The 288,358-nt window shown below is 43.7% G+C and overlaps 4 protein-coding genes across 12 annotated transcripts in view; 2 read left to right on the forward strand and 2 right to left on the reverse strand.

The window, feature by feature from the left end:
* Window positions 1–11,405: 11,405 nt before the first annotated feature.
* On the forward strand, window positions 11,406–86,642 carry LOC106585764 (hyaluronan and proteoglycan link protein 1). 3 transcript variants are annotated; one of them, XM_082968681.1, is made up of 5 exons: window positions 11,406–11,505; window positions 58,769–58,906; window positions 77,746–78,117; window positions 83,554–83,856; window positions 84,072–86,642. In XM_082968681.1, exons 2-5 carry the CDS (start codon window positions 58,807–58,809, stop codon window positions 84,359–84,361), a joined length of 1,065 nt encoding a protein of 354 aa, XP_082824807.1. In that variant the 5' UTR covers window positions 11,406–11,505; window positions 58,769–58,806; the 3' UTR covers window positions 84,362–86,642. The 3 variants fall into 3 exon arrangements, with proteins under 3 accessions (XP_082824807.1, XP_014027827.1, XP_014027825.1); XM_014172352.3 differs by lacking the exon at window positions 11,406–11,505 and having other exon boundaries at window positions 58,599–58,906; window positions 77,746–78,096; XM_014172350.3 differs by lacking the exon at window positions 11,406–11,505 and having other exon boundaries at window positions 58,600–58,906.
* A 4,419-nt stretch (window positions 86,643–91,061) lies between these two features.
* Window positions 91,062–134,853, reverse strand: LOC106585763 (uncharacterized). 2 transcript variants are annotated; one of them, XM_014172348.3, is made up of 8 exons: window positions 104,814–134,853; window positions 104,546–104,659; window positions 103,500–103,613; window positions 101,080–101,238; window positions 100,432–100,514; window positions 93,690–93,834; window positions 93,187–93,408; window positions 91,062–93,101 (listed from the first exon to the last, which is right to left on the reverse strand). In XM_014172348.3, exons 1-8 carry the CDS (start codon window positions 134,635–134,637, stop codon window positions 92,902–92,904), a joined length of 30,861 nt encoding a protein of 10,286 aa, XP_014027823.3. In that variant the 5' UTR covers window positions 134,638–134,853; the 3' UTR covers window positions 91,062–92,901. The 2 variants fall into 2 exon arrangements, with proteins under 2 accessions (XP_014027823.3, XP_014027824.3); XM_014172349.3 differs by having other exon boundaries at window positions 93,187–93,369; window positions 104,814–134,851.
* Window positions 134,854–201,112: 66,259 nt separating this feature from the next.
* LOC106585761 (DNA repair protein XRCC4) overlaps window positions 201,113–288,358 on the reverse strand; it is an 89,706-nt gene continuing 2,460 nt past the window's right edge. Inside the window, exons 1-8 of one of the 5 annotated variants that reach the window (XM_014172343.3) lie at window positions 279,885–280,137; window positions 263,458–263,631; window positions 261,908–262,113; window positions 227,742–227,902; window positions 210,254–210,403; window positions 209,234–209,346; window positions 204,363–204,507; window positions 201,113–201,407 (exon numbers count right to left, since the gene is read on the reverse strand). In XM_014172343.3, the coding sequence (XP_014027818.1) occupies window positions 204,371–204,507; window positions 209,234–209,346; window positions 210,254–210,403; window positions 227,742–227,902; window positions 261,908–262,113; window positions 263,458–263,596 (906 nt within the window). In that variant the 5' untranslated portion in view covers window positions 263,597–263,631; window positions 279,885–280,137 and the 3' untranslated portion in view covers window positions 201,113–201,407; window positions 204,363–204,370. Of the gene's footprint in view, window positions 201,408–204,362; window positions 204,508–209,233; window positions 209,347–210,253; window positions 210,404–227,741; window positions 227,903–261,907; window positions 262,114–263,457; window positions 263,632–277,230; window positions 277,345–279,873; window positions 280,138–288,358 lie in introns of those variants that run through there. The other 4 variants (XM_014172345.3, XM_014172344.3, XM_045706641.2 and 1 more) reach the window with 4 other exon arrangements.
* The window catches only part of LOC106585762 (protein kish-A), a 10,036-nt gene continuing 1,754 nt past the window's right edge, over window positions 280,077–288,358 (forward strand). Inside the window, exons 1-3 of one of the 2 annotated variants that reach the window (XM_082968683.1) lie at window positions 280,217–280,275; window positions 282,179–282,274; window positions 284,679–284,788. In XM_082968683.1, coding sequence (XP_082824809.1) covers window positions 280,273–280,275; window positions 282,179–282,274; window positions 284,679–284,788 — 209 coding nt within the window. In that variant the 5' untranslated portion in view covers window positions 280,217–280,272. Of the gene's footprint in view, window positions 280,276–282,178; window positions 282,275–284,678; window positions 284,789–288,358 lie in introns of both variants that reach the window. The other variant, XM_014172347.3, reaches the window with a different exon arrangement.

The raw sequence follows: 288,358 nt of genomic DNA on the forward strand, positions 1-288,358 counted from the left end.
ACAAATGTTGTTTTGGTTCCAAATAATCCATACTTATATCCAAATACCGCCGTTTTGTTCGTGCGTTCAGGTCACTATCCGAAGGGTAACGCGCGAGCACATTTTATGACCCAAAAAAATCCAAATATTCCATTGACATGCTACTAAGTACGGTAAACGCTGTTTAAAATCAATTTTTATGCGACACTTACAAACTCTGCTGCTGTTCTTTGCCCAGAGACAGCAGACACCCCATTCCACTTTCTGGCGGCTTTAGAGAGCCAATTGAAACCTTAGAAAATATCATGTTACAGCACAGATGCTGTATTTTCGATAGAGATGCAACAGAAGGACAACAAATTGTCAGACAGGGCACTTCCTGTATGGAATCTTCTCAGGTTTTGGCCTGCCATATGAGATATGTTATACTCACAGACACCATTGAAACAGTTTTAGAAACTTTAGAGTGTTTTCTATCCAAATCTACTAATTATATGCATATTCTCGTTTCTGGGCAAGTGTAGTAACCAGTTTAAAATCAGGTAGGTTTTTTTATCCGGCCGTGCAAATACTGCCCCCTAGCCCCAACAGGTTTTAAACAGCCATCACTAACATTGAGTGGCTGCTGCCAACATACTGACTCAGCTCCAGCCACTTTATTAATAACCTCTTGGGGCCACCCCTTCCCGTTCTGATCCCTGTGACGGGATTGCTTGACAAGATACATGGTGCGAAATTCATAAACAGCAAAAATCGAATAATTAACATTTCTCAAACAATCGAACTATTTTACACCATTTGAAAGATAAACATCTCCTTAATCCAACCACGTTGTACGATTTCAAAGAGGCTTTACGGCAAAAGCATAAAGTTAGATTATGTTAGGACAGTACATAGACAAAACATTACACAGCCATTTTCAAAGCAAGTATATATATATATATATATATGTCACAAAAACCAAAACCACAGCTAAATGCAGCACTAACCTTTGGTGATCTTCATCAGATGACAACACATGCATTTTTTGTTCTATCGAGTTCATATTTAAATCCAAAAACAGCATTTTACATCTGCGCGTGACGTTGAGAGAATGTATCTCCCCCAAAACTGCCGGTGAATTTACAAAAATACTCATTATAAAACGTGGATAAAATATTAAACTGTTATTCAAAGAATTATAGATTAACATCTCCTGAATGCAACCGCATTGACAGATTTCAAAATAACTTTACTGGGAAAGCACACTTTGCAATAATCTGAGTACTGTGCTCAGAAAAATACACTACGCAATACAGATAGCCGCCATGTTGGAGTCATCTAAAATCATAAATAACATTAGAAATATTCACTTACCTTTAATAATCTTCATCAGAAGGCACTTCCAGGAATCCCAGGTCCACAACAAATGTTGTGTTTTTCCGAAGCCCCCCCCAAAAATCTATTTACGTTCGTTCAAACATGTCAAACGTTGTATAGCATCAATCATTAGGGCCATTTTAACGTGAAACGTCAGTAATATTTCAACCGGACCTTTCCTGTGTCTTGAAAAACATTTGGAACACAAGGTCTCATCTCACATGAACGCGCAATAATGAAGTGATGTCATCCCAGGGACATCAACTTCCCTTCCTTCTCATCCGGTCTCTGTTCATCAGACGCTTCAAACAACTTTCTAAAGACTGTTGACATCTAGTGGAAGCCTTAGGAAGTGCAAAATGAATCCTTTGTCACTGTGTGTTCCATTGGCAATGACTTGAAAATAGCACAGCCACAAGATTTTCATTTCCTGCTTGTATTTTTCTCAGGTTTTTGCCTGCCATATGAGTTGTGTTATACTTACAGACACCATTCAAACAGTTTTAGAAACTTCAGAGTGTTTTCTATCCAAATCTACTAATAATATGCATATTCTAGGGCCAGAGTAGTAACCTTTTCAAATTGGGTATGTTTTTCATCCGGCCGTGAAAATACTGCCCCCTAGCCCCAAGAGGTTTTAATGGAAAAATGTATGTAATCAATTTATCACTAGCCAATTTATATGTTTACATACCCTACATTACTCATCCCATATGTATATACTGTACGCTATACCATCTACTGCATCTTGCCATCTTGATGTAATCTATCACTAGCCACTTTAAACAATGCCACTTTATATAATGTTTTCATACCCTACATTACTCATCTCATATGTATATACTGTACTCTTACCATCTACTGCATCTTGCCTATGCCGTTTGGCCATCACTCATTTATATATTTTTATGTACATATTCGTATTCATTCCTTTACACTTGTGTGTATAAGGTAGTTGTTGTGGAATTGTTAGGTTATACAACTTGTTAGTTATTACTGCATGGTTGGAACTAGAAGCACAAGCATTTCGCTACACTTGCATTAACATCTGCTAACCATGTGTATGTGACAAATACATTTGATTTGAAATAGCACACAAACAAAAGCTAGTAACAGAGCTTCCATTTCTGTCGGTTCCATCTTACGTGTGTGTGCGTGCCTCTTTGCGAATGTGTGCATATACACTGACTGTACAAAGCATTTGGAACACCTTCCTAATATTGAGTTGCACCCCCTTTTGCCCTCAGAACAGCCTCAATTAATCTGGGCATGGACTCTGTAAGGTGCCGAAAGTGTTCCACAGGGATGATGGCCCACGTTGACTCCAATGCTTCCCACAGTTGTGTCAAGTTGACTGATGTCCTTTGGGTGGTGGACCACTGTTGAAACACACAGGAAACTGTTGAGCGTGAAAAACCCAGCAGCTTTGCAGTTCTTCACAGAAACAATGCACGTGGCACCTACTACCATACCCCAGTCAACGGCACTTAAATCTTTTGTCTTGCCCATTCACCCTCTGAATGGTACACATACACAATCCATGTCTCAATTGTCTTAAATCTTAAAAATAATTATTTAACCTGTCTCCTCCCCTTCATTTACACTGATTGAAGTGGATTTAAGTGATCATAGCTTTCACCTGGATTCACCTGGTCTGTCATGGAAAGAGCAGGTGTTCCTAAAGTTTTATCCACGCAGTATATGTCGTATTTGCTTGTAAGTCTGTTTAAAATCAGGTCCCGGGGGAACTCTATGTGGGTGTTGTGCTTGCTGTCACCACCACAATCAATCTCGCTGCCTCTCCAAGCTGCTGATTCGCCGCAGGCAGAGCAGAAATGTACTGAATAAATTTCACCGCAGGCCGAGACGGATCTGCCACACACATTTAAATTTGACGCTCTATTACCTCCTAATGCAGGAGATTGACCTGCAGGCTCAATAATCGTACAATAAGTTTGAGCAAACGCCACTGATTTCACCCCTCTGCCATCCAAGTCATGTTCCCTCTCAGCCAAGAATGGCAGATTTTTAATCTTAACATCCTCTCTGTCAAAACGTTTGATGAAATGTATTCCGCTGGTGCCAATGGAAAGAACACTAGACATACTAGAGATTAGAAAAGGAGTACATTCAGTATGTACAGTTCCAGTCATGTTATGTTACGTTTATGGTCAATGAATTAGCAGAGGCAATATATATATATATATATATATATATATATATAGTGTGTGTGTGTGTGTGTGTGTGTGTGTGTGTGTGTGTGTGTGTGGCCACACTGAGAGCTTGTCCAAGTCTGCCTTCAGCTCACGCTCCATGTAGAGATGCTTGAACTCCCCCTACAGTCGAGACGGCAGACACAGGTACATGGTGGCGCGCCCTAACAGGCCCGGGTACATGGTGGAGCCCTCAAACAAGCTTGGGTACATGGTGGAGCCCCCAACCAGGCCCGGGTACATGTTGGAGACCCCTAACAGGCCCGGGTACATGGTGTAGCCCCATAACAGGCCCGGGTACATGGTGGAGCCCCTTAACAGGCCCGGGTACATGGTGGAGCCCCCAAACTGGCCCGGGTACATGGTGGAGCCCCCAAACTGGCCCGGGTACATGGTGGAGCCCCCAAACAGGCCCGGGTACATGGTGGAGCCCCCAAACAGGCCCGGGTACATGGTGGAGCCCCCAAACTGGCCCGGGTACATGGTGGAGCCCCCAAACAGGCCTGGGTACATGGTGGAGCCCCCAAACAGGCCTGGGTACATGGTGGAGCCCCAAAACAGCACTATGTGTTTGTAGAACTCAGCTCTGCGGAGACAAGGACGAGGTTTAGAGAAGGGATGGAAGACTAGTGTGTCTGTGTACACAGAGCAAGCAATTAACACTGGCCTCCCATCATTTGGACTGAGGTCACAAGGGAGAGGCTGTGTTAGGTGTCAAAGGTCTTCTCATGTCCCTGCTATGTTTAACATGCCTGCTTCTCATAAACGAGCCCTTTAACCTTTCAAACAAACACTGCTGTCTGAACAAAGCTCCCCCTGGAGTAATGCCAACTGAGAAATTCTGGTGTTGTCTCACCTCACATGAATGCTGCTGCACTGTAGGTGTAAAGGACGTCACACTGCTTGCTTAGTGAGTACCTATTCCTCCTGATTTGGCTCACACCGGGGCTCGAATTCAGGACCTCTGCCTTGCTAGCGCAAGCAACCACCCTCCTGAAGTGACTTACCAGTCAGCGCCACGCAAAACACGAGCTATTCTCTGTCGCAAGTGTGGACACTTCATGAGGAGTAAGATTCACACATCCCCATGTGCATGTATTAGCAACTAGTCTTTTTAATCTGAGAAAATAATAGATTTCTGTCATTTGAACTTCATAAATATTCTGCATTGACTCTCTCTGCAGGTTATCAGTAATACTGATCTCCTGGGAAGAACCATAAGAGCTGTCAGTAAACTGAATTAAAAACTAAAATCACTATTTCTTAGGGGAACACCAATGCTATGGAGGAAGGCCTGGACATGCATTCTGTGTGTGAAATCAGTCTGTAGTATACAGTTGAAGTCAGAAGTTTACATACACCTTAGCCAAATTCGTTTAAACTCAGTTTTTCACAATTCCTGACATTTAATCCTAGTAAAAATTCCCTGTATATGGATATTTCTTTCATCACATTCCCAGTGGGTCAGAAGTTTACATACACTCAATTAGAATTTGTTAGCATCGTCTTTAAATTGTTTAACTTGTGTCAAACGTTTCGGGTAGCCAGCCTTCCACAAACTTCCCACAAATAGTTGGGTGAATTTTGGCCCATTCCTCCTGACAGAGCTGGTGTAACTGAGTCAGGTTTGTAGGCCTCCTTGCTCACAAACGCTTTTTCAGTTCTGCCCACATATTTTCTATAGGAATGAGGTCAGGGCTTTCTGATGGCCACTCCAATACATTGACTTTGTTGTCCTTAAGCCATTTTGCCACAACCTTGGAAGTATGCTTGGGGTCATTGTCCATTTGGAAGACATATTTGTGACCAAGCTTTAATTTCCTGACTGATGTCTTGAGATGTTGCTTCAATATATCCACATCATTTTTTCCCCCTCATGATGCCATCTATTTTGTGAAGTGCACCAGTCCCTCCTGCAGCAAAGCACCCACACAACATGATGCTGACACCCCATGCTTCACGGTTGGGATGGTGTTCTTCGGCTTGCAAGCCTCCCCCTTTTTCCTCCAAACATAACGATGGTCATTATGGCCAAACAGTTCTATTTTTGTTTCATCAGACCAGAGGACATTTCTCCAAAAAGTACGATCCTTGTCCCCATGTGCAGTAGCAAACCGTAGTCGGGCTATTTTATGGTGGTTTGGAGCAGTGGCTTCTTCCTTGCTGAGCGGCCTTTCAGGTTATGTCGATATAGGACTCGTTTTACTGTGGATGTAGATATTTTTGTACCTGTTTCCTCCAGCATCTTCACAAGGTCCTTTGCTGTTGTTCTGGGATTTATTTTCACACCAAAGTACATTCATCTCTAGAAGACAGAACGCGCCTCCTTCCTGAGAGGTATGACGGCTGTGTGGTCCCATGGTGTTTATACTTGCATACTATTGTTTGTACAGATGAATGTGGTACCTTCAGGTGTTTGGAAATTGCTCCCAATGATGAGCCAGACTTGTGGAGGTCTACAATTCCTTTTCTGAGGTCTTGGCTGATTTATTTTGATTTTCCCATGATGTCAAGCAAAGAGGCACTGAGTTTGAAGGTTGGTCTTGAAATACATCCACAGGTACACCTCCATTTGACTCAAATTATGTCAATTAGCTTATCAGAAGCTTCTAAAGCCATGACAACATTTTCAGTAATTTTCCAAGCTGTTTAAAAGCACAATGTATGCAAACTTCTGACCCACTGGAATTGTGATACAGTGAATTATAAGTGAAATAATCTGTCTGTAAACAATTGTTGGAAAAATGACTTTTGTCATGCACAAAGTAGATGTCCTAACTGACTTGCCAAAACTATACTTTGTTAACAAGAGTTGAGTGGTGGAGTGGTTGAAAAACTAGTTTTAATGACTCCAACCTAAGTGTATGTAAACTTCCGACTTCAACTGTATGTACTGTCTGTGTGGGTTTTACAATATGGCATCCAAACATATGGCTTTACAGTATGTATGGCATCCATACATATGGAATCGCTAAAATGTACTTAAGTATCAAAAGTAAAAGTAAAAATATAAATCATTTTTAATTCCTTCTATTAAGCAAACCAGATGGCACAATACATTTTTTTATTGATGGATAGCAGGAGCATACTCCAACACTCATACATAATTTATAAAGAAAGCATTGATTAGTGTTTAGTGAGTCCGCCAGATCAGAGGCAGTAGGGATAACCAAGGATGTTCTCCTGATAAGTGTGTGAATTTGACAATTTTTCTGTCAAAGTGTAACAAGTAGTTTTGGATGTCAGGAAATATATAGAGTAAAAAGTACATTATTTTCTTTAGGAATGTAGTGAAGTGTAAGTAAAAGTTGGCAAAATATAAATAGTCAAGTAAAGTACAGATACCCCATAAAACGAATTAAGTAGTACTTTAAAGTATTTTTACTTAAGTACTTTACACCACTGCATATGGCTGTACAGTATGTATGGCACCCAAACATATGGCATTACACTATGTATGGCATCCAAACATATTGCTTTACAGTTTTTAGTATGTATGGCTTTACATGTAGTAGCTGGTAAGTTGTTTCTACAGTAGTAGCCATTTGACACTTTAAACCCATTTTTTTTATATAAAAAATTATACTGTAGGATTATTTACATGTAATTCTGTTTCTGCACAGGAAGCAGAGTATCAGTAACCAGGTTTCCAGCCAACCTTTTTATGCGAGTAAAGTACATGTCAGATAAAAAAATGTCACGACAGGCCTGATGAAAACAGCTAATTTGTTGATAAACTTTCCAAATGTCGACAAAAAAAAATATGCTAGACAAGATGGTCTATTTTTGTGTCTGTAAAATTAATTATGCAAAAAATGGCAGTGATATAATAACCATCATATCGAAGTTAACTTTGAGTCACGTGATTACATTTTGTGTGGTCGTCCCACGAAGACACGGAAAAGCAGGCATTTTATTAGGCTACAGATTAAATAAATGATGATGAACTTCAAAGGTGGTGAAAGTCCAAGGTGATGAGCTTAATACATATTCTTGTGACATATTCTGGCTGGCGTTTGACAAATTACAAAGTATATTGCTCTTTTGGCCATAATAATCTCATCATGTAGTAGGCTATACCTGCACTGTATCAGGAGCTGTTGGCTAGAGCGCACGTGCCCAGACGCACATTTTTTGGTGACAAAACCATCAGTATATCTGAAAATGTGATGGAAACCCATTTAACTTGTATTTGTTATTCGGTACATGGGAATTTAAGTACAAAAGTGATTCGTATGTGCACTACGACATCACACACACAGCCTTTAACCTGCAACAAGTCAATTTGATGGAAACACAATTGTTGGAAAAATTAGCAAATTCATTTTATGCGTTTTTTAGAATATTGGCATGAAAATCTGTCGCCAATTGGATGGAAACCTGTCTACTGCAGCTAAATGTGTCCCGTTTTTAGGAAAGATACAGTCTACAAATGGAAAAATAGTTGCATGCATACTAATAATGTGTTGACTACAATGTACATCTGTTTCCACCAGTACTGGGAAGGCCTTTTGACCTGGTGATTCAGCACAAAATAAATTATGCTTTTTATTTTTTGCACTTTCCCTCTACCATTCCTCTAGTCATTGGGATAGGAGAGCTGAAAGGAAACTCTGCTGGTTAGACCATTGCAAATGCATATTAAAACATGTATTATTACACTTAAAAATCAAAGTGGTTCATCTTGCTGTTTCATGTGTACTGCATGTTGCATCAGTCAACAGGTTCTGTGACTGTTCTGTGGTGGCACTCTGCTTGACCTGACTCAGACGGCCCATGTGTGCCGCTTGCGGAAAAGCCTTACTCCAAATGAATAGCTCACAAGAAAATTACTAACTTACACAAAGATATTTCAGTATGCGAGGTGAATATGGATGAACTATATTTGAAGTTGTTATGATTAGCTACTGTCCTGCTGATGGTGACAGTGGAGTAATGGTGTAATTTTGAAGACAGGTTGCTCTGTCATCGATCCTAGTAAGGTACTGTAAAGGCAATGGTTATAGATAACTAGGCTTGGGGAGTGGAAAGAAAAGAAAACTCTGTCCCTTATTATAGTTGAACATCCCCCCCCATGTTTAAAAAAATAACTATATTTTGAAGATGATTTTGTTTTCGAATAACCGAAAGTGAGCGATTGTAATCTGAATACAGGCCAAAATAATATTTATAAAGGCCAAAAAATTTTATTTATGTTTATAGACCGAGAGAAATCAAAAGCACACCATGCCTGTTTTTCGGAAAGGACATCCCGGCCAAACCCTCACCTAACCCAGACGACGCTGGGCCAATTGTGCACCGACCTATGGGACTTCCAATCACGGTCAGATGTGATACAATCTGGATTCAAACCAGGGACTGTAGTGATGCCTCTTGCACTGAGATGCAGTGCCTTAGACTGCTGCGCCACTCGGGAGCCATGACTGATATAACCAATATATATTGTCCTGCTAATAGCCCATCCTAGAAACGTTGTTTGCAGAATTCACAGCCTGCTACGCTTGTGAAAAACAGGGTTAATAATAATGCTTTTCCCCCTTCCACTTGTTAAAATGTTCCAACTGATAAAGTTTTTTTAATCAATTAATATATTTGAGTTTAACCACAATATTTGTTGTATTATTTGTTCCGTCTTTTCTGGTGGATTAAACTGAAATTGCAATCAACTTTCTATGGCTTGTTAAGAAATAACGATTTTTTGGAGATTATTTCGTTTTCAAATAACCGAAAGTGAGCGAGAAAAAGGCCATTCTTGAACATGGGGTGAGACATTCTTACTAATTTGTAAATAAAACCAGTTGTTATTTAGAATGATTTATTTCTGTTTTTAGAGGGAGAGAAACCAAAAGCCGACTGTTGCTTCATGGGTCTCCCGGTCACGGCCTGCACAGGTATCGAGCCAGCATATGTAGCAATGCAGTTTACACTGTGATGCAGTGTCTTAGATCGCTGCACCACTCGGGAGGCCCCAAATTTTTTATGCTGATCAATTGCCTTGCACAAAGAATCTATTGTCCTGCTAATAGCCCATAATGGCGCTGTACAACGTGACCGGTCGGGAGTAGGCAGTAACAGCAAAATAATCCTAACATTTCCACACCCTAATTGTAGTCTAACCAATACCCAAACAGAGATTCAGTGAAAATAAAAATGTCATTGACTTATCATGACCAGTCCCCATGCTTGTCTCAGAGCAGCGCTGTCTTGACCTCTGAATGCTGTCCCCTACCACTTGCCTCATCCATTCATTTTGAAAGAGTATTTTCCAGTAATCATAATCAGTGCTCTAACTCCCCCTTGCGCTGGTCTGGAGCAGTGCCGCAGTGACACAGGGTATCGTACTAAACCACAAATTACCTCTAAATCCCGCAGCATAATCTCAAAACGTTTAGTTGAGCAACCACTGTACAACATTCCCACAAATTCTCACAATCCTTTGTATTTTGTCTCTGCACTGTGGAAAATAAAGATGTTCTATTCAAATCTATCATATTACTTCAACAGATGAAGGCCAGACATAAAATACATGCCACTGGACTGTTGTCGGTTTGCCCTGAGGCCTCAGAGGTCAAGGGTCACCGAACTGAACTAACATCAGAACTCCCAGGTGCAAGGGCAGCACACAGACACCACATCAGGGGAAAAGTCATTAACAGATGATCTCACACAGCATTCAAACCAACATTGTCCATGGGCCAATCAAAACAATAAATTATTCTTTGAATGGGCCTATAGTGGCAAAAGAAGACACATCAGTTGGCCCAGCTCTAGTGGTTTTGTGCAGTATGATCATAACATACTGTATGTACAACAACAACAAAATAATGTGATTTCCAGAATGTCTGGCAATGACACTAATTCAAGACTGTCTACGTAAATACTTACTATATGTACAAAAAAAGTGTTTAAAGGTCTTTCAATCTTTGATTCATTACATAATTGAAAAGGTACCATCAATGGAACATTTGTCATGCAGGTGTTATCAAAAGACTTCCAATCGTACACGTAAGTGACTCACTGCATGGCAGAATGTTTACCTTGTCTCTGCTTGTATATCTACAGTATGTCGTGCCATAGATATTCAGCAGAGACACTCGTCTGGCTAACCCTAACTAACACTGATTGATTTGTTGTTGTCCCGTTTTCAGTGGAAAGTTTTTTGGCACAAAAAGTTACCTAATTACATACTTGTAAGTGCTACACAGATACAGTTTGATAGATAGATTGATTGATTACCTTATCCGTAAACATGCCTACTAACTGCCCTGATACCTCACCAGTTCATGAACAAGATAAGGCTCCTCCTTGTTAGCTGATTAAATGTCTGTCAAAGTTGTCTGATGAGAGAGAGGTGAAATGCTGTGAGGTATTCTGTCTGTCAAGCATTGAGCCATGAAATTGGCTTGAAAATACAGGCTGTAATATAAAGACTTGATAAACAACACGACAGCAGATGTTACAGTTTGTTCATTTGATAACAAAGCAGTGTAGTTGTGTGACTGAGTTTAGGGTGTGGGTATGTGTGTGTGTATATATTTTATGAATGAAATTAAATGAAAACATTGCAATACATTAGTCTATTTGACTAATGTAAATACCCTCATGTCAATTAGGGCTGTAGAACATGGGAATTATGGATTATCTTCATAAAAAGATTATAGCTGTCCTGTGGGCATCCAACGTCCTAAGTAAAAAATCTTCTACCACCATACATTAAGCACATTATTATATTTTTTTAAATGTATGGCGCCATGGGTTAGACAGTTTTCCTTGTTGTGAGTCTCTGGCATGGTGTGATGAGGAATCCCTGGGGATAGGGACAGGCATCCTGAGGCTTTGCCAAATGCTAATGACGTCACCCCTCTGTGAGTGGGTGAAACAGTGGGTAGGTTTATTTCATAGTCAAAGACCTGACTAGCTCAGTCCCTCTCAACTTCAGCGCCAACTTCTCAAGGTGAGCACAACTTTTTTTTGACTGTTGAAGGGGTATAGTAATGTGCAATGTATTGCTTTCTCATAAAATGCACCTCTTATCTGTTAAAATCTTTTATTTGACCTGTGGTGAATATCTGTGATTCGTGGATGTCTTTCAGTCATGGCGAATGTTCATGCAGCATTGATGGGCACTGGTAGGATCAGGTGGAATTATTGTAGGGTGAGAACGCAACCAGAAGCTGTATATCAAATCAATCAATAATCTTTTTGGTTTAATAATATTAATTCACTGTAAAAGTGCAATCTTTCTATAGTTTGTCTTTTTAAACAGTATCCACATAATTTTATAAGGACGTGTATGGCAGTGATACAAAGTAGCCTAGGCTAAGAAATGATTTCAAGATTCAAGTTTTATTTCAGAAGTACTTTGAAATGACTTTCTTTTGTGCAATGCATTATTTTTCAGTAGGCTACAGTGCACACATGTTGGGAAGTATAGTCTTTATGTACATTGAACAAAAATATAAACACAACATGTAACGTGTTGGTCCCGTGTTTCATGAGCTAAAATGTTTTTTTTTCCCAGAAATGTGTTACATCCCTGTTAGTGAGCATTTCTCCTTTGCCAATATAAACCATCCACCTGACAGGTGTGGCATATGAAGAAGCTGATTAAACAGCACGTTCAGAAACACCTTGTTCTGGGGACAATAAAAGCCCACTTTAAAATCTTTTTTTTTTTTCACACAACACAATGCCACAGATGTCTCAGGTTTTGAAGGAGCGTGCAATTGGCATGCTGACTGCAGGAATCTCCACCAGACCTCCACATCCAGCTTTTTTACCTGGGGGGTCGTCTGAGGGGGCGTGGGGGGCTTGCTGGGGAGTATTTCTGTCTGTAATAAGCCCTTTGGTTGGGAAAAACTAATTCTGATTGTCTGGGCCTGGCTCCCCAGTGGGTGGGCCTGGCTACCAAGTCGGTGGACCTTTGCCCTCCCAGGCCCACACATGTCTGCACCCCTGCCCACTCATGTGAAATCCATAGATTAGAGCATAATGAATGCATTTAAACTGACTGGTTTCCTTATATGAACTGTAACTCAGAAAAATCTTTGAAATTATTATTTATTTATTTTATGGGTAGATCAGCTTTAATATTGTGGCTTCTATCAATGAAATTGTCTGCATCATTTCCAATCCCCCATAAATAAATAAATAAATAAATATATATATATATTTGGTAAATATATACAGTACAAGTCCAAGGTTTGGACACACCTACTTATTCAAGACTTTTTCTTAATTTTGACTAATTTCTACATTGTAGAATAATAGTGAAGACATCAAAAGCATAAAATAACCCATAGGGAATCAGGTAGTAACCAAAAAAGGGTTAAACAAATCAAAATATATTTTATATTTGAGATTTCTTTAAAGTAGCCACCGTTTGCCTTGATGACAGCTTTGCACACTCTTGGCATTCTCTCAACCAGCTTCATGAGGTATTCACCTGGAATGCATTTCAATTAACAGGTGTGCCTTGTTAAAAGTTCTTTTGTGGAATTTCTTTCCTTATTAATGTGTTTGAACCAATCAGTTATGTTGTGATAAGGTAGGGTTGGTATACAGAAGATAGCCCTATTAAGTAAAATACCAAGTTCATATCAAGTAAGCAAAGAGAAACGGCAGTCCATCATTACTTCAAGACATGAAGGTAAGTCAATATGGAACATTTCAAGTACTTTGAAAGTTTCTTCAAGCGCAGTCGCAAAATCCATCGAGCGCTATGATGAAACTGGCTCTCATGAGGACCGCCACAGGAAAGGAAGTCCCAGAGTTACCACTGCTTGCAGAGGATAAGTTCATTAGAGTTTCCAGCCTCAGATTGCAGCCCAAATAAATGCTTCACAGAGTTCAAGTAACAGACACATCTTAACATCAACTTTTCGGAGGAGACTGCGTGAATCAGGCCTTCATGGTCAAATTGCTGCAAAGAAACCACTACTAAAGGACACCAAAAAGAAGAAGAGACTTGTTTGGGCCAAGAAACACAACCAATGAACATTAGACCGGTAGAAATCTGTCCTTTGGTCTGATAAGTCTAAATGAGAGGTTTTTGGTTCCAAATGCCATGTCTTTGTGAGACACAGAGTAGGTGAACGGATAATCTCTGCATGTGTGGTTCCCACCATGAAGCATGGAGGAGGAGGTGTGATGGTGTGGGAGTGCTTTGCTGGTGACACTGTCTGTGATTTATTTAGAATTCAAGGCACACTTAACTTGCATGGCTACCACAGCATTCTGCAGCGATACGCCATCCCATCTGGTTTGCACTTAGTGGGTCTATCATTTGTTTTCAACAGGACAATGACCCAAAACACACCTCCAGGCTGTGTAAGGGCTATTTGACCAAGGAGATAGAGTGATGCATCAGGCCTCCACAATCACTCAACCTCTACCCAATTTGGGTCGAGTTGGACCGCAGAGTGAAAGAAAAGCAGCCAACAAGTGCTCAGCATATGTGGGAACACTGTTTCTGTCCTGTTCCTTGTCTTTTCAACGTGACATGTTCACTCTCCGTACCTGCTTCTCTACTCCAGCATCAGTTTTTTCATCCTGTACAGGTCCTAAACAAAAAATTAACGTCAAACACTACATAGTGCATCTCCTTGGAACCACATTAATCTCTTCGTAGTTAGTATATGTTGTGTATCAGTATGATTATGGTGGCGTCAGTAGTATCCACTCATCTGACACCAAACTGGTCACTTTCACAAGCTTATGTAGCAGGCCATCTATGCAAGTGCATGACTTTAAATATTTTTTTCCTGTCTTCTGGTGTGTCTATGTCAAACGGTTTTGTTTTATTTCAGTCTGTTGTGATGTATTTAAAGTGTACAATTGGGATACGAACTTAAACTTTAATACATTACATCTCTATATCTGACATAGTAAAGGGGACTTCTTTTTAAGCCCATAACCATGTGTGTGAGGTGTATACTTTTGTAGATTTATTTAAGACTACCAAGACACATTCTGTGTGACCCTGATTTAGCCCACTGCAGTAAAATGAAAGAGTTGCCAAACTACTGTACATATTGATAGACAAGTTAGAGAGATTGTTTCTCTTCCAAATTATGCAAATATGGATAAGCAAATATTTCAAGAGTAACTTTCATGTCCCCTCTACTTAAGTGATAATGCCAGAGAAGCTGGTGTTTGGAGGATATATTGGATATATATATTGTGGCAAACCTCTTCAAGGTTAGGAGCGTTTGTCACAAATTAAGTGGGAAACTGTCACCAAAATCCGCCCAGAATGAAAGTTATTTAGAACATGACAGTACCTGTGTATTTGTTTCTCCGTCCTGGTCCACCCAGGCCGCAGGCAAGTCAAGGATAGCAGGGTTCAGTACACAAATCTGGTTCTCGGTAGGACCAGGTCTAAACGCCAACAGGTAAGTGCAAAACAGTCCAGCTCATACACGGTAAATCCAGCCAATATAGATTGTCTCTTTCTCTATGGTTCATAGATCCTTCCAGCCCTCTCTCTCCCTTCCTGGTTTGTCTTGACCCTTTATCTGTGGGTCGGCTCCACCTTCTGAGGGTTCCCCTTGCTTCTGGGAATTGTAGTTTTGGTAGTCGCCATTTTTGTGATCGGGCAGAGCCCGTTTATTAGTTCTGCTCTCACATATCTGCCATTTATCACTCGACCCCCTTCTTTGCCACAATATGTATATATGTATATATCCTGCAAACACAGGCTTTGAGGGCATTATCACTTTTATACAACGGGTCTCCAAATCAATACTGATTTACATATTTTCGATAAAAACAAACGTAATATTTATTAATTTATTCATACTATTTCATCCTTCCAGAAGATATAGTCCTGACACAAATCTAGGGTTTCTACCCAAGCCGGCTGGGTTGGGTTCTATCCGTTCGGTTGCCAGAGACGCAACCCAGTCGTTCAGTCTTTTTGTTCCGTATCTATGGACGCGACCCAGTCGTTCGTTCTAAATGTTCTATTGGTTGGCAACGTTCTTATCCCTTTGCTTGCTAGCTAGCCAACTATGACTAACTTCTGGCTGCACATGTCAAACAGTGCAGCCAGAATAACAACAGTTTCTGCATTTGCATTTGTTTAAGTTGTTTTCTATTGACATTTATTTGCATACATCCATAACAATGAGCTAATGAGGCATTATTTTGCCTGACATAGAATATGTGCTCTCTCATCAGAACGCTGTTGTTCAGAGGAGCTAGCCAACAACACAGCTAACACAATAACTTCAAACTGAAGCTGGAAAGACTGCAAAGTAGCTGCACTTCATTTTGTTTGAATTTTTTTCAATTGATATTTCTTTGTATGTATCCATAAAAATTATGACAGCTGATTCATGATTTCGACTGGATGAGAAACGCTGCCTGCTTGTCTACCAAGTCCCGACACATGCATTACTATGGGACAGCTGGAGATTGAATTTGAATATTGAAACAATGTTGCAAATGTCGTAAAGACAAACAGCAAGGTTTATACAAATCTCCCCTGTTGAAAACTAAATGCTAGTCTGATAGAAATGTGAGATAATATCTAGATGCTTTTTGTAGTAGAGATCAAGTTTATAAATTGCCTGCCTGGGCTGATGAGACAGTGGATTGCGCAGTCAGATGGAACAGAGTAAATAGCATGTGTGTGTCTGTTACCATTACGCCCTAGTGGACTGCTCCATCTCTTTTCATTATTGCTTGACCTATAAGGAACAGTGATGATGCATCAGTCACATCAGTCAATGAAAATCATTTTACTAACAGTGTACAGCAGGCATATCACACCCTGTATGTCAACCATAAGTCAAAGAGGTGTTGTGCCCTCATGTGGTGATGCAGTTCCATTACACTTTATACTGAATGCCCATATATGTAAACAAACAACTGGCAGATCACTTAATTATCCTGTAGCATGCATGTCTTTTAATTGGAATGATTCAGTAAACATGTATTTTTCATATAGGCTTCATACAATACCTTGTGGAACATAGGTTACCAAGGGAGATTAACATAATACGTTGAAGGGAAACATTAAATTATGCAGTACCTACATTGGAAATTGAGGTCAATGTTGGGGCTTGGAAGTAACAGTACTTCAAAGCTTCTAGAAGTTAAGTTAAGAATATGTCCATAGACTGATGATGTCCAATGATGGCCATGGACTGAAAATGCTAATAGAGTGATGTTTACATTTTGTTCAGTATCTGTGTCATTTTTCAAAACAATAATATGGATTAGGATTTATTTTTAAATGATTGATCTGCTTTCGCTCTCTCTCTCTCTCCTCGCTCTCTTCCCCTCCCTCTCTCTTTCCCTCACCCACTCCCCCCTCTCTTTTCTCTGGTTGATTTAAAAAAAAACACAGTTCATGTATTCCTTAATTGACATACTGTTTGAGCTGTAGAATGCACCAGTAACTGCTTGCAGCACATACAGGTCTTTGTGACTTTTCCCAAATGTCTATTTATGTCATTGTAATTCAGATATCACATAATATTCCATGTATATAGTAACATTTAGCAGCAACATGTTGAGATTATTTCCAATTTCATGTAGACACTGCACAACATGAATTTAATTTGTTATACTATTATGCAGTAATAAGATATTTTACAGTCTTTCTGACAATTCAATTGTTTGATTATTTACATTTCACAGTAATATTTTTTAAATAGTTTATCCGCGGACTAGCCACATTCTCTGCAAACATAATCTAACAATGGAACTTTCATGGGAGGTTATTCAATAGCGACAAATATCTGGACTCTTTATATACACTCTTGTTGTGTCCATGAACGAGCTCATATGGGATCCTTCAGATTTAAGTGGTACCAAATGTTTTTTCTCAGGCAACAATAGGCCACTGTTGAACTTGGTCGTTTATAGACCTGGGGTCGTATAATAGTAAAATAGAGATCTGAGCACTTCAGGTTCTTGACGTTAGTGGAAGGCAGTAAGGGGTCATAAACAAAAAATCCGCACATTGGCAACCAACCTAATTTCATCGCACTCCGGCGGTTTTCATGGGTTTAATTTCCTTCTGTACATTGCAACAGGAGATGGAGAGTCTGGAGATGATAGTGCTGGAACCAAAGTCTTCTGACACAGTCCATGGATCAGGATAGCATTTTGTGATAGATTGATCTCTCATAATGCATGCTCTATCGTCTAATGTATGGTGATACGTTTAAAGTCAGCAACCTCTTTACAGAGAGCGGGGAGCGCGATTACATCCAGATGTGTCTTGTTTAATTTTCCCCCTATGCATTGGTTGTGTTAACTGAAAGCAGGGGCTGTACATTAGAACGTTGACATTGTAGTGTGGGGCAGATAACTGGGCTACTGCATTACATAAGCACACAGAAGCTTGGGGGACTCTTCTCATGCATGCAGGTACCTACAGTACACTGAGCTGGGCCTACCCTCACGGTACCCCGTGCTATGAATGACCCATAGAGCACTACCCTCCAGAGCACATCCCCTCGGCGCATAGCACAGGCCAAAAATCCATCTTAGACCTGTGTCACCCCTGTACGTAACAGAGGCTCCTTTTCAACCTTGGGAAGCCATGACCCCTTCAGAGACCGTGTTGGGGTTTGGGGGGTGGTGAGAGGGAGGTACTCAAGCATCAAGCGTGACATGGGGGAAGGAAGATCTTCAAAAGGATGGCATTTCGGAGCTGGGAGTTTACATGGCAGTTTATTTTTCTTTGTGTGTTTGGGGGGTTAGGGAGAGTTGAGGGTGAGAGGCAGAGAACCGCCAATGGCAGGCCTGCTCCTATGAGGTTGGGGCCACTGAGGTCTGGTTGTTTTAGCCTAGGAGGTCGTGGAGCAGGGAGAGGAAGCTGGAGACCCACAAGGTTGGCCCAAAGTACACCCTGCCTCCAGACTCCCAGGTTGCCAAACCTGAACACTCAACTAACAATAACTACCATCGCTTGGCCTTTAGAGATTTACATAGTCCTAAATTCACTAGAAATGTATTTAACAGTATCATTTAGTTACCATATTTGTCTGCATATATGATCTGTGCTCTAAACACGAATGAACAGGTGTTGAAAGGTCATAATTTTGAGTAAAATAATTGCAGCAAGAGCTCCAACAGCCCAACTCATAACTAAACAAGAAGTGAACAAGGAGTCTACATAAGACCTCATATGCTGTCCAGCCTCCCACTCAGAGCATTCCAACTCACATGAATACAGTGCATTAGACAGCAGGGTGCATTTTGGCTCATTTTGCACTTTGTACTGAAAATACTGGTTCAAGAAGACTGCCGGCCATTTAAAGTTTCCACTTGGCCTTAAATGCCTGTGGAAAATATATATGCATCCAGCAGATCCGTGTAGCTGGGGGATGACTATCTACTTATAGCCAGGAGGAGGAGGGATAGAGAATGTACATACTGTATAGGGGCGGGGGTCTCATGTCTCTTAATTGTCCTGGAGCTCGTTCATCAATAAGGTTTTTAACAATGCGTCCATACAATTCTCCCTATGTTTTTATGCCTTTAATCCCATTACTGCCTGCTGGTGGGAAAGACAAAGCGATGGATGAGAAACAGATTGATGTGCCTTGCCAATGAGCTTTACTGCCCAGAAGGGACTTGTATTCTATAGGCTGTAAACTGAAACATAATTATATCAATATGCTGCCTTTGGTAATTTGTTTTCCTTTCATGGTATGGTCTAAGCACAGTGTGCATATGGGACACGTACAGAGCCTTCAGAAAGTATTCACACCCCTTGACTTTTTACACATTTTGTTGAATTTAAAATGGATAAAATTGAGATTGTCTTGTCACTGGCAAACACACAATACCCCATAATGTCAAAGTAACACATACAATTAATTATCACATACAATTAATTAACACAGATTTAACCACCAAGACCAGTAAGGCATTCCAATGCCTAGCAAAGAAGGGCACCCATTGGTAGATGGGTAAAAAAAGCAGACATTGAATATCCCTTTGAGCATGATGCAGTTCATTACACTTCGCATGGTGTATCAGTACACCCAGTCACTACAAAGACATGTGCGTCATTCCTATCTCCGAAACCGGTCAGGGACTTTATATTAAAAAAATATATGTTTTACCTTTATTTAACTAGACAAGTCAGTAAAGAACAAATTCTTATTTACAATAACAGCCTACCCCAGCCAAACCCTCCATTAACCCGGACGACGCTGGGCCAATATTGCGCCGCCCTTTGGGACTCCCAATCACGGCCTGTTGTGATACAGCCCAGGATCGAACTTGCCTATGTAGTGACGCCTCTAGCACTGCGATACAGTGCCTGAGACCGCTGCGCTTGTAATCGTTAAAGGGGAACCTGTTTAGGGTCCTGTTGGTTGCAGGTCCGACCCCAGACATTTAGATTTCTGCATTTTTATATCAAAATGCTGAATTTCCCATTTTACCAAAAACGCATTAAAAAGTGTGTATTTATTGTTACATAAACAATGATTGGTGTCTCAGCATTGAATTGCCAAATACATTTGTTTAAAAAACAGAGACCTACTTCGTGCTAGCGCAAAGGACTTCCATATAGTCTGTAATCCAGTAGATACTCTTCTTCGTGTTTCTAAAATTGATATTTACAGGAGGCAGGACAAAGGAGTGTCTTACTATTGGTCTTCAAGAAAATAAATCAGAACGAAAGGAAGTTATCAAAGATTTGGTAGCTAGCTAGACTAGCGGTTAGCAATCTCCGAAGTAAAGTAAGGCTCGGCGAATAACGTTAGTAATCGAGTAATCGTGACATTTGCCAAAATGAAGTGCAATACTATTCCAGTCAGATACAAATACACTACACATTTCCACTCTTGTCCTGACCGCGATGGAGATTTCTGTCAGGCATGGCTGCAGGCCATCCGACATTGTGCTTATGGTGTCGATACGACGCCTAAAGTCACGGGAAAGCTCCAACCATTGAAGGTATGTTGCTAGGTAGCGAAGTTGCTAACACCTGTAGCTAGTCACCACAAAGTCATTTATAACATAATTTGCTTGCCATTCCTTGAACTAGTTTGTGGTGTTTTTAGCTTAGCGGCTACTGTAACAGTAACATTATCCTGTCCTGCTGACTGTTTTGTTTGTTTAGCTTTGTGATGCAATTTCCTTTTTCATTATAACGTTACTGATAAGAAATAGTATATTATTTTCCACCTGACATCACAGGTTTCTGTAGTGCTATTGATTGCATTAATGTACTTGCCGTAGTTAAGGTTAATGAGCAGGACACAGCCCTAGCTATATACTGTAGATACATGTAATGCTCCGTCCCTAGCTGGTACATGAGTTGTAATGACAACAATCTAGCCCAACCTTTACATTATTTACATTAAAACATTTAGAATATGAGCTCATGCACTAAATTGACATGTAATGACTGACTCTTTACCAAAGCAAATTTGAGGAAAACGCTACCAAAGTTCTACCAACACATTGACTGTAGCACTCGCTCTGAGAAAACAGATTGTTATGATCACGCGGACTGGGATATGTTTCGGGTAGCCTCTAAGAATAACATCGGCAATACACGGATACGGTGACTGAGTTTATCAGGAAGTGTATAGGAGATGTTGTATCTACTGTAAATATTAAAACCTACCATAACCAGCAACCATGGATAGATGGCAGCATTCGTGCAAACTGAAAGCATGAAACACTGTATTTAACCATGGCAAGGTGACTGGGAATATGGCCGAATACAAACAGTGTAGTGATTCCCATTCCCACTTCTGTCATCATGAAGTGCTTTGTGAGGCTAGTTAAGGATCATATCACATCTACCTTACCTGACACCCTAGACCCACTTCAGTTTGCTTACCAACCCATAGATCCACAGACGATGCAATCGCCATCGCACTGCACAATCCCATCTGGACAAGAAGAATACCTATGTAAGAATGCTGTTCATTGACTATAGCTCAGCATTCAACACCATAGTACCCTCCAAGCCCATCATTAGGTTTGGGGCCCTGGGTCTGAACCCTGCCCTGTGCAACTGGGTCCTGGACTTCCTGACGGGCCGTCCCCAGGTGGTGAAGGTAGGAAACAACACTTCCACTTTGCTGATCTTCAACACAGGTGCCCCATAAGGGTGCATGCTCAGCCCCCTCCTGTACAGTACTCCCTGTTCACCCATGACTGCGTGGCCACGCACGCCTCCAACTCAATCATACATTTTGCAGACGACACAACACCAATTGTGCTATTGTGTGTGTTTTTCACCTTATTTGTAACTTATTTTGTACATCCTTTTTCTGCCACCATCTCTTATGACCAAAAGAGCTTCTAGAGGACAGCAATTACTCACCTCGTATTGGAGGAGGATTCTTTCTTTAACGAGATGGATGCAAAGGATTCACTTCAGTCACCCGACAAGGCCCAAAGCCCCATGAAAGAGAAAGCAACTGAGATATCAGGGACGTAGGTCGGTGGGCCTTGTAAGGATCCGACGGCGAGTGGGTAATCTGCCTCTACCATCAGTTCTATTAGCCAACGTACAATCATTGGATAACAAAATAGACGAACTACGATCACAAATATCCTACCAATGGGCCATTAAACACTGCAATATCTTATGTTTCACAGAGTCGTGGCTGAACGACGATATAAATAACATACAGCTGGCGGGTTATACACTCTATCAGTATGACAGAACAGCAGCCTCTGGTAAGACAAGGGGTGGCGGTCTGTGTATATTTGTAAACAACAGATTGATGCACAAAATCTAATAGTAAGGAAGTCTCGAGGTTTTGCTTACCTGAGGTAGAGTATATCATGATAAGCTGTAGACCACACTATTTACCACCACACTATATTCGTCATAGCTGTCTATTTACCACCACAAACCGATGCTGACACTTAGACCGCACTCAATGAGCTGTATACGGCCATAAGCAAACAGGGGAAAAAATCATCGAGAGGCAGCGCTCCTAGTGGCCGGGGAGTTTAACACAGGGAAACTTAAATCTGTATTACCTCATTTCTACCAACATGTTAAATGTGCAACCAGAGGAAAAACAACTCTAGACCATCTTTACTCCACACACAGAGACACGCACAAAGCTCTCCCTCACCCTGCATCTGGTAAATCTGACCATAATTCTACCCTCCTGGTTCCTGCTTACAAGTAAAATTTAAAGCAGGACGCACCAGTGACTCGATCAATAAAGAAGTGGTCAGATGACGCAGATGCTAAGCTACAGGACTGTTTTGCTAGCACAGACTGGAATATGTTCTGGGATTCTTACGATGGCATTGAGGAGTACACCCCATCAGTCACTGGCTTCATCAATAAGTGGATCAATGACATCGTCCCCACAGTGGCTGTATGTACACACCCCAAGCAGAAGCCATGGATTACAGGCAACATCTGCACTGAGCTAAAGGGTAGAGCTGCCGCTTTCAAGGAGCGGAACTCTGATCCAGAAGCTTATAAGAAATCCCACTATGCCCTCCGACGAACCATCAAACAGGTAAAGCGAACGTATATACAGGACTAAAATTGAGTCGTACTACACCGGCTCCGATGCTCGTAAATTGTGGCAGCGCTTGCTAACTATTACAGACCACAAAGGGAAGTACAGCCACGAGCTGCCCAGTGACACGAGAGTACCAGACGAGCTAAATTACATTGAGGCAAGCAACACTGAAGCATGCATGAGAGCATCAGCTCGGACGACTGTGTGAACACGCTCTCCGGAGACGATGTGAGTAAGACCTTCAAACAGGTCAACATTCACAAGGCCTCAGGACCAGACGGATTACCAGGACGTGTAGTCAGAGCATGCATTGACCAACTGGCAAGTGTCTTCACTGACATTTTCAACCCGTCCCTGATTGAGTCTGTAATACCAACATGTTTCAAGCAGACCACCATAGTGTTCATGGGCACAGGGACTAAGGTAACCTGCCTAAATGACTACACACCCTAGCACTAACGTCTGTAGCCATGAAGTGCTTTGAAAGGCTGGTCATGGCTCACATCAACACCATTATCCCAGAATCCCTAGACACACTCCAATTTGCGTAACGCCCCAACAGATACACAGATGATGCAATCTCTATTGCACTCCACACTGCCCTTTCCCACCTGGACAAAAGGAACACCTATGTGAGAATCCTATTCATTGACAACAGCTCAGGTTTCAACACCATAATGCCCTCAAAGCTCATCACTAAGCTAAGGATCCTGGGACTAAACACCTCCCTCTGCAACTGGATCCTGGACTTCCTGACGGGCAGCGCCCAGGTGGTAAGGGTAGGTAACAACACATCTGCACACTGATCCTCAACACGGGGGCCCCTTAGGGGCGCGTGCTCAGTCCCCTCCTGTACTCCCTGTTCAGCAATGACTGCATGGCCAGGCATGACTCCAACACCATCATTAAGTTTGCTGACGACACAACGATGAGACAGCCTAGGTCAGAGACCTGCCATGTGGTGCCAGGATAACAACCTCTCCCTCAACATGATCAAGACAAAGAAGATGATTGTGGACTACAGGAAAAGGAGGACCGAGCATGCCCCCATTCTCATCGACGGGGCTATAGTGGAGCATGTTGAGAGTTTCAAGTTCCTTTGTGTCCACATCACCAACAAACTATCATGGTCCAAACACACCAAGACAGTCGTGAAGAGGGCACAACAACGCCTATTCCCCCTCTGGAGACTGAAAAGATTTGGCATGGGTCATCAGATCCTCAAAAAGTTTTACAGCTGCACCATCGAGAGCATCCTGACTGGTTGCATCACTGTACTCTGGCTCAAATCAATATGACACAACAGTACCATTCTGAAAACAAGGCAGGCCTCCAATTTCCTCTTCTTTCTCCAGGTGACGTTCTTTACTGTAATTACATTTAACGAGCATACCAAATACTATGAGGGAGTGAGAACAGAAAATGATTGTTTTCTTGCGGCGCGCATTAATCTACTTCATGGATTTCAATATAAGAAAATAACAAAATACATTGGCAAAAATGTGCCTACTGAAATAAGTTAGCTGAAAAATTGTGCCTAGAAAGTCATTACAAGGACCGTTGTGGTCATGGGAGGTCATGCTTGTGTGTTTGGGAGGTATTTATGATGGACTTTGACGTTGCATGTGGAAGGTGGGGGTAGAATCAGCTTATTACCTAAATCTAAATACTCAAGCAAAGGATCTAAAAACTGTCTGGGGTAGTGACAAAACACCAGGCAAGTATTTTGAGTTAACTTCCCTTTTAAGGACTACAGAGATTTTCAGGCTAAAAAATAAACGGAATGGAGCTAAGCACAGGCAAAATCCTTGAGGAAAACCTGGTTCAGTCTGCTTTCCACTAGACACTGGGAGATGAATTCACCTTTCAGCAGGACAATAACCTAAAACACAAGGCCAAATCTACACTGGAGTTGCTTACCAAAAAGACAGTTAATGTTCCTGAGTGGCCGAGTTAAAGTTTTCACTTAAATCTGTTTGAAAATCTATGGCAAGACCTGAAAATGGTTGTCTAATAATTATCAACAATCAATTTGACAGAGCTTGAAACATTTTGAAAAGAATAAATGGCCAAATGTTGCACAATCCAGGTGTGGAACACTCTCAGAGACTTACCCAGAAAGACTCACAGCTGTAAACGCTGCCAAAGGTGCTTCTACAAAGCATTGACTCAGGTGTGAATACTTATGTAAATGAGATATTTCTGCATTTCACATTCAATAAATTTGTTACATTTTCTTAAAACATGTTTTCACTTTGTCATTATGGGGAATTGTGTGTAGATGGGCGAGATAATCTATTTACTCCATTTTGAATTCAGGCTGTAACGGAACAAAATGTGGAATAAGTCAAGGGGTATGAATATGGTCTGAAGGCACTGTAAGTAATGGATTCCATGAAGTAACCTCATCCCTATAGCTGCCCCCATCGGCAGTCCAACAGTGCTCGTCTGTTGCAGCATCTGGTTCATTATACAAGACTGATGAAAGCTCTTTAATATGAACTCGCCGAGCACAGTGTAGACCCCCACCTTCCTCCCCTCACCCCCACCACCCCTAACCCTCGTGTGAGAACATGTGGAAGCCATTCACATGCTGCAGCGGTAGAGGGACCCCTGGTTAGATGGGAACAGAAAGGGACACAGGCATGGAGAGAGAGAGAGAGACAGACAGCTGTAGCTCTGTTGTATTGGCAGCACAATCAACCAGTTAAACAGGCTGATTTAAAACAGGCTGAGACCCATGGAACATGCTGTACAGCCAGCCACTACGACAAGAGAGGAGAGGACAGGACTTTTGAATTTTCAGACTATCTTCTGATCAGTTTTCCACTTTAACTGTTGCTTGTGTTCTCTTTCTTGCAATATTTTCAAATTGTGATGTATGTTCATGTGAATGGATGATAGAGGTTGTTTGAAAGGGTTTAATAGAAGGGGAGACGGAATTTTAACAGGGAAAGGGGGGTAGATGGATGGAAAGTATTTGAAGACATTTGAGAGAGGGAGGAACACGTACAATACTTTCAGTGGGACAAAGATGAACATCAGGGCAACGTTGTGTTCATGTACTGTAAGTGATCACAACCCAGTAGCATCCCAATATTTCCGAGCCTGCATCTGAAGTAAGAATGACCGTCTCCTTGTCTGGTTGGCATGATAGACACAGATGTGATTTCATACAAAGGAAATCATGTATTTTACATTTTATTAAGAGACACTTTGGGAGTAAAGTTCCTTGGGTTTGAGAAAAGAAGTATCATGTTCCATTCTATTTGTGTTACAGAAAATTGTTCCAATGCATGTAGTTCTTTATAGGTTTGTCTGATTCCGTTTGTCTGAAGTTGGCAGGTCAAGTACTCACGATTGATGTAATTTCGTCAGTCAGGCTTCTCTCTTGTATGTGTTACATTGTCTCTGAGAGGCAGGAGTTAGGCTATGACTGATGGCAGGGGAACAGATAAAGAGCCACAAGCAAAAGTCCCCTTTAAATCCACATGGTTCTTCAGGTGTTGAGATTAATCTACAGGACCTCTAAAGAAATGCCTAGCACAGAATGGCAACAGCTGGGGACTGTACCACAACACTGTCACTGAACCCATTTGAGGTTTTTGTGGATGGTCTCTAGCCCTGATGATGTTTGGGAGTTTTAGGGTGGTCTGCTTCCCCTTTCTCAACATTGCTCAACCTCACTTCCTTATGGGGCTGTGATAATGGACCCGAGATGGTGAGAGAGACGCACTGTCTAATTGATTGTTTTGTAAGCATATGGACATTGAGTTTACAGACGTAGTCAAGCAGAATGGAAATTGAAGGGTTAAAAGTCCAGAAAAACAATCACTTCCTGTTTGGCTCTAAATTGGAAGGTGGTATGTGGGAAGTTTAAAAAGCTCCAACCTCGCATGAGGGGCTTGCAGTAAAACATAATTATCATTATTTTTGCTGAATCACGTTAGCACTAATCCTTCGAAACATTTATATCGCCACCCGTTAGTTTGTGTAGTCGGTGCCAAGCGGTGCAGCTCTCATGTAGGGCTAATACACGTCAGTGGATTGCTGAGTCACTGACCCTAAACCGCCAGGACTAACCTCTGAGTGTGATGATAGCCACCCTGTCTAGGTGAAACATCCCGCTAAAGGCCTGGAACATGTGCCACACTGGCCCTTAAAAGTGTGCTCTTCAGATGTTGGGAAACGCCCCTGCTTCGCTATAAAACCTATAATGAACTAAAGTGAGTTTGGACCAGCGATTTGGAGCGAGAGTGTTTATAATACATTTTATTTTATTTTTTTCCCCCCTTGTCCTCCCCCTTCCCTGTTATTTTTTATAGACAGATTTTCGTGAATGCTTTGTCATTTCCCTTTGTGTGTTTCGTCCTGGTCTTTGAAAAGGGAGGAAGGAGGCAGATTGTGTTGGGAGGAGGAGAGCAGGGTGCCTCCATTTTGCCCTGGAGCTCTGCATGTGGATGTGAAGCCACATCTGATGGGCAGGGGGAAGGGGAGTGGGAGGGTTCTGGTATAATGGCTGTAACTACTGGGGCACTGACGTTGAGGGATTGATTGGGTTTGTAATGGCCGCTACAATAACCGAGCAAAGCCATTCAAACAGGGGTCCGTTCAGGGGGACCAGTAAAGGAGGAAGAGTTAAATAGGGAAAGGATACTGTACTCTCTGCCCTTGTTTGCATGGATTGTTCCAGGTACACAAAGGGTCCTCTGTCAAAAGAGGAGGTTTGTTTAGGATGTGGTTAAGACAGGACTGGTGTCACAGCAGAGTAGTTAACCATGCATTTGTTACACTCAGTCAGTAACATGTTGCATAACAATTTTGGGGATTGACGCTCAAATATTTGCATTACCAATGGGCCTATGTTGAAGGCCCAGTGTGGTCAAAATTCTGTTGTTCCTGTGTTTATATCATATTATACAACAGCTGATGAAACTAACACTATAGAACTGTGAAAACATTTGATCAGTGATATTTCCTGATAGTTGCTGGTTGAAAATACAATCTAACAAGGACTTTCTAATCAGCAGGCTTGCATGGGCAGGAGTTTAGACTTTCCATGGTGACATTATATTTTTACATTTGACATTTTAGTCATTTAGCAGACACTCTTATCCAGAGCGACTTACTGTATTCTTTTTCGACATCACCATGCAGTAAATTGGTTGATAGAGCAATAACAAAGAGAGTTACAAACCTCTCGGCCAATAACAGCTAGTTTTTAATTTTCCCTTCCCCACTCAAGACCCCTCCCAGATAGTCCTAGCAAAAAATGGGCAAAAAGCCATTTTAATTGGAAATCTATTACTGTAAATTACTTAAGAGTTATTGTTTGTTGCAGCACTATTCATCAGCCAGTATGATGTGGATGAGTGAGTATGATTGAGTGAAGTAACTGCCTTTTAATGCTCATGAGACCGATGTTGTTACCAGTGCTTATTTTCTCAGGCAAATTAACCATCTATTAGCAGAAACTGGTATATATATATTGGACCAAAATGGTTTAGACTACGCCCTCTGAACAATCACGCTAATCACAATTTCCCAACAAAATGATTATGAAACAATTCCATTGCCAGAATTGTACATTTAACTGATGGGGTTTGAACGCATATCTTCTATGTACACATATCTTCTATGTACCTGATCTTCTATTAGCCCACTGAGCTAAAGCCTAGGTATAGACACAATACCAATGAATAAAATAAGCCAATGAATCTCCTTGTTCCGGTTCGCTCCTCGTTCTAGTATTTCTTGATCTCTTCTTAACATGTATGGACCCAGAACTTCATTGAGCAGCTGACCAATTCTGTGAGAGATTACACACACAACAAGTAGCAACTTACATTTACATTTCAGTCATTTAGCAGATTCTCTTATCCAGAGCGACTTACAGTAGTGAATGCATACATTTCATACATTTTTTTCCCGTACTGGTCCCCCGTGGGAATCGAATCCACAACCCTGGCATTGCAAACACCATGCTCTACCAACTGAGCCACACGGGACCAACTTATCTTGCAATGCCTTGTTTTTATTTCACTTAGCTCCGACGAGAGACATGGCTTATAAGAGCCCCTTGAGGATAGATAGAAAACTAAAATATACAAGCTTCAGAGCTGTTTGTACACTAATGACTCGATTGCTACCCGCACTCTTTCCCAAACCCTAGCGTGCTCTCACTTTGGCCAATCCAAATCTTAGTGCTGTTTCTGTCCCAGTGTAAATCTTGAGAGATTGCTGAGGATAGTCTTTTGTCCCAGAATAAGACACAAGGGTCTGTGACATGATTTGGGCACAAGCATATCTTTAAGGTTACAAAACAGCGAATAATATAGGGCTGTTTTTCTGGAGCCAGATTATGCCCGCTCTTGGACTAACAGAATACGAAATGAAGAGTCTCCATTGAAAATGATTAATCTGGATCTGTGAGGGGCAACATTTTTAATGTAGGATGAGCTGTTGAATGATGGAGAAGATCGTATGTGAGCTGTTTAATGAGAGAAAATGTGGATGTTTGTTTGAACCTCCAAGCTGACAAATTGTAAGCAACTGTTGATCTCCCTTCCTCACTCATCTTCAAAGCTGTGCACGGGGGCTATTTTGCTTGTGGGTCTGCATTGGTATTGGTTTGGTCATGGTTGAACAGCACTGAGTGAGAGATGTTGAGTGGTGTTGCTATGAGCAGAGACAACCTAGACCAGGGGTGACTCTACCGATCAGTTCTGCTTCATGTGTGGCTCCCCGTGTTGTACGGAGACCTAATTAAATGTAATGTGAAAGAAGAGTAACAGCTGTGGGGGGAAATGACTGACAAATCTTTACTAATCCCAGGTTTTGTTAAGACTGCATTTTCCTTTCCTATCTCATAATAACGAACGTGGTAAGAACTTACTTTCCACCGTGTTACCCTTTCATCTGATAGCTCTTTTTCTTTCTATGATGTACTCACATAGGAGAGAGCTTGGCTCTCTGCTAGGGTACATTGTAGACTATTAGATTAGTAAAGTGATTCATCTGAGCCACACACTGTTCTACATCTGTTCCCTTGCCCTCTCCAGCTGTTCTCTGACGGCGTTCTTCTAAAATGAATCTATAGGAGATCGCTAGGGTCACTGACAAAGTGTTCTGGCTCCCAGTATATAATCTAGTGTGATCCCTCCAGTCCCTTTACGTCTAACGTTTATCAGTGCATCCAGTTCTGACTTTGCTCCAACACTGTTCACTCGCCATGTGTTTTCAATATGCAAGTGTATACCTAAAAGCCGTCTTTAACAATTGGAACTAGAGAATTACAGTAGATGATGTAAAAGCTATTCACTGACAATAAAAGATTATGTTGATTAAACTCAAATGAAAACAAACATTAAACAACTGACATGACGCGCAGAAGACATTTGAAGTTTGTCTTTTGTTTGCAATGCCAGGTGGCTCTGCCTAGCCCCACCCATGTCCTTGGCAAGGGACCCTGGACTCCAAAAGATAGTGTGAATTTTTCGACCTCTTAGATCAATTATGAATAAAAAGCATGTGGCTGTAAACTTGGCACTGTCCGAACTCTTTGGTCATTCATTGAATCGTCTAGAGGCACAGTGATAGTCATGAATCCACCTCTCTACCCACTACCCCAAGACACACCCCTTTCAAATTCCAATTGTCTTCAGTTTCATCTTTCCCATCCATTGACGCTGACTTCAGCTACATCTGGCATCCAGCCTCAGCAATGCTCTGTGAAAGCACTCACAGACTAATCAATTCGTTTCAATAGGACCACAGAATGCTTATCAAAAACTCTCATCCAACCCAACATCCAAAGACTTGCAGGATGAGGACAGATTTGATTTTGATTTTATTTGGATCTCTTTTAGTCCCCATTTGGACTAATCTTCCAAGAGTCCTTAAATATTAAAATACAATTTATATACGAACACATTTTCACATATAACACACTATTACAAACATACATAATATACTAACATAATAAACCAATAAATAATCAATCTAAAAAATATGGATTCTTCATCTACTGTAATCCCACAACATTTCTGTGTATTATATTTAAATTGTTTTAAAATAATGTTTAAATGTATATATTGAAAGGTTTCTGGTTTGCTCAGGTAATTTATTCCATTTCTTTATTGCTCTAAATCGAAATGTTCTTTTGCCTATTTCTCTTTTCTGTCTAGATAACGCATAGATGGTGGACAATCTATTCCTAGTATTTACGGAATGTCTGTCTCTTACCAACTGATTACCGTTGTGAATTGTACTTGGCCGTTTTAAATTATGTATATTATGAAATAAAATAAGCATGTTTTTTTTCAATTATCTTGTCGATTGATGACCAACCAAGAACATTGCGTATGACTGCAACAGAAAAACCATATCTCCACCGTAAAACAATCCTTGCTGCTTTGTTCTGTGCAATCTGCAGCCTCCTAACTTCACTTGATGATGCATTTCCCCAGACCACAGAACAGTAGTTCACTTGACTCTCAATTAAAGCTTGTGTTATTTGCTTAAGAATTTTTCCTGGTAAATATTTAGCTATCCTTCTGATTATACATGCTGTTTTAATCATTTTTTTTACATAGATTAGTTATTTGAGATGACCATGATAAGCAGTTGTCTAGCTGCACTCCTAATAGTTTGGTTTCTGCCACTTCTTCAATTTGTACTCCTCCCATACTTAATTGTATCCCATGCTGTTTTGGCCTTTTCCTAGTGGAACAGATCAACATAACTTTGGTTTTCTTGGTGTTTAAAACAAGTTTATTCTGGCAAACCCACTCCCTAATATTCTCCAAATCTCCTTGTAAAGCTTGCTGTATCTGTTCAACCGATTGTCCTGCTGCATAAATTGTAGTATCATCTGCAAATATAGTAGCTTGAGTTTCAGCTAGGGCATAGGAAAGGTCGTTGGTATATATTAAATAAAGAAGTGGCCCAAGGCAGCTGCCCTGCGGTATTCCACAGTTTAAAGCATGAGGGGAAGAAAATGAACCATTGATATAGGTGGACTGTTTCCTGTCAGTTAGATATGACTGTACCCAATTCAATGCTACCTCTTTAAAACCATAATGCATTAATTTTGTCAAAATTATCTAATGATCCACTAAATCAAATGCTGCACTGAAATCTAAAAATAGTACCCCCACAAACTTGCCATTATCCATAGCATTGAGCCACTGGTCAGTCATGTCAACCAATGCAGTGGTAGTGGAATGATTTTTGCGATAAGCATGCTGATTGGCTGTAATCAGATCATTATTTTCCATGTACTCCCATATTTGTCTACTCACAATACCCTCCAATATCTTACTGAGTGTAGGGAGTAGACTAATTGGTCGACTATTGGCAGGAGTAGCGGTTCCTTGGCAGTCTTTCGGAATAGGGCACAGAAGTTCATCTGTATCGTAATGGCACTGTAATGACACTGTCTCCAGCACTCCAAGCCCCCTGCCTTCCATCTTCTCCTGTCCTTTCACAGTCCAAACCATGCCCCAGGCTGCAGACCTAATGATTCACCACCATTGTCATAATACTGTCCTTTGGGTTAGGTTGGGTCTGTGACTTAGTTCCGGGGTTCAATATGGGGAAGGGAGGTGTATTTCTCCACGGTCATTAGGGATCTTAATATGTTATTGGTTAGACGTCTCCCTAAAGCCATGTTTCTTCATGGCACCATCATAGAAATAGAATGAATAGAACAGGCGTGTAACCTCTGACTGGTAAACTCATCCTGGCACATTTTTGCAAAAGGCTAAATGTCACAGGGTTTTTTATCAATACATTGCGGTCAATCGGAAAATATGAGTGTCACAGGGTTGACGTTTATATCAATACATTGCAGTTCATGTGAAATGATAAGCTTCACAAGTGTTGACGCTTATCTCCATAGGAAAAGATGTGTCACACGCCTAAGTGAATACATTTCAGTCAATGTGGGAAGATTAACACCACCATATGGGCGCAGAGAAAGGCATCACAGACATGACACCCTCCTCTCTCTACATATCACTCTCTCTCTCTCTTTCCACGACCCCCTCCATCAACCTTTTGCCCACCACCCAGGACAATGGATCGGATCCCAGCCGGTGACCCAAAACAACTACGCCGTAAAAGGGGCAGACAGAGCGGTCTTCTGGTCAGGCTCCGTAGACGGGCACATCGCGCACCGCTCCCGAGCATACTACTTGCCAATGTCCAGTCTCTTGACAACAAGGTAGACGAAATCTGTGCAAGGGTAGCCTTCCAGAGAGACATCCGAGACTGTAACGTTCTTTGTTTCACGGAAACATGGCTCACTCGAGACACGCTATCGGAGTCGGTACAGCCAGCTGGTTTCTTCACGCATCTCGCCGACAGAAACAAGCATCTTTCTGGTAAGAAGGGCGGGGGTGTATGCTTTATGATTAACGAGACGTGGTGTGATCATAACAGCATACAGGAACTCAAGTCCTTCTGTTCACCTGACTTAGAATTCCTCACAATCAAATGCCGACCGCATTGTCTACCTAGAGAATTGACTATAATCACAGCCGCATAAATCCCCCCCAAGCAGACACATCGATGGCCCTGAACAAACTTCATTTGACTCTATGTAAACTGGAAACCACATATCCTGAGGCTGCATTTATTGTAGCTGGGGATTTTAACAAGGCTAATCTGAAAACAAGGCTCCCTAAATTCTATCAGCATATCGATTGCGCTACCAGGGCTGGCAAAACCCTAGATCATTGTTATTCTAACTTCCGCGACGCATATAAGGCCCTCCCCCGCCCTCCATTTCGGAAAAGATGACCACGACTCCATTTTGTTGCTTCCAGCCTATAGACAGAAACTAAAACAGGAAGCTCCCACGCTCACGTCTGTTCAACGCTGGCCCGACCAATCGGATTCCACGCTTCAAGATTGCTTCGATCACGTGGACTGGGATATGTTCCGCATTGCTGCGAACAACAACATTGACGAATACGCTGATTTGGTGAGCTGGTTCATTAGCAAGTGCATCGGCGATGTCGTACCCACAGTGTCTATTAAAACATTCCCAAACCAGAAACCGTGGATTGATGGCAGCATTCGCGCAAAACTGAAAGCGCGAACCATTGCTTTTAATCAGGGCAAGGTGACCGGAAACATAACCGAATACAAACAGTGTAGCTATTCCCTCCGCAAGGCAATCAAACAAGCTAAGCGTCAGTATAGAGACAAAGTAGAGTCGCAATTCAACGGCTCAGACACGAGAGGTATGTGGCAGGGTCTACAGTCAATCATGTACTATAAAAGGAAAACCAGTCTGTCTCCCAGACAGACTAAACAACTTCTTTGCTCACTTTGAGGACAATACAGTGCCACTGACACGGCCCGCTACCAAAACCTGTGGGCTCTCCTTCACTGCAGCCGACGTGAGCAAAACATTTAAACGTGTCAACCCTCGCAAGGCTGCAGGCCCAGACGGCATCCCCAGCCGCGTCCTCAGAGCATGCGCAGACCAGCTGGCTGGTGTGTTTACGGATATATTCAATCAATCCTTATCCCAGTCTGCTGTCTCCACATGCTTCAAGAGGGCCTTCAATTGTTCCTGTTCCCAAGAAAGCTAAGGTAACTGAGCTAAATGACTACCGCCCTGTAGCACTCACTTCCGTCATCATGAAGTGCTTTGAGAGACTAGTCAAGGACCATATCACCTCCACCCTACCTGACACCCTAGACCCACTCCAATTTGCTTACCGCCCCAATAGGTCCACAGAAAATGCAATCGCAATCACACTGCCCTAACCCAACTGAACAAGAGGAATACCTACGTGAGAATGCTGTTCATTGACTACAGCTCAGCATTTAACACCATAGTACCCTCCAAACTCGTCATCAAGCTCGAGACCCTGGGTCTCGACCCCGCCAGTGCAACTGGGTCCTGGACTTCCTGACGGGCTGCCCCCAGGTGGTGACGGTAGGTAACAACATCTCCACCCCGCTGATCCTCAACACTGGGTCTCCACAAGGGTGCGTTCTCAGCCCTCTCCTGTACCCACGACTGTGTGGCCATGCACGCCTCCAACTCAATCATCAAGTTTGCAGACGACTGCCTGTTCACCCCGCTATCATCCAGAAGGCGAGGTCAGTACAGGTGCATCAAAGCAGGGACCGAGAGACTGAAAAACAGCTTCTATCAAGGCCATCAGACTGTTAAACAGCCATCACTAACATTGAGTGGCTGCTGCCAACATACTGACTCAATTCCAGCCACTTTAATAATGGAAAAATGTATGTAATAAATGTATCACTAGCCACTTTAAACAATGCCACTTCATATAATGTTTACATACCCTACATTACTCATTTTTTAATTTATTTCACCTTTATTTAACCAGGCACTGTGATAGACTGCATCCAGTTGTGATAGACTGCATCCAAAGTCGAGGATCGGTAGGATAGTCAGTTTTACTAGGGTAAGTTTGGCGGTGTGAGTGAAAGAGGCTTTGTTGCGAAATAGAAAGCCGATTCTAGATTTGATTTTGGATTGGAGATGTTTAATATGAGTCTGGAAGGAGAGTTTACAGTCTAGCCAGACACCTAGGTATTTGTAGTGGTCCACATATTCTAGGTCGGAACCGTCCAGGGTGGTGATGCTAGTCGAGCGGGCGGGTGCGGGCAGCGAACGGTTGAAAAGCATGCATTTGGTTTTACTAGTGTTTAAGAGCAGTTGGAGGCCACGGAAGGAGTGTTGTATGGTGTTGACCAGGGTTGGAGTAGCCAGGAGGAAGGCATGGCCAGCCGTTGAGAAATGCTTATTGTAATTTTCGATTATCATGGATTTATCGGTGGTGAACGTGTTACCTAGCCTCAGTGCAGTGGGCAACTGGGAGGAGGTGCTCTTGTTCTCCATGGACTTTACAGTGTCCCAAATTTTTGGGGAGTTGGAGCTACAGGATGCAAATTTCTGCTTGAAAAAGCTAGCCTTTGCTTTCCTGACTGACTGCGTGTATTGGTTCCTGACTTCCCTGAACAGTTGCATATCACAGGGACTATTCGATGCTATTGCAGTCCGCACAGGATGTTTTTGTGCTTGTCAAGGGCAGTCAGGTCTGGAGTGAACCAAGGGCTATATCTGTTCTTAGTTCTGCATTTTTTGATCGGGGCATGCTTATCTAAGATGGTGAGGAAATTACTTTTAAAGAATGACCAGGCATCCTCGACTGACGGGATGAGGTCAATATCCTTCCAGGATACCCGGGCCAGGTCGATTAGAAAGGCCTGCTCGCAGAAGTGTTTTAGGGAGCGTTTGACAGTGATGAGGGGTGGTCGTTTGACCGCGGACCCATAGCGGATACAGGCAATGAGGCAGTGATCGCTGAGATCCTGATTGAAAACAGCGGAGGTGTATTTGGAGGGCAAGTTGGTCAGGATAACGTCTATGAGGGTGCCCATGTTTACGGATTTGGGGTTGTACCTGGTGGGTTCCTTGATGATTTGTGTGAGATTGAGGGCCTCTAGCTATATACTATATACTGTACTCTATACCATCTACTGCATCTTGCCATCTTGATGTAATGTATCGCTAGCCACTTTAAACAATGGCACTTTTATATGTTTACATATCCTACATTACTCATCTCATATGTATATAATATATTCTATTCCATCCACTGCATCTTGTCTATGCCGTTCTATACCATCACTCATTTATACATTTTTTCATGTACATATTCTTATTCATTCCTTTACACTTGTGTGTATTAGGTAACTGTGAAATTGTTAGGTTAGATTACTCGTTGGATATTACTGCATTGTCGGAACTAGAAGCACAAGCATTTCGCTACACACGCATTAACATCTGCTAAACATGTGCATGTGACAAATACTATTTGATTTGACCTCTCCCTCTGTCTCCTCTCTCACATCTCCCGCACTCCATTCTTTCCCCCTCCTCTATAATATTTCTAGACAGACAGACAGACAGACAGACAGACAGACAGACAGACAGACAGACAGACAGACAGACAGACAGACAGACAGACAGACAGACAGACAGACAGACAGACAGACAGACAGACAGAGACAGGGAGAAAATATATATATATACACACTACCGTTCAAAAGTTTGGGGTCACTTAGAAATGTCCTTGTTTTTGAAAGCACATAGGTGTACAGAGGCCCATTATCAGCAACCATCACTCCTGTGTTCCAATGGCACGTTGTGCTAGCTAATCCAAGTTCATAATTTTAAAAGGCTAATTAATCATTAGAAAACCCTTTTGCAATTATGTTAGCACAGCTGAAAACTGTTTTTCTGATTAAAGAAGCAATAAAACTGGCCTTCTTTGACTAGTTGAGTATCTGGAGCAGCAGCATTTGTGGGTTCGATTACAGGCTCAAAATGGCCAGAAACAAAGATCTTTCTTCTGAAACTCGTCAGTCTATTCTTGTTCTGAGAAATGAAGGCTATTCCATGCGAGAAATTGACAAGAAACTGAAGATCTCATACAACGCTGTGTAGTACTCCCTTCACTGAACATCGCAAACTGTCTCTAACCAGAATAGAAAGAGGAGTGGGTGCACAACAGAGCAAGAGGACAAGTACAATAGAGTGTCTAGTTTGAGAAACAGACGCCTCACAAGTCCTCAACTGGCTGCTTCATGAAATAGTACCTGCAAAACACCAGTCTCAACGTCAACAGTGAAGAGGCGACTCCGGGATGTTGGCCTTCTAGGCAGAGTTCCTCTGTCCAGTGTTTTTCGCCCATCTTAATTTTTTGAGATATGTCTTTTTCTTTGCAACTCTACCTAGAAGATTGTTTAGTATAGTCCGACTGTAACTCCACTTACTACTAGCTGTATAGTCCATTTGTTTGTGTTGTTGGTCTGGCTAGTTTAATGTTCCGATCAGTAGCTAGCATTCACTCTTGTGGCTGCTAGCTCCTTCATGAAAATGGGCATGAGGGAAGCCCTAAAATATTACATTCTTCTAAATAGTGAGAACGATCGGGAGCAGGCAATGTTGAAAAGTAATCGTCAGACATGTTGTACTTTTCTTAAATGTATTTTAGTAATTGACTAAAACAATCAGGCAACAAGAAAATTACGTTTGAAAAAGGTTACATTTTTGCTGTGAGCCAATGGGGTACACCTAGGTAACCACAGGTTGTCTTTCCCACAGGCGGGCGGGGCCACGACTTTCTATCTATTACCGACTGGGACTATAATCCAACTCAATATTCACATCATAAGAAGGAATTCCCTTCGACCACACCCACAAATTGGGGAAAACAAACATTATTTCCCATTGACCCCCATTGTACGTTTTTGCTGTGAGCCAATGGGGTAACAGGGTGTTTTCCCCACAGGTGGGCAGGGGCTGTGATGTTCTATCAAATAGGGGGTTGCCAGGTGACGTACAACGCCTCCTGGCAGCCATTTTGGAAGACCACCCACCGCATCAATTCTTCAGACAACAACAGCTGACTGGCTACTCCAAACTGCATGAGAACAGTGCCTAAAACTAGTTGACCATCACCATGGTCAATTTCTGTGTAGTATTTGGCTGCTCTAACAAGGCAGGAAAGACAACAGGAAAAAAAGATTTTTACAGATGACCTGCAATCATGAAACACCAAGGAGATAAGACTAAATAACTATCAGAAAAGCGAAGAAATCTTTTTGCCCTTCAAGACCCTAACCCAGACAGTTGTCAGTACAGGGTCTGCTCTGATCATTTCATCACTGCTAAGTCTGATCGATTTTGAGTTTAGTTGTTATGCTAACCAAGTCTTGACAACAAGACTAAGTTAGCCAACACTAGCTAGCTACGTAAATAGCTTGTATTCTAGCTAATAGCATGCGTCTCTCTCATAGTTGGTGTGTGAGTTTCATGTTTTGGGGAAGCACATTTTCATCATAAAAATGCACCTTTAATATAAAGCATTGCTTCAATCATTGCATTTGCTGACTAATGTAAGCCTACTATTCCTAATGTGATGAGTAGATTGTATAGTCATCATTTATTAGGCTATTAATATAACTCAATCTAATTACTATGCATGGCTTAGCGTGTAGTGGAATAGGCCTATAGGCTATATCAGATACGTTTCTTTTTTTTCCCTTTGCACAGGAAAAATGTGGCCTTTGATAAACATTAGCAACATCTTTTTTCATTTGACAAATCACAGGGTAGCCTAGGCCTACTCTGCTGACACTGGCAAACAATGACAATGACCTTGTCTTGAACGCAACTATCTAATCTACGAAAAGGAGAGACACAAATCAAGAGTTCTGGTGTTATAGGTGAAGTGATATTCTAACATCAGGTGTGCATTTTAGTCAGCTGCAAAATGGGTTCACATGGCTGATATCCTAAGAAAGTGTGCCAATCAAATAAATTGGAGAGCTAACAACTGAAAACAAATGTACGTTTCATTTGCGAATACAACACAGAAATACAGACAAATGAGAAACAGATTTCCTTACCCTCTTAAATGCAGGATTGGGATATGTGATTAAAAACTTCTTATGGCTTGAATCCCGTTAGCAGAATCGATATGACAACAGCCAGTGAAAGTGCAGGGCGCCAAATTCAAAACAACAAAAATCTCATAATTAAAATTCCTCAAACATACAAGTATTTAACACCATTTTAAAGATCAACTTGTTGTTAATCCCACCAGTGTCCAATTTCAAAAAGGCTTTACAGCGAAAGCACCCCAAACGATTATGTTAGGTCAGCGCCTAGTCACAGAAAAACACAGCCATTTTTCCAGCCAAAGAGAGGTGTCACAAAAAGCAGAAATAGAGATAAAATTAATCACTAACCTTTGATGATCTTCATCAGATGACATTCATAGGACTTCATGTTACACAATACATGTATGTTTTGTTCGATAAAGTTCATATTTATATCCAAAAATCTCAGTTTACATTGCCGCGTTATGTTCAGCAATATTTTGCCTCCAAAACATCCAGTGATTTTCCAGAGAGCCACATCAATTTACAGAAATACTCATCATAAATGTTGATGAAAATACAAATTTTATGCATGGAACTTTAGATAAACCTCTCCTTAATGCAACAGCTGTGTCAAAAAAGCTTTACCAAAAAAGCACACCATGCAATAATCTGAGTACCGCGCTCAGACACAAAAACATGCCATACAATATATCCGCCATGTTGGAGTCAACAATAGTCAGAAATAGCATTATAAATGTTCACTTACCTTTGATGATCTTCATCAGAATGCACTCCCAGAAATCCCAGGTCCACAATAAATGTTTGTTTTGTTCAATAAAGTCCATCCTTTATGTCCAAATACCTCCTTTTTGTTCGCGCCTTCAGTTCACAAATCCAAATTCAGGACGTGCAGGTCAGACGAAAACTCAAAAATGTACATTACAGTTCATAGAAACATGTCAAACGATGTATAGAATCAATCTTTAGGATGTTTTTATCATAAATCCGCAATAAAGTTTCAACCGGAGAAATCCTTTGTCTTCAGAAATGCAATGGAACTGAGCTACCTCTCACGTGAGCGTGCATGGCTGAGGCTCATGCCCTGCTGGCAGTCATCTGGTTCCAGGAGCTCTTATTCATCCCCACTTTACAGTAGAAGCCTCAAACCATGTTCTAAAGACTGTTGACATCTAGTGGAAGCCTTAGGATGCAAAATGACCCCACAGACAATGTAGTTTGGATAGGCAATCGCTTGAAAAACTACAAACCACTTCCTGTTTGGATTCTTTCTCAGATTTTTGCCTGCCATATGAGTTCTGTTATACTCACAGACATCATTCAAACAGTTTTAGAAACTTCAGAATGTTTACTATCCAAATCTACTAATAATATGCATATCTTAGTTTCTGGGTGTGAGTAGCAGGCAGTTTACTCTGGGCACGTCAGTCATCCAAGCTACTCAATACTGCCACCATTCATAAGAAGTTAATCAACATTGACACTAGTTCATCTTGAATAATACATTTAAGTAAAAAATGTAAACAAGTTTAAATGGGGTGGCAGCGTAGCCTAGTGGTTAGAGTTTTGGATTAATAACCGAAAGGTTGCAAGATCAAATCCCTGAGCTGACAAGGTACAAATCTGTCGTTCTGCCCCTGAACAAGGCAGTTAACCCACTGTTCCTAGGCTGTCATTGAAAATAAGAATTTGTTCTTTACTGACTTGCCTATTTAAATAAAGGTAAAACATTTTTTAAAACACTTCACTTCAAAAGAGTCCACACTTTATTTAATATATATTTTTTGGACTTGTACAGTTAACTCATATGTAAAGTTAAGAAATCTCAGTAACAAGTAGGCTATTATTACTAAAGCATTATTTCAAGTGAACAAAAAAAGTCATTATCAGAGGTGGCCAATCTCGCTCCACTGATCCCTGATCTACTTGGTGAGCAGACTTCTATTCCATCCTAGAAATAGCACACTTGATTATTAACTAATTAGGTTTAATAAATTGCATCAGTTGCGCTACTGATGAGCTGTAACAGAAGCCTGCATACCCAGCAGGGTTGGCCTACTCCAGTTGTAATACGTTTATACATTGTGTGTGACTGTTAAAGGGTAAGTAGCATAAATATAACCACCTGACATATGGATTTGCATTAGAATACGCATCAGAAGTCCCAATGCAAAGTTACAACTCACCTTTCAATTTGTTGAATTATTACAAAAAAACTGATCAGAATTCTAAAGAATGGGGATAAAACATTTGCGGGGTGTGACGCAATATGGAAGACCCAGAAAGCCAACCTATTCCTTATAATTTAAATCAAACCAAGTCGTTTGTTCTCATGACTTCTGGTTTCAATATAAAAATTCTGCCAACTCACAAGCAAATACTTTATGAATATGTTACAAATCAGCTTGCAAGGTTGCTAGCCAACTAGCCTGCTAACGTTGGCCCTACAAGCCTACTAACGTTGGCCCTATTAGCCTGCTAATGTTAGCCCTACCAGCCTTCTAACATTACATTAACACTTCCTGAGTCAGCCAGTTGCTATCAACACCTAACTTACAGCTGCATTAAAGTAAACCAACGTTTTTGAAATATATAACCATATCTAAACAGGTATCAAAGAATGTTATATGCAGTTAACATTATCTTAGCCAGCAAACTAGCTTAGCCAGCTAACGTTACTAATATGCAGTGTAATGTTTCTAGCTAACCCTTTACGCACCTTAACGCAGCCTCATTCTAATGAACCCTGTAAAATAGCCTCATTCTAATGAACCCTGTAAAATAGCCTCATTCTAATGAACCCTGTAAAATAGCCTCATTCTAATGATCCCTGTAAAATAGCCTCTTTCTAATGAACCCTATAAAATAGCCTTAATCTAATGAATCCTGTAAAATAGCCTCATTCTAATGAACCCTATAAAATAGCCTCATTCTAATGAACCCTATAAAAAAGCTTCATTCTAATGAACCCTGTAAAATAGCCACATTCTAATGAACCCTCTTTTTCCAGCAGTAACCCACAGAACATAACTAAAACACAACCCTCCAGCTGATAAAAAAAGTAAAGAGAGCGCAGACACTTAAATATTGCCAGCTAGCGCTCATCAAGGTAAAAACTGTAGGCTGAGTTAGCTACCAAACAAAGGGCGAGCCAGGGAGTGAGGCACTAATTAGCCTTGCCAGCTAGCATATCACTGCAGAGGAAACTTCTGCCAGATATGAAATGTCACAATGTGAGACAAAAGCAGTGACTCCGAGTATAGCAGGAACTCTGTTTCTACTGGGCCTGACCTTTTTGGAGAATCTGATGAAGACCAGGTGTTGTTAATGTTAGAGCATGCAGCTGAGGCAGGGATCACTTTTGTCTCAATTTGGAGCCCGAAGCAAGGCACCGAGAGCGCACTGGGGCTGAACCTGTAGTGCAGGATGTAGCTTCAAGTAGGGAATGTTGATTGGTAATATGGCTAGCTAGTTAGTTTACTACTGAAAATACACCCTATAATGTTACTCCCTTCATAACTAGGTCTGAACCATGTACAAATAACTTGTTGTACGTGCTCGTGAAGCAGGTATATTCACATGTCGACAGCCATGAAGTCTGTGTGCTGTCAGGAATACAAGCAGACAATGTCCAAGTTGATAGAGGAAGGAATGGGTTGTATAACGCAACATTCTGGCTTCCCCACGTTGTGCCTGGATGTCAATGTGATGCGCACTGCCTACAATATCTACCAGCAAGCAGTGTTGCCAACTCCTCAGTAAGGAAAGTAGCTATTGCCTGTCCTAAAAGTCTCTAAATGACGTCATCACCTAATTTGCATAATCGGCCATGTGCATGTAGTTGTGATGGATGCTGTAGGAGAGGGGAATAACGTCGTGGGAGAGACAAAAAGTGAGCAAAAAACACCTAAATATGTTTAGAACTACAAATTAACTTTCTTCTGTTGATTCTTGTTTTTTTTAATGTCACAATTCCAACCCTCCTCCTTTATCCGGGCTTGGGACCGGCAAAAGTGACCCAAAAGAGACACTGACGGAGTTAATTTGTTTTTTATTTTTTTTTTTTTTTTTATTTTTTCTTAATTTGGTTTGGTTTTTAACCTTATGGTCCACTTAGGAGCCTACAACAAGTCACAGTAAAGCATGAACATTTTTAACCATAATATAAAAAATTAAAAAATTGTATACAATCTACATTAACAATTTAAATGGACCAAAAAGAGACAATAGAAAAAAACGGTCAATGACAATGTGAGAAAATTATGGTAACTATAAAAAATATTTTTTTATGTAAACCAGGGCAGGATCAGCCAGCAGCGGCTTCCCGCATGCGCGATTCATTTGCAGTCTGGACGCGGAGGGGTGAACATCCCCTGCTCTGACTGCAGCTGGGAGGGACTGCTGCGCAAGGACTGAGCCGCCTATGAGTGCTTTGGGACAGGGTGAGGCCCACAGCAGCACCCGCTGCTAGAAGAGTAAGAATGACGCTTGCTTTCACGTCAGAGTCTCCAAAAGTCTCCAATAACACCAGAAAAGGTCGCTAGATTTGTCGCTAGACGCTTTTTTGAAAATGTGTCGCTAGAGGGGTCTGAATACTCGCTAAATTGGCAACACTGCCAGCAAGACTGTGCCCAGGAGGCTGACAGAGTCCATAGTCAACAAAGTTAGTTAATCTATAAATACAATCCTCACTAATTGTGTGCAATAATGAAGTCAAATAATGTTACACCACTCCCCCTACCAATAGTAATAAAGTTTCTCCCTAGATATTTCAGACATGTTGCCTATAGGCAATTCATCAGCTGGAATTGGTTCTATCTGGGGCAGTACAACGGTGTGCCAATTCCAGCATGTGCAGTCAACGGGATATGAAATAGGTTCCCATATGAGGAGAACATGCCCTTCACAGGCATCAAGTTACCATTCAAATAATTCAAACATGTTTTTAACAACACTTCTACAAATATATATATTTTTTATTTAACCAGGCAAGTCAATTAAGAACAAATTCTTATTTACAATGACGCTGGGCCAATCACAGCCGGATGTGATACAGCCTGGATTTGAACCAGGGACTGTATTGATGTCTCTAGCACTGAGATGCAGTGCCTTAGACCGCTGCAGCACTCGGGAGCCCGGTTGTACCAATACTGATGCACTACTTTTGTCATGGGTCTTTTTTTGTTGTTGTCACATTCCACTTTGTGGTCACAGTCCCCATAATAATGATAGTTAATATACAATAACAATAACATTTTGAAATACAATAAATAATTGTATATATTTTTATAGATTTCTTTATGGATGATTGAGACGTGCAGAACTTGGTGTGAGGAGTTTCAAGGAGCCCAATGTCCGATGAACATAGTTTGCGGGCGGGTGTGTAGGTGTGGAGTTAGGCTTGCTACCGACTCAAAGTGCTGCTTACACTTATCCAATTATCTCAGCTAAGTAATGGGAAGTAAACAAGGGCAGAGGGTACAAGAGAACAACTCTGTGTAACAAAACCGTATTGACAGGTGCAGCTCTACTCTAGCAGACAGAAATCAGCATAGGTTTGGATCAGGTGTGTAGATGGCAGTGGGACGTAAGAAGGCAGATGTTGAACTGAGGTGCTATTCAGGTTCATAGAGGAAGAGGGAGCAAGAAAAATGAATTAGAATGTTACTCAAGTTCTCACGTATTGTAAAACATTTAGGCTTTGAATCATTATGACACCGCATGTTACCAATATGATAACAACAATGCTTCCTGCATGGAAAGACTAGTGTGAATGCAGGTGTTGATGGCAATGTGGCATTAGACGACTGATGTTGGACTGAGGTGGTATCAAAAAGGATTTAAAAAAAAAGAAGCACAGGATACATTTGATGGGAAGGTGACAATTGACAGACAAACAATGGAAAAAGGGCTTTGATACACTTGACTACACTCTTACTTTGAAATGGCTTGAAATGGCCCTGATGTCCGGTAGTCAGAGCATAGTTGTGAGATGTCCTTCAGGATCAAGGTCCCATGTAGAATATTCTCCATCCCCACTGCCAGAGTCTGGAATTAAATTTCAAAACAGAATGAACCATAATATTCTAAGAATATAAGGCTGTTCTGTAAAAAAACACATGTACTACATGTTAGATGTGGACACTTACCGTGCCTTCGGAAAGTATTCAGACCCCTTGACTTTTTCCACATTTTGTTATGTTACAGCCTTATTCTAAAATGGATTAAACTTTTTCCCCCCTCATCAATCTACACACAATATCCCATAATGACTAAGCCAAAACATGTTTTTAGAAATACCTTATTTACATAAATATTCAGACCCTTTGCTATGAGACTCGAAATTGAGGTCAGGTGCATCCTGTTTCCATTGATCATCCTTGAGATGCTTCTACAATGTAATTGGAGTCCACCTGTCATAAATTCAATTGATTTGACATGATTTGGAAAGGCACGCACCTGTCTACATAAGGTCCCACAGTTGACAGGGCATGTCAGAGCAAAAACCAAGCCATGAGGTCAAAGGAATTGTCCGTAGAGCTCTGAGACAGGATTGTGTCGAGGCAAGAACATTGTGGCCTCCATCATTCTTAAATTGAAGAAGTTTGGAACCACCAAGACTCTACAAAGAACTGGCTGCCCAGCCAAACTGAGCAATTGGCAGACAGTTCCTCTGTGAAGATGGGAGAACCTTCCAGAAGGACAACCATCACTGCAGCACTTCAACACTCAGGCCTTTATGGAAGAGTGGCTTGACGGGAACCACTCCTCAGTAAAAGGCACATGACAGCCCACTTGGACTCTCAGACCATGAGAAACAATACTCTCTGTATTGAGAGAGTATTGAGAAGATTGAACTATTTTGCCTGAATGCCAAGCGTCACGTCTGGAGGAAACCTGGCACTATCCCTACGTTGAAGCATGGTGGTGGCAGCAGCATGCTGTGGGGATGTTTTTCAGCAGCAGGGACTGGGGGACTTGTCAGGATCGAGGAAAAGAGGAACGGAACAAATTACAGAGAGATCCTTGATGAAAACCTGCTCCAGAGCGCATAGAACCTCATACTTGGGTGACAGTTCACCTTCCAACAGGACAATGACCCAAAGCACACAGCCAAGACAATGCAGGAGTGGCTTCTGGACAAGTCTCTGAATGTCCTTGAGTGGCCAATCCAGAACCCAGACTTGAACCCGATCGAACATCTCTGATGAGACCTGAAAATAGCTGTGCAGCGACACTCCCCTTCCAACCTGACAGAGCTTGAGAAGATATTCAGGGAAGAATGGGAGAAACTCCCCAAATACAGGTGTGCCAAGCTTGTAGCATCATACCCAAGAAGACTTGAGGCTGTAATCGCTGCCAAGGGTACTTCAACAAAGTACTGAGTAAAGGGTCTGAATACTTATGTAAATGTGATATTTCCGTTTTTATTAAAATACATGTGTCATTATGGGGTATTGTGTTAAGATTGATGAGGGAAAAAAAACTATTTCATCCATTTTAGCGTAAGGCTGTAATGTAACAAAATGTGGAAAAGGTCAAGGGGTCTGAATATTTTATGAATGCACTGTAAATGTCTTATCTGAATACTTTCTATGTTCAGGATCTTGTTGATGTTCTGTTCAACAGCAGTGAATGTCCCAAGTGAATGTCCCAACCTTCGCAGAATGGCCGGGACTAATACTCCTTCCATTTCCTTCCAAGACCAGATCTCCACCCATTTCCTTGAGTGTTTTGATGGTGCCACTCTGCTCAACATCCCATGTCTTGAGGACTGCTGGCTTAAGGTGGTTATGCTGTTGACGGAAGAATGTGCTGCGGTGAATGGTGGCCACTTCCATCATGCCGAGTATTCAGAGGACTTTTGTTGGCATACAACCTGACACCAAAATGGCAGCAGAAAGGGCAGGTTATCTGCTGGCACCCTCCCGATCATTGGCTGGCTGTACCATTCCCTCACATGGTTATAATACCTGGTGATCTGTGTGATCAGCGCTGTTCCTCTGGCTGTTTATATCGTCCATGGACTCTCCTTATCACACCCAACACAGACTTGGAAAAGCTTAATCAGTTGGGAATGGAACACAATTAACTTATTTTCCTTGTCCAGACTGGCTGAAGCCTCAGGCTCCCTGAGAGTGAATAAAATATATGTTAGACATTATTATAACATCAGACATTTTTACAGACTCTGTAGGGCAAACAAAGTTGTATTCACAATTCAAAATATTCACACCACTACTCACCCAATGATCACATCATCTTCCTTATCCTCAGCTGGGATGTAGTCCTCATCCTCCATGTCCTCTCCATTGTCATAGATTTCCTCGTTCTCCTCTAAACCAAGGTCCAACTTTTTATCTTCAATTAATGTGCATTGCACAAATTGGGATTGTGCCATAGTGTTAATTGTTTGACAGCCTAGACATATTTCAGTATGTGTACACAAATTAAATCTGCTCAGGTTTTATGATAATAAATGATTGGTATTGACAGCTTTTTCACAATAACTGCCTGGTCATCAGGTGAGCTGAGCAGTATACAATGTGACATATGAGAAGACAAAGGAACATAATATCAAATCTAAAGTAACTAGGGTAGATATATAAGATGATGACTCACCAATGCTTCTTGAATGTGGCATTAGTAATGACACCTTTGTGCCTTTATGAGATGGGCCAGTTGGTCCCAATGCATGTGATACAACCGGCACTTCAGATTGGAGAGGTACAGAGACTACACAAGAAGGTCACTCAATACAAAAGGCTCATCCTAGACACTAGTTGCTAGACACTAGATGTGCCATCCATTTTGCCACCAAAGCCCCATATACTACCCACCACTGCGACCTGTATGCTTTCGTTGGCTGGCCCTCACTTCATATTCGTCACCAAACCCACTGGCTCTAGGTCATCTATAAGTCTTTGCTAGGTAAAGCCCCGCCTTATCTCAGCTCACTGGTCACCATAGCAGCACCCACCCGTAGCACGTGCTCCAGCAGGGATATTTCACTGGTCATCCCCAAAGCCAACTCTTCCTTTGGCCGCCTTTCCGTCCAATTCACTGCTGCCAATGACTGGAACGAATTGCAAAAATCACTGAAGCTGGAGTCTTATATCTCCCTCACTGACTTTAAGCATCAGCTGTCAGAGCTGCTTACCGATCATTGCACCTGTACACAGCCCATCTGTAAATAGCCCATCCTAAATAGCCCGCCCATCTGTAAATAGCCCACCCTACCTCATCCCCATATTGTTATTTATTTTTTTGCTCCTTTGCACCCAAGTATCTCTACTTGCACATTCATCTTCTGCACATCTATCACTCCAGTGTTAAAACCTCGAGGGGCTAGGGGGCAGTATTTTCACGGCTGGATGAAAAACGTACCCAATTTAAACAGGTTACTACTCTGGCCCAGAAAATAGAATATGCATAGTATTAGTAGATTTGGATAGAACACACTCTGAGGTTTCTAAAACTGTTTGAATGGTTTCTCTAAGTATAACAGAACGCATATGGCAGGCAAAAACCTGAGAAGAAATACAAGCAGGAAATGAAAATCTTGTGGCTGTACTATTTTCGAGTCATTGCCAATAAAACACACAGTGACAAAGGATTCATTTTGCGCTTCCTATGGCTTCCACTAGATGTCAACAGTCTTTATAAATGTATTCACTACTGTAAGTTGCTCTGGATAAGAGTGTCTGCTAAATGACTAAAATGTAAAATGTAAATCATTTCACCCCCTTCCATGGCGATTAGCTAGCTACCTAGTTACACATTTTGAGTTTGTGTTTTTCATTTACAATGATAAATACATCAAAATAGCTAACTAGTTAATATGAAGTTAGCTTGCTGGTGATATTTAATTCACTTAGCTAGCTATACAGTATGTAAAGTTAGCTAGCTAGCTATCTAACATTACGTTAGCAGCTCATTTGAGTTAGCCTGCACATTAAGTTCCTGTAGCAAGCTAGCTAGCTAATAATACATTGTTTTTGATCATTTTCAAAATATATTTACTTACTTGAATAGGTTCTCCCACTGCCTCCATTTTCTGGGTCCTTAGAAAAACAAAATAATGGGCAATCTTCCCAATGTTTCCGGTGGTAGCAGAATGCAGCCAGCCATGTGGACAATTAGAGGACTCCACCAGACTAACTCTGGAACTTCCAACATGGTGCATAGAGTGGTTGATAGGTGATTTGTGATGCAACTGTAACCCTCTATTAATGGGTTGCACGTTGCGTCACAATATTGTTTTGAACATTCGTTTTATGACTGATTCCCAACCGAGCATTCTGCTCAATGCATCCTCATTGGGCGCTGATGAAGATTTAGTCTAAAGTGCATTACTGTGGCTTGAAAACACAATGGCATTTCTAAAGAAGGCAAATAATTAGTAGGAAAACTTTTGGTCATCATTTTGATGTTGCAATATTGACTAATGGCAGTATAACTTTAGCTAGCTAGCTAAGATTGAGGGGAGACCTGATTTTAGCTAGCTAATGTTAGCGTTGCTAGCTATTTTTGATAAACCTTTGCTAGCCAATGACAACATTGCCATCTGTCTAAAGTAAATTTGACAAGATGATGATGATGATGATGATGGCAAAGTTGCGTCCTACTAAATATGTGCAGACTTCACCAATGTCATTGTATTCCCAAGCCCCTATAGTGTAATTTAGATGAAACAGTCATTAGCCCACGTTCAAAATTATTAGCCCACGTTCTATTTTTGAGCATCAGTGTGGCTGTGGCGTCTGTTGAATGTTGATAACAATGGCAACAAAGTGACCGAGTGACAGAGGTGCAACCCATGAATACCGACTGGGACTGTGACTGCCTGATATTGTGATGCCATAATTCCCATGGTCATGTAGAATGTTCATTCAAATGATGTTAACTGATGTGGCTCATGCAATAGAATATATTTTTTGTAATGTCAGTTGCGTTGAATCAACAAATCACAGCATATATTGATGGGTAACCTTCCTGCTTTTACTTCCTCCTTTGCTCCTATGGGTACACTCACAATGGTCGTCAGTCAACCCATTATGCCATCATTGACTTGAATGGGGACGCCCGTTCTATTCATTATATTTCTATGCGTGCCACCTCAGCATCTGAACCTGGACCTTAGAGAGGCCTCGTTTCATCATGCTTAAATTATTCAGGGAAGAGCAAATGCTGTACATGGGGACTTGTCCCTTGAGCAGTGGACCTTTGCCTATAGTTCTGCAATAGGGTGTGATATTTCAGCTGATGGTTCAGGGGGAAGGGGGGTGTTGAGGGCATGAGAGGGAAGCTTACAGTCCACCGTAAAGAAGGCTAGACCACCACCACATTTGTGCTGCTAGCATGTTAAAGTTATGATTGCATACTGGAATATAACATATAACATGATAATGATGACTGTACTGTACAACGCTTTACCGCTCAAGGAAACCATAAACAAATGTGCTTTAACTACACCAGTGTGCTCAGTGAAGAGAGCCAGTGAACTTAAACAAAACTCTAAGAGACTGACACTGCACTGTAATCACATCTGGGTTCTATGGAGTGTACACTTTCTTTATCTTCAGAGATATTTTTTGCGAAATAATTGTTTTGGGTTTGAATGTTTTCCTTTCAGACGCCATACATTCAGAACTAATAATGAGACATAATTGTCCGATGCTTAGCCCTCCCTTCCAAAAGCAACTAAAACGGATGAAGAGAAAAACATTGTATTTTATTGTTCCTTACCAGTGAATTCCCCGGACTGTTAAGGAACATAGACATGTCTGTCTCCATCCAGACACATGTTGGGAAGCCTGCCAACTCTTATGTACAGGCTACAGATCACCACTTCCTCCTCCCCATACTGATTCTACCAGTCTGACTGGAAATGATGGGGAGAGTGTGCCCAATCCAATATGGCTGACTATATGGCAACTCTAGTTATTCCACGTAATGCATTTAGACCACTGGTAATTTGTTTTACAACGCGTTAGTAGCTTGGTTTCCATTCAACTGGCGACAGATTTTCATGCGAATATTGTAGAATCTGCATGAAGAAAATATGCGCATTTCCCACTAGTGGTGTGCTTCCAACAAATGGACTAAAGTTGCGGATAAAGTTTGGTGCGTGATGACATAATGCACACAAAATGTACTTTTTCAGATAGGTTTTCATGTACCAAATAGAAATAAAAAGTTCAATATGTTTCCATCGCATTTTTAAGTCTACCGATATACCAACAGTTTTGTCACAAAAAAAGTTGTGTTAAATAGAAAATGTGCCTAGTCTGGTCTTGGCATGTGGGCTTTAGCCAACAGCTTGCACATAAAGTGCAGATAGGCTGGGCGGGTAGGCTAGTTTACATGAGGAGATTATTATGAATAAGAGCGAGAATATTTTTGTTGGTCAAATGGCAGTCAAGTATCGATCATCATGTCACCGGAATAAGACCCTTGATATTTATTGAAAAGGAGCAATAAAATCACTGCGCACTTTCACCACTCTGTGAAGTTCATCTTAATTTATTTAATCTGTAGCCTAATAAACTGCATGTTTTCCCGAGTCATAGTGGGAGGACCAAACACCATATCATCAAGTGACTCCAAGTTTACTTCGATGCAATTGTTATTATATCAATATTCACACATAAAGGCATTTCCACCTCCATTTCTCACGAAATACATTTTACAGACACAAAAAGATCCCACCATGTCGAACAAACAAATCATCTGTCGGCATTTATAAAAAATGTAAATAAGAATTTGTTCTTAACTGACTTAGTTAAAAAAGGTTAAATAAAAATATAAAAATTCTAGCGAATTTTCCTGTTTCCATCCCAGCTGTCATGATTTTTTTATTTATACGGTAAAACTTTACTCACAGAAAAACTGTTGATGGAAACATGGTTACTTACTCAGATATATACTGTTCCATTGAGACATTTCCCTCTGTAGCACTCTCAATGTCTCTATTCTACGCCAGCTGTGGGGTTACAGCCAGCAAGTAGTTGGCATGAAAGAAAGTTCACTGCCCCTTGACTGCCAGCTTAGGCACCACCACAAATAACCAAGGCTTTGCAAGAAATGACATCACAATAATATGTGAAGACTGATCTCTTCCATTGCAACCCCCACGTATTTAGCCAATATTTGTTTCATCAAATAGAATAACAAAAGAGAGAGCCACAGACAGAGTGAACCTTGCCAATAGCAGATCACCCAGTGGTGAGTCTCCATCCAGCGATGACCTGATTAACTGTTACATGTAATAGTCTTAAGAGGTGTAATCATTAAAGTCTGGCTCTTTAAACAATCAAAAGGTTACAGGAAAATGTACAGATCAGATTTTTCCCATTATGAGCCCTACATGTTTATCCAATGCTGTTACGATCAACTCTGGTAAAAACATAACACCACAGACTGTAAATGGTTCTTCCCAATAGCTCCCTACAGTAGCATCATGATTTACAGTTGAAGTCGGAAGTTTACATACACCTTAGCCAACTACATTTAAACTCAGTTTTTCACAATTCCTGACATTTAATACTAGTAGAAATTCCCTGTCTTAATTCAGTTAGGATCACCACTTTATTTTAAGAATGTGAAATGTCAGAATAATAGTAGAGAGAATGATTTATTCCAGCTTTTATTCCACAAGCTTCCCACAATAGGTTGGGTGAATTTTGGCTCATTCCTCCTGACAGAGCTGGTGTAACGGAGTCAGGTTTGTAGGCCTCCTTGCTCGCACACGCTTTTTCAGTTCTGCCCACAAATGTTCTATAGGATTGAGATCAGGGCTTTGTGATAGCCACTCCAATACCTTGACTATGTTGTCCTTAAGCCATTTTGCCACAACTTTGGAAGTATGCTTGGGGGTCATTGTCCATTTGGAAGACCCATTTGCGACCAAGCTTTAACTTCCTGACTGATGCCTTGAAATGTGGCTTCAATATATCCATATAATTTTCCTTCGTTATGATGCCATCTATTTTGCGAAGTGCACCAGTCCCTCCTGCAGTAAAGCACCCCCACAACACCCCCACCCCCACAAAAATGATGCTGCCACCCCCGTGCTTCACGTTGGGATGGTGTTCTTCGGCTTGCAAGCCTCCCAATTTTCCCTCCAAACATAACGATGATCATGATGGCCAAACAGTTATATTTTTGTTTGATCAGACCAGAGGACATTTCTCCAAAAAGTACGATCTTTGTCCCCATGTACAGTTGCAAACCGTAGTCTGGCTTTTTTATGGATTTTGGACAGGGGCTTCTTCCTTGCTGAGCGGCCTTTCAGGTTATGTCGATATAGGACTCAATTTGTTGTGGATATGGATACTTTTGTACCTGTTTCCTCCAGCATCTTCACAAGGTCCGTTGCTGTTGTACTGGGATTGATTTGCACTTTTCGCACCAAGAACTCGTCTCCTTCCTGAGCGGTATGACGGCTGAGTGGTCCCATGGTGTTTATTCTTGCATACTACTGTTTGTACAGATGAATGTGGTACCTTCAGGCGTTTGGAATTTGTTCCCAAGGATAAACCAGACTTGTGGAAGTCTACAATTTTTTTTCTGGGGTCTTGGCTGATTTCTTTAGATTGTCCCATGATGTCAAGCAAAAAGGCACTGAGTTTGAAGGTAGTCCTTGAAATACATCCACAGGTACACCTCCAATTGACCCAAATTATGTCATTTAGCCTATCAGAAGCTTCTAAATCCATGACATCATTTTCTGGAATTTTCCAAGCTGTTTAAAGACACAGTCAACTTAGCGTATGTAAACTTCTGACCAACTGGAATTGTGATACAGTGAATTATAAGTGAAATAATTTGTCTGTAAACAATTGTTGGAAAAATGACTTGTGTCATGCACAAAGAAGATGTCCTAACCGACTTGCCAAAACTATAGTTTGTTAACAAGACATTTGTGGAGTGGTTGATGACTCCAACTTAAGTGTATGTAAACTTCCAACTTCAACTGTACTATCATAAGCAGTCATTCGAGGTGTAATAACTCATGGGCTCTTATCAATTATGGTGATGCTCCCACGGTCCTTGGCCAGAATGTTCGACAATTGTGGCCAAAGTGGAGCCGTATATTTCCATGCCCCCCAAAGAGAACTCACAGTGGCCAAGGGAAAGTGCCAGGATTTCAGAAAGAGAAAGAAAGAGAGAGAAAGAGAGAAGAGAAGGGGTTGGGAAAGGCAGGGAAAGGGGACTTTACACTGGGATCTTATAGGTGTGTTTTATGCCTTCTTGTGTGTTATGTGTACTGTATATTATAAACTGGGTGGTTCGAGCCCTGAATGCTGATTGGTTGACAGCCGTGGTATATCAGATCATATTTGTCATGGTATGACAAAACATTTATTTTCACTGCTCTAATTACATTGGTAACCAGTTAATACTAGCAATAAGGCACCTCTGCGTTGCACAGTGCATAAGAACAGCCCTTAGCCGTGGTATATTGGCTATATATCACACTCCTCTGACCTTATTGCTTATTTACAAGCTTTGTAGATTATCAAAGACTGATCGGTGCTGTTCTTGGAGGGGGTTGTGGGTACTTGCGCTCCATCCATTTGCCTTTGTTCCTCACATGATGGTTGTTTCACGGTGGCAATCTCTTTGTTCATGGAGTGGTGCTTTTATAACTGTAATGTATGGTTGTGTGTTTCCATCTGAAATAAAACAAATGAGCCAAACGAATCTTTAGCATTTGTTGCATTTGATATGATGTGCAGTGACAAGGAGCTGGCATGGGCAAAGGACACTCCTGCTATTTCCACCCTGGATGCCAGGCATTGCGCACAGATGGCACATGAATGGGGACGCAGTGCCAAGGCAACTCTACCGTGAGTCGAGCCATCCTTAATAAGGATCAGATGACAAAGTACGTCCATTATAACATAGCGTAACAAAATACAGTGTTTTTGTTCCTCCCTGATCTGAAGCGAGGCTGAAACCATGATACACCATCTGTGAGGCGTCTCATCACTTCTGCTCATGCATGGGTCCAGCCCTCTCCAAACGCACTAAGCTCATCCTCCCCTTTTTGTCCCTATCTTGTCCTCATGTTGAGAGAAGCAGCACGTTGTCTGAGCATTATTAACCAGCAATAGTCCTGTCCCCAATCACTTGTTGTGTTTGTGACGATGATTTGAAGCACATGTTTGGCGGTGGCTAACATGGACACCCTCTCCTAGTTCAGCCTTGACCTGCTCAGTTCAGCTCAGTTCTATGTGAAGGTTTATGTAAAGGGACACCAGGGGTCTGAGACGACCATTGTCCTGCGGCCCCCGATGGCAGCATCCCAGGAAGCTGCTATATGTATATTAACGGGAACCATACCACCCTGTCAAGTGCAGGAAGCACAGACCTCAGCGAGCCAGCTGGGAATCCGCTCATGGCCCAGACACGAGGCGAAGGGTCTTTGGGTGGGACATTCCATATACATCCTTAGTGTTCAGTATGTACTCTCCCACACAAACACTCCCACAAGTACACAGATGGACAAGCTAATGGGCACACTAAGAAATACTTACGTATTCATGCACAATGAGTTATTGCAGATAGTCATAAACACACATACATGTCGCACACACACATACACACCTACACATTCACATGCACACATACCCAGTACCCAACCACACAAATGACTCTGCCTATGCACTGTATATAGCTGCCCCAACTGTCAAAGTGCTGATGACTACTTTCCATTGCAGCCTTTATTGCAACTTGGACTAGGGCTGGTTGAATTGTGTTTCCGTTGGACTTTTTCCCATTGCTAAGCAGTGCTATTAAATCAGGGGCGTTCAGCATTATTCATCCATTCAAATTAATGCATTAACCCTTTTGTGGTTCTTCACGTATAGTTTTCTCCTCTGCAGTCCCATACATATTCTGTGCTGATTACATCATTTGGGTCATGTCACGTCACATGGACACTCTGCAGGACATTTACGTTACTTGTGCTGTTGTCATGTTGCCCTAGCTGTGAGTTTATTTTTTAAATGGGTGGCTTTTTAACAGTTTTCATCAGGTCTGTAATAGGTCAATTCACCAGCGCTGAACTTCTACACAATAAATTGGTTTTCATTGCACTGTAAGGTGATCTGTTTCATGGTCAGTGATCTTTGGCTTGGACACTCACGTGAAGATCAAAGTTGATGAAAAAAATCTGTACAACAGAAAGAAAAATGCCTCGGAAAATCTGATTTTTAAGCATTGCCCTTATTTAAAATTCATGAAATGCCAAAGTAACCGACAACGCCAGTGTTTAGGGAACAGAAGTAATTAGTTGCGTCCTTAAACGTTGATTGTGTGTCCAAATATACTTACACCATTTTTTCAATAGAAAATTAGTTTGCAGCATTAATCTAGCAAAACAATACTGCTGAAATCTGCTTACATCCAAAATGAACTGGTTCAATGGTAAGTTTGGCTGCAGAATGGTGGCTGTGTTTCCTGGATCTACATTTGTCCCTGAGGTTTGTCTGCAAGTGTTTCCTTCACTGTGGGTGAAAAGTATCTCAGTCATAGCTGTGCTAACTAGCTAGCCTTCATTAGTGGAGAACACTATGTTGTGGTAAAATCCCCCAGAGTCATACATTATATCTACTTTCTAGCCTGGAGCAGGACTGAAGTTCTGCTGTACATACCCTACAAACTGCCAATCATTCTCCCTGTAAATACTTTGGGATTGCTGAAACTTAAACTACCACAGGACCAGAGTCTGTTGAAAGAATAAGCCTCACATAGTACCCAAACTGGCTGTGCGCGTGCGCCATCATGCGCCATCTTGCATAAATGGATTTTGTCCCCCCACACCAAACGCAATCACGACACGCAGGTTAAAATATCAAAACAAACTCTCAACCAATTACATTAATTTGGGGACAAGTCGAAAAGTATTAAACATTTATGGCAATTTAGCTAGCTAGCTTGCACTTGCTAGCTAATTTGTCCAGGGATATAAACACTGAGTTGTTATTTTACCTGAAATGCACAAGGTCCTCTACTCCAACAATTAATCCACACATAAAACAGTCAACCGAATCGTTTCTAGTCATCTCTCCTTCTAGTCTTCTATTTTAGCCCTTGGCAACGCAGACGCTTGTTGGCCGCGCGCGAGCAGTGTGGGTGCAATAATTGAATAATATAGTTATTTTAATATTTTAATAATAATAATTATTTTACAACGCTCGCGCTACGCAAGCATTGTAGTCAGCCTGTCAGGAAGTAATCTATGCGATATTGCAACTCATGCACCGTACATTGCATTCCCTTGCATTTTAGGTCAATCTCAACTGAATCCCACCACTACCACTAACTTAGGTCCTGTGTGGCTCAGGTTATGGGTTCGATTGGGACCAGTGGGACCAGTATGAAATAATATGAAATAATATGAAAGTGTTTGCACTCACTACTGTAATTCGCTTTGGATTAGCTTACATTCGGCGTTCAGATCTTATGTAAGATATCTGGTAGATGGCGGTCTAGGTGGGGAGGATGTCATTAGCTAGGGCTTTAGTCTATACAACAGGGGCCCATAGGGTCTTCTGTGACAGGGTTGTTGTCACATTTCAGGGGGTGTAAAAGAAAGAGAGTGAGAGAGAGAAAAAAGTTTCAATTTCCCCAGCTGTAGCAACTCTTATGATCGAGAGGCCCAGGGTACCGTCTACAGTGTGTTCCTCCACTCCCAATGCTGCTGTCACTCAAGGACCATCCCGGAAAGCTGAGAAAACTATTAGAACCCCCCCCCCCCTCCTGACACCCCTCACCACCCCTCCTCAGTGGACTAAAGTCTTGGAGGTGTTTCTTTGTTCAGTACACTAAGTCCTGGAGGTGTTTCTTTGTTCAGTACACTAAGTCCGGCAGGTGTCATATCAACAAAGGGGACACTTTGAGGCCAATATAGTGTACCTTTTCTGCCCCTCTGGGAGGCCAACGTGAAGGAACATAATGTTGTGGGGAGGTTGAGGAGAGCTGTTCATAAATGACGTGGCTGAGTGAAGCCTATACAGAGCTATGTAGAGCCAGAGTGATGGGGAGGGGGAGTGGTCTCAGCCATGCTGGGCTACAATAAAAGAGACCTCATATCTGAGGAGTCCAAACTGTCCAGTAGCACTACCGGTGGCTGCTGTTCCAGGGTTACTGGCACACCTCATAATAGAAAGAAAGAAAATAAAGAAAACAAACAAAGAGCTCTTGATTCTGATTCCTTTGTTACCTTGCTAATTAGTGTGATTTTTATTTTTGCATTTCCAGTGAAGAGGCCCCTTGGTGTGAAAAAAAAGAAAGAGAAAATGATCACCCTGCTTTGCACCGTTTTTCTTTCCCTGACCCTGGCCAGCAGTGTGTACAGCGAGACCAACAGCCCTGCTTCTCCACCAGCCTACACAGCAGGTAAGAGAGAGAGAGAGTGTGTGTGTGTGTGTGTGTGTGTGTGTGTGTGTGTGTGTGTGTGTGTGTGTGTGTGTGTGTGTGCGTGCGTGCGTGCGTGCGTGCGTGCGTGCGTGCGTGCGTGCGTGCGTGGTTACAGGGGTGTGTAGTGTCTGTACATGTGTGTGTACTATGGGGCCTCAGTAAAGTGGTACCATAGACTTATAACAGCAGGGTAATTGTAGTGGTTGGTAATAGAAGCCTCTCTGGGCTGCCATACACAGTCTGACTCACCACTGACTTATCAACTGCTTTCGGCTGGCCACTGGCTGAGCATAAATCAGCCTGTCACTCACAAGGGCTCACTGTCCACACGTCACAATCTACTGGTTTTACACTGCATATTTGGACAAAACTATTATTTTTAGAATTTAAATGTGGACCAAACCCTACTTTTTACTCGGAAAATGAGTCACTGTTTCCATTGTAGCTTATAGGTCAGAATTTGTCAAAATTGTGTTCTGATAAACTGTAGCTACGTGCTTATTATCTTTTTTTTTCCCACACTGCATTCCTATTAGGAGGAAGTGAGAAGGGGGAAATTGGAACAGCACCTGCTCCAGTTACATCCTTAAGTATTATTTGAAATAGCACCTGTTGACTAAATCAAATACTGTGGGATATCTTACTGCCAAATGCAATAGTCAAATACCACTAAGAAACACATTGGTCTAGCTCAAACCAGAGTCTCAATGTACAAGGTTAAGAGTAGTATGAAATGTAATTTCTTCAGTCTGTCAGGCTGACTCATGGGATTTGAGCAGTAGCACGGCAGACAGAGAAACATGGCCAAGTAGAAAAAATGCACTTTCTCGGAGTCTGTAGATGAGATGCTGTTCTGTCTGTGCAAAAGTTTGTTCTACTCATGTGGGCTGATGATGTCAGAAATGTGTGTGTGTGTGTGTGTGTGTGTGTGTGTGTGTGTGTGTGTGTTTGTGTGTGTGTGTGTGTGTGTGTATATGTGTGTGTGTGTAGCCCCATGATGTCATAACCTTGGCTCTGGCCGGCACCCAGCCCAAATCTATACAGTAGATCTTTATTCTAACCCTATGGAAAAGAAGCCTTAATGTACACTTATGCCAGGGGCGTTGCTTGCTCCACTGACTCACCCAGGCCTCTGAGCCTGTGGAAATCTTTAGTGGTACATGCATTTTGACAAGAACAGGGTTAAGATTAACAGCCACAGCAAAACATATAGAGCTGAACTCTAGCCAAATGACTCTCCCTTTCCCACTGAGGTAATGGTCTATTAACTCTGGGGATTTTTTGGGGCTGATGCTTGGACGGGACTGGGGATTGGACAGGGCTGGGGTTTGGATAGGGCTGGGGCTTGGACAGGGCTGGGGCTTGGACAGGACTGGGGATTGGACAGAGCTGGGGCTTTGACAGAGCTGGGGCTTGGACAGGACTGGGGATTGGACAGGGCTGGGGTTTGGATAGGGCTGGGGCTTGGACAGGGCTGGGCATTGGACAGGACTGGGGATTGGACTTAAGTAGGGTTTGGTTGGAGCTGGGCCTGGGATGGGACTTATACAGGGTTGGGCTGGAGCTGGGGTTTGTGCTTGGACTCAGGCAGGTTTGGGGATGAGGCTGTGGCTTTGACATAGTTGGTGCCTGGGAAGGGGCTTGGGCTCGGGCTAGTTTGGGAGGGGGTTGGTGCTGTATCAGGAGGGGGCTGTGATGCTGGTACAGCAAGTGAAATCTGATGTGAAAGTTTAAAGTAACTGTCCAGTTTTTCCACATTTCTATGAAATATGACCTGTAATTAATTAAAATATGAGTGAAAATATTTCCTTTCCCAAAAGTATAATTAAGTATGTAAAAAAGCAGATTTTCTGTGTTGTAATGATACGGGCCAACCCCCAACAACAGAATGGTGTGGACGTATACCGGTCATTAAAAATATTATTGTGAGTAGACCGCTGATTGGCCATCTCAGCCAATGAGGCAGGAGACATCATTCTCTATGAGGAAATATCAAGCATTTTTGAAACGGTCTGTTTGAGATACATGTTTGAGCTGTTTTTTTATAAATGTTTTATTTATGCTTTGGCCACAAATACCAGTATAGGATGAGTCAACAACATTATTTGGGTATGAGTTAAGAGAATATTAACTTTTAAAAGGGAGCTTTTCACTGAACAATTACTTTAAGACAGGTCTGATTTATAAGGCGATGGCAACAGCCAAGAAGTCATGGTGACATCATAGTACCATTCCCAGAGTATGTGTGTGTTTAAGAGAGTTGACATGTGTGTGCATGTGTTCGTACACACCTGTGTCCGTGTATGAGAGTGAGTGCACGTTTTCTGGGCACGTGCGGGGGTGTGTGTGTAGGCGTGTACCTTGGTCACAGCTGGCTGTTAACTAGATCTCCCTGTTGACTCAGGAGCAGAGCTGCAGGATGTTGTAAAGGATAGCATGTCTAGCTGGTCGGGGTGGGTGTGGTTTTACACTGGATGACACACATGTAGTTACAGCTGTGTAACATACTCTCTGTATACATACTGATTCAAGCTTATTGGCTAATTAGTGACTAATCAACTTGCTCGGTTGCTCCCTCAACGTCTCAAAGTCCACAGTAAATCTAAGTTAATGAACACAAGGTTAGGATAACATTATGAAGTGCCTGTAGACTCTGAACATGTATGTCACATGGCAACGTTGGACCATTATGATGTTACTGTCAATTTATTACTCTCTCAGATACAGCTGTTTTCAGTCACTCAGTACTATAACATTTTACGGAGTGAGAGAGAATTGTATATGATCGTAAAATGGCAGTAGGTCATGGCTACTACGGTACTTTTTATTGTCATGCACATGTGGTCACTTACTTATTCTCTCCTCTTTTTCATTCAACCCCCACCTTCAAAATCCTAAGTTCTAAGGGCCCGGGGCTGGGTTTCCACTAAGCTAACATATGGATGGTCATACCCAGGATCATTGAACTATTTCATTTAACATTTTTGGACCCCTATAGGTATAAAAAATAAATGAGAAAAACCTATTAGATGAAGCATTGAATTTGGCCTTATTGCTGTTTAGCCCCGTAGAAACACACTGAAGATGGTGCAGACCGAGAAGGGCGACATCTTACGAGTTCCAATATAGTGAAATTTATCATGTTTAACTTAACTTGTTTTGTACAGTAAGTTCATACTATTATCACATATGACTGCGAAGCACTTCTGGACATCAGATCACCAGTTACTAATCCTTGATTTCAACTTCAGCAAGAGTCTTCTGTCATAGAGACTTGAAAGCTGCTATATTGTATGTCTTACTGCTGAAACGTGGCTGGATGATGAAGCTATGCACGTAGTACTCGGTGGATTCTCCATCCAGTGGCAGGATCGGTTGGTGGCTTTAGGGAAATCGAAAGGAGGCAAAGTGTTTAAAAAAAAAAAAAAAAAACTGGTGTGCTACTTCCAGTGTGAAGGAAATCTCTAGATTTGACTCACCTGATACCATCTGCAACAACCCTCACACAGGAGGCCCTCAGGGGTGTGTGCTTAGTCCCCTACTGTACTCCTTGTTCACCAACAACTGTGTGCTCGCGCACGACTCCAACACCATCATCAAGTTTGCTGATAACACAATGTTGATAGGCCTGATCATCGACGGCGATGAGTCAGCCTACAGGGAGGAGGTCAGAGATTTAGCACTGTGATGCCAGGACAACAACGTCTCCCTCAATGTCAGTAAAACCAAAGAGCTGATTGTGGACTATATGAGAAAGAAGCCTCCTGAGTGGCACAGAGGTCTAAGGCACTGCAGTGCTTGAGGCGTCACTACAGATCCTGGTTTGATCCCGGTCTGTGTCGCAGCTGGCCGCGACCGGGAGACCCATAAGGCGACGTACAATTGTCCCAGCATCGTCCGGGTCATGGGAAGGTTTGGCTGGCCGGGATGTCCTTGTCCCATTGCGCTCTAGCAACTCGCTCTAGACTGCTAAATGGTAATTTAATGTCACCAGAACTATCTGCACTGATTCTATCTTGCACTGACCCTACGCACGCTCATTAGACTTTATATACACACCAAATACACACGTACTCACACACTATACTGTCATTCCCAAACAAAACCCACACACATTCAAACACTACATACGGACACACACACACATAGAACACACACACACACATACCGACACAGAACAAACACATATACAGTGCATTCAGAAAGTATTCAGTCCCCTTTACATTTTCCACATTTTGTTATGTTACAGCTTTCTCCTAAAATGGATTTAAAAAAAATTATTCTCATCAATCTACACACAATACCCCATAATGACAAATTGAAAACAGCTTTTTGTTGTTGTAAATTTATTAAAAAATAAAAACAGAAATACCTTATTTACATAAGTGTTCAGACCCTTTGCTATGAGACTCGAAATTCATTTCAGGTGCATCCTGTTTCCATGAACCATCCTTGAGATGTTTCTACAACTTGATTGGAGTCCACCTGTGGTAAATTCAATTGATTGGACGTGATTTGAAAAGACAAACACCTGTCTATATAAGGTCCCACAGTTGACAGTGCATGTCAGAGCAAAAACCAAGCCATGAGGTCAAAGGAATTGGAGCTCCGAGACAAGATTCTGTCGAGGCACAGATCTGGGGAAGGGTACCCAGAAATGTCTGCAGCATTGAAGGTCCCCAAGAACACAGTGGTCTCCATCATTCTTCAATGGAAGAAGTTTTGAACCACCAAGACTCTTCATAGAGCTGGCCGCCTGTCCAAAGGGCCTTGGTCAGGGAGGTGACCAAGAACCCAATGGTCGCTCTGACAGAGCTCTAGAGTTCCTCTGTGGAGATGAGATAACCTTCCAGAAGGACAACCATCTCTGCAGCACTCCACCAATCAGGCCTTCATGGTAGAGTGGCCAGACGGAAGCCACTCCTCAGTAAAAGGCACATGACAGCCTGCTTGGAGTATGCCAAAAGTCACCTAAATACTATCAAACCATGACAAAGTTTCTCTGGTCTGATGAAATCAAGATTTTACTCTTTGGACCGAATGCTAAGCATCACGTCTGGAGGAAACCTGGCACCATCCCTACAGTGAAGCATGGTGGTAGCAACATCATGCTGTGGGGATGTTTTTCAGTGGCAGGGACTGGGAGACTAGTCAGGATCGAGGGAAAGATGAACAGACCAAAGCACAGAGAGATCCTTGATGAAAACCTGCACCAGAGTGCTCAGGAACTCAGACTGGGGAGAAGGTTCACCTTCCAACAGGTCAACAGCCCTAAGCACACAGCCAAGCCAACGCAGGAGTGGATTCAGGACAAGTCTCTGAATGTGCTTGAGTGGCCCAGCCAGAGCCTGGACTTGAACCCGATCGAACATCACTGGAGAGACCTGAAAATAGCTGTGCAGCAACACTCCCCATCCAACCTGACAGAGCTTGAGAGGATCTGCAGAGAAGAATGGGAGAAACTCCCCAAATACAGGTGTTCCAAGCTTGTAGCGTGAAATCCAAGGCTGTAATCGCTGCCAAAAGTGCTTTAACAAAGTACTGAGTAAAGGGTCTGAATACTTATGTAAATGTGATATTTTTGTAAAAAGAATCTGAAAAATCATTTTTTTTTTTAAATCACCATTTCTAAAACCTCTTTTTGCTTTGTCATTATGGGGTATTGTGTGTAGATTGATGAGGGAAAAAATATATATTTTATACATTTTAGAATAAGGCTGTAACGTAACAAAATGTGGAAAGTCAAGTGGTCTGAACACTTTCCGAAAGCACTGTACATACACACTTTTACACTCATCATTTGCTGCTGCTACTCTGTTCTTTATTTTACTCTTATAATTATCTATCCTGATGCCTAGTCCCTTTACCCTGCCTTCATGTGCATACATGTTACGTCCTGACCAGTATAAGGGGTTATTTGTTATTGTAGTTTGGTCAGGGCGTGGCAGGGGTGTGTTTGTTTTGTGTTATCGGGGTTTTTGGGTATGGTTCTATGTTTTTGTATTTCTATGTTTTTTCTATGTTGTGTATTTCTTTGTGTTGGCCTGGTATGGCTCTCAATCAGGAACAGCTGTACATCGTTGTTGCTGATTGGGAGCCATACTTAGGTAGCCATTTTTCCACCTGTCTTTTGTGGGAAGTTGTTTTTGCACTGCTATGGTTAGCCTGCAATACTGTTTAGCTGTCGTTCGTGTTTTTTCGTTTTCTTGTTTTGTGTAATGTTCTAAAAAAAGTATTATGAGCATTCACGTACCCGCTGCATTTTGGTCTACTCAATACGACGGCCGTGACAGAACTTCCCACCACAAACGGACCAAGCAGCGGGGTAAGGAACTGGAAAGGAGCTATCCGGAGTCGTGGACTTGGGAGGAGATCCTAGCCGGAGAGGGACCATGGAGGAAGGCTGGAGAGGACCGGGAGTGTTATGCTGGAACACGGCTGGCATGGAAGCCTGAGAGGCAGCCCCAAAATATTTTTTGGGGGGGCACATGGGTAGTTTGGCTGGGCCAGGGTTGAGCCCTAAGCCAACTCCCCGTGCTTACCGGAGGCAGCGTGGTACTGGTCAGGCCCCGTGCTATGGGGTGATGCACACGGCGTCGAGGACGAGCATCCACAGGCCGGTGTTCTCGGTGCCAGCGTCCCGCATTTGCCGGGGGGAAGCGGGCACCCAGCCAGTACGGGTGGTGCCAGTCCTGCGCTCGAGACCGCCAGTGCGCCTCCACGGCCCAGTGTATCCTGTTCCCACTCCCCGCACTAGCCCTGAGGTGCGTGTCTCCAGTCTGGCGCCTCCAAAGCCAGCACCACGCACCATGCCTCCAGTGTGTCAGCCCAGTCCAGTACGTCCTGTTCCTGCTCCTCGCACTAGCCTTGGGGTGCGTGTCACCAGTCTGGTACCTCCAGTACCAGCCCCACGCACCAGGCCTCCAGTGCGTCAGCCCAGTCCAGTTCGTCCTGCTCCTGCTCCTCTCACTAGCCCTGTGGTGCGTGAAAATAGTCTGGCGCCTCCTAAGCCAGCCCCACGCATCAGGCCTTCAGTGCGCTGCTCCAGTCCAGAGCTTCCAACGACAGTATCCCGTCCAGAGCTTCCGACGACAGTACCCCGTCCAGAGCTTCCGACGACATTACCCCGTCCAGAGCTTCCGGCGACAGTGCCCCGTCTAGAGCTTCCGGCAACAGTGCCCCGTCTAGGGCTTCCGGCGACAGTGCCCCATTAGAGCTTCCGGCGACAGTGCCCCGTCTAGAGCTTCCGGCGACAGTGCCCCGTCTAGAGCTTCCGGCGACAGTTCCCCGTCCAGTGCGTCCAGCGACGTCCTACAGTCCAGAGCCTGCAAAGACGACCCACAGCCCGGAGCCGGCAGAGACGGCCCACAGTCCGGAGCCGGCAGAGACGGCCCACAGTCCGGAGCCGGCAGAGACAGCCCACAGTCCGGAGCCGGCAGAGACGGCCCACAGTCCGGAGCCGACAGAGACGGCCCACAGTCCGGAGCCGACGTAGACGGCCCACAGTCCGGAGCCGGCGCAGCCAGAGTCGCCCTTCAGTCCGGAACCGGCGCAGCCAGAGTCGCGCTTCAGCTCGAGGTCTCCAGCGACGCGCATCAGCCCGAGGTCTCCAGCGATGCGCATCAGCCCGAGGTCTCCAGCGACGCACCTTAGCCCTGAGCCTTCAGCGGGGGTGGACAGTTAGGTTGGGGACTAAGGCCAGAGCCTGAGCCACCTCCGTGGTAGGAGGATTGGGGAGGGTGGATGTTGCACTAGAACAGTCGGTGACGGTGGCCACCCTCCCTTCCCTCCCCTGTAGTTTTGGGATTTTTTGTTGTGGGTTATTGTTTTGTTAGTTTTTTGTTTCAGGTGCATCCGGGGTCTGCACCTTTGGGGGGGGGGGGGGGGGGTACTGTCACGTCCTGACCAGTATAAGGGGTTATTTGTTATTGTAGTTTGGTCAGGGCGTGTCACGGGTGTGTTTGTTTTGTGTTATCGGGGTTTTTGGGTATGGTTCAATGTTTTTGTATTTCTATGTTTTTTCTATGTTGTGTATTTCTTTGTGTTGGCCTGGTATGGCTCTCAATCAGGAACAGCTGTACATCGTTGTTGCTGATTGGGAGCCATACTTAGGTAGCCCTTTTTCCACCTGTCTTTTGTGGGAAGTTGTTTTTGCACTGCTATGGTTAGCCTGCAATACTGTTTAGCTGTCGTTCGTGTTTTTTCATTTTCTTGTTTTGAGTAATGTTCTAATAAAAGTATTATGAGCATTCACGTACACACTGCATTTTGGTCTACTCAATACGACGGCCGTGACAGTACAGCTGAAGTCTGAAGTTTACATACACCTTAGCCAAATACATTTAAACTCAGTTTTTCACAATTTCTGATATTTAATCCAAGGAAAAATTTCCTGACTTAGGTCAGTTAGGATCACCACTTTATTTTTAGAATGTGAAATGTCAGAATAATAGTAGAGAGAATTATTTATTTCAGCTTTAATTTCTTTCATCACATCCCCAGTGGGTCAGAAGTTTACATACACTGAATTAGTATTTGGTAGCATTGCCTTTAAATTGTTTAACTTGGGTAAAATGTTTCGGGTAGCCTTCCACAAGCTTCCCACAATAAGTTGGGTGAATTTTGGCCCATTCCTCCTGACAGAGCTCGTGTAACTGAGTCAGGTTGCTAGGCCTCCTTGTTCGCACACACTTTTTCAGTTCTGCCCACAAATGTTCTATGGGATTGAGGTCAGGGCTTTGTGATGGCCACTCCAATACCTTGACTTTGTTGTCCTTAAGCCATTTCGCCATAACTTTGGAAGTATGCTTGGGGTCATTGTCCATTCGGAGACCCATTTGCGACCAAGCTTTAACTTCCTGACTGATGCCTTGAGATGTTGCTTCAATATATCCACGTAATTTTCCTTTCTTATGAAGCCATCTATTTTGTGAAGTGCACCAGTCCCTCCTGCAGCAAAGCACCCCCACAACATGATGCTGCCACCCCCATGCTTCACGGTTGGGATGGTGTTCTTCGGCTTGCAAGCCTCCTCCTTTTTCCTCTAAACATAACGATGGTAATTATGGCCAAACAGTTCTATTTTTGTTTCATCAGACCAGAGGACATATCTCCAAAAACTATGATCTTTGTCCCCATGTGCAGTTGCAAACCGTAGTCTGGCTTTTTTATGGCGGTTTTGGAGCAGTGGCTTCTTCCTTGCTGAGCGGCCTTCCAGGTTATGTCGATATTGGACTCGTTTTACTGTGGAAATAGATAATTTTGTACCTGTTTCTTCCAGCATCTTCACAAGGTCCTTTCCTGTTGTTCTAGGATTGATTTGCACTTTTTGCACCAAAGTATGTTCATCTCTAGGAGACAGAATGCGTCTCCTTCCTGAGCGGTATGACGGCTGCATGGTCCCATGGTGTTTATTCTTGCGAATTATTGTTTGTACAGATGAACGTGGTACCTCCAGGCATTTGGAAATTGCTCCCAAGGATGAACCTTGACTGATTTCTTTTGATTTTCTCATGATGTCAAGCAAAGAGGCACTGAGTTTGAAGGTAGGCCTTGAAATACATCCACAGGTACACCTCCAATTGACTCAAATTATGTCAATTAGCCTCTCAGAAGCTTCTAAAGCCATGACATAATTTTCTGGAATTTTCCAAGCTGTTTAAAGGCACAGTCAACTCAGTTTATGTAAACGTCTGGTCGACTGGAATTGTGATACAGTAAATTATAAGTGAAATAATTTGCCTGTAAATAATTGTTGGAAAAATAACTTGTGTCATGCACAAAGTAGATGTCCTAACCGACTTGCCAAAACTATAGTTTGTTAACAATACATTTGTGGAGTGGTTGAAAAACGAGTTTTAATGACTCCAACCTAAGTGTATGTAAACTTCCGACTTCAACTGTATCTACCTCAAGTACCTCATACCTCTTCACATTGATCTGTTTTTTGTACTCCTTGTATTTAGGTCCATTCTTGTGTATTTTATTTTATTCCTCTTACTCAGCATGGAAAAGTTTGTAAGCAAGCATTTCACTATAAAGTCTACACCAGTTGTATTCGGCGCAAGTGATAAATACAATTTGATTTGAATAACAGATTCATACATGGAAAAAAGATGGGTGTCGTAGAGAAAAACAGAGAACACCATCATATTCTTGAGAGTCTCATCTTTCCATCGAGGGTTCATATTAGTTTGTACAGTTCAGATGTTTTTTGGAGAAGACCAATTTTTGGGATGTGTCCTGGTCTGACAAACAGTGCTGTAGCTCTGCCACCTTCCACAGACATATTTTGATGGGGATTGTTTTATTATGCTAATTAGATTAGTAAATAAGTGGGGAGGAAATGGTTGGTAATGGTTTAATGAACAGTTTGTATACGTTACATTGACATTTTAGTCATTGAGCAGATGCTCTTATCAAAAGCAACTTAAAGGAGCAATAAGGGTTACGTGCTTTGCTCAAGGACACGTTAACAGATTTTTCACCTAGTCGGCTCAGGGATTTGAACAAGCAACCTTTCCGTTACTTGCCAAACACTCTTAACTGCTAGGCTACCTGCCACCCCAATTAGGGGGAACCCTTGACCCCAAACAAATAGCCCTGTATAAATAAGCTAAGACTTGATATACACTGAGTGTACAAAATATTAGGAACACCTTCCTGATATTGAGTTGCACCCCCTTTTTCCCTCAGAACAGCCTCAATTCGATGGGGCATGGACTCTACCAGGTGTCGAAGGTGTTCCACAGGAACGCTGGGGTCATGCACGCCTGGTGCTTTTGATGAGGAGCCATTGTGTCATTCTGTAGCAGAAGTGGTATAAACTCTTTGGCGTGTGTTTGGTGGGTAATTAGGGGAGGGGTGGAGGAAAGAGCGGTTGGATTTAGGGCTATAGGGGAAGATAAAATGTGTAAGGCAGCCCCACTTCTGTTCATTAAATCAGTCTACAGGATAGCTTGCAACTGATATGTATAGGCCATGCTAGTAAATCCAGCCACGCGTCGACTATGTGCTCTGTGTGCATAGAAGAATTGGGTTCTGGGATTTAGAGAGTTTGAGGTGAGAAACAGGGGTGGAGGAAGCTGGGGTGGGGGGAGAGATGACTGAACCGGGAGGCAGTTAACCTGGAGCGCCTGGTAGTGATTCTTGCATCCACGTTGAAAAGTATTTTCCCGTTGAAGAGCCAGTGGAACCGTTTTCAAGTCATGGCTTTGGTGTGGCTCAAGAAGCCCGCGGTTATACGACTCTCTGAGTGAGCCTCCGCCAGACAGATGTGGAACAGAACCCAAGAGAGATACAAAAGAGGAAGAAAAATAGAGGAAGAGACAGATGTAGAGAGATTTAGAGCAAATTAAAGAGGCACCAGGAGATAGTCAGGCACAGAAGGAGAGGGAGGAAGGGATACTGGCTAGGATGCCACTGGGGACACCAGTTAGTACTGACATATTTTGATCTATGACTCAATAGGGGACTTAGTTTTTACCAAATGCTGCTGATTATTTCTCCAGACATATTCTGCTCAAAGGGAAGGGGATGTGAAAAGCCTGCTTTGCATCGAATCAAAGTTTATTGGTCGTGTACACAGTTTGGCAGATGTTATAGCAGGTGCCGTGAAGTGCCTATGTTTCTAGCTGCAACAATGCAGCAATATCTAGCAATACAATAACAATACACTCCTAATCCAAAAGTTAATCCAAAAAGAACAAGAAATGAAGACATCAGAACGAGGTTGGTGGCACGTTAATGTTGGTGTCACCTTAACTGGGGAGGACTAAGTGGAATGGTAGCAAATACATCACGGTTTCCATGTGTTTGATGCCATTCCATTTGCTCCATTCCAGCCATTATTATGAGCTGTCCTGCCCTCAGCATCCTCCACTGCAGCAATATCAGAACAAACAATGTCAGCAGAGGTGTGAAACCCATAGGGGGCACAGGGGCATGTGTCAACATATTTGTCCTGTTTAAAAAATATATATACACCAAGTGTACAAAACATTAAGGACACCATGACATAGATTGACCAGGTGAATCCAGGTGAATGCTATGATCCCTTATTGATGTCACTTGTAAAATCCACTTCAATCAGTGTAGATAAAGGGGAGGAGGCAGGTTAAAGAAGGATTTTTAAGCTTTGAGCCAGTTGAGACATGGGTTGTGTATGTGTGCCATTCAGAGGGTGAATGGGCAAGAAACAATATTTAAGTGCCTTTGAACACGGTATGGCAGTGGGTGCCAGGCACACCGGTTTGTGTGAAGAACTGCAACGCTGCTGGGTTTTTCACACTCAACAGTTTCCCGTGTGTATCGAAAATGGTCCACCACCCAAAGGACATCCAGACAACTTGACATAACTGGGAAGTATTGGAGTCAACATGGGCCAGCATCCCTGTGTAACGCTTTTGATACCTTGTAGAGTCCATGCCCCGACAAATTGAGGCTGTTCTGAGGGCAAAAGAAGGGGTTCCTTGGCTGAGATGGGAGAACCTGCCATAAGAACAACAGTCTCTACAGCACTTCACCAATCTGGGCTTTATGGGAGAGAGGCCAGAAGGAAGGCACTCCTGAGAAAAATGCAACACTTTGGCCTGAATGAAAAGCGCTATGTCTGGAGTAAACCAGGCACATTTCATCACCCGTCTAACACCATGAGTACCGTAAAGCATGGTGTTGGCAACATCATGCTATGGGGATGCTTTTGAGCAGCAGGGACTGGGAGACTGGTAAGAAAAGAGGGAACAATTAATGGAGCCAAATACAGGCAAATCCTTGATGAGAACCTGATTCAGAGTGCAAACGACCTGAGACTGGGGCGAAGATTTATGTTCCAACAGGACAATGACCCCAAGCATACAGCCAAAGCAATGCTGGAATGGCTTCAGAACAAGAATGTGGAAGTCCTTGAGTGGCCCAGCCAAAACCCAGACTTGAATCCCATTGAAAATCTCCCCATCTAATTTAACAGAGTTTGAGAAAAGCTGTGAGGAATAATGGGAGGAAATCCCCAAATCCAGATGTGCAAAACTGATACAGACATACCCAAGATGACTCAAAGCTGTAATTGCCGCCAAAGGTGCTTTGACAAAGTATTGACTCAGGGGTGTGAATACCTATGTAAATGAGATATTTCTGTATTTCATTTTCAATACATTTGCAAAAATGTCTAAAAACATGTTTTCACTTTGTCATTATAGGGTATTGTTTTCAGATGGATAAGAAAACATCTATTTAGTATATTTTGAATTCAGGCTGTAACACAACAAAATGTGGAATAAGTCAAAGTGCATGACACAAATAATTTTTCCAACAATTGTTTACAGACAGATTATTTCACTTATAATTCACTGTATCACAATTTCAGAGGGTCAGAAGTTTACATACACTAAGTTGACTGTGCCTTTAAACAACTTGGAAAATTCCAGAAAATGATGTCATGTGTTTAGAAGCTTCCGATAGGCTAATTGACATAATTTGAGTCAATTGGAGGTGTGGATGTATTTCAAGGCCTACCTTCAAACTCAGTGCCTCTATGCTTGACATCATGGGAAAATCTAAATAAATCAGTCAAGGTATGGTTCATCTTTGGGAGCAATTTCCAAATGCCTGAAGGTACCAAGTTCATCTGTACATACAATAATACGCAAGAATAAACACCATGGGACCACGTGTAACCGATGTGAAATGGCTAGTTAGTTAGCGGTGGTGCGCGCTAATAGCGTTTCAATCGGGTGACGTCACTCACTCTTGAGACCTGAAGTAGTTGTTCCACTTGCTCTGCAAAGGCTGTGGCTTTTGTAGAGCGATGGGTAACGATCCTTCGTGGGAGGCAGTTGTTGATGTGTGCAGAGGGTCCCTGGTTCGAGCCCAGGTAGGGGCGAGGAGAGGGACGGAAGCTATACTGTTACATTGATGCTGTTGACCCGGATCATTGGTTGCTGCGGAAAAGGAGGAGGTCAAAATGGGGGTGAGTGTGAAATGGCTAGTTAGTTAGCGGTGGTGCGCGCTAATAGCGTTTCAATCGGGTGACGTCACTCGCTCTGAGACTTGAAGTAGTTGTTCCCCTTGCTCTGCAAGGGCTTCGGCTTTTGTGGAGCGATGGGTAACGATGCTTCGTGGGAGGCAGTTGTTGGTGTGTGCAAAGGGTCCCTGGTTCGAGCCCAGGTAGGGGCAAGGAGAGAGACGGAAGCTATACTGTTACACACGCAGCCGTCATACCACTCAGGAAGGAGTCGCGTTCTGTCTCCTAGAGATTAACATACTTTGGTACAAAAAGTGCAAATCAATCCCAGAACAACAGCAAAGGACCTTGTGAAGATGCTGGAGGAAACAGGTACAAAATTATCTATATCCACAGTAAAACGAGTCCTATATCGACATAACCTGAAAGGCCGCTCAGCAAGGAAGAAGCCACTGCTCCAAAACCGCCATAAAAAAGCCAGACTACGGTTTGCAACTGCACATGGGGACAAAGATCATAGTTTTTGAAGAAATGTCCTCTGGTCTGATGAAACCCCAAAAAACTGTTTGGCCATAATTACCATCGTTATGTTTGGAGGAAAAAGGGGGAGGCTTGCAAGCCGAAGAACACCATCCCAACCGTGAAGCACGGGGGTGGCAGCATTATGTTGTGGGAGTGCTTTGCTGCAGGAGGGACTGGTGCACTTCACAAAATAGATGGCATCATGAGAAAGGAAAATGATGTGGATATATTGAAGCAACATCTCAAGACAACAGTCAGGAAGTTAAAGCTTGGTCGCAAATGGACAATGACCCCAAGCATACTTCCGAAGTTGTGGCGAAATGGCTTAAGGACAACACAGTCAAGGTATTGGAGTGGTCATCATAAAGCCCTGACCTTAATCCCATAGAACATTTGTGGGCAGAACTGAAAAAGTGTGTGTGAGCAAGGAGGCCAAGCAACCTGATTCAGTTACACCAGCTCTGTCAGGAGGAATTGGCCAAAATTCACCCAACTTATTGTGGGAAGCTTGTAGAAGGCTACCCAAAACGTTTTACCCAAGTTAAACAATTTAAAGGCAATGCTAACAAATACTAATTGAGTGTATGTAAACTTCTGACCCACTGGGAATGTGATGAAAGAAATAAAAGCTGAAATAAATAATTCTCTGTACTATTATTCTGACATTTCACATTCTTAAAATAAAGTGGTCATCCTAACTGACCTAAGACATGGAAGGTGTACGTCAACTTCAGACTTCAACTGTACCTTTGGCTATGTAGTGTATCTAAGAAGAGGCTGATGTGTGGTGACCATTGACTGCTCTGTCTGGCCCAGGGTGCTGTATTTCCTGGGACTCTTGTCAAAGCTTTATTGATTGGGGCTACACCAGTGGTGAGGGGGTCATGAGCCAAGTGCATCCATCATGTCTCGTCATGGGCTTAGAGAGATGTGTGTAGGCAACCACTAGGTGGAATCCCCACAAAGCACCACTCTCATGAAGACTTAACAGAGGTCAGGGAGATTGTGGGAACTCCCATGGAGTGACTAATAGCACCTACTTCTCTGAACTGAAGGGTGGCATGACTAATAGCACCTACTTCTCTGAACTGAAGGGTGGCATGACTAATAGCACCTACTTCTCTGAACTGAATGGTGGCATGACTAATAGCACCTACTTCTCTGAACTGAAGGGTGGCATGACTAATAGCACCTACCTCTCTGAACTGAAGTCCTTATTAGGAGGGAGGCCGGGAAGAAGGGAGGGAGAGAGGGAGGGAGGGAGGGAATAGTTGTCACCTTTTTTTGTAAACTGATGAATGGAAGACTTTGTTTCCTGCCCTGGTGGGATGCCCAACAATATTTTTACACAAATCAGCTGGGCTGGATGAAAGATAAACATTTAATCTCGGGGGTTAATGAGTAATAAACTAGCATTTGATAACTGCTGAGCTGGCTGTGGTATACAGTTTGGTAACTGCCAGAGCTGTCAGTGGTATACAGTTTGGTAACTGCCAGAGCTGTCAGTGGTATACAGTTTGGTAACTGCCAGAGCTGTCAGTGGTATACAGTTTGGTAACTGCCAGAGCTGTCAGTGGTATAGAGTTTGGTAACTGCCAGAGCTGTCAGTGGTATACAGTTTGGTAACTGCCAGAGCTGTCAGTGGTATACAGTTTGGTAACTGCCAGAGCTGTCAGTGGTATACAGTTTGGTAACTGCCAGAGCTGTCAGTGGTATACAGTTTGGTAACTGCCAGAGCTGTCGGTGGTATACAGTTTGTTAACTGCCAGAGCTGGCGGCGGTATACAGTTTGGTAACTGCCAGAGCTGTCAGTGGTATACAGTTTGGTAACTGCCGAGCTGGCTGTGGTATACAGTTTGGTAATTGCCAGAGCTGTCAGTGGTATACAGTTTGTTAACTGACAGAGCTGGCGGTGGTATACAGTTTGGTAACTGCCAGAGCTGGCGGTGGTATACAGTTTGTTAACTGCCAGAGCTGGCGGCGGTATACAGTTTGGTAACTGCCAGATTGGCTGTGGTATACAGTTTGGTAACTGCCAGAGCTGTCAGTGGTATACAGTTTGGTAACTGCCAGAGCTGTCAGTGGTATACAGTTTGGTAACTGCCAGAGCTGACGGTGGTATACAGTTTGTTAACTGCCAGAGCTGGCGGCGGTATACAGTTTGGTAACTGCCAGAGCTGTCAGTGGTATACAGTTTGGTAACTGCCAGAGCTGGCGGTGGTATACAGTTTGGTAACTGCCAGAGCTGGCGGTGGTATACAGTTTGGTAACTGCCAGAGCTGTCAGTGGTATACAGTTTGGTAACTGCCAGAGCTGGCGGTAGTATACAGTTTTTTAACTGCCAGAGCTGGCGGTGGTATACAGTTTGGTAACTGCCAGAGCTGGCTGTGGTATACAGTTTGGTAACTGCCAGAGCTGTCAGTGGTATACAGTTTGGTAACTGCCAGAGCTGGCTGTGGTATACAGTTTGGTAACTACCAGAACTGGCGGTGGTACTGTATACAGTTTTGTGAAAACCAAATCTGGTGGTGCCACACGGTTTGGTAACTGCCAGAGCTGGCGGTGGTATACAGTTTGGCAACTGCCAGAGCTGGCTGTGGAATGCAGTTTGGTAACTGCCAGAGCTTCAGGTGGTATACAGTTTGGTGAAAGCCAGAGCAGCAGGTGGTATACACTTTGGTAAAAGCCAGAGCTGGCGGTGGTATACAGTTTGGTGAAAGCCAGAGCTGGCGGTGTTATACAGTTTGGTGAAAGCCAGAGCTGGCGGTGGTATACAGTTTGGTGAAAGCCAGAGCTGGCGGTGTTATACAGTTTGGTGAAAGACAGAGCTGACGGTGTTATACAGTTTGGTGAAAGCCAGAGCTGCAGGTGTTATACAGTTTGGTGAAAGCCTGGCGGTGTTATACAGTTTGGTGAAAGCCAGAGCTGGCGGTGTTATACAGTTTGGTGAAAGCCAAAGCTGGCGGTGTTATACAGTTTGGTGAAAGACAGAGCTAACGGTGTTATACAGTTTGGTGAAAGCCAGAGCTGCAGGTGTTATACAGTTTGTGAAAGCCAGAGCTGCAGGTGTTATAGAGTTTGGTGAAAGCCAGCTGCTGGTGATTTGCTCCAGAGGCGGGAGACTGGCTGGTGCCCCAAAGTGGAATCTAATCAGGACTAGAGGCCCCATTTGATGATAGAGCTTACTGGACCCAACAGAAAGGGGAGAGTGTGTGTGTGTGTGTGTGTGTGAGCGCATGTGTGTGTGTGTTTCTGTGCATGTGTTTTATAACACACAAACACCATAAATTATTCAGATAATAAGCCTACAGTATATAGTGTGACCCAATTGTGTAACAAGCAATATGTTACCTACTGTAAGACCCAGATTGTGCTAATGTCACGCCCTGACCTTAGAGATCCTTTTATGTCTCTATTTTGGTTGGTCAGGGCGTGAGTTGGGGTGGGCATTCTATGTCCTTTTTTCTATGTTTGGTATTTCTTTGTTTCGGCCGGGTATGGCTCTCAATCAGGGACAGCTGTATATCGTTGTTGCTGATTGGGAGCCATACTTAGGCAGCCTGTTTTCCTTTGGGTTTTGTGGGTGGTTAATTTCTGTTTAGTGTTTTGCACCTGACAGAACTGTTTGGCTGTTGGTTTGTTGTTTTTTTGTCTAAAGTGTTCTATCTTTAATAAATTCATGATGAGCACTAACCACGCTGCGCCTTGGTCTACTCTCTTCAACGACGGCCGTTACAGCTAAGGAATCTTTGGTGACAGTCAGTTTCACGCTGGTACACCCCTACCACAAGACACTATACACATAAGCTTATACAGTAAAGTCCATTTAAACTGCCCCCCATTCCCCTACTCAACCACTAGTGCCAGGAACATGGCAAATTGCTCAGCAAATTATTGCAAGGGATAGAGCCATGCCACAATGGGAAAGAGGTTTTGTGACAGTCTGATGTTCTCATAGCTATATTAACATTGTTCAACTCCAAGCCACAGTCATTATGGTTTTTAAAAACTGGTTTATAGGCAATGTTGAGAGGTGCATTTTTCAGAGATCCTTTAATACTTTTTTGCTTGCCAACCAACCACTTGCAAAGCCACAATTCTTGTGGACCAACTTTATTCTGGTAGACTTGAATGTCCTCGAACGTCAATCATTAATACGTATGCATAAACCCATTACTGACTCAAAACATTACCAGACGTGTCAGTCTGCTTTTTGAAAGCGGTCCTTTCTGAACTCACACCAGTAATTAATACAACATTGTTCAGTATTCTACCCTGTTGTTCTGATGCCTTATTGAATCTTAACACATTCTACGTCTTCTCTTGTCTTTCACAGAAACTGAACTTGGTGATCAGAACCGGGTGTTTGCCAGCCGTGGCTCCAACGTCACTCTACCATGCCGGCTCCACCGCCAGCATGGGATGTCCTTCGGCAGCGTGGGCATGAGAATCAAGTGGACCAAGCTGTCTGCAGACGAGTCTCTGGAGGAGGATGTGCTAGTGTCCATGGGCTTCCACAAAAAGAGCTACGGCAGCTTCCAGGGTCGCGTCCACCTGCTGGAGGCCGACGATGACGACGCCTCGCTGGTCCTTAGTGACGTGTCCCTAGATGACGTGGGAAAGTTCCGTTGTGAGGTCATTGACGGCATTGATGATGTCATCCATGAGGTTACCTTGGAGGTGCAAGGTAGTGTAGGCTACAGCGATGGTAAATCCTTCTCTCTTTACTTCTGCCCCCGGCTCTGCGATGGGCGTCATCTCATCGCATCATCCCACATTTCCTCATCACCCCGCACCATTTTATCTTGTCTTCTTTGTCTTTATGTTGTGGTTATACTTTACCCTGTAAATAGAGAGGAGTTTTTCAAGACCAAGTAGCCTGACCTGCAGGGGGGAAAAGTATTTAGCATTTTAGCAGGCGCTCTTATCCAGAGTGACTTACAGGAGCAATTAGGGTGAAGTGCCTTGCGCAAGTGCACATCGGTATATATATATTTTTACCTAGTCGACTCTGGGATTTGAACCAGCGACCTTTCGGTTACTGACCCAATGCTCTTAAGCCGCCCTAGTCCTACCCAAGAACTACTGGTGGAAATTAATGGTTTCAAGACCAGAGCCAATAAATCTTTTTCACAGACTGGCTGTTCCCTTATTTTCAACACCTCACAACCACATTATTGATTTCTTTGCAGAAAGACAAAAGACGAAAGAGCTGACATGTTTTGTTCATTTATTCAGATTTTGTGCTGAATACATTCACGCAGTCTAACACTGCAGTAAACTAAAACACATTTTCCATCTGAACTAATACCACTCCACATTTATCCAGACATCCTCCTTACTTATACCATTTGTATAATGATGAAATGAGTCCTGTTCTTCCTTTTAATATGTGGCACAAATACAACCACATGGCAAATCACCTATCGGTAAAACTGAGTCAGCCTAAATGCATTTCAATACTATTATATGGTCCTTGTTCCTATTTGGGCCAAGAACGCCTGAGCAGATTTTGCTCTTGGGTAAGAAAAGGGATCTTTAACAGAGAGAAGATAGTTTGCTAGCCATAATGAAAATATGCTGGTACAACTAGCCATTGTTAACATTGGAACAAAATAGTCCAATAAAAAGCCTTAATGTTGGTTGTGAGTTTTCTTCAAAGTACCGGTAATCAAATCAAAATGTTATTCTGTTTGCGGCTCTACACATCTGACAGTCCAGCACTCGGGTACTTAGGCTACCATGGGATGCAGGGTTTTGTAACAGATGTAACTACAGATGCTGATATAGCAATGCCAGGATAATCTAGTGTCTTACAGGGATGGTTCCTGCTTTATCGGCTCCTAATAATTTCTTAACGATTCCCAAAGGGTAAAGAGAGAAGTGGTTGATTTATCTTGGGATAAACAGGCAGTGGTCAAATGTCACCCTCTCTGTTAGCTACAGTAGCAGTGAAACAAAGCAAAGATGGGGGTTAAATGCAGATGTCTTACTCAGGCTGTTTACGATTGAAAGAAATTAACAGGTGGCTCTCCCTTAGGCATCAATACAATAGCATCTGGGTGTGGTCTACTTAGTTCATTGACTGTTCATGAACCAGAAAAAATGAGGGAGTGGAATGTCTCGCTTCCTCTTACATCTCTGACACAAAGTACATTAATGAAGGCTGAAGAAGTAATGTTGAGGTCAAATTCTGTGCTCTCCAAGAACATGTCAACAATCACTAGAGCCTGATGATAACCACCTTCCCCTCAGGGTTTTCACATTTATAAGGGATTACATTTGGGTGGAGGCCGGACAAATAAAATACTTAACAGGACAATAGAGGAGTGGATCAGCAAAGTCTGAGTCAAAGGAATTAATTCCATTACAAAACCATCACACTCAAGGTGCTGTTTTATAGCTGTTAACTACATAACTGAACCACCCAATGATTGACACCAGAAGTTCCATTTGTACTTTGTATTATAGTGCATTCAGGTTGTTCTGGCCTAACATACTTACATACATACATACATACATACATACATACATACATACATACATACATACATACATACATACATAGATCATAATGTGAGCCAGTTTGCTACAGCAGGAAAATAATCCTGCAGCAACAGGAAATGTGAATTATTATGTGTATTTTAATTAATGGACATTTTTGTAGGAGTTGACACATTTTTCATAAGGATATATCAAGTCTGAAATTTCTAAGTAGAAATTACAAACTTCAGAAGCCTTTTAAACCTCAAATCCACTACACGTTTTAGATTTCCTGCATTGCAGGAAATATCTCAAGCCACAGGGAGATCAAATTAAGGTCATGCATCTGTAGCTTGGCAGTTGCAGCCTAATTAAAACATGAACAGCTTGTTTGGTAAAAGAGCAGAGTTCACACCTAGCTTGCGTGAGATGAATCTCCCTTCCCTGCTGAGGGGCAGACAGTCACGAAGTTAGGCAGTTAGCGAAGTCTGGAGATTCTCTGTCTCTCTGGAGACGGCTGCTCTTCTAACACTCACCAGGAGCCGCAAGACCAAGAAGAGTAATGGCTTACACTCACTAACATATACTATCAGATCGTATGTCAGAAACCCCCATTCCCTCATGACTGGTCCGGTCCAGACCCAGGACCACACATTCTTCATCCCACTGGATGTCTGGGTCTGTAAACCGACAGTAGGACAAGTGTGTAAAACATAAATCCAAAATCCTCTGTTCCATACACTTCCTGAAACTGGAATTACAAACACGGTGTCACTGGTTTAAAAGGAAGAATGATCTGTATTCATCATATTCCTCACCTCAGTATGTTATGATGTTTTATGTGTATCTGTATGTTTTCATTTACGGTATATTTCTGTCTACTGTATGTACAGTTGAAGTCGGAAGTTTATATACACTTAGGTTGGAGTCATTAAAACTCATTTTTCAACCACTCCACACATTTACTGTTAACAAACTATAGTTTTGGCAAGTCGGTTAGGACATCTACTTTGTGCATTACACAAGTAATTTTTTCAGCAATTGTTTACAGACAGATTATTTCACTTATAATTCACTGTATCACAATTCCAGTGGGTCAGAAGTTTACATACACTAAGTTGACTGTGCCTTTAAACAGCTTGTTAAATTCCAGAAAACGATATCATGGCTTTAGAAGCTTCTGATAGGCTAATCAACATAATTTGTGTCAATTGGAGGTGTACCTGTGGATTTATTTCAAGGCCTACTTTCAAACTCAGTGCATCTTCACTTGACATCATGGGAAAATGAAAAGAAATCAGTCTGGTTCATCCTTGGGAGCAATTTCCAAACGCCTGAAGGTAGAAATTAATCTGTACAAACAATAGTACGCAAGTATAAACACCATGGGACCACGCAGCCATCATACCGCTTAGGAAGGAGACACGTTCTGTCTCCTAGAAATGAACGTACTTTGTTGCGAAAATAGCGAATCAATCCCAGAACAACAGCAAAGGACCTTGTGATGATGCTGGAGGAAACAGGTACAAAAGTATCTATATCCACAGTCAAACGAGTCCTGTATCGACATAACCTGAAAGGCCGCTCAGCAAGGAAGAACCCACTGCTTCAAAACCACCATAAAAAAGCCAGACTACGGTTTGCAACTGCACATGGGGAAAAAGATTGTACTTTTTGTAGAAATGTCCTCTGGTCGGATGAAACAAAAATAGAACTGTTTGGCCATAATGACCATCGTTATGTTTGGAGGAAAAAGGGGGAGGATTGCAAGCTGAAGAACACCATCCCAATTGTGAAGCACGGTGGTGGCAGCATCATGTTTTGGGGGTGCTTTGCTGCAGGAGGGACTGGTGCACTTCACAAAATGGATGGCATCATGAGGAAAAAATTAAGTGGATATATTGAAGCAACATCTCAAGACATCAGTCAGGAAGTTAAAGCTTGGTCGCAAATGGATCTTCCAAATGGACAATGACCCCAAGCATACTTCCAAAGTTGTGGCGAAATGGCTTAAGGACAACAAAGTCAATGTATTAGAGTGGCTATCACAAAGCCCTGACCTCAAACCTATAGAAAATTTGTGGGCAGAACTGAAAAAGCGTGTGCGAACATGGAGGACTACAAACCTGACTCATTTACACCAGCTCTGTCAGGAGGAATGGACCAAAATTCACATAACTTATTGTGGGAAACTTGTGGAAGGCTATCCGAAACGTTTGACCCAAGTTAAACAATTTAAAGGCAATGCTACCAAATACTAATTGAGTGTATGTAAACTTCTGACCCACTGGGAATGTGATGAATGAAATAAAAGCTGAAATAAATAATTTTCTCTACTATGGTCCTGACATTTCACATTCTTAAAATAAAGTGTTGATCCTAACTGACCTAAGACAGGGAATTTTTACTGGGATTAAATGTCAGGAATTGTGAAAAACTGAGTTTAAATGTATTTGGCTAAGGTGTATGTAAACTTCCGACTTCGACTGTATAAAGCATGGGTAACTATGCAATGGGTTTCTTCTATCCACTGTGGTGATTACATTGAAGGATACATTAAAAATAGTACATGTCTTAAAAGGATAAAAAAATATTTTCCAACTTGTTAAAAGAGAACAATTAATCTTACATTATACAATGGGGGGTCTAATCCTGGATGCTGATTGGTTAAAACCGCGTTCTAACCAGTGTCTATTCGTCAAGTTACCGCCCGGCTAAAGCTGTGACGTTAAAATGCCTATTTACTGTTCCATCTGACTGCGCAATCTACTGTTTCATCAGCCCAATCAGGCAATTTATGAAGTTAATCTCCACTGTAAAGGGCACTTAGAAATTATTTCCCATTTCTTTTAGACTAGCATTTGGTTTTCAACAGCGGAGATTTGTATAAACCTTACTGTCTGTCTCTCTCCAAAATTTGCAACATTGTTTCAATACTGAAATTCGGACGAGACATACAGGCTGGCAGCTTTTTTCAGCCAGTCGAAATCATGAATCAGCATTATTTTTATGGATATATACAAAGAAATGTCAATATAAAAACACAAAACACAGCTAGTTTGCTGTCATTCAAGTTTCAGTTTGAAGTGATTGTCTTCGCTGTGTAGTTGGCTAGCTTCTCTGGTGAGAAAGCAAATGTTCTATGCCAGGCGATATCGTGCATCATTAGCTCATTGTTATGGATACATCCCCCAAAAAATCACTAGAAAACAGCTTAAACAAACGCAAATGCACCTACTTTGCAGTTATTCTGGCTGGACTGTTTGTCATGACTGTGTTAGTCGAAGTTGGCTAGCTGGCAAGCATGGGATAAGAACGTTAACAGCCATCATGACAACGGAACATTTAGAACGACTGGGTCACGTCCATAGATTAAGAAAAAAAATACTTAACGACTGGGTCGCGTCTCTGGCAATTGAATCGATAGAACAAACAAATAAATTCATCAAAATAAAGTTTTTAATGAAATTCTATCAATAATTATTTGAATATCTTGTTAACCCGTTGTATAAACGTGATAATGCCCTCGAAGCCAGTTGTTTGGAGGATATATTGGCACAGTTTGCCGAGCCCTCAACGAAACAACCCCCATGTCAATATATCCTCCAAACACGGCTTCGAGAGCATTTTCACTTAACCCCAGCTCCTTTCTCATTCCCAGGTGTGGTGTTCCCTTACTCCCCACGTCTGGGCCGATACAACCTCAACTTCCACGATGCCGAGCAGGCTTGCCTGGACCAGGACTCTGTGGTAGCCTCGTTCGACCAGCTCTACGAGGCCTGGAGGAGTGGCATGGACTGGTGCAACGCCGGCTGGCTGAACGACGGGTCCGTGCAGTACCCCATCACCAAACCTAGAGGGCCCTGTGGAGGTGCCAACGCCAGGGCGGGCCTGAGGAACTACGGCCAGCGTGAAAAGTCCAAGAGCCACTACGATGTCTTCTGCTTCACCTCTGGCCTCAAGGGTGAGTTGGTGTTTCCTTCGTGTGGTTGTTTTCCAGTTGATCATTGCAAATGCAGTGTGTTATGTATCATTGAGACACAATTATTCAAGTAGCAGAAATAGATGGACATACATTGCAGTAGGGCAGAGTTCATCAACATAGCTAATAGACCTTTTTGTAAAGTGAGGCAGAATACCCCCAACCCAAATCCTCTGTTGACTTTTGGCCGACCTCAGGTCGTCTCTACTGGCTGGTGCAACCCGACAAGCTGACGTTCGCAGAGGCTGTTCAGGCGTGCCAGGATGATGGGGCTGAGATTGCCAATGTGGCCCAGATGTACGCTGCCTGGAAGCTGAACGGTTATGACCGCTGCGACTCTGGCTGGCTGGCTGACGGCAGCGTCCGCTACCCCATCTCCAATCCCCGCAGCAACTGCAGCCCAACAGAGGCGGCCGTGCGCTTTGTGGGATTCCCTGACAAGAAGCAAAAGCTCTTTGGTGTCTACTGCTTCAAGGGCCAGCAGTGAAGAGGGAATGCCAGGACTTAGCCCTGTGCACAAAACCAACTTAACCACCAAAGAAAAAATGACAACAATAACACCAATACATGTCGGGAATTAATTCGCATGAACTAGCATGAGCTCATTTCCTTACAAAAACTGTGCTAACTTTTTTTATTCTTACAAACTATGAATATTGTAAAAACAAATTTTCATACTGCAATGACCTAAATAGATTTTGGAAGCTGAAACAAGAGTTGTTCCTCGTCATGTAATAACACAGCACCGTGGTTGAAATTGTGACAGAGACAAGGCTAGGATGAGTTACATCATCCTCGTTTATTTTGTCCTCCACAAATTGAGTGTGTGAAGAAATAATGATTGGAGCATTTATGCTCTATTTGGCCAGGGAATGCTTTTGAAGTTTCAAAAAATGGAGAAAAAAAATGTCTGTGACAAAATGCATCAGGTCTAACTAACATGCATATCAAGCAGCTTATGGGCTAAATTTCATTAACATAGTAACCACAGTTTGACTGTGGAAGTTCTGTTTTCAGTAACACTTTCACAGTAATGCTACCACAAACTACGACAGACAAATAACAACAACAACAAAATCACATTTTTATCCCCATCTCAAGTGAATCTTCATCTAGCATTTCACAAAGGAGATTCAAGTCAGCAAGCTAACTTTCCTGTATGTCCTGAAACGGTGAACTACACCCATAGAAAAAATGGTTCCAAAAGGGTTCTTTGGCTGTCCCCATAGGAGAACCCTTTTTGCTTCCAGGTAGAACTATTTTGTGTTCCATGTAGAAGTCTCTGGGGAAACGGTTCTATATGGAAACCAATAGGGTTCTACCTGGAACCAAAACGGGATCTTCAAAGTGTTCTCCTATGGGACAGCCGAAGAACCGATTTAGGTTCTAGATAGCACCTTTTTTTCTAAGAGTGTAGGATATTGTTTCAAAAAGTTTCAGAAAAGTTTGTCTGCTAACTCATTGTCCCTTCTCTTTGCAAGTGTTACTTTAATAATGCATGTCTCTCTTCAACATCTAAATACTTCCCCCTCTTACTAAGAATCCTCCGGGGTGCTTTTCAACTTTATGAACTGTGATCCAATCTTTTAACATTTCTGTTTCAAGCATAACATGAATGTATGTGTCCCGTACTGTCACTCCTCTTTATAGATAGTTTAGATCAATAGATAATCAAAAGTCATACTGAGCAATTATTTTAACTAATATAACCCGTTTTGTTATTTTTTACAAAGTGTTTGTATTGCCTTTTTCTTATGTTTTTTATGTCACTATGTGTGGCATATTGCTTTGTCAAATTGTTTTTAATAGTTTTTTTTGTAACTCTTAATATGTACTCCCCACACTTGCCCCTCACCCAAACCTTACTTAGTGTACAGTATTATATTGGACAAAATTCTCAGATTGAAATCGCTACAATTCCTAGGTATAATTTCAGCTAAATGTCAGTGAAGGAAAAATCTCAACGTACTATAGTGTTGATTGTACGGCATCACATAAGAGGCATCCGCTTTGAGAGTTTCCAATTGGATTTTTTTTTAAAACAACATTGAGCAGTTTTTGTTTTCAAATCAATGAAACGCAGGGTCTGACTTAAATCCTGACTCGAAGAAGTTGGTCCAGTCCAGACTCGAAGAGCAAAAAATCACAAAGTATTCGCTACCAGTTTTAACTCACACTTGAGATTAGCCTCTTGTGAAGTTAATTCTGGAATGATAATATCCAAGGGCAGTAACCAGAATTATTTTATATGCAATGCATATAAAGTGGTAAATAAAGAGAGTGACTAGAAATACCACGTGACTTCTATGTCTCCATATTATGTAAAATGTTTTACAGTGTTCCCTCAGCATTACAACACTAAAATGGACCCATTGGACATGCAGGAGGTTGACAACTGAGATGTGTGTTGACTATAGCCATAACCACTAGCCTAGTGGAGACAATATTGGTCAGTAAAACTGAATATACAAATGATGGAGGTGATCTTTCTTTTCTTTTTGTGTTGCATTTAGGCTTACCTTTCTCTCGCTCTCCTAGATGGCATTGACACAGGTAGCATGTGGTTATTTGATTGAACCTGGTTTACTAACTGCAGTCACATAAAAAAGAAACAGACTTTTCTAAAGCATGATACACATAATTGGCGTTTTTCACATTTGTGTTACCTTTGTATGCACACATCCCTTGGTGCAGGTGTTTTTTGTTTTCTAATGCCATTTACCTTTTTGAACAAAAGACCAAACTGAAAATAAAGACTTGGTAATAAACTTTTGACACTGTGACTTTTTCCCCTCCATTAAATGGTAGTTCTGTGTATTTCTGTTGTCGTTGGATCTGGACCAACATAAATGGATTATGGTTCTACTTTCTATAAATGCTGAGGTTGCCCTTGGTGCAGTAGAGGGCTGCTGGCAGGAGCAAAGGAGTTGGCAAATGAAGGGCACTCTCCTGTCTCCATGTTCAGTGTACAATAGAGTTTTATATTGAAGGTAAATTGCCTGCATAAAAGCTTTAATATTGCATGTGTATCAAACACTAGGATATAAATGTAGGGATTGATATAAACAAAGGCTCCACTTGCACTGCAAAGTCCCATTCAGAAACCAATTACAAATCAATATTTTGTGATATGAAAATGTGCAACCATGGTATAGATTTAATAATAGCCTATAAAGTGTGGAGGTGGTTTGTGTGTGTCATAAGACACTCAAGACCAGGCCTATAGGTAACCTGTCTAAATGACTATCGCCCGTAGCACTCACATCTGTAACCATGAAATGCTTTCAAAGGCTGGTCATGGCTCACATAAGCACCATCATCCCAGACACCCTGGACTCACTCCAATTCGCACACCGCCCCGACAGATAACGCAAGCTCTATTGCACTCCACACTGCCCTTTCTGGACAAAAGGAACACCTACATGAGAATGCTGTTCATTGGCTACAGCTCAGCATTCAACAACATAGTGCCCTCCAAGCTCATCACTAAGCTAAGGACCCTGGGATAAAACACCTCCCTTTGCAACTGGATCTTGGACTTCCTGACTGGCCGACCCCAGGTGGTGATGGTAGGCAACATCACCTTTGCCATGCTGACCCTCATAAAGGGGGCCCCTCAGGGCTGCATGCGTAGTCCCCTCCTGTACTCCCTGTTCATCCATGACTGCGTGGAAGCGCACGAGTCCAACTCCGTCATTAAGTTTGCCGATGACATGACGTTGATAGGCCTGATCGCCAACGTCGATGAGACAACCTACAGGGAGGAGGTCAGAGACCTGGCAGTGTGGTGCCAGGGCCACAACCACTCCCTCAACGTCAGCAAGACAAATGAGCTGATCGTGGACTACAGGAAACGGAGGGCCGAGCACACCCCCATCCACGTCGACGGGGCTGTAGTGGAGCAGGTCGAGAGATTCATGTTCCTCGGTGTCCACATAGCTAAGGAATTATCATGGTCCACACACACCAACACAGTCGTAAAGAGGGCACGACAACGCCTCTCCCCACTCAGGAAGCTGAAAAGATTTGACTTGGGTCCTCAGATCTTCAAAAAGTTCTACAGCTGCACCATTGAGAGCCTCTTTACTGGCTGCATCACCGTTTTGTATGGCAACTGCTTGGCATTCTACCGCTAGGCGCTACAGAGGGTAGTCCATATGAGCTCCCTGCCATCTAGGACCTCTATACTGGTCGGTGTCAGAGGAAGGCCCTAAAAATTGTCAAAGACTCCAGCCACCCAAGTCATAGACTGTTCTCTCTGCTACCACACGGCAAGCGGTACCAATGCACCAAGTCTGGAACCAACAGGACCCTAAACAGCTTCTACCCCCAAGCTATAAGACTGTAGATAGTTAACCTATAGCTACCTGGACTATCTGCATGGATCCTTTTTTGCACTAACTATTTAAACTCATCACATATGCTGCTGTTACTGTTTATTATCTATCCTGTTGACTCACATCAATTCAGTACTGGTACCCAGTGTATATAGCGACGTTATTGTTACTCATTGTGTATTTATTATGTTTCTATTTTCTATTAGTTATATATATTCTCTTTGCGTTGTTGGGATGGGCCTTTAACTAAGCATTTCATTGTTAGTCCACACCTGATGTTTAAGCATGTGGCAAATAACATTTGATTTGATATATAGAAAATAAGTGTATTTCCCCTTAATCTTCCCTGGCTGTTTATTCTTGTCTATAGGAGACCTACCGGCTGTTTATACTTCTCTATGGGAGACCTGACAGCTGTTAATACAGTACTTCTCTATGGGAGATCTGCCAGCTGTTGATACTTCTCCATGGGAGAGCTGCCAGCTGTGATTCAACTGACTATTATTTAAGAAGTGAGAGAGCAGCAGGACAGAGACAGACAACTTCTACCTCCTTTGCTTTGGTATGCTAAGTGTTGCCTAGCCAACCAAGTAGATTACAGGGAGCTGTCTCTCCAAGTGGTTCTATTTGTGGTATATTTCAGCGGGGAAACATTTACTGTGTTAGCAGAAGGAAACGCCAGACAAATGTAAGGGTGTTGTTTGACTAGCCCAAGAACCCATTGACATGCCACTTCCAAAGGTTGTGTTAGAGACTCCTTCAAGACTGCTTCAAAATACACTGCTGCACACGCCAGGGAGATGGCAGGGAATATCACTAAAGCCACAAAAAACTATGGCGGAGAGGTGAAGAGCAATGCTGTTTTATTATACAAAGCAAAGCACCAGAGTATACACACAACGTGGGGGCTTGTTAAATGTCTGTGCGTATGTGTGCATGCGCATGCGCTTGCGCATGCATGTGTGTGTGTGCGTCAGGGCTAAATCCTCTCCATGTTTCATGCTTGTCACTGATATCCAGATTATGTTACACGGCTGAGGAAATGCCAAAGTAATGAATAAACAATGGACATGGAGCATTAGACTCTTTTCTAAAGAGGGAAGAAAGCCTCCGATATCCCAGAGAAACCAGCCGAGAGAGTGTTCTTTTCCTGAGCTTATTAACGGGATGTCTGTTTCATGAAGGAAGATTGAAGGGTTTCTCTCCGTGGGACATCCAGCCAGAGGCCTGTAATGCTAATGACAGCTAGAGCAGCAATGTTCACCATAAGAACTGTACACAAACCTCAATCAATACAAAGATTGCATTCATCTACTCACTGTTATTGTATGTAATAATGGTGAATTGGTAATGGTGTTTCACACCATTGCATCATCGTAGAGCAGGGCTCCCCAACTGGAGGCCCGTGGATAGTTTTATTTGGACCTCCAAGTTTTCTGAGGATTGTTTTGGTTTTTTTAGGACTATTTTAAAATGTATTTTTTAGATGGTTTTATTTTTCATTGTTGGACATAAAATACCGTAAAAACACCAGGAAATCAGGTTTGGAATTATTATGTTTTTGGGCAAATGTTTGAGCTTCTTGCAGTCAATTTGGTCAGTCTACAAATTATTTGTTAATATGTTCTGGCCACCCCGACCATCCACTCAAAAAAAAAATCGGCATGCGGCTGAATCTAGTTGATGATCCCTGTTTAGACAGAGCTTCTCAATAAGCAGGCACTGGGGGACCAATGGAGTGATGTTCAGTGGAACTGAAGGGGGCACAGGCCCCCCTATTTTAAACCATTATTTGTACTGAATTGTTTTTAAGGCATTGCATAGGTAGAAAAGTAGAGCACCCAAACGCAGATGCTCCAACAAAACATGGAAGGCTTCAACCCATACCAACGTTTTGAGCCTCACTGATATTCCCTGCTCAGTACCCGAAAAGACATGTGCTTCTGACCTCATATGTTAAAGGAATTGAGTATGGTCACCGATGTCCCCTAAAAGTGAACAGTATGTGCTGTGGAGACAGGGCGGTGATATATCCACCTCTGTTCTGTACTGTCTTTGACCCCAGGGTCACTGGCCAAGGATTGAGCATCAGCCTGTTTTCTCTGTGTTTCACAGCACAGACCAGCGCTCCGGAGCCAAGAGGATGAATGTATGTCAGTATAGGGGCTTGTGGAATAAGTGTAACACTTTACAGATTCACATGTAATGTTTCTCCCTGCGAGGATGTGTGCACAAAAGCGCTGGTGAACTGTAATAGCGTGCTGTGCAGGGCTCCAATCCATTAGGGATTTGTGTTCAGATGATAATGGTATGGAAAGCAGAAGAATACTTTAAAGGTAATGACTTGTGAGAGGGTTGTGTTACAATGTGAACTGTACAACAATATGGAGTCTTGCTTTGGTAGGCGTCATATTTTCTCTAATTCAATACATTTGTTTTCTCATATCTCTCACACTTTCATATCTATTTTAATTAAAACGTTCAGGCAACAGTAGCACACCTCCTGGATACATATTGCAATGTCGCAAGAAACAAATGTTCAGGAGTTGCTAAAGATTTTCAAGTGAAAGTAGCCATCCCAGTTCATTGACAGCAGCTGTTTGTAGACAAAGCTTTGAGCAGTAAATGGCATGTCATACAACTAGTTCAATGTTCAACAGCGCTACCTGCTGGTAGTAGGACTGTACTACTAACAAAGTGAAGTCCTGTTGACCACCACGATCACGGTAAAAGTCAAAGCTTACTGCTGAACGTTAAATCATGGTTTGTAACATGGTTTGAAGCCTAGCCTGCCCCAGACTGTTAATACATGTAATGGTGGTGACCTTACAAACAAAAAGGCGACGCGAGTAAAATGGGCAAACTTTTGTTTTTATTTCTTTGGTGACTGAGAGCAGGTAAAACAGTCTTGTTTAATTTAAAAATGTATTTCTCAAACATCCCAGACTTTCACATTGTAAAAAAAAAAGTTATACTGTAAATATAAAATGTTATTATGTGCACTTTAATGCTAAAACACAACAAATAAAAAAAGACAAACAACAACTGCTGGATGATCGTCATCAATTGTGCAACACTAAATCTGTACAAAGTGTTTGGTGATATTGTGACGGAAACACTGCAATTTCAGCTGATTGAAGCCCTTGGTCCATTGTTGACCCCTAAATGTCATACTATAAGGCCTATCTAGCATAGTGTGTAGTAAAAGAATATCTTCATCACATTGACTCAGATACTGTGATGTTAGCTGTCTCCCACAAAGCATGTAAATACATGTAGTATCGAGACTAGTCAGACCAAGTGATTGCATCATCAGAATATTTCACTTACAAAACAATAACATAGCAAGAAGAGGAAGAGCAGCTTGAAAAATAAATTATTTGTATCTTTTGTTTAAAAAGGTGTTTGTTCAAGTCTTTTGAAGTGTTTCACTAAGTACATTCTCTCAATAGTAGTTTTACATTGACCTAAGAAAACAGCACATGGAAGGAAGCGAAGAGCTTGAGTCGCCTACAGTGTCAGGAAACAGAGAAGTTACCCCCTCAGGCAGAACAGAAGTAAAGCAAATTTTTTAAAGGATTTTTATAACATTGTTTTAGTAACATTAAAATACCTCACATTTGTTGTAAACGTAGCAAGGAATTCCAGGTTATATTGTCTAGAAAACATACATTCCATAACCCTCCTTTCCCTTCTATAGTTTCATTCAACACAGCCAAATAATTTACAGGTCGATGGCTTCACTTCAATGTATAAGGCCTTTAGGGCTTAGGAGGAGACACTCATTTGGCCCTCAGTCAAATAATACTTAGAAATCTCCTCTCTTGTTTCTCAACATACAATAGAAAGCAAAAGTGTTAAATGGATGTGCACAAACATTAACCCATTATCAACGCATCATATATTTTTTATATATCTATGGATGAGATGGGATGAAGACTGCAGCTGATGACAAAGAGCTAGTGATAAAAGGTCAAATTCTGATTGAATGGGCCTTCGCCATGTTTCAGTTTTTCATTCTGTGATCTGAAATCTGATTGGTCAGTGACGTGTGTCATCGGATAGTCCCAAGCTTGGTATTGGATGAAAAACTCTGAAAAAATGCATACAGTAATCATGTGTAACAACAAGATAAACCCAAGCATAGATCCTCTTTCTTTGAAATGTCATTTCCGGAATAATGTAGAGAAGAGAGAGATGGATTGTGTACTGTGGATTCATTTGATTGTCAGTGCCTGCGTAGTACAGACTATTTGTAAATTAATTGTATTATTTTGCATAACATAAGCGCTATAATTTCACAAAAGCTGGAATTTGCCGATATCTTTTTCCCAATGTAAGAGTTGAACGCTCTCCTGTCTGTATAAAATGGAGAAAATCGTATAGTTGAGGATGAATGCATTATTTGGTCCAAAGTACATCTCCAGCACACTTTCCCAGTAGCCAACTGAAGGTATCCACTTTGGCTTTGTTATAAAATAGTGTCCCTTTATAAGAATATTCTTTAAAATAATATTTCTTTAAAAAGGCACATCATTCCAAGATTCCATCATCAAAATTGCAAGAAAAATTGTAAATATCCTTTGGGTTTCTTCTTTTTGTCCTTTCATTCATTAAAGTTCTTAAAATGTTTTCATTCCATTAAAAAAAACAAATATCCACATAACTAACAGTCCTGCGTTCCTATGGTTTAGGCTCTGCTGGTTCTGAGTAACCTAGTGTAACCATGGCGATCATTGTCTTCTGCTTGTCTTCTGCCTCTCCTCTCTCTCCTTCCTCGATGGTGAGGATGATGTCGGGCCGTCGCCTCGTCGGACCGCCGCTTGTATTTGTTGCTACTGAACAGGCTGTAACTCTGCCTCCTCGCAAAGGCCCTCTGGAAGTTTGATGCTGGGGAAGAAACAATAGCACTTGGTCAGAAAATGTGGAGAGATCCTCACTAGAATCAATCAATCAATCGATCTACTGTACTCACGACTCATGCAGGCGATTTTGGGGATGTCCCATCGGCCGTCTTCATGGCAACGGATGGTTGGCACGTGCCTCTGGATGAAACCGTCCCTACACTGGTACCTCACTAGTGCGTTGATCTCATAGCGTGACCTCTTTCTGCCGAAGGTACGAGCGTTCTGTACCAGAGGGGGCTGGTTACAGCCCACTGGGAAGAACACACAGGGGTTGATGGGAGAATGAATGGCTGAAATGGATGGATGGATGGATGAATAAACAAATGAATGAATGGATTAATGGATGGATGAATGGGTGGATGGATGAATGAATGAATGATAGATAAATGTACACAGTCAGTGGATTGAAATAGCTCTCAACATTTCAGTCATTTAGCAGACGCTCCAGTCCAGAGAGACTTACAGTTAGTGCATCCATCTTAGGATATCTAGGTGGGACAATTATTATGGGACAATTATGGCTAACATTGAAGTACTTTTGTGGCATTTTTAAACTGTACTTCTGTCTTACCTGTGCCTTTCTTGCAGGTGAAGGTGAGATGGTAGTTGCAGGGCACGTCATTCCACTGGCCGTCCTCGTGCCAGATCATCACCACACAGTCCTCTCCAGATGAGAAGAAACTGTCTGGCTGGTTGGGACGCCAGTTCTCATATTGCTATGGGAAAAGAAGAAGAAACAGACCATCACGATTGGATCATCATCATCATCACTGTCCACATCATCATCATCATTATAAGAAGGATCGGACCAGGATCACAGTAAAGACACTAGTAAATTTCCTCTAGCAAGTGCCTCACTTTGTCCGAGCTGAAATCAGTACAGATACACACTCTCTTTATTTTAGAATGACAGCTAACAACATGCTGGCAGCACTCGTTATCTCTGGGGTATAATTGGAACAATAGATATGGTCAGTGATAGTCCAGTCTCAAGTCTCCTCTGGGGTAAAGGCCATTACATTGGTTATCAATGAGGTTAAAATAGCTTTCCAGTGTGTAGTTAGGTTGGTGGGGCCATTTCTGAATGACTCATAAGTGGCAGCTGAATGTAATGCTTATATCATCCACTGGAGGGCTCTATGTTCCTTCTGCCTGTTCAGATCAACACAGACGTATTGACACATCTGGAACTAGAATCATGACAACAATCCTTTTTTTAAATTCGATTTAACCTTCATTTTACCAGGTAGATGGAGTGAAAACTATTTTTCACTTACAGCGACAACCTGGTGAAGAGTTGCAGGGGTGATAGATAACGGTAGAATGTACTGTGACTGGGGAATTTAAATCACGTTTTACTTTCTCCTACTTTCAAACAGACTATCCTACTCGTCTGTCTCTCCAACCACCCTCTCTCCTCTCTCCCTACCCCTCCTCCCCTCTCTCCTCAACCTCTCCACCCTCTCTTCTCTCCCCCCACCCCCTCCTCCACTCTCTCCTCATCCTCTCCACCTTCTCTCCTCACCCCCTCCACCTCTCCACCCCCTCTCCTCTATCCCCACCCCCTCCACCCCTCTCTCTTCTCTCCTCACCCCCTCCACCCCTCTCTCCTCGCCCCCTCCACACTTCTATACTCCACACTGCTGCCTCAGTTCCCAAAGGACACTGTAAGCCACTGCTCAGCTACACTATGACATCACCCTCCAGACTTTTCACTGGGACCCTGTGAGAGACTTCGCTCCAAAGCCAAACAAAGGAACCGAAAAGAGGCCAAATCACTAAATAAACTGAGCCTGTGAGTCCTGCTCAGATAAACATTATACTGGTACAGTTGTGCTGTGCAGGATGGAAACAGTCATGGGAAATAGAATGTTTCTAACGCATATACACTGTCATATTGCACATTTGGAAGACAGAGGACTATTGATCCAATGCGGAGTATTGGATATTATAAACCGGGTAGTTTGGGTCCTGGATGCTGATTGGCTGAAATAGCATTTCAGCTGTGTGTACACCTAGTGTACAAAACATTAAGAACAGCTGGTCTTTCCATGGCATAGACTGACCAGGTGAATCCAGGTGAAAGCTATGATCCCTTATTTCTGTCACTTATTAAATCCACTTCAATCAGTGTAGATTAAGACAATAGAGACAATTGAGACATGGATTGTGTATGTGTGCCAGTCAGATGGTGAATGTGAAAGACAAAAGGTTTAAGTGCCTTTGAACAGAGTATGGTAGTAGGTGCCAGGCGCACCGGTTTGTGTGAAGAACTGCAATGCTGCTGGGTTTTTCACGCTCAATAGTTTCCCGTGTGTATCAAGAATGGTCCACCAACCAAAGGACATCCAGACAATTTTTTAATTGCAGAAAAGTTATCCTGCAACAGGGTGATCAAATTAAGATCTTACATCTGTGTGTGTGTGTGTGTGTGTGTGTGTGTGTGTGTGTGTGTGTGTGTGTGTGTGTGTGTGTGTGTGTGTGTGTGTGTGTACGACAATTATCGTGTGTTGAAGCAGAGTTACACTAGTAATGCCAGGCATGTATTGAATGACACACCATTACTGTGTAATGTGGAGAGACCATAGCAAAGCATTGAGAAGCCTACTCTTAGCTCCTCTCCCACCTTGTTAGAAATACAATTGATCCTGTCACAGGGAAGTTATATTATTAATGTGGCATTGCAAATATACTTTCTTTGGATGAATAGAGAATTAAGCAATATGTCCCGAGGGGTATGGTACAGTGCCTTTGGAAAGTATTCAGACCCCTTGACTTTTTCCACATTTTGATAGGACTTTGTTGAAGCACCTTTGGCAGCGATTACAGTCTTGAATCTTCTTGGGTATGAAGCTTAGCACACTTGCTTAGCACACTTGTATTTGAGGAGTTTCTCCCATTCTTCTCTGCAGATCGCCTCAAGCTCTGCCAGGTTGGATGGGGAGTGTTGCTGCACAGCTAATTTCAGGTCTCTCCAGAGATGTTCGTTCGGGTTCAAGTCCGGGCTCTGGCTGGGCCATTCAAGGACAATCAGAGAATTGTCCCGAAGCCACTCCTGTGTTGCCTTGGCTGTGTGCTTAGGGTCGTTGTCCTGATGGAAGGTGAACCTTTGCCCCAGTCTAAGGTCCTGAGCGCTCTGGAGCAGGTTTTCATCAAGGATCTCTCTGTACTTTGCTCCGTTCATCTTTTCCTCGATCCTGACTAGTCTCCCAGTCCCTGCTGCTGAAAAACAACCCCACAGCATGCTGCTGCCACCACCATGCTTCAACGTAGGGGTGGTGCCATGTTTCCTCCAGACATGATGCTTGGCATTCAGGCCAAAGAGTTCAATCTTGGTTTCATCAGACCAGAGAACCTTGTTTCGTATGGTCTGAGAGTATTTAGGTGCGTTAGGCAAACTCATAGTGCGCTGTCATGTGTCTTTTACTGTGGAGTGGCTTCCCTCTGGCCACTCTACCATAAATGCCTGATTGGTGGAGTGCTGCAGAGATGGTTGTCCTTCTGGAAGGTTCTCCCATCTCCACCGAGGACCTCTAGATATCTGTCAAAGTGACCATCGAGTTCTTGGTCACCTCCCTGACCAAGGCCCTTCTGACCAGATTGCTCAGTTTGGCTGGACGGCTAGGTCTAGGAAGAGTCTTGGTGGTTCCAAACTTCTTCCATTTAAGAATGATGGAGGCCACTGTGTTCTTTGGGACCTTCAATGCTGCAGAAAAGTTTTGGTACCCTTCCCCAGATCTGTGCCTCAAAACAATCCTGTCTCGGGGGCTCTACGGACAATTCCTTCGACCTCATGGCTTGGTTTTTTCTCTGACATGCACTGTCAACTGTGAGACCTTACATAGACAGCTGTGTGCCTTTCCAAATCATGTCTAATCAATTGAATTTACCACAGGTGATCAAGTTTTAGAAACATCTCAAGGATGATCAATGGAAACAGGATGCACATGAGCTCAATTTCGAGTCTCATTGCAAAGGGTCTGAATACTTATGTAAATAAGGTATTTCTGTTTTAATTTTTAATAGATTTGCAAAAATGTCAAAAAAACTGTTTTTGCTTTGTCATTATGGGGTATTGTGTGTAGATTGCTGAGGGAATTGTTTTATTTAATCAATTTTAGAATAAGGCTGTAACGTAACAAAATATGGAAAAAGTCAAGGGGGCCTGAATACTTTCCGAAGACCATTACAAACTGGGTGGTTCGAGCCCTGAATGCTAATTGTCTGACAGCTGTGCTATATCAGACTGTATACAACGGGTATGACAAAACATTAAATATGTATTGCTTTAATTACTTTGGTAACCAGTTTATATTAGCAATAAGGCATCTGGGAGTTTGTGGTATACAGTATGCTCAATATACCACGGCTAAGGGCTGTCTCCAGGCACTCCGCTTTGTTCCTGCGAACAGCCCTTAGCAGTACTATATTTAAGCAATAAGCCCTGAGGGGGTGAGGTATCTGGCCAATATACTACAGCTAAGGGCTGTTCTTATGCATGACGCATCGTGGAGTGCGTGGATACAGGCCTTAGTTGTGGTACAGTATGTTGGCCATATACCACAAACCCCCAAGGTGCCTTATTGCCATCATAAACTGGTTACCAACGTAATTAGAGCAGTAAAAATGAATGTTTTGTCCTACCCGTCGTATATGGCCAATGTACCATGGCTAAGGGCTGTATCCAGGCACTCCGCGTTGGGTCGCGCTAAGAACAGCCCTTAGCCGTGTTATATTGGCCATATACCACACCCCCTCGTGCCTTATTGCTTAATTCTCTATTCATCCAAATAAAGTATATTTACAATGCCACATTAATAATATAATTTCCCTGTGACAGGATCAATTGTATTTCTAACAAGGTGGGAGAGGAGCTAAGAGGAGGCTTCTCAATGCTTTGCTATGGTCCCTCCACATTACACAGTAATGGTGTGTCATTCAATACATTCCTGGCATTACTAGAGTAACTCTGCTTCAACACACGATAATTGGCGTATGACACACATACAGATGTAAGATCTTAATTTGATCACCCTGTAAAACTAGAGTATTTGAGCTACAAAAAAAAAGCTTCTGAATTGTCTAATTTCCCCTTGGAAATGTCAGACTTGATTTTCCTGTTTGAAAAATGTATCAACCCCTACAAAAATGTACATTAAATTTAATCCACATAATAATTCACATTTCCTGTTGCTGCAGGATTATTTTCCTGCTATAGCAAACTTGCTGCAGCTGTATACACACAGCTGCAGAGCTGCGTGGAATGCACCGCTGCATTGATCAGAGCTACCATCTTTCAGCTAGGCTTTAGGTTCAAACAGTCTGTTCAAAGCCTTGACCCCCCCCCTCCCCCCTCATCTTGTTCCTCCCCCGAGGCCCCATGCAAGAACCCACAAGGAACCTTGTTATTACGGTTAGCAAACACAACCTCAGCTTCCTGCTCAGCTGACTGACGTAGCAAATGCCCACAACAGCCCCCACGCATCCTCCCCAAAATAATCAAACAACCTCCCTCCCACAAAACCAAAATGACCCCACACATGCAAATTATAATTCCTACATTTCCTGAATGAATTGAAAATCAATGTTGTGTGTGTTAAATGTGTTTGTTGTTTTACACAAGAGAGAATGTAATACTGTTAAGGTAGATACACTCTGTTCCCAGATAAAGCCGTAATACAGTAAGGCTGACCACCCACCCAGGCCCACTAACCTACCCCACCCCCCCACCTATCTCTCTCTGCTGCCGGGGACAGGTGCTGCCCATCTGTGTGTCTGGCTGCCTGCTGTGCTTCCTGAGGAGAGGGGGAGGCCTGTACCTGTCTGCGCCTGTCAGCTCCTCTCTCTGCTGCGTCATTGACACCTTTATTCCCATCTCTCTCAACTGAGAGGGGGTTCAATCTGCCCGCAAAAGGACACAGCTTATCTCCTGCCCCCCAGGCCCTCTCTGTCCTCCGCCCTTCCCCCCACCCCTCTCTCTCTGGTGATGGTGGGGTCTTATCTTTGAAGTGAAGAGCCAATCTGTACAACCTGGCCGAAAGTAGTAATTAACCACTTTCCTGTCTAGTGAGGGGAATCTGCAGTGCGTTTACATGACCACAAACAAACATGCTGCCACTTGTGCAGACACATACACTAGATATACTGAGGCTCATTATGTCGATTTTTCTCCCTCTCTTACAATCAACAGACACACAAAATTCAAGCCAGTGTGGTTATTGTTATAGTTTGTGAATGACAGAGATTGTTGTTAGTGAAAGGCATGACATGTCACTGGACATGTAGAGTAGCATTTCCATAGCAATAGAATGAATAGAACGGGCTTGGAACCTCTAACCCTGGCAATTTGACTGGGAAACTCATGGGTACACTTGCAATGGCTGCCTGGTATTGTGATGCAATAATTTCCATGCTAATGTAGAATGTTCATTCAAATGATGTTAACTGATGTGGCTCATGCAATGGAATGTATTTTTTGTAATGTCAGTTGAATCGACAACTCACAGCACCGATTATTTTTGTATATTTCTTTTACATCCCTTTTTTCTCCCCAATTTCGTGGTATCCAATTGGTAGTAGTTACAGTCTTGTCTCATCGCTGCAACTTCCCTATGGACTCGGGAGAGGCGAAGGTCGAGAGCCATGCGTCCTCCGAAACACAACCCAACCAAGCCGCACTGCTTCTTGACACAATGCCGATCCAACCCGGAAGCCAGCCGCACCAATGTGTCGGAGGAAACACCGCACACCTGGCGACCTGGTCAGAGTGCACTGCGCCTGGCCCGCCACAGGAGTCGCTAGTGCACAATGAGACAAGGATATCCCTGCCGGCCAAACCCTCCCTAACCCGGACGACGCTGGGTCAATTTTCCGCCGCCCCATGGGCCTCCCATTCGCGGCCGGCTGCGACAGAGCCTGGACTCGACCCCAGAATCTCTGGTGGCACAGCTAGCACTGCGCCACCCGGGACAGCACAGATTATTGGGTACACTTCCTGCTTTTACTTCCTGCTTTGCCTCTATGGGTATACTCGCAGTCCCCCCGTTATGCCATCATTGTCTTGAATGGGGATGCCTGTTCTATTCATTATATTTCTATGAGCATGACGCCAAGCCAGTGAGCTTGTCCAACAGGGTGTAGAGGAGATAGTAGGGTATGTCATGAGAAAGTGACCACAGTGAGTTTCCTCATTTACCACCGCAGGAAATGACACATCTCCTAGATGACTGTGTTTGTCAGCAGTATCCCTGTAAATATTTACCGGGATTCAACACTGTTTGTTGAGGCTAAAAAGTGTGAGAACCCCTTCTTACCATGGGCGTGCTGTCGGTCCAGCGGAAGTCATTCTCGTACATCTTATCATTCAGGCCGATCCACTGGTAGTCCTGTCCAAGGCCTGCCGTGAAGGGCACAACAGAACACAGGAGGTCAATGAGTTGATTCCAATGCCTTATTAGGCGCTTTTCAGTCCCTCCATAAAGAGAGAGCGAGAGAGGCATTTTTCTACACATGCATCACTCTTCCTGTTCCAACTGCCTGCGTTTTCTTTCTCTCTCTCAGCCAAGACGTTTGACGTCTACTCCACGTCTACTCCACTGTTGCTGCCAACCACCCAAAAACCTACTGTAGTAATCCACTATGCCTCTCTGCTCCACAGCCCATATTCATTAATGAGATTAGTGTATACTGACTTTAAGACGAGGAGCATGGGGATAAATCTGTTGGGAATTCCCTGGTGTTTCTGCAAATTCCAGATGTAGGATAATCCTACAATTAGCTGCAGGGGTTTTAAATCAGCCTTAAGAAGAATACTTGTGAAATACTGTAGTTATTTTCAGATGGTTGAGACTGTGTCATTGAGCATTATTCTATGGTTGGCTTTGTGTCTTGTGTTGTCTTGTGTACAACTAATAGTATTGTTTTCATGGCGTGTACGTGTATGAGTGTGATATCACACTTACGGTTGACAAACTGCTGCTCATCATGGGAGAGGATGCTGGCCAGGTGTGCCCCCTGTACCCGGCACTCTCTCTCCGCTGTGTCCCAGTTCCTCCTCTGGGGGATGTACTTGTAGCAGTTGCCCTGGAACTTGTGCCAGCCATAGTCACACGTCTCAGTGTCTGAGGAGAGAGAGAGAATGGATGTGTATCACAGACATTTGTGCTTCAACGGTACAATAAAAAAGATAACAGCAGCTGAGAATCCACGGACAATGACACAGACTTTTACAATGGGCGGAATGCCTATAAATAAACACAGCATTTTCAAAAACTGTTATTGATTGAGGGGGGAAAAAAGGTTGTTAACAATGCATGAGTCTACAACTTGGCAAAAAAAGGTCATGTGATTAATGAATAAAAGGGTTACACACATTCTAATACCTTTCACTATATTTTCACTGAAAAAGGAAAAAGAGACTCTCCCCTAAGAATGTCTAATCCACCCAACACCTGTAGGAACATGGTCCTATCTGGATGTTGATCTAGGTTTCATCCCTATCCTCCAGTGCACACCAATTAGGTTCAGGAGATAACTAGGAGACAGAGAGCGGGGTACTGTGTGTCTTTATAAGGTCACCCTGAGCCCCCTGGCTCTGCTGTTATCTCAGACTGCTCTCTAATCAGAGCCCCCCCTCAATTCAATTCAAGGGTCTTTAAAAGTTAAATAAACAATACAAAGTGGACAGTAAATATTACACTCACACAAGTTCCAAAATAATAGAGACATTTCAAATGTCATATTATGTCTATATACAGTGTTGTATAACGATGTACAAATAGTTAAAGTACAAAAGGGAAAACAAATAAATAAACATAAATATTGTATTTTCAATGGTGTTTGTTCTTCACTGGTTGCTCTTTTCTTGTGGCAACAGGTCACACATCTTGCTGCTGTGATTGCACACTGTGGTATTTCACCCAATAGATATGGGAGTTTATCAAAATTGGATTTGTTTTCGAATTCTTTGTGGGTCTGTGTAATCTGAGGGAAATATGTGTTACTAATATGGTCATCTCTCTCTCTCTCTCTCTCTCTCCCTCTCTCTCTCTCTCTCTCTCTCTCTCCCTCACTCCCTCTCTCTCTCTCCTCTAGCCCCCAGCACCCTATAAACCAGTGAGGAGGTCAGAGAAAGACTCTGGAGTGTCTACACTAGTGGTTATCTATGTATATTTTTTCAATATCAGATTTCATGAACCATTTTGATGGTAACCCTGTCATGATGCAGTCATGTGTGTGTGTGTGTGTGTGTACTACTGTGGCACATCTATTTACTTATATTTACTACTTACCTTCTCACTCTCTTATACCCTTAATACAGTTGTATATGGGCTAAACAAAGAGTGTTATCATAGCCTTTTCTCTGTTTGCCTTCTGGCAAGAGACCCTGAGAAAACAGCTGGGTCTAAGCATACGGGATCCAGCCCTGACTCAGTGATGAGTAATGGCAGCAACATTCGGAGTATGGTCAGGACAGACTGGCCAGCATGTATAATGCCCTGGGTCAACACACCAGGGACAAAATGGGGTGTAGTCAAGCTATAGACTCAATAGAGAATAAGAGGCTATGAGTTTGTCTGAATGACATAATCAGGCATATCACTGTACTTGTGCATGTAACATTAAAACTTCAAACTTTAAACATGAAGCTTGAGTTTCTCAACCCAGGTTCTGTTGAACAAATGCAGTGATATCTACTGATTCCTTTCACATACCCTGCTTAGGGCCAGTGAACGATTGGATCATTGTTGAGTTGAACAAGAGAGGACGTGAAGTCTAAAACACCTGTACTGGAAAATTACTTTACACCTGGACTCGTGGGTATTAACCGAATGTCTGTGATTTCTTTAATAGACCATTGTGTTTGCAGACATGGAAAACTGTGACAATCTGTGGTCTGTCTGATATGTGAAGAGACTGTAGCCCCTGGCTTTCTGACCACACATTTCTACGCTTCCTCCAGTATCTGAATGACTCAGAGTCTAAGAGTCTCACTCTATTTCCCAAGGGCTCAGGTAACTGATCATATCACACACAGCTATCTGGTGATCTATGACTTTCCTCCAACAAAGCCAACTTCTTTTCCTCTGTGATCTAAATTCAATGATCAGTGATGTATTTTTGTGTGAAATCGAGGCCAGCGCTGGAACGCGTCACACCGTTGCTAAGAACACTGCCATTGTTTATTTTACTATTTCATATTCTCCTTTGCATGGCAAGCCTTTATAAGTACTAGTGCCTGAATGATGGAGAAAAAGGGTTAGCTGGAACAACCTTGAACAAATACCTACTCGAATGCTTTCATTCAGCTGATGTTAAATGAGGAGAGAATCCTACTGACAGAGTTTACTGACAGATCCCATGGATATTCTAACTAACCTACCTTCTTCACAATAGAATCCAGTGTAGCTTGAGAGGCAAACACAGGTGAAGGAATTCAGGCCGTCAACGCATGTAGCTCCGTTGTGACAGGGGTTGGACTGACATTCATCAATGTCTGAAAAGAAAACGTGAAAAAGCATGGGTAAATTATACTGCACAAGAAATAAAACAAACCGAAAGAACAACTGCATAACCAGTCAGATGTGAAGGAGGTGGACATGCAAAACAAATGCATGTCTGATGAACTCGGAATTCAAATTACAACATGTAGACAGTGGTGGAAAAAGTACCCGATTGTCATACTTGAGTAAAACTGAAGATACCTTAATAGAAAATGACTAAATTAAAAGTAAACGTCACCCAGTAAAAGTCTAAAAGTATTAAGTTTTAAATATACTTAAGTATTAAAAGTTAATGTAATTTCAAAAATATGCTTAAGTATCAAAAGTAAAAGTAAAAGTATAAATAATTTCAAATTGCTTTGAAAGCAAACCAGCAAACCAGATGCCACGGTTTTCTTGTTTTTTAATTATTATGGATAGCCAGGGGCACACTCCAACAGTCCACATATTTTACAAACTAAGCATGTGTGTTTAGTGAGTCCGCCAGATCAGAGGCAGTAAAGATGGCCAGGGATGTTCTCTTGACAAGAACTTGAATTTGACGTTTTTCCTGTCCCGCTAAGCATTCAAAATATACTTACTTTTGGCTGACAGGTAAAATGTATGGAGTAAAAGTACAACAAAAGTTGTGAAAAATATAAATAGTAAAGAAAAGTACAGATACTCCAAAAAACTACATAAGTTGTACTTTAAAGTATTTTTATTTAAGTACTTTACACCATTGCATGCAGATAATACCCATTGTCCAATTTTGGCACATGGCTACTGCACCAGTAAGCCACCAAAATGAAAGGCCTACACATAAATGTGGCCTTCAGGATATAATTGGTCCTTTCGTTGAGATGAATCTCATTAGCATATTGAGACTGAACGCTTACTCTAAAATGCCTAGTCCTCCACTGACTGAAAACCATTTTTGGCATACCTGTTTCACAACGATCTCCACTGTAGCCAGGGGCACAGCTGCAAGAGGGGAGACTTCCGCGTCTGTAGCAAGAGCCCCCATTCAGACAAATGTTCTCAGTGCAGGAGTGGATGCCTGTGTTTTAAATAAGAAGTAGAAAAAGGAAAACAAACATTCAATTGATTTCACATTCTAGAGAAGATAAACGTTAAATGACAAACGTTTAAAATTATGATATGATGATATTTCCATAGCACACAATAACATTGTATCATTGACCACCACATACCTGCAATTTCAATTGCCTCGCCAACGATCGTGTGCCCCAAATCCAGTCTGGTCTCAGCTGAAGTGGTAGTTTCCACTCCCTTGATGGGGGGTTCACCCTCGACTAACGTAGGTCCTGATACATTATCATAGTCCACGGTTTTCTCCTCCTCAGACACAGATGAAGGAATGCTGTGGATTGTAGCGACTGATTCTGGCTGGTTCTGTGTTCCTGCTGGCGATTCAGTTGTGTACTCTGGCTTTTCCCTTGTTGGCATCTCCGTGGTAGGAGTAACAACTTCCTCAATTTCACCCTGTGCTTCCTGTTTCTCAGAGGAGCTTACGACACTAAGGGACTCCGCCCCGGGGGCGGCTGGAGACTGGCGAGATGGTGGACTGGTGACACCTGGCAAAACCACGGTCTGAATCTGTGCCGACGATTGGGTGGTTTCCTCCATAGTGTCAATCTCTGGCTTCTCAGAAACGGTCTTTTCTTCTGGACTGCTCTCAGAACCGGTTGACTCAATTTCAGCACTAGGAGTCGTGAGAGAGGGTGAACCAGTGACGGAGGCTGTCAGTTCTGTCTGAGTCACAAAGAGGGATGGGGTGGTCTCCTCTGTTGTGTCACTCTCTGGCTTCAAGGTTGAAGCTATTGTCAACTTTTCGTCCAAACTGCTTTCTGAGCTGTAGGAGGCTAATACTGATTGAGTCACAGATGGGCTGGACAGTTCCTCTGATCTGCTCTCTGAACTGCTCTCTGAACTCGATGACACACTCTCAATATTCTGTGTTGGGACAGTCTGTGTTGGGACAGTCTGTGTTGGGGCAGTTCTGAGCACTGTTGCTTCCACCTTAGGCTTTGTGGTGGTTATAACGACGGAAGGTATAGATTTAACCTGTACTGGGTCTGAGGTACTTTCATAGTCCACCATTTCATCAATGTATGTCATTGCAGATGGTGTGCTGTTCACGTTAGTTTCTAATACCTTCTCAGTTAGAGGAGAAACAATGATAGGAACGCCTGTCTCTTCAACCACAGCCTCTTGTTCGGAGTTGCCCTCTGCACTAGGAGAAGCCTCCTCTGTTGTAGGTACCTGGCTTGAAGCTTCAACTTGTTGCTCTGCCTCTGGTGTGGGTAAAACAGCATCAGTCTTCACTGGAGAAGCAGTAGAGACAAAAGTTGATTCTGAGCTCTGTGCAGGTGCAGTTATAGTTTCTAAAGACTGGCTTGAATCTTCCTTAGGCAGCATGGGACTGGTTGTAGGCAATGCCGTTTCCTCAGAAGAGAGATCAGTATGAGGACGATGAGTAAATGTTATCTCCGACCTGGCCTGTTCGAACGATTCCTCTGGTGTTGTCATGTCTGGTTTGGGGGCAAATGTTGTGACAAACTGGACCACCACGTCAGACTCTGATGCTGCCTCAGTGGAATAGACAGAGGCAATTGCCTGCACTGTGCTAGCCAAGAGAGGATCTTCTGTTGAAGAAGCGTCTGTAGTGAAACCCTCACTTGTCTGGTGACCTGAGCTCTGGTCATCTGTGGAAGGTAAGACGGAGATGGTAGCTGACGGTTTTCCAGAGCCTGATGGTCTCTCAGTTTGCTCAGTGACTTCACTCTCTTCTGTTACAGTTTCCTGTGATGTTGTTGTAGGTTCCTCTGTGCTAAACAGAGAAGAAACTGTAGTAGTTGGTAAGTCTTCGGTAAAAATTTCAAGGGTTTGGTCACCTGAGCTCTCCTTATCTTTATCAGGTAGGACTGAGATCACTGTGCTTTTCACTGAACTGAGAATATCTGATGGCTGTCCTGTGTTTGTTAGGTCTGTCTGTTTGGTTTCTTCACTATCAGCAGTTGTTTCAGGAGAGGTAAGGTCAGCCACGGATTCATAGACAGCTGATGTTGATGTCTGCAATGGCTTGGCTGTGCTACTGTGTAAATTAGCTTCTGTTACAGGAGACTCCTGGGTGGTCATCGGACTTGTCTCATCTCCAGAACTCTCTTCATCTGTAGAACCTGTTTCTGTGTCATCAACACCAGGAGTTACTAACTCCTCTGAGTCTGTTGGTGTTTCTGTCGGATCAATGGCTGCAGTCCCTTCTGGTGACATCATATGTGGAATTACTGTGGTTTTCACTTGTTCTGCTTTGACAGTGCTGTGTACAGAATAAGCTGTTGTAGTGACCAACATATCAGAGGTATGGGTAAATGCATGTTGGGTAAATGCAATCTCAGACCTAGCCTGTTGGAAAGATTCTTTAGGTTTTGTCACGTCCACCTCGGGGACAAAAGTTGTGACAAACTGGTCCACCACATCGGGCATTACAGATGGCGCAACAGTGGAATGGACAGACAAACTTGCCTGGGAGGAAGCTTTCTCTGTTTTCTCAGTCCAAAACAGAGACAAACCTGTAATAGTTGTAGTCTTTTCAATCTCTGCTGTTGCTTTTTCAGGTGACATTGTTGTGGCTGTTACCTGCTCCATTTTGACAGTGCTGTCAACTGGAGAAACTGTGGTAGTTTTAGACGCTTTAGTAAACTTATCAGGGGTATGGTCACCAGAGCTCTCTTCGTCTGTGGAGGTTATATCCGAAATGGAAGAAAGTGAAGGTTTCTCAGTGCTGAACAGAGAATAAACCGTAGTTGTGGATGTCATTTGTAAACGTACAGTAACAGACTCTTTGGTAAACGTTTTAGGGGTTGGGTCACCAGAGCTGTCTTCATCTTTGGAGGTTAAATCCAAAATGGAAGCAACTGATGGTTTATCTTTGCTATACAGGGAGGAAGTGGCTTCAGAGGGTTTGGGATTCGAAGTCTTCATGTCATCCCCAGAGATGACCTTCTCTAAAGATGGAGGTACTAGAATGGTAATCTCTGTCGCTTCACCCTCCTTAGTAGCTCTTGAGGTGGGGATTGTGGTTTGGGAGGTCTCCACTACAGAGGTGAAGGTCTCAGATCCAGAGCCTTCAAAGTCGTCTTCTCCTGAAGACTCATCAACAGGCAATGGGCTGGTTGGTTTCACAGTCGCTTTGTCTTCTTCAGAGGACTCTGGCGTCTGTTGTGTAGGAGTGTCAAACACCTTGGTGGCTTGGGTGGAACTAGATGAAGTTGTTGTGGCCTCCACTTCAGAATGCTCATCAGATGTGTCTTCTACTCTAGCTTTAACAGTAGTAGGAGAAGGGGTGGTGGATAATTCAATTGCATCTGTCGGGAATTCCTCACTGCTAACGGTGGTCTGTGAGCTTGTATCTATGGGGAGAGTTGATGCTTGGGATGATACAGGGGCAGAAGGAGTAGGCTCTGTATCAGACTCCTCACCAGTGACACCATCTCCGGAGAACTCATCACTAAACACATTTGGTGTGGTGAAGGCCGTCTGAGAGCTGGACTCCGTGGATAGAGCTCTGGCTTGGGTGGTTTCAGCTACAGAGGACACAAACACTGAAGTAGACGCATCACTAAAAACATCCTCTACAGATGACGAGGTGGTCGTTCGAACAGTCTCTGAATGTTTAACTTTTGCAGACCTTGTTGTCTGAGCACTTGCCTCTGCAGATATATCTACAGAGGTGACTGATGGGATTTGTGTTATGGCCAGACTCAGTGAGTCAATTGTGGAAGACAAATAGTCATCTGTCCCAGACCCTTCAGGTTCTTTTGTCATTGCAATTGAGGACTGTGGTGTCATGGTAATGGCTGTGACTCCCCATGCTTCCTCTGTAAAGATGGTGGGGTAGAGAGGTGAGGAGAGTTCAACCATTGCCACAGTATCAGCGTCAATGATGGTTTCATCTTTAGTGATAATCTCAGGGGTTGTGGTCATGCTGTCTGTAACAGTGGAGAACAGTGTGTCCTCATCTCCGGCCTCCTCTGTAAATATGATAACTGTGCTTGTCGATGGTTTCGTACCGTGCAGCACCATGGTGGGGGTCTGGTCAGTTTTGGTTTGGCTGCTTGCTGAGGTGACTATCATGACCTGCTGGTTGGTAAAACCCTGGTATATAATAGAGGGGAGAGCAGTGAATGTGGATGACTGCGATCTAAAAGGCACTGTTGTATGGTCTCTGACAGTTGTGTGGTCTCTTGCTACTGTGTGGTCTCCAACAGTTGAATGATCACTCACTGTTGTATGGGCTCTCGTCGTAGTATGGTCTCTTTCGGTTTTATGGAATCGGTGTGTTGTATGGTCACTCATAGTGGTGCTATCAGTCATAGTTGTGCGATCATTCACAGTAGCAGGGGGCTGTGTAGCATCTGGACTGATGGTAGTTTCTGTATCTGGGCTGACATGACCCTCGTCATCTGGGCCTGGTGTGCTTGACACAATAGATTCTGTTTGGCCTGTTTCCTTGGTAAACACATCAGAGGTCTGGTCACCTGAGCTTTCAGGGTCTGTGATAGTTAAATCTGAGGGTTTCTTTGTACTGCTTGTTTCTCTTTCTGTCACCTCACTTTCCGGGGTCTGAGCTGTGATAGAAATAGCGTTAGGTACCTCTGCAGTTGTGCCAGATGATAGAGTTTCATCAACCTCAACAGCTGTTTCTAGGCTTGTGACAATGCCCACAGACAATGTGGTAAATTCCTCCATTGTTGTTGCTGGACTAGACAGTAGAGGAGCAATTGTGCTTGCAGGTTGCTTAGTGGACACGTCTAAATTGTCTTCACCTGAACTATTGTCCTCTGTACCATCATTCTCAACTGTAGAGTCAATTGTCAAGTCACCACTACCATGCTCTGTGAAAGAGACTGTGGAAGCCTCTGATGGTTTACCTGTTATTAACATTGAAAGAGATTGGGTTGATGTGGATTCCTGTGACTGTGTGAACTCTTTTGAAGCATCAACATTTGGAGTCCAAGATGTGCTTTCAGTCTCTCTGATTTCGGTCTCATCTGTGGCTACAGTGAAATGGTCCTGTGGTTTACTGGTGGTCTCAACTTCTACCTCCTCACCTGAACCCTCTGGCTGAGTTGTCTCTTGGTCATCCTCTGTTTTTGAGATTCCAGATCCCTCCATGTCTATGGGTGAAGAGGTGCTGTGGGTATACTGTGTTGATGCTCCGGTTTGTTCCGTCACCTTTCCTGTAGATGTATGAACAGTGGTATATCTACTGACAAACTCAATCGTTGAGACTGGTGCCTTGGTAAACATATCAGGTGTCTGGTCACCAGAACCATCTTCCTCTGTAATGGTCAAGATTGAACTTGAGGTCACTGTTGGTCTTGATGTAGTGGAAGCACTAACTGACACTGATGTGGATGCAGTTATTGCAACAGACTCCTTGGTGAACATCTCAGCTGTTGCTCCACTTGAGCTTGTATCCTCTTCTGAAGTGAGGATGGTGCTTGTCTCTGTTTCATCAATAATGGGAACAACTGATGGAATTTCTGAGCTTGATGGTGCCTCTGGCTGTTCTGGTCTGACTGTACTATACACCGGAGAAGGAGGGGTGGCAGCTGACTGAGTCGAAAACATATCAGAAGTCAGATACCCTGAGCTCTCCTCCTCTAGGATGGTAGTCTCAACATGAGCAATTTTCTCAGTGCTATATAGAGAAGAAACTGTAGCAGAGGCAGCAGCCATTTCCGACTCCGCTGTTTCAATTTCCTTTGATACTGAAGTCGTTATATAACTTGGTTTCTCAGTGATAAACAGAGAAGTTTCTGTAGTTGTAGCAGTCTTTTCACTCTCTTTTGTTGCAGTGTCCTGTTGCGCTGTGGTAGGTTTCTCATTGCTATACAGAGAAGTTGCTGTAGTTCTAGCACTTCTTGCTGTCTCAGCTGTTACAGTTTCATGTGACGCTGTGGTCACTATTTGTTTTGGCTTCTCAGTGCTAAACAGAGAAGAAACTTTAGTCGTGGATGTCATTTGTTCTGCTTCGACTGTGCTGTATACAGAAGAAACCGTTGCAGTAACAGACCCTTTGGGAAACATATCTGGGGTCTGGTCACCTGAAATTTCATCATCTGTGAGTGTTACATTTGACATTAAAGCAACTGATGGTTTCTCTGTGCTGCTTGTATCTTTTTCTGTCACCTCACTTTCCTGGGTCTGAGCTGTGCTATAAATAACCTTAGGTACCTCTGCAGTTGTGCCGATTGATAGAGTTGCATCAACCTCAACAGCTGTTTCAAGGGTGGTGTCACCACTGACAGACAATTTGTTAAATTCCTCCATTGTTGTTGCTGGACTAGACAGGAGAGGAGCAGTCGTGCTTGCAGGTTGCTTAGTGGACACATCTGAGATGTCTTCACCTGAAGTCTCATGCTCTCTCTGTTCATCCTCGGCTATAGAGTCTATTGTCAAGTCACCACTACCCTGCTCTGTGAAAGAGACTGTGGAAGCCTCTGTTGGATTACCTGTGCTTGACATGGAAGGAGATTGGGTTGATGTGGATTCCTGGGACTGTTTAAACTCTTTTGAAGAAACATCACCTGGAGTCTCAGATGTGCTCTCAGTCTCTCTGATTTCATTCTTATCAGTTGCTACAGTGAACTGGTACTGTGGTTTAGTGGTGGTCTCCACTGGTGCCTCGTCAACTGACCCTTCAGGTTTACTTGTCTCCTGGTCATCATCTGTTTCTGGGATTCCCAAGACCCCCATGTCAACGTAAGTGAATGCAGTGACAAATGGTGATGATGTGCTTGCTAGTCCAGTTGCTTGGTCCACAGAAGGCTCCAAAGTTTCAACTGCTGCAGTGGGAGAGTCTATGGGCGTTTCATCTATTTCTTCTGTGGGTGTGATGACTGTTCCTACAGTTGTGCTTTGGAATTGGTCAATGCTGTTGATTGGGGAGGAAGTTGTGATCATCAAAGCTTCTGACCCTAGTGATGTTGGTGTAGTAGATTCCTTGGTAAACATTTCAGGTGTCAGGTAGCCAGAGCTCTCCTCATCTGTGAATGTGACCACGTTGGCTGTCACACTTGAGACAGGGCCAGCTGAAGGTCCATCTGTGCCTGTTGGTTCTTCTGTCTGCTCAACCACCTTGGTTCCGTTAGTTACTTCAGTACTTACTGATTTTGTTACCAATGAGTCTGTTAAAGATGATGTAGTATGCAGTGGGGCTGTTGTAATAGCAGATGTGTCATCACTTGAACTCTCACCCTCTGTGGCATCACTTTCTGAAATAGAGGGTTCTGTGAAGTCTCCACTTCCTTGCTCGGACAATGAAGCAGCAGCTGATTCTATTGTCTCAGATGTGCTAGTGGATAGAGGGTATTGGGTTGATGTAGATTCTTGGCTGAGCAGTGCGGACTGTGTTGAGGATGCAACACTTAGAGCCTCAGATTTACTCTCGGTCTCTTTGATTTCTGTCTCATCTGTGGCTACAGCGAACTGGTCCTGTGGTTTACTGGTGGTCTCAACTACTTCTTCCACACCTAAACCCTCTGTCTGAGGTGTCTCTTGGTCACCCTCTGTCTTTGAGATTCCAGATCCCTCCAAGTCCATGGGTGAAGAGGTGCTGTGGGTATACTGTGTTGATGCTCCGGTTTGTTCCGTCACCTTTCCTGTAGATGTATGAACAGTGGTATATCTACTGACAAACTCAATCGTTGAGACTGGTGCCTTGGTAAACATATCAGGTGTCTGGTCACCAGAACCATCTTCCTCTGTAATGGTCAAGATTGAACTTGAGGTCACTGTTGGTCTTGATGTAGTGAAAGCACTAACTGACTCTGATGTGGATGCAGTTGTTGCAACAGACTCCTTGGTGAATATCTCAGCTGTTGCTCCACTTGAGCTTGTATCCTCTTCTGAAGTGAGGATGGTGCTTGTCTCTGTTTCATCAATAATGGGAACAACTGATGGAATTTCTGAGCTTGATGGTGCCTCTGGCTGTTCTGGTCTGACTGTACTATACACTGGAGAAGGAGGGGTGGCAGCTGACTGAGTCGTAAACATATCAGAAGTCAGATACCCTGAGCTCTCCTCCTCTAGGATGGTAGTCTCAACATGAGCAATTTTCTCAGTGCTATATAGAGAAGAAACTGTAGCAGCGGCAGCAGCCATTTCCAACTCCGCTGTTTCAATTTCCTTTGATACTGAAGTCGTTATATGACTTGGTTTCTCAGTGCTAAACAGAGAAGTTTCTGTAGTTGTAGCAGTCTTTTCACTCTCTTTTGTTGCAGTGTCCTGTTGCGCTGTGGTAGGTTTCTCATTGCTATACAGAGAAGTTGCTGTAGTTCTAGCACTTCTTGCTGTCTCAGCTGTTACAGTTTCATGTGACGCTGTGGTCACTATTTGTTTTGGCTTCTCAGTGCTAAACAGAGAAGAAACTTTAGTTGTGGATGTCATTTGTTCTGCTTCGACTGTGCTGTATACAGAAGAAACCGTTGCAGTAACAGACCCTTTGGGAAACATATCTGGGGTCTGGTCACCTGAAATTTCATCGTCTGTGAGTGTTATATTTGACATCAAAGCAACTGATGGTTTCTCTGTGCTGCTTGTATCTTTTTCTGTCACCTCACTTTCCTGGCTCTGAGCTGTGCTAAAAATAACCTTAGGTACCTCTGCAGTTGTGCCGATTGATAGAGTTGCATCAACCTCAACAGCTGTTTCAAGGGTGGTGTCACCACTGACAGACAATGTGGTAAATTCCTCCATTGTTGTTGCTGGACTAGACAGGAGAGGAGCAGTCGTGCTTGCAGGTTTCTTAGTGGACACATCTGAGATGTCTTCACCTGAACTCTCGTGCTCTCTCTGTTCATCCTCGGCTATAGAGTCTATTGTCAAGTCACCACTACCCTGCTCTGTGAAAGAGGCTGTGGAAGCCTCTGTTAGTTTACCTGTGCTTGACATGGAAGGAGATTGGGTTGATGTGGATTCCTGGGATTGTTTAAACTCTTTTGAAGAAACATCACCTGGACTCTCAGATGTGCTCTCAGTCTCTCTGATTTCATTCTTATCAGTTGCTACAGTGAACTGGTACTGTGGTTTAGTGGTGGTCTCCACTGGTCCCTCGTCAACTGACCCTTCAGGTGTACTTATCTCCTGGTCATTTCCTGTTGCTGAGATTCCCGAGACCCCCATGTCTACGTAAGTGAATGCAGTGACAAATGGTGATGATGTGCTTGCTAGTCCAGTTGCTTGGTCCACAGAAGGCTCCAAAGTTTCAACTGCTACAGTGGGAGAGTCTATGGGCGTTTCATCTATTTCTTCTGTGGGTGTGATGACTGTTCCTACAGTTGTGCTTTGGAATTGGTCAATGCTGTTTATTGGGGAGGAAGATGTGATCATCAAAGCTTCTGACCCTAGTGATGTTGGTGTAGTAGATTCCTTGGTAAACATTTCAGGTGTCAGGTAGCCAGAGCTCTCCTCATCTGTGAATGTGACCACTGAGGCTGTCACACTTGAGACAGAGCCAGCTGAATGTCCATCTGTGCCTGTTGGTTCTTCTGTCTGCTCAACCACCTTGGTTCCATTAGTTACTTCAGTGCTTACTGATTTTGTTACCAATGAGTCTGTTAAAGATGATGTAGTATGCAGTGGGGCTGTTGTAATAGCAGATGTGTCATCACCTGAACTCTCACCCTCTGTGGCATCACTTTCTGAAATAGAGGGTTCTGTGAAGTCTCCACTTCCTTGCTCGGACAATGAAGCAGTAGCTGATTCTATTGTCTCAGATGTGCTAGTGGATAGAGGGTATTGGGTTGATGTAGATTCTTGGCTGAGCTGTGCGGACTGTGTTGAGGATGCAACACTTAGAGCCTCAGATTTACTCTCGGTCTCTTTGATTTCTGTCTCATCTGTGGCTACAGCGAACTGGTCCTGTGGTTTACTGGTGGTCTCAACTACTTCTTCCACACCTAAACCCTCTGGCTGAGTTGTCTCTTGGTCACCCTCTGTCTTTGAGATTCCAGATCCCTCCAAGTCCATGGGTGAAGAGGTGCTGTGGGTATACTGTGTTGATGCTCCGGTTTGTTCCGTCACCTTTCCTGTAGATGTATGAACAGTGGTATATCTACTGACAAACTCAATCGTTGAGACTGGTGCCTTGGTAAACATATCAGGTGTCTGGTCACCAGAACCATCTTCCTCTGTAATGGTCAAGATTGAACTTGAGGTCACTGTTGGTCTTGATGTAGTGAAAGCACTAACTGACTCTGATGTGGATGCAGTTGTTGCAACAGACTCCTTGGTGAACATCTCAGCTGTTGTTCCACTTGAGCTTGTATCCTCTTCTGAAGTGAGGATGGTGCTTGTCTCTGTTTCATCAATAATGGGAACAACTGATGGAATTTCTGTGCTTGATGGTGCCTCTGGCTGTTCTGGTCTGACTGTACTATACACTGGAGAAGGAGGGGTGGCAGCTGACTGAGTCGTAAACATATCAGAAGTCAGATACCCTGAGCTCTCCTCCTCTAGGATGGTAGTCTCAACATGAGCAATTTTCTCAGTGCTATATAGAGAAGAAACTGTAGCAGCAGCAGCAGCCATTTCCGACTCCGCTGTTTCAATTTCCTTTGATACTGAAGTCGTTATATGACTTGGTTTCTCAGTGCTAAACAGAGAAGTTTCTGTAGTTGTAGCAGTCTTTTCACTCTCTTTTGTTGCAGTGTCCTGTTGCGCTGTGGTAGGTTTCTCAGTGCTATACAGAGAAGTTGCTGTAGTTCTAGCACTTCTTGCTGTCTCAGCTGTTGCAGTTTCATGTGACGCTGTGGTCACTATTTGTTTTGGCTTCTCAGTGCTAAACAGAGAAGAAACTTTAGTTGTGGATGTCATTTGTTCTGCTTCGACTGTGCTGTATACAGAAGAAACCGTTGCAGTAACAGACCCTTTGGGAAACATATCTGGGGTCTGGTCACCTGAAATTTCATCGTCTGTGAGTGTTATATTTGACATCAAAGCAACTGATGGTTTCTCTGTGCTGCTTGTATCTTTTTCTGTCACCTCACTTTCCTGGGTCTGAGCTGTGCTAAAAATAACCTTAGGTACCTCTGCAGTTGTGCCGATTGATAGAGTTGCATCAACCTCAACAGCTGTTTCAAGGGTGGTGTCACCACTGACAGACAATGTGGTAAATTCCTCCATTGTTGTTGCTGGACTAGACAGGGGAGGAGCAGTCGTGCTTGCAGGTTTCTTAGTGGACACATCTGAGATGTCTTCACCTGAACTCTCGTGCTCTCTCTGTTCATCCTCGGCTATAGAGTCTATTGTCAAGTCACCACTACCCTGCTCCGTGAAAGAGGCTGTGGAAGCCTCTGTTAGTTTACCTGTGCTTGACATGGAAGGAGATTGGGTTGATGTGGATTCCTGGGATTGTTTAAACTCTTTTGAAGAAACATCACCTGGACTCTCAGATGTGCTCTCAGTCTCTCTGATTTCATTCTTATCAGTTGCTACAGTGAACTGGTACTGTGGTTTAGTGGTGGTCTCCACTGGTCCCTCGTCAACTGACCCTTCAGGTGTACTTATCTCCTGGTCATTTCCTGTTGCTGAGATTCCCGAGACCCCCATGTCTACGTAAGTGAATGCAGTGACAAATGGTGATGATGTGCTTGCTAGTCCAGTTGCTTGGTCCACAGAAGGCTCCAAAGTTTCAACTGCTGCAGTGGGAGAGTCTATGGGCGTTTCATCTATTTCTTCTGTGGGTGTGATGACTGTTCCTACAGTTGTGCTTTGGAATTGGTCAATGCTGTTTATTGGGGAGGAAGATGTGATCATCAAAGCTTCTGACCCTAGTGATGTTGGTGTAGTAGATTCCTTGGTAAACATTTCAGGTGTCAGGTAGCCAGAGCTCTCCTCATCTGTGAATGTGACCACTGAGGCTGTCACACTTGAGACAGAGCCAGCTGAAGGTCCATCTGTGCCTGTTGGTTCTTCTGTCTGCTCAACCACCTTGGTTCCATTAGTTACTTCAGTGCTTACTGATTTTGTTACCAATGAGTCTGTTAAAGATGATGTAGTATGCAGTGGGGCTGTTGTAATAGCAGATGTGTCATCACCTGAACTCTCACCCTCTGTGGCATCACTTTCTGAAATAGAGGGTTCTGTGAAGTCTCCACTTCCTTGCTCGGACAATGAAGCAGTAGCTGATTCTATTGTCTCAGATGTGCTAGTGGATAGAGGGTATTGGGTTGATGTAGATTCTTGGCTGAGCTGTGCGGACTGTGTTGAGGATGCAACACTTAGAGCCTCAGATTTACTCTCGGTCTCTTTGATTTCTGTCTCATCTGTGGCTACAGCGAACTGGTCCTGTGGTTTACTGGTGGTCTCAACTACTTCTTCCACACCTAAACCCTCTGGCTGAGTTGTCTCTTGGTCACCCTCTGTCTTTGAGATTCCAGATCCCTCCAAGTCCATGGGTGAAGAGGTGCTGTGGGTATACTGTGTTGATGCTCCGGTTTGTTCCGTCACCTTTCCTGTAGATGTATGAACAGTGGTATATCTACTGACAAACTCAATCGTTGAGACTGGTGCCTTGGTAAACATATCAGGTGTCTGGTCACCAGAACCATCTTCCTCTGTAATGGTCAAGATTGAACTTGAGGTCACTGTTGGTCTTGATGTAGTGAAAGCACTAACTGACTCTGATGTGGATGCAGTTGTTGCAACAGACTCCTTGGTGAACATCTCAGCTGTTGCTCCACTTGAGCTTGTATCCTCTTCTGAAGTGAGGATGGTGCTTGTCTCTGTTTCATCAATAATGGGAACAACTGATGGAATTTCTGTGCTTGATGGTGCCTCTGGCTGTTCTGGTCTGACTGTACTATACACTGGAGAAGGAGGGGTGGCAGCTGACTGAGTCGTAAACATATCAGAAGTCAGATACCCTGAGCTCTCCTCCTCTAGGATGGTAGTCTCAACATGAGCAATTTTCTCAGTGCTATATAGAGAAGAAACTGTAGCAGCAGCAGCAGCCATTTCCGACTCCGCTGTTTCAATTTCCTTTGATACTGAAGTCGTTATATGACTTGGTTTCTCAGTGCTAAACAGAGAAGTTTCTGTAGTTGTAGCAGTCTTTTCACTCTCTTTTGTTGCAGTGTCCTGTTGCGCTGTGGTAGGTTTCTCATTGCTATACAGAGAAGTTGCTGTAGTTCTAGCACTTCTTGCTGTCTCAGCTGTTGCAGTTTCATGTGACGCTGTGGTCACTATTTGTTTTGGCTTCTCAGTGCTAAACAGAGAAGAAACTTTAGTTGTGGATGTCATTTGTTCTGCTTCGACTGTGCTGTATACAGAAGAAACCGTTGCAGTAACAGACCCTTTGGGAAACATATCTGGGGTCTGGTCACCTGAAATTTCATCGTCTGTGAGTGTTATATTTGACATCAAAGCAACTGATGGTTTCTCTGTGCTGCTTGTATCTTTTTCTGTCACCTCACTTTCCTGGCTCTGAGCTGTGCTAAAAATAACCTTAGGTACCTCTGCAGTTGTGCCGATTGATAGAGTTGCATCAACCTCAACAGCTGTTTCAAGGGTGGTGTCACCACTGACAGACAATGTGGTAAATTCCTCCATTGTTGTTGCTGGACTAGACAGGAGAGGAGCAGTCGTGCTTGCAGGTTTCTTAGTGGACACATCTGAGATGTCTTCACCTGAACTCTCGTGCTCTCTCTGTTCATCCTCGGCTATAGAGTCTATTGTCAAGTCACCACTACCCTGCTCTGTGAAAGAGGCTGTGGAAGCCTCTGTTAGTTTACCTGTGCTTGACATGGAAGGAGATTGGGTTGATGTGGATTCCTGGGATTGTTTAAACTCTTTTGAAGAAACATCACCTGGACTCTCAGATGTGCTCTCAGTCTCTCTGATTTCATTCTTATCAGTTGCTACAGTGAACTGGTACTGTGGTTTAGTGGTGGTCTCCACTGGTCCCTCGTCAACTGATCCTTCAGGTGTACTTATCCCCTGGTCATTTCCTGTTGCTGAGATTCCCGAGACCCCCATGTCTACGTAAGTGAATGCAGTGACAAATGGTGATGATGTGCTTGCTAGTCCAGTTGCTTGGTCCACAGAAGGCTCCAAAGTTTCAACTGCTGCAGTGGGAGAGTCTATGGGCGTTTCATCTATTTCTTCTGTGGGTGTGATGACTGTTCCTACAGTTGTGCTTTGGAATTGGTCAATGCTGTTTATTGGGGAGGAAGATGTGATCATCAAAGCTTCTGACCCTAGTGATGTTGGTGTAGTAGATTCCTTGGTAAACATTTCAGGTGTCAGGTAGCCAGAGCTCTCCTCATCTGTGAATGTGACCACTGAGGCTGTCACACTTGAGACAGGGCCAGCTGAAGGTCCATCTGTGCCTGTTGGTTCTTCTGTCTGCTCAACCACCTTGGTTCCATTAGTTACTTCAGTGCTTACTGATTTTGTTACCAATGAGTCTGTTAAAGATGATGTAGTATGCAGTGGGGCTGTTGTAATAGCAGATGTGTCATCACCTGAACTCTCACCCTCTGTGGCATCACTTTCTGAAATAGAGGGTTCTGTGAAGTCTCCACTTCCTTGCTCGGACAATGAAGCAGTAGCTGATTCTATTGTCTCAGATGTGCTAGTGGATAGAGGGTATTGGGTTGATGTAGATTCTTGGCTGAGCTGTGCGGACTGTGTTGAGGATGCAACACTTAGAGCCTCAGATTTACTCTCGGTCTCTTTGATTTCTGTCTCATCTGTGGCTACAGCGAACTGGTCCTGTGGTTTACTGGTGGTCTCAACTACTTCTTCCACACCTAAACCCTCTGGCTGAGTTATCTCTTGGTCACCCTCTGTCTTTGAGATTCCAGATCCCTCCAAGTCCATGGGTGAAGAGGTGCTGTGGGTATACTGTGTTGATGCTCCGGTTTGTTCCGTCACCTTTCCTGTAGATGTATGAACAGTGGTATATCTACTGACAAACTCAATCATTGAGACTGGTGCCTTGGTAAACATATCAGGTGTCTGGTCACCAGAACCATCTTCCTCTGTAATGGTCAAGATTGAACTTGAGGTCACTGTTGGTCTTGATGTAGTGAAAGCACTAACTGACTCTGATGTGGATGCAGTTGTTGCAACAGACTCCTTGGTGAACATCTCAGCTGTTGCTCCACTTGAGCTTGTATCCTCTTCTGAAGTGAGGATGGTGCTTGTCTCTGTTTCATCAATAATGGGAACAACTGATGGAATTTCTGTGCTTGATGGTGCCTCTGGCTGTTCTGGTCTGACTGTACTATACACTGGAGAAGGAGGGGTGGCAGCTAACTGAGTCGTAAACATATCAGAAGTCAGATACCCTGAGCTCTCCTCCTCTAGGATGGTAGTCTCAACATGAGCAATTTTCTCAGTGCTATATAGAGAAGAAACTGTAGCAGCAGCAGCAGCCATTTCCGACTCCGCTGTTTCAATTTCCTTTGATACTGAAGTCGTTATATGACTTGGTTTCTCAGTGCTAAACAGAGAAGTTTCTGTAGTTGTAGCAGTCTTTTCACTCTCTTTTGTTGCAGTGTCCTGTTGCGCTGTGGTAGGTTTCTCAGTGCTATACAGAGAAGTTGCTGTAGTTCTAGCACTTCTTGCTGTCTCAGCTGTTGCAGTTTCATGTGACGCTGTGGTCACTATTTGTTTTGGCTTCTCAGTGCTAAACAGAGAAGAAACTTTAGTTGTGGATGTCATTTGTTCTGCTTCGACTGTGCTGTATACAGAAGAAACCGTTGCAGTAACAGACCCTTTGGGAAACATATCTGGGGTCTGGTCACCTGAAATTTCATCGTCTGTGAGTGTTATATTTGACATCAAAGCAACTGATGGTTTCTCTGTGCTGCTTGTATCTTTTTCTGTCACCTCACTTTCCTGGGTCTGAGCTGTGCTAAAAATAACCTTAGGTACCTCTGCAGTTGTGCCGATTGATAGAGTTGCATCAACCTCAACAGCTGTTTCAAGGGTGGTGTCACCACTGACAGACAATGTGGTAAATTCCTCCATTGTTGTTGCTGGACTAGACAGGAGAGGAGCAGTCGTGCTTGCAGGTTTCTTAGTGGACACATCTGAGATGTCTTCACCTGAACTCTCGTGCTCTCTCTGTTCATCCTCGGCTATAGAGTCTATTGTCAAGTCACCACTACCCTGCTCTGTGAAAGAGGCTGTGGAAGCCTCTGTTAGTTTACCTGTGCTTGACATGGAAGGAGATTGGGTTGATGTGGATTCCTGGGATTGTTTAAACTCTTTTGAAGAAACATCACCTGGACTCTCAGATGTGCTCTCAGTCTCTCTGATTTCATTCTTATCAGTTGCTACAGTGAACTGGTACTGTGGTTTAGTGGTGGTCTCCACTGGTCCCTCGTCAACTGACCCTTCAGGTGTACTTATCTCCTGGTCATTTCCTGTTGCTGAGATTCCCGAGACCCCCATGTCTACGTAAGTGAATGCAGTGACAAATGGTGATGATGTGCTTGCTAGTCCAGTTGCTTGGTCCACAGAAGGCTCCAAAGTTTCAACTGCTGCAGTGGGAGAGTCTATGGGCGTTTCATCTATTTCTTCTGTGGGTGTGATGACTGTTCCTACAGTTGTGCTTTGGAATTGGTCAATGCTGTTTATTGGGGAGGAAGATGTGATCATCAAAGCTTCTGACCCTAGTGATGTTGGTGTAGTAGATTCCTTGGTAAACATTTCAGGTGTCAGGTAGCCAGAGCTCTCCTCATCTGTGAATGTGACCACTGAGGCTGTCACACTTGAGACAGGGCCAGCTGAAGGTCCATCTGTGCCTGTTGGTTCTTCTGTCTGCTCAACCACCTTGGTTCCATTAGTTACTTCAGTGCTTACTGATTTTGTTACCAATGAGTCTGTTAAAGATGATGTAGTATGCAGTGGGGCTGTTGTAATAGCAGATGTGTCATCACCTGAACTCTCACCCTCTGTGGCATCACTTTCTGAAATAGAGGGTTCTGTGAAGTCTCCACTTCCTTGCTCGGACAATGAAGCAGTAGCTGATTCTATTGTCTCAGATGTGCTAGTGGATAGAGGGTATTGGGTTGATGTAGATTCTTGGCTGAGCTGTGCGGACTGTGTTGAGGATGCAACACTTAGAGCCTCAGATTTACTCTCGGTCTCTTTGATTTCTGTCTCATCTGTGGCTACAGCGAACTGGTCCTGTGGTTTACTGGTGGTCTCAACTACTTCTTCCACACCTAAACCCTCTGGCTGAGTTATCTCTTGGTCACCCTCTGTCTTTGAGATTCCAGATCCCTCCAAGTCCATGGGTGAAGAGGTGCTGTGGGTATACTGTGTTGATGCTCCGGTTTGTTCCGTCACCTTTCCTGTAGATGTATGAACAGTGGTATATCTACTGACAAACTCAATCATTGAGACTGGTGCCTTGGTAAACATATCAGGTGTCTGGTCACCAGAACCATCTTCCTCTGTAATGGTCAAGATTGAACTTGAGGTCACTGTTGGTCTTGATGTAGTGAAAGCACTAACTGACTCTGATGTGGATGCAGTTGTTGCAACAGACTCCTTGGTGAACATCTCAGCTGTTGCTCCACTTGAGCTTGTATCCTCTTCTGAAGTGAGGATGGTGCTTGTCTCTGTTTCATCAATAATGGGAACAACTGATGGAATTTCTGTGCTTGATGGTGCCTCTGGCTGTTCTGGTCTGACTGTACTATACACTGGAGAAGGAGGGGTGGCAGCTAACTGAGTCGTAAACATATCAGAAGTCAGATACCCTGAGCTCTCCTCCTCTAGGATGGTAGTCTCAACATGAGCAATTTTCTCAGTGCTATATAGAGAAGAAACTGTAGCAGCAGCAGCAGCCATTTCCGACTCCGCTGTTTCAATTTCCTTTGATACTGAAGTCGTTATATGACTTGGTTTCTCAGTGCTAAACAGAGAAGTTTCTGTAGTTGTAGCAGTCTTTTCACTCTCTTTTGTTGCAGTGTCCTGTTGCGCTGTGGTAGGTTTCTCAGTGCGATACAGAGAAGTTGCTGTAGTTCTAGCACTTCTTGCTGTCTCAGCTGTTACAGTTTCATGTGACGCTGTGGTCACTATTTGTTTTGGCTTCTCAGTGCTAAACAGAGAAGAAACTTTAGTTGTGGATGTCATTTGTTCTGCTTCGACTGTGCTGTATACAGAAGAAACCGTTGCAGTAACAGACCCTTTGGGAAACATATCTGGGGTCTGGTCACCTGAAATTTCATCGTCTGTGAGTGTTATATTTGACATCAAAGCAACTGATGGTTTCTCTGTGCTGCTTGTATCTTTTTCTGTCACCTCACTTTCCTGGCTCTGAGCTGTGCTAAAAATAACCTTAGGTACCTCTGCAGTTGTGCCGATTGATAGAGTTGCATCAACCTCAACAGCTGTTTCAAGGGTGGTGTCACCACTGACAGACAATGTGGTAAATTCCTCCATTGTTGTTGCTGGACTAGACAGGAGAGGAGCAGTCGTGCTTGCAGGTTTCTTAGTGGACACATCTGAGATGTCTTCACCTGAACTCTCGTGCTCTCTCTGTTCATCCTCGGCTATAGAGTCTATTGTCAAGTCACCACTACCCTGCTCTGTGAAAGAGGCTGTGGAAGCCTCTGTTAGTTTACCTGTGCTTGACATGGAAGGAGATTGGGTTGATGTGGATTCCTGGGATTGTTTAAACTCTTTTGAAGAAACATCACCTGGACTCTCAGATGTGCTCTCAGTCTCTCTGATTTCATTCTTATCAGTTGCTACAGTGAACTGGTACTGTGGTTTAGTGGTGGTCTCCACTGGTCCCTCGTCAACTGATCCTTCAGGTGTACTTATCCCCTGGTCATTTCCTGTTGCTGAGATTCCCGAGACCCCCATGTCTACGTAAGTGAATGCAGTGACAAATGGTGATGATGTGCTTGCTAGTCCAGTTGCTTGGTCCACAGAAGGCTCCAAAGTTTCAACTGCTGCAGTGGGAGAGTCTATGGGCGTTTCATCTATTTCTTCTGTGGGTGTGATGACTGTTCCTACAGTTGTGCTTTGGAATTGGTCAATGCTGTTTATTGGGGAGGAAGATGTGATCATCAAAGCTTCTGACCCTAGTGATGTTGGTGTAGTAGATTCCTTGGTAAACATTTCAGGTGTCAGGTAGCCAGAGCTCTCCTCATCTGTGAATGTGACCACTGAGGCTGTCACACTTGAGACAGGGCCAGCTGAAGGTCCATCTGTGCCTGTTGGTTCTTCTGTCTGCTCAACCACCTTGGTTCCATTAGTTACTTCAGTGCTTACTGATTTTGTTACCAATGAGTCTGTTAAAGATGATGTAGTATGCAGTGGGGCTGTTGTAATAGCAGATGTGTCATCACCTGAACTCTCACCCTCTGTGGCATCACTTTCTGAAATAGAGGGTTCTGTGAAGTCTCCACTTCCTTGCTCGGACAATGAAGCAGTAGCTGATTCTATTGTCTCAGATGTGCTAGTGGATAGAGGGTATTGGGTTGATGTAGATTCTTGGCTGAGCTGTGCGGACTGTGTTGAGGATGCAACACTTAGAGCCTCAGATTTACTCTCGGTCTCTTTGATTTCTGTCTCATCTGTGGCTACAGCGAACTGGTCCTGTGGTTTACTGGTGGTCTCAACTACTTCTTCCACACCTAAACCCTCTGGCTGAGTTATCTCTTGGTCACCCTCTGTCTTTGAGATTCCAGATCCCTCCAAGTCCATGGGTGAAGAGGTGCTGTGGGTATACTGTGTTGATGCTCCGGTTTGTTCCGTCACCTTTCCTGTAGATGTATGAACAGTGGTATATCTACTGACAAACTCAATCATTGAGACTGGTGCCTTGGTAAACATATCAGGTGTCTGGTCACCAGAACCATCTTCCTCTGTAATGGTCAAGATTGAACTTGAGGTCACTGTTGGTCTTGATGTAGTGAAAGCACTAACTGACTCTGATGTGGATGCAGTTGTTGCAACAGACTCCTTGGTGAACATCTCAGCTGTTGCTCCACTTGAGCTTGTATCCTCTTCTGAAGTGAGGATGGTGCTTGTCTCTGTTTCATCAATAATGGGAACAACTGATGGAATTTCTGTGCTTGATGGTGCCTCTGGCTGTTCTGGTCTGACTGTACTATACACTGGAGAAGGAGGGGTGGCAGCTAACTGAGTCGTAAACATATCAGAAGTCAGATACCCTGAGCTCTCCTCCTCTAGGATGGTAGTCTCAACATGAGCAATTTTCTCAGTGCTATATAGAGAAGAAACTGTAGCAGCAGCAGCAGCCATTTCCGACTCCGCTGTTTCAATTTCCTTTGATACTGAAGTCGTTATATGACTTGGTTTCTCAGTGCTAAACAGAGAAGTTTCTGTAGTTGTAGCAGTCTTTTCACTCTCTTTTGTTGCAGTGTCCTGTTGCGCTGTGGTAGGTTTCTCAGTGCTATACAGAGAAGTTGCTGTAGTTCTAGCACTTCTTGCTGTCTCAGCTGTTACAGTTTCATGTGACGCTGTGGTCACTATTTGTTTTGGCTTCTCAGTGCTAAACAGAGAAGAAACTTTAGTTGTGGATGTCATTTGTTCTGCTTCGACTGTGCTGTATACAGAAGAAACCGTTGCAGTAACAGACCCTTTGGGAAACATATCTGGGGTCTGGTCACCTGAAATTTCATCGTCTGTGAGTGTTATATTTGACATCAAAGCAACTGATGGTTTCTCTGTGCTGCTTGTATCTTTTTCTGTCACCTCACTTTCCTGGGTCTGAGCTGTGCTAAAAATAACCTTAGGTACCTCTGCAGTTGTGCCGATTGATAGAGTTGCATCAACCTCAACAGCTGTTTCAAGGGTGGTGTCACCACTGACAGACAATGTGGTAAATTCCTCCATTGTTGTTGCTGGACTAGACAGGAGAGGAGCAGTCGTGCTTGCAGGTTTCTTAGTGGACACATCTGAGATGTCTTCACCTGAACTCTCGTGCTCTCTCTGTTCATCCTCGGCTATAGAGTCTATTGTCAAGTCACCACTACCCTGCTCTGTGAAAGAGGCTGTGGAAGCCTCTGTTAGTTTACCTGTGCTTGACATGGAAGGAGATTGGGTTGATGTGGATTCCTGGGATTGTTTAAACTCTTTTGAAGAAACATCACCTGGACTCTCAGATGTGCTCTCAGTCTCTCTGATTTCATTCTTATCAGTTGCTACAGTGAACTGGTACTGTGGTTTAGTGGTGGTCTCCACTGGTCCCTCGTCAACTGACCCTTCAGGTGTACTTATCTCCTGGTCATTTCCTGTTGCTGAGATTCCCGAGACCCCCATGTCTACGTAAGTGAATGCAGTGACAAATGGTGATGATGTGCTTGCTAGTCCAGTTGCTTGGTCCACAGAAGGCTCCAAAGTTTCAACTGCTGCAGTGGGAGAGTCTATGGGCGTTTCATCTATTTCTTCTGTGGGTGTGATGACTGTTCCTACAGTTGTGCTTTGGAATTGGTCAATGCTGTTTATTGGGGAGGAAGATGTGATCATCAAAGCTTCTGACCCTAGTGATGTTGGTGTAGTAGATTCCTTGGTAAACATTTCAGGTGTCAGGTAGCCAGAGCTCTCCTCATCTGTGAATGTGACCACTGAGGCTGTCACACTTGAGACAGGGCCAGCTGAAGGTCCATCTGTGCCTGTTGGTTCTTCTGTCTGCTCAACCACCTTGGTTCCATTAGTTACTTCAGTGCTTACTGATTTTGTTACCAATGAGTCTGTTAAAGATGATGTAGTATGCAGTGGGGCTGTTGTAATAGCAGATGTGTCATCACCTGAACTCTCACCCTCTGTGGCATCACTTTCTGAAATAGAGGGTTCTGTGAAGTCTCCACTTCCTTGCTCGGACAATGAAGCAGTAGCTGATTCTATTGTCTCAGATGTGCTAGTGGATAGAGGGTATTGGGTTGATGTAGATTCTTGGCTGAGCTGTGCGGACTGTGTTGAGGATGCAACACTTAGAGCCTCAGATTTACTCTCGGTCTCTTTGATTTCTGTCTCATCTGTGGCTACAGCGAACTGGTCCTGTGGTTTACTGGTGGTCTCAACTACTTCTTCCACACCTAAACCCTCTGGCTGAGTTATCTCTTGGTCACCCTCTGTCTTTGAGATTCCAGATCCCTCCAAGTCCATGGGTGAAGAGGTGCTGTGGGTATACTGTGTTGATGCTCCGGTTTGTTCCGTCACCTTTCCTGTAGATGTATGAACAGTGGTATATCTACTGACAAACTCAATCATTGAGACTGGTGCCTTGGTAAACATATCAGGTGTCTGGTCACCAGAACCATCTTCCTCTGTAATGGTCAAGATTGAACTTGAGGTCACTGTTGGTCTTGATGTAGTGAAAGCACTAACTGACTCTGATGTGGATGCAGTTGTTGCAACAGACTCCTTGGTGAACATCTCAGCTGTTGCTCCACTTGAGCTTGTATCCTCTTCTGAAGTGAGGATGGTGCTTGTCTCTGTTTCATCAATAATGGGAACAACTGATGGAATTTCTGTGCTTGATGGTGCCTCTGGCTGTTCTGGTCTGACTGTACTATACACTGGAGAAGGAGGGGTGGCAGCTAACTGAGTCGTAAACATATCAGAAGTCAGATACCCTGAGCTCTCCTCCTCTAGGATGGTAGTCTCAACATGAGCAATTTTCTCAGTGCTATATAGAGAAGAAACTGTAGCAGCAGCAGCAGCCATTTCCGACTCCGCTGTTTCAATTTCCTTTGATACTGAAGTCGTTATATGACTTGGTTTCTCAGTGCTAAACAGAGAAGTTTCTGTAGTTGTAGCAGTCTTTTCACTCTCTTTTGTTGCAGTGTCCTGTTGCGCTGTGGTAGGTTTCTCAGTGCTATACAGAGAAGTTGCTGTAGTTCTAGCACTTCTTGCTGTCTCAGCTGTTACAGTTTCATGTGACGCTGTGGTCACTATTTGTTTTGGCTTCTCAGTGCTAAACAGAGAAGAAACTTTAGTTGTGGATGTCATTTGTTCTGCTTCGACTGTGCTGTATACAGAAGAAACCGTTGCAGTAACAGACCCTTTGGGAAACATATCTGGGGTCTGGTCACCTGAAATTTCATCGTCTGTGAGTGTTATATTTGACATCAAAGCAACTGATGGTTTCTCTGTGCTGCTTGTATCTTTTTCTGTCACCTCACTTTCCTGGGTCTGAGCTGTGCTAAAAATAACCTTAGGTACCTCTGCAGTTGTGCCGATTGATAGAGTTGCATCAACCTCAACAGCTGTTTCAAGGGTGGTGTCACCACTGACAGACAATGTGGTAAATTCCTCCATTGTTGTTGCTGGACTAGACAGGAGAGGAGCAGTCGTGCTTGCAGGTTTCTTAGTGGACACATCTGAGATGTCTTCACCTGAACTCTCGTGCTCTCTCTGTTCATCCTCGGCTATAGAGTCTATTGTCAAGTCACCACTACCCTGCTCTGTGAAAGAGGCTGTGGAAGCCTCTGTTAGTTTACCTGTGCTTGACATGGAAGGAGATTGGGTTGATGTGGATTCCTGGGATTGTTTAAACTCTTTTGAAGAAACATCACCTGGACTCTCAGATGTGCTCTCAGTCTCTCTGATTTCATTCTTATCAGTTGCTACAGTGAACTGGTACTGTGGTTTAGTGGTGGTCTCCACTGGTCCCTCGTCAACTGACCCTTCAGGTGTACTTATCTCCTGGTCATTTCCTGTTGCTGAGATTCCCGAGACCCCCATGTCTACGTAAGTGAATGCAGTGACAAATGGTGATGATGTGCTTGCTAGTCCAGTTGCTTGGTCCACAGAAGGCTCCAAAGTTTCAACTGCTGCAGTGGGAGAGTCTATGGGCGTTTCATCTATTTCTTCTGTGGGTGTGATGACTGTTCCTACAGTTGTGCTTTGGAATTGGTCAATGCTGTTTATTGGGGAGGAAGATGTGATCATCAAAGCTTCTGACCCTAGTGATGTTGGTGTAGTAGATTCCTTGGTAAACATTTCAGGTGTCAGGTAGCCAGAGCTCTCCTCATCTGTGAATGTGACCACTGAGGCTGTCACACTTGAGACAGGGCCAGCTGAAGGTCCATCTGTGCCTGTTGGTTCTTCTGTCTGCTCAACCACCTTGGTTCCATTAGTTACTTCAGTGCTTACTGATTTTGTTACCAATGAGTCTGTTAAAGATGATGTAGTATGCAGTGGGGCTGTTGTAATAGCAGATGTGTCATCACCTGAACTCTCACCCTCTGTGGCATCACTTTCTGAAATAGAGGGTTCTGTGAAGTCTCCACTTCCTTGCTCGGACAATGAAGCAGTAGCTGATTCTATTGTCTCAGATGTGCTAGTGGATAGAGGGTATTGGGTTGATGTAGATTCTTGGCTGAGCTGTGCGGACTGTGTTGAGGATGCAACACTTAGAGCCTCAGATTTACTCTCGGTCTCTTTGATTTCTGTCTCATCTGTGGCTACAGCGAACTGGTCCTGTGGTTTACTGGTGGTCTCAACTACTTCTTCCACACCTAAACCCTCTGGCTGAGTTATCTCTTGGTCACCCTCTGTCTTTGAGATTCCAGATCCCTCCAAGTCCATGGGTGAAGAGGTGCTGTGGGTATACTGTGTTGATGCTCCGGTTTGTTCCGTCACCTTTCCTGTAGATGTATGAACAGTGGTATATCTACTGACAAACTCAATCATTGAGACTGGTGCCTTGGTAAACATATCAGGTGTCTGGTCACCAGAACCATCTTCCTCTGTAATGGTCAAGATTGAACTTGAGGTCACTGTTGGTCTTGATGTAGTGAAAGCACTAACTGACTCTGATGTGGATGCAGTTGTTGCAACAGACTCCTTGGTGAACATCTCAGCTGTTGCGCCACTTGAGCTTGTATCCTCTTCTGAAGTGAGGATGGTGCTTGTCTCTGTTTCATCAATAATGGGAACAACTGATGGAATTTCTGTGCTTGATGGTGCCTCTGGCTGTTCTGGTCTGACTGTACTATACACTGGAGAAGGAGGGGTGGCAGCTAACTGAGTCGTAAACATATCAGAAGTCAGATACCCTGAGCTCTCCTCCTCTAGGATGGTAGTCTCAACATGAGCAATTTTCTCAGTGCTATATAGAGAAGAAACTGTAGCAGCAGCAGCAGCCATTTCCGACTCCGCTGTTTCAATTTCCTTTGATACTGAAGTCGTTATATGACTTGGTTTCTCAGTGCTAAACAGAGAAGTTTCTGTAGTTGTAGCAGTCTTTTCACTCTCTTTTGTTGCAGTGTCCTGTTGCGCTGTGGTAGGTTTCTCAGTGCTATACAGAGAAGTTGCTGTAGTTCTAGCACTTCTTGCTGTCTCAGCTGTTACAGTTTCATGTGACGCTGTGGTCACTATTTGTTTTGGCTTCTCAGTGCTAAACAGAGAAGAAACTTTAGTTGTGGATGTCATTTGTTCTGCTTCGACTGTGCTGTATACAGAAGAAACCGTTGCAGTAACAGACCCTTTGGGAAACATATCTGGGGTCTGGTCACCTGAAATTTCATCGTCTGTGAGTGTTATATTTGACATCAAAGCAACTGATGGTTTCTCTGTGCTGCTTGTATCTTTTTCTGTCACCTCACTTTCCTGGGTCTGAGCTGTGCTAAAAATAACCTTAGGTACCTCTGCAGTTGTGCCGATTGATAGAGTTGCATCAACCTCAACAGCTGTTTCAAGGGTGGTGTCACCACTGACAGACAATGTGGTAAATTCCTCCATTGTTGTTGCTGGACTAGACAGGAGAGGAGCAGTCGTGCTTGCAGGTTTCTTAGTGGACACATCTGAGATGTCTTCACCTGAACTCTCGTGCTCTCTCTGTTCATCCTCGGCTATAGAGTCTATTGTCAAGTCACCACTACCCTGCTCTGTGAAAGAGGCTGTGGAAGCCTCTGTTAGTTTACCTGTGCTTGACATGGAAGGAGATTGGGTTGATGTGGATTCCTGGGATTGTTTAAACTCTTTTGAAGAAACATCACCTGGACTCTCAGATGTGCTCTCAGTCTCTCTGATTTCAATCTTATCAGTTGCTACAGTGAACTGGTACTGTGGTTTAGTGGTGGTCTCCACTGGTCCCTCGTCAACTGACCCTTCAGGTGTACTTATCTCCTGGTCATTTCCTGTTGCTGAGATTCCCGAGACCCCCATGTCTACGTAAGTGAATGCAGTGACAAATGGTGATGATGTGCTTGCTAGTCCAGTTGCTTGGTCCACAGAAGGCTCCAAAGTTTCAACTGCTGCAGTGGGAGAGTCTATGGGCGTTTCATCTATTTCTTCTGTGGGTGTGATGACTGTTCCTACAGTTGTGCTTTGGAATTGGTCAATGCTGTTTATTGGGGAGGAAGATGTGATCATCAAAGCTTCTGACCCTAGTGATGTTGGTGTAGTAGATTCCTTGGTAAACATTTCAGGTGTCAGGTAGCCAGAGCTCTCCTCATCTGTGAATGTGACCACTGAGGCTGTCACACTTGAGACAGGGCCAGCTGAAGGTCCATCTGTGCCTGTTGGTTCTTCTGTCTGCTCAACCACCTTGGTTCCATTAGTTACTTCAGTGCTTACTGATTTTGTTACCAATGAGTCTGTTAAAGATGATGTAGTATGCAGTGGGGCTGTTGTAATAGCAGATGTGTCATCACCTGAACTCTCACCCTCTGTGGCATCACTTTCTGAAATAGAGGGTTCTGTGAAGTCTCCACTTCCTTGCTCGGACAATGAAGCAGTAGCTGATTCTATTGTCTCAGATGTGCTAGTGGATAGAGGGTATTGGGTTGATGTAGATTCTTGGCTGAGCTGTGCGGACTGTGTTGAGGATGCAACACTTAGAGCCTCAGATTTACTCTCGGTCTCTTTGATTTCTGTCTCATCTGTGGCTACAGCGAACTGGTCCTGTGGTTTACTGGTGGTCTCAACTACTTCTTCCACACCTAAACCCTCTGGCTGAGTTATCTCTTGGTCACCCTCTGTCTTTGAGATTCCAGATCCCTCCAAGTCCATGGGTGAAGAGGTGCTGTGGGTATACTGTGTTGATGCTCCGGTTTGTTCCGTCACCTTTCCTGTAGATGTATGAACAGTGGTATATCTACTGACAAACTCAATCATTGAGACTGGTGCCTTGGTAAACATATCAGGTGTCTGGTCACCAGAACCATCTTCCTCTGTAATGGTCAAGATTGAACTTGAGGTCACTGTTGGTCTTGATGTAGTGAAAGCACTAACTGACTCTGATGTGGATGCAGTTGTTGCAACAGACTCCTTGGTGAACATCTCAGCTGTTGCGCCACTTGAGCTTGTATCCTCTTCTGAAGTGAGGATGGTGCTTGTCTCTGTTTCATCAATAATGGGAACAACTGATGGAATTTCTGTGCTTGATGGTGCCTCTGGCTGTTCTGGTCTGACTGTACTATACACTGGAGAAGGAGGGGTGGCAGCTAACTGAGTCGTAAACATATCAGAAGTCAGATACCCTGAGCTCTCCTCCTCTAGGATGGTAGTCTCAACATGAGCAATTTTCTCAGTGCTATATAGAGAAGAAACTGTAGCAGCAGCAGCAGCCATTTCCGACTCCGCTGTTTCAATTTCCTTTGATACTGAAGTCGTTATATGACTTGGTTTCTCAGTGCTAAACAGAGAAGTTTCTGTAGTTGTAGCAGTCTTTTCACTCTCTTTTGTTGCAGTGTCCTGTTGCGCTGTGGTAGGTTTCTCATTGCTATACAGAGAAGTTGCTGTAGTTCTAGCACTTCTTGCTGTCTCAGCTGTTACAGTTTCATGTGACGCTGTGGTCACTATTTGTTTTGGCTTCTCAGTGCTAAACAGAGAAGAAACTTTAGTTGTGGATGTCATTTGTTCTGCTTCGACTGTGCTGTATACAGAAGAAACCGTTGCAGTAACAGACCCTTTGGGAAACATATCTGGGGTCTGGTCACCTGAAATTTCATCGTCTGTGAGTGTTATATTTGACATCAAAGCAACTGATGGTTTCTCTGTGCTGCTTGTATCTTTTTCTGTCACCTCACTTTCCTGGGTCTGAGCTGTGCTAAAAATAACCTTAGGTACCTCTGCAGTTGTGCCGATTGATAGAGTTGCATCAACCTCAACAGCTGTTTCAAGGGTGGTGTCACCACTGACAGACAATGTGGTAAATTCCTCCATTGTTGTTGCTGGACTAGACAGGAGAGGAGCAGTCGTGCTTGCAGGTTTCTTAGTGGACACATCTGAGATGTCTTCACCTGAACTCTCGTGCTCTCTCTGTTCATCCTCGGCTATAGAGTCTATTGTCAAGTCACCACTACCCTGCTCTGTGAAAGAGGCTGTGGAAGCCTCTGTTAGTTTACCTGTGCTTGACATGGAAGGAGATTGGGTTGATGTGGATTCCTGGGATTGTTTAAACTCTTTTGAAGAAACATCACCTGGACTCTCAGATGTGCTCTCAGTCTCTCTGATTTCATTCTTATCAGTTGCTACAGTGAACTGGTACTGTGGTTTAGTGGTGGTCTCCACTGGTCCCTCGTCAACTGACCCTTCAGGTGTACTTATCTCCTGGTCATTTCCTGTTGCTGAGATTCCCGAGACCCCCATGTCTACGTAAGTGAATGCAGTGACAAATGGTGATGATGTGCTTGCTAGTCCAGTTGCTTGGTCCACAGAAGGCTCCAAAGTTTCAACTGCTGCAGTGGGAGAGTCTATGGGCGTTTCATCTATTTCTTCTGTGGGTGTGATGACTGTTCCTACAGTTGTGCTTTGGAATTGGTCAATGCTGTTTATTGGGGAGGAAGATGTGATCATCAAAGCTTCTGACCCTAGTGATGTTGGTGTAGTAGATTCCTTGGTAAACATTTCAGGTGTCAGGTAGCCAGAGCTCTCCTCATCTGTGAATGTGACCACTGAGGCTGTCACACTTGAGACAGGGCCAGCTGAAGGTCCATCTGTGCCTGTTGGTTCTTCTGTCTGCTCAACCACCTTGGTTCCATTAGTTACTTCAGTGCTTACTGATTTTGTTACCAATGAGTCTGTTAAAGATGATGTAGTATGCAGTGGGGCTGTTGTAATAGCAGATGTGTCATCACCTGAACTCTCACCCTCTGTGGCATCACTTTCTGAAATAGAGGGTTCTGTGAAGTCTCCACTTCCTTGCTCGGACAATGAAGCAGTAGCTGATTCTATTGTCTCAGATGTGCTAGTGGATAGAGGGTATTGGGTTGATGTAGATTCTTGGCTGAGCTGTGCGGACTGTGTTGAGGATGCAACACTTAGAGCCTCAGATTTACTCTCGGTCTCTTTGATTTCTGTCTCATCTGTGGCTACAGCGAACTGGTCCTGTGGTTTACTGGTGGTCTCAACTACTTCTTCCACACCTAAACCCTCTGGCTGAGTTATCTCTTGGTCACCCTCTGTCTTTGAGATTCCAGATCCCTCCAAGTCCATGGGTGAAGAGGTGCTGTGGGTATACTGTGTTGATGCTCCGGTTTGTTCCGTCACCTTTCCTGTAGATGTATGAACAGTGGTATATCTACTGACAAACTCAATCATTGAGACTGGTGCCTTGGTAAACATATCAGGTGTCTGGTCACCAGAACCATCTTCCTCTGTAATGGTCAAGATTGAACTTGAGGTCACTGTTGGTCTTGATGTAGTGAAAGCACTAACTGACTCTGATGTGGATGCAGTTGTTGCAACAGACTCCTTGGTGAACATCTCAGCTGTTGCGCCACTTGAGCTTGTATCCTCTTCTGAAGTGAGGATGGTGCTTGTCTCTGTTTCATCAATAATGGGAACAACTGATGGAATTTCTGTGCTTGATGGTGCCTCTGGCTGTTCTGGTCTGACTGTACTATACACTGGAGAAGGAGGGGTGGCAGCTAACTGAGTCGTAAACATATCAGAAGTCAGATACCCTGAGCTCTCCTCCTCTAGGATGGTAGTCTCAACATGAGCAATTTTCTCAGTGCTATATAGAGAAGAAACTGTAGCAGCAGCAGCAGCCATTTCCGACTCCGCTGTTTCAATTTCCTTTGATACTGAAGTCGTTATATGACTTGGTTTCTCAGTGCTAAACAGAGAAGTTTCTGTAGTTGTAGCAGTCTTTTCACTCTCTTTTGTTGCAGTGTCCTGTTGCGCTGTGGTAGGTTTCTCAGTGCTATACAGAGAAGTTGCTGTAGTTCTAGCACTTCTTGCTGTCTCAGCTGTTACAGTTTCATGTGACGCATTGGTCACTATTTGTTTTGGCTTCTCAGTGCTAAACAGAGAAGAAACTTTAGTTGTGGATGTCATTTGTTCTGCTTCGACTGTGCTGTATACAGAAGAAACCGTTGCAGTAACAGACCCTTTGGGAAACATATCTGGGGTCTGGTCACCTGAAATTTCATCGTCTGTGAGTGTTATATTTGACATCAAAGCAACTGATGGTTTCTCTGTGCTGCTTGTATCTTTTTCTGTCACCTCACTTTCCTGGGTCTGAGCTGTGCTAAAAATAACCTTAGGTACCTCTGCAGTTGTGCCGATTGATAGAGTTGCATCAACCTCAACAGCTGTTTCAAGGGTGGTGTCACCACTGACAGACAATGTGGTAAATTCCTCCATTGTTGTTGCTGGACTAGACAGGAGAGGAGCAGTCGTGCTTGCAGGTTTCTTAGTGGACACATCTGAGATGTCTTCACCTGAACTCTCGTGCTCTCTCTGTTCATCCTCGGCTATAGAGTCTATTGTCAAGTCACCACTACCCTGCTCTGTGAAAGAGGCTGTGGAAGCCTCTGTTAGTTTACCTGTGCTTGACATGGAAGGAGATTGGGTTGATGTGGATTCCTGGGATTGTTTAAACTCTTTTGAAGAAACATCACCTGGACTCTCAGATGTGCTCTCAGTCTCTCTGATTTCATTCTTATCAGTTGCTACAGTGAACTGGTACTGTGGTTTAGTGGTGGTCTCCACTGGTCCCTCGTCAACTGACCCTTCAGGTGTACTTATCTCCTGGTCATTTCCTGTTGCTGAGATTCCCGAGACCCCCATGTCTACGTAAGTGAATGCAGTGACAAATGGTGATGATGTGCTTGCTAGTCCAGTTGCTTGGTCCACAGAAGGCTCCAAAGTTTCAACTGCTGCAGTGGGAGAGTCTATGGGCGTTTCATCTATTTCTTCTGTGGGTGTGATGACTGTTCCTACAGTTGTGCTTTGGAATTGGTCAATGCTGTTTATTGGGGAGGAAGATGTGATCATCAAAGCTTCTGACCCTAGTGATGTTGGTGTAGTAGATTCCTTGGTAAACATTTCAGGTGTCAGGTAGCCAGAGCTCTCCTCATCTGTGAATGTGACCACTGAGGCTGTCACACTTGAGACAGGGCCAGCTGAAGGTCCATCTGTGCCTGTTGGTTCTTCTGTCTGCTCAACCACCTTGGTTCCATTAGTTACTTCAGTGCTTACTGATTTTGTTACCAATGAGTCTGTTAAAGATGATGTAGTATGCAGTGGGGCTGTTGTAATAGCAGATGTGTCATCACCTGAACTCTCACCCTCTGTGGCATCACTTTCTGAAATAGAGGGTTCTGTGAAGTCTCCACTTCCTTGCTCGGACAATGAAGCAGTAGCTGATTCTATTGTCTCAGATGTGCTAGTGGATAGAGGGTATTGGGTTGATGTAGATTCTTGGCTGAGCTGTGCGGACTGTGTTGAGGATGCAACACTTAGAGCCTCAGATTTACTCTCGGTCTCTTTGATTTCTGTCTCATCTGTGGCTACAGCGAACTGGTCCTGTGGTTTACTGGTGGTCTCAACTACTTCTTCCACACCTAAACCCTCTGGCTGAGTTATCTCTTGGTCACCCTCTGTCTTTGAGATTCCAGATCCCTCCAAGTCCATGGGTGAAGAGGTGCTGTGGGTATACTGTGTTGATGCTCCGGTTTGTTCCGTCACCTTTCCTGTAGATGTATGAACAGTGGTATATCTACTGACAAACTCAATCGTTGAGACTGGTGCCTTGGTAAACATATCAGGTGTCTGGTCACCAGAACCATCTTCCTCTGTAATGGTCAAGATTGAACTTGAGGTCACTGTTGGTCTTGATGTAGTGAAAGCACTAACTGACTCTGATGTGGATGCAGTTATTGCAACAGACTCCTTGGTGAACATCTCAGCTGTTGCTCCACTTGAGCTTGTATCCTCTTCTGTGTGAACAGTAACAGGGCTACCTGAAGGTTTTTCTGTGCTTTTTGACCTCTCTGTGACTTCTGTGAATGTCTCCGCTGTTGCAGTTTCTTGTGACGTTGTTTTCTCTGTGCTATATACAGATGAAACTGTAGTAGTAGCAGTCGCAGTGTCAGGTGTTGCAGTTTCATGTGATGCTGTAGTCTCTACATGTTCTGGTTTCTCAGTACTAAACAGAGGAAAAGTGGTGGTTGTTGTAGTTGCAGAGTCTATGGTGAGCGTATCACTTGTCTGGTCAACTGAGCTTTCTTCGTCTGTAGAGGAGATAACTGTGCTCGTCACCACCTCATCAATAACAGGTGTAACTGATGGTTTTTCTGAACCCGATGATTTCTCAGTCTGCCCTGTAACTTCACTCTTTCCTGTTGTGATCATTACATGTGGCATTTCAGTGGTTGTCATTTGTTGTGCTTTGACTGTGCTACAAACAGAAGAAACTGTTGAAGTGACAGGCTCTTTGGTAAACATATCAGGAGTCTGATCACCTGAGCTCTCTTCATCTTTGGTGAGAGCTGAGCTTGTCTCTGTAACAGGAATAGATGAAGGTTTTTCTGAGCCTGCCAGTTTCTCAGCCTGCTCTGTAACTGCCCTCTCTGCTGTTTTATATGACACTGTGGTAGTAATTACTGGTTTCTCAGTGCTATACAAATAAGACACTGTGGGAGTTGCAGTGTCTTTGGTGTAAATCTCATTTGTCTGGTCACCTGAGGTCACTGTAGAGGATAGGGTTGAGCTTGCCTCAGTCTCTTGAGTATCCACTGTAGCTCCACTAGAAACAGCTAGGCTGAAAGTCACAGAAGGTGAGTCTGTTGGTGACACATCAACTTTTTTACTGGGTTCAATGCTTGATGATAATGTTGATCTATCATCCTCCATTTTGCCCATGCTGAACATAGGAGAAGCTGTTGTCACAAGAGACTCCTTAGTGGACATCGCACTAATCTCATCTTCATCTGTAGAGGTGACAGCTGTGCTAGTCTTTGTGTCATCACTAATCGGAGTAGCTGATGGTTTCTCTGTTTGCTCTATAGCCTCACTGGTTGCTGATGAGCTTGTGGTCACATCATGTTCTGTTTTGACTGTACTATAAAGAGGAGAGAGAGGTGTTGCAGTAGATGTGTTAGTAAACATACCAGGGTCACCTGAACTTTCCTCCTCCGTAATAGTTGGGGTAACTGAAGGTTTATCTTTGCTTGTGGTCTCTTCGTCTTGTTTAGGTACCTCACTTGTCAGAATTGTGCCCTGTGTCGTGTATCGGCTGACTAAGTCTGAGAGAGTTGCCATGGTTGTCTTAATCATCTGAATAGTACTATATATTGGAGAAGCAGTTGTTGAAGGAAATTCTTTGCTGGACATTGGAGATATTGCCGGACTCTCAGAACCCTCTTCATCTGTGGAGGTTGAAGTTGTCTCAGTCTCATCAATGACAGGAACAACTAATGGTTTCTCTGTGCCTGTTCTGTCTTTGGTCAGTGCTGTTATCTCACTTTCCTGTGTAGTGTCTGCTGAGCTTGTTCTTGGTAACGTTGTTGTGGATCCTAACAAGATCTGTTCTGTGTTGTATGATGGAGAGCTGGTTGTGAACATATCAGAAGTTTGGTCTCCTGTGGTCTCCTCCTCTGGTATGAAAACCATATGTGCTGCAGAAGTGTCTTTCACGGTGGGAGACACAAAAGGCTGGCTAACTGATGTTCCCTCTTTCTGGCTTGTCAAAAATTCAGCTGTGGTAGAGCTCAAGGAATGCGATTTCGTGCTGCCTGCCTCTTTGGATGGCGTCACCTCAGTCGTGATCGTTTCTCCTAAAGTTGTTTGGGCACTTGTTGTTAAGGAAGGCAGAGTGGTGCTGGTTGGTTCCTGAGGAGTGTGTGTGTCCTGTGCTGATCCTTCCTCCTCGCCTGAGGTGGAGCCCTCAATGTCACTGGGGGTCGCTGGCGGTGATCCATCTTCAACATCACCAGAAGTGGGTGTAGAGACGGACAGTAAATGGGTTTGAGTGGAGATTACAACATCTGGAACAGCAGAGGTGCTCTTTGTTCCTTCTGCAATTTCAGTCGCATCTGTGGACACGTGCAGTTCAGTTGTGGGAGAGACAGAGAGCTCTTCCACAGACCCTTCTGGCTGAGTCACCTCAGCATTACTGTCATCATCCGGGGGTTGGGTCTCTGATCCCTCCACCTCTTTGTCAAACACAGAGGTGCTGACTTGCTGGCTTCCTTCAGGGGGTGTGGGTGTATGAGATGTTTGGGTTTGTTCTGAAGCTTTGGTTACTGCTGTGCCAGATGGTGAAACAGTGGACACTGCTTCAGTGGATGTAGTTATGATGTCACTTGGTCCCTCTCTGGTTTCTGAAAAAGATGATACACCCTCAGCTGTTTGCTCTGTTTTGGATGGGGTGGTTTCCACAATTGTTGTGACAGGTGCAGAGGTTGCAGTCACTTCTGTCTTTACAGCAGGGCCTTGTGTGGTTGACTCAGCCTGCTCTGGAGGTGACAGAGGAGGAGTTGACTCCACATGAACCATCTCAGGGCCATAGCTTTCAAACAATGTGTCCAGAGAGGACATTGACAAAGGCAGTGGGGAAGTTGAGAACAGTTCCTCCTTGGGCACCAAAGAGATCTCATTCTGAACCTCAGTCTCATCTGTTATAGTACCAATCTCTATCACAGAGTAATCAAAAACGGTGGGGGTCATCTCCTCCTCGCTGCCCCCCAGTGCGGTCACATTGCCCTCAAACTGGAACTGGTCTCCTCCTGGTCTCCTCCCAACCTCCTCCTCTATCCGTCTTCTCTCTGGCTCCAGGGTCACCTCATGTTTTCCATTGATGAAGCTCAGCATTGGGGTGATGGTGACAGCAGCAGAGGAGAATAAGTCAGGTTGTCCACTGGCCAGCATGGGCTCACCATCCACCAGGGAGAGGGTGGCCTGGTCAGGAACGGCAGGGATGATAGGGAACTGACTCAAAGTGTCTAAGATCAGCAGAGTCGCATCCACTGAAAAGAGACAGGGAAATGGAAAGAAAAGAAGAGCGAGAAAGAGAGAGAGATAGAGGGAGAAAGAGGAGGGAAAGAGACTGATTAGCATACATGACAATGACACTATAAAAAGTAATTGTGTTGCTAACATTAGTTCATGCATTTATTTATACTTATTACTAAATAATTATTGAAAGTGATTGATAAAGTGCACAAAATGAACAATTGTGACATTGTTCTTAAACTTATGATTAGATTTCTTTCCTCCTGAAATGTAACCTCACTGAACACAGTAATGGCCATTCTGTGTAATTTTACTAAAGTGTGGATTTTCCAAAGCTACAAAGAGTCGATTATGTGAAAATATACACATTCCTATCCATACGGAAATTGAAAAGCATTCCCACTGGGCACAGACATCAGTTCAACGTCTAGTTTTGATTTACATTTAGTTAAGTTGTGAAATCAACAAAACATTTCACCATGTCATTGGATTTAGGTTGAAAGTTAGGTAAAAAACATACAAAATGCTCTGACCTTTTGCAAATCCAACACATTTTCCATGTTGATTCAACGTCATCACATAGGGGGTTGAAATGTCGTGGAAACAATGTTGATTCAACCAGTTTTTGCCCAGTGGGTTGTCTCAACTTTCACAGTTCTCCGTCCAGGCTGTATTTAGTGAGTTGAAATTGAAATAAAAACAATTCCACGTTTGCCCTTCCTCTTTCAGCTGAACTCTATTCAGCTCCATGGTTTACAAAAACATTGGACCTGAAATCATGTAAGATCACCTAGGCCTAGGTCATCAGTGGGGGGGAAGGAGTCCGCTTCTACTCCTGTTAACCTTTATTATTTGTAGGTCCTCTGTCTAGTCACGAATAGCAGGGGATGGTCAAATCGAGTGGCAAGATCCCGCACTAAGTAGAGCTCAGCAGCTAATGCCTGTTATGTGCTTATGACTTAATGATTTGATATGGTCACAGCATCGTCACAACAAAGATAAAATGAGAAGACTAGTCACTTTAAAGGTCAGCCTACAAATAATCAAAATATTATAAATCAAATCGTCTCGTACATACTTGAAAACTTTGGCTTGTCTGCCAACTGAATACCATCCAAACCATAATCCACAGATTTATATCCCCAATTAATTTTCTAAGAAAATATGACCACAACCATAAGACCACAAGTGAGTCAGAAATGTAACATTTAGGCTTAACATTGAGGATTCCAAATTAAACAGTGACACTTCCAAACATCTTCGTGGAACATCGTTTGCTTGTCTGGGGTTACCACTATTGCATTACAGGTCTTAGGAAATATCTGTATTGATGGTGGCCACTTCCAACTTGGATTCATAAATCCTACATGTCCTGCAATACTACAGATGTAGGATCTTAATTTGATCACCCTGTTGCAGGAGAAATTTCCTGCAATGCAGGAAATGTAAAACTTGTAGTGTATGAGGTTTAAAAAGGCTTCTGAAATGTCCCCTTTGAAATTTCACACCTGATTTACCCTTACAAAAACTGTATCAACCCCTACAACAATGTCCATTAATTATAATCCACATAAGAATTTACATTTCCTGTTGCTGCAGGATTATTTTCCTGTTGTAGCAAACTGGCTCAAATGAAGATCCTGCATCTGTACACATTCACAAACAATCAAATACCACACATACAGTATAGTGGTCCAATGACCTTGTGTGACCCTAGGCTTCATCAGTATTTTTTTTTCTCCATCAGCTGTGTTAATTTCTTCTTCTTTTTTATGGTAACTGAGCAGCATCCTTCACTCTCTCTAAAGCACAAAGCTATCCCCATCTTCCTACACGCTTTACGCCTTGCTTTGGAAAGCACACTAAGTGACATGCTTCACCTGTTAAGAGGATGGCATCTGGTACACCTCACAATACTTGGCAGTGATGTTTCAATCAGGCTGTTATGGGGAGCATTAAAGAATGCGTATGCTCGGTGTAACACAGCCCTTAAGCCCATGTCCTGCGGGCTGAAAGGTTCCCCTCAGACCCCAAGTCAACTAAGGCCCTGAGCAAAGACAGACATCCTGTTCCTGCCCTGCTTTGCAAACAAGAACGGCTGTTCGTAGTCAAACCCTGAGCAGATCTATTGGATGTCAGAGTGTCTCCCTGAAGAGGAACGCGTGCCACATCTGATGATCGGCCCACACAACTGTACAGCCTTTGGAAAAGAAGTCCTCACACGTCCCCTCGAGATGCACACTCCTGTGTTTTTTTCCTTCCCCTTATTAATAACAAACGTTGTGAGTCAGCCAGTTCTTCACACCCTGATCTGACGGCACTAAAATGTATTATAAAGCAGGTGGTAAATGGCTTGGCAGAACACAGAGTAGTGTGGTCATCTCTCTGTCATGGTAATCAGCTCACCATTCTTTGGCTTGATCTGTTTACCATTTTCTACTTGCAATCCAACCAGCGCCAGGGTAGGGGATAATGGTTATTCATTCACCATTCACCACACACTCCTCCTCCATCTATTTCTCTCTCCCATCTGAAAAGAAAAGTTTCCCACAAGCTGTGGCTCAGATAGATTAATGGCTGGAAGAGAGAACACCTGCAGGAGCCGAGAGCTGCAGAGGCTGACACTTGTTTAAGGCCAGTGGAGCCTGGGAACACAGGAGAGCAACAATCCACCTGTTTACACACACACACACCCTCTTTAATCACTGCATCTTACCTCACCACACACTGCCAAGCACCCTACCCTTTCCACTCCCCCCCCCACCACTACCCCCACCACCACCACTACTACCCCCACCACTACCACTACCCCACCACCACTACTACCCCCACCACAACATTTTTTACATTTGTTTTTTACATTTTTAGTAGACGCTCTTATCCAGAGCAACTTACAGTAGTGAATACATACATTTCATTCATTTCAGGCCTTTTTTTTGTCTTTTTATTTTTATACCGGCCCCCCATGGGAATCGAACCCACAACCCTGGCGTTGCTCACGCCATGCTGGCGTTGCAAACATCATGCTCTACCAACTGAGCCACAGGGAAGACTACCACCACCCCCACCACTACCCCCACAACTACCACTACCCCCACCACCACTACTACCACTACTACCCCCACCACTACCACTACCCCTACCCCCACCACTACCACTATCACTATCCCCACCACTACCCCCACCACCACTACCCCCACCACTACCACTACCCTCACCACTACACCCACCCCACCACCACTACCCCCACCACTACCACTACCCCTACCCCCACCACTACCATTATCACTATCCCCACCACTACCCCCACCACTACCACTACCCCCCCACCACTACCCCCACCACTACCCCCACCACCACTACCCCCACCACTACCACTATCCCCACCACTACCACTACCCCCACCACTACCCACACCAATACCCCCACCCCCACCACTACCACTACCACTACCCCCACCACTACCACTACCCCCACCACTACCACAACCCCCACCACCACTACCCCAACCACCACTACCCCCACCACTACCACTACCCCCACCCCCACCTCTACCACTACCTCCACCATTACCACTACCCCCACCATTACCACTACCCCCACCCCCACCCTCACCACTACCCCCACCCCACCACCACTACCCCCACCACTACCCCTACCCCCACCACTACCATTATCACTATCCCCACCACTACCCCCACCACTACCACTACCCCCCCACCACTACCCCCACCACTACCCCCACCACCACTACCCCCACCACTACCACTATCCCCACCACTACCACTACCCCCACCACTACCCACACCAATACCCCCACCCCCACCACTACCACTACCCCCACCACTACCACTACCCCCACCACTACCACAACCCCCACCACCACTACCCCAACCACCACTACCCCCACCACTACCACTACCCCCACCACTACCACTACCCCCACCCCCACCTCTACCACTACCACTACCCCCACCATTACCACTACCCCCACCATTACCACTACCCCCACCCCCACCACTACACCCACCACTACTACTACCCCCACCACCACTACCACTAACTTACCCTCACCCCCACCACCACGCCTCCCCACCTCCCTCTTGGCCCTCCCTGCCTCAGTTGCTCAGTGGCGGGTGCCCAAGCTCCTGGTGACATATTTCACATCTGTTAAAATAAAACCATCCGCCCACATAAACCCAGGCCAGCAGTGGCTCTGGAGGGAGAGCAGTGCTCCATGCTGAGGACAGGCACAAACACTCTGCTGTGTGCGAATCATGACCTCAGCCACAAAACTCACCAGCTGCACAGCACCACTGCTTCAGAGTCCAGACCTATCTCCTGACTCTAATTCAGTGGGCAGGTATGTCATGTGGTTGCTTTGGAGGAATAATTTTGTACTGGAGGGCACATAACTGAAGATCAAATTATAAGTGGACAAATATCAGTTTTCCGTGCTCACTGGAGTCATTGTAGCCTATAAAAAGGGCTTGATAAGTGACAATAATCACTCACATCTCCCTGATCAGAATGAACAAAATTATCCCATAAGGGCACAGTGATATTTTAACGTGCAATAAAATATCACTGTGCCCTTATGGGATCATTTTGTTAATTCTGATCAGGGAGATGTGAGTGATTATTGTCACTTATCAAGCCCTTTTTATAGGCTACAATGACTCCAGTGAGCACAGAAAACGGAGGCCAACTCCCATAAGCAAGTGGTGTCTCCTGTGGTGGCACAAAACAGTCAAGCCACCACGCCACCAGCTATGTCCTCACAGAGAGGGGAGATTTTTTCTTAGTGGTGACATCACCCTTGAGGTGGTGTCCAGGCTTCAGTGTGCTGACAGGCATCTGTGCTTACTCAGGTAGGCTGCCAAGCCTCCTCCTTTACTTTCAGGCTGGCAGAGGGAGCTACGTGTGTGCGCACACACACACACAGGCTGTGCCCTGGGTCTGTGGTGTGGCTCCTCTTAGCACAGTGTTGGCTCTCTCCCCAGCAGGCTGCACCAGCAGGCCTGCACTCTGAGAGGGAGTCCAGATCACCTGTAGCCAGGCTCAATAGCATGTGCCAAACCAAGCATGTCCTGTAGCACCGTGCCAGATCACCACACTCATCTACAGCTAGGTTAGCACCACAGCGGGTCAGTAACATTGGAGTATCCCCCTGTTTTCTCCTTCTCATTTTTCTCATCCTCAAGGCCAGCCATATCCTCATTTTGACATAAATGCTGAGAGACAAGTAGCAAATATCCCCATATACTGTAATCTGAAGAGGGTGAGGTAATGTTACTGACACATGTAAAAGGCCACTTCAGCAGAAACTGCATGCCAATTCGCTTATGACACATTAAGGATTTTATTGCCTTACACTGATTGAAATTAAAGAGGAAAAGTGGCATATTGACACTTGGTAAAATATTACAATCATGCTATTAATCTGTAATCTAGCATTACTCAAAAAGCATGAGTAATCACACCTGAAACACACTGGCACTCTGAGCAACCATCAATAACCTGCTGAATAAATTGTCAGGCACCTGTACAGTAATCCCTCCCACTGGCCGATTGACTGTGAGGTGAGGCCACACACTCCCTCGTCCTACACTGTCGCGGCTGCCTCAGTGAAGAAGAATACCAGCGATAGCAAAACGCGACGTGGAGAGAGTTATTCTTAACATTGGTAATTTACATAACTCAGGTCCTGGAGGCCTCACTGCTATGCTGACCACAAAACCTGTTAATCCAATAAACAGCTGCTTTCTGAGAGCTTTTTCTCATTCTGTGTTAATTTCCCTCTGAACCCCCAATCTGTCTGGACATCTGTTCAGCTGGACTGACTGACTAAACTGAGGTGGTCCAGGCACTAAGAACCAAGTAGTCTCTTAACGGATGTGGGGAGAGAGGATCCACTGAGGAATTCACTAGCTAGCAGGGGAGAAGAAAACACTTACAAAAAAAGGGTTTTGCAAGGGGTCCCTTGACAGGTCTACAGGGGTGGAAATATATTTAATATATTTAATGATTAGAAATAATGTTGTTTTGTTTCTGTTGCTCTGTAACAGTGTCAGAAGATGTACAATTGTGACAATATGCTAATGTTGCCTTTGTTCTTCTGTCATTTTCAAAGGGTCTTCTGATGTAAATAACCTACATGAAGGTTTTCATGAAACACACTCAAGTAGCCTATATAGAGTAAAATGTTTTAAAATATGAGAATTATATGACACTATAAAGGCAAAGCAACGTCGGTATTCTTCAGCATTGTTTAGACAAGCTAATTTGCTATAGCAATGTATGTGTTCAGTGCAGTAGTGGTTCCACACTATAATTGGCTATCCAAATGACAAGACAAGTCATAATTTTCCTTTTCAAGTATCCAGCTCAAAAAAAGCCATTGTGGCAATATACGTAGAGATGCATGTTTTCAATCAGCTAGAATGAACTTCACCCATGGTAAATCAGAATACGGTTCGACTATGCTTCGTTTTTGCAGATAAGTTTACACAAAGACGATCTTTGTTTCACGATCAAGAGAGTATAAAATATTAGTGCTCCATGCTCCTCCAAACTACAGCATCTCCAAAAGAAAACAGCTACACCATTTGCAAAGCCAAAAACTACAAACATGTTCCATAATGGTATTGAAATGAACAACAGTCACACCAAAGATAATGCTGATATGGCAGCGCCTCCATGTGTATGTCTGTGTGTGTGTGAGAGTGAAAGAGAGAGAAAGAGAGAGAGAGAGAGAGAGAGAGAGAGAAAGAGAGAGAGAGAGAGAGCAGCACATGCATTCTCCTTGGCAGAGAGTCAACCCCCCCACCCCCCTTTCAGCACCCTGGACAGCACATGGTCTTACTGTCTCTTGCCAACCCCCTCTACTGTACATTCATGTTCATTGGCAGAGAGCAGCAGCACAGTAGGCAATAAGTGTTAACACATGCCTGCGTTATGGACTCTCTGTCATATAGGCCTATGCCTAAACATATTGAAAAGGAAAAGAGCTGTTATTCACAGTAAAACCAAAACATGTACTGTGCTTATGTTTTAAAATGCAAGTTGACAGGAGGAGAGTGATCAAGTTGAAGACCCACCCTAGTAACAGTAGCCTATCACATCTGACCTCCTACTAGAGCAGACATAAAGGATCCCGGGTAGGGACAGACCTGAAAGACTACTAAGCACATGTGCACCACATGACCGTGTAGTAGGCCTAATCCTATTATAGGGAGGTCCCGACCTTTCCAGGTGATGCACAGCAAACCTTAACCACTGCAATCAACTTAATTGCAGACATCCAGGTTATCACTGTCATGAAAATAAACATAATCTGGAGAGCTACTGGAAGTTTGACCTTTATATGTCATACTTTATATTGATCACCAAACGTTGAATTGTTAACAGATCAACGTTTACCTTTAATGTTTGCCTATATCATATGACCATAGCATTGGATGTAATGGAATACAGTGAACAAGAGGTATTCTTCTTACCTGACTTGTTCTGCTTCTGCTCGTCAACATTGACAATGATGACATGGATTGGAAGTCCATCTGGGCCCACGGTGGCTGGAGCCCTGGTGGGCTTGATCACGGCGGAGGTCATGGGGGCAGATGTGAAGTATTCTGTGTCGATGTCTGTGGTGGTGTCTGGGTCTTCAGTCAGGGTTTCACAGGGGAACTCAGGGATGTGAGTGGTGGACTCTTCAATGACCTGGACGCCTGAGGTCACATCCTCAGCTGACGTCTCAATGTTGATGAGAATGGCAACTGCTGTTGTGCTCACTGAGGAAAGCTGCTTGGATGTCATGGTTGCATGTAGTGTGGGGGATTCAGTTGGTGGGGCCTGTGTTTGACTTGCCTCCTCCCTGTACACGGTGGCTAGTGTCTCCACATCATGAGGAAGAGGTTTCTGGGTGGCCTCAGCTTCAGAAACACCCTCTGTCTCAGCCGGGTGAGTCACGGCTTGCACGGTTGAATCTTGGGATGAGGGTGTGGTCACGGCATCAGTTTCTGAGCCATCTAAAGGCTTCAATGATGAATCCGTTGGTATTGCTGAGTGTGTGGTTCCTGGTTGTGTCGGGTTGGCGGTGGTCTCTATGCAGGTGCCGGGATCTGTATCACACATGATTGGGAGAATGGTGGGAGATGTGCTGGTTGAGGGCTCATCATGTACCTCTTGGGTTGGAGGAACTGGTGGAAGTCCCTCTACAATTCCTTCAGAGGATCCCTCAAGGACCTCTACTGCTGAGGGTTGGGCACTAGCCTCAACTTCACTATGATCAATTGGTTGAGAAGTAGCACCACTTACTGACACATCTGGAGTGGTAGAGGCAGTCATCATTGTGGAATCATCTGTGGTTTCAAGAGTGTAGGCCAGTTCAGTTACATGTAGACTGGAATCATCTATAGTGTCCTCGGTATTAATAGGTTCATCTGTAGTTTGCTCAGAGGTGATTGGTTCTTCTGTAGTTTCCTCAGTGGTGATTGATTCAGTTGGTTCGGTTGTCGAAACTGATTGGGCGTCTTTCAGGTTTAAGGTTATCTCTGGAGTAATCCCTTCTAGGACTGTTTCCTCTGTGTTTCCATGAGCAAACATGGGTTCTGTGCTAGGAGAGGCCTCTAGAAGAATGTCAGGCTGAACCGTGCCGACTTCAATCATGGAGTGATCCTCTGGTTCTTCTGTGGCTTCAGCCAATCTCTGCCCAGATTCTGTGCTCTGTGGCTGGGCCACGGTGGTACCTACAGACTCTTCAGGTTTGGCATCTTCCAACTGGACGGCTGCAGTGGCCGGAGGGGGAGCAGTGGAGGTAGAATCACCAGGATGTGGAGCTGTTGGACTTCCTGTTGTAGTGGGTGGAGCTTGGAACGAGTCTCCACGGCCTGGGTACGACTCCACATGGCCTGAGATTTCCTCAAAGTCAGTGATGTGGGAATCGGGGAAGGGCGTTGTAATGACATTGTCAATGGTCTGCTTGGTGATGGTGGCAACGGTAGTGTGTGGCTCTGTAGCAGTGGTTGTGTGTAGCGGGGTCACCTCCTCAAGATCATCTTCATGTGTCACCGGGGTGGGGCGAGGCGGGGCCATGCTGGTTGAGAACATAGACGGAGTTGCTGCTGTCTCAGCTGATTCTCCTGTCTCTGTGACAAGTTCAGAACTCAGGGTCTGGGTAGTGCTGCCTCTGTCCAGAGAAGAGAGCTCTGTTGTGGAGCCAATGGGGGATGTGGCCAGCATGGGGGGGGGCGTGGTAGAACCCTCCACAGACACATCCACCCAGGTCGTCTGATTTCTCAGCTCCCTCCTAGCTGTGGACAGAAGAATATAAATAAAGTGTATTACTGTCAATGAAATCCCCAGACCAAAAAAAGTGCCTGAAACAAAAAGAACCAATGACCGACACATAAAAATATGATCAGGCCCAAAAATAGTTTGTTACATAAGAACAGCGTGATTAATAGACAGTAAATTCATATCCCACTGTCTTATTTTTGGACCACTTAACTATTTAATCTGGGATCTTTCATTCTATTTTCAAACTACCCAGTTCCTGTCTGAGGCTCACTGGCTGGCACCAGAATGGTACGTTTGTCTTGGCTGTACCTTGCCAACTCACTCAATCCACCAGATTTCACACAGCACTACCCACTTACAATACAGCACACACGCTGGTGTATGGCACGACGCCAGTATAGACTTCACTATAAACCCTACAGTGAGTGTCCTCAGAAGACCCAGCCTGTAGACCTACAAATCATGACATTGTCTCCCACAGTCGCAATAAGTCTAATAATGCAAACTCTGGAATAAAAGGAGAGCAAAATAACAGAAAACAGAATGATTGATTAGCATTATTGGCTAATTGTTTATGAAACAAAGCAAAGTAATCCCCTTCAAACGTAATTCCCCTTACTAAACGTGGGACTCATCTTACAACTTTCTATATACTTGCAGAGTTTATAATCATTTGTAACACTTGGTTAAAAGTGTTTCTTCGTGTGAGAAAACAACAAAATCTGAGTAAAATACCAGGCATGGCTTAATAACATAGTGTTGCCATGGCATTTGAGTGTAGGGCATGAAAGAACTCTGTGTAAACATGAGGCTTAGAGACACATCAAAGCTTTGACAGCTGTTGTGTTTATCACTAGTCACTCCATAAATTCTCACTTTCTCTCCAAGAAATAATGATATTATTCTGAAATGATTTTTGACATGTTATGGAGGAGACAGTCCCTGGAGCATCAGTATTGGAAGCAGTTTCCCATCCCTGAGGTTTGTAATCATAACAAAGGTTCAAATTACCAAACAATGGTCATAAATTGTGTCTAGAAGTCCAGTATTATCATGTTGATCCATTCAGAATGTTCTTTCCCCCCATTCCCACCACTAGCACAGGCTAGTTTGCCTAGCACAGGCAGATACTGTAATGTAGGGGAGGTCATTTTCAAACTTTCTATTTTAAATGTTAAGACAAGTACCAACTTTGAACAGTAATTTTACATTTCCTACAGTGTCTATCGGCATGCATGTAGCCATTAAGTGTGAATTAAACAGTAGTGTAAAGTACTACTTAAGTAGTTTTTTTGGGTATCTGTACTTTACTTTACTATTTACTTCTACTTCATTACATTCCTAAAGAAAATTATGTACTTTTTACTCCATACATTTTCCCTGACACCCAAAAGTACTCGTTACATTTTGAATGCTTGGCAGGACATGAAATTGGTCTAATTCACTTATCAGGAGAACATCCCTGGTCATCCCTACTGCCTCTGATCTGGTGGACTCACTAAACACATGCTTCGTTTGTAAATTATGTCTGAGTGTTGCAGTGTGCCCCTGGCTATCCCTAAATTTAAAAAACAAGAAAATTGTGCCATCTGGTTTGCTTAATATAAGGATTTGAAATTATTTATACTTTTGATACTTAAGTATATTTTAGAAATTACATTTACTTTGATATATTTTAAACCAAATACTTTTACACTTTTACTCAAATAGGATTTTACTGGGTGACTTTCACTTTTACTTGAGTCATGTTCTATTAAAGTATCTTAACTTTTTCTCAAGTATGACAATCGGGTGCTTTTTCCAGCACTGGAATTAAACAGCACATTAACTTTTAGATGTCTATTGTTGTGGTTTTGTGGATTAGCTCTTGCTTTTTGGTCTCTTTGTGCCTGTCATCGCACGGTCTCTGTGTTTACTGGTGTTGTTCCTCCCTGTGCTCCAGCTCCTGACTTCATGTGGTTACGGGAACTGTTCCTCCAATATTCCTATTACATAGCCTAATCATAATTATGATCCCTCCCTATAAGCTACAGCACTGAAGGAATATTAAAGGTTAAGCTGCTAAGCGATCAAGACTATATTCCTCCCAGTCTGGTCTCAGTGACTGGATCAAAGCTTGATTGTTCAGAAGGCACATCCTTGCTTGTTCTCTCCCTGTCCCTATGTCTGACTCACTCTCCCCCTCTCCCTCTCTCCCTCTTTCTCTCTTTCCCTCATATATATATATATACACAAACACACACACACACACACACACACACACACACACACACACACACACACACACACACACACACACACACACACACACACACACACACACACACACACACACACACACACACACACACACACACACTCCTCTCCTCAGCGGCGCGACAGGCTGTGTAAATCAGATGACAGCTGTTCAGCATTACGTACTTTCCCTCCTTCTCTACCAGCTATCTCTGATGTAAGGTGTGAGACCATTTTTTCCCTAGCAGGGAAAATAGTCTGTGGTCTGTTAGAAAGCAGAGGGAGTGCACTATCTGTTTGTGTGCTGTCACTGTTACCCGGTCCTTTGTTTTCTCCAGTCCAGGGACCAAATTATCCCTCCATTTTCCTCCTCTGCCACTCATCTACAGTAACTGACTAATGTATATATAATGTCTTATTTGGTGTTTTTGTGTTCCTGGAAGGGGAAATGATGAAGTGTCCCAGTCAATGGAAAAGGGGGTACTTGAAAAGTACTTAGGTGAGAACAAAACCAAAAAGGGAGAGCTAAAAGGCAACACAGGGAGATCTAAAATGGAATACAGGAATGTGGAGGTAAGGGTGCCCTCTTTATGTGACCTCCTAACCCTGTGACTTCTAGCGTCTCTCAGGGAGGCCCAATGGCTTATCTAGCCGATCCTCGTTTAAAAAGATGGAATGGCTAGGTCAGAGGTCGGCTTATCTAGCCGACCCTCGTTTAAAACGATGGAAAGGCAAGGTCAGAGGTCACCAAGGCTGACTGGTTTTAGAAGTCTGGTCAGTAGCTCCATCCGTTATCCTAACGTCTGCTCTGATAACTACCAAGTGAGTGTTACAGAAAAGGGGCAAACTCTGACAGTGGAAACGAGAGGAGAGAGGAGAAAAGAGAAAGATAAGGAGAGGAGAAAGGGTGACAGACCTGTATCTGCACTTTCTTTTGGTGGCCGAGTCATTTGGCATCACCTGGAGATGTCATGTTTAGATAGAGTTTATATAACTTGATCAAATACGTATATTAAGTATTATATATTTTTTATATTTGTATCTTTTATGAGGTAGTATGTGACTGTTTTCTCTGCTCAACTGCACCAATGAGGTTATTCAAAGCTAGCCACAGAGAAAGAAAACACAAAATGTGCCCAGCCTTGAAGTAATACAGATATTACAGCCGGACAGATAATGACTGTGTCTCTCCAACACACTATTGGTAAATAAATTGTCCATTAGTATCAGATTCGGCTATGCATCAAGTAAAACACTCATCAGATTTGGCTATGCATCGAAATCAAAGGCAGCAAGAGTTTAGAGTCATGATTTCATTCTACTGTAAGCCAATTCCCAATTTAGTTGCTGAGGGCGGAACACAAAAGGACATACAATGAGGTGAGTAATTCACTGTAACAGGCTACACAGTCTATCTAGCACAAAACGCACAACGCTCTACATCGGGATCTGTTTAGTTTGTTTTGTTGACAAAATAAATAAACCATACACTCAATACAAGGTGAGTTATACACAACATATTGAGAGTGGACTGTTTTGTAGACATTTCAGTATTTGTGTCAGAGAGGGTGCAGACAAGATGAGGATTGGTGGGTGGGAGTGAAGCAGCTGCACTCTAAAGGGGGGACATCCCAGCACTGTCCTTGACCAGAAATATTAAACCTTCTCTCACCTCAGTCTGTGTCTGAGTAGTGTGCTCTGAGAGTGCTCTGTTAAAATCCAAAAGGAACCCTTTCCACATAGATGCCTATGTATGTTTACCTGTAAAGCAGTAGGCTCCCAGCTGGGTGGAGGGTTCTGGGAAGCCAGTCTGGTTCCTGTAGCGGTACATGGTCCTGACGCCCAGTAGACCTCCACCGCACTGCATTCTGGGTACGGCGACAGGATGGCGAGCGCTACCGTCGGAGAGCCAGCCGTAGTCACATCTGTCCAGACCCTGTCTCCAGGCGGAGTGGAGCTGACCCGGCGACGCCAATACGGCATTCCTGTTCTCACACTCCTTCTTCGCCTCCTCAAATGTCATCTTACGGGTCACAGGCGCATAGTACACCTCACCTGAAAACAAACAGACATTACATGTAAATTGTGACTTTCTAGTGACTGGGCATCAGGATGTTGTAATACAACTTATATGTGTGCTATCACTGACTATAGTGTTATCACTAACTTTTTGGTCCTTTAAAAACCTGCTGCAGGTAAAATATTGTGTGATAGAGCTTGGAAAATAAATGCATGTGACTCTGGAGGACAACATAATGATGTTTGTTTCCCTGCCATGATACTAACGAGTATCACAATACTGGTATCATCCATAACAAATATGTCATTCCAATTTGACCATGGTAGCAGTGTCATAAAGCTATAGAGCCATAACTATAAGCCAGTGTCAGTGCAGTGGAGGGCTCTGGGCCTAAACCTTCTCCCACTAATTCATTTAGGACTACAGTACAGCATTCATTCCATTATCCTGAGGTGGGCTAGCAATGCTGACTATGTGTTTCACTCTCAAAGACAGTCTGTCCCTCATGCCATTAGGTCCCCCACAGTGGGTGTGGCAGTCCATAGTTAAAGAAGTCAACTTCATTACTCATCATCCAAAGTTTTTTTTCACTAAATAAAGATGACAACACTTATTGATTATGTTTTCAACCAGCCTGGATTGGAATATAGTTCAAAACAAGTGACAGTGGGGATAAAAAAAACTGCATGTTTTCAGTTAAGATTTGGGTGTAACCTTCACTGTCTTCTCAGTAGTTTCCATATGAATTCTCCCATACTTTAAACCTTACAAATTTACTGCTGTAAGTTTCGGACATCCCCAGTCGCAGTGTCTGGTGTTAAATGTGTCTTTAATAAAGCAGGCGTGAGACATATTAAACACCACAACACACAACTGTCTGTTTCTGTTCTATTGCCATGTGTCTCAGTGTCAAGCGAAGTATACTCCAGTTTGCTAAACATTGAAAAATGTTCACTAAAAGTCTCAGAATCCATAAATATGCATTGATATGCACAGTAATACCATACAGAAACATTGTAGTATAAGGTATGACAGTGTATATACCATACAGAGGAAGTATGTACAAGGTACAGTATGACAGTGTATATACAATACAGGTACCATTTTGGATTCAGGTTCAGGGGTGTTTGATGCTATTTCCTACTTCACAGCAACAAAAAAAATGTATATATATATATATATATATTATGCCTTCTTGAACATGTGAACTTTCATATGCCTGAATTACAAATATGTATGGGTTTCGTAAATATGAATAAAACATTTAAATTATGCGCCTAGTTTAGCCAAGGAGAAAACACTGAGCTATATAGGGAGAAAGTTAGGACCCATGATTGGCTGAGATAATAGAGGGGGGGACAATAGACAGACTACTTTCTGGAGGACAATGCCATGCTGACTCATGCGTTTAAATGTGGTTCTTTAAAGAGATGGGTGGGCCTAAGGCTTTAGAGGGCGTTAACAATGTTGAATGGGCATAAACAAAAAAGAGCTCTCTAGGAAGTGTGAAAATCATTCAAGGTCTGTTTTCTCCTACTTCTATCCAAAGTGGGATAACAAGTTTATCAAATTTCAAAGAAGCATAACTTGTATCATGTTTCCCCCAACTGCAGTGTATGATATACAATTTTGAAGCTATGTGTCTGAATTTTTATAAAATGCATTAAAAGAATGAACATTTGATATAAGCTCACCTTCCTGAATTCCGTCACAAATGTTTATTTGTGTACTATGCATTATTGACATGCATACAGTATATGTATATTGTAAATGAGAGGGTTGAACTGTGAGCAGAACATGGTGAGGTACGGGTGGGGTGGGGTGCTGCTTCCTGGCTGAGATTATACTGGAGTAACTACATGTGTTCCTCAGCTGGCCTCCATAACAGTGCATTAAGATCAACACTACTACATGTTACACCCTAATGGTATTATCATACTCCTTATGATCCAAGAGGATTTGACCTGATAATACCACAAGGAAGACATGTGTGATACCTTCCTAGCATGAGTGGTGTGAGGAGTGACGTTAGTGCTCAGAGACAAGTGATGGAGCACGCTGCGACTCACATTCAATTTGTCAGCAGGCTCAGCGTGAAGGATAAACACAGATAATAAAGTGTATTGGCTGCTCTCAGGCTTTCCCTTTATGGTGCCAGAAGCATTTAAAGCTCCCATCACCACATAGTTTCTGGTGTCATTTTTAGAGCCTTTGTGAAGGAAGGAAGGATCTGGTCCAACATTAAGCCTGGCAGTTTGTCTCTTTTGATGGTTCTGCCTGTCAGGGAAATAACGTTTGGCACCTTGCTGCTTGTCAAAGTTACGTAGAGTTACTGTAGCCTTCACTCATTCCTATTTACAGACCGCAAGTATGTTATAAACAGGCAACAAACAAAATAGAATCCAGTAAATATTTAGAGAGGAAATGCCTTGCCACATGCATTTACTTTCTTACAATACCAGAATAAAGACCTAAATTGGTACATTGCCAACTCTTTCCATCACCAGGTGTGTAGAAACCCATTTCTCCCCCTGACTACCATCAGTGTAGTTTAGCAGCTTGTCTGTGTATGGTTCCATTGGATGTGCTCATCTTGGTTTTCATTGGACGTACCACTAGCCAACCCTACATCCAACATGTTGTTCTCTTACCATCCAGCTTGTCCACATAACAGTAGACATCATAGGTCTCTGTGGCCTTCCTGGCTCCATACGTCCTCACCCCAGCCTTCCTCTGCAGGTTGCCATAGCAGCCAGGTCTAGGTCTGGTGATTGGGTATCTACACATGCAAACAGAAGATAAGATCACGTCATGTAATTGATCCCTAACCTGTACATCATGTCATAAATGAGAAAGCCAGGGAGTCAGAATAGAGCTGGTACTGTCACTGGCTTAAACTCAGTATATGTCAGTACAGTCGTGGCCAAAAGTTTTGAGAATGACACAAATATTAATTTTCACAAAGTCTGGTGCCTCAGTTTGTGTGATGGCAATTTTCATGTACTCCAGAATGTTATGGAGAGTGATCAGATGAATTGCAATTAATTGCAAAGTCCCTCTTTGCCATGCAAATGAACTGAATCCCCAAGAAACATTTCCACTGCATTTCAGCCCTGCCACAAAAGTACCAGCTGACATCATGTCAGTGATTCTCTCGTTAACACAGGTGTGAGTGTTGACGAGGACAAGGTTGGAGATCACTCTGTCATGCTGATTGAGTTCGAATAACAGACTGGAAGCTTCAAAAGGAGGGTGGTGCTTGGAATCATTGTTCTTCCTCTGTCAAGCATGGTTACCTGCAAGGAAACACGTGCCGTCATCATTGCTTTGCACAAAAAGGGCTTCACAGGCAAGGATATTGCTGCCAGTAAGATTGCACCTAAATCAACCATTTATCGGATCATCAAGAACTTCAAGGAGAACGGTTCAATTGTTGTGAAGAAGGCTTCAGGGCGCCCAATAAAGTCCAGCAAGCGCCAGGACCGTCTCCTAAAGTTGATTCAGCTGCGGGATCAGGGCACCACCAGTACAGAACTTGCTCAGGAATGGCAGCAGGCAGGTGTGAGTGCATCTGCACACACAGTGAGGCGAAGACCTTTGGAGGATGGCCGGGCAGCAAAGAAGCCACTTCTCTCCAGGAAAAACATCAGGGACAGACTGATATTCTGGAAAAGGTACAGGGATTGGACTGCTGAGGACTGGGGTAAAGTCATTTTCTCTGATGAATCCCCTTTCCAATTGTTTGGGGCATCCGGAAAAAAGCTTGTCGGGAGAAGACAAGGTGAGCGCTACCATCAGTCCTGTGTCATACCAACAGTAAAGCATCCTGAGACCATTCATGTGTGGGGTTGCTTCTCAGCCAAGGGAGTGGGCTCACTCACAATTTTGCCTAAGAACACAGCCATGAATAAAGAATGGTACCGACACATCCTCCCAACCATCCAGGAACAGTTTGGTGACGAACAATGCCTTTTCCAGCATGATGGAGCACCTTGCCATAAGGCAAAAGTGATGACTAAGTGGCTCGGGGAAGAAAGCATCGATATTTTTGGTCCACGGCCAGGAAACTCCCCAGACCTTAATCCCATTGATAACTTGTGGTCAATCCTCAAGAGGCGGGTGGACAAACAAAAACCCACAAATTCTGACAAACTCCAAGCATTGATTATGCAAGAATGGGCTGCCATCAGTCAGGATGCGGTCCAGAACTTAATTGACAGCATGCCAGGGCGGATTGCAGAGGTCTTGAAAAATAAGGGTCAACACTGCAAATATGAACTCTTTGCATCAACTTCATGTAATTGTCAATAAAGGCTTTTGACACTTATAAAATGCTTGTGATTATACTTCAGTATTCCATAGTAACATCTGACAAAAATATCTAAAGACACTGAAGCAGCAAACTTTGTGAAAATTTATATTTGTGTCATTCTCAAAACTTTTGGCCACGACTGTACACATGCAAATTAAGACCAATGACAGCTATGGCAGAGAGGGTAAACTAAAGAGTTTTAGACTTCAGGCCCTGTGACAACCAGTTACCAGTAGCCTGGGAGACAGTCCTTTTCTGATTTAGCCAATTACTTCTATTTAGTTTTTGACACAAACAGAATAGAACATGGAAGGTCATCTCACCTAACTGACATATCTGCGATCCAGCCTGCGTCACATTGGTCAAAGCCGTCATCATAGGCTGATTTAAGCTGGTCAAGCGTGGCGATGGAGGCTCCTATGGTTTGGCAGGCCTGGACAGCGCTCTTGTAGTTCATGTTGTACCTGCTGGTGCTTGCCCGGTAGTGAAACACAACACCTGGGAACAAACACACACACACACACACACACACACACACACACACACACACACACACACACACACACACACACACACACACACACACACACACACACACACACACACACACACACACACACACACACACAGAGACATAAAAACAAATTAGTTCCTGTGTAGAAAAGGGCCCTAGTAAATAATGGATTAATAATGAAAGAGTAAAAAACTGAGGGTCATGACTCCTGTCTAATAGCACACACGTGTGAAATAAATCAGGGTCTAATATGTTTGTTGTGATGATTTAGCTTAAGATGACTAGAACCTTCTGCAAGGACCACAAATGAAGATAACACTGGATGATTTAGAGACGATACCATGACCCTGACTTCCCATATTTGTGGCAGTAGACTGACTCTGAAGAAATGAATGATAATTGCAGCAAGTTGGAGAAATGGGTGGTTATGTCTCTGTGAAAGCCAAAGCGATCCCAAATCAACCCATCCCTGTTTTCAATGTCCCAAATATGAGTTATGTCTGCCAGATAATGTAACTCCCCAAATAAAGATTGAGAATATAGTCATATTGAATGATTGGGACACAGTTATCCTTCTATACCTCAGTTGCCATAGCTCTGGAACTGTTCTGCATAATATCCCACTTGGGACATAGACTGTAAACATGACAAGATTCAACATTGTATGTTGACACCTCATCAGTGACTGACCTTACTGTGTTTGTCTTTTATCAGATCATATCTAGTTTTCCTGGTGAGAAGATTAACTTTGCATGCCACTGTTTTCAATGAGAAACAGTTGCAATGCAAAACATTGGGAGAAAGAATGTTACACTAATACCAGATTTACTCCCTGATTAATGATTCACACATGATTGTTTCCTATGCTAAATCAAGGGGATAAAACAAGATGTCTTATTATAAGAGCATAGGGTCTCTCACCATTCAGGTAAAAAGGATGGGAACCAACAACAGGCACTAATATCATCAAATGCACACAATTCTTAGGCCTATAACATAGCTGAGTAACTCCTCCCTATGGCATAGCCACTCCAGAAGTGATGTGTCCCACGTAACGATACATATAGAGTTGGGTGTCTCTAGCACAAAATGCAGGAAACCCCAAGTCTACAGTCGACACATGTGCTCCCTACTTTCATATTTACTGAATGACACATTGAGGGAAATTGCTTTGATTTGCTAGTAATACGTCTCCACCACTACATTCAAAGGTTGGCTCATCAACTTCATAAGCTTATCAAACATTTTCCATTGTGAACTTGCCAAAGTGTCAATGTGCTTAGCAGATATTTTCTCCAGCATAAGGAAAGAAGAAGCAGAGAAACTGACTATACAGAAATAAACAGATGACACCAACCCTTGACGTCGAGGTTGACCATGTCCTGCGTGTCCTCGATACCAAACATGACCTCACAGCGGTAGGTGCCGGCATCGCTGGCTCGGAGCTTCACCATGGTCAGAGAAGAATCCCCCACATCCTCTGGGTGGCTGGGCACTGACACACGGTTTCTGTAGATGGAGCCTATCTTAATGACGCCATTTTGGGCCACCAGCACTGTGGATTCCTTTTCCCCATCCATTTTGGTCCATTTGATGCGCAGGTAGTTGGTGCTGGTGGGGGTTACTGTGCCGTTGGCGTTGATGGAGGGCTTGGCTGTGGGCATATTGGAGAAGTGGCACGGCAAAACCACCTTCCCCGAGAGGGAGCCACTCACAGGCCTCATCATAGTTAACGTGTTGGATGCTGAGAAATTTTAAAACAAGAAAGACTAGGTAAGGCAGTTGAAAATGTATAGAGAGATTACTGAACAATGGCATGTTTTTTTCAGAGAATAACAATGTTAACTCTGGTGCAGTATCAGTATGGGTGATAAAGGACAACAACAATAAAAACAACAAGATGCAATACATTGATTCAAGGTTGTCCCCTTCAACCACACTACCCAAGCTTTTCCTCTAGCTTTAAACATCTGGTAAATATAGTCTGTGACAAGCTCTTCATAAAAAGTTAAACCTTTTATTCAAAGTTGAAACACTCTGCAAAGACTTCTAATTAGTCAAGTGTATTGCTAGTTTGCTATGAACCTCTTACTCAATAACAGACACAGAGGGTGTAACATTAAGTCCCAGACAACTAAAGAACATGCATCATAGCACCAAACTAGCCCTTGGAAAGTCAAGCCTCATCCTCAAAACTATGGGTGGGGAGCCTCCCAGTGACATACACAGAATGTGATGTATGTACATAAAAATGTGTATGACATAAAATAGTCAAACAGGGAAGGCATGTCTGCAGTCTTAAAAGTTGTTCCACTACTATACTACTTGTCAGGAACCATAAGAAAAACTGATTCACTGTTCTTCAAGGCTATCAGAGCTAAAAATACACAATTGGCTGGTTTCCCAGACATAGATTTACCTTGGTTTTGGACTAAGGAGCACGTTCAACAGATAATCTACATTGACATGCTTTTAGTCCAGGATTAGGTTTAATCTGTGTCTGGGAAACCCTATAAACTACGAATGATACTTAAAATGCAATGTCAAGTCATAAATGAACAGAGTTTTCAAGTCATCAGTGTAAAAGCTCTTATTTGGTCCACATATCTTAAAATATATTGTTACTCTCTCTCTCTATGAAGGCCAACACCGCAAAAAAAAAAGTTTGCTATGTGGCACAGCTACAGTATGACACAGCTATGACAGCTTATAAGCATCGCATCTGGTCTGTCTAAACAACTCAGACTTTCTGGCAGCAGGTCAGACAGGCAAACAGTCCTCTGGAGCAAGGTTATTCACAATTCCCTCAACTATTGCTTTTTATAAAGTAATCAACACAGAGTAATTCCCAGTCTCTGTTTATGTTCCGGTTAGAACCACACCACACACAGCGCATATCCTCACGATGCCAGATGCAATGCCATGGCAACGAGCTGAATCACCCTTGGCCACTGGCACAAGATTATCACATTGGAGGGAATCAATGAACGCTCGGAGCAACGATGGGCAGAATGCTTTGGAAGTGGTGTGGGACAGTCGTGAGCAAGGCCTCTAAACAGAGGGCCTTACTAGGGCTGAGAGTTAAACCGGCTGTTTTAGCTGAATCCAGACTGGGACCTGGGCCTAATTGAAAGGTATCCTGTCTGTACAGGGCTAAGGACCTGAGGTTCTAGCTGCCCATCATAGGGCTGACCTTACTCTGCTTGCAGGGCTCACAGGCATTGACTTGGCGTTGTCTGTCTGCTGTTGATTGGGGTGAAACCTCATTGCTGTGAGACATGGAGTTATTATTTTTTATTTCTTTATTTTTTTTACCTTTATTTAACCAGGTAGGCTAGTTGAAAACAAGTTCTCATTTGCAACTGCGACCTGGCCAAGATAAAGCAAAGCAGTTCGACACATACAACAACACAGAGTTCCACATGGAATAAACAAACATACAATCAATAATACAGTAGAAAAATCTATATACAGAATGTGAAAATGAGGTAGGATAAGAGAGGTAAGGCAATAAATAGGCCATGGTGGCAAAGTAATTACAATATAGCAATTAAACACTGGAATGGTAGGATGTGCAGAGGATGAATGTGCAAGTTGAGATACTGGGGTGCAAAGGAGTAAGATAAATAAATACAGTATGGGGATGAGGTAGATTGGATGGGCTATTTAAAGATGAGCTATGTACAGGTGCAGTGATCTGTGTGTGAGCTGCTCTGACAGCTGGTGCTTAAAGCTAGTAAGGGAGGTAAGAGTCTCCAGCTTCAGATATTTTTGCAGTTCGTTCCAGTCATTGGCAGCAGAGAACTGGAAGGAGAGGCGGCCAAAGGAAGAATTGGCTTTGGAGGTGACCAGTGAGATATACCTGCTGGAGCGCGTGCTATGGGTGGGTGCTGCTATGGTGAGCAGTGAGCTGAGATAAGGCGGGGCTTTAACTAGCAGAGACTTGTAGATGACCTGGAGCCAGTGGGTTTGGCGACGAGTATGAAGCGAGGGCCAGCCAACGAGAGCATACAGGTCGCAGTGGTGGGTAGTATATGGGGCTTTGGAGACAAAACGGTTGGCACTGTGATAGACTGCATCCAATTTGTTGAGTAGAGTGTTGGAGGCTATTTTGTAAATTTACATTTACATTTTTGTTTTACATTTTAGTCATTTAGCAGACGCTCTTATCCAGAGCGACTTACAGTAGTGAATGCATACATTTCATACATTTTTCATTCACGTGGAGTTCCAGGTCTCCGGCAGCCTCTGGAACTGCCGGTCTGCAGCCAACAAGGCTGAGTTCATCTCAGCCTATGCTACCCTCCAGTCCCTAGACTTCCTGGCGCTGACGGAAACATGGATTACCACAGATAACACTGCTACTCCTACTGCTCTCTCTTCGTCTGCCCACGTGTTCTCGCATACCCCTAGAGCATCGAGCCAGCGGGGTGGTGGCACTGGAATCCTCATCTCTCCCAAGTGGACATTCTCTCTTTCTCCCCTGACCCATCTGTCTATCTCCTCATTTGAATTCCATGCTGTCACAGTTACCAGCCCTTTCAAGCTTAACATCCTTATCATTTATCGCCCTCCAGGTTCCCTTGGAGAGTTCATCAATGAGCTTGACGCCTTGATAAGTTCCTTTCCTGAGGATGGCTCACCTCTCACAGTTCTGGGTGACTTTAACCTCCCCACGTCTACCTTTGACTCATTCCTCTCTGCCTCCTTCTTTCCACTCCTCTCCTCTTTTGACCTCACCCTCTCACCTTCCCCCCCTACTCACAAGGCAGGCAATACGCTTGACCTCATCTTTACTAGATGCTGTTCTTCCACTAATCTCATTGCAACTCCCCTCCAAATCTCCGACCACTACCTTGTATCCTTTTCCCTCTTGCTCTCATCCAACACTTCTCACTCTGCCCCTACTCGGATGGTATTGCGCCGTCCCAACCTTCGCTCTCTCTCTCCCGCTACTCTCTCCTCTTCCATCCTATCATCTCTTCCCTCTGCTCAAACCTTCTCCAACCTATCTCCTGATTCTGCCTCCTCAACCCTCCTCTCCTCCCTTTCTGCATCCTTTGATTTTCTCTGTCCCCTATCCTCCAGGCCGGCTCGGTCCTCCCCTCCTGCTCCGTGGCTCGACGACTCACTACGAGCTCACAGAACAAGGCTCCGGGCAGCCGAGCGGAAATGGAGGAAAACTCGCCTCCCTGCGGACCTGGCATCCTTTCACTCACTCCTCTCTACATTCTCCTCTTCTGTCTCTGCTGCTAAAGCCACTTTCTACCACTCTAAATTCCAAGCATCTGCCTCTAACCCTAGGAAGCTCTTTGCTACCGTCTCCTCCCTCCTGAATCCTCCTCCCCCCCCCCCCCCCCCCTCCTCCCTCTCTGCGGATGACTTCGTCAACCATTTTGAAAAGAAGGTTGACGATATCCGATCCTCGTTTGCTAAGTCAAACGACACCGCTGGTCCTGCTCACACTGCCCTACCCTGTGCTTTGACCTCTTTCTCCCCTCTCTCTCCAGATGAAATCTCGCGTCTTGTGACGGCCGGCCGCCCAACAACCTGCCCACTTGACCCTATCCCCTCCTCTCTTCTCCAGACCATTTCCGGAGACCTTCTCCCCTTCCTCACCTCGCTCATCAACTCATCCTTGACCGCTGGCTACGTCCCTTCCGTCTTCAAGAGAGCGAGAGTTGCACCCCTTCTGAAAAAACCTACACTCGATCCCTCCGATGTCAACAACTACAGACCAGTATCCCTTCTTTCTTTTCTCTCCAAAACTCTTGAACGTGCCGTCCTTGGCCAGCTCTCAGAATGACCTTCTTGATCCTAATCAGTCAGGTTTCAAGACTGGGCATTCAACTGAGACTGCTCTTCTCTGTGTCACGGAGGCTCTCCGCACTGCTAAAGCTAACTCTCTCTCCTCTGCTCTCATCTTTCTAGACCTATCTGCTGCCTTTGATACTGTGAACCATCAGATCCTCCTCTCCACCCTCTCCGAGTTGGGCATCTCCGGCGCGGCCCACGCTTGGATTGCGTCCTACCTGACAGGTCGCTCCTACCAGGTGGCGTGGCGAGAATCTGTCTCCGCACCATGCGCTCTCACCACTGGTGTCCCCCAGGGCTCTGTTCTAGGCCCTCTCCTATTCTCGCTATACACCAAGTCACTTGGCTCTGTCATATCCTCACATGGTCTCTCCTATCATTGCTATGCAGACGACACACAATTAATCTTCTCCTTTCCCCCTTCTGATAACCAGGCGGCGAATCGCATCTCTGCATGTCTGTCAGACATATCAGTGTGGATGACGGATCACCAGCTCAAGCTGAACCTCGGCAAGACGGAGCTGCTCTTCCTCCCGAGGAAGGACTGCCCGTTCCATGATCTCGCCATCACGGTTGACAACTCCCTTGTGTCCTCCTCCCAGAGTGCTAAGAACCTTGGCGTGATCCTGGACAACACCCTGTCGTTCTCCACTAACATCAAGGCGGTGACCCGATCCTGTAGGTTCATGCTCTACAACATTCGCAGAGTACGACCCTGCCTCACACAGGAAGCGGCGCAGGTCCTAATCTAGGCACTTGTCATCTCCCGTCTGGATTACTGCAACTCGCTGTTGGCTGGGCTCCCTGCCTGTGCCATTAAACCCCTACAACTCATCCAGAACGCCGCAGCCCGTCTGGTGTTCAACCTTCCCAAGTTCTCTCACGTCACCCCGCTCCTCCGCTCTCTCCACTGGCTTCCAGTTGAAGCTCGCATCCGCTACAAGACCATGGTGATTGCCTACGGAGCTGTGAAGGGAACGGCACCTCCATACCTTCAGGCTCTGATCAGGCCCTACACCCAAACAAGGGCACTGCGTTCATCCACCACTGGCCTGCAGGCCCCCCTACCTCTGAGGAAGCACTGTTCCCGCTCAGCCCAGTCAAAACTGTTCGCTGCTCTGGCACCCCAATGGTGGAACAAGCTCCCTCACGACGCCAGGACAGCGGAGTCAATCACCACCTTCCGGAGACACCTGAAACCCCACCTCTTTAAGGAATACCTAGGATAGGATAAAGTAATCCTTCTACCCCCCCCCCCCTTAAAAGATTTAGATGCACTATTGTAAAGTGGTTGTTCCACTGGATATCATAAGGTGAATGCACCATTTTGTAAGTCGCTCTGGATAAGAGCGTCTGCTAAATGACTTAAATGTAATGTAAAATGTAATTTTTTTTTGTACTGGCACCCCGTGGGAATCGAACCCACAACCCTGGCGTTGCACACACCATGATCTACCAACTGAGCCACAGGGAAGGCCGAAGTCGAGGATCGGTAGGATGGTCCGTTTTACGAGGGTATGTTTGGCAGCATGAGTGAAGGATGCTTTGTTGCAAAATAGGAAGCCGATTCTAGATTTAATTTTGGATTGGAGATGTTTAATGTGAGTCTGGAAGGAGAGTTTACAGTCTAACCAGTCACCTAGGTATTTGTAGTTGTCCACATATTCTAAGTCAGAACCGTCCAGAGTAGTGATGCTGGATGGGCGGGCAGGTGCGGGCAGTGATCGGTTGAAGAGCATGCATTTAGTTTTATTTGCATTTAAGAGCAGTTGGAGGCCACGGAAGGAGAGTTGTATGGCATTGAAGCTCATCTGGAGGTTAGTTAACACAGTGTCCAACGAAGGGCCAGAGGTATACAGAATGGTGTCGTCTGCGTAGAGGTGGATCAAAGAATCACAAGCAGCGAGAGCGACATCATTGATGTATACAGAGAAGAGAGTCGGCCCGAAAATTGAACCCTGTGGCATCCCCATAGAGACTGCCAGAGGTCCGGACAACAGGCCCTCCGATTTGACATACTGAACTCTATCGGAGAAGTAGTTGGTGAACCAAGCGAGGCAATCATTTGAGAAACCAAGGTTGTTGAGTCTGCCAATAAGAATGTTGTGATTGACAGAGTCGAAAGCCTTAGCCAGGTCGATGAATACAGCTGCAGAGTAATGTCTCTTATGGATGGCGGTTATGATATCGTTTAGGACCTTATAACAGTAATGGTTACTGTAAACCATTTAAAAACAAATTATATTTTCACATACCCCGGATAGATACAGTGAATATGTTGTTTTAACGGGTCAGCCATAGTAGTACGACACCCCTGGAGCAGATTAGAGTTAAGTGCCTTGCACATGGGCACATCCACAGATTTTTTACCTTGTAGGCTCAGGGATTTGAACCAGTAAACTTTCGGTTACTGGCCCAATGCACTAACCGCTAGAATATCTGCAGCCCAAAGCACAATACTTTCCAATTGACTTAGGACCAAAACGTGAGTTTGACTACTTGCCTAACCTGAATTGTGCTGAAACACATGCATGGGTCATTCCACAAAATAGGTGCATTTTGCATCGCTTTGATGTTTATATACACTTGAAGTCGGAAGTTTACATACAACTTAGCCGAATATATTTAAATTCAGTTTTTCACAATTCCTGACATTTAATACGAGTAAAAATTCCCTGTCTTAGGTCAGTTAGGATCACCACTTTATTTTAAGAATGTGAAATGTCAGAACAATAGTAGAAAGAATTATTTATTACAGCTTTAATTTCTTTCATCACAATCCCAGTGGGTCAGAAGTTTACATACACTCAATTAGTATTTGGTAGCATTGCCTTTAAATTGTTTAACTTGGGTCAAACGTTTTGGGTAGCCTTCCACAAGCTTCCCACAATAATGGGTGAATTTTGGCTCATTCCTCCTGCCAGAGCTTGTGTAACTGAGTCAGGTTTGTAGGCCTCCTTGCTCGCACACGCTTTTTCAGCTCTGCCCACACATTTTCTATAGGATTGAGGTCAGGGCTTTGTGATGGCCACTCCAATAATTTGACTTTGTTGTCCTTAAGCCATTTTGCCACAACTTTGGAAGTATGCTTAGGGTCATTGTCCATTTGCAACCAAGCTTTAACTTCCTGACTGATGTCTTGAGATGTTGCTTCAATATATCCACGTAATGTTCTATCTATTTTGTGAAGTGTTCCAGTCCCTCCTGCAGCAATGCATCCCCACAACATGATGCTGCCACCCCATGCTTCACAGTTGATATGGTGTTCATCGGCTTGCAAGCCTCCCCCTTTTTCCTCCAAACATAACGATGGTCATTATGGCCAAACAGTTCTATTTTTGTTTCATCAGACCAGAGGACATTTTTCCAAAAAGTATGATCTTTGTCCCCATGTGCAGTTGCAAACCATAGTCTGTCTTTTTATGGCGGTTTTGGAGCAGTGGCTTCTTCCTTGCTGAGCGGTCTTTCAGGTTATGTCGATATAGGACTCGTTTTACTGTGAATATAGATACTTTTGTACCTGTTTCCTCCAGCATCTTCACAAGGTCCTTTGCTGTTGTTCTGGGATTGATTTGCACTTTTCGCACCAAAGTACGTTAATCTCTAGGAGACAGAACACGTCTCCTTCCTGAGCGGTATGATGGCTGCATGGTCCCATGGTGTTTATACTTGCGTACTATTGTTTGTACAGATGAACGTGGTACCGTCAGGCGGTTGGAAATTACTCCCAAGGATGAACCAGACTTGTGGAGGTCTTCAATTTATTTTCTGAGGTCTGATTTCTTTTGATTTTCCCATGATGTCAAGCAAAGATTCACTGAGTTTGAAGGTAGACCTTGAAATACATCCACAGCTACACCTCCAATTGACTCAAATGATGTCAATTAGCCTATCAGAAGCTTCTAAAGCCATGATGACATTCTCTTGAATTTTCCATGCTGTTTAAAGGCACAGTCAACTTAGTGTATGTAAACTTCTGACCCACTGGAATTGTGATACAGTGAATTATAAGTGAAATAATCTGTCTGTAAACAATTGTTGGAAAAATTACTTCTGTCATGCACAAAGTAGATGTCCTAACCGACTTGCCAAAACAATAGTTTGTTAACAAGAAATTTGTGGAGTGGTTGAAAAACTAGTTTTAATGACTCCAACCTAAGTGTATGTAAACTTCCGACTTCAACCGTATATTAAATGAAGTGCCCTTTAATATAGACCACATGGACAATTCAATAAAGGCTTGCTAAAGTTCCAAAATTCAGCATTCTGACATGTCCCTCTGTCAAAACCTGTGTCACTTCTAGGAAGATTTTAACCCACTTAATCCCAAAATGTGTCCAAATTTCATTGTCACTGTGAAGCCCTAGTCATTTTGTTGCTTTGACAAAGTCATATCGGAAGATTATTATTTATTTCATGTGATTAGTGATTAATTTACGCATGTCACTTATTTTAAGGACAACCATGTTATGTGAACTGAACTCTCACTTTAATATGGTGAAACGAATCCTTTTTTTAACAAACTCACACATACAGAAACTGTACAGAGAGAGAGAGAGATAGAGAGTAGTTTAATAGTAGTACTACTAGTAATAGTAGTAGTAGTAGCCTGTAGTAGTAGTAGTAGCAGTAGTAATAGTAAAAGTAGAAGTAGTGGTAGGCAACACTTACCGAACCCAGATGCACTTTGACACAGGCAGTATAACCAGAGGATATGTTTTATATTCAGTATCATCTTGAACCTGAAGGTGGGAGGGAAACACAATGAATTAACTGATTGTTATGAGACACACCAGCCTTCTGCTATAAGGTCTAGCAAGATACACATTCCTCATTCATTACAGTGATGCGTCCATTGACATGTCAGCATGTTCAAAAGTGAGCGATAGTGGTGGACCAACAAAATTAGGTAATTGTTACAGGCGAACTCCAACGGATCGATTAGAGAATATAATCCTGATAGCGGTTAATTGAATGGTTCTGTCCGTTCCCGTTTCTGCGGTGTCATTCTACAGCCCAGAACGAGTGTCCAGCGGCTCTCTCTTGCTTAGTATGATGCCCCGGTGGTCGCTAAGGACAATTTGTCTGTCTTGTCACTTCCTCCGAATGTGGGTGGTGGGATTGAGAACCCCATGGAGGTAGCCTCCTGTTGGGTCAAGTCACAAATGTGTGGGGAAAAAGGGGGGGACGCTCAACAGACTGGCTGTGAGTGGCCTCATTTAATTTGCACCTCGGCAATGTAAACACGAGTGACAGGTAAATCAGTTGGAACTGTTACATTATAGCCTCTCGGTCGGCTGGCCACGCTTCCCGACGTCAAATTAAAAGGTAATAAATGTATCTGATAGCAAGCACTCGGTTATTTGAGTTGATTGTGGGAGAGAGTTCAGGGCGGGTAGGCTGTGTGACATGTTATATCGTAATACACGTCTAGAGGGGCTGGGTTGGCTGGCTGGCTGTCCTGATTCAATACACTCCACCCTAAGAACAGTAATTCAAGAAAAAATCTCTGGCGGCTGGTTACTTTCTTTCTTATTTTTTTGTTGAGGGGAGGGGTAGTTGATGAGTTGCCAATTCACATTGCCCATGTATTAATCTATAACCTGTCTGTTTGATGTACTGCCCCGCGTTCTGTCATCTTGCTCTATCATTAACCTCGTTTCGAGGCTCAATTGCTAGAGAGAGCCGGCTGGGTGGACGAGATTACTCTCTCATCGACCAGTGAGTGTCTAAAGCGCCTCAAACTCAATTTGGCTAGACTGCCCTATACCACTGGATAGGCTAACAGCGGTAACCAATGGCACACAAATAGGCTTACAATAGCCCAGTGTTTGTAATGCTTTCTCGAGTTGTGAATAAAAGCGCATTGCAAGAAATGCAGACTATACAATTATTTAAATCCTCAAGAACGTTCCTTGTTATGAGTTTGCTGAAATGTGAAACATTGATTATTTTCACTGTCAACATTTCCCACTATCCCATATATATAGGAACACCTGTGGGCTACCTAATGTAAATGTCACATACATTTAATCAGGACTTGATATGACCAATATCGTTAAAATACCAACTTTGAGAAAGGTGATGCATAACTGAGTGAAACTGGTTCACCTGTCAGGCTACAAACCTCAACCGTCGTCTACAGAAAAAGAACAAACATTTGGTGTCCAACAAGTGTGGACAAAATGTGAACTGTGGGCAGTGGTGTACCGTACTTAAGTAAAAATCCTTTGTAGTTTTTTGTGGTATCTGTACTTCACTTCACTATTTACATTTTTGACAACTTTTACTTCACTACATTCCAAAAAAAAAAGAGATCTACTTTTAACTCCATACATTTTCCCTGACACCAAATGTACTCGTTACATTTTGACAGGAAAATGGTCTAATTCACACACTTATCAAGAGAACATCCCTGGTCATCCCTACTGCCTCTTATCTGGCGGACTCACTAAACTGAGTGTTGGAGTGTGCCCCTGTGCCTTCTGGTTTGCTAAATAAAAATAATTTGAAATGGTTTATACTTTTACTTTTGATACTTAAGTACATTTTAGCAATTCCATTTACTTTTGATACTTAAGTCTATTTAAAACCAAATACTTTTAGACTTTTTTAGACTAGTATTTTACTGGGTGACTTTCACTTTTACTTGAGTCATTTTCTATTAAGGTGTCTTTACTTTTACTCAAGTATGACATTTAGTACTTTTTCTAACATTGACTGTGAGTTACACAGACCGGGTATGGACAATACAACTTAGCCTAAAAATATGCACGCACTGAACTGTTTGTCCAATGAGGCTATCATCCGCAAATGATGCTCAAATAGAAAGTAAAAATAACTTGATAACTAATTATTGTATCCCTGCTCCAAGAAAATGTATAGGCCAATGAGACATAAAATATGATAAGCCTTTTTATAAGACATAAAGGCTCATACATGCTTATAACAAGTTATAAAGCATTATACCTGGATGCTTTAAGTAAAGGCTTACATATAGTATAATAAAATAACAACAATAAACATTACCTTAAACAAGGTTTTAACTCCATGAAATATAGAAAGAGAATCAGTTTATATCCTTGAAATTCCAGTTACTCCCAGTATAGTCATGCGTAAAAAGTGCCCAATAAATATTTTATCTGAAAGTCGGTCACTGAGCACTTATTTCCCGGGTGCGCAGATCCTCTCCAATCACTGCTCATGTGGTGCAGTGTCCCACTCCAGTATGTTGCTTGTTCTGATCCGGGCAAGAGCAACCAAGAAGTGGTAGCCGGCTGCAAGTTCAAATTCTCTTTACACCCACTGTTATTTCGTCACTGTTGGAGAGGAGGGGCCCACCGCCCATCCCCAAAAAATTGTGGACACCTTTGGGAGGGAGAAAAAAAACATAATTAGACCCTTTGTCTAACACGAACATCCTCATCCAATAACGTTGTTGCTACACCACACAATTCACTTGCACTGGTCAGACCGTCAATGAAACCATTTAACTTTCCATTTGGAACCCAGATGTACCCATGCGTCAATTGAATTAATCAATACAAAAGAATGATATGTTTCTGTTCAATATTCAAATCACTAGTCAGAGCCATCATCTTTTTTTCCATACTTTGATCCAAGAAAATACTGAAGATGATCAACGAATTCCTTTGGAATAAAAGGGTGTCCAAAATGATGCTAGGTGTAGACTGCTCCTACCTAAGGGTGCGCGTAATGGAACGGAGCGCGTTAAATGAGTGATGTGTAATTCAACAACTGGATAAAGTTCCTTGTGCTAACAGGTTGGACAACACACACAACTGTAGAGGGATGAGGTTGCCCACTTTTGAAAAAAATTCGATACAACCAAATCGAATCAATAGGCTACAAATGGTGCGTAAACATACACTTTTGCGCAAAAGCCTAATCCTGCCAACCTTGCGGTCCGGCGATAAACACAAGCAAATGTGTGATAATTAAATGAAAACATCTAATGTAGCCTACTGTATGAGAAGTTGGCAAGTTCACTTCATTTGTTGCAGGCATTTCATTAAGTTCACCATTGTCAACGCAAATATGCCAGCGTGTATCTTATGGTGATCTAAGAACAAGGCTACTTCACGGCTCTAAATTGGTCGGATAACCGAGACCACTGACATGACCCGACAGAGCCTGAGCCTGAGAGCCAGTGACTGATCTGACAATGAAGCCCCTTTGCTTGTCCTTTCCACACGGGGGAGAGGCCGGACCGCTCTACCTCCTGGCTGATAGTAACGTTCATTGGCTACTGTCATGATACGGAGGCTGGATGAACCTCTGGGGGAGGTGTGTGACCAAAACTCAAAAAAAGGGATTCCATTCCGAAATCGTTGTCAGAGGAGCTTGTTCATTGTTAAAGCAATCAAGGATTGCACATGCAGTCTTTCTCATGCAGCCTATCATCAATTTCAAATCTCTTAGTTCTTGATACAGTACACTTTAGTCATTTAGCAGACGTTCTTATCCAGAACTACTTACAGTATTCTTAGGTCTAATACCACACTTCTCCATAAAACAATTCATTATGAAAATCATGCTTGGCCAGGGATAGGAAAATGTTTATTTTTTTTATTTATTTTTTAATAGTTATTGTTTTTGCATGAATTATTGTAATTTAAAAGTGCTTTAAGATAATATAAATGTTAGAATGTTTCACCTACTTTTACATGACATGTTGGTCAATAATATGTATTCACAAATTTGTCATTAAACAATGTTATCATGATATGTGTTATGGAATTGTTAGTTCCGTAGGTTAAGGGTTAAAATAACTATTCCCAACAGACACTTTATTCAGACTATCCCGTCAACTGTTTACACAGGGATGTCCAATCCAACATAATTCAGCCCCTACATGCCTAATAGGTGATTTAAGTCTTACCATTTGGATAGTGGAGATGGCTAACAGCCCCATTTGGGATGTTTACACAGTATAATGGGGACCTCCACACCTGTTATGTGCTTAGATGTGTTATTAGACTTTAATACAGTCTATGATCATTGATCACATAAAACTGACAACATGGCACCCCATTATCATTATAGTGGATCCACACAGTGGGAATGTGTGTTCCTTCTCTGTAAAGTATGTGAATGATGTAGCCTACTTTTTCCTAGTCGGAGGTGTTGCTAACATTTATGATAGCAAATTTAAAAAATAAAAATAAAAAAACACTTTTTAAGGCTACTGTTGACAGGCCTCCTGGGCCATATACAGCGTTCCTCATTGAGTTCCATGAATTCCTATTGGACCTTGTAGTGATGGCAGATAATATTCAAATTTTTGGTGACTTTAATATTCACATGGAAAAGTCCACAGACCCACTCCAAAAGGCTTTCAGAGCCATCATCGACTCAGTGGGTTTTGTCCAACATGTCTCCGGACCTACTCACTGCCACAGTCATACTCTGGACCTAGTTTTGTCCCGTGGAATAAATGTTGTGGATCTCAATGTTTTTCCTCATAATCCTGGACTATCGGACAACCATTTTATTATGTTTGCAATCGCAACAAATAATCTGCTCAGACCCCAACCAAGGATCATCAAAAGTCGTGCTATAAATTCTCGGACAATCCAAAGATTCCTAGATGCCCTTCCAGACTCCCTCCACCTACCCAAGGATGTCAGAGTACAAAAATCAGTTAACCACCTAAGTGAGGAACTCAGTTTAACATTGCGCAATACCCTAGATGCAGTCGCACCCCTAAAAACAAAAAATATTTGTCATAGGAAACTATCTCCCTGGTATACAGAAAATACCCGAGCTCTGAAGCAAGCTTCCAGAAAATTGGATCGGAAATGGTGTTACACCAAACTGGAAGTCTTCCGACTAGCTTGGAAAGACAGTACCGTGCAGTATCGAAGAGCCCTCACTGCTGCTCGATCATCCTATTTTTCCAACTTAATTGAGGAAAATAAGAACAATCCATTTTCTACTTTTAAACTTAGACAAAACAGAGATGCTTGTTCTAGGTCCCAAGAAACAAAGGGATCTTCTGTTGAATCTGACAATTAATCTTGATGGTTGTACAGTAAAGTCGTCTCAAATAAAACTGTGAAGGACCTCGGCGTTACTCTGGACCCTGATCTCTGTTTTGACGAACATATCAAGACTGTTTCAAGGACAGCTTTTTTCAATCTACTTAACATTGCAAAAATCAGAAACTTTCTGTCCAAACATGATGCATAATGATTAATCCATGCTTTTATCACTTCTAGGTTAGACTACTGCAATGCTCTACTTTCCGGCTACCTGGATAAAGCACAAAATACATTTCAGTTAGTGCTAAACACGGCTGCAAGAATCTTGACTAGAACCAAATAATTGTATCATATTACTCCAGTGCTAGCCTCTCTACACTGGCTTCCTGTTAAGGCAAGGGCTGATTTCAAGGTTTTACTGCTAACTTACAAAGCATTACATGGGCTTGCTCCTACCTATCTTTCCGATTTGGTCCTGCCGTACATACCTACACGTACGCTACGGTCACAAGACACAGGCCTCCTTACTATCCCTAGAATTTCTAAGCAAACAGCTGGAGGCAGGGCTTTCTCCAATAGAGCTCAATTTTTATGGAATGGTCTGCCTATCCATGTGACAGATGCAGACTGTTTATTGAAGATTCATCTCTTCAGTAGGTCCTATGATTGAGTGTAGTCTGGCCCAGGAGTGTGAAGGTGAACGGAAAGGCACTGGAGCAATGGACCGCCCTTGCTGTCTCTGCCTGGCCGGTTCCCCTCTGTGCACTGGGATTCTCTGCCTCTAACCCTATGACAGGGGCTGAGTCACTGGCTTACTGGTGCTCTTCCATGCCATCCCTAGGAGGGGTGCGTCACTTGAGTGGGTTGAGTCAATAACGTGATCTCCCTGTCCGGGTTGGCTCCCCCCCTTGGGTTGTGCCGTGGGGGAGATCTTCGTGGGCTATACTCGGCCTTGTCTCAGGGTGGTAAGTTGGTGGTTGGAGATATCCCTCTAGTGGTGTGGGGGCTGTGCTTTGGCAAAGTGGGTGGGGTTATATCCTGCCTGTTCTGCCCTGTCTGGGGGTATCGTCGGACGGGGCCACAGTGTCTCCCGACCCCTCCTGTCTCATCCTCCAGTATTTATGCTGCAGTAGATCATGTGTCAGGGGGCTAGGGTCAGTCTGTTATATCTGGAGTATTTCTCCTGTCTTATCCGGTGTCCTGTGTGAATTTAAGTATGCTCTCTCTAATTCTCTCTCTTTCTCTCTCTCTTTTGGAACTGAACACTAGGACCATGCCTCAGGACTACCTGGCCTGATGACTCCTTGCTGTCCCCAGTCCACCTGGTTGTGCTGCTGCTCCAGTTTCAACTGTTCTGTCTGCATCTATGTAACCCTGACCTGTTCACTGGACATGCTACCTGTCCCAGACCTGCTGTTTTCAACTCTCTAGAGACAGCAGGAGCGGTAGAGATACTCTCAATGATTGGCTATGAAAAGCCAACTGACATTTACTCTTGAGGTGCTGACTTGTTGCACCCTCGACAACTACTGTGATTATTATTATTTGACCATGCTGGTCATTTATGAACATTTGAACACCTTGGCCATGTTCTGTTATAATCTCCACCCGGCACAGCCAGAAGAGGACTGGCCACCCCTCATAGCCTGGTTCCTCTCTAGGTTTCTTCCTAGGTTTTGGCCTTTCTAGGGAGTTTTTCCTAGCCACCGTGCTTCTACACCTGCATTGGTTGCTGTTTGGGGTTTTAGGCTGGGTTTCTGTACAGCACTTTGAGATATCAGCTGATGTAAGAAGGGCTATATAAATACATTTGATTTGATTTGATTGACAGTGGTGAGTTATTGAAAGTCTGTCTTCCTTTACTTTGGCTGTGATGCTGAGAACAACCTCGAAACGGCATCCTGATTGGTTATCTGCTCAGCTCACGTTGGTGGGTCCTTCCTGAAAATGTGAAAGTTGCATGTCGTTTAGTTTCCTTAAGCAAATTTAGCCGCTAATAACAACACTAATGACTGCCCTTAATAGTAGTAATTGAGAACAGGCTCTGTGAATCAAAGCTGACAGGCAGGTCTGGTCTAGCAGTGCAGGCTAGTTGTATTGTGACATCACTGTGTTGTCTCAGAGACTCTTCAGACCAGATGAGAGCTGGAGCAGGGGTGATCAGCCTGTTTTTAGGGAAGATGGTCCTGGCCCCCTGGGGGCCCTTGTAAAAGTGTTAGGTGACGTCTCCATGCCTGTCTGCACTGTAATCATCCCCGGGCTGACCACCAGGTACCTACTATACCCCCTTCCTACAGCTGGCTGGCCTAGAGTGGTGAAACTGGAAACGAGAGGAGGGCACCCTTGTCCAAAAAAATCCAATATTAACATTTATTACAATCAAAAAGACAATCCAAAAGATTTTGGAACCTATCTTATAGGATTTTATCCTTTTGCACTGTATCTATAGAATATAATCCAAGATTTTCAGATTGGATTCCAATAATTTTATTGTAATCCTATAGGATTTTTGACTAGGGTAAAATGTGTAGATCAGAGTTATTTTATATTTATTTTATAGTACAGACCCCTTGACTTTTTCCACATTTTGTTACGTTATTTACAATTTACTATTTGTGTATTAGTATTGTATTTGCGAGACATTCTACTGCACTGTTGGAGCGAGAAACAAGCATTTCACTGCACCTACTAAAACACCTGCAAATCTGTGTACATGACCAATAAACTTTGATTTTATTTGAATCTTAGGACAGGTATCAATCACCTTTGGACAGCAAGTCAGTCATCAGGAATAACACAGAGTTGCAGAGATGTTCTACAAGACCAATGGCATGGGGCATGGACTTCTGAGGTCTGAAACATCTGGAAAACGTAGATTTTAGTAGTGAATGATCACTACCAATAAGGTTAGGATTGAGGAAGCTAAGCTGATCCTAGATCTGTTACTGAGGGCAATTTATACCCAGACCACCTTGCTTAAAGAACTTTGTCATTGACCTTGTCCATGCCAATACTTTGCTCACCATGGCATCCTCCAGTCAACACACCACATGACTCGACGAGGCTAACAGATTTTACAAGGGGCTCTCTTACCTCACCCCTAAAGAGAGGGAGAGACAGTGGGTTGTAACAGGGTAGGGAGATAAGAAGGCCTTCCTCAGACAGCTGCTTTAGGTTAGTGGGCTTCATGTTCAGACACATGTTGGACCCTTCCCTGGTCTGTGAGTCAGATTAACGTGTCCTGAGACGCACAGGTAGGGAACATGAAACATACAAAGGAACTTATCAAGGAAGCTTCCTGGGCCTGGTTTCGCAAAAGCATCTGAAGGCTAAGTTAATCGTTAGAACCTTGGTAGGAGCATCGTTAAATCTCCGAGCTCTTTTCCCAAACCATTATTACTAAAAGTTACTCTTGAAAACACTTGTTTATTACTGACTGCCTCAGACCACCAGTAGAACAGCTAAGTGCATTGTTAGATGCTTTTTTGCCCTTCCACGTCACTTTATACACAGAAGATCTCCGCTAAACATAGAATGAAGATGTTTATCTGTCTCTGTGGTCGCTGATAACTTCAGAAGTAGTTGACTAAAAATTGTGACGACTGCCATGAGAGAGCGTGGACCAAAATGCAGCGGAGTTAGTGTTCATCATATTTAATACTTAAACGGAACACTATACAATTACAAAACAAGAAAGTGACAGCCAAACAGTCATGTCAGGTGAAACACAATGACAGAAACAATTACCCACAAAACCACAGCGGGAAAACCTGCACTTATGTGTGACTCCCAATCAACAACAACGAACTTCAGCTGTGCCTGATTGGGAGCCACACACGGCCCAAAACAAAGAAATACAAAAACATAGAAACAGAACATAGAACGCCCACCCAATGTAACACCCTGGCCTAACCAAAATAAAGAACAAAAAAACCCTCTCTATGGCCAGGGCGTTACAAAAATACAAAGTTGCCAACGTCTTTGCAATTGTTACAAACAAGCAAAATATAAAAAGATTATTCAAATTAAAACCGAAATGAGTGCATTAAAAGATCAATACAGTACAAGGCAACATGTCAAGTATTGGTCCCATGTTTCATGAGCTGAAATAAAAGATCCCAGAAATGTTCCATACGCACAGATAGCTTATTTCTCTCCAATTTGTGCACACATTTGTTTACTTCCCTGTTAGTGACCAAAAAGCCAGCAGCATACCTCCCTGTGTCCCACTGTTGGCTTGCTTCTGAAGCTAAGCAGGGTTGGTCCTGGTCAGTCCCTGGATGGGAGACCAGATGCTGCTGGAAGTGGTGTAGGAGGGTGTGAAGGAAGCACCCTTTCCACTGGTCTAAAAAAAAAAATCCCAATGCTGCAGGGCAGTGATTGGGGACATTGCCCTGTGTAGGGTGCTGTCTTTCGGATGGGACGTTAAACAGATGTCCTGACTCTCTGTGGTCACTAAAGATCCCATGGCACTTATTGAAAGAGTAGAGTTGTTAACCCTGGTGTCCTGCCTAAATTCCCAATCTGGCGTTCATGGCCACCTAATCATCTCTGGTTTACAATTGGTTCATTCATCCCTGTAACTATTCCCCAGGTCATTGCTGTAATTTAAAACATGTTCTCATTGAATTTACTGGGTTGCCAAGATAATCCATCCACCTGACTGGTGTGGCATATCAAGAAGCTGATTAAACAGCATGATCAGTGCACAGTAATGGGGACAATAAAAGGCTACACTAAAATGTGCAGTTTTGCCACAGATGTCTCAAGTTTTGAGGCAGAGTGCAATTAGCATGCTGACTGCAGGAATGTCAACCAGAGCTGTTGCCAGAGAATTTCATGTTCATTAATCTACCATAAACTGCCTCCAACATCTTTTTAGAGAATTTGGCAGTACGTCCAACTGGCCTCACAAACGCAGACCACGTGTAACCAGCCCAGCACCTCCAAGTCCTGCTTCTTCACCTGTGGGATCGTTTGCTGATGAAACTTAGGATTATTTCTGTCTGTAATAAAGCCCTTTTGTGAAATCCATAGATTAGGACCTAATTTATTTATTTCAGTTGACAGATTTCCTTACATGAACTGTAACTTAGTAAAATCATGGAAATTATTGCATGTTGCGTTTATATTTTTTTCCAGTATATTTGTTGATGTGTCACAATGATGTGCCAAATCTGTGATTTAGTGCATTGGCCTTTTATAGAGACATTTGAACCACTGGTCACTTCCGTTTCACACTGTGTATTTAAAAACTGTATCCCTGACGTAACTCAACATAATATTTCTACAACTGTACATTGTATTTTAGTTTTGTTAATACACACTGCATATTTTGATTTGTCTGTCAGACATATCAGTGTGGATGACGGATCACCAGCTCAAGCTGAACCTCGGCAAGACGGAGCTGCTCTTCCTCCCGGGGAAGGACTGCCCGTTCCATGATCTCGCCATCACGGTTGACAACTCCCTTGTGTCCTCCTCCCAGAGTGCTAAGAACCTTGGCGTGATCCTGGACAACAACCTGTCGTTCTCCACTAACATCAAGGCGGTGACCCGATCCTGTAGGTTCATGCTCTACAACATTCGCAGAGTACGACCCTGCCTCACACAGGAAGCGACGCAGGTCCTAATCCAGGCACTTGTCATCTCCCGTCTGGATTACTGCAACTCGCTGTTGGCTGGGCTCCCTGCCTGTGCCATTAAACCCCTACAACTCATCCAGAACGCCGCAGCCCGTCTGGTGTTCAACCTTCCCAAGTTCTCTCACGTCACCCCGCTCCTCCGCTCTCTCCACTGGCTTCCAGTTGAAGCTCGCATCCGCTACAAGACCACGGTGATTGCCTACGGAGCTGTGAAGGGAACGGCACCTCCATACCTTCAGGCTCTGATCAGGCCCTACACCCAAACAAGGGCACTGCGTTCATCCACCTCTGGCCTGCTGGCCCCCCTACCTCTGAGGAAGCACAGTTCCCGCTCAGCCCAGTCAAAACTGTTCGCTGCTCTGGCACCCCAATGGTGGAACAAGCTCCCTCACGACGCCAGGACAGCGGAGTCAATCACCACCTTCCGGAGACACCTGAAACCCCACCTCTTTAAGGAATACCTAGGATAGGATAAAGTAATCCTTCTAACCCCCCCCCCCCCCCCCCCCCCCTTAAAAGATTTAGATGCACTATTGTAAAGTGGTTGTTCCACTGGATATCATAAGGTGAATGCACCAATTTGTAAGTCGCTCTGGATAAGAGCGTCTGCTAAATGACTTAAATGTAAATGTAAATGTAATATTTATTTATACACTGGATTCTTGACATAGCTTATTACAAAAATAAATGCATGCTATTCAATCGATCACTGCCCGCACCTGCTCACCCGTCCAGCATCCCTACTCTGGCCGGCTCTGACTTAGAAAACGTGGACAACTACAAATATCAGGGTGTCTGGTTAGACAGTAAACTCTCCTTCCAGGCTCACATTAAGCATCTCCAATCCAAAATTAAATCTAGAATTGGCTTCCTATATTGCAACAAAGCATCCTTCACTCATGCTGCCAAACATACCCTCATAAAACTGGCCATCCTACCGATCCTCGACTTCGGTGATGCCATCTATAAAATAGCCTCCAACACTCTACTCAACAAACTGGATGCAGTCTATCACAGTGCCATCCGTTTTGTCACCAAAGCCCCATACACTACCCACCACTGCGACCTGTGCGCTCTCGTTGGTTGGCCCTCGCTTTATACTCGTCGCCAAACCCACTGGCTACAGGTTATCTACAAGTCTCTGCTAGGTAAAGCCCCGCCTTATCTCAGCTCACTGGTCACCATAGCAGCACCCACTCGTAGCACGCGCTCCAGCAGGTATATCTCACTGGTCACCCCCAAAGCCAATTCCTCCTTTGGTCATCTTTCCTTCCAGTTCTCTGCTGCCAATGACTGGAACGAACTGCAAAAATCTCTGAAGCTGGAGACTCATATCTCCCTCACTAGCTTTAAGCACCAGCTGTCAGAGCAGCTCACAGATCACTGCACCTGTACATAGCCCATCTGTAAACAGCCCATCTATCTACCTACCTCCTCCCCATACTGTATTTATTTATCTTGCTCCTTTGCACTCCAGTATCTCTACTTGCACATTCATCTTCTGCACATCTATCATTCCAGTGTTTAATTGCTATATTGTAATTACTTCGCCACCATGGCCTATTTATTGCCTTAACTTACCTCCTTTCCACTCACTGTATATAGACTTTTAGTTTTCTTTTGTTTTACTGTATTATTGACTGTATGTTTTGTTTATTCCAAGTGTAACTCTGTGTTGTTGTATGTGTCGAATTGCTATGCTTTATCTTGGCCAGGTCGCAGTTGCAAATGAGAACTTGTTCTCAACTAGCCTACCTGGTTAAATAAAGGTGAAATGAATAAATAAAAATAAATTGTAATATATCTACTGCTGTACAAATCATTCTTAGTTGATCTTGTGTAAATGTTCCTAGATTACATACATATAGATTTATTTGATTATTGCTACAGTGCTATTTGGGCTGTTAATCAGATTTGTCTCGCCATTCTTGATTTCTTGTCTTTTTTGTCTTTTTTTCCTCTTACATTTGAATTGTTTGACACTTTACTGCATTGTTAGGAGCTAGTAATATAAGCATTTTGCTGCACCCGCTATAACACCTGCTAAACTGTGTAGGGTAAGCATTTGAATAAGACGCAATATTCCATATAGGTGATAATATCTCTCTAGGAGCTGATCTGTCATCAGTATTGTAGAATAATTATAATATTAATGTAAGATTTGAACGGAGAAAGTGGATCCAAGTGCAGAGCTGCCTTTCTTTCCATCCTATCAGTATTGACACATGCTCCAACTAAGCACTTAGTGGAAGTTCTTCCTATGTACTGTTTTGGGAAACACATGTAAGTTGTTTGGCCGTTATAGAAACAATACACTGTTAAAACACAAATTCCTGTTAAAACACAAATTCCATCGCTATTGGGAAACCAGGCCCAGAACAGTAATCCCAATGGGATGACTAACCAAACACCAAATCTGCATACCTGCACGCAGCCACACAATTTGCAAATACACTTCTGTCAGAAAAGAGAAGGTCACACATTTTTTCTTCCAATGAATCCGAGTAATTCCCAGCATAATGAAATGAGATTGAGTGAATCAATAATTTCATCCACCTACAATCTACCCAACTTTTGAAATTTCCTTCTGAGAAAAAGTGAGTTTGATAATATTAAACAGACTGCTTGCGTACTCATAGACTTGAGTCAGTTACAGTAAATAGATTGCAGAAGTGTGGGATCCATATAATTCCCTACCCCCTTGCTGTAAATAAGTTAATCAGCACATACTGCTTCATAGGGGATTCAGAATCACATATATGTGGGGAAAATCTCCAGATTGTGCAACCAAACACGGTATGAGAAACGTCACGTAGGCTAGATTTCAGCCGACTATGCGTTAATTCATTGGTTTAAAATTGCAACTCACAATGAAAACATTGATTCTTGCTGTAGCTCAGCCACAGTTAAATGAAAAGAGCTAAGTGAGTGAGACGCTTTACAGTCAGCAGTCTAGCCAGGTTGCAATTACATGGGAGAAGGCATGATGGGTGGGAAGCTTGTCGATTGCCTAGTCTGACCAAGAGGCATGATAACAACATAATATCCCAGATTGCTGATGAGAATAATCTAATTCATGCAATTAAGGAAAATTACTTTTAATAAAATCCATTTAGGATTTTCAAAGCATTTTATTTGAACAAAGCCCAATAATAACAGTTTTGGACCACCCATTGTAACAGCCTGAGGTGTGACTTTACGATAGGGACAATAAAGATCTTGCCATGTTTTCGTCTCAGTCTCATTGAAAATGTTCAGTCAGTTGGTGTGTGAGAATCACAGAGCACATATAGAATCATGCTCAAGACCACTCTAAAGCAAGGTTTTCATTAGCAAAATGATGGTCCTATTCAATCCATAGCATTTGCCCAGTAAATTCACATAAGAATATTTCACACAAGAGACACCATACCGTCAGATAAACTTCTGAATCATAGAACACTAAACAAGATAGTGTTTACTGTGCCATGTTTAATCACTTCAAGGGAAAGACAGAGGTCAAGAATGTGGTTATGAGCCAAGACTCAACCATAGCTTTGTTAATCCAAAGGATGAGCTTGAGTACAGGTATACGTTTATAATTGGGTGACCAGCGGTCATATACACTGTTCCCACGTCACCCTTGGCCCTGCAATTTAAAAAAAAACATTTAAGTAATTTAGCAGACACTCTTATCCAGAGAGACGTACAGAAGCAATTAGGGTTAAGTGCCTTGCTCAAGGGCACATTTACAGAATTTTCATCTAGTTGCCTCGGGGATTCAAATCAACGACCTTTCGGTTACTGGCCCAATGCTGTTAACCGCTACGCTACCTGCCACCATCTGCTAGCAGTTTGGGGAAGATTGTAATGATACTAAAGTAGGCCAAGTGAACATAGAATCCTGATAATACAGGAGAAGAAGCTAAAAGTCTTATAACACACACACCAATTAGACTTGGAAACACTGGGCTCATCTGGTTGTACTGTACATGCACACTCAGTCTCAATACACTCAGTCACTACAAAGATACTCAGTTGCCGAAGAGGATGAAAACCACTCAGGGATTTCACCATGAGGCCAATGGTGACTTTAAAACAGTTAAAGTTTGAAGGCTGTAATACGAGAAAACTGAGGATGAATCAACAACATTGTAGTTTCTCCATAATTCTAACCTAATTGACAGAGTGAAAAGAAGGAAGCCTGTAAATAATAAAAAAGATTCCAAAACATGCATCCTTTTTGCAACAAGGCAATAAAGTAATACTGGAAAAAACGTGGCAAAGCAATTCACTTTTTTGTCCAGAGTGTTATGTTTGGTCCAAATCAAATACAACACATTACAGAGTACCACTCGCCATATTTTCAAGCATAGTGGTGGCTGCATCATGTTATGGGTATGCTTTGAATTCTTAAGGACTGGGGAGTTTTTCAGGATATTATTTTTTTTTAAATAAACAGAATGGAGCTAAGCACAGGCAAAATCCTAGAGGAAAACCTGGTTCAGTCTGCTTTTTACAAGACACTGAGAGATGGATTCTATGTTCACTTGGCCTACTTTAGTATCATTACAATCTTCCCCAAACACCTTTCAGCAGGACAATAACATAAAACACAAGGCCAAATCTAGACTGGAATTTTTACCAAGAAGACAGTGAATGTTCCTGAGTGGCCGAGATACAGTTTTGAATTAAATCTGCATAAGAACAGCCCTTAACCATGGCATATTGGCCATATACCACACACCTCGGGCCTTATTGCTTAATTATACCATGGCGTTTTTGAATACTTATTTTTGATTGGTTTGAAGGTCATTCTAGAGTGTGCATTATTTCCCGATATTGCATGGTATATCAGCACAGTATAATTCAATGCCTAGTTCATTCTTACATGTTCTATGTTTGAGCTGCTTTTGAAAGCAAAAGTTGAATTGAAAACATTAACGTTATTGCATTGTTGAATTAGATTTAGCAAGATAGGACTGATGGTTTGGTTTACTAAACTAGCAAGTCTATTTGGCTACCAAGGTAACTACTGTAGCTATCTAGTAAACTTGCTAGCTACTTCAGTGGATGTTGAACACAATTCCACTGTCAAATTAACACATTTCTAGAGGCAAATGTGTTCAATTAGCGATGGTATAAAAGGGATAATCAACTTAGGGCTCTATGCGTTCTCTGGAAAATAACGCAACTCCGTGGAAGGTTAGTTTCACTCCACTAGTGCATCGTGGAACACACCTTCCACGTCGTTCACTATTTTCCATAGAACACATAGCCCCTCACTGATTATCCCGTACAGATTTATAGAATAATTTCTCTAAAACTGTCTAGCTAGCTAGCTAACACACATACAGTGCAGACACATTCTTCAAATTCATTATTTTACACAATATATTTCCACAGCACTGGCAAACAATGATTGACCAACATGCCTGACCTTAGGACCATCATAAGAAGGTTAATGTCCGCTCTAGTCTTCTAATTCCTAATTCTATGGTTCCACTCTTGCATGCAGCATCAAATAGGGACAGACTATAAAAAATAGCTTCATAGAATGGAATCTCAATCAAGCACAACACATGAGTTTACAGGTCCTTATAGTGACACAATATTCCTTGTCAACATTGTGTGAATTGTAAAGAACAGGAGTCATATGCAATATACACATACACACACTGAGAGGCTACAGTAGCCACTTTCTGATCATTCGCGAAATGGCAGATCATGTTCCCTTTTAGGTGCTAAACAGACTTACAGGCCTGAGCCCCAGGACAAAAGATGGCCCCCTCTCTCTCTCACACACACACAAGATGGCACAGTCAGTTCAAAGAGGGGCAGAAGGAAGGCCAACTGCTGTGCTTGTAATGCCCTGAAATGTATTCCTCCAGTTTCCAACAGCCTGGCTGCTGCCTGACCTACATACCTGTACCACCCCCGGCGTGAAGAGCCGCACTGCCCACTGCGAACACCAAGCTTGATGGGTAATGTGGTCTGACATTGTTGGGCCAACAAAACCAAATAAACTCATGAAAGGAAAGTTACCATAACTTAGAGGAGCACTGAACTGTTCAACTGTCTTCCTTTCTAGAAAAACCAGTCAGTACCATGTTTTAGATTTTCAAGTCCCATTGATTCAAATCAGATTCAGAGCCAAACATAACTCATGATGCTATGTTTTTTTTGGAGCAAACTGAACCTTTGTATCTGCCAAGCCTTAAGAAAACGCGACGCAACAAGCAAGATCATGCCAATAGTTATCTAAAAATACTGGATGACCTACAACAGACTGCCTGGGTAAAATGAACCAGTTAATTCAGTACAATTGTTTCAGTAACAGAATACGGAAAAACCCTCAACTTAAAAGACACAGAAGTTGTACAGGGAAGTTGTACAGGGAACACAACATTCTCTAAATATTGCTTGTTGACTGTAGGAGCAGTGTCAGACATTACAGTACCAGCACAGTGGGTAGTCCGAACACCACACACCTATTCTCCTGATAAGGAGCCCTATGTCTCACTCCTCCAACATGGCAGGACAAGGAGCAGAGCAGGAAGAGTCCTGTCATCATCAGGAGTGAGAGAAGGGTGCAGGTGCACACTTAAGTGAATTAAGACGATAAGCAAGTCATTGGACGCTTAATTTGAGGCTGGCATAGCAATCAAAGCTTTCTCACTACCAGTGTTAACCTTCTCAGCTGCCAGGGATACTCTGGCTTTGACACATATAAGCCATAATATGGTATTCCATGGAAGTTTAGAGTCTCTGGAGATTGAGAAAATCAAGTTCAAATTCTCTACTTCAAAATCTTCTTCATATACAGTACCAGTCAAAAGTTTGGATACACCTACTCATTCAAGGGTTTTTCTTTATTTTTACTACATTGTAGAATAGTAGTGAAGACATCAAAACTATAAAATAACATGTATGGAATCATGTAGTAATGAAAAAAGTGTTAAAAAAATCTAAATATATTTTAGATTCTTCAAAGTAGCCACCCTTTACCTTGATGACAGCTTTGCAAACTCTTGGCATTCTTTAGGGGCTCCCGAATGGCGCAGCGGTATAAGGCACTGCATATCAATGCTAGAGGCGTCACTACAGATCCTGGTTTGGTCCTGGGCTGTATCACAACCGGCCGTGATTGGGAGTCCCATAGTGTGGTGCACAATTCGCCCAACGTCGTCCGGGTTAGTGTTTGGCCGGGGAAGGCCGTCATTGTAAATAAGAATTTGTTCTTAACTGACTTGCCTAGTTAAATGAAGGTTAAATTCTCTTCACCTGGAATGCTTTTCCAACAGAATTGAACGAGTTCCCAAATATGCTGAGCGCTTGATGGCTGCTTTTCCTTCACTCTGCGGTCCAACTCATCCCAAACCATCTCAATTGGGTTGAGGTCGGGTGATTGTGGAGGCCAGGTCATCTGATGTAGCACTCCATCACTCTCCTTCTTGTTCAAATAACCCTTGCACAGCCTGGTAGTGTGTTGGGTCATTGTCCTGTTGAAAAACAAATTTTACTCATACAAAGTACAAACCAGATGGGATGGCATATCGCTGCAGAATCACGTGGTAGCCATGCTGGTTAAGAGTGTTTTGAATTCTAAATAAATCACTGAGTGTCATCAGCAAAGCACCCCCACACCATCACAACTCCTCCTCCATGCTTCACGGTGGGAACCACACATGCGGAGACCTGTTCACCTACTCTGCGTCTCACAAAGACACAGAGGTTGGAACCAAGAATCTCAAATTTGGTCCAAAGGACAGATTTCCACCGTTTTAATGTCCATTGCTTGTGTTTCTTGGCCTAAGCAAGTCTCTTCTTCTTAATGGTGTCCTTTAGTAGTGGTTTCTTTGCAGCAATTCGATAATGAAGGCCTTATTCATGCAGTCTTCTCTGAACAGTTGATGTTGAGATGTGTCTGTTACTTGAACTCTGTGAAGCTTTTATTTGGGCTGCAATTTGAGGTGCAGTTAACTCTAATGAACTTATCCTCTGCAGCAGAGTTAACTCTTTGTTTTCCTTTCCTGTGGCGGTCCTCATGAGTGCCAGTTTCAACACAGCGCTTGATGGTTTTTGCGACTGCACTTGAAGAAACGTTCAAAGTTCTTGACATTTTCCGGATTGACTTACCTTCATGTTTTCAAGTAATGATGGACTGTCATTTCTCTTTGCGTATTTAAGCTGTTCTTGCCATAATATGGACTTGGTCTTTTACCAAATAGGGCTATCTTCAGTATACCTCCCATACCTTGTCACAACACAACTGATTGACTCAAACACATTAAGGCAAGAAATGTTTTACTTTTAACAAGGCACACCTATTAATTGAAATGCATTCCAGGTGACTACCTCATGAAGCTGGTTGAGAGAATGCCAAGAGTGTGCAAAGCTGTCATTAAGGCAAAGGGTGGCTATTTGAAGAATCTCAAATATAAAATATATTTTATTTTTTAACAGTTTTTTGGTTACTACATTATTCCATGTGTTATATCAAAGTTTTGACGTCTTCACTATTATTCTACAATGTAGAAAATAGTAAAGACAATGAAAAATCCTTGAATGAGTAGGTGTGTCCAAACTTTTGACTGGTACTGAACATAATGTACAGTAGTAGCTACTCTATGAGGGAGGCTGAGTGGGACATTCCATTGTGGATTAGGGTTTGTGGAGGGATTAGCAGCAGCATGGCCTCCTGCTGTCATTAACAGTATCATTAGGTCATAACACACAGTGGTCAGAGGTCAGACTGGCTCCTCAGACACAGGCTTCAAGTCCAAGTTTCCCTTAGGCACAGGTCTGGGACCAGTCTACCCTCCCCAAATCAATTATGATAGACATTATGTGAGGGTTGGATGCTAAACTTTCCACCATAGTCCCATAATCCCTGTGCCCAAGAAACCTGCCTAAATGACTACCGTCTCGTAACACTCACAGTACAGTGCCTTGCAAAAGTATTCATCCCCCTTGGCATTTTTCCTATTTTGTTGCATTACAACCTGTAATTTAAATGTTTTTGGGGGGGGATTTCATTGAATGGACATACACAAAATAGTCCAAATTGGTGAAGTAAAATGAAAAAAATAACTTGTTTCAAAAAATGCTAATAACAATTGTGGGAAAAGTGGTGCGTGCATATGTATTCACCCCCTTTGCTATGAAGCCCCTAAATAAGATCTGGTGCAACCAATTACCTTCAGAAGTCACATAATTAGTTAAATAAAGTCCACCTGTGTGCAATCTAATTGTCATGTAGTTCTGTCCAGGAGCTGTTCTTGTCTAATGGTGTTCTGTATTATGCCATTTTGTATTATGTTTCATGTTTTGTGTGGACCCCAGGAAGAGTAGCTGCTGCTTTTGTAACAGCTGATGGGGATCCTAATAAAATACCAAATACCAAATATATGATCTGTCACATGATCTCAGTATATATACACCTGTTCTGATAGACCCCAGAGTCAGCAACACTACTAAGCAAGGGGCACCACCAAGAAAGCGGCACCATGAAGAACAAGGAGCTTTCCAAACAGGTCAGGGATAAAGTTGTGGAGAAATACAGATCAGGGTTGGGTTCTAAAAGAATATCCAAAACTTTTGAACATCCCACGGAGCGCCATTAAATCCATTATTAAAAATCTGAGAGAATATGGCACCACAACAAACCTACCAAGAGAGGGCCGCCCACCAAAACTCACAGACCAGGCAAGGAGGGCATTAATCAGAAAGGCAACAAAGAGACCAAAGATAACCCTGAAGAAGCTGCAAAGCTCCACAGCGGAGATTGGAGTACCTGTCCATAGGACCACTTCAAGCCGTACATTCCACAGAGCTGGGCTTTACAGAAGAATGGCCAGAAAAAAATCCATTGCTTAAAGAAAAAAATAAGCAAACACGTTTGGTGTTCGCCAAAAGGCATGTGGGAGACTCCCCAAACATATGGAAGAAGGTACTCTGGTCAGATGAGACTAAAATTTAGCTTTTTGGCCATCAAGGAAAACGCTATGTCTGGCGCAAACCCAACACCTCTCATCACCCGAGAACACCATGCCCACAGTGAAGCATGGTGATGGCAGCATCATGCTGTGGGGATGTTTTCCATCGTCAGGGACTGGGAAACTGGTCCGAATTTAAAGAATGATGGATGGCGCTAAATACAAGTAAATTCTTGAGGGAAACCTTTTTCAGTCTTACGGAGATTTGAGCCTGGGACAGAGGTTCACCTTCCAGCAGGACAATGACCCTAAGCATACTGCTAAAACAACACTTGAGTGGTTTAATGGGAACATTTAAATGTCTTGGAATGGCCTAGTCAAAGCCCAGACCTCAATCCAATTGAGAATCTGTGGTATGACTTAAAGATTGCTGTACACCAGTGGAACCCATCCAACTTGAAGGAGCTGGAGCAGATTTGCCTTGAATAATGGGCAAAAATCCCAGTGGCTAGATGTGCCAAGCTTATAGAGACATACCCCAAGAGACCTGCAGCTGTAATTGCTGCAAAAGGTGGTTCTACAAAGTATTGACTTTGGGGGGGGGGGGGTGAATAGTTATGCATGCTCAGGTTTTCATTTTTTTGGTCTAATTTCTTGTTTGATTCACAAGAAAAAATATTTAGCATCTTCAAAGTGGTAGGCATGTTGTGTAAATCAAATGATACAAACCCCCCAAAAATCTATTTTAATTCCAGGTTGCAAGGCAACAAAATAGGAAAAATGCCAAGGGGGGTGAATACATTCGCAAGCCACTGTAGGCATGAAGTGCTTTGAAAGGCTGGTCATGGCCCACATCAACACCATCATCCAGGAAACCTAGACCCACTCCAATTCGCATATTACCCGGAAGGATCCACAGATGACACAATCTCAATCGCACTCCACACTGTCCTTTCCCACCTGGACAAAAGGAACACCTATTTAAAAATGCTGTTCATTGACTACAGCTCAGCGTTCAACACCATAGTGCCTAGAAAGCTCATCACTAAGCTAAGGACCCTGGGACTAAACACTTCCCTCTGCAACTGGATACTGGCCTTCCTGACGGGTCGCCCCCAGGTGGTAAGGGTAGGCAACAACACATCTGCCACACTGATACTCAACACGGGGGCCCCTCAGGGGTGCGTGCTTAGTCCCCTCATTTACTCCCGGTTCACCCACGACTGAAGGCCAAGCATGACTCCAACACCATCATTAAGTTTACGGACGACACAACGGCGGTAGGCCTGATCACCGACAACGATGAGACAGTCCATAGGGAGGAGGTCAGAGACCTGGCAGTGGGGTGCCAGGACTACAACCTCTCCCTCAACATGAGCAAGAGAAAAGAGCTGATCGTGGACTACAGGAAAAGGAGGACCGAACACAACCCCATTCACATCGATGGGCCTGTAGTGGAGCGGGTCAAGAAATTCAAGTTCCTTGCTGTCCACATCACCAACAAACTATCATGGTCCAAACACTCCAAGACAGTTGTGAAGAGGGCACGCCAATGCCTTTTCCACCTCAGGAGACTGAAAAGATTTGGGTCCACAGATCCTCAAGAAGTTCTACAGCTGCACCATCGAGAGCATCCTGACCGGTTGTATGGCAACTGCTTTGGCCTCCGACCGCAAGGCGCTACAGAGGATAGTGCGTACGGCACAGTACATCACTGGGGCCAAGCTTCCTGCCATCCAGGACCTATTTACAACGCGGTGTCAGAGGAAAGCCCCAAAAATTGTGAAAGACAAGTCAGACTGTTCTCTCTGCTACCGCATGACAAGCGGCACCGGAGTACCAAGTCTAGGTCCAAAAGTCTCCTTAACAGCTTCTACCCCCAAGCCATAAGACTGCTGAACAATTAATCAAATGGCCAACTGGACTATTTGCATTGCTGCTACTCGCTGTTTATTATCTATGCATAGTCACTTTACCCCTACCTACATGTACAAATTACTTTGACTAACCTGTACCCCCACACATTGACTATATCGGTACCCCCTGTATATAGCTTCGTTATTTTATTGTGTTACATTTTCATTTTATTTTTTACTTTAGATTATTCTGTAAATATTTTCTAAACTATTTTCTTAAAACTGCATTGTTGGTTAAGGGCTTGCAAGTAAGCATTTCACATACAACACCTGTTGTGACAAATACAATTTAATTTGATTTGATCAGTGTCTAGGGGGAATCATCATTCTACTCTGCAGGGGGGCAAGGAATTCAAGTTCAGACTGACACAGAGCTTCATTACCACTTGTGTAAAAAACCTTGCGCTAACCCATGACCTGCCTCTTGGAGGAGTGGAGCACTCAGACTGTCACGCCCTGACCATAGAGAGCCCTTGGTTCTCTATGGTGGTGTAGGTCAGAGCGTGACTTGGGGGTGTTCTATTCAATTATATTTCTATGTTTGGGTTTGAGTATGGTTCCCAATTAGAGGCAGCTGATTATCGTTGTCTCTAATTGGGGATCATACTTAAGTAGTCCCTGTTCCCACCTGCATTGTGGGATATTGTTTTTGTGTTAGTGTGTTGAGCACTACGACTTCACGTTCGTTGCATGTTTGTTGTTTTCTTAGTTTCACTATATATTAAAAATGTGGAACTCAACTCACACTGTGCCTTGGTCCGTCTTTTCCGACGAGCGTGACACAGACAGACTCCATCTTGGGCATGCTGACCTAGTCCTCCGCTAGATGCCTCCGGGGTAGACCAGGCCATGGAGGCACCATGGAGAGAGATAGAGGGAGATTGGATGCTCCACACTACCATCAGTTAAAAGGTTTAGCACATCATGGCAGCCTTGTCATGAACTTATCAGTAGACAAGATAAATAAAAAAGATCTCTTTCAGTAGGACAGGTCACTAAAAGACAAACCTCAATGCACATGCTGCTTGTACAATATCACTAGTTGGTTTGGGATGTATCAATATTTCCAAATCAAAACTGTGCACTTCCCTCCACACCCTCAGCCATTAAAATTAGCAAAACAATTGTCTATGGAAATAACCACAATCTGTGCCACATTTGTCAGAACATTCTGCTGTTACATTTTAACGGCCAAGTCTCAGGGCTCCGAGTAAACATGTCTAGTTTATGAGGAAATGTTCTGTGTCAGTATGTGTCTCTGCGTGTGTACAGTGTAAGTGTCGATGGTTCTAGTTTTGTAAACAAAAGACAGTGAACACAACATGTTTGAGAAGACTCTTTATTGTACTGTACGTTCATGGTTTCTCTTTGTGTCTCGTGTGTGTCAGGTTTACTGTGGATCCTTTATGGGTCAGTCTTTAAAAGAGTGAGAGATTAGCAAGTTCTCTTAAAAGGTGCAATGCAGAGGTTTTTATCTCAATATCTAATAATTTCTCAGTAACAATTAAGTACCGTAATGGGGTTGGTTTCAATTAAAATGGTCAAAAAGAAACCAAAATAGCTTGTTAGAAAAGAGCAATTTCTCAAGCAAGAATTTTTGTAGGACTGTCTGGGAGTGGTCTGAGTGGGGAGGGAAACACTGAAAACTAGCTGATATTGGCAGAGAGGTTCGGAGCTATCTTATTGGTCTATTAACTAATTTACCACCTGGTGATGTCGCCAGGCTCGCCAAAACCCCATCCCACCCAAACAGGCTGAAATGTCAGGCGGTCTTTTCAAACAGCTTTAACGCTAAAAGGGCATTATCATAATTTTCACAATTTCACAATATTATTCCAACCTCATCGTGTGGATATATATATATAAAACAGAGGAAAATCATGTTTTTGAGTGCACTGAGCTTTTAACAACAGTTCAGGTATAGGTGCTCATAATGCCTTTACAAGACTAGCAATTCTGTTAAAACAGACCATGATACAATAGATTACGACAGCAGCCGAAGTCAAGTAATAGTAAAACTGAACCTTGACACTACCGTTCAATGCTAAATATGTGCAAGTTGAGGTTATCACGACATAATGCCACCATATCAATCTGCAATCCGTATTCTAACAATTAATCAAAGGTAATTATTGCTGTAAGGTTTAAGAAACCACATAAACAACAAATTCAGACCTTTCCCCCGAGTCTGATTGATCAGCCTTACCACTGGGAACACACAAACGTAGTTTGCTCCAGAGGCGCCATACTACTATGGCTGACCCTGTAAAACAATTTCACTGCACATATCTGGTATATGTGACAATGAAACACTTGTATTTTTTTAGAACTGTGGTGGCAGGTCTGAATGTTATCAGACTAGACAAGACACCCTGTGAAGGGAGTAGTCTCCACAGTCTCTGACATTCCCGCATGGTGTGCCGCTGCATGGTCTGACTCAAAACTCAGGCCTGGAAGTTGGCAGCTCCAGCTCTGGGGCGAAGTCAAGCTCTTGAGAAATTGCTTCCATATCTTTGGCCTCGATTTGCGACCGCGTCTTCCAAGTAATTAACTCCCAACGCCATTTCCGGGAAGCACTGGAAAAGGATAAGTCACTGTCGTCACAAAACCACAAACATGTCTGTAGTGTGTTTTTGACGCAGCACTGCGTGGAGAAAATCGCCAGAGGCATTTACAGTATGTAAGAAAGATGGGATGGTGTCAAATCATAGCCTGACGACTCACACTAAATTCTTCCGCTGCTCTGTCGTTTGCTACATACTTGGTCAGAGACTGCCATCATTGAAGTCGTTTTTTTGAATCGTCTCTAACCAATCAGAGTATCAAAGCCAATGACACATTTTCAAACAGACTCATTGTGGTGACGAAACTCACGTCCATGGGTGTGGCGTAACGTTTGGCCGGGGCAAGGAGTCTAGGTAGCCAGGCAAGTCAAGTCAACCTTGTGACCTTTTTGATTGGATCAAGATGTACAAATTACAGGAGGACAAGATGCAAGTTGTCAACAGACCAGTGCCAGATACAATTCTACTGAAAATGTTGTGTAACATTTCTACAAGCAACAAAGATCTAATGGTAATAAATGTTACCTGATGATATGTCACTGAATATGAATAAAAAATAAACTGAAAAGATCTTCAGAAGACAGCTGCATAGTTGTTATTGTTGTGGGTTTTGGTGTGAGGGTTCACTGGTCAACAGTTACCTGTCTCCTGGCTGGAGAGGTTTCGTGGTTTACAGGGAGTCATCCACAGCACTAAGGAAGATTCTAATCAGGCTGGTTGGGAGCTCTGGCTGAAGTCCAGCCATACAGAGAGGGTGGGGGGATGGGGCGATAGAGAAAGGGACAGTGTTTGAAAGAAAGAGGGAGCAAGGGATGGAGAGGAAGAAAGACAAATCCAGGAGCAGCGCTCACTGTCGTAGATCGGTTTTCTTTTCCAGTGCAGTGCATGGACCAGGGCTAAATTACCCTGAGTATTCCACTCCGGGCAACCGTGATATTTGTTTAAGAAAAAGAGGGTAACAACAAATTAACTCAGGCCGTTTGAACTGGCCAGGGTGCAAATGAGAGAACTGCATGTTTTTACTGGAGCTAATGAGCTGCAGCTGTTAACGCCTTGTTGTACATGCTGCGTCATGGTGTTCAGCTGCAGTCTTTTGGGTGGCTGTTTATTTGCAGACACCTTGAGGAAGAAGTGATGGGTTCTCAAAAACAAGGCGAGAGAAAGCGATGCGACGCAAATTCATTTGAAAATTGGAGCAAGCTTAGAAGAGAAACATTTCTTTTTTTTAAATACTCTAACAGCTTTAGAGTTGAGCAATTATCGCAGACTCATCTACAGTGGAAGAACCAATACTAATCTGTAAATTAAAACTCACAAAGGCTCAAATGTACAAAACGCAAACACCAAATCATAACATCACATTTACATTCAGAAAGTGTGATGGGTCCTCTGTCAGTAGCTAAGGTCCATGTTCAAGCCCATTACAACAGTGCACTTTGACAGAGAGCAATGATTTATAAGTATCCACCCACCAACCAACAGACCACACATTTTCTTTGCATGAAACTGTCCACTCAGAAAACCCCAAATTATTTAATTTCCAGATTGTTTTAACCCCAAATTGGGTCCTATATAGCATTCTTGAGTCTGAATAGACTTTTTGGGGGCATTTGGATTTTGTTCAATTTGAATTCATGAATTACTGTTGATATTATGTGCCATTAGATCTACTTGTCACGAACCGGCTCGAAGTTCGTTTATCTGTCGACCCCAGCCGCGAACTCAGGCTCTGTGTGTAGTTAACCGACCCTCTCTGCCCAGTCATCGCCATTTTACCTATTGTTGTTGTGTTAGCTGATCAGCTGTTGCTGTCTCACCCGTTGTTGTCTAGCTAGCTCTCCCAATCAACACCTGTGATTACTTTATGCCTCGCTGTATGTCTCTCTCAAATGTCAATATGCCTTGTATACTGTTGTTTAGGTTAGTTATCATTGTTTTAGTTTACAATGGAGCCCCTAGTTCCACTCATCATACAGTGGGGGAAAAAAGTATTTGATCCCCTACTGATTTTGTACGTTTGCCCACTGACCACGAAAGGATCAGTCTATAATTTTAATGGTAGGTTTATTTGAACAGTGAGAGACAGAATAACAACAAAAATATCCAGAAAAACGCATGTCAGAAATGTTATAAATTGATTTGCATTTTAATGAGGGAAATAAATATTTTACCTCCTCTCAATCAGAAAGATTTCTGGCTCCCAGGTGTCTTTTATACAGGTAACGAGCTGAGATTAGGAGCACACTTTTAAAGGGAGTGCTCCTAACCGCAGCTTGTTACCTGTAAAAAAGACACCTGTCCACAGAAGCAATCAATCAGATTCCAAACTCTCCACCATGGCCAAAACCAAAGAGCTCTCCAAGGATGTTAGGGACAAGATTGTAGACCTACACAAGGCTGGAATGGGCTACAAGACCATCGCCAAGCACCTTGGTGAGAAGGTGACAACATTTGGTGCGATTATTCGCAAATGGAAGAAACACAAAAGAACTGTCAATCTCCCTCGGCCTGGGGCTCCATGCAAGATCTCACCTCGTGGAGTTGCAATGATCATGAGAACGGTGAGGAATCAGCCCAGAACTACACAGGAGGATCTTGTCAATGATCTCAAGGCAGCTGGGACCATAGTCACCAAGAAAACAATTGGTAACACACTACGCTGTGAAGGACTGAAATTTTGCAGCGCCCGCAAGGTCCCCCTGCTCAAGAATACATATACATGCCCGTCTGATGTTTGCCAATGAACATCTGAATGACCCAGAGGACAACTGGTGAAAGTGTTGTGGTCACATGAGACCAAAATGGAGCTATTTGACATCAACTCAACTCGCTGTGTTTGGAGGAGGAGGAATGCTGCCTATGACCCCAAGAACACCGTCTCCACCATCAAACATGGAGGTGGAAACATTGTGCTTTGGGGGTGTTTTTCTGCTAAGGGGACAGGACAACTTCACTGCATCAAAAGGACGATGGACGGGGCCATGTACCGTCAAATCTTGGGTGAAAACCTCCTTCCCTCAGCCAGGGCATTGAAAATGGGTCGTGGATGGGTATTCCAGCATGACAATGATCCAAAACACACGGCCAAGGCAACAAAGGAGTGGCTCAAGAAGAAGCACATTAAGGTCCTGGAGTGGCCAATCCCATAGAAAATCTGTGGAGGGAGCTGAAGGTTCAAGTTGCTAAACGTCAGCCTCGAAACCTTAATGACTTGGAGAAGATCTGCAAAGAGGAGTGGGACAAAATCCCTCCTGAGATGTGTGCAAACCTGGTGGCCAACTACAAGAAACGTCTGACCTCTGTGATTGCCAACAAGGGTTTTGCCACCAAGTACTAAGTCATGTTTTGCAGAGGGGTCAAATACTTATTTCCCCCATTAAAATGCAAATAATTTTATAACATTTTTTACATGCGTTTTTCTGGATTTTCTTGTTGTTATTCTGTCTCTCACTGTTCAAATAAACCTACTATTAAAATTATAGATTGATAATTTCTTTGTAAGTGGGCAAACGTACAAAATCAGCAGGGGATCAAATACTTTTTTCCCCCACTGTACCTCTGATGCCTCCTTTGTCCCACCTCCCACACATGCGGTGACCTCACCCATTATAACCAGCATGTCCAGATACAACCTCTCTTATCATCACTCAGTGCCTGGGCTTACCTCCGCTGTACCCGCACCCCACCATACCCCTGTCTGCACATTATGCCCTGAATCTATTCTACCACGCCCAGAAACCTGCTCCTTTTATTCTTTGTCCCCAATGCTCTAGGCGACCAGTTTTGATAGCCTTTAGCCGTACCCTCATCCTACTCCTCCTCTGTTCCTCGGGTGATGTGGAGGTAAACCCAGAACCTGCATGTTCCCAGGCAACCTCATTTGTTGACTTCTGTGATCGAAAAAGCCTTGGTTTCATGCATGTCAACATCAGAAGCCTCCTCCCTAAGTTTGTTTTACTCACTGCTTTAGCACACTCCGCCAACCCTGATGTCCTTGCCGTGTCTGAATCCTGGCTTAGGAAGGCCACCAATAATTCTGAGATTTCCATACCCAACTACAACTTTTTCCATCAAGATAGAACTGCTAAAGGGGGAGGAGTTGCAATCTACTACAGAGATAACCTGCAAAGTTCTGTCATACTTTCCAGGTCTATACCCAAAGAGCTGAAACTTCTAATTTTCAAAATTAATCTCTCCAGAAATAAGTCTCACTATTGCCACCTGCAATCGACCCCCCTCCGCTCCCAGCTGTGCCCTGGACACCATTTGTGAATTGATCGCCCCCCATCTAGCCTCAGAGTTCATTCTGTTAGGTGACCTAAACTGGGATATGCTTAACACCCCGGCAGTCCTACAATCTAAGCTAGATGCCCTCAATCTCACACAAATCATCAAGGAACCCACCAGGTACAACCCTAAATCCATAAACATGGGCACCCTCATAGACATTACCCTGACCAACTTGCCCTCCAAATACACCTCTGCTGTTTTCAATTAGGATCTCAGCGATCACTGCCTCATTGCCTGTATCCGCTATGGGTCCGCGGTCAAAAGACCACCCCTCATCACTGTCAAACGCTCCCTAAAACACTTCTGCGAGCAGGCCTTTCTAATCGACCTGGCCCGGGTATCCTGGAAGGATATTGACCTCATCCCGTCAGTCGAGGATGCCTGGTCATTCTTTAAAAGTAATTTCCTCACCATCTTAGATAAGCATGCCCCGTTCAAAAAATGCTGAACTAAGAACAGATATAGCCCTTGGTTCACTCTAGACCTGACTGCCCTTGACCAGCCCAAAAACATCCTGTGGTGGACTGCAATAGCATCGAAAAGTCCCCGCGATATGCAACTGTTCAGGGAAGTCAGGAACCAATACACGCAGTCAGTCAGGAAAGCAAAGGCTAGCTTTTTTAAGCAGAAATCTGCATCCTGTAGCACTAATTCCAAAAAGTTTTGGGACACTGTAAAATCCATGGAGAACAAGAGCACCTCCTCCCAGCTGCCCACTGCACTGAGGCTAGGTAACACGGTCACCACCGATAAATCCATGACAATCGAAAATTTCAACAAGCATTTCTCAACGACTGGCCATGCCTTCCTCCTGGCTACTCCAACCCTGGCCAACAGCTCCCCCCCAGCTACTCGCCCAAGCCTCCCCAGCTTCTCCTTCACCCAAATCCAGATAGCAGATGTTCTGAAAGAGCTGCAAAACCTGGACCCGTACAAATCAGCCGGGCTAGACAATCTGGACCCTCTCTTTCTAAAACTATCCGCCGCCATTGTTGCAACCCCTATTACCTGTTCAACCTCTCTTTCGTATTGTCCGAGATCTCTAAAGATTGGAGAGCTGCCGCGGTCATCCCCCTCTTCAAAGGGGGTGACACCCTAGATCCAAACTGTTACAGACCTATTTCCATCCTGCCCTGCCTATCTAAAGTCTTCGAAAGCCAAGTTAATAAACAGATCACTGACCATTTCGAATCCCACTGTACCTTCGCTGTACAATCCGGTTTCCGAGCCAGTCACGGGTGCACCTCAGCCACGCTCAAGGTACTAAACAAAATCATTCTTATCGCAGACTCAATAGCATTAATTTTCTAATGACTGCCTCGCCTGGTTCACCAACTACTTTGCAGACAAAGTTCAATGTGTCAAATCGGAGGGCATGTTGTCCGGACCTCTGGCAGTATCTAGGGGGGTACCACAGGGTTCAATTCTCTGGCCGACTCTTTTCTCTGTATATATCAATGATGTCGCTCTTGCTGCGGGTGACTCCCTGATCCACCTCTACGCAGACGACTCCATTCTGTATACTTCTGGCCCTTCCTTGGACACTGTTCTAACAAACCTCCAAACGAGCTTCAATGCCATACAACACTCCTTCCGTGGCCTCCAACTGCTCTTAAACGCTAGTAAAACCAAATGCATGCTTTTCAATCGTTCGCTGCCCACACCTGCCCGCCCGGCTAGCATCACCACCCTGGACGATTCTGACCTAGAATATGTGGACAACTACAAATACCTAGGTGTCTGGTTAGACTGTAAACTCTCCTTCCAGACTCATATTAAACATATCCAATCCAAAATCAAATCTAGAATCGGATTTCTATTTCGCAACAAAGCCTCCTTCACTCACGCCGCCAAACTTACCCTAGTAAAACTGACTATCCTACTGATCCTCGACTTCGGCGATGTCATCTACAAAATAGCTTCCATTACTCTACTCAGCAAACTGGATGCAGTCTATCACAGTGCCATCCATTTTGTTACCAAATCACCTTATACCACCCACCACTGCGACCTGTATGCTCTAGTCGGCTGGCCCTCGCTACATATTCGTCGCCAGACCCACTAGCTCCAGGTCATCTATAAATCTATGCTAGGTAAAGCTCCACCTTATCTCAGTTCACTGGTCACGATAACAACACCCACCCGTAGCACATGTTCCAGCAGGTATATCTCACTGATCATCCCCAAAGCCAACACCTCATTTGGCCGCCTTTCCTTCCAAATCTCTGCTGCCAGTGACTGGAACGAATTGCAAAAATCACTGAAGTTGGAGACTATTTCCCTCACCAACTTTAAACATCAGCTACCTGAGCTGCTAACCGATCGCTGCAGCTGTACATAGTCCATCTGTAAATTGCCCACCCAATCTACCTACCTCATCCCCATACTGTTTTTATTTTATTTACTTTTCTGCTCTTTTGCACACCAGTATTTCTATTTGCACATCATCATATGCTCATTTATCACTCCAGTGTTAATCTGCTAAATTGTAATTATTCGCTCCTATGGCCTATTTATTGCCTACCTCCTCATGCCTTTTGCACACACTGTATATAGACTTTCTTTTTTTTCTACTGTGTCATTGACTTGTTTATTGTGTTATTGGCTTGTTTATTGTTTACTCCATGTGTAACTCTGTGTTGTTGTCTGTGTCACACTGCTTTGCTTTATCTTGGCCAGGTCGCAGTTGTAAATGAGAACTTGTTCTCAACTTGCCTACCTGGTTAAATAAAGGTGAAAAAAAGGGAGACCACGTGGAGATAAAGAATAACAAAATATATTTATTAACTGAAGTAAACTAAATACAATTAAAAATGGTGTGTGTAGTCAGTAATCAGTAGTGTAAGTGAGTGTTTGCGTGCATAAATGTGATAATGAGGGGTGTTGAAAGGTGCCAAAGCAAACAAACAAAATGGCCACAACAAAAATATATCAGTGTCTGCATGGAGTGAGTCTCCTCAATAAATGGGGAAGAGGTGTATTCATCCCGGGACACACCCGAGCCCAGGTGTGTCCCATTTTGCTGACGACCCTCCCGGCTCCGCCCACCGACATCCTATTAAGGAAAACAAGAGCAAAAATAAATAATTTGGCAGACAGAGAGGAAGGGTCGTCACATACTGGTGAAACTGTTCTCGCAATGCCTCTTTGTGTATGTGGAGGAATGGCCTCGCCACCCACTGGATGCTCATAACAATTTTAGAGGATGTGGAAAGATTAACGAGATCAAGCATAATTCTGTCGAAATGACTCAGTATGTTGAGCATTTGAAAGATGCATAGATTAGCTTCAGGCACATATTGACCGGGCTACACAAACAACCATGAAACGTTTTAGGATTAGGCCAAAACTTTCTGTCTCTGCAAAGAAATACCAGCAGACCTACATCTAGTTTTTGTATGTATTTTTTATCTCAACCTTGAAAGACCCTTCGCTGATAATTATTATTATTAGTAGTAGTATTTATTACATGAATAGCAATATCAAGTTCTTGCCGAAATAACTTTTAAGCCTGATTGATGCACAAAAAGATACTCTTTGTTTGATGTAGGCATCGAATCGGGATGCCAGTGGCTGACTGGTTAACCACCCTTTATAAATTAGTCGGTTAAGCCTATCAGTTTAATGGTTCATTTGCACTATTTATGGATGTTTGCATAAGGTAAATTGTATTAGTGAACATTGCAGGACACTGTGAAAGCTGAAAATAGTTTTGAACACCACAAGGGGTCACAAAGGTGTAATAAGTAAGATACGGCGCAAGAGGACAGGTGAAGGGGTCTGAAGAAAGTTTAAAGTTACACTACAGCTGTTTTTATCTGAATATCAAATCATTTCAGGGAAACAATTAAGTACCTTACTGTGATTGTTGTCAATTAAAATGGTAAAAAATAAACAAAAATAGCATCTTAGCAAAAAGAGCAATTTCTCAAGCAAGAATATTGCTAGGACTGATAGTGTGTAAATATAAAACATAGAGAAATCAGGTTTTCTACTGCAGTGGGCCTTTAAGGTTCTGTAAAATTATTGAGGTGGCCAAGCTGCTAGTTTTGACTATGATTAAATACCTCGAATAGATATTCATTCAGGCTTTATATGCATGATATTAGTATGAGTATTCAGGGGTGATTGTGTAGACCTGAACTTTTTGGCATGGATAACTGGTTTTCAAACCTGGGCACTCACTTACAGTTGAAGTCCGAAGTTTACATACAACTTAGCCAAATACATTTAAACTCAGTTTTTCGCAAATCCTGATATTTAATTCTAGTAAAAATTCCCTGTTTTAGGTCAGTTAGGATCACCACGTTATTTTAAGAATGTGAAATGTCAGAATAATAGTAGAGATAATTATTTATTTCAGTTTTTATTTCTTTTATCACATTCCCAGTGGGTCAGAAGTTTACATACACTCAATTAGTATTTGGTACTATTGACTTTAAATTGTTCAACTTGGGTCAAATGTTTCGGGTAGCCTTCCACAAGCTTCCCACAATAAGTTGGGTGAATTTTGGCCTATTCCTCCTGACAGAGCTGGTGTAACTGAGTCAGGTTTGTAGGCCACCATGCTTGCACACGCTTTTTCAGTTCTGCCGACACATTTTCTATATGATGAGGTCAGGGCTTTGTGATGGCCACTCCAATACCTTGACTTTGTTGTCCTTTAGCCATTTTGTCACAACTTTGGAAGTATGCTTGGGGTCATTGTCCATTTGGAAGACCCATTTGAGACCAAGATTTAACTTCCTGACTGATGTCTTGAGATGTTGCTTCAATATATCCACATCATTTTCCTCCTCATGATGCCATCTATTTTGTGAAGTGCACCAGTCCCTCCTGCAGCAAAGCACACCCACAACATGATGCTGCCACCCCCGTGCTTCACGGTTGGGATGGTGCTCTTCGGCTTGCAAGCCTCCCCCTTTTCCCTCCAAACATTACAATGGTCATTATGGCCAAACAGTTCTATTTTTGTTTCATCCGACCAGAGGACATTTCTCCAAAAAGTACGGTCTTTGTCCCCATGTGCAGTTGCAAACCATAGTCTGGCATTTTTTATGGCGGTTTTGGAGCAGTGGCTTCTTCCTTGCTGAGCGGCCTTTCAGGTTATGTCAATATAGGACTCGTTTTACTGTGGATATAGATACTTTGTACCTGTTTCCTCCAGCATCTTCACAAGGTCCTTTGCTGTTGTTCTGGGATTGATTTGCACTTTTAGCACCAAAGTACGTTCATCTCTAGGAGACAGAACGCATCTCCTTCCTGAGCGGTATGACGGCTGCGTGGTCCCATGGTGTTTATACTTGCGCACTATTGTTTGTACAGATGAACGTGGTACCTTCAGGTGTTTGGAAATTGCTCCCAAGGATGAACTAGACTTGTGGAGGTCTAAAAAAAAAGATCTGAGGTCTTGGCTGATTTCTTTAGATTTTCCCATGATGTCAAGCAAAGAGGCACTGAGTTTGAAGGTAGGCCTTGAAGTACATCCACAGGTACACCTCCAATTGATTCAAATGATGTCAATTAGCCTATCAGAAGCTTCTAAAGCCATCACATTATTTTCTGGAATTTTCCAAGCTGTTTAAAGGCACAGTCAACTTAGCGTATGTAAACTTCTGACCCACTGGAATTGTGATACAGTGAATTATAAGTGAAATAATCTGTCTGTAAACAATTGTTGGAAAAATTACTTTTGTCATGCACAAAGTAGGTCCTAACTGACTTGCCAAAACTCTAGTTTGTTAACAAGAAATTTGTGGAGTGGTTGAAAAACAAGTTTTAATGACTCCAACCTTAGTGTATGTAAACTTAGGACTTCAACTGTACCTAAGTATCATACATATTGATACATGTATGATGTCAATGACGTCAAAATCATAATAATATTAATTCAATATAATGTTGACATATGACATTTTGACAATAATAATGGCGGTAGGGAGGTCAATGAATAGGATCATTCTGATGTTGACAACTACCATATTAGGGCTTCATTGGCTGCTGCACTAACCTGTGAGTTTACTTCTGGTCTGGAGAGGGCTTCTTGACCTTTGACTCTGGGCTCTGGTGGTAACAGAGCCCATGCTTGCGGCTGGGCAACACATCTTTGCTGTCACGCACAGCGTCCTCCATAGAGCTCATCTGGCTTGAAATGTCTGGGTGACAAACACACACACACAAATTACATGCAAGACACCCTCTCAAAGCTGTTGGTGGTGTCAGTAGTCAGAGGTGATGTATTTACTTTAAGTCAGTTTGGCTGTAAAGTGATTAAGGGGGGCATTAACATGTAATTTGATAGAAGGGCCATTCAGGGCCACATTCTTTGATAAGCTCATTCATTCACAATGCCAGAAAACACACCAAGGTTATGAAAAGGTTTATGAAATGTCTATAAAAAAGGCGATTGTACGAAACCAGATTACACCTACGTATGCAACTGCCCCTTGAGGTTTAATTCACATGTATCAAATGACTGTGTCTAAGGTCCTATTATCCTAACCCTAACATGCTGACCAAACCGGACGCGCACATCCGTCCGTGTGCGCACTTTGATTTTGTTCACCCACACCAGAAGCGATCAGGACACGCAGGTTGAAATATCAAAACAAACTCTGAACCAATTATATTAATTTGGGGACAAGTCAAAAAGCATTGAACATTTATGGCAATTTAGCTTGCTAGCTTGCTGTTGCTAGCTAATTTGTCCTGGTATTTAAACATTGGGTTGTTATTTTACCTGAAATGCACAAGGTCCACTACTACGACAATTAATCCACAGATAAAACAGTAAACCAAATTTGTTTCTCGTCATCTCTCCTCCTTCCTTAAGGCTTATTTTTCTTCTTTGGAGTTGGCAACAAACTTTACAACATTACTACAACCTACCGGAATGTGGACCTAAGTTCATCTTTCAATCACCCACGTGTGTCACGTCCTGACCAGTAAAAGGGGTTATTGGTTATTGTAGTTTGGTTAGGGCGTGGCAGGGGGTGTTTTTCTGTGTGTTTTGGGGTTTTGGGCATTCTATGTTCTATTTTCTATGTTTTGTATTTCGTTGTTTTGGCCTGGTATGGCTCTCAATCAGGGACAGCTGTACTTCGTTGTCGCTGATTGGGAGCCATACTTAGGTAGCCCTTTTTCCCACCTGTCCTTGTGGGTAGTTAACTTTGTTTGTGGCACTTTGCCCTGTAAGCTTCACGGTCGTTTTGTATTGTTTATTGGTTTTGCTGGCGACATTCAATAAAGAGGAAAACGTACGCTCACCACGCTGCAACTTGGTCTACTTCATCCGACGATCGTGACAATGTGGGTATATGCTCCTAAAACCCTGTGAGGAGATGGCACATTGGTATATGCTCCTAAAACCAAAGAAGAGCACGTTGAGCGTCACAAATAGAACCAATTTCTATTTTAGCACCTGGCCATGCAGACGCTTGCTGACGGCCACGAGCAGTGTGGGTGCAATGATTGAATAACATCTATGTGCAAATTTATTTAGCAACGCTCGCGAACGGGATGCGAGCGGTGTGGTCAGCATGTAATTCTTTACTCCAACCAGGGTCCTAACCGTAATCCTTTACTCCAACCCGGGTCCTAACCCTAATTCTTTACTCCAACCTGGGTCCTAAACCAAATTCACTTGCCTGTCCTACTGTCTCCTTTGTAGAGTAAATGGGGGACATTTTTGGGAGGATGACCTCAGAAAATCTCTTGACCCCTGATGACCTCTACAGACATCCACTGACTAAAGATCTCACATTCCACACAAGCCCACGCATACACTGATAAACCATAAACCAACACATTGAAGAAAAACACAGACACACACCTAGCCATAGTCCTCTAAACCCTGTTACGGTTTCATGCTGAGACAGGGAACTGCCAGTGTCGTGATGAGTGATGGTCAGAAATGATTTAGGTCAACTGATCTCAAGGAGAGTGACTGGCCACGGTTGATGAACTGAGATGCTGAAAACCTCCCCATGTTGTAACCACTCTGTTTCCACTCTGTTTCCACCTTTAAACCTTTTCCCCCTTCATCCATAGGAGAGCAGGGGTGATAATGTAGAGCCTAATTTAATGTAGCCTACATACATTATAGAATATACAAGGGGGTCATCTGGGGATGCCGTAGATTTAAAGGTATGTCATAGTCTAAAGGATAACCCCTCATCATCCCCACTTCCCTCTCTGCTCTCTCTACCCTCCTCACACTCCTACCCTCCTTCCCTCCCTACCCTTCCCTCTCTCAACCCTGACACTCCCTCCTTCGTTTCCACTCCATAGGTCTTTGGGTCCTAAATGTACTTCCTGTAGGAGTGTGTCATAGAGTCACATGTAGACATTTACAGAGCACAGACAAAATGACAGGAAAATTATAGGCTAGATTTCCTTTTTCCCTGACACTTGTCTGTCTGTCATCCTACTCTCTCTTATCAGGCCATAATCAAGAGGAAAACATAAACCAGGACACTCACAGAGGGACATGGGTTAACTAGGGTCAAAACAGCCACATGGGTTTACTCTGGTCTGGTCATGTTCACAGACAAACACAAAAACACAGAAGAAGCTGGCATGCAGACACATATGGCGACAGATTTTCATTTGAATATTCTAAAATCAGCATAAAGAAAATAGGCAGTTTCCCTCCAGTGGTGTTTCCACGAAATGGACTTGTTGCTGAGAAAAATCAGTGTGTGATTACAAAGTACACACAAAATTGTATTTTTTATGTGGTGAATAATAATGTAAAGTTTAATGTGTTTCCATCGCAATTTCAACTTTACAGATAATTTTGTATGTTTTGTCCCAAAAACTGTTGTGTTAAATAGCAAATGTACCTACTCTGGTTTTGGCACATGCACTCAGGACAACGGCTCGCAGATACAGTGCGGGGAGGCTAGTCTGCATGATGAGATTATTATGGATAGGAGCGAGAATATTACAGTTTTTAAAACGGCAGTCAAGCATTGAGTACATTTTTTACATTTTTTTTTTTTTTTTTTTACATTTTAGTCATTTAGCAGACGCTCTTATCCAGAGCGACTTACAAATTGGTGCATTCACCTATAATATCCAGTGGAACAACCACTTTACAATAGTGCATCTAAATCTTTTAAGGGGGGGGTTAGAAGGATTACTTTATCCTATCCCAGGTATTCCTTGAAGAGGTGGGGTTTCAGGTGTCACCAAAATAAGACCCTCAATATTTATTGGAAAGGAGTACCAAGCTTATCATCGGGCACTTTCATCACACTGTGAAGTTCATTGTAACTTATTTAATCTGTAGCCTAATAAACTGCATGGTTTCCCAAATTGTAGTGGGAGGACCACACACCATATCATCGCGTTGACTCCAAGTTTGATACGATATGATGGTTATTATAATCCGTATTTGCGCATAAAGGCATTTCCACCACCATTTGTAGCAAAATGTACTTTACCGACACAAAACGATCCCACCATGTCAAATGAACAAATTACCTGTAAGACTTTACTTGCAAGAAAACAGTGGATGCTTTATAAACACACAAACACTGCATGAGCCCGTCTGAGAATATATAGTCAGTTTGAGAATATTGAACAGTGCTAACACACACACACACACACACACACACACACACACACACACAGGATAGACCGATCCATTGGACAGAGCCACCACAACTAATCCCGATGCTACAGTACAGATGAGAGAACCATGACTGTGTTGCGTTTCAAAACCGCCTGCTCCATCCCTCTGCTGGGTTTGGACCAGACACAAGGAGGCCTCGGTTCCCCCAGTACAGTAGAGACAGGGGGGTGGCTCTCTCTGACGCAGACAGGGGACCACCTCGCAGGCGGACGTGCTGAACCCCTTGGAAGCAGAGAGGACTACACACGGTGGGTTTATGACTCACTGGTGAAAGCTTTCCAGGCATCCAATACCCCAGGCAATGGCGTTTCAATCTAAACCGCTGTTCAAACATCAGTGCTGTTGCCATGTGGAGTTTATGGAGCAGTAAAAATGAACATGGATAAACTTGGGAGCTCGCAGACATGGACTGGGAGAGCCTGACCTATATGTCGTCATGGTAATTCATATCACGACCTATGACATCATGAGCAGTAAAGGGAATGGGCGAAAAATGAAACCCAGTTGAACTCCCCACCCAAACTGTTGCTTGTGCTCGTGGTGCTGGAGTGGACCAATAAGAGTGTTGGTCACACTACTGTAACTTAATAGAGCACACATGAATCAGATTCTACCACAGGTAGAAGCTGCTATGTCAGTGTTCCAGAACTGCACAGTGATCTAGAAAGCTATAGGTGAACCCTGTGGTTAAGAATGCTTCTTGGCAACTCTGTGGGTGTCGGCTAAGGCAAAATGACACTTCCACAGACCAATGGGGTGCTTGATTGATTGACACACAATGTCCTTTTATAGTCATACTCCAAATTCCAAATGGACTCCTAGACCCAATCCCCTATACCTTTGTGGAGATCTGAAAGGATAGGATAGGTACATTCAATATGGTAAAAGCATCTCCTTGTCTTCTGATGGGCTAGGTGAGATTTTAACAATATTTCTTAAACCTATTCAACCCTTTCCACTAAAAAACACAAGTGCATTTATTTGTGAATTGGCATGTGCCATGCTGCATCTTGGGGGAACCAATGGAAGTGGGAACCAATGGAAGAACACCTATGGAAAAAAAGCTAACGTAATGATAGAGTGCCACATAATCAACATCAACAGTGTGTTTTAGGGAAATTCATTAGTCAAGCCTTGTCATGGTGTCCAAATTACAATGAGTTTCAGTATTTGGCTGCTGTATTCATGGTGGAAAAAAATCGGAATATCAGAATAGAAACACACACACACACAAACACACACACCTCTGATGAGCACGGTGGGTGCCTGAGATGGGTGGAAGCTCTGAGGCAGGTCCTCCTCCTCCTCCTCCTTAATGCTGTCGCCAGCCTTGGATTTGACAGTTACCCCAGTTACCCTACAGAGAGACAGAGTGAGGGAGAAGAGACAAAGAGAGAGAGAGGGATCACTCACTGAGGCATCACACTTTATTTGGGGACATCATTGACATCTCTCTCAATAATTAGACATTTTTTGACATCTGTTTAACTTTTTCTGACATTAGCAATCGATTAAAATGTAATTAAAAATCTCAACAGATTTTCCTGGTTACACAAGCAACTAAATTAAGTCAAATTCAATCCAAGACCATGAGGGACAGCAAGACAGCCAAGCACAAGCAACTAATTGATGTGTAAAATCTACTATTCCGATAGTATCCCATGTAGAGCTTTCAATGTAGTATGGACTGAAGAGAGATATAAAAGTTATTAGCCACTGTCTGCTCAGTTACACACACACATACAGAGACAGAGACACACACACACACACACACACACACACACACACACACACCACACACACACACACACACACACACACACACACACACACACACACACACACACACACACACACACACACACACACACACACACACACACACACACACACACACACACACACAGAGCTCTGGGTTGGCCTGAGCCACTTGGGCATCTAACTAACTTCAACAGTAGGGTGGCTGTCTTTCCACTTTGGGTTGACTATGGCTACAGCTCACTCAGAGGCATGATGAAATATATATAACGTCCATCATTGTAGGTTTTTGTCCGTCAAAAGTACAACTCAAGTCAACTACTTTCAGACAAGTTAGTCCCTCAAAAGACACCGATTGTACGTTTTCTTTTTTTATAGGACAATCATCATGCGGCGGCCTATGTCAGAAACTGACAAGCTGGTAAAGAGACAGGGGTGCCGGGGACATGAAGACAGACAAAACAAAGAACCCGACGGTGTGTTGGAATATGCAGTTGTTGTCCAACCGGTGATTCTCCTGATCCAGCTGCTGTTGGACGTGTCTGATGGTGTCCTGCAGGGCCCTGATCTTGGCCTTCTTCTCATTGAGCAGCATGATGAAACGAGAGAACAGGTCTCCCTCCATCGTCTCCATCTCCTGGACATGCTTCTCCAGACTGGGGATCATAGGTGGTATCATCACATTAGTGGTGTGTGTGTGTACGCACGCACACTATTAATGCCACAATGTCAGAGAGAGAGAGAGAGAGAGAGAGAGAGAGAGAGAGAGACTGGAATATACAAGGTCTGAGGTCATCTGCTTTTTGCCTGAAGAGCAGGAGCCAAGACTTCACCAAAGAAATCAGAAAAGGAGACATTGCCAATACTTATTTTACACATGTCGAAAGATGCATGATATGAAAAAAATGTAGTCTATTTCAGAAGAACAGAATAGCATACTCTGAGTTGTCCTTATGTTAGGTCCTGATCTGGCTATGCCAAATGGCTACGGGCTACACTAGTTCATTTAGCAGACAGGATTTGCTTAGAATTCCGTGACATTATTTTATTTGATAGTATGAAGAATACAATTGAATAAAGCTGAATAAAATATAAAAGCATATTTTCTCCAAACGATTTGAGGGTGTGCGCAAATGCTGCTATTCTGTGTTTTAATTTATTTAACCTTTATTTGAGCGGTTAACAAAGAAATCGGTACTCCTATATGCTTAATTTAGAGTTATTAATGTAACTTTAGTTATTCTACAAACATTGGGCTATATGTTTAGATTGTTTTACATTGTAAGGCTGCGTGATGCAACAATAATCATGATTTGAAAAAAGTAGCTTGAAAGGCATTAGCTCTGTTTTTTTTTGTGCAGGCTGTACACACTTGCACAGGTGCTCTCATTCACAATTTGACAAGCACTTGATAATGCCTCGAATTTCACGGTGGCATCCACTTTGTGTGGCAGTAATGCACCCTAAAAAAATCCAGCCCGGTGTGCTGTGTCGTGCCCTTCTCCCTGAGTGCTGCTAGCTCCGAAGCACCTCTCACTCACATGGCTTTCCCTCACGTGATCGGGTCTTTCTCACAGGCTAAAAGTGAAAACAGACACATCAGGGACGCAACTGTCCCTGGCCTTATCCAATTCTGAGGTGCAAATTGAAGATATTCATCAGCCAACAAGATGAGTAGACCTAACAAACAGCAAAAGCACTAGCCTATGTCAATCTACTATTCCTCATAGTACAAAAGTTGACCTATTCTATTCTGTGCAATAAATAAATATTCCAAACATAGTCTGGGACAGTTGTGGGATGTGATAGATCCCTAATGAATATAATCACTAGCATCAGCAAACCTTTATTACGCAATGTGGCTGACGCAACAGATCAGAATGTTTAGCTGTTGATAAACGATTAGGCTATTTCTTCACATTATAAGCACAGCAATGCGCACATAGCAGTAGGCTATACGTGCAAATGTTCCATTAGTGGGAAAACACCATTATCAAAAGTGACCGCAAATGCGATTATGCATAGAATGCTTTTATTATAAAGGTGCATTTTTATGGTGAAAATGTTCATCTACAAAGTTGAAACTCATGCGCTACTTATGTATGTCAGTTAGGCTCTACACTTCTTGTAAAGCGGATGAATGTGCTTAATTTTAAGAAGTTATTTGGCCTATATAGGCCTATGGGCTAGGCTACATGAGGTGTTCAACTATGATGCAAAAAAAAAAAAAACGCAAAAAAAGGCATTGTCCAATAATCTAGAGGGCGAGATCAGAGAATTCATGCAATCCGCCTTGAGACTTTCTATAGAGACTGTAAACAAGGTGGCTTTCCACCGAGTACACAGACTTGGAGCTAGGAACGACAAGACCAAGGGTTCCCCAACCGATCATTGCAAAATTTGAACACTACCAACAAAAGGAGTTGATCAAAAGCAGGGGAAGGGAGCTTAAAGGGACCAAAGTTCGTTCTCAATGACCAATTTCCAAGGGAGATAAACAAACGTCGCAAGAAACTGTATCCAAAATCAAATAAATCAAATTTATTTGTCACATACACATGGTTAGCAGATGTTAATGCAAGTGTAGCGAAATGCTTGTGCTTCTAGTTCTGACCATGCAGTAATATCTAACAAGTAATATAACCTAACAATTCCACAACAACTACCTTATACACACAAGTGTAAAGGAATGAATACGAATATGTACATAAAAATATATAAATGAGTGATGGTCGAACGGCATAGGCAAGATGCAGTAGATGGTAAGAGTACAGTATATACATATGAGATAAGAAATGTAGGGTATGAAACATATAAAGCGGCACTGTTTAAAGTGGCTAGTGATACATTACATCAAGATGGCAAGATGCATTAGATGGTATAGAGTACAGTATATACATATGAGATGAGTAATGTAGGGTATGAAAACATTATATGAAGTGGCATTGTTTAAAGTGGCTAGTGATACATTACACCAAGATGGCAAGATGCAGTAGATGGTATAGTATACAGTATATACATATGAGATGAGTAATGTAGGGTATGAAAACATTATATAAAGTGGCATTGTTTAAAGTGGCTAGTGATACATTTAATTACATCAAGATGGCAAGATGCAGTAGATGGTATAGCGTACAGTATATACATATGAGATGAGTAATGTATGGTATGTAAACATTATATAAAGTGGCTATTGATAAATTGATTACATCAATTTTTCCTTTATTAAAGTGGCTGGAGTTGAGTCAGTATTTTGGCAGCAGCCACTCAATGTTAGTGATGGCTGTTTAACAGTCTGATGGCCTTGAGATAGAAGCTGTTTTTCAGTCTCTCGGTCCCCGCTTTGATGCATCTGTACTGACCTCGCCTTCTGGATGATAGCGGGGTGAACAGGCAGTAGGCTCGGGTGGTTGTTGTCCTTAATGATCTTTTTGGCCTTCCTGTGACATCGGGTGGTGTAGGTGTCCTGGAGGGCAGGTAGTTTGCACCCAGTGATGCGTTGTGCAGACCTCACTACCCTCTGGAGAGCCTTACGGTTATGGGCGGAGCAGCTGCCGTACCAGGCGGTGATACAGCCCGACAGGATGCTCTCGATTGTGCATCTGTAAAAGTTTGTGAGTGTTTTTGGTGACAAGCCGCATTTCTTCAGCCTCCTGAGGTTGAAGAGGCGCTGCTGCGCCTTCTTCACCACAATGTCTGTGTTTGGTGGACCATTTCAGTTTGTCCGTGATGTGTACGCCGAGGAACTTAAAACTCTCCACCCTCTCCACTACTGTCTCGTCAATGTAGATAGGGGGCTGCTCTGCTGTTTCCTGAAGTTCACGATCATCTCCTTTGTTTTGTTGACATTGAGTGAAAGGTTATTTTCCTGACACCACACTCCGGGCCCTTACCTCCTCCCTGTAGGCTGTCTCGTCATTGTTGATAATCAAGCTTACCACTGTAGTGTCGTCTGCAAACTTGATGATTGAGTTGGAAGCGTGCATGGCCACGCAGTCATGGGTGACCAGGGAGTACAGGACAGGGCTGAGAACGCACCCTTGTGGGGCCACAGTGTTGAGGATCAGTGGGGTGGAAATGTTGTTCCCTACCTTCACCACCTGAGGGCGGCCCCAGAAAGTCCAGGACCAGGTTGCACAGGGCAGGGCCGAGACCCAGGGTCTTGAGCTTGATGACGAGTTTGGAGGGTATTATGGTGTTAAATGCTGAGCTGTAGTCAATGCACAGGTGATATGGTCATGGATATGGAGGTGATATGATCCTTGACTAGTCTCTCAAAGCACTTCATGATGACAGAAGTGAGTGCAATGGGGCGATAGTCATTTAGTTCAGTTACTTTAGCTTTCTTGGGGACAGGAACAATGGTGGCCATCTTGAAGCATGTAAGGACACGACTGGGATAAGGATTGGTTGAATATGTCCGTAAACACACCAGCCAACTGGTCTGTGCATGCTCTGAGGGCGCGGCTAGGGATGCCGTCTGGGCCGGCAGCCCTGCGAGGGTTAACACGTTTAAATGTTTTACTCACGTTGGCCACGGTGAAGGAGAGCCCACAGGTTTTAGTAGCGGGCCGTGTCAGTGGCACTGTATTGTGAGCAAAGAAGTTGTTTAATTTGACTGGTAGTCTGGTAAGACGTCGGTGTCCGCGACGGGCTGGTTTTCTTTTTGTAATCTGTGATTGACTGTAGACCCTGCCACATTCACCTCGTGTTTGAGCCGTTGAACTGCGACTCAACTTTGTCTCTATACTGACGCTTTGCTTGTTTGATTGCCTTGCGGAGGGACTAGCTGCACTGTTTGTATTCGGTCATGTTTCCGGTCACCTTGTCATGAGTAAAAGCGGTGGTTAGCGCTTTCAGTTTCGCACAAATGCTGCCATCAATCCATGGTTTTTGGTTAGGGAAGGTTTTAATGGTCACAGAGGGAACGACATCTCCGATGCACTTCCTAATAAACTCGCTTACTGAGTCAGCGTAAACGTCAATGTTATTGTCTGTGGCTATCCCGAACATATCCCAGTCCACGTGTTCAAAGCAATCTTGAATCGTGGAATCCGATTGGTCAGACCAGCATTGTATTGACCTGAGCACGGGTGTTTCTTGTTTTAGTTTCTGTCTATAGGCTGGGAGCAACAAAATGGAGTCATGGTCAGATTTTCCGAAGGCAGGGCGGGGGAGGGCTTTGTATGCATCGCGGAAGATCGAGTAGCAATGATCCAGAAAGCTACCAGCTCTTGTCGCGCATTCGATATGCTGATAAAATTTAGGAAGTATAGTTCTTAGGTTAGCTTTGTTAAAATCCCCAGCTACAATAAATGCAGCCTCAGGATGTATGGTTTCCAGTTTACATAGAGTCCAGTGAAGTTCTTTCAGGGCCAACGAGGGATCTGCTTGGTGGGGGGGATATACATGGCTGTGACTATAATCGAAGAGAATTCTCTTGGAAGATAATGCGGTCGGCATTTGATTGTAAGGAATTCTATGTTGGGTGAACAAAAGGACTTAAGTTCCTGTATGTTGTTGTGATTACACCATGAGTCGTTAATCATAAAGCATACACCCCACCCTTCTTCTTACCAGAGAGATGTTTGTTTCTGTCGGCGCGATACGTGAAGAAACCGGGTGGCTGAACCGACTCTGACAACATATCCCGAGTGAGCCACGTTTCCGTGAAACAGAGAATGTTACAATCTCTGATGTCTCTCTGGAAGGCAACTCGTGCCCTAATTTCATCCACCTTGTTATCTAGAGATTGGACATTGGTGAGTAATATGCTCGGAAGCGGTGGATGGTGTGCTCGCCTTCTGAGTCTGACCAGTAGGCCGCTCCGTCTGCCTCTCCTGCGGCGACCACGTTGTTTTGGGTCGGCCTCTGGGATAAGATCGCATGTCCAGGGTGGAGGTCTGAACAAAGGATCCACTTCGGGAAAGATGTATTCCTGGTCGTAATGATGGTAAATTGACATCGCTTTTATATCCAATAGTTCTTCCCGGCTGTATGTAATAACACTTGAGATTTTCTGGGCTAACAATATAAGAAATAATACATAAAAAACAAATAACTGCATAGTTCTCTAAGGACCTGAAGCGAGGTGACCATCTCTGTCGGCGCCATCTTGCTGATCAATTACTATTATACTAATACTCTAAGTAAAAGTATTTATCTTCAACTCGCAATCTGTGGTTTCTATTCGATTAGATAGATTGAAATTGTACGTTAAACATCATAGCATAGTTGAAAGATATATGTTGCGCAGAATTCCGAAGAGGGTGGCCAGCAGAGATAGGTGGGATGGGCTGAGGGAAGCAGAGGGTTGGGATGTGGAATTGGAGACAAGTGGGATGGGAGTTGTTGTGCGGGAGATAGAATGATGGTCAAAGATAAAATAAAAAAATAAAGTCAATGACACTAAGGGGCAGTGTTTTTTACAGCTAATGACGGTTTGCTTGAGACTGATACCGTGCAGGTGCTTGTACACATGCATATACACACACTCTCATTCAAATACACACATACACGGACACACACACTTAATAGTGCTAGACATGCACTCAAACATATGCAGTTGGCATTAGTGTTATGATTTTAGTTGTCCTTGATGTCCTTTGTCTTAGTTTTTTTCTTGCATTGTTGTTTGCTGCTTTCTTTTGTATTTTTCTTTTTTCTCTTTAGTTCATTTTCTTGGTTGTTGGTGCATTGGGGGTTATTGGGTGTGGGGAATGGAATTAATTGTATTTGGGTTTTTTTTGTTGTTTTTTTTTCTTCTTGGGGGGGATTGTGGGAGGGTTCTCGGATTGTTGAGGGACAGCTATTGGGGAACTGTGGGGGGATCTTGGAGGGTTCGGGTCCCCGTGTTTTTGGCCTGGTGGGAGATCTGTCGATGTGCCCTTGGGCAGGGCATTGACCCTGGATGCTTCGGTGTGTCGTTCTGAATGGGAGTCTGTTGGATGACTGGTGTGGTGTAGTTGTTGAGCGGCTTCACTGCAAGTATATTGTATGTTTTGGATATTTAAAAAAAAGGGGGAAAAAATAAATAAAATAAATAAAGGGCGCTTTTCCCGTGGTTCATTTTCATGACAGCCAGGTAGGCTATACTCCTGTTGTAAAGATAAGCAACGTGCTTAATATTAGAAATGTTGAGAAATAAAAATATAGTAGGTCTAGCCTATATAAAGCTGATGGGATCCTCCTCTTTTTAACCTGTTAGGGCTAGGGGGCAGTATTGACACAGCCGGATAAAAAACGTACCCGATTTAATCTGGTTACTACTCCTGCCCAGTATCTAGAATATGCATATAATTATAAAAAACACCCTAAAGTTTCTAAAACTGTTTGAATGGTGTCTGTGAGTATAACAGAACTCATATGGCAGGCCAAAACCTGAGAAGATTCCATGCAGGAAGTGGCCTGTCTGACAAATTGTGTTTCATCTTGGCTCTTTTTATTGAAGACTGAGGATCTTTGCAATAACGTGACACTTCCTACGGCTCCCATAGGCTCTCAGAGCCCGGGAAAAAGCTGAACGATATCGAGGCAGGCTCTGGCTGAAACACATTATCGCTTTTGGCAAGTGGCCGATCAGAGTACTATGGGCTTAGGCGCGTGCCCGAGTTGACCGAATGCTTTATTTTCTTTCGTCTGTTTACCTAAACGCAGATTCCCGGTCGGAATATTATCGCTTTTTTATGAGAAAAATGGCCTAAAAATTGATTTTAAACAGCGGTTGACATGCTTCGAAGTACGGTAATGGAATATTTCGATTTTTTTTGTCACGAATTGCGCCATGCTCGTCACCCTTATTTACCCTTTCGGATAGTGTCTTGAACGCACGAACAAAACGCCGCTGTTTGGATATAACTATGGATTATTTTGAACCAAACCAACATTTGTTATTGAAGTAGAAGTCCTGGGAGTGCATTCTGACGAAGACAGCAAAGGTAATAACATTTTTCTTATAGTAAATCTGACTTTGATGAGTGATAAACTTGCTGGGTGTCTAAATAGCTAGCCCTGTGATGCCGGGCTATCTACTGAGAATATTGCAAAATGTGCTTTCACCGAAAAGCTATTTTAAAATCGGACATAGAGTGCATGGAGGAGTTCTGTATCTATAATTCTTAAAATAATTGTTATGCTTTTTGTGAACGTTTATCGTGAGTAATTTAGTAAATTCACCGGCAGTGTTCGGTGGGAATGCTAGTCACATGCTAGTCACATGCTAATGTAAAAAGCTGGTTTTTGATATAAATATGAACTTGATTGAACAAAACATGCATGTATTGTATAACATAATGTCCTAGGGTTGTCATCTGATGAAGATCATCAAAGGTTAGTGCTGCATTTAGCTGTGGTTTGGGTTTATGTGACATTATATGCTAGCTTGAAAAATGGGTGTCTGATTATTTCTGGCTGGGTACTCTGCTGACATAATCAAATGTTTTGCTTTCGTTGTAAAGCCTTTTTGAAATCGGACAGTGTGGTTAGATTAACGAGAGTCTTATCTTTAAAATGGTGTAAAATAGTCATATGTTTGAAAAATTGAAGTTTTTGCATTTTTGAGGAATTTGAATAACGCGCCACGGGATTACACTGGCTGTTGAGTAGGTGGGACGCAAGCGTCCCACCTAGCCCATAGAGGTTAATATCGGCCATCACTCTGTTTTCTCTCGCAATTGCATAGCCTACAGAAATGTTGCCCAACATGAGCTCAATTGGCTCTCATGAAGTGTTTTATTAGATTTAACGATTACATTTGCATTGTTGTCAGAGTGATTAGAGGGACAATAGAGTACCAGGCAGTTAGCAAGTTTGGTTGGCTACTAATGACCATCAGCAGCATCAGAGCTTGGAGAAGCCTAATCACCGTGACTAAAAGGTCAGGTGGAATTTGACTGCCTTCATGACTCACAACTCGTGATCGCCGGTGTGGTGGTAATATGGTCACTGCAACAGCCCTACCCAGGGACATGTACTAGTTCATGGGGACCTAAATGCCATAACTGGACAAGACCCTGACACCCTCAGCACACAGGGGGACAATCACCTACCTGGAGGTGACATCATTCCCTCCCAAATATGCCCCCCTAGACAACTAGGTCAAAACAACCAACAAAAATGGGTCACAACTCTTGCAATTCTGTCACACACTGGGTCTGTACATAGACAATGGTAGACTTCGAGGGGACTCCTATGGTAAGTACACCTACAGCTCAACCCTAGGCAGTAGTACTGTAGACTACTTTATCACCGACCTCAACCCAGAGTCTCTCAGAGCGTTCACAGTCAGCCAACTAACACCGCTATCTGATTTATACCACAGCAAAATCACAATCTACTTGAACAGAGCAACCATGAGTTATCGAAGCCGAACAAACTGGGTAGTGTAGTGTAGAAACCTCCCAAAAAACTATTGGCCAACAACAAATTGGCCAACAATCCAATCCCTCCTAGACAACTTCCAGGACAAAATGTTTAGGAAGCCTGAACATAATATTTGACCTAACAGCTAACATATTGTTAATCAAGCAATTATTTTTTTATTAGTCACATACACAGCATTGCAGATGTAATTGCAGGGTACAATGAAATGTGTATGTTCTGAGCACCAACATTGCAGGTCAAAAATAGAAGTGAAAGAAACAATAATAACCCCCCCAAAAAATATATTATTATTATATGTCCATGGGGGGGCTGGGCAGGGTAAATTACATCTCAAGGATGATCAGTTGAAATTGGATGCACCTGAGCTCAATTTGGAGTGACATAGCAAAGAGGTGTGAATACTTATGTAAAATAGTTATTTCTGTATTCAATAAATTAGTAAAATATCAAAAAACATGCTGTTTTCTCATTCTCATTAGGGCTTGTGTGTAATCCACTCAGTAACACAACAAAATGTGGAATAAGTCAAGGGATATGAATACTTTCTGAAGGCACTGTATGTGGTCTGTCGTACGATATTTACTGTAGGTAAGAAACCAATTTGACATTTGCTCAGGACATTGTTTTCACTGAGGAAATGTTGGAGTCTGCTGTTGATGATACTGCAGAGGATTTTTCCGAGCTTACTGTTGATGCATATTCCACGGTAGTTATTGTGGTCAAATTTAGCTCTACTTTTGTGAATTTGGATGATCAGGCCTTGGTTCCAAATATTGGGGAAGATGCCAGTCCTGAGGATAATGTTGAAGACTAAGAATAGCCAATTTGAATTTGTGGTCTGTATATTTTATTATTTAGTTTAGTATACCATCAAATCCACAGGCCTTTTTGGGTTGGAGGGTCTGTATTTGTCCTGTAGCTCATCCAATGTAATTGGAGAATCTAGCGGGTTCTAGTAGTCTTTAAATATCTTATTCTAAGTTCGGCAAATGATCATGCACTGTATATGTGTTTGCGCTTGGTTCTTTGTTATATGGTCAAAAAGGTTGGAGAAGTGGTTTATTGCAAAAATGTCTAAAAACATGTTCTCACTTTGCCATTATGGGTTATTGGGTGTAGATGAGTGAAAAAAAAGCTGTAACACAACAAAATGTGGAATAAGTCAAGGGGTATGAATACTTTCTGAAGGCACTGTATACACCCTACACACCCCAATTGACAAACAAACCAAACCAAAAGCAAAGTCTTCTCATGCTAAGCTGATTTCAAAAAAGCTTTTGACTCAATTTGGCATGACGGTCTGCTATACTAATTGTTGGAAAGCTGTGTTGAGTGGAAAACATACACTATTATAAAATGAATGTACACAAACAAGTGTGCAGTTAAAATTGTCAATAAACACACAGATTTCTTTCCTCAGGGCCGTGGGGTGAGACAAGGATGCACCTTGAGCCCCACCCTCTTCAATATATATATTAATGAATTCTCGAGGGCACTAAAACAGTCTGCAGCACCCGGCCTCACCTTACTAGACTCTGAAGTCAAATGTTTAGTGTTTGCAGATGATCTGCTTCTGTCCCCAACCAAGGAGGGCCTCCAGCAGTGATCATCAACAAGATTCAGCCGAGGGGGGTAATTGTTTTCTTGAGCGTATGGTCAAGGGGCCGGAACATTATTACAAATAATTTGTAGACTAACAATTGACCGCAAGAAGCCCAAACAGATATATTTGACTAAAACGTAATCATTTCAAACCTTGCTTACATTTGTATACGATCACATATATCCCTCTTTTATGCGTGGCAATACTTTGGAACAGATTTCCGAAATTAAATCATTTGGAGCTGATTTGCTGGTGTTTTTAACACTATTTTATGTCCAACATTTGTATTTTTTTTTGGGGGGGGCAAATAAACTTGGGGGGCCAAATTTGATCCACGGGCCGCCAGTTGGGGAACTTTGGCCTACAGCATCACCTAGATCTTCTGCACATATTCTGTCAGACTTGGGCCCTGACAGTAAATCTCACTAAGACCAAAATAAAGGTGTTCCAAAAAATGTCCAGTTGACAAAAAATGTCCAGTTGCCATTCTATCTAGAAACTTTTGCCCTAGAGCACACAAATAATTATACCTATCTCGGCCTAAACATCAACACCACAGGTAACTTCCACAAGGCTGTGAACGATCTAAGAGACAAGGAAAGAAGGGCTTTTTATGCCATCAAAAGGAACATAAAACTCAATCTCCCAATTAGGATCTGACTAAAAATACTTGAATCAGTTATAGAACCCAGGGCTCTACAGTGCGAGTATTTCACTCGCATTTGCCCCTAAAAATAGACTTGTGCGAACCGGAAAAAATATTTACAAGCACAGTGTGCGATTAAAGATTACAACCTACCGTAAACTATTTTTCCCCCGCTGCTATTTGTTTCAAAACTACAAGTCCCACATTCCACAAGCGGCATGCGCCAACCACAGTAGAGTTTTCTGTGATGACGCAGTCCAGTCAGAGAGAGAAAGGTGAACACTGGAAAATAGTATCGGTATAGGCTATAAGTTAATGTGCAGACATGGCTAAAAATGAAGCCCATTCAATTTTATTTTAAGCGAAGAAGAGACGAGGAGAAAGAGGAATCCAGCGAGGGGGATTCGCAAGTTTCAACTAATAAAGCCTCTTCACAAGGAATACCTGAGGCGGCTAACGTTGACATGGCGGCTAACGTTAGCAAAGCTACCGTGACCCCCGCTGTCACTTCAACATCCACTGTAGCCGGTGGAGGGAGAACATATAGATTCAATGCGAATTGGCTCAAAATGTTCCCATGGCTAGAGTTCGAAAACAACGTCATGTTCTGCAAATATTGTAGAGGGCAGAAACAGGCGGGCAACTCGTCCTTCGTTTCAGGAAACCCACATCCGAAAAGAGATAGCGTAGCGAAACATAACATATCGCGGCGGCATATCCAGTGCAGAGATCTGTACCTGTTGAGACAGGAGAAACCATCAGGCACGGTGTCAGCAGCCTTGAGGAGGCAAGTGCTGCTGTCTGAGGAGGAGAAGAGGAGGCAGCTGAAAATAAAGATAAACATCGCATACTTCATTGCGAAAGAAGAATAACCTTTCGTCAAATTTGGGCCGTTTATCAGACTCCACTACAAACGGAGTTGACATTAATCCCACATACGACAATGATGTAAGATGTGCGGAGATGATCGGTCAAATTGCTGATATAATGAGAGAGAGCCTGTCAGCGAAGCTGAAAGCCGCAAAGTATCTTGCCGTTCTAATAGACGGAGACACTGATATATCCAACACCAAATGCAAGATTGTCTACGTACGCTTGTTGGAGGATGGGAAGCCAGTCAATCTCCTGGGCGGACAACAGACCCTTGAGCACTCTCATGCCATTGGTAAGTTGTTCCTCTTTATAGGCTTTATTCTTGTGTAAAGTTTAATCATTATTCATAATGGAGATAATTTAATTTAGTTTGTCAGAAATACTTTTGAAAAAAAACAACGTTTTTTTGTGTTGTCATTCGAGGTGTTTTGGATGCCACCAAGGCCACATTTCGTGCTGTTTGCCCAGAGGAGGATGGAGGGTCATGGGTGAAGAAGTGCATCTCCTTCGGGGCAGATGGTGCCTCTGTGAAGGCATATAATCCCAATCCACTGTATGCCACATAGGTTTGTAACTAATAAATTCTCTATGATTTAGTTTTATTTGCTAGCAGAGAATGTTAAACAATACTGTGAGTGTGTGTGTCTGTGTGCGTGCGCTAAGTGCTGGAATGGTAAATACCACAGAATTATTGTTTTCTGTTGGCACAAGAGACAGGGGGGATGGAGACAGTGAATTGTTTGAAAGATTCTGTTCTGACTTTCACAGACTAGAGCTGTCTTTCAGAGTGCTAAACCCTGACACATGGCCAGAAGACCAGGCCAGCCTTCTCACCTTTGGTGATGATGGTGTGGCATACCTGATGAAGCATTTCAAGGAGCCTCTAGAGAGGTAAGAATTTATTTGACACTGCATTGCCATATGAGACAATGTTATGTTTGCATATTTGCAAACTCACTTGCTCTGTTCAATCCTGCAGATTGGGGTGTAACATGGCTGCAATCCAGGATGAGTGGCAGGGGCTGAAAATCCTGGTCAGCCACAATTTCAAGGACAAGTCCTAAATTGGCCTGTGGGAGGCCATGTTGACAAAGGACCCCTACAGGCACGATTACAAGGTAGACAGACTAACAGTCCTGAGTGGGTATGTATGGTATCCTATGGTTGGTTTTGATAAGTTAATGGTAAGAGTTTAAATGAAATTGAAAGATATAATCTTTTCCCTAGAACATACTGGAGTTGGTGCAGCTTATGCTGGTGCTGCCATTTCAGCCGCCCAGTGTGAGCGAGGCTTCTCTGCGCAGAATCGGATTAAGAATTCGACAAGAAGCTGCCTTGGGGCCTCCACCACCGAAGACCTGATGAGGATCAGCCTGGAGGGGCCTTCTGTCGAGGAGTTGGATCCCACTCCTGCCGTGGACCGCTGGCTGACCTCTAAGCGTGCCAGACGGCCAACATATAAAAGCAGCTGGACAACTGATATCTGTTGCGTCTAGGATGCATGGGTCAATGTGTGATTTTGGTGGTATGTGCTGTTCCACAGATGTGTGTCCCTTAGTACATGCACACACACTCACACACGCAGTATAAATATGTATGTAATATATTTTTGTTAATAAACTCTGTGTTACATTTTTCACTGTGCTCCTAAATTTCTTTGTGTGCGCCTACATTTTTTCATTTAGGAGCGCATGTACTCCTTGGGAAAAAGGTTAGCGTAGAGCCCTGGAACCCATTGCTCTCTAAGGTTCTGAAGTCTGTGGACCACTCACCAACCAAGAATTCACAACATGGGGAAATTATCATTCATGTACAACGCAAAACACCAAACACTGCATGCACAGAGCAGAATTAGGACTATACCCGCTAAATATTAAAATCCAGAAAGAACTGTTAAATTCTACAACCACAAAGCTCCCACCTACAGAGAGATGAACCTAGAGAAGAGTCCCCTCAGCCAGCTGGTTCTAGGGCTCTGTTCAGAAACACAAACAGACCCCACAGAACCCCAACACAATTTGACCCAACCCCCCAAAAAATATATATAAAAAATAACTATTTGACACACTGGAAAGAATCAAACAAAAAACTGAGCAAACTGGAATACTATCTGGCCCTAAACAGAGAATACACAGTAGCAGAATACCTGACCACTGTGACTGACCCAAAATTAAGTAAATCCTTGACTATGTGCAGACCCCGTGAGAGAGGCCGCCATACCCTTTCTTCTCTAGTCAGATATGCCTATGTGCCCACTGCCCAAATAAATGAGATGGAAACTGATCTACACTTCCTTACCAATTGCCAAAGTTATGACCATATTACAGCCACATATTTCCCACAGATCACACAGATTCACAAAGAATTTGAAAACAAATCAAACATTGATAAACCCCCATATCTGTTAGGATAAATACCGCAATATGCAATCACAGCAGCAAGATTTGTGACTCATCGCCATGAAAACAGGGCAACCAGTGGAGCACAAACAACATTGTAAATACAACTTATATTTATCTGTGTACGTATCTTCCCCTACTATTCGTACTACAACTACGTACACATTGTTAAAAACATTGTACAAAGCTGGTAATAATACTTTTGAAACATTTATCTGTGTAGCTGTGAATAGCCCCCATGATATGCAACTTTTTAGGAAAGTTAGGAACAAATATACACAGCCAGTTAGGAAAGCTAAGGCTAGCTTTTTCAAACAGAAATGTGCATCCTGTAGCACAAACTCAAAAAAGTTCTGGGACACTGTAAAGTCCATGGAGAATAAGAGCACCTCCTCCCAGCTGCCCACTGCACTGAGGCTAGGAAATACTGTCACCAACGAAAAATCCACGATAATTGAGAATTTCAATAAGCATTTTTATACGGCTGGGCATGCTTTCCACCTGGCTACCCATACCCCGTCAACAGCCCTGCACTCCCCACAGCTACTCGCCCAAGCTCGCCCAAGCCCCCATTTCTCCTTCACTCAAATCCAGATAGCTGATGTTCTTAAAGAACTGCAAAACCTGGACCCCTACAAATCAGCCGGGCTAGACAATCTGGACCTTCTCTTTCTAAAATTATTTGCCGAAATTGTTGCAACCCCTATTACTAGCCTATTCAACCTCTCTTTCGTATCGTCTGAGATTCCCAAAGATTGGAAAGCTGGCGTGGTCATCCCCCTCTTCAAATGAGGAGACACTCTAGACCCAAATTCCTACAGACCTATATCTATCCTACCCTGCCTTTCTATGGTCGTCGAAAGCCAAGTTAACAAACAGATTACCGACCATTTCGAATCCCACCGTACCTTCTCCGCTATGCAATCTGGTTTCAGAGCTGGTCATGGGTGCACCTCAGCCACGCTCAAGGTCCTAAACAATATCATAACCGCCATCGATAAGAGACATTACTGTGCAGCCGTATTCATCAACCTGGCCAAGGCTTTCGACTCTGTCAATCACCACATTCTTACTGGCAGACTCAACAGCCTTGGTTTCTCAAATGATTGCCTCGCCTGGTTCACCAACTACTTCTCTGATAGAGTTCAGTGTGTCAAATCGGAGGGCATGTTGTCCGGACCTCTGGCAGTCTCTATGGTGGTACCTCAATTCTCTGGCCGACTCTCTTCTCTGTATACATCAATGATGTCGCTCTCGCTGCTGGTGATTCTCTGATCCACCTCTACGCAGACGACACCATTCTGTATACTTCTGGCCCTTCTTTGGACACTGTGTTAACTAACCTCCAGACAAGCTTCAATGCCATACAACTCTCTTTCCGTGGCCTCCAACTGCTCTTAAATGCAAGTAAAACTAAATGCATGCTCTTCAACCGATCACTGCCCGCACCTGCCGACCGGTCCAGCATCACTACTCTGGACGGCTCTGACTTAGAATATGTGGACAACTACAAATACCTAGGTGTCTGGTTAGACTGTAAACTCTCCTTCCAGACTCACATTAAGCATTTCCAATCCAAAATTACATCTAGAATCGGCTTCCTATTTCGCAACAAAGCATCCTTCACTCATGCTGCCAAACATACTCTCGTAAAACTGACCATCCTACCGATCCTTGACTTCGGCGAAGTCATCTATAAAATAGCCTCCAACACTCTACTCAACAAATTGGATGCAGTCTATCACAGTGCCATCCGTTTTGTCACCAAAGCCCCATATATTACCCACCACTTCGACCTGTACACTTTCGTTGGCTGGCCATCGCTTCATACTCGTCGCCAAACCCACTGGCTCCAGGTCATCTACAAGTCTCTGCTAGGTAAAGCCCCGCCTTATCTCAGCTCACTGGTCACCATAGCAGCACCCACCCGTAGCACGCACTCCAGCAGGTATATCTCACTGGTCACCCCCAAAGCCAATTCCTCCTTTGGTCGCCTTTCCTTCCAGTTCTCTGCTGCCAATGACTGGAACGAACTGTAAAAATCACTGAAGCCTGAGACTCATACCTCCCTCACTAGCTTTAAGCACCAGCTGTCAGAGCAGCTCACAGATCACTGCACCTGTACATAGCCCATCTGTAAACAGCCCATCTATCTACCTCATCCCCATACTGTATTTATTTATTTATCTTGCTCCTTTGCACCCCAGTATCTCTACTTGCACATTCATCTTCTGCACATCTACCATTCCAGTGTCTAATTGCTATATTGTAATTACTTCGCCACCATGGTCTATTTATTGCCTTACCTCCCTTATCTTACCTCATTTCCACTCACTGTATATAGCTTTTATTTTTTTTCTACTGTTTTATTGACTGTATGTTTGTTTATTCCATGTGTAACACTGTGTTGTTGTATGTGTCGAACTGCTGTGCTTTATCTGGGCCAGGTTGAGAACTTGTTCTCAACTAGCCTACCTGGTTAAATAAAGGTGAAATAAATTAAAAATTAAAACATATTTATCCCTTTGAAACCTTTCTGTGCAATGTTAACTGTATATTTTTTTAATGTTTTTTTAATGTGCTTTTTTGTTCCTTCCCACTTTTGTTAATGGTGTATTTCACTTGCTTTAAAGCCACTTTGAATTGAATTGAGAGAGAGAACTTTGGGTGGGTGTTTTTGGGATGATGATGTGCCCCACCCTGGCCAGACATGAGCCACTCTACTGTCTGGCTTTTTCAGCTACTCAAGGGATCAGGGAGGGAAAAAAAAATGTTAAGAGGAAAAACAAAACAAATAAGAAATTCATTAATTAATTGAAGTCAATTCCCAGAAATCCCCAATAGCCTTTGTGGCCTGGACGTGGAAAACTCTCTCCTCTCACTTGGGTGGCTAGTGATGATGTTATTGAGTGATGATGCCATTGTTGAGTCTCTGGGGAAAGAGGGATAGGGAGTAGACCGAAGATGAGGAGCACGGGCACAACAACCCACAGACAAGTGGACTGCATCGTAAAAGTGGGAAGTTACTTCCTTTTTTCGTGCCCTCAATCTATACATACACATGCACGCGTGCACACATACACAGTCCTTACTCTGCAAGGAGGTGCTGCCGCTCCTGCCGGAGTGTCTGGTTCTTCTCCTGCAGCCGTCTGTTCTCTGCCTCCAGGTCAGCGCTGTGCTCCAGAGTGTGGGCTATCATCTCCCTGTTGAGATCCACAGGGGCAGGGTGCAGCTCCACTGCACCCATGTTCACCTACACATAGAGACATACAACAGACAGAGAGATGGTTGGGAAAGTAGAGAGAGAGAGAGAGAAACAGACAGAAACAGACAGAGAAATGGTTGGGAATGTAGAGGGAGAGAAAGAAACAGACAGAAACAGACAGAGAGATGCTATACTTTCAGGATCTAGGACTCGAAGACAAGATTTAAAGTTCCAAAGCTCCCTCTCTCTTGCTTCATCTCACTAACTCCTTTGTGAGAGGGAATGATGTAGGAAAAGAGAGGAGAAAGGCAAGGAGGTGAGATTGAATAGGTAAAATAAATCTTCCAAGCTTTTTCTCGTCTCCTCTCTTGTCCCCCTCACCATCCCCACTCCTTGTAAACAAGGTATAACAGTCAACTTAATTCATCGGTCCAGACACATCTAGCTACAGTACTGTACCTCCTAGGGACTCTTGACTGACGGGTCATTATGGGACATCCCATAATCGTCATTCTCTGTTTTTATACACTAACAACACAGGAATGCCTGTACATGCACACAGTGAACATCCATTGATCTGAGCGCATAGACAGAGAGCTGCCAAATATAGGGAGCCTTTCAAAAAGGATAAGAAAATAAGTCATCAAATGGTGCCAAGGTGAGATCATCAGACAGAGACAGGGTGGGAGTTGGTTTACTGCATTTCCTTCTCTTTCTGTAACATGTTGAACCTTCTAAGCTTCCCTCTCTCAGGTAATGAGGTAGCCCGCTGTGCGTCTGCTGTTGTTTCCTGAAGGAGACAGACTGGTGGTACAGTGAGTGTTCCTTATAAACCTGTCAGCTTGAGGGGGGCTGTCTCCGCTTCTGGCTAGCCGTCTCCCATCTTTCACCCTCCTACGAATGTGCACTTGTCTGGGTCAAATCTACTAGCCTATAAGCATCCAAAAAAGTACCTTTAAAATCTGTATGGCAAAGTGACCTGTGATGGTCCTTACTAGTGCATGTAGCTATAACAAAGTGAAATTGTAGCTACAGCAGTAACTCAATCACATCAATTGGGTTATGCTAGCTAATATGTTGTCAAAGATTGTGATGTTGTTGAGGTCAAGGTGGCAGGAGTAGCTAACTGAATGACATAATGCACAGCTCCACCCTCTCTCTCAGTCACTCTTTCCCTCTCTATGAAGTGGTCTAAATACCGGATGGAGCTAGCTGGATGAATTAGCTAGCTAGCTATGTTAGCTAGTTAGGCCATGGCTAGTAGTACCTTTTATTGGTTTCTCGCAGTCATAGACTGAATTGTACATATACTTACAATTATAAAATCAATCATAAATAATGATCAAATTGTAAAATTCTAAACCAGCAAAACACCTGAGTAGTCAGGGTTTGAGTGAGGCCAGGGTGCCAGGGACAGCATACTCCAGAACTGGTTTTACGTAGCAGATGTAGATGGACAGTAGGTCTGCTGTGGTTACAGAGAAGTGCTTAATGCGCTTGAGGAGGAACTGCTTCCTGTTGGTGCTTGTGGTCATGGTGTCAACCTGGCTGCTCCAGTGCAAGTCCTGCTGGACAGTGAGACCCAGCACCCTGAACTTTGATGTCTCTGACAGGGGGACACTGTTGATGAAGAGGGGTGGTGAGGGCTGGGTTTTCAGAGAAGGTGACATGCATCACTACACATATATTCTCATTGAGAAGCATGTCATTGGTAGCGGTCCAGGTGCTGAGATCATTCAGTTGCCTCTGCATTGATGACGGTTGCTGCAGTTTCGTGATTTCAAGCAGATTCATGTCATATTTCCACACGGTTGGCAGCTTCATGTGAAGCATCATTGATGAGGGCAAGGAAAATGACAGGGTCAAGGAGGTTCCGAGATTAGAAGGTCAGCTAGCAAAATTGCAACAAGGATGCATCCACCAGATGCGGTAGCAATTGAGCCTAGGGACGAGGTTACGGTTAACGATAGGTAGCTAACAGGCTAATACTTCATTAGCTAGCTAGCTAGATAGATAGACTCACAATATTTCACTAGTAAACATAGCTAGCTTTACGTAACGTTCCGTCGAGCTATCAAGCATTGTTTCATGATAACATTTGGTAGCTAGAAAACCAGAGAAGAATGGTGGGAGGAGCTACAGTATAGGAGGATATGCTCATTCTAATGTATGGAATGGAATAAAAGGAATGGTATCAAACGCATCAAATTAATTGAGGCTGTTCTCAACCGTATCTTACAGCAAAAAAAAGCTTCTGGATATCAGGACAGCGATCACTCACCTCGGATTAGACAAAGATTTTTTCTTCAACAAGCGTGAAGCACAGGACATTCTCCTAACACCCGACAAGGCCAACATCCCAGTTATTTGCAAGAGGAAGAAATGCAGGTACAGAGGACACAGAGCGAGATGCCTCGTGAGGATCCGCAGAAAGCGAGTGAGAAAGCTGCCCTTACCGTCAATATTACTCGCCAACGTGCAATCATTGGACAATAAATTAGACGAGGTGCGATCAAGAATGTCCTACCAACGGGACATCAAAAACTGTAATATCCTATGTTTGGCTGAATGATGACATGGATATTCAGCAAGTGGGATATACGCTACACCGGCAAGATAGAACAGCACACCCCGTTAAGATGTTAAGGGGGGGGTCTGTGCATATTTGTAAACAACAGCTGGTGCACGAAATCTAAGGAAGTCTCTAGATTTTGCTCGCCTGAAGTAGAGTATATTGTGATAAATTGCAGGCCACATTACTTGCCTAGAGAGTTTTCAGTTATACTTTTCATGGCAGTTTATTTACCACCACAGACAGATGCTGGCACTAAGACCGCACTCAGTCAGCTGTATAATGAAATAAGCAAACAGGAAACCACTCACCCAGAGGCGGCGCTCCTAGTGGCCGGAGACTTTAATGCAGGGAAACTTAAATCAGTTCAGCCAAATTTCTATTAACATGTTAAATGTACAACCACAGGGAAAAAAAATTCTAGATCACCTGTACTTCACACACAGACGCGTACAAAGCTCTGCCTCGCCCTCCATTTGGTAAATCCGACCACAACTCTATCCTCCTGATTCCTGCTTTACAAGCAAAAATTAAAGCAGGAAGCACCAGTGACTTGGTCTATAAAAAAGTGGTCAGATGAAGCAGCTGCTAAACTACAGGACTGTTTTGCTATCACAGACTGGAACATGTTCCGGGATTCTTCCGATGGCATTGAAGAGTACACCACATCAGTCACTGGCTTTATCAATAAGTGCATCGAGGACGTCGTCCCCACAGTGACTGTACGTACATACCCCAACCAGAAGCCAAGGATTACAGGCAACATTCGCAATGAGCTAAAGGGTAGAGCTGCCACTTTTAAGGTGTGGGACTCTAACCCGGAAGCTAATAAGAAATCCTGCTATGCCCTGCGACGAACCATCAAATAGGCAAAGCGTCAATACAGGGCTAAGATTGAATCATACTACACCGGCTCCGACGCTCGTCTTATGTGGCAGGGCTTGCAAACTATTACAGACTACAAAGCGAAGCACAGCCGCGAGCTGCCCAGTGACACGAGCCTACCAGACGAGCTAAATCACTTCTATGCTCGCTTCGAGGCAAGCAACACTGAGGCATGCATGAGAGCATCAGCTGTTCCGGACGACTGTGTGATCACACACTCCGTAGCCGACGTGAGTAAGACCTTTAAACAGGTCAACGTTCACAAGGCTGCGGGGCCAGATGGATTACCAGGACGTGTGCTCCGGGCATGTGCTGACCAACTGGCAGGTGTCTTCACTGACATTTTCAACATGTCCCTGATTGAGTCTGTAATACCAACATGTTTCAAGCAGACCACCATAGTCCCTGTGCCCAAGAAGACCTTCTCCCCTTCCTCACCTCGCTCATCAACTCATCCTTGACCGCTGGCTACGTCCCTTCCGTCTTCAAAAGAGCGAGAGTTGCACCCCTTCTGAAAAAACCTACACTCGATCCCTCAGATGTCAACAACTACAGACCAGTATCCCTTCTTTCTTTTCTCTCCAAAACTCTTGAATGTGCCATCCTTGGCCAGCTCTCCTGCTATCTCTCTCAGAATTACCTTCTTGATCCTAATCAGTCAGGTTTCAAGACTGGGCATTCAACTGAGACTGCTCTTCTCTGTGTCACGGAGGCTCTCCGCACTGGTAAAGCTAACTCTCTCTCCTCTGCTCTCATCCTTCTTGACCTATCTGCTGCCTTTGATACTGTGAACCATCAGATCCTCCTCTCCACCCTCTCCGAGTTGGGCATCTCCGGCGCGGCCCATGCTTGGATTGCGTCCTACCTGACAGGTCGCTCCTACCAGGTGGCGTGGCGAGAATCTGTCTCCGCACCATGCGCTCTCACCACTGGTGTCCCCCAGGGCTCTGTTCTAGGCCCTCTCCTATTCTCGCTATACACCAAGTCACTTGGCTCTGTCATATCCTCACATGGTCTCTCCTATCATTGCTATGCAGACGACACACAATTAATCTTCTCCTTTCCCCCTTCTGATAACCAGGCGGCGAATCGCATCTCTGCATGTCTGTCAGACATATCAGTGTGGATGACGGATCACCAGCTCAAGCTAAACCTCGGCAAGACGGAGCTGCTCTTCCTCCCGGGGAAGGACTGCCCGTTCCATGATCTCGCCATCACGGTTGACAACTCCCTTGTGTCCTCCTCCCAGAGTGCTAAGAACCTTGGCGTGATCCTGGACAACACCCTGTCGTTCTCCACTAACATCAAGGCGGTGACCCGATCCTGTAGGTTCATGCTCTACAACATTCGCAGAGTACGACCCTGCCTCACACAGGAAGCGGCGCAGGTCCTAATCCAGGCACTTGTCATCTCCCGTCTGGATTACTGCAACTCGCTGTTGGCTGGGCTCCCTGCCTGTGCCATTAAACCCCTACAACTCATCCAGAATGCCGCAGCCCGTCTGGTGTTCAACCTTCCCAAGTTCTCTCACGTCACCCCGCTCCTCCAGACACCTGAAACCCCACCTCTTTAAGGAATACCTAGGATAGGATAAAGTAATCCTTCTAACCCCCCCCCCCCCCTTAAAAGATTTAGATGCACTATTGTAAAGTGGTTGTTCCACTGGATATCATAAGGTGAATGCACCAATTTGTAAGTCGCTCTGGATAAGAGCGTCTGCTAAATGACTTAAATGTAAATGTAAACACAAAGGCAACCTGCCTAAAAGACTACAGACCCGTAGCACTCACGTCCACAGCCATGAAGTGCTTTGAAAGGCAGGTAATGGCTCAAATTAACACCATTATCCCTGAAACCCTAGACCCACAACAATTTGCATACCGCCCAAACAGATCCACAGATGATGCAATCTCTATTGCACTCCACTGCCCTTTCCCACCTGGACAAAAGGAACACCTATGTGAGAATGCTATTCATTGACTACAGCTCATGGTTCAACACCATAGGACCCTCAAAGCTCATCACAAAGCTAAGGATCTTGGGACTAAACAACTCCCTCTGCAACTGGATCCTGGACTTCCTGATGGGCTGCCACCAGGTGGTGAGGGTAGGTAGCAACACATCTGTCACGCTGAACCTAAACATTGGAGCCCCCCAGGGGTGCGTGCTCAGTCCCCTCTTGTACTCCCTGATGGGACCGAGCACGCCCCCATTCTCATCAATGGGGCTGTAGCGGAGCAGGTTGAGAACTTCAAGTTCCTTGGTGTCCACATCAGCAACAAACTAGGATAGTCCAAACACACCAAGACAGTCGTGAAGAGGGCACGACAAAGCCTATTCCCCCTCAGGAAACTAAAAAGATTTGGCATGGGTCCTGAGATCCTCAAAAGGTTCTACATCTGCAATATCGAGAGCATCCTGACTGGTTGCATCACTGCCTGGTACGGCAATTGCTTGGCCTCCGACCGCAAGGCACTACAGAGGGTAGTGCATACAGCCCAGCACATCACTGCCTGCCATCCAGGACCTCTACACCAGGCGGTGTCAAAGGAAGGCCCTAAAAATTGTCAAAAACCCCAGCCACCCCAGTCATAGATTGTTCTCTCTACTACCGCATGGCAAGCGGTACCGGAGTGCCAAGTCTAGGACAAAAAGGCTTCTCAACAGTTTTTACCCCCAAGCCATAAGACTCCTGAACAGGTAATCAAATGGCTACCCGGACTATCTGCATTGTGCGCCCCCCTCCAACCTCTCTTTTATGCTGCTGCTACTCTCTGTTTATCATATATGCATAGTCACTTTAACTATACATTCATGTACATACTACCTCAATTGGCCCGACCAACCAGTGCTCCCGCACATTGGCTAACCGGGCTATCTGCATTGTGTCCCGCCACCCACCACCCGCCAACCCTCTTTTTTTACGCTACTGCTACTCTCTGTTCATCATATATGCATAGTCACTTTAACCATATCTACATGTACATACTACCTCCATCAGCCCGACTAACCAGTGTCTGTATGTAGCCTCGCTACTTTTATAGCCTCGCTACTGTATATAGCCTCGCTGCTGTTATTTTTCACTGTTATTTATTTCTTTACTTACCTATTGTTCACCTAATACTGTTTTTGCACTATTGGTTAGAGCCTGTAAGTAAGCATTTCACTGTAAGGGCTACACCTGTTGTATTCGGCGCACGTGACAAACTTTGATTTAATTTGAAGACAAAAGAAGAGAGGTCAATCTTGAGGATAGAGCTTGCTCAAAAGGGGTGCTTGCAAGTTAACCGTGCTTGCTCAATAACTATTTTGGCTTGCCAGATGGTGTATTCGTGACAAGTCGGAAAATCTGAACCTCTGAGTTAAAATTAAGTTATTTGCGTAGAGCTTCCTATTGGTTGATTTTGATACTTTCCAAGTGGGAAACTCAGGCCTCACAGCCACAAAGTCATAAACCCCACCTATTTCTACATTTTATCTTCTTGAAATCTGATTTTATCTAACCCTAACCTTAAATCTAACCCTAAACTTAACCACACTGCTAACCTTATGCCTAACCCTAACCTTAAATTAAGACCAAACAGCTAATTTTTGTTTTCATAAATTTATTTAGGATATAGAGCCCTACAGTGGAGGTGTCATAATACCCATAAAACCTAGCGGTCAAACAGGGAAAAGGTTCCAATCGTTTTTCTACCATTCATTTTTCCCATAGGGAATTTTAGAAACACTTAAAATAAGGGCTGTGTTTCGTGTATCCTTACACTGGCATGACGTTTTGATAACCATGTAAATCTCTCGCAGGCAAGGTGACTTTTATCAATTTATTTGCCTCTATTTACTCTCAGATTCAAAAATGCTAATTAGCATCAAAGTAGACATCATGCAAAACTACAAATCCCTGCAAGCTCCTGCACGTAATCTCTTGCTGACACCTTTGCTAACAGGTATTGTGTCAATTTAAAAGATACACAAGATAGTTCACAGAATTGTCCATTTAAAGAAATGTAGCCAAATGCTTACTTGCAGGCTCCTTCTCGACAATGCAACAGCAATTACAAATGAAAAAACATAAGAATACGAACATAAAGTAAATGGCTCGGTAGAATAGAATAAACCTTTTATCATAAGTATAATACAGGAAGGCACAATATTTACAGATTTCAGGGAAGGGGGGATTGGGGGGCAAGTGTTTAAATTGTTCAGTATTAACAATAGTAAGTAAGAGTCTGGTAGCAGCAGTTGTGATGTGTGTGTAGCATGAATGTATTTGTGTGTGTGGGTGTGTGTGTGTGTTAGTGGGTGGGTGGGTGTGTGTTATATGACTGGTTTCAAATTTGTTTCACCGACTATAAGTTAAAATAGATCTAAAACAAGTGTCATTTTATATTTACATTCCCCTTATCCAAACAGATTACTCATTTACCTAGGTCTTATTAATAGCTCTTTCAAGTTGTAAATTACAGTGCATGGAGAATGGTGTTATTTCTATCAGAAAAAAGAAAGTTGATGTTTTTCCACTTGGAACTGACAGGTTGCTGGACCTTATTCATGGTTTCCTCACGTGTAAAGGTGGTGGAATTATGAGAGAATTAATACATGCATTTCCCCATGCTCAAATTCAAGAGGGAAGTGTGTGAAAAAGGAATGAAGTTAATTTTACGTATGCATACCTCAGGTCTGAGGATGCAATGCCTCATGATGAGTTGGGAAACCAGATGGTAGTGAGGTGCTAAATCTTTGCTGGGCTGTGTTGGGGTCGTTGACCCACCGTAATAAAGGCTGGCGTCTTCAAAAGCTCTCATTAAATGCTTGTAATTTTTGTCTAGGCCAGAGTTGTCCTGGCAGGCCACACAGCTGTTTTCTCCTGGCACGGTGAACCTGATCGTGTCAAAGTAGACACTTCTCATCATCACCGTCCTCTCTACGTTTCCCTTCCTGCTCTCTGTTGGTCTCTTTCTCCCTGTGTATTCCCTCTCACAAAGAAGAAGAAAACAGAAGCAGAAATCTGACTTGTGAGGAAACCTGCACACCACACTTTTCAGAAAATACTCAGGCCTAGTCACAGTAAAATTAAGGAAACCTGAACACAAGTTTGTGAGAAGTTATATGTGTACAGTGTTCCTCATTTTTACTGTGACTAGACCATGCTAGTTCACTCTTATACAGTATTTAAATAACTTGCACAATGCTAGTTTATTCTGACTTCTGCTAGTAATTTCAATTTTGGAAAAACATGATGATTGTTTATTTCATTTTGATATAATGCAACTATTGTCCAATACTTGACATTTCTTTCCACCAGTGTTTGTATTTCATGGTACAAAAATCAATGTTTAATTCCTGTAAGGATTTCATTGTGTTTGGAGATCACTGATTTGGTTTATATGTTATTCAATACTTTGGCTTGCAGAATAGGGCCCTTTAAACAGCTCTGCCTCATTAATTTCTCAATAAACAAAGTTATGCTCTTCTGTTTTCAATATACAGCATAATATGTTATTGTTCACTAACTATATAGCTTTCAACACTCAAAAACATGACAATACAAAGCTAAAACACCACAATGCACATTAACCCCCCTCAGACTCCCTGTCCTTGTTTTGTGTGATTGCTAACCTAAGCACTGCCATCCGCCTTGGTGTTGCCAAACAGCCGATGTACCGGCTGTGAAAGAGCCCCAACAACGAGGGCTGATTACGACATGGCCATGTAAATCAGTACTTTAACAATGCACTAATGGCTTCAGGATTCGCAGGAGACCACCCAGGTTATATTGAAAGACAGCTTCCCAACCTCATAAACATAAGACCAAAATGAAGATGTTACTGACTGATCCTATGCAGGCTGAGCCTCACAGCCTGAGAGTCTATGAAACTGTAGGCGTGCTTAATAAGAGATGATAAAAGTAATGTGCAGAGTTTCAAATGAGAGAGCTGTTTAACTAGAGGGTGTTTGTACACAGGTCTGTGTGAGTGACCGTTACATGTTTGAACGCACCAAGGTGAATCTGAGCAAAGGTTTAGAAAGTGTACGTGTGTTCAGGTAATGATGTGTCACACTGAGTCCCACTTAAGTAAGGCTTTGTTCTTACTATAACTCCAACCCCCTTCACTTCTTCCCTCAGATCTCCCCCTTCACCCCCATGCCAGGGCAGAGTGTCAGTCAGCTCAGTGTAGCTAATCACAGGTCAGTCTATCTATACTGTAAAGTACATCTCTGTGACCCCGTGGTTCATCCCTGGTTCACATTACTCTGCCAGTACGATGTGCTGTTTAATTTATCACTATAATGACAGGTTAGGGGAGTAGAAGAGGTCATAATAGCATGGGGTAAACTATAACCCGCCTCACCCAACGTGGCGTGGATCTGTTTTTTTTTCTAAAGTATTTGTATTTACTTCGGATCTGGAATCCCTCAACAGAAACTAGCCAGCTAACTACCTACCAGCTATCAGTTAGCGAACCACTGCTAGCGGTCATCAGCTAACCTTTAGCTCGGAAAGCTCTCGCCAGTTCGTACAACGTGACTCAAACCAGAGCATAATGGACGTATTTTTTTCTCTCCATATCCCCGGATTCCTACTGCAAACTCTGAACCTTTTCATCTGGATCTTCGCAACTAGCTAACTGCAATCCCGGGTGACTACTCCTGGCTAGCGTTTTCATCCCGGAGCAAGCACCAATTAGCCTGAAGCTAGCCCGTGTAGGGCTCCTGTGCTACCACTGAAGCCCACTCCTGGGCTACAATATCCGGACCCCTTCTACTGCCGGTACGGGGCACGGAACCCGGCCGATCCTCTACGACTGGAATACTGACATAATCTACCCGAGGATTCCAATAGGCCCCTCAGGCGCGACGTCCGCTGAAGGCCCATTCTGCTAACCGCGGCCTGCTAGCTACCTAGAGCTACTTGGAACCCTACTAATCCACGACTTGTCTATCGACGTCACAGCACGAAGAGGCAACTGCTTGCTTGCTAACCCGGTCTGCTAACAGCTAGCTTGTTTAGCCCCGGCCTACTAACTGCTAGCTTGTTTAGCCCCGGCCTACTAACTGCTAGCTTGTTAGCACCAGCCTGCTAACTGTCTGAATCGCCGTGTCCCCAACCAGCCCAACCACTCACTGGACCCATATGTTCACTTGGCTATGCATGCCTCTCTCTAATATCAATATGCCTCGTCCATTACTGTCCTGGTTAGTGATTACTGTCTTATTTCACTGTAGAGCCTCTAGCCCTGCTCAATATGCCTTAACCAGCCATGTTGTTCCACCTCCTACATATGCGATGACATCACCTGGTTTAAACGTCTCTAGAGACTATATCTGTCTCATCATTACTCAATGCCTAGGTTTACCTCCAATGTACACACATCCTACCTGTCACGTCCTGGCCAGTAAAAGGGGTTATTTGTCATTGTAGTTGGTCAGGGCGTGGCAGGGGGTGTTTGTTTTGTGTGGTTGGGTATTGTGGGTTTAGGTTCTAGTTTTGTCATTTCTATGTTTATCTAGCTTTTCTAGTTCTATGTGAGTTTTGTCAATGACCTCCAATTAGAGGCAGCTGGTTGTTGTTGTCTCTAATTGGAGACCATATTTAGTTGCGTTTGTTTTCACTGGGTTTTGTGGGTGGTTGTTTCTAGTATAGTCTATGCACCTTACTGGACTGTTTTCGTCGTTTGTGTTGTATTGATTAAGTGTTTTCTTTAATAAAGAAGAGGATGAGAACTTTACCCGCTGCGTTTTGGTCCCCCTTCAACAATGAGTGTTACAGAACCACCCACCAAAGAAGGACCAAGCAGCAGAGGAGGTAGCAGAAACAGAGCTATTTGGAGTCCTGGACATGGGAGGAGATCCTGGATGGTAAAGGACCATGGCACCAGGCTGGGGAGTACCAGCGCCCGAAGGAGGAGCTGGAGGAAGCTAAGAGGGAACGATGGAGGTATGAGGCATTATATCCTCCATTTCAGGAAGTGAGGAGGCAGCCCCCCCCCCAAAAAAAAAATTGGGGGGCTGAGTCAGGGGGGAGCCCTGACCTAACTTCCCGGGCGTACAGGGGAGAGCTGTGGAGCAAAGAGGAGCCAGTCAAGGAATCAAGCGAGGAGCTTGACGAGAGATTCCGGAGAGAGGTACTGGCGGAAAGGGCACGAAGGAGCACCTGTGCTTACTATGGGGAGCGACGGAGCAAGCAAGCACCGTGTTATGCGGAGATACGCACGGTATCACCAGTGCGCAGCTACAGCCCGGTGCGCTTGGTGAAAGCTCCTCACAAGTATCATGCTAGAGCCAGCATTGAGCCAGGACCGGTGATGCAAGTTGCAAGCATCAGACCGCCGGTGAGGGTTCATGGCCCAGTGTATCCTGTTCCTGCTCCTCGTACTCTTCCTCCAGTGTGTCAGCCCAGTCCAGTGCTTCCTGTTCCTGCTCTCCGCACTAGCCTTGAGGTGCGTGTTACTAGTCTGGTGCCTCCAAAGCCAGTCCCACGCATCAGGCCTCCGGTGCACCTGCCCAGTCCAGTACATCCTGTTCCTGCTCCTCGCACTAGCCCTGTGGTGCGTGTTACTAGTCTGGCGCCTCCAAAGCCAGTCCCAGGCATCAGGCCTCCAGTGCGCCTGCCCAGCCCAGTATGTCCTGTTCCTGCTCCTCGCACTAGCCGTGTGGTGCGGGTTACTAGTCTGGTGCCTCCTAAGCCAGCCCCATGCATCAGGCCTCCAGTGCGCAGTCCCAGTCCAGAGCTTCCGGCGACAGTCCCCCGTCCAGAGCTTCCGGCGACAGTCCCCCGTCCAGAGCTTCCGGCGACAGTTCCCCGTCTAGAGCTTCCGGCAACAGTTCCCCATCCAGAGCTTCCGGCGACAGTCCCCCGTCCAGAGCTTCCGGCGACAGTCCCCCGTCCAGAGCTTCCGGCGACAGTCCTCCGTCCAGAGCTTCCGGCGACAGTCCCCCGTCCAGAGCTTCCGGCGACAGTCCCCCGTCCAGAGCTTCCAGCGACAGTTCCCCGTCCAGAGCTTCCGGCGACAGTCCCCCGTCCAGAGCTTCCGGCGACAGTCCCCCGTCCAGAGCTTCCGGCGACAGTCCCCCGTCCAGAGCTTCCGGCGACAGTCCCCCGTCCAGAGCTTCCGGCGACAGTTCCCCGTCCAGAGCTTCCGGCGACAGTCCCCCGTCCAGAGCTTCCGGCGACAGTCCTCCGTCCAGAGCTTCCGGCGACAGTCCCCCGTCCAGAGCTTCCGGCGACAGTCCCCCGTCCAGAGCTTCCGGCGACAGTCCCCCGTCCAGAGCTTCCGGCGACAGTTCCCCGTCCAGAGCTTCCGGCGACAGTTCCCCGTCCAGTGCTTCCGGAACCGACAGAGACGGCCTACAGTCCGGAACCGACAGAGACGGCCTACAGTCCGGAACCGACAGAGACGGCCTACAGTCCGGAACCGACAGAGACGGCCTACAGTCCGGAGCCTGCAGAGACGCTCCTCAGCCCTGAGCCTCCAGCGACGCTCCTCAGCCAGGAGCCTCCAGCGACGCCCCTCAGCCAGGGGCCTCCAGCGACGCTCCCCAGTCAGGGGCCTCCAGAGACACTCCCCAGCCCGGGGCCTCCAGCGACGCTCCTCAGCCAGAGGCCTCCAGCGACGCCCCTCAGCCAGGGGCCTCCAGCTACGCCTTTCAGCCTGGGGCCTCCAGCAACGCCTCTCAGCCCGGGGCCTCCAGCGACGCTCCCCAGTCAGGAGCCTCCAGAGATGCTCACCAAACCAGGGCCTCCAGCGACGCCCCTCAGCCAGGGGCCTCCAGCTACGCCTCTCAGCCTGGGGCCTCCAGCAACGCCTCTCAGCCCGGGGCCTCCAGCGACGCTCCCCAGTCAGGAGCCTCCAGAGATGCTCCCCAGCCCAGGGCCTCCAGCGACGCCTCTCAGCCCGGGGCCTCCAGCGACGCCTCTCAGCCCGGGGCCTCCAGCAATGCCGCGCATCCCAGAGTCTGCTGAACGGGAGCTACGGCCAGAGCCACCTCCGTGGTGGGAGGATTGGGAAGGGGGGGGGGAGATGAAGCACAGGAACCGTTGTTGACGTTGGCCACCCTCCTTTCCCTCCCTTTAGGTTTGTGGTTGTTTTTGTGGGTTTTGTATTGAGGTGCATTCGGGGTCTGCACCTTTGGGGGGGGTACTGTCACGTCCTGGCCAGTAAAAGCAGTTATTTGTCATTGTAGTTGGTCAGGGCGTGGCAGGGGGTGTTTGTTTTGGGTGGTTGGGTATTGTGGGTTTAGGTTCTAGTTTTCTTATTTCTATGTTTATCTAGCTTTTCTTGTTCTATGTGAGTTTTGTCAATGACCTCCAATTAGAGGCAGCTGGTTGTTGTTGTCTCTAATTGGAGGCCATATTTAGTTGTGTTTGTTTTCACTGGGTTTTGTGGGTGGTTGTTTCTAGTATGTCTATGCACCTTACTGGACTGTTTTCGTCATTTGTTTTGTATTGATTAAGTGTTTTCTTTAATAAAGAAGAGGATGAGCACTTTACCCGTTGTGTTTTGGTCCCCCTTCAACGACGAGGGTTACACTACCTTACCTTTGTCTGTACACTATGCCTTGAAGCTATGCTATCGTGCCCAGAAACCTGCTCCTTTTACTCTCTGTTCTGAACGTGCTAGACGGCCAGTTAGTATAGCCTTTAGCCGTACCCTTATCCTACTTCTCCTCTGTTCCTCTGGTGATGTAGAGGTTAATCCAGGTCCTGCCGTGCCTAGCTCCACTCCCTCTCCCCAGGTGCTCTCATTTGTTGACTTCTGTAACTGTAAAAACCTTGGTTTCATGCATGTCAACATTAGAAGCCTACTCCCTAAGTTTGTTTTACTCACTGCTTTAGCACACTCTGCCAACCCGGATGTCTTAGCCGTGTCTGAATCCTGGCTTAGGAAAACCACCAAAAACCCTGAAATCTCCATCCCTAACTATAACATTTTCCGCCAAGTTAGAACTGCCAAAGGGGGTGGGGTTGCAATCTACTGCAAAGATAGCCTGCAGAGTTCTGTATTACTATCCACGTCTGTACCGAAAAAATTTGAGCTTCTACTTCTAAAAATTCACCTTTCCAGAAACAAGTCTCTCACTGTTGCAACTTACTATAGACCACCTGTCACGATTCCTACCGACGGTGGCGCCCCCTCCTGCTCGGGTGGCGCTCGGCGGTCGTCGTCACCGGCCTATTAGCTACCACCGATTCCCTTTTTGTTTTTCACTTTTTTTATGTTTTCTCACCTGCCCTGAGTTAGGCAATTAAGAGGGCTATTTAGTTCAGCTGGCCCGCACCCTATTGTGCGGGATTGTTTTTCTGTGTGTCGACTGCGTTTGTTCGACTGCGCTTGTCTATTGTATTTTTCCCTGTTGTTGGGAGACCTTTTATTTTGTACAGGTGGTTCCATTAAAATTACCACACTGTGTTCGCTGCTTCCTGCGCTTCTTTCCGCCACACTACAGACAAGACGTTACAGAATCCCGCACCACCAGAAGGAGCATGGAATCAGGGGGAGCAGCGGGCACTCCACTACCCTCAATGGAGGAACGTGTCCAGCACAATACATCGGTCCTGCATCGCATCGGATCCGCCATGGACCAGATGATGGAGAGGATGGACCGATGGGAGAGGAGTGGTATCCTCTCTCCACCTACACCCCCCCCCCCCCGATACAACCATCTCCTCCTCCTACGACGTCTGGCTCTGGCGCGCTTCGCCTGGCACTCCCGAGGGAGTACGATGGGACGGCGGCTGGGTGCAAGGGGTTTCTTCTCCAGCTAGAGTTGTACCTGGCCACCGTCAGACCTGCTCCTACAGGAGAGGAGAGCGTAAGTGCCCTCGTTTCCTGCCTGACGGGCCGAGCTCTGGAGTGGGCTAATGCGGTCTGGAACGCTCCAGACTCGGTGAGGGACCACTACCCAGAGTTCACCCGCCGCTTTCGGGCTGTTTTCGACCACCCCCCCGAAGGTAGAGCGGTGGGTGAACGGCTGTTCCACCTCAGGCAGGAGACGAGGAGCGCTCAAGACTTCGCGCTGGAGTTTAGGACCTTGGCTGCTGGAGCGGGGTGGAATGACAGGGCCCTCATAGACCACTACCGGTGTGGTCTCCGAGCGGACGTCCGCAGGGAGCTGGCCTGTAGGGACACCAATCTATCCCTGGACGAACTCATTGACATGTCCATACGGTTGGACAATTTGCTGGCTGCCCGCGGGCGTTCGGAGAGGGTCCTGCCCGTTCCACCCCCGTGCACCCCCGCCCCTACCCCTATGGAGGTAGGGGGGGCCGTGCCAAGGGGCACCGGAGGAGGTGGCTCCTCCTGCACCAGCTGTGCTCGGAGAGGACACACGGCCGACCGGTGCTGGAGGAGCCAGTCTGGGAGTCGAGAAGGCAGGCAGAACACTTCTCGGTCACCTCAGGTGAGTCAGCACCAGATTCGCCCAGAACCCCCGGTTGGTCATGTGTTTTTGCCTGTTTCATTTTCTAAATTTTTTCCCTCTTCCCAGCATAGGGCGCTAGTCGATTCAGGCACAGCTGGGAACTTTATGGACCGTGGACTTGCCATTAAGCTGGGCATTCCACGGGTGCCGATAGATTCCCCCTTCCCCGTGCACTCCTTAGATAGCCGACCATTAGGGTCAGGGCTAGTCAGGGAGTCTACGGTGCCGCTGGACATGGTAACGCTGGGGAATCATAAGGAAAGCATTAACTTTTTCCTTATTGATTCACCTGCGTTTCCAGTGGTGCTGGGGGTCCCCTGGCTGGCTGGTCACAATCCCCTCATTTCATGGAAACAGGGGGTTCTCCAGGGGTGGTCGGAGGAGTGTTCAGGGAGGTGTCTAGGAGTTTCCATAGGTGCCACGTCGGTGGAGAGTCCAGACCAGGTGTCCACCGTGCGCATTCCCCCTGAATACGCCGATTTGGCGATCGCTTTTTGTAAAAAGAGAGCGACTAAATTACCACCTCATCGACAAGGGGATTGTGCGATAGATCTCCAGGTTAACGCTGCGCTTCCCAGGAGTCACGTGTACCCCTTGTCACAAGAGGAGACGGCGGCTATGGAGACATACGTCACGGAATCCTTGGGACAGGGGTACATTCGGCCCTCCATCTCACCCGCTTCCTCGAGTTTCTTTTTTGTGAAGAAAAAGGAGGGAGGTCTGCGTCCGTGCATTGATTATAGAGGTCTAAACGCGATCACGGTGGGGTTTAGTTACCCACTACCTCTTATCGCTACGGCGGTGGAATCATTTCACGGAGCACAGTTCTTCACAAAATTGGATCTCAGGAGCGCGTATAACCTGGTGCGTATCAAGAAGGGAGATGAGTGGAAAACCGCCTTTAGTACCACATCAGGCCATTATGAGTACCTCGTCATGCCGTATGGGTTGAAAAATGCTCCAGCCGTCTTTCAATCCTTTGTTGACGAGATTCTCAGGGACCTGCATGGGCAGGGCGTGATTGTCTATATCGATGACATTCTGATATATTCCGCCACCCGCTCCGCGCATGTGTCCCTGGTGCGCAAGGTGCTTGGTAGACTGCTGGAGCATGACCTATACGTTAAGGCTGAGAAGTGTGAGTTTTTCAAACGAGCCGTCTCCTTTCTGGGTTATCGCATTTCCATCACGGGGGTGGTGATGGAGTGTGACCGCGTTAAGGCCGTGCGTAATTGGCCGACTCCAACCACGGTGAAGGAAGTGCAGCGGTTCTTGGGCTTTGCCAACTACTACCGGAGGTTTATCCGGGGGTTTGGCCAGGTAGCAGCTCCCATTACCTCACTGCTGAAGGGGGGGCCGGCGCGTTTGAGATGGTCGACGGAGGCGGACGGAGCCTTCAAGAAGTTGAAGACCCTGTTCACCGACGCGCCCGTGTTGGCGCACCCGGACCCGTCTTTAGCGTTCGTAGTAGAGGTGGACGCATCCGAGGCTGGGGTGGGTGCCGTGCTATCACAGCGCTCGGGTGCGCCACCGAAACTCCGCCCCTGCGCTTTCTTCTCAGGGAAGCTCAGTTCGGCGGAGCGTAACTACGATGTGGGGGACAGGGAGTTGCTAGCGGTAGTCAAAGCCTTGAGGGTGTGGCGACACTGGCTTGAGGGGGCTAAGCACCCCTTTCTCATCTGGACCGACCACCGAAACCTGGAGTACATCCGGGCAGCGAGGAGACTGAATCCACGTCAGGCAAGGTGGGCTATGTTCTTCGCCCGGTTTAGGTTTACCATCTCATATAGACCGGGTTCCCTTAATACTAAAGCCGACGCGCTGTCCCGTCTGTATGACACGGATGACCGCCCCATCGATCCAACTCCCATCATTCCAGCGTCTAGGCTGGTGGCACCAGTGGTGTGGGAGGTGGACGCGGACATCGAGCGGGCACTGGTGTTGGATCCTGCGCCTGCGCAGGTGCCCGTGGGGCGCATGTGTGTGCCGCTCGATGTTCGCGATCGGTTGATTCGGTGGGCGCACACGCTACCTGCGGCGGGTCATCCTGGTGTTGAGAGGACAGGGCGGAGTCTAAGGGGGAAGTATTGGTGGCCCACCTTGGCTAAGGACGTGAGGTCATATGTCTCTTCCTGTTCGGTGTGTGCCCAGAGTAAGGCTCCTAGGCATTTACCGAGAGGGAAGTTACAGCCCCTCCCCGTTCCGCAACGGCCATGGTCGCACCTGTCTATCGACTTCCTGACAGATCTTCCCCCCTCTCAGGGGAACACTGCGATTCTGGTGGTTGTGGATCGGTTTTCTAAGTCCTGCCGTCTCCTCCCCTTGCCCGGTCTCCCTACGGCCCTGCAGACTGCGGAGGCCCTATTTACCCACGTCTTCCGGCACTACGGGGTGCCGGAGGATATTGTCTCTGATCGGGGTTCCCAGTTCACATCCAGCGTCTGGAGGGCGTTTATGGAGCGGCTGGGGTCTCGGTCAGTTTAACCTCCGGTTATCACCCCGAGAGCAATGGGCAGGCGGAGAGGGTGAACCAGGAGGTGGGCAGGTTCCTGAGGTCGTATTGCCGGGACCGGCCAGGGGAGTGGGCGAGGTATATTCCTTGGGCAGAGTTAGCCCAGAACTCACTTCGCCACTCCTCTACTAACATGTCACCCTTCCAGTGTGTGCTAGGGTACCAGCCGGTCCTGGCCCCATGGCACCAGAGCCAGACCGAGGCTCCTGCGGTGGAGGACTGGGTTCAGCACTCCAAGGAGACCTGGAAAGCAGTACAGGACTCACTGAAGGAGGCCAGTGCTAGGCAGAAAAGGAGTGCTGACCGCCACCGCAGTGAGGCGCCGGTGTTCGCACCGGGTGACAGGGTCTGGCTCTCGACCCGGAACCTGTTTCTCCGCGTGCCCTGCCGGAAGCTGGGGCCGCAGTGTGTGGGGCCCTCCAAAGTCCTGAGGAGGATAAACGAGGTGTGTTATCGGTTTCAACTCCCTTCCTATTACCGTATTAACCCCTCGTTTCATGTGTCTCTCCTCAGGCCGGTGGTGGCTGGTCCCCTACAAGAAGATGAGGTGCCGGAGGTCCCTCCACCCCCCCTGGACATCGGGGGGTCCCCGGCGTACAGCGTAAGGGCCATTCTGGACTCGAGACGCCGGGCGGGGGGCCTGCAGTACCTTGTGGACTGGGAGGGGTACGGTCCGGAGGAGAGGTGCTGGGTGCCGGCGGAGGACGTCTTGGACCCATCCATGTTGAAGGAGTTCCACCGCCTCCGTCCGGATCGCCCTGCGCCTCATCCTCCGGGTCGGCCTCGAGGCCGGTGTCGGCGCGCTGCAGGGGCCGCGCGTCAGGAGGGGGGTACTGCCACTCCTGCTCGGGTGGCGCTCGGCGGTCGTCGTCACCGGCCTATTAGCTACCACCGATTCCCTTTTTGTTTTTCCCTTTTTTTATGTTTTCTCACCTGCCCTGAGTTAGGCAATTAAGAGGGCTATTTAGTTCAGCTGGCCCGCACCCTATTGTGTGGGATTGTTTTTCTGTGTGTCGACTGCGTTTGTTCGACTGCGCTTGTCTATTGTATTTTTCCCTGTTGTTGGGAGACCTTTTATTTTGTACAGGTGGTTCCATTAAAATTACCACACAGTGTTCGCTGCTTCCTGCGCTTCTTTCCGCCACACTACAGACAAGACGTTACACCACCCTCATAGCAGCACCCACTCGTAGCACGCGCTCCAGCAGGTATATCTCACTGGTCACCCCCAAAGCCAATTCCTCCTTTGGTCGCCTTTCCTTCCAGTTCTCTGCTGCCAGTGACTGGAACGAACTGCAAAAATCACTGAAGCTGGAGATTCATATCTCCCTCACTAGTTTTAAACACCAGCTGTCAGAGCAGCTCACAGATCACTGCACCTGTACATAGCCAATCTATCTACCTCATCCCCATACTGTATGTATTTATTTATCTTCCTTCTTTGCACCCCAGTATCTCTACTTGCACATTCATCTCCTGCACATCTACCATTCCAGTGTTTAATTGCTATATTGTAATTACTTCGCCACCATGGCCTATTTATTGCTTTAACTCCCTTATCTTACCTCATTTGCACTAACTGTATATATAGTGAGGGAAAAAAGTATTTGATCCCCTGCTGATTTTGTACGTTTGCCCACTGACAAAGAAATAATCAGTCTATAATTTAAATGGTAGGTGTATTTGAACAGTGAGAGACAGAATAACAACAAAAAATCAAGACAAACGAATGTCAAAAATGTACTAAAATGATTTGCATTTTAATGATGGAAATAAGTATTTGACCCCTCTGCAAAACATGACTTAGTACTTGGTGGCAAAACCCTTGTTGGCAATCACAGAGGTCAGACGTTTCTTGTAGTTGGCCACCAGGTTTGCACACATCTCAGGAGGGATTTTGTCCCACTCCTCTTTGCAGATCTTCTCCAAGTCATTAAGGTTTCGAGGCTGACGTTTGGCAACTCGAACCTTCAGCTCCCTCCACAGATTTTCTATGGGATTAACGTCTGGAGACTGGCTAGGCCACTCCAGGACCTTGATGTGCTTCTTCTTGAGCCACTCCTTTGTTGACTTGTCCGTGTGTTTTGGGTCATTGTCATGCTGGAATACCCATATACGACCCATTTTCAATGCCCTGGCTGAGGGAAGGAGGTTCTCACCCAAGATTTGACGGTATATGGCCCCGTCCATCGTCCCTTTGATGCGGTGAACTTGTCCTGTCCCCTTAGCAGAAAAACACCCCCAAAGCATAATGTTTCCACCTCCATGTTTGTTCTTGGGGTCATAGGCAGCATTCCTCCTCCTCCAAACACGGCGAGTTGAGTTCATGCCAAAGAGCTCCATTTTGGTCTCATCTGACCACAACACTTTCACCCAGTTGTCCTCTGAATCATTCAGATGTTAATTGGCAAACTTCAGACGGGCATGTATATGTGCTTTCTTGAGCAGGGGGACCTTGCGGGCGCTGCAGGATTTTAGTCCTTCACAGCGTAGTGTGTTACCAATTGTTTTCTTGGTGACTATGGTCCCAGCTGCCTTGAGATCATTGACAAGATCCTCCCGTGTAGTTCTGGGCTGATTCCTCACCGTTCTCATGATCCTTGCAACTCCACGAGGTGAGATCTTGCATGGAGCCCCAGGCCGAGGGAGATTGACAGTTCTTTTGTGTTTCTTCCATTTGCGATTAATCGCACCAACTGTTACCTTCTCACCAAGCTGCTTGGTGATGGTTTTGTAGCCCATTCCAGCCTTGTGTAGGTCTACAATCTTGTCCCTGACATCCTTGGAGAGCTCTTTGGTCTTGGCCATGGTGGAGAGTTTGGAATCTGATTGATTGATTGTTTCTGTGGACAGGTGTCTTTTATATAGGTAACAAGCTGAGATTAGGAGCACTCCCTTTAAGAGTGTGCTCCTAATCTCAGCTCGTTACCTGTATAAAAGACACCTGGGAGCCAGAAATCTTTCTGATTGAGAGGGGGTCAAATACTTATTCACCTCATTAAAATGCAAATCAATTTATAACATTTTTGACATGCGTTTTTCTGGATTTTTTTGTTGTTATTCTGTCTCTCACTGTTCAAATAAACCTATCATTCAAATTATAGACTGATCATTTCTTTGTCAGTGGGCAAACGTACAAAATCAGCAAGGGATCAAATACTTTTTTCCCTCACTGTAGACTTCCCCCCCCCCCCTACTGTATAATTGACTGTATGTTTGTTTATTCTATGTGTAACTCTGTGTTGTTGTATGTGTCGAATTCTATGCTTTATCTTGGCCAGGTCGCAGTGTAACTGACAATTAACCTGTAAGTCTATGTCATTGTTTTTTGTTTGAATTGTTTAAGTGTTTGCTATGCGGGGGAAATGATAATACAAGCGGAACTACGTAGCTAATAACTGTTATAGCGGGGAACATTATTGTAGCAACACACCTTTGGAGGGAAGGCAATCCCGCGCTGTGTTAGCTAAGTTTTCATATCATCGGGTGTAGTTCGTAAAGGTTGAAGTGTGTATGTTAGGATGGTAACGTTATAATAATTAAGGATGAAGTGTGAATTCATGCCAGGAATAATAAGTGTGAAGTTTGATTTCCTCCCTTCTGTAATAAGCAGCCAATGATGTATTTTTCCTTTATTCATGTCTTTAATCTGATACTGTTATAGCTCCGGCTAAACTGTTTATGTATGTAAGCACTTCAGAGTTATACCAAGCTAATAAGTCACTCGTAAGATAAGAAGGTTGTAAGAGTGTGCTTAACTATATTTTCATTTACTTTATAGTTCTCACGGAAGGTGATAATTCTGACTAAACTACAGAATAAAGCCGCCAGTAAAAAAATCAAGGAACTGTTGTGCTCGTGGTTACTGGAGGGAGCTACAATGAGAACTTGTTCTCAACTAGCTTACCTGGTTAAATAAAGGCGAAATAAAAAATAACCCTTGTGTACACTAACACGCTGAGCATTGATGACAAGTCACAGTGAGCCCTGAACTCGACTGCAGCTTGGCTACTCCTGTTCTGGGCCTCTTGTATTCAGTTGGTTTTGCAGCTCATTATATTTTGAAGATCATTATGTGCACATTTGTTTCTCTGCTCCCTCTCATTCTGACGACAAACTGTTTCCTTGACACAAGTCCTTCTTGCCAGTGACCAACGTAATGTGTTTAGGCTATGTTGGGTCCATATTGTCCTGTGAGTGGATGTTTAAAGCCCTGGGGGCCAGTCACTGGGCATCCTGGGACCCCTGTCCAGGTAGAGAGAGGGAGGGCTGGGGGGTAAGAAGCGCTGTTAGCAGAGGCATAAAGAATCTATTTATGAAGTAGGGCCGGCTCCATCTAAGACATTTTGAGACAAAAGGTCAGTTACACAGGACTAATGCAAACAATGAGTATGGTTACATAATGTGATTATTGTGGAAAGTCAGATGAATATAATAGTTCAAATGAAAACGTTTACATGCTTTGGAAGAAGAACGATTTCCTTAATATTCCTGTTTACATGGACACATCTGAAATCAGGCTACCTGATGGCACTTTGATAAATGCAGAAAATCGCCAATCAAACTAAACGTTCTACCACAGCAACCATGTTATTTTTGGGACATATAAAGCTTGTATGTGAAAACTACTTCTAAGATGCATACATTCAGTTGTTCTGAACTCACTTTACTCACGCTAGAGAGGGAGGCTCGCTCGGCTGGTGCCAACACATGAGTAGATCAAATACACTGTTTAAACCCCCGATTAAGGTGTTTATATGTCCTAATAATTCGAAAGACTGCCCTGAAAACCAGGTGTTTTAATCGGCGTAAGTTTACTTTGATTTTGACCTTACGCCGATTAAGATAAGCAGAGTAAGATGTCTACATGACTGTTGCATAATCAGTTTATTATCGAATTATTACTGTGCATGTAAACGTACTCAGTGTGTGTGTGTGTGTGTGTGTGTGTGTGTGTGTGTGATGCACACCGTGAAAAACAAAACATATTGCAGACTTGTTGAGCAGAACAGCCATTCTTTCAGGAACTGTTGATTTCTCCATCTCAGAAAATCCCCAAAGGATCACCACATCGTATTATAATAGAAGAGGTGCAGAAAGATGGACAGGATGATGTCTCCGTGGAAAGACGGACAGGATGAAGTCTCCGTGGAAAGACGGACAGCATGAAGTCTCCGTGGAAAGTCATCCGCTACAAGACCATGGTGCTTGCCTACGGAGCTGTGAGGGGAACGGCACCTCCGTACCTTCAGGCTCTGATCAGGCCCTACACTCAAACAAGGGGACTGCGTTCATCCACCTCTGGCCTGCTCGCCTCCCTACCTCTGAGGAAGCACAGTTCCCGCTCAGCCCAGTCAAAACTGTTCGCTGCTCTGGCACCCCAATGGTGGAACAAGCTCCCTCACGACGCCAGGACAGCGGAGTCAATCACCACCTTCCGGAGACACCTGAAACCCCACCTCTTTAAGGAATACCTGGGATAGGATAAAGTAATCCTTCTAACCCCCCCCCCCCCCCCCCCCTTAAAAGATTTAGATGCACTATTGTAAAGTGGTTGTTCCACTGGATATTATAAGGTGAATGCACCAATTTGTAAGTCGCTCTGGATAAGAACGTCTGCTAAATGACTTAAATGTAAATGTAAATGAAAGACAGACAGGATGAAGTCTCTGTGGAAAGACAGACAGGATGAAGTCTTGCTTCTCTCTTTTTCTCATTCCTTTACTTTTCTTTGACTTTTCTTTTCCTTCTGAGACGCAGTGATAAAGCTAAAAGATCAAAGTCTGTGCCCTTTGCCAGGCCTTGCCAGGGCACACCCTGGCAAGGGTGTGCCCAGATAACTGGGCAGGACCAGAACTGCCATCCTGTGTGACCGATATAGGCTACCCTTTCACAGAGAGCTGGAGTATTGAGTCCGCAAGGTGAAACCCCATTGATTGCTTAATATACAGTACACATTACAACAGACAGGACTTAGTAGACAGAACAAATTATTACAACAGACAGGACTTAGTAGACAGTACACATTATTTCAACAGACAGGACTTAGTAGACAGTACATTTTATTACAACTGACAGGATTTAGTAGAGAGTACACATTATTACAACAGACAGGACTTAATAGACAGTATATATTATTACAACAGACAGGATTTAGTAGACAGCATATATTATTACAAAAGACAGGACTTAGTAGACAGTATACATTATTTCAACAGACAGGACTTAGTCAGACAGTACACATTAGTACACATTATTACAACAGACAGGATTACTGTTGGAGCCCACGCAACCATTAATCATAGCCATATCCCCCTTTCCTAGCTCAAAATGGCATGTATCTCTGGAAAACAATGATGTGTGTGTGTGTGTGTGTGTGTGTGTGTGTGTTGTGTGTGTGTGTGTGTGTGTGTGTGTGTGTGTGTGTGTGCGTGTGTGCGTGTGTGTGTGTGTGTGTGTGTGTGTGTGTGTGCGCATACGTGCGTGTGTGTGATCGTATAGCACTGTATGTGTGTTTTGGGGTGGGAGGGGGTCTTTATTATGGGAAGCGTGGGCATCTAGCGGAAAGCTTGCCCTGTCAGCAGCAGATCTACCTAGCAGAGGCTGTGGGGAAGATAATGAGACGGAAGTGAGAGGCGGCAATGCCCTGATAAAGACTGACCATTTGAGCCTTTCTAAACAGTTTAGTGTGTGTGTGTTAAACAGGGGGAGGACATGCAAGTCTCTCCTGTTATGCGTGTAATATGCCAGCAGCCACAGAAGACATGTTTCTCTTAAGAATAGATCTTGCCATGGAACATGATGACACTATTGGGTGGTCACATTTCTGATTGTACCAGAAAGACTCCAGCAAGATTGTGGGAGAAATCTGCATGTCAAAATTAATGCAGTTCTTTAATAAATACCTGTAAGTGCAACTTGTGCAAACAGATAAAAAGATGAATGATGGACACCCAGACAGACCACATGGATTAGTCCTAAATTGTATCCTCCATCTTCATTTTCAGCTTTCTTCCAATTGTCATACAGAACTGGCCGTCTCAATGTCTTTGTAATTTGCAAGCAAATACACAATTTGTGTTGTATTAATTGTCCTACTTTTCAGTCACTCTGGTCCCTGTCTGCTTTTGTTGGTTTAGTGATTTAACACAAATTAGCGTCATCGCACCACTACACAAAACTGTGAAAATGGAAACACAAAACAGGATGCCATTATTTCTTGGAGAGGATACTATTGTATCCGAGAGGGGTCTGGCATAGGACTGAAATTATTCTGTTATTCACCACTACTTGTTCTGCCCAACACTGCACATGTTCTTAATAAGACATTATCTACAGTTCTTTAAGTAAAACAGACATCTAGACATTTTCCCTGCAGTGTTACCTGTATCAGAGATTGTCTGTTTCGGTTGGCAAGCTCAAGAGTCAAGTCACCCTGCGTATCTATCAATGCATTCTGCCTAACAAAAGCCACAGCATCCTAGACATGGGCACCATTATATGACTATTTGCCAACAATGACGTGTCTGTGGTATTCACAGACGTGTTTGGTTTTGGGCTGGGTGGGGACAATTCATTTTCATTTCAATCACACTGTTTTCTTTAGTTTCCTTCGCTGTTCTTCCTCTTTTCTGCCACAGAAGCAGGCATTGGAGCAGCTCCATGCCCAGTAGAGACAGCTAGATGAGACAGTGGTATCATTGGTACAGAATGGGTTGGACATTATATGGACCTTTAGACAACCTACAGTAGTACAATAGCATGGATACTGGCAACACAGTAAGAAAGGCCGTGTATAGTCTAGTCATAATATGGATAAGTACAATCTTTAATGTGAGTTAATGTAGCGCAAAGAAAAGGACAGGGAACTTTCCTAGTCCATATTAATCCAATAGGAAGCATCATAATCCGCAAAAAAATAAATACAAAATTATGTTTTTCCTCTCAGACCAAAGGTTGAGAGAATGCCAAGAGTGTACAAAGCTGTCATCAAGGCAAAGGGTGGCTACTTTGATGAATCTCAAATATAAAATAGATTTTGATTTGTTTAACACTTTCTTGGTTACTACATGATTCCATATGTGTTATTTCATAGCTTTGATGTCTTCACTATTATTCTACATTGTAGAAAATAGTCAAAATAAAGAAAAACCCTTGAATGAGTAGGTATGTCCAAACTTTTGACAGGTATATATAAAAAAAGATTTGTCTGACATGGTAAAGCAGTTATCCCACAGCCTGATAGTTCTCTAGAACCCCTGACAGAAGATGTCGCTGACAATATCCGGACAGTATCCAACTTCACCTCAACACCAAACTACCACATCTCTATTCGTTCAAGTATTACTTTCACAGAGGAGCATCAACGAGTCAACTGAAGATCCAAACAAGAGAACCTGAACATGTGTCAAGTGCAGTGTACTGTAGGTATTTATCTAAATATATGGCTCTGGGCAATGCATGCAAGTGAGCGGCTGCAAGAATGCCCTTGCCACAAGTCATGGGTCAAATAAAATCAAAGTTTATTTGTCACATGCGCCAAATACAACAGGTGTAGACCTTACAGTGAAATGCTTACTTACAGGCTCTTACCAATAGTGCAAAAAAAGGTATAAGGTGAACAATAGGTAAGTAAAGACATAAAAACAACAGTAAAAAGACAAAAAAATAACAGCAGCGAGGCTACATACAGACACCGGTTAGTCAGGCTGATTGAGGTAGTATGTACATGTAGATATGGTTAAAGTGACTATGCATATATGATGAACAGAGAGTAGCAGTAGCGTAAAAGAGGGGTTGGCGGGTGGTGGGTGGCGGGACACAATGCAGATAGCCCGGTTAGCCAATGTGCGGAAGCACTGGTTGGTCGGGCCAAATGAGGTAGTATGTACATGAATGTATAGTTAAAGTGACTATGCATATATGATAAACAGAGAGTAGCAGCAGCGTAAAAGAGAGGTTGGGCACACAATGCAGATAGTTCGCGTAGCCATTTGAGTACCTGTTCAGGAGTCTTATGGCTTGGGGGTAAAAACTGTTGAAAAGCCTTTTGTCCAAGACTTGGCACTCCGGTACCGCTTGCCATGCGATAGTCGAGAGAACAGTCTATGACTGGGGTGGCTGGGGCCTTTGACAATTTTTAGGGCCTTCCTCTGACACCACCTGGCGTAGAGGTCCTGGATGGCAGGCAGCTTAGCCCCAGTGATGAACTGGGCCGTACGCACTACCCTCTGTAGTGCCTTGTGGTCGAAGGCCGAGCAATTGCCGTACCAGGCAGTGATGCAACCAGTCAGGATGCTCTCGATGTTGCAGCTGTAGAACCTTTTGAGGAACTCAGGACCCATGCCAAATCTTTTTAGTTTCCTGAGAGGGAATAGGCTTTGTCATGCCCTCTTCACGACTGTCTTGGTGTGTTTGGACCATTCTAGTTTGTTGGTGATGTGGACACCAAGGAACTTGAAGCTCTCAATCTGCTCCACTACAGCCCCGTCAATGAGAATGGGGGAATGCTCGGTCCTCCTTTTTCTGTAGTCCACAATCATCTCCTTAGTCTTGGTTACGTTGAGGGATAGGTTGTTATTCTGGCACCACCCGGCCATGTCTCTGACCTCCTCCCTATAGGCTGTCTCGTCATTGTCGGTGATCAGGCCTACCACTGTGTCGTCTGCAAACTTAATGATGGTGTTGGAGTCGTTCCTGGCCATGCAGTCGTGGGTGAACAGGGAGTATAGGAGGGGACTGAGCACGCACCCCTGGGGGGCTCCAGTATTGAGGGTCAGCGTGTTGCTACCTACCCTCACCACCTGGGGGCGGACCATCAGGAAGTCCATGATCCAGCCGCAGAGCGATCCTTAGCTTAGTGATGAGCTTTGAGGGTCCTATGGTATTGAACACTGAGCTGTAGTCAATGAATAGCATTCTCACATAGGTGTTCCTTTAGTCCAGGTGAGAGAGGGCAGTGTGGAGTGCAATAGAGATTGCATCATCTGTGAATCTGTTTGGGCGGTATGTAAATTGGAATGGGTCTAGGGTTTCTGGGATAATGGTGTTAATGTGAGCCATTACCAGCCTTTCAAAGCACTTCATGGCTACAGATGTGAGTGCTACGGGTCTGTAGTCATTTAGGCAGGTTGCCTTTGTGTTCTTGGGAACAGGGACTATGGTGGTCTGCTTGAAACATGTTGGTATTACAGACTCAATCAGGGACATGTTGAAAATGTCAGTGAAGACACCTGCCAGTTGGTCAGCACATGCCTGGTGCACACGTCCTGGTAATCCGTCTGGCCCAGCAGCCTTGTGAATGTTGACCTGTTTAAAGGTCTTACTCATGTCGGCTATGGAGAGCGTGATCACACAGTTGTCCGGAACAGCTGATGCTCTCATGCATGCCTCAGTGTTGCTTGCCTCAAAGCGAGCATAGAAGTGATTTAGCTCGTCTGGTAGGCTCGTGTCACTCGGCAGCTCATGGCTTGGTTCCTTTTGTAGTCTGTAATAGTTTGCAAGCCCTGCCACATAAGACGAGCGTCGGAGCCGGTGTAGTATAATTCAATCTTAGCCCTGTATTGACGCTTTGCCTGTTTTATGGTTCGTCGCAGGGCATAGCAGGATTTCTTATAAGCTTCCGGGTTAGAATCCCGCACCTTGAACGCGGCAGCTCTACCCTTTAGGTCAGTGCGAATGTTGCCTGTTATCCATGGCTTCTTGTTGGGGTATGTACGTACAGTCACTATGGGGACGACGTCCTCGATGCACTTATTGATAAAGCCAGTGACTGATGTGGTGTACTCCTCAATGCCATCAGAAGAATCCTGGAACATGTTCCAGTCTGTGATAGCAAAACAGTCCTGTAGTTTAGCATCTGCTTCATCTGACCACTTTTTTGTAGACCGAGTCACTGGTGCTTCCTGCTTTAATTTTTGCGTGTAAGCAGGAATCAGGAGGATAGAGTTGTGGTCGGATTTACCAAATGGAGGGAGAAGGAGAGCTTTGTACACGTCTCTGTGTGTGGAGTACAGGTGATCTAGAATTTTTTTCCCTCTGGTTGCACATTTATCATTTGGGAGAACTGATTTAAGTTTCCCTGCATTAAAGTCTCCGACCACTAGGAGCGCCGCCTCTAGGTGAATGGTTTCCTGTTTGCTTATTTCCTTATACAGCTGACTGAGTGCGGTCTTAGTGCCAGCATCTGTCTGTGGTGGTAAATAAACAGCCAGGAAAGTATAGCTGAAAACTCTCTAGGCAAGTAGCGTGGCCTGCAATTTATCACAATATACTCTTCTTCAGGCGAGCAAAATCTAAAGACTTCCTTAGATTTCGTGCAACAGCTGTTGTTTACAAATATGCACAGACCCCCCCCCCCCCCCCCCCCCTCGTCTTAACGGAGTGTGCTGTTCTATCTTGCCGGTGCAGCGTATATCCCACTAGCTGAATATCCATGTCATCATTCAGCCACGATTCCGTGAAACATAGGATATTACAGTTTTTGATGTCCCGTTGGTAGGATATTCTTCATCATACCTCGTCTAATTTATTGTCCAATGATTGCACGTTGGCGAGTAATATTGACGGTAATGGCAGCTTTCCCACTCGCTTTCTGCGGATCCTCACGAGGCATCCCGCTCTGTATCCTCTGTACCTGCGTCTCTTCCTCTTGCAAATAACTGGGATGTTGGCCTTGTCAGGTGTTAGGAGAATGTCCTGTGCGTCCTGCTTGTTGAAGAAAAAAAATCTTCTTCTAATCCGAGGTGAGTGATCGCTGTCCTGATATCCAGAAGCTATTTTTTGCCGTAAGATTTGGTTGCAGAAACATTATGTATAAAATAAGTTACAAATAACGCGAAAAAAATATATAATAGCACAATTGGTTTGGCGCCCGTAAAACGGCTGCCACTTCTTCCAGCGCCATTTTTCAATGTGTATGAGAGAAGTGACTCAACACGCAAAACCTCCAAACATTGGAGAGCCTCCATAGGAAGCCTCTGGGAATTCCCTGGGACTGGATGCTCCTGGACCTGCCCTGTCCTCTGGGAGGAAGAGGAGCAGTGACAGTCAGGGTGTTCCCCCCTCAGCTAGGCTAGCCAACAACATCAGCCACACATCAGCCTGTGGTCTGTGTGGAATGGTGACAACTCAGGCAGGCCTGTCATGGGGGAACATAGTGTGGAGTGTGTGCCATATACAGAACATGGGGGTGCTATTTCCCCAGGCATGGCAGTTTGTGCGAATGGGGAAAAAGCATACAGTGCTTAGTGCATTGTGTAGAAGGGGAAAGAGTGATTCATAAGGTAGGGAGGCTCTACAAGAGGATAGTCCAACATACTGTAGTACACAGGACTCCTTTACTGAAGCCCAACAAATCAATAGGTCTTGTGTTGATTGCATATGAACGCATTCACAGTATGTGTAACTATGCTTGAAATCAATGCAAGCAATGGGTGACAATGCTTAAGAAGGAGAGTAGGAAACTAAACAAAATACCTAAATCACTAATCAATGTGCTTCAGAAAAAGGCATTAACACCTTCGGGAAACTACCCCAGAAATGGAACTGTCCTGTAGGTGTTTATAAAGCAGGAAGGGAATCCCAGACAAGGTATAGTCATGTTTAACTAGGCTATACAGTATGCTACTGTACAAAACCATAAGTTGGTGTCTGTTGAAATGAAGACCCTCTCCCCCGCCCCTCATCATCCCTTCTTTATCATCCCTTCTACCCTATGTGATAATCTACTGACATCTACAATTCAACGAAGCATGTAGTTTGTCAGTATAATCTGCACTCATACACTATATGACCAAAAGTATGTAGACACCTGCTCGTCAACATCAAAATCATGGGCATTAATATGGAGTTTTGCTGCTATAACATCCTCCATTATTCTGGGAAGGCTTTCCACTAGATGTTGGAACATTGCTGCGGGGACTTGTTTCCATTCATCCACAAGAGCATTAGTGAGGTCGGGCGATTAGGCCAGGCTCGCAGTCGGCGTTCCAATTCATCCCAAAGGTGTTCGATGGGGTTGAGGTCAGGGCTCTGTGCAGGCCAGTCAAGTTCTTCCACACCGATCTCGATAAACCATTTCTGTATGGACCTCGCTGTGTGCATTGTCATTGTGAAACAGGTAAGGGCCTTCCCAAAACTGTTGCCACAAATTTGGAAGCAAAGAATTGTCTAGAATGTCACTGTATACTGTAGCGTTAAGATTTCCCTTCACTGGAACTAAAGGGCCTGGCCTGAACCATGAAAAACAGCCCCAGGCCATTATTCCTCCTCTGCCAAACTTTACAGTTGGCACTATGCATTCGGGCAGCTAGTGTTCTCTTGGCATACGCCAACCTCAGATTCGTCCGTCGGACTGCCAGATGGTGAAGCATGATTCATCACTCCACACACCACTCTTTATAGCTATCTGTCACTGTTCTCATTGTCAACTAGACCATACTACTGAGTACTGTTGTTAACTTAACATTTACAGGCAATGTAAAATGTTACACATTTTACAGAGATAGTCCCCTATTCAGCAGAGACTGGGTGTGTGCGCCTATAGATTAATAGATTGTGTGATCAGCGTTCCTGATCCTAGATCAGAGTTTACGAGCATAGTGAATGTGATAGCAATAGCACCCAGGTTGTTTATTTTGCAAACACTCTGACTTTACATAGCTATATCATAAAATCACTAGTGTGAAGGGACGCTGTGTTGACATAATGATTGGGCAAGCTGCTGTGGACATTTAACCCAAAATGAGGAATATCACCTGGTGCCACAATGCTACCTCAGACTCTGAAGCAACAGGTGTAGACTGTTAACCACCTGGCAAGACACAGAGGGACCACGCTCAACCAGTGCGCGCATCTCTCCCTCTCTAACAGTGATTTAACTCAAGCAATATCAATAGCATACTGTATCATGAACTACCATAATAACAGTATTAAAAAAAAGATGCGCCTTAGCCTACATTACTAACACACAATTTTCAAGTCGATTTAAAAGCTTGATCTTTTCCACCAGCAACGGTAAGGCAGTAAAATGCACCGTTAGGGGTTTAATGTCAGAGTAAGTCATCTAAAACACAGGCTTAAGAGCAGTTTAACGGCAAAACCGTATATTATATATAGTGTATCATTACAACTTCTAGGGGTCATGTGCATCAGATATTAATGTCAGGTTAAGTTCAACACCTGTTTTGTACTCTTTCTTCTCCTTTCTTGTGCTCCCGAAGGAAACTTGCCTCATCTTAGTCACTTTTGTACCCTAAAATTATCTCGCTAAGAAGACATGTTACACTTTTCAACTTCTGTGTGTGTTGAAAAAGAATGAGAGAAAAAAAGCAAAGAAAAGAAGCAGGTGATAACCCAGCTAAGTTGTTAAAGTTTAATGCAAACAGACCCCAGGAATCCTCAATAAAGGTCACACACACACACACACACACACACACACACACACACACACACACACACACACACACACACACACACACACACACACACACACACACCACACACACACACACACACACACACACACACACACACACACACTTTATATTAGTCCTCTGTAGCTGACCTTTTGTCTCACATTGTCTTAGATGGAGCCGGCCCTAGTTCATAAACAGGTTATTTATGGCCCCTGCTAACAGAGCTTCTTACCCTCCAGCCCTCCCTCCCTCTCTCTACCAGGACAGGGGTCCCAGGACACCCAGTGACCTGGCCCCCAGGGCTTTAAACACCCACTCACAGGACAATATGGACCAAATCCTACCTTGAGATCTGTGTAAAGACTAAGAATGTTCTCACAAATCCCCCATTGATTTCAATGCATGATTTACGCACAGGGACTAAACCATTCTGTTCTGATAAGATGGGTAATAAATTGCCAGATTGTTATCTTGGTTTCTCCTCAAGTGGCCCTCAAGGGAACACAACCTTCTTTATCCTGGATTGTGGAGAAACAATACATCTTATCTTTAAACAGCCCCTTGTAAACCCTCTTAGTGACTTCCTGTATATTTCTTGTGTGTGGCTAGAGACCAACGTCCTTGGGGCATCATGGGAAATGAAGTGTGTGGTCAAATTGAGCCGCACATAAGAAAAACCTATGGGAAACCAGAAGACTAAAGGATCTTGCAATGAGAGCCATTAGGCCTAGTATCAGTTTACATTTGGGGACATGTTCACAGGCCCAGATTAAGCCTACTTTCAAATCCTTGGCTAAAAAGAATGTTGAATGGAAACTCTCCATTGGTCCAGGAGTAGTACAGATGTAGGATCTTAATTTGGACCAGTTTGCTACAGCAGGAAAATAAATCTGCAGCAACAGGAAATGTGAATTATAATAAATTGACATTTTTGTAGGGGTGGATACATTTTTCGTAAGGTAAAATCAAGTCTGAAATTTCAAAGTGGAAATTACGAACAACAGAATACTTTTTAAACCTGAAATTAACTATATGTTTTAAATGTCCTGTATTGCAGGAAAGGTCTCCTGCAACAGTGTGATCAAATTCATATCCTACATCTGAATGAGTAAAACAAGCAGTGGATTGGACTACTATTCTACCTGGTATGTTAGCATAGATATTGGGATGTAGCCTGTATCTCCATCTGAAAGGGAAGGACTCATGTGGGGTGTCATGCTATAGTAGCCATGGCTGACACTTACCAAAACACCTCTCTGGGTCTTCTTGTCAAACGACAGACAACCGTGGTCAGAGGAGAGGTGGAACAGGGACTCCTCCTTTTCTGCCACTCCTCCTCTTCCTCTTCTGCTTTCTCCTCCTCCGGTCAGTGCCTGATGAAGATCTTCCACATATTTCTCCCTTTTCACTCCCAACTCTGTGGCTTTCCTCGTCATCTCCTCCTCTGATACTGTAAGAGTACAAAGCAGGGGTTAAAACAAGAAGACACAACTTTAGTCCCCAAGGTTTCTTCTGGCACTGATCCTCACTTTTCAATCAGAGACTGATTTCTACTTAGCTACCTACATGTAGGTGTGTGGACTGGCCAGTCAATGATATTGATGCCAGTAAATAGGACTGGAGTTGTATAAAATCGCTGACGTGACTATACAGAAGTCTCACTGGAAGGACAATGCATACTTTAAATGCATGTATAAAGGAGGCTTAAAGATTAGGGGAAAATTTGCATTAGGGGAAACAGCGCCACTGTTCGCCCCAGCGCCTATGCTATTGTTTTTGTTTTGTTGATGAAAACAATGTAGAGGAGCATTCGGCAGCGTGAAAAAAAATCAAAAAATCTGTGCACTGCTGTCCTATCCCGTGTGCAACGATGTCAGAGGGAGGGAAAAAACGGTTCATTTTTCAGTAAGTTCTTTGTTGTTGTAATATCCCAAACAGACGTGGCAGTCTCACCAATTAAGAATTCCAGCTTTAAGGAAAGCATGCAAGGAAGCCAAGAAGAAGATCATTAGCTGGTGCACAGCTGCTCTCTAAGGGGCCAGGGGCCCAATTAACACAGGTTCAAACACACACACATGCACGTGCATATCTGTCACAATGCCGTTACTGCCTGTCATCTCCCAGATGGACAGCTAGAGAAGAGAGTAGCTATGTTCCATGTGTACATGAAAGCAAACATAGCAGTGCTTTGTTGCCATTCCTAAATGACACAAAACAAATGGTGCACTAAGTAACTTCTTAGTTGAAAGACACAGTGTGGCATTCACTCGGACACCCCTCAACACACACACACACACACACACACACACACACACACACACACACACACACACACACACACACACACACACACACACACACACACACACACACACACACACACACACACACACACACACACACACACACACACCACACAAAGACAGGCCTTGTAAGGCTTCATCAATGTAATACACCTGTAAGCTGCACCATATGAGTGAATATGGATGATGAAACAAGCCCGCTGCTGTCCCTCTGGCTAACAGACCTGCAGTCACAGTGCTATGAGTCGAGGTACATAGTTGGGCCAGGTGCCTACTTAAGAAGCCTTATGAAGAGAACCCCAAACACACCTGGTGACAACACAGTCTGGAGGATGGTGAAGGAGTCGGGCCTCTACCATGGACTTACTTTGTCTGTGTGTGTGTGTGTGTGTGTGTGTGTGTGTGTGTGTGTGTGGTGTGTGTGTGTGTGTGTGTGTGTGTGTGTGTACGTATCTACATCCATGCTTGTGTAAGCCACATCTAGCCCTTACCTTCTCCGATCCAGGACGAGCTGCCGTCACTGAGGGCGAGAGTGAACCCAGCACCCAGGTCTTCGGCCCAGTCCACCCGCAGGAAATAGGGGATGCTCGGGTCCAACACCACACTGATCTGACGGACCGTACCACTCATGCCTCCCAAATACCCTCCCTCTTCTAGCTCCAGATCTGCAGAGATAGAGACCCAAGGGACCGACTTTAGACAAGGACAATCTTCATCAAGGTAGAGTATAGTGTCCACTGTACATAAAACACTCTTGATGTGACAACTTAAAAATAATTGTACTTTTTCTGTTATGAATTTGGATTATTAACAGTGGTTGCTATGCCGGGCATTGTTTTATTGCTCATGGTTTACTGTGAATACAAGCCCCCATGCAAATTCACTCAGGGATTGGGCAGTGCCATACAGTGTGTTTCAACAATGGGCCTTTTAGGAGGTTGAATATATATGTGTGTGTGTGTGACGTTAAAACCACAGGGGATATCCATGGGGTCTGGCAATGGGGTTTTGGCTCTCTAACCACCAACAAAGTGCAGAATAAAAGAAAAGAGCACAACATCCTGGTTGTTTAACAGCTAACACAATTAGAATGTTGTGTATCAAAACATATAGGTTAGGCCTAGGCTGAATCACTTGAATCCCTGCAGCTTTTGCCAGACAAAGATTTATCCTCAATCACAAAAATGATAATCTGAGGTTTACAAGCCAATCTCAGATTCCCCTACCTGCAACATTTCTTCAAATCTCCCATTACAGAAACCATTGATGAATTAGAAATGTAGTGGAAAATTTGTTTTCCTTGACAAAGCCAGGGAAACTTTTACTTGATTACGAATGTCCATGCCAAAAAGCATGATTACAGCTTCCAGGTGAAGTGAGAGGTGAGATGGACTATTGCCTGCCAAAGTATAGGGCTGAGTGAAAAGAACTGCTTCATTGGCAGTTGGCCATTTGGACACGTTTGAAGAAATGAAAAGAAGCCCATTCGGAGAGGGAGCCAAAAGTTATGTGTCCACACATTTTTTTCTCTCTCTAAAGAAGCCCAAGGAGCAGGTCAAGGTGATTCAAAATCAGTGGTACAGCTGAGACCTGTCCTCTCTCACACACACACACAGACACACACACCCGCCCCTCTCAGCAGATTAAAGTTGACCCTTTGTGCTCTGAGGAGGGTTTGGTTAGGCAGGATGGAGGGGTAAAGGATAAGGAGAGAAGGGGGTGGGGTCAACTTTAACCTCATAAAGAGAGCCCAGCTTCTCATTAGTTACTGTAACATCTGTCTGAAGAGACGATGACCCTGCAGTAATGACAGAAGGACACTCCAATTAAATAAACACTGTGCTGACTCTCAGGAATGGAGCAATGCCCATAGAGCTTCAAAGCCAATGCTGGAATTCTGGCCATGTCATCCTCATATCCCTTAAACACAATCATCCCTGTATCCCTAAATCATGACACAAACTCCCTCCCTTTCACCTCCAGCCCCTCACTCCTCTATTCTCCTCTCACTAACTCTGTAATTCTTTGTTCACTCCTCCCCTCTTTCCCAATGCAGTGTTCTGTCCTTTCTCTTCTGAAGCACGTTTGACAGGGTCTCAATGGTTGAAGTCTCAACGGTGCAGTACCCTAATGTAGGGGTCATCAAAAGTTACCGCAGCCACAAAGTAAACCCTCCCTATATCTTCAATTTGTCATCTTAAAATTGTATTTTAAACCTAACACTAACCTTAACCACACTCCTAACCATATGCCTAACCCTAACCTTAAATTAAGACCAAAAAGCTAATTGTTTAAAAACAATTCTAATAAATGCAACAGTCGGAAAATCGTCAAAGATACTCCAAACTTTTGAATTTTTATAATCCATCAGATATTGACTAAATTATAGCAGACAAAGAATATTTTACTGCCGCGAACGTAATGTTTAGGGATTTTGGTTGGAATTCATGTATAAAATGTATTGTCAAAATGTATTCTTAGAATGAAATCATATATACATTTTCTTATTGTATCAGGTATATTTTTTATATATATTTAGTGTAAAAAAAAGATTAGATGTTCCTCATTTCCATAAATACACAGGGTATATTTACATATATGAATACATTAACAAAAAAGGGGTGGAACAGGGCTGCACCCAGCACTCACCTGAACTGCCTAAACTGCCTCAATTACTTATTCAACAAGTGTGTCAATAGCAGGATACCCTCAGAGTAAAAATCAACACGCTTGGATCACGCTAGATTACACGTATCTAAACATCAAATCAAATTGGTCACATACACATATTTAGCAGATCTTTTTTTTAAATTACGGGGAGCCCGTTATTGCGGGTGTAGCTAAATGCCTTCCATTGTTTGCAAGTTTAGACATAATAATCACTATTATCATTTTCGGAAGTTGCTTTCATTTCAGCACATCTAATTTGTAAACATTTCAACCAATTTCAAAGAATGTTTATAAAAACGTTACCATGTCTATTAAGACAAAGAACAGGGGGTAAATAAAAAAAGGGGGGGAATACATCTTGTGAATGAAATATTTTGTCATGATGAAATCTTGGAAATAAAAACAATTAAATATTTTTGGGGGTTAAATCCAAACAAGCACTTGTTCTTTATAATAATCACTGTAACTTGATTCCTGAATAGACCACACTGTGTTTTTCGGGGGGTTTTTTCATATTTTTTGGGGGGTTTTTTGGTTGAAAACTGTTTTCTGCCCCTCCCAAAAGATAGAATTTGTAGATAATTGGCCCTCTTTCTGGGACTCACCCACAAACAGGACCAAGCCTGGCCTGTTGAGGAGTGACGGACTCCATCCTAGCTGGAGGGGTGCTCTCATCTTATCTATGAACATAGACAGGGCTCTAACTCCTCTAGCTCCACAATGAAATAGGGTGCAGGCCAAGCAGCAGGCTGTTAGCCAGCCTGCCAGCTTAGTGGAGTCTGCCACTAGCACAGTCAGTGTAGTCAGCTCAGCTATCCCCATTGAGACCGTGCCTTTTGTCTTGGGCAAAATTAAAGATGGCGGTGTTCGCCTTAGCAATCTCACTAGTATAAAGACCTCCTCCATCCCTGCCATTATTGAAAGAGATTGTGATACCTCACATCTCAAAATAGGACTACTTAATGTTAGATCCCTCACTTCAAAGGCAGTTATAGTCAATTAACTAATCACTGATCATAATCTTGATGTGATTGGCCTGACTGAAACATGGCTTAAGCCTGATGAATTTACTGTGTTAAATGAGGCCTCACCCCCTGGTTACACTAGTGACCATATCCCCCGCACAACCCGCAAAGGCGGAGGTGTTGCTAACATTTACGATAGCAAATTTAAATTTACCAACAAAAAAAACAACAACAACGTTTTCGTCTTTTGAGCTTCTAGTCATGAAATCTATGCAGCTACTCACTCACTTTTTATAGCTACTGTTTACAGGCCTCCTGGGCCATATGCAGCATTCCTCACTGAATTCCCTGAATTCCTATCGGACCTTGTAGTCATCGCAGATAATATTCAAACTTTTGGTGACTTTAATATTCACCTGGAAAAGTCCACAGACCCACTCCAAAAGGCTTTCGGAGCCATCATCGACTCAGTGGGTTTTGTCCAACATGTCTCTGGACCTACTCACTGCCACAGTCATACTCTGGACCTAGTTTTGTCCCATGGAATAAATGTTGTGGATCTTAATGTTTTTCCTCATTATCCTGGACTATCGGACCACCATTTTATTACATTCGCAATCGCAACAAATAATCTGCTCAGACCCCAACCAAGAAGCATTAAAAGTCGTGCTATAAATTCTCAGACAACCCAAAGATTCCTTGATGCCCTTCCAGACTCTCTCTGCCTACCCAAGGACGTCAGAGGACAAAAATCAGCTAACCACCTAACCGAGGAACTCAATTTAACCTTGCGCAATACCCTAGATAAAGTTGCACCCCTAAAAACTAAAAACATTTGTCATAAGAAACTAGCTCCCTGGTATTCAGAAAATACACGAGCTCTGAAGCAAGCTTCCAGAAAATTGGAACGGAAATGGCGCCACACCAAACTGGAAGTCTTCCGACTAGCTTGGAAAGACAGTACCGTGCAGTATCGAAGAGCCCTCACTGCTGCTCGATCAGCCTATTTTTCCAACTTAATTGAGGAAAATAAGAACAATCCTAAATTTATTTTTGATACGGTCGCAAAGGTAACTAAAAAGCAGCATTCCCCAAGAGAGGATGGCTCTCACTTCAGCAGTAATGAATTCATGAACTTCTTTGAGGAAAAGATCATGATCATCAGAAAGCAAATTACGGACTCCTCTTTAAATCTGCGTATTCCTCCAAAGCTCCGTTGTCCTGAGTCTGCACAACCCTGCCAGGACCAAGGATCAAGGGAGACACTAAAGTGTTTTAGTAATATATCTCTTGACACAATGATGAAAATAATCATGGCCTCTAAACCTTCAAGCTGCATACTGGACCCTATTCCAACTAAACTACTGAAAGAGCTGCTTTCTGTGCTTGGCCCTCCTATGTTGAACATAATAAACGGCTCTCTATCCACCGGATGTGTACCAAACTCACTAAAAGTGGCAGTAATAAAGCCTCTCTTGAAAAAGCCAAATCTTGACCCAGAAATTATAAAAAACTATCGGCCTATATCGAATCTTCCATTCCTCTCAAAAATTTTAGAAAAAGCTGTTGCGCAGCAACTCACTGCCTTCCTGAAGACAAACAAAGTATACGAAACGCTTCAGTCTGGTTTTAGACCCCATCATAGAACTGAGACTGCACTTGTGAAGGTGGTAAATGACCTTTTAATGACGTCAGACCGAGGCTCTGTGTCTGTCCTCGTGCTCCTTGATCTTAGTGCTGCTTATGATACCATTGATCACCACATTCTTTTGGAGAGATTGGAAACCCAAATTGGTCTACATGGACAAGTTCTGGCCTGGTTTAGGTCTTATCTGTCGGAAAGATATCAGTTTGTCTCTGTGAATGGTTTGTCCTCTGACAAATCAACTGTAAATTTCGGTGTTCCTCAAGGTTCCGTTTTAGGACCACTATTGTTTTCACTATATATTTTACCTCTTGGGGATGTCATTCGAAAACTATGTTAAATTTCACTGCTATGCGGATGACACACAGCTGTACATTTCAATGAAACATGGTGAAGCCCCAAAATTGCCCTCGCTAGAAGCCTGTAAGGAAGTGGATGGCTGCAAACTTTCTACTTTTAAACTCGGACAAAACAGATATGCTTGTTCTAGGTCCCAAGAAACAAAGAGATCTTCTGTTGAATCTGACAATTAATCTGGATGGTTGTACAGTCGTCTCAAATAAAACTGTGAAGGACCTCGGCGTTACTCTGGACCCTGATCTCTCTTTTGAAGAACATATCAAGACTGTTTCAAGGACAGCTTTTTTCCATCTACGTAACATTGCAAAAGTCAGAAGCACACCTGCATTGCTTGCTGTTTGGGGTTTTAGGCTGGGTTTCTGTACAGCACTTTGAGATATCAGCTGATGTAAGAAGGGCTATATAAATAAATGTGATTTGATTTACTTTTCTTTTCTACACGTTTGCTCAGTCTGTTCATTGAAAGATATTGTAATTCTATATGTAAAATACACCTGTAAGATTTTTTTTATGTATATATATATATACAAATGTTTGGACGCACCTGCTCATTCAAGGGTTTTTCTTTATTTTTAATATTTTCTACATTGTAGAATAATAGTGAAGACATCAGCACTATGAAATAACACATTTGGAATCATGTAGTAATCAAAAAAGTGTTAAACATATCAAAGTATGTTTTATGAGATTCTTCAAAGTAGCCACTCTTTGCCTTGATGACATATTTGCACACTCTTGGCGTTCTCTCAACCAGATTCCCCTGGAATGCTTTTCCAACAGTCTTGAAGGAGTTCCCACATATGCTTGTGGGAACTTGTTGGCTGCTTTTCCTTCACTCTGTGGTCCAACTCATCCCAAACCATCTCAGTTGGTTTGACGGCGGGTGACTGTGGAGGCCAGGTCATCTGATGCAGCACTCCATCACTTTACTTCTTGGTCAAATAGCCCTTACACAGCCTGGAGGTGTGTTGGGTCATTGTCCTGTTGAAAAACAAATGACAGTCAAACTAAGCGCGAACCAGATGGGATGGCGTATTGCTGCAGAACGCTGTGGTAGCCATGCTGGTTAAGTGTGCCTTGAAATCTAAATAAATCGCAGACAGTGTCACCAGTAAAGCACCCTCACACCTTCACACCTCCTCCTTCATGCTTCACAGTGGGAACCACACATGCGGAGATCATCCGTTCACCTACTCTGCATCTCACAAAGACACAGCGGTTGGAACCAAAAATCTCAAATTTGGACTCATCAGACCAAAGGACAGATTTCCACCAGTCTAATGTCCATTGCTCGTGTGTTTTGGCCCACGCAAGTCTCTTCTTATTATTGGTGTCCTTTAGTAGTTGTTTGTTTGCACCAAATCGACCATGAAGGCCTGATTCATGCAGTCTCTGAACAGTTGATGTTGAGACGTGTCTATTACTTGAACTCTGCGAAGCATTTATGTGGGCTGCAATTTCTAAGGCTGGTAACTCTAATGAACTTGTCCTCTGTGGCAGAGGTAACTCTGGGTCTTCCTTTCCTGTAGCCCCGCCGATCCATCACAACTGGTCTGCCGATGTAATCGTCCGATGTGGTTTCAACAGGCTTTTCCGTTGCGATGTCGCAGAAGACCCATCTGCTAGCCCCAGACCGCTAGCTTTCTGAACGCCGTGCCTCCCGCTCGCCTAGCATAGTACCTACTACCGAACGGCTCCCTGACTCACCTAATGCTGCTCATTGGACCGTATGATCACTCGGCTACACATGCCTCTCTCTAATGTCAATATGTCTTGTTTTCTTCTGTTTCGGTTAGTTATTATTGTTTTATTTCACTGTAGAGCCCCTAGTCCAGCTCAACATGCCTTAGATTGCTCTCTTGCCACACACCCCATTTATGGGGTGACCTCACCAGGCTTAACTGGTGTCTCCAGAGATGCAAGCTCTCTCATCGCCACTCAATGCCTAGGTTTGCCCGAATGCCCCAATGCCAAGGTTTGCCTCATCGTCACTCAATGCCCCACTGTAATCACATCCTACCATACAATTGTCTGTACATTATGCCCTGAACCTATTCTACCATGCCCCGAAATCTGCTCCTTTTATTCTGTTCCCAACGCACTAGACGACCAGTTCTTAAAGCCTTCAGCCTTACCCTTATCCAACTCCTCCTCTGTTCCTCTGGTGATGTAGAGGTTAACCCAGGCCCTGTAGTCCCCAGCATTACACCTATTCCCCAGGCGCTCTCATTTGTTAACTTCTGTCACCGTAAAAGCCTTAGTTTCATGCATGTTAACATCAGAAGCCTCTTCCGTAAATGTGTTTAATTCACTGCTTTAGCACACTCCGCCAACCCTGATGTCCTAGCCATGTCTGAATCCTGGCTTAGGAAGGCCACCAAAAGTTCCGAAATTTCCATCCCTAACTGTAACATTTTCCATCAAGATAGAACTGCCAAAGTGGGCGGAGTTGCAATTTACTGCAGAGATAGCCTGCAGAGTTCTGCCATACTATCCAGGTCTGTGCAAAAACAGTTTGAGCTTCTACTTTTAAAAATCCACCTTTCAAGAAATAAATCTCTCAGCGTTGCCACTTGTTATAGACCCCCCTCAGCCCCCAGCTGTGCCCTGGACACCATGTGAATTGATTGCCCCCCATCTATCTTCAGAGTTCGTACTGTTAGGTGACCTAAACTGGGATATAATTAGCACCCCGGCCATCCTACAATCTAAACTAGATTCCCTCAATCTCACACAAATTATCAAGGAACCAACCAGGTACAACCCTAAATCCGTAAACATGGGCACCCTCATAGATATCATCCTGACCAACTTGCCCTCTGAATACGTCTCTGCTGTCTTCAACCAGGATCTCAGCGATCACTGCCTCATTGCCTGCGTCCGTAATGGGCCCGGAGTCAAACGACCACCCCTTGTCATTGTCAAACGCTCCCTAAAACACTTCAGCAGGCAGGCCTTTCTAATAGACCTGGCCCTTGTATCCTGGAAGGATATTGACCTCATCCTGTCAGTAGAGGATGACTGGTTATTCTTTAAAAGTGCTTTCCTCACCATCTTAAATAAGCATGCCCCATTCAAAAAATGTAGAACTAAGAACAGATATAGCCCATGGTTCACTCCAGACTTGACTGCCCTTGACCAGCAGAAAAACATCCTGTGGCGTTCTGCATTAGCATCGAATATCCCCCACGATATGCAACTTTTCAGGGAAGTCAGGAAGCAATATACACAGTCAGTTAGGAAAGCTAAGGCTAGCTTTTTCAAAAAGAAATCTGCATCCTGTAGCACTAATTCCAAAAAGTTTTGGGACACTGTAAAGTCCATGGAAAATAAGAGCACCTCCTCCCAGCTGCCCACTGTACTGAGGCTAGGAAACACTGTCACCACTGATAAATCTACGATAATTGAGACTTTCAATAAGCATTTTTCTATGGCTGGCCATGCTTTCCACCTGGCTACCCCTACCCCGACCAACTGCTCTGCACCCCATGCAGCAACATGCCCAACCCCCCTATTGTTGCAACCCCTAATTCAAGCCTGTTCAACCTCTCTTTCATATCGTCTGAGATCCCTAAAGATTGGAAAGCTGCCGCGGTCATCCCCCTCTTCAAAGGGGGAGACACTCTAGACCCAAACTGTTAAAGGCCTATATCCATCCTGCCCTGCCTTTCTAAAGTCTTCAAAAGCCAGCTGGTCATGGGTGCACCTCAGCCACGCTCAAGCTCCTAAATGATATCATAACCGCCATCAATAAGAGACATTACTGTGCAGCCGTATTCATCGACCTGGCCAAGGCTTTTGACTCTGTCAATCACCGCATTATCGGCAGAATCAATAGCCTTGGTTTCTCAAATGACTGCCTTGCCTGGTTCACCAACTACTTCTCAGATAGCGTTCAGTGTGTCAAATCGGAGGGCCTGTTGTCCGGACCTCTCGCAGGCTCTATGGGGGTTCCACAGGTTTCAATTCTCAGGCCTACTCTTTTCTCTGTATATATCAATGATGTCGCACTTGCTGCTGGTGATTCTCTGATCCACTTCCACACAGACGACACCATTCTGTATACATCTGGCCCTTCCTTCGACACTGTATTAACAAACCTCCAAACAAGCTTCAATGCCATACAACACTCCTTCCGTGGCCTTCAACTGCTCAGCGCTGATCCCGTAATCGGGATCAACATCCAGCGAAAAATCAGAGCGCCATATTCATAACCAAATCTAATAATTTCTGTTTGTCAAACATAGGACTATTTTACACCGTTTTATAGATACACTTCTCCTGAATCGAACCACGTTGTCCGATTTCAAAAAGGCTTTACAGCGAAAGCAAAACATTACATTATGTTAGGAGAGTACATCGTCAAAATAGCCACACCGCCATTTTCCGACCAACCACATGCATCACAAATAACCAAAAAAACAGCTAAATGAAGCACTAACCTTTGACAATCTTCATCAGATGACACTCCTATGACATCATGTTACACAATACATGCATTCTTTTGTTCGATAAAGTTCATATTTATATACAAAAACAGCATTTTACATCGGCGCATGATGTTCAGAAAATATTTTCCCTCAAATGCATCCGGTGAATCAGCACTACAATTTACTAAATTACTATTTGAAAACATTTGTAAAATGTAATATTGTCATTCAAAGAATTCTAGATTAACATCTAGTGAATGCAACCGCATTGCCAGATCTAAAAATAACTTTACTGGGAAATCACACTTTGCAATTAACGAGGTGCTATGCTCAGAAAAATAGGCTAGGCGATACAGGTTAGCGCCATCTTGGAACCATCTAAAATCAAATATACTATTGTAAATATTCCCTTACCTTTGATTATCTTCATCAGAAGGCACTTCCAGGAATCCCAGGTCCACAACAAATGTAGTTTTGTTGGAAAAAGTTAATAATTTATGTCCCAATAGCTCCTTCTTGTTAGCGCGTTACGATGGCTACACAAAATGTACTGAAGTGCGCGGGACTTGTCGTCACGAATGTGCAAAAAATATATATTTACGTTCGTTCAAACATGTAAAACGTTGTATAACATAAATCTTTAGGGCCTTTTTCAACCAGAGCTTCAATAATATTCAAGGCGGACGATTGCATTGTCTTACTAAACGTTTCGGAACGAAAGGGTACCCAGGGGCGCCCGCGTCATAGTAGTAATGGCCCTCCCCCTATGACCAACTTTCCAGGCCTCTCGTTCGGTCAGTTTCTACCGGAGAAGACTCAAACCACTTTGTAAACACTGTTGACATCTAGTGGAAGCCTTAGGAAGTTCTCAATGAATCCTAACTCACGGTGTGTTTCATAGGCAAAGACTTGAAAGTGATCCCACAAATCAGATTTCCACTTCCTGTTGGGATCTGTCTCGGGGTTTTGACTGCCATATGAGTTATGTTATACTCACAGACACCATTCAAACAGTTTTAGAAACTTTAGTGTTTTCTATCCAAATCTACTAATTATATGCATATCCTAGCTTCTGAGTTTGAGTAGGAGGCCGTTTAACCTGTTATGGCTAGGGGGCAGTATTTTCACGGCTGGATAAAAAAACGTACCCGATTTAATCTGGTTACTACTCCTGCCCAGTAACTAGAATATGCATATAATTATTGGCTTTGGATAGAAAACACTCCAAAGTTTCTAAAACTGTTTGAATGGTGTCTGTGAGTATAACAGAACTCAAATGGCAGGTCAAAACCTGAGAGATTCCTTTACAGGAAGTGGCCTGTCTGACCATTTCTTGAACTTCTTTGCCATCTCTATCTTTTACAAAGGATCTCTGCTCTAACGTGACACTTCCTACGTCTTCCATGGGCGCTCAGAGCCCGGGAAAAAACAGAATGTCGTCATCCCAGCCCCAGGCTGAAACACATTATCGCATTTCTCAAGTGGCCGATCAAGGGACTGTGGGCTTAGGCGCGTGCCCTGGCCGCCCCCGTCTTTGTGATTTTTCCTCTGTTTGCCGAAAAGGAGATTCCCGGTCAGAATATTATCGCTTTTTTACGAGATAAATTGCATAAAAATTGATTTTAAACAGCGGTTGACATACTTCGAAGTACGGTAATGGAATATTTAGAATTTTTCTGTCACGAATTGCGCCATGCGCACGACCCTGATTTACCATTTCGGATAGTGTCTGGGACGCACGAACAAAACGCCGCTATTCGGATATAACGATGGATTATTTTGGACCAAACCAACATTTGTTATTGAAGTAGCAGTCCTGGGAGTGCATTCTGACGAAGACAACAAAAGGTAATCAAACTTTTATAATAGTAAATCTGATATTGGTGAGTGCTAAACTTGCCGGGTGTCTAAATAGCTAGCCCGTGATGGCTGGGCTATGTACTTAGAATATTGCAAAATGTGCTTTCACCAAAAAGCTATTTTAAAATCGGACATAGCGATTGCATAAAGGAGGTCTGTATCTATAATTCTTAAAATAATTGTTATGTTTTTTGTGAACGTTTATCGTGAGTAATTTAGTAAATTCACCGGAAGTGTTCGGTGGGAATGCTAGTCACATTCTAGTCACATGCTAATGTAAAAAGCTGGTTTTTGATATAAATATGAACTTGATTGAACAAACCATGCATGTATTGTATAACATAATGTCCTAGGAGTGTCATCTGATGAAGATCAAAGGTTAGTGCTGCATTTAGCTGTGGTTTTGGTTTTTGTGACATTATATGCTAGCTTGAAAAATGGGTGTCTGATTATTTCTGGCTGGGTACTCTGCTGACATAATCTAATGTTTTGCTTTCGTTGTAAATCCTTTTTGAAATCGGACAGTGTGGTTAGATTAATGAGAGTCTTGTCTTTAAAATGGTGTAAAATAGTCATATGTTTGAGAAATTGAAGTAATAGCATTTCTAAGGTATTTGAATATCGCGCCACGGGATTCCACTGGCTGTTGAGTAGGTGGGACGCAAGTGTCCCACCTAGCCCAGAGAGGTTAAACAAATCAAAATATATTTTATATTTGAGATTCTTCAAGTAGCCATCCTTTGCCTTGATGAGAGCTTTGCCCACTCTTGGCATTCGCTCAACCAGCTTCATCTGGAATGCTTTTCCAACAGTCTTGAAGGAGTTCCCACATATGCTAAGCACTTGTTGGCCGCGTTTCCTTCACTCTGATGTCCGACTCATCAAAAAAACATCTAAATTTGGTTGAGGTCGAGGGATTGTGGAGGCCAGGTCATCTGATGCAGCACTCCATCACTCTCCTTTGTGGTAAAATAGCCCTTACACAGCCTGTTAGGTGTGTTGGGTCATTGTCCTGTTGAAAAACAAATTATAGTCCCACTAAGCCCAAACCAGATGGGATGGCGTATCGCTGCAGAATGCTGAGGTAGCCATGCTGGTTAAGTGTGCCTTGAATTCAAAATAAATTGCAGACAGTGTCACCAGCAAAGCAAAGCACACCCACACCATAACACCTCCTCCTCCATGCTTTACTGTGGGAAATACACATGCAGAGATCATCCGTTCACCCACACTTCGTCTCACAAAGACATGGCAGTTGGAACCAAAAATCTCCAATTTGGACTCCAGACCAAAGGACAAATTTCCACCAGTCTAATGTCCATTACTCGTGTTTCTTGGCCCAAGCAAGTATCTTCTTCTTATTGGTGTCCTTTAGTAGTGGTTTCTTTGCAGCAATTCGACCATGAAGGCCTCATTCACGCAGTCTCCTCTGAACAGTTGATATTGAGATGTGTCTGTTACTTGAACTCTGTGAAGCATTTATTTGGGCTGCAATTTCTGAGGCAGGTAACTCTAATGAACTTATCCTCTGCAGAAGAGGCAACTCTGGGTCTTCCTTTCCTGTGGCGGTCCTCATGAGAGAGTTTCATCATAGCACTTGATGGTTTTTGCGACTGCACTTGAAGACACTTTCAAACTTCTTGAAATGTTCCGTATTGACTGATATTCATGTCTTAAAGTAATGATGGACTGTCGTTTCTCTTTGCTTATTTGAGCTGTTCTTGCCATAATATGGACTTGGTCTTTTACCAAATAGGGCTATCTTCTGTATACCCCCTTACCTTGTCACAACACAACTGACTGGCTCAAATGCATTAAGAAGGGAAGAAATTCCACAAATTAACTTTGAACAAGGCACACCTTTTAATTGAAATGCATTCCAGGTGACTACCTCATGAAGCTGGTTGAGAGAATGCCAAAAATGTGCAAAGCTGTCATCAAGGCAAAGGGTGGCTACTTTGAAGAATCTCAAATATAAAATATATTTCTATTTGTTTAACACTTTTTTGGTTACTACATGATTCCATATGTGTTATTTCATCGTTTTGATGTCTTCACTATTATTCTACAATGTAGATAATGGTAAAAATAAAGAAAAACCCTTGAATGAGTAGGTGTTCTAAAACTTTTGACCGGTATTATAGTCTATCACAGTGCCATCCATTTTGTCACCAAAGCCCCATATACTACCCACCACTGCGGCCTGTATGCTCTCGTTGGCTGGCCCTCGCTACATATTCGTTGCCAAACCCACTGGCTCCAGGTCATCTATAAGTCTTTGCTAGTTAAAGCCCCACCTTATCTCAGCTCACTGGTCACCATAGCAACACCCACCTGTAGCACACGCTCCAGCAGGTATATCTCACTGGTCATCCCCAAAGCCAACACCTGCTTTGGCCGCCTTTCCTTCCAGTTATCTGCTGCAAATGACTGGAATGAATTGCAAAAATCACATACAATTTACATCTCCCTCACTAACTTTAAGCATCACCTGTCAGAGCAGCTTACCGATCACTGAACCTGTACACAGCCCATCTGTAAATAGCCCACCCACCCAACTACCTCATCCCTATATTGTTATTTATTTTTTTGCTCTTTTGCACCCCAGTATCTCTACTTGCACATCATCGTCTGCACATCTATCACTCCAGTGTTAATGCTAAATTGTAATTATTTCACCACTATGGCCTATTTATTGCCTTACCTCCCTAATCTTACATTTGCACACACTATACATTGATTTTTATTTTGTGTTATTGACTGTACGTTTGCTTATCCCATGTGTAACTCTGTGTTGTTGTTTTTGTCACACTGCTTTGCTTTATCTTGGCCAGGTTGCAGTTGTAAATGAGAACTTGTTCTCAACTGGCCTACCTGGTTAAATAAAGGTGAAATGTAAAAAAAATCAACATTACAAACTGTTGTATGTGTAACCGATGTGAAATGGCTAGTTAGCAGTGGTGCGCGCTAATAGCGTTTCAATCAGTGACGTCACTCGCTCTGAGACTTGAAGTAGGGTTTCCCCTTGCGTTGCAAGGGCCGCGGCTTTTGTGGCGCGATGGGTAACGATGCTTCGTGGGGTGTCAGTTGTTGATGTGTGCAAGGGTCCCTGGTTCGAGCCCGGGTTGCGGCGAAGAGAGGGACGGAACCTACACTGTTACATATGCAAATCTCTTTTGATCCAAGGGAAATGATTTTGTCAAAATCAAAACAAATGTACCAGAAAGAAATAAAGATTATGGGCATGTGACACTCTATGATCTGTATAGGGCACATTGAGCTGCCTGGAAAATGTGAACTAGGCCTAGGTGATAAAAGGTAATTCTCCATAGAGGATGAGTTATGGAGGATGTGAAGTCAAACAACCCCAGCCACTAATTCAAGATGCTTCCAAGAGATAAGTGATTCTCTAATTACATATACCCAAGTTACTGCAGCCAAGGCCTGGACAACCAGCAGTGTAATTAACTGACATTCCCAACATGCTCTGCACTTGCAAAACTGATGATTTGCCTATGGGCAGAAACATCAGAGAATAATTTTGGCGGCATGACAACAGCACTGTGATATATTAGGACTTTGTTTTGCTACTAGGCCTATTTCATGAAGTCGCCCGCCCCTCCCCCACCAGTCCTTCATGATCAGCCCATGGGAGTTTGAACAGATTGGGCATGATTGAAAAATATGGTGTCTCAATATTTTTTGTTAAAAGTGACGCTTCAGGGCATATCAAGTGGCACTGAAACCCATGTAAATGGGCATTACATTGGCAGGTGAATTGTCTACATGGTATATAGTCCCACCTGTCCATGGCTTGCACAATGTTGTAGATATGCTCATTAACTATGGATATTACTTTGTAGCTTCCTTTTTGCATATCTAAATCATGGAAAATTTAAATATTTAATTGTGTAGGCCTACATACATAAACCACGAGACATCACAGTTGAAACGAGAATTTGTACCAACACTGCAACACTTTATTAACCTGACTAATTGTGTAACATACTAGTCAGTGGAACACCAGGTGTGTATTCATTAGTCGCACACCGTAGCAAAACTTTTGGACCATAGCGAAAGGTTTTGCAATGAAAACTCCTATTGGACAAATTCCAGTAGGTCCCTCCCCATTTGGTTCCTAATGAATACCCCCCTGGGAACTTTGATTATTGTTTCTTGTCGACTCATGACCAGGACCTTAAATTATTTAATCAAGGACATGTATTTTTAATATGAATAACAACTAGGTGAAGAAGGCTAGTGTGCAGTGTGTTATTTAAGAGATTGAATTACAACAAACATTCCAAATCCGATTCAAATAAACACTTCTGGAGCTAACAAGTCTCAACTCCAAGAAATCATGACCAAATTCCCATCTGCATTTTACTGTAGAACACAGTTGATTTATGTGTGGTTTCGATTCAAAATTCTTGCATTAATGGTACATTAGGAGTGTCTAAGAGGCAGGCGTTGGGGAGATCATAAAACATGGTTTAAATGCAATCATGTCAAGATGTCTTCTAGGTATGGTCGGAGGGAGGGGGCATATTGTGAAAACTTGTGACGTGAGGAAATGACCACAAACATGTCGAACGTCAGAGAAAAAGAGAGCACATCATTGCCAGTAACCTTCAATGTAGTAATTTTAGTAATGTCCAATTGTTAAACTTCTCCTTCCCTGCCTACATGATTGTAAACTGTCGGGAAAACTGTCACTGTACGCTGAGAGCTTTACTATAAATAATATAACCTATGACTGTGTTGTGTCGAACTTTTGGTAACTAGCTAGTATCGTTCACTGTTTTTCCTCCATTGAAATGTATGTTGTCGTAGCTCATTTGATATTGACCACCACATATTCATCAGGAAGTAAGCAAGCAATTTCTCAATCAACTTTGCACGCATTCATTATGAATAAAAACATTTTCCGATATACATCACATGTAGCCTACATGACCCAAGAGAAACAAATCGTACATGAAACTTGCCTCTTATGAATGAGTTCACCTCAGAGTAATACCTTGACTTCCGCGTTTCAGAAGTAGGTTAGGTATTGTCACTGTCTCTAGCGTTTAAACTGTACACCACTGAAATAAATTATGCACTGGCTGCATGTGTTTTCAACACTAAATAAACCAACCGAAGTAGCTAGCTAGCTATTGCCCACATACTTTAAATACTACACTTCAGAGAATCAACGCATGTTTTGAAAGCAAAGACATTTGAAGTTTGATAACTAAGCCCACAAAATGTGTGGTAAATTGTTAGCCAATCAGGGAAGGGCTTGTGTGAGTACGTAATGACGCACTAGTAACTAGGTCATTTCTGAGGACGAAGAGGAAGTGTGATGTGGCTTTGAGAAATTTAGCTACAAAAATGGTAAGAGTGAGAGTTGTTTAACTTTTCAATATCAATTCGTGACAATAGTATATAGTATCCAATTACCTCTATATGACATGAGTAGCTGGCAAATGTTTCTGCAGACAGTATGTGTAGCTAGCTTGGTTGTTAGCAAACAGTACTGTAACGTTAGCTAGCTTTGCCAACAAGGGCAATAAATCAAGACAAAAACATCTCGATCTGTGTTGTCTCAGTATCTCCTATCATACTGACCTAACTGTTTCATTTAGATATCGATTGCATATCCACACGGTAGATGCCAATCAGTGTAACAGTTCGCAAACTCGACGAAATTGTGCCACGTCTGGTACTTTAAAGACAACCAGGTTTGGGAACTCAAAGAGGTCAAATGATGACGTCAGTGATCTTCGGGTTGGAAAGTGGGAACTCTAGAAAGAGGCCCAAGTTTTCGACTTGTAATTCCGAGTTGGATGACCGTTCAAAAGATTTTTCCCATTCGGAACTCGTTTTTTTTCCGATTTCCCAGTTGTTTTCTAACGAGGCATTAGCCTTTCCGTTCCGGGCCACCAATGTAGCATGCATTTGTGTTTTATGCCGCATTCATGTGCTAGTCAGAACTTGAACATTTCCGACTTTATAACTGGTTATATTTATACACGAGCAGCGTTCAACGAAACAGCAAGTCGAAAACGTCCGAGTTTCCCAGTTCCGACTAGCATGTGAAGGCGGCATTATACGCCGTTTACATCGTCACCTATTTCATTACGCCTTACATCATCTTCACTGACTCTTTGCCTGTGTTTAGAATTACGCCTTACATGATCTTCACTGAGTCATTGCCTGGTGGCGTTGCCTTTGTAACGCAATATGGAAGAGAGCCTAGCCTGTCTCATCAGATAGCGAAATATGTGGTAGGTATAATTTGTGGCACGTTCCAGCAGGAATCTGTTTCAAAAACTTCGTAAAATACAAGGTTGCCAACAAACAACGCATACAAAGTAACATGATCAATCCAACTAGCTGCCGAATAGGCATCAAGATATTCTTAGTTTGTCGATAGGCTACCAGAGTGAGTACAGGCATTTTTCGGGACTAAACATTGTGAGTAAAAAACGTAATTAAATAGCCCACTCCCTACCCCGGTATTTTATTCTGCCGCTATACAACATTGTGTGCGTTGTTTGTTGGCAACCTTGTTATTTACAAAGTTTTTGGAACGGATTCTTGTTGGAATGTTCCACAAATTATACCCACCGCAAAATATGACTTTTTCGTTCAAGACAGGATACATATTGTTTCAGGTGATAATATAAAATGTTTTGTAAAGTTACTTTTTTTCTCAACTTGTTTATAAATGAAATTAAAGAAACCTGGTGGTTTGGTCCCTGGATGCTGATTGGCAGAACATATGACAAAATACGTTTTACTCTTCTAATTACATTTTATTTTTTATTTCACCTTTATTTAACCAGGTAGGCAAGTTGAGAACAAGTTCTCATTTACAATTGCGACCTGGCCAAGATAAAGCAAAGCAGTTCGACAACATTCAAAAACACAGAGTTACACATGGAGTAAAACAACATACAATCAATGATGCAGTAGAAAAAAATAAGACTATATACAATGTGAGCAAATGATGTGAGATATGGGAGGTAAAGGCAAAAAAGGCCATGGTGGCAAAGTAAATAAAGTATAGCAAGTAAAACACTGGAATGGTAGATTTGTAGTTAAAATATAAATAATATGGTGCAAGGTGCAAAATAAATTAAATACAGTAGGGGAAGAGGTAATAGTTTGGGCTAAATTATAGATGGGCTATGTACAGGTGCAGTGATCTGGGAGCTGCTCTGATAGCTGGTGCTTAAAGCTAGTGAGGGAGATAAGTGTTTCCAGTTTCAGAGATTTTTGTAGTTCGTTCCAGTCATTGGCAGCAGAGAACTGGAAGGAGAGACGACCAAAGGAGGAGTTGGCTTTAGGGGTGACCAGAGAGATACACCTGCTGGAGCGCGTGCTACAGGTGGGTGCTGCTATGGTGACCAGTGAGCGGAGATAAGGGGGGACTTTACCTAGCAGGGTCTTGTAGATGACCTGGAGCCAATGTGTTTGGCGACAATTATGAAGCGAAGGCCAGCCAACGAGAGCGTACAGGTCGCAGTGGTGGGTAGTATATGGGGCTTTGGTGACAAAACGGATGGCACTGTGATAGACTGCATCCAGCTTGTTGAGTAGGGTATTGGAGGCTATTTTGTAAATGACATTGCCTAAGTCGAGGATTGGTAGGATGGTCAGTTTTACGAGGGTATGTTTGGCAGCATGAGTGAAGGATGCTTTGTTGCGAAATAGGAAGCCAGTTCTAGATTTAACTTTTGATTGGAGATGATTGATGTGAGTCTGGAAGGAGAGTTTACAGTCTAACCAGACACCTAGGTATTTGTAGTTGTCCACAAATTCTAAGTCAGAACCGTCCAGAGAAGTGATGCTGGACAGGCGGGCAGGTGCAGGCAGCGATCGGTTGAAGAGCATTCATTTAGTTTTACTTGTGTTCAGGAGCAGTTGGAGACCACGGAAGGAGAGTTGAATGGCATTTAAGCTCGTCTGGAGGGTTGTTAACACAGTGTCCAAAGAAGGGCCAGAAGTATACAGAATGATGTCGTCTGCGTAGAGGTGGATCAGAGATTCACCAGCAGCAAGAGCAACATCAATGATGTATACAGAGAAAAGAGTTGGCCCAAGAATTGAACCCTGTGGAACCCCCATAGAGACTGCCAGAGGTCCGGACAGCAGGCCCTCCTGGTACAACTAGTTTATAATCACAATAAGGCTCCTCTGGGATTTGTGGTATATTGCCAATATAAAATGGCTGTATCTACGCCGTATACCACAGCCCTAAGCTGTGGTATATTGGCCACATACCACACCCCCTTGGGCCTTAACGTTTAAATATAGCAAGTCAAGCTAGCTGGCTAAAAGGTAGGCTAGGTTGAAGATTCCATTGTAGCTAGCAACCCCCACCACCACCACCACCTAATAATTAGCATCAAAAACGTCATTACCATCACATTAAACTTAAACGGGAGGCAACAGTCATATAATATAATTGTCTTAACAGCCAATGCGTATTATTTAACATTACTATTAAAATGGTACTTATTTATAGGAATGGTTAATTGTTTACAAGTTGCTAGCTATCCCATAAAGCCATCACTGAAAACCACATATTTTCATCTTCTGTGGTTTGGTAACTTCCTGTTCTTCAACAGTCTGGCTGGACTGAAGATGGTGCGAAGTTTGGAAAGTTTCCAAGTATGCAGCCTCAGTCTCGCAATGGAGCCTTCCATTTTCACTCTGTTGTGGATGTCCCCGTTGAAATGCATGACATCCGGCGCAACATAACTGAGTGCTTATGGGTAATGGGAACGAGGCTTGACATGCTGACTACACCGGCCATGCTTGCCATCATGCGCATGTGTATTTTGTCTATCCCCGCCAGACATAATCATGACGCGCAGGTTAAAATACCAAATTCAACTGTGAATCAATTATATTAATTTCTGGTCAGGTCGAAACACACATTCAACATTAATTTACATTTAGCTAGCTAGCTGTTGCTAGCCTGTTTGTCCAGGGAGATTAACATTTGGTTATTTTACTTGATATGCATATGGAGCCCCTTTTAGTTGGTTATTTGTAGAATTTTGACCTGGAGTCATACAAATTGTGAGTTTCTCTACTCCAATGCTTAATCCACATATGTTTTATATTAGGCTATTATTTTTGTTTCATTCACTTCCCTTTGACCTGCACTGTTGGAGCTCGGCGCATAAAAATCTCATTGTACCCTACAATAACATCTGCAACCCAGTGCATGTGACTCATAAATTCTGCAAATCTAAAAAAGAAGAGCTTTTTAGTTCTCTTTTAATCTCGTCTTATTTGTCTTTCAAGCATCCACATGGGTTTATCTTCCTGAAATCCAGTAAGGAGGGGACTTATGGAGCGTCTCAAACAGAACCAAGTTGTATTCTAGCGATGGCTATGCAAATGCTCGTTCACACGAGCGAGCGGTGTGGTTAAAATTATTGAATAACATGAATGTGTTAAAAATAAATATGCAGCACACGCCACATGTACGATGAGGTTTGCACGTTATGTTGTCTACAGGAGGATGCCCAACTGCTGAACGTTTTTGAGAAGGTCCTCATTAAAGGCAGCCACTAGCTAATGTTAAAGGCTTGGGCTAGGTTTAGAGCCTTTATACCAGATCAAACTTTATTTCAATATCTCCTTCAAAAAGTGTATGCCCATTTGTTAGGATGCTAAGAATTTGTTTTATATGTTCATTTTTTAAATTTAAATACCTGTTTTCTTTGAAAATGTTTGTCTGATGCATTTCTTTCATTTGTCACTCTCTCCTCTTGCAGTCTGCCATTTTCAACTTCCAGAGTCTTCTGACTGTGATTCTTCTGCTCATCTGTACATGTGCCTACATCAGAGCTCTAGCCCCCAGCCTGCTAGACAAGAACAAGTCAGGGTAGGTACCATTTGAGTCCAGTTTATACATTTAAGGGCAACTCGGGGTGTTAGCCCATGTTACAGACCTCGATGAACAAGGTCTATGAGTATCTCACAAGCAAACCATGCAACTTAATTCCCGACCAGTGATTGTACTGTTTGCGACAAGTTTTCCACGTCAGAAGGTCCTTTAATTGGTAAAAAGTTCTGATTTTAAAAAGGCATTATTTACAGTGCCCAATAAATAATGAAATCCAATTGTTAGATGCTACCAGGGCCTAAAATGTACTTTTTGGACCACCAGCCACTGTGGCAGGTAGATTTTAAACAATCTAGAAGCCACTCAGATTTTTTCCCCAGACAAAATATATTTTTGTCATGCATACATCAAAGAACAAACTAAAAGCAGATGACCATGCTTTGTAATGTTTCTAAAACAAGACATTTCTTAGTAAAGACACGAGCCTACCAGACGAGCTAAATTACTTGTATGCTTCCTTCGAGGCAAGCAACACTGAAGCATACATGAGAGCATCAGCCGTTTCGGATGACTTTGTAATCACTCTCTCCGTTGCCGATGTAAGACCTTTAAACAGGTCAACATTCACACGCATTGCCAGAGTGTGTACTCTGAGCATGCTCTGACTAGGGCGTCTCTTTGCTGTCAGTGGAAGCAGAAGACTCAAACTAGCATTGAAAACAACCAAGCTTGTGAGCAAAACAATGTAAATAGCAAAGAAACACAAGGACAAAGTCTAACTTTGTAGACTTGCACATAAATTGGACCAATTTTTATGCCTGTGCGCAGCGCCTCCAACAATCTATCAGCACTTCGCGGCATTTTTCTGTTAGCGTCTAACAACTGGATTTAATACTTTTTTGTGCACTGCTCAGTGATGCCAATTTAATAACAACAGCCTACCGACTATCGATATACATTCTAATGTGGGACGCATCTCCAATGTTATTCCCTAAGACGGAATGTTACTGTTGTAATAACTGCACTGGGCTACCAGATATAATGCAGTTATAAGGACAAAGCAGTGTACCATAAATTTCAGCTAGAAGAACAAGACTTCTTCTATTAACCTGCCTCTAGATAGCCTTGTTTGTTAGCTATTGACAGTGACACATTAATACTTGTGTTAAACTATTTTGTTTTATTTCTCAACAAATAAACAACTTGTCAGAGAATGTTAGACCAGCCTATTCTCATCTCCATTGGGTCATTATTTTTCTTGGGAGAACACAGTCCATGATTCACTTTAATGAGGCTGAGGTAACCTAGTTTCACGCGGCTAGAGCTAGGAGGGACGCAGTATTTTGCTCAAGAATGATTTGTTGGCTTGAGTGTTTTTGGTTGTGATGTGCCACAGCAAATGTTTCATCATGGGTCCAATGCGTGTTGCGATTGATTGAATCTCTGAGGCTACCATCACGGCTACATCGACCAATATCCTTATCTCTATAAAAAGGATGTTGGTGATAACCTAAAAGAACACTTGTTTCCTGTACTACACTCTTTCAGTGGCAAAATAAAACAATCACTGGAAAACATTCTGTTTGCCCCAAAAACATTTCCTTCAGATACATGAGCTAATTTATTTCACAGTGCAAGAGTTTAGAATGGAAAAGCCTGCTCTGGTCATTGAGGGATTGAGTTGGAGAGGTGCTATTGGCCAACTAGCACACACACACACAGGAGCATAATCTGTCTGACCACACACACACGTAAATATTCAATCTGTGGATGAAAATGCAGTCGTAGAAATGCCAGTTGCGGAATTCAAATCAAATTTTATTAGTCACATGCGCCGAATACAACAGGTGTAGACCTTACAGTGAAATGCTTATTTACGAGCCCCTAACCGACAGTGCAGTTTAAAAAAATATGGATAAGTAATTTAAAGAGGATCAGTAAAAAATAACAATATATACAGGGGGGTGCCGGTACAGAGTCATTGTGCGGGGGCACCGGTTAGTTGAGGTAGTATGTTCATGTAGGTAGAGTTAATTAAGTGACTATGCATAGATGACAACCGAGAGTGGGGGGGAGCAAATGTGAATAGTCTGGGTAGCCATTTGACTAGATGTTCAGCAGTCTTATGGCTTGGGGGGGTAGAAGCTGTTTAGAAGCCTTGGTGCTTCGGTACCGCTTGCCGTGTGGTAGCAGAGAGAACAGCCTCTGACTAGGGTGGCTGGAGTCTTTGACAATTTTCATGGCCTTCCTCTGACACCGCCTGGTATAGAGGTCCTGGATGGCAGGAAGCCTGGCCCCAGTGATGTACTGGGACGTTCGCACTACCCTCTGTAGTGCCTTGCGGTTGGAGGCCGAGTAGTTGCCATACCAGGCAGTGATGCAACCAGTCAGGATGCTCTCGATGGTGCAGCTGTAGAACCTTTTGAGGATCTGAGGACCCATGCCAAATCTTTTCTCCTGAAGGGGAATCGGTTTTACAGGGCCTTCAGAAAGTATTCACACTCCTTGACTTTTTCCACATTTTGTTGTACAGCCTGAATTTAAAATGAATTAAATTGAGATGTTTTGTCACTGGCCTACACACAATACCCCATAACGTCAAAGTGGAATTATGTTTTTTAATTAACGGAAAAGCTGAAATGTCTTTGAGTCATTAAGTATTCAACCTCTTTGTTATGACAAGCCTAAAATAAGTTAGAGTAAAAATGTGATTTGCTTAACAAGTCACATAATTTGCATGGATTCACTCTGTGTGCAATAATAGTGTTTAACATGATTTTTGAATGACTACCTCATCTCTGTACCCCACACAGACACTTATCTGTAAAGTCCCTCAATCAAGCAGTGAATTTCAAACACCGATTCAACCACAAAGACCAGGGAGCTTTTCCAATGCCTTGCAAAGGGCACCTATTGGTAGATTGTAAAAAAAAAACATTCAATGTCCCTTTGAGCATGGTAAAGTTAGTAATTACACTTTGCATGGTGTATCAATACACCCAGTCACTACAAAGATACAGGCGTCCTTCCTAACTCCATTGCCGGATTTCACCATGAGGCCAATATTGACTTTAAAACAGAGTTTAATGACTGTGATAGGAGAAAACCGAGGATGGCTCAACTGCATTGTTGTTACTTAACGATCAACAACATTGTAGTCACAATACTAACCAATTTGATAAAGTGAAAAGAAGGAAACCTGTGCAGAACAAATATTCCAAAACATGCATCCTGTTCACAACAAGGCACTAAAGTAATAATGCAAAAAATGTGGGGAACATTTATTTGTCCTGAATAAAAAATGTTATGTTTGGGGCAAATCCAGTATAACACATTACTGAGTACCACTCTCCATATTTTCAAGCATAGTGGTGGCTTCATCATGTTATGGGTATGCTTGTATTTGTTAAAGACTGGGGAGTTTTTCAGGAGAAAAAATGTATTCACCCTTCAGCAGGACAATAACCTAAAACACAAGGCCAAATCTACACTGGAGTTGTTTACCAAGAAGACAGTGAATGTTCCTTAGTGTTGACTTAAATCTACTTAAATGTCTTCGGCAAGAAAATGGTTGTCTAGCAATGATCAGCAACCAATTTGACAGAGCTT

Source organism: Salmo salar, chromosome 24 (assembly GCF_965601325.2).
Source record: "Salmo salar chromosome 24, fSalSal1, whole genome shotgun sequence".
Taxonomy (NCBI): Eukaryota; Metazoa; Chordata; class Actinopteri; order Salmoniformes; family Salmonidae; genus Salmo; species Salmo salar.

Bases quoted from the DNA above. Each gene is read 5' to 3' on its own strand.
- LOC106585764 (XM_082968681.1), top strand. From the start codon at position 58,807: ATGATCACCCTGCTTTGCACCGTTTTTCTTTCCCTGACCCTGGCCAGC. The intron at 58,907-77,745 runs GTAAGAGAGAGA...TGTCTTTCACAG, and splicing joins TCCACCAGCCTACACAGCAG to AAACTGAACTTGGTGATCAG. The intron at 83,857-84,071 runs GTGAGTTGGTGT...GGCCGACCTCAG, and splicing joins CTTCACCTCTGGCCTCAAGG to GTCGTCTCTACTGGCTGGTG.
- LOC106585763 (XM_014172348.3), bottom strand. From the start codon at position 134,637: ATGGCTGCTGCTGCTGCTACAGTTTCTTCTCTATATAGCACTGAGAAA. The intron at 101,239-103,499 runs GTAGGTTAGTTA...CTCTCTCCTCAG, and splicing joins TGGATTCTATTGTGAAGAAG to ACACTGAGACGTGTGACTAT. The intron at 100,515-101,079 runs GTAAGTGTGATA...CCTTCACGGCAG, and splicing joins TGAGCAGCAGTTTGTCAACC to GCCTTGGACAGGACTACCAG.